The sequence below is a fragment of the Protomyctophum bolini genome (genome assembly GCF_963924005.1).
Source record: "Protomyctophum bolini genome assembly, chromosome: 22".
NCBI lineage: Eukaryota > Metazoa > Chordata > Actinopteri > Myctophiformes > Myctophidae > Protomyctophum > Protomyctophum bolini.
The window spans coordinates 15,667,800-15,956,157 of NC_137883.1; the positions used below are offsets into that span (position 1 = coordinate 15,667,800).

The 288,358-nt window shown below is 41.3% G+C and overlaps 15 protein-coding genes and 2 long non-coding RNA genes across 33 annotated transcripts in view; 10 read left to right on the plus strand and 7 right to left on the minus strand.

Annotated features, from left to right (window-relative positions):
* The first annotated feature begins 18,662 nt into the window (after positions 1 to 18,662).
* Positions 18,663 to 37,679, plus strand: slc45a2 (solute carrier family 45 member 2). The gene is made up of 7 exons (XM_080755986.1): positions 18,663 to 19,283; positions 24,558 to 24,734; positions 31,872 to 32,242; positions 33,500 to 33,643; positions 34,666 to 34,789; positions 36,156 to 36,361; positions 37,436 to 37,679. Exons 1-7 carry the CDS (start codon positions 18,809 to 18,811, stop codon positions 37,646 to 37,648), a joined length of 1,710 nt encoding a protein of 569 aa, XP_080612112.1. The 5' UTR covers positions 18,663 to 18,808; the 3' UTR covers positions 37,649 to 37,679.
* A 7,980-nt stretch (positions 37,680 to 45,659) lies between these two features.
* On the minus strand, positions 45,660 to 58,031 carry btc (betacellulin, epidermal growth factor family member). Of its 4 annotated transcripts, none has more exons than XM_080756297.1 (6): positions 57,744 to 58,031; positions 56,830 to 56,937; positions 52,700 to 52,820; positions 51,093 to 51,239; positions 48,964 to 49,109; positions 45,660 to 47,662 (listed from the first exon to the last, which is right to left on the minus strand). In XM_080756297.1, the coding sequence occupies exons 1-5, from the start codon at positions 57,781 to 57,783 to the stop codon at positions 48,965 to 48,967; spliced, it is 561 nt and encodes a 186-aa protein (XP_080612423.1). In that variant the 5' UTR covers positions 57,784 to 58,031; the 3' UTR covers positions 45,660 to 47,662; position 48,964. The 4 variants fall into 4 exon arrangements, with proteins under 4 accessions (XP_080612423.1, XP_080612422.1, XP_080612425.1 ...); XM_080756296.1 differs by having other exon boundaries at positions 52,700 to 52,823; XM_080756299.1 differs by lacking the exon at positions 57,744 to 58,031 and adding an exon at positions 53,864 to 54,013 and having other exon boundaries at positions 56,830 to 56,932.
* A 4,541-nt stretch (positions 58,032 to 62,572) lies between these two features.
* gng10 (guanine nucleotide binding protein (G protein), gamma 10) lies at positions 62,573 to 64,568 on the minus strand. The gene is made up of 3 exons (XM_080755992.1): positions 64,371 to 64,568; positions 63,262 to 63,410; positions 62,573 to 63,145 (listed from the first exon to the last, which is right to left on the minus strand). Exons 1-2 carry the CDS (start codon positions 64,494 to 64,496, stop codon positions 63,279 to 63,281), a joined length of 258 nt encoding a protein of 85 aa, XP_080612118.1. The 5' UTR covers positions 64,497 to 64,568; the 3' UTR covers positions 62,573 to 63,145; positions 63,262 to 63,278.
* A 612-nt stretch (positions 64,569 to 65,180) lies between these two features.
* LOC308309659 (mannose-P-dolichol utilization defect 1 protein-like) lies at positions 65,181 to 65,945 on the minus strand (the record flags this gene model as incomplete). The annotated part of the gene is made up of 1 exon (XM_080755569.1): positions 65,181 to 65,945. One exon carries the CDS (start codon positions 65,943 to 65,945, stop codon positions 65,181 to 65,183), a length of 765 nt encoding a protein of 254 aa, XP_080611695.1.
* Positions 65,946 to 67,026: 1,081 nt separating this feature from the next.
* LOC308309660 (armadillo repeat-containing protein 1-like) lies at positions 67,027 to 68,369 on the plus strand (the record flags this gene model as incomplete). The annotated part of the gene is made up of 2 exons (XM_080755570.1): positions 67,027 to 67,774; positions 68,347 to 68,369. The coding sequence occupies 2 exons, from the start codon at positions 67,027 to 67,029 to the stop codon at positions 68,367 to 68,369; spliced, it is 771 nt and encodes a 256-aa protein (XP_080611696.1).
* A 2,809-nt stretch (positions 68,370 to 71,178) lies between these two features.
* On the plus strand, positions 71,179 to 73,368 carry nxnl2 (nucleoredoxin like 2). Of its 2 annotated transcripts, XM_080756845.1 has the most exons (3): positions 71,179 to 71,565; positions 72,283 to 72,344; positions 73,085 to 73,368. In XM_080756845.1, the coding sequence occupies exons 1-3, from the start codon at positions 71,264 to 71,266 to the stop codon at positions 73,090 to 73,092; spliced, it is 372 nt and encodes a 123-aa protein (XP_080612971.1). In that variant the 5' UTR covers positions 71,179 to 71,263; the 3' UTR covers positions 73,093 to 73,368. The 2 variants fall into 2 exon arrangements, with proteins under 2 accessions (XP_080612971.1, XP_080612970.1); XM_080756844.1 differs by having other exon boundaries at positions 72,283 to 73,368.
* Positions 73,369 to 74,845: 1,477 nt separating this feature from the next.
* On the plus strand, positions 74,846 to 116,566 carry csgalnact1a (chondroitin sulfate N-acetylgalactosaminyltransferase 1a). The gene is made up of 8 exons (XM_080755944.1): positions 74,846 to 75,003; positions 87,133 to 88,654; positions 93,866 to 94,082; positions 96,285 to 96,386; positions 110,366 to 110,544; positions 111,330 to 111,424; positions 111,520 to 111,601; positions 113,712 to 116,566. Exons 2-8 carry the CDS (start codon positions 87,838 to 87,840, stop codon positions 114,002 to 114,004), a joined length of 1,785 nt encoding a protein of 594 aa, XP_080612070.1. The 5' UTR covers positions 74,846 to 75,003; positions 87,133 to 87,837; the 3' UTR covers positions 114,005 to 116,566.
* Positions 116,567 to 119,908: 3,342 nt separating this feature from the next.
* Positions 119,909 to 136,370, plus strand: plpp1a (phospholipid phosphatase 1a). Of its 3 annotated transcripts, XR_013963490.1 has the most exons (7): positions 119,911 to 120,466; positions 123,171 to 123,325; positions 130,447 to 130,727; positions 134,494 to 134,551; positions 135,084 to 135,260; positions 135,374 to 135,563; positions 135,642 to 136,370. XR_013963490.1 is itself a non-coding variant. In XM_080756684.1 (6 exons), the coding sequence occupies exons 1-6, from the start codon at positions 120,409 to 120,411 to the stop codon at positions 135,488 to 135,490; spliced, it is 843 nt and encodes a 280-aa protein (XP_080612810.1). In that variant the 5' UTR covers positions 119,909 to 120,408; the 3' UTR covers positions 135,491 to 136,370. The 3 variants fall into 3 exon arrangements, 2 of the variants coding, with proteins under 2 accessions (XP_080612810.1, XP_080612809.1); XM_080756684.1 differs by lacking the exon at positions 123,171 to 123,325 and adding an exon at positions 127,475 to 127,626 and having other exon boundaries at positions 119,909 to 120,466; positions 135,374 to 136,370; XM_080756683.1 differs by having other exon boundaries at positions 135,374 to 136,370.
* Positions 136,371 to 137,367: 997 nt separating this feature from the next.
* mtrex (Mtr4 exosome RNA helicase) lies at positions 137,368 to 164,182 on the minus strand. 3 transcript variants are annotated; one of them, XR_013963489.1, is made up of 28 exons: positions 164,074 to 164,182; positions 162,941 to 163,087; positions 162,152 to 162,221; positions 162,004 to 162,066; positions 161,398 to 161,510; positions 159,432 to 159,606; positions 158,138 to 158,228; positions 157,774 to 157,898; positions 157,536 to 157,634; positions 156,787 to 156,901; positions 155,832 to 155,963; positions 153,550 to 153,629; positions 153,010 to 153,120; positions 152,211 to 152,312; positions 151,081 to 151,206; positions 149,784 to 149,934; positions 149,251 to 149,423; positions 149,101 to 149,169; positions 148,044 to 148,169; positions 146,973 to 147,083; positions 146,495 to 146,683; positions 142,788 to 142,951; positions 142,586 to 142,691; positions 141,176 to 141,232; positions 140,611 to 140,773; positions 139,535 to 139,639; positions 138,050 to 138,168; positions 137,368 to 137,665 (listed from the first exon to the last, which is right to left on the minus strand). XR_013963489.1 is itself a non-coding variant. In XM_080756682.1 (27 exons), exons 1-27 carry the CDS (start codon positions 164,172 to 164,174, stop codon positions 138,116 to 138,118), a joined length of 3,114 nt encoding a protein of 1,037 aa, XP_080612808.1. In that variant the 5' UTR covers positions 164,175 to 164,182; the 3' UTR covers positions 137,653 to 138,115. The 3 variants fall into 3 exon arrangements, 2 of the variants coding, with proteins under 2 accessions (XP_080612808.1, XP_080612807.1); XM_080756682.1 differs by having other exon boundaries at positions 137,653 to 138,168; positions 162,152 to 162,218; XM_080756681.1 differs by having other exon boundaries at positions 137,653 to 138,168.
* On the minus strand, positions 159,813 to 160,451 carry LOC308310406 (CDK-activating kinase assembly factor MAT1-like; the record flags this gene model as incomplete). The annotated part of the gene is made up of 1 exon (XM_080756751.1): positions 159,813 to 160,451. One exon carries the CDS (start codon positions 160,449 to 160,451, stop codon positions 159,813 to 159,815), a length of 639 nt encoding a protein of 212 aa, XP_080612877.1.
* A 621-nt stretch (positions 164,183 to 164,803) lies between the features above and the next one.
* dhx29 (DEAH (Asp-Glu-Ala-His) box polypeptide 29) lies at positions 164,804 to 181,603 on the plus strand. Of its 2 annotated transcripts, XR_013963439.1 has the most exons (29): positions 164,804 to 165,126; positions 165,593 to 165,666; positions 166,142 to 166,255; positions 166,358 to 166,487; positions 166,801 to 166,943; positions 167,047 to 167,193; positions 167,378 to 167,504; positions 167,601 to 167,759; positions 167,966 to 168,134; positions 168,761 to 168,881; positions 169,005 to 169,418; positions 169,767 to 170,033; positions 170,739 to 170,882; positions 171,229 to 171,405; positions 171,990 to 172,130; positions 172,675 to 172,819; positions 173,430 to 173,550; positions 174,046 to 174,130; positions 174,944 to 175,032; positions 175,178 to 175,306; positions 175,726 to 175,801; positions 176,191 to 176,415; positions 176,767 to 176,903; positions 177,282 to 177,372; positions 177,472 to 177,756; positions 178,543 to 178,674; positions 179,229 to 179,325; positions 180,160 to 180,724; positions 180,756 to 181,603. XR_013963439.1 is itself a non-coding variant. In XM_080755945.1 (28 exons), exons 1-28 carry the CDS (start codon positions 164,976 to 164,978, stop codon positions 180,213 to 180,215), a joined length of 4,146 nt encoding a protein of 1,381 aa, XP_080612071.1. In that variant the 5' UTR covers positions 164,804 to 164,975; the 3' UTR covers positions 180,216 to 181,603. The 2 variants fall into 2 exon arrangements, 1 of the variants encoding a protein (XP_080612071.1); XM_080755945.1 differs by having other exon boundaries at positions 180,160 to 181,603.
* A 1,964-nt stretch (positions 181,604 to 183,567) lies between these two features.
* On the minus strand, positions 183,568 to 193,247 carry pstpip2 (proline-serine-threonine phosphatase interacting protein 2). 5 transcript variants are annotated; one of them, XM_080755823.1, is made up of 14 exons: positions 193,123 to 193,247; positions 192,169 to 192,269; positions 189,518 to 189,592; positions 189,075 to 189,109; positions 188,868 to 188,974; positions 188,701 to 188,763; positions 187,259 to 187,357; positions 186,899 to 186,944; positions 186,076 to 186,155; positions 185,429 to 185,527; positions 184,890 to 184,986; positions 184,691 to 184,775; positions 184,062 to 184,102; positions 183,568 to 183,830 (listed from the first exon to the last, which is right to left on the minus strand). In XM_080755823.1, the coding sequence occupies exons 1-14, from the start codon at positions 193,153 to 193,155 to the stop codon at positions 183,775 to 183,777; spliced, it is 1,017 nt and encodes a 338-aa protein (XP_080611949.1). In that variant the 5' UTR covers positions 193,156 to 193,247; the 3' UTR covers positions 183,568 to 183,774. The 5 variants fall into 5 exon arrangements, with proteins under 5 accessions (XP_080611949.1, XP_080611948.1, XP_080611952.1 ...); XM_080755822.1 differs by lacking the exon at positions 183,568 to 183,830 and having other exon boundaries at positions 183,957 to 184,102; XM_080755826.1 differs by lacking the exons at positions 183,568 to 183,830; positions 193,123 to 193,247 and adding an exon at positions 192,932 to 193,061 and having other exon boundaries at positions 183,957 to 184,102.
* A 10,570-nt stretch (positions 193,248 to 203,817) lies between these two features.
* LOC308310379 (Golgi phosphoprotein 3-like) lies at positions 203,818 to 209,189 on the minus strand. The gene is made up of 5 exons (XM_080756721.1): positions 208,742 to 209,189; positions 208,001 to 208,132; positions 206,921 to 207,035; positions 206,018 to 206,178; positions 203,818 to 205,924 (listed from the first exon to the last, which is right to left on the minus strand). The coding sequence occupies exons 1-5, from the start codon at positions 208,946 to 208,948 to the stop codon at positions 205,661 to 205,663; spliced, it is 879 nt and encodes a 292-aa protein (XP_080612847.1). The 5' UTR covers positions 208,949 to 209,189; the 3' UTR covers positions 203,818 to 205,660.
* On the plus strand, positions 208,177 to 213,049 carry LOC308310380. Its single transcript, XR_013963492.1, has 7 exons — positions 208,177 to 208,784; positions 209,271 to 209,356; positions 210,455 to 210,517; positions 210,627 to 210,747; positions 210,827 to 210,915; positions 211,110 to 211,257; positions 212,537 to 213,049. It is a non-coding gene; the product is annotated as an uncharacterized lncRNA (long non-coding RNA).
* Positions 213,050 to 213,247: 198 nt separating this feature from the next.
* Positions 213,248 to 216,581, plus strand: LOC308309914. Its single transcript, XR_013963432.1, has 5 exons — positions 213,248 to 214,636; positions 214,784 to 214,875; positions 215,145 to 215,193; positions 215,721 to 215,930; positions 216,332 to 216,581. It is a non-coding gene; the product is annotated as an uncharacterized lncRNA (long non-coding RNA).
* A 267-nt stretch (positions 216,582 to 216,848) lies between these two features.
* LOC308309913 (uncharacterized protein) lies at positions 216,849 to 220,984 on the plus strand. Of its 4 annotated transcripts, none has more exons than XM_080755888.1 (4): positions 216,849 to 217,237; positions 217,451 to 217,547; positions 217,977 to 218,075; positions 219,254 to 220,984. In XM_080755888.1, exons 1-4 carry the CDS (start codon positions 217,024 to 217,026, stop codon positions 219,318 to 219,320), a joined length of 477 nt encoding a protein of 158 aa, XP_080612014.1. In that variant the 5' UTR covers positions 216,849 to 217,023; the 3' UTR covers positions 219,321 to 220,984. The 4 variants fall into 4 exon arrangements, with proteins under 4 accessions (XP_080612014.1, XP_080612015.1, XP_080612016.1 ...); XM_080755889.1 differs by having other exon boundaries at positions 217,989 to 218,075; XM_080755890.1 differs by having other exon boundaries at positions 216,849 to 217,222.
* A 15,700-nt stretch (positions 220,985 to 236,684) lies between these two features.
* itga1 (integrin, alpha 1) overlaps positions 236,685 to 288,358 on the plus strand; it is a 62,883-nt gene continuing 11,209 nt past the window's right edge. Inside the window, exons 1-18 of the mRNA XM_080756261.1 lie at positions 236,685 to 237,063; positions 261,856 to 261,976; positions 266,494 to 266,603; positions 269,051 to 269,139; positions 269,887 to 270,001; positions 271,915 to 272,042; positions 273,774 to 273,922; positions 274,398 to 274,548; positions 274,812 to 274,986; positions 275,815 to 275,888; positions 279,514 to 279,661; positions 281,298 to 281,443; positions 282,085 to 282,228; positions 282,395 to 282,649; positions 283,027 to 283,157; positions 285,521 to 285,687; positions 286,675 to 286,820; positions 288,266 to 288,358. The exon at positions 288,266 to 288,358 is cut by the window's right edge and continues 18 nt beyond it. Of these exons, the coding sequence (XP_080612387.1) occupies positions 237,000 to 237,063; positions 261,856 to 261,976; positions 266,494 to 266,603; positions 269,051 to 269,139; positions 269,887 to 270,001; positions 271,915 to 272,042; positions 273,774 to 273,922; positions 274,398 to 274,548; positions 274,812 to 274,986; positions 275,815 to 275,888; positions 279,514 to 279,661; positions 281,298 to 281,443; positions 282,085 to 282,228; positions 282,395 to 282,649; positions 283,027 to 283,157; positions 285,521 to 285,687; positions 286,675 to 286,820; positions 288,266 to 288,358 (2,406 nt within the window). The 5' untranslated portion in view covers positions 236,685 to 236,999. The remainder of the gene's footprint in view (positions 237,064 to 261,855; positions 261,977 to 266,493; positions 266,604 to 269,050; positions 269,140 to 269,886; positions 270,002 to 271,914; positions 272,043 to 273,773; positions 273,923 to 274,397; positions 274,549 to 274,811; positions 274,987 to 275,814; positions 275,889 to 279,513; positions 279,662 to 281,297; positions 281,444 to 282,084; positions 282,229 to 282,394; positions 282,650 to 283,026; positions 283,158 to 285,520; positions 285,688 to 286,674; positions 286,821 to 288,265) is intronic.

Genomic DNA, 288,358 nt, shown 5'->3' on the forward strand with positions numbered 1-288,358 from the left:
GAAGGCGCTCGCGCACCACAAGGGGTGCACGCACCACAGTTTGGGAACCACTGGGCTACTGAATGGCATTAGATGGGGTCAGGACTCAGGAGCCCTGGCCTGATGTAGGCTGGGAGTCCTTGAAATGCAATAGGTTGAGAGAATCACTGGTGTACTGTACATGATGAAACCTGCAGAAAACCTGACCTTTTCCTCTGTTGTTGCTCCTATAACCTAAGCCCCTCTCCCACTAGGAGTCACATGCTCTTTCACTTGATCAGTTAGAGTGAAGTCACAGCACACCACAATAGAGCTCTTGTGAGCTCTGTACGGTTAGATGACGAGCTCATGCTGCAGGCACCCTGGTGTAGTGAGATTTTAAACCCTTGATCCATTGCATTCTGTTTCATGTCAATCATGACCCCTGCATTGATGTGTTTGGACGCAGACCCCCATTTGACAATATTTTGTGCCAGAGACCTCCTAATCTGTCAAGAGGGGGGGGGGTGGCTGCATGTGTGGTTGTACACACACACACACGCGCACACAAATCGCATTTGTTTCTGCTCTCACACTGATTTCCAGAAGGACAACTTTAAAGCAGCCCAGAAATTCACCATGTTTGTGTGCCTCAATGGCCCGGTGGATAAGTCAAATGATATCCGTAGTATACCTAGTAGAAGTGTGCCGGTTCGAAACTGACTCATATCTTTACGTTCAAGACCGATTTCAGAAGAAGAAAACAAACAAAAAAGCTTTGTATTACTATCCAGCAGTTAGCTCACTGTGATGAGAGGCTGTTCTTGAGAGCCACAGGTCCAGGGTTCAAATCCTAGGCAAAACACACACTTTGCTTTACACACTGATTTCCAGAAGGACAACTTTAAAGCAGCCCAGAAATTCACCATGTTTGTGTGCCTCAATGGCCCAGTGGATAAGTCAAATGATATCCGTAGTATACCTAGTAGAAGTGTGCCGGTTCGAACCCCGACATACTCAAATCTTTACTGACACTTTGCATTCCACACTAACATCAACTAGCACAGAAAAGCTGTGTTGTAGTAACCAGCAGTTAGCTCAGTGTGATGAGTGGCTGTGTTTGTGATCCACAGGTCCAGGGTTCAAATCCCACATTGGTCATGTGGCTCTGTGACACTTTGCTTTGCACACTGACTTTCTTGAATAAAAAATAAAAACTCAAAAGCACCAGGAGACATCTGCTGAATGCCCCAAGGTGCCTTGGCTCAATGGTGTGGAGCGCTTGACCCGTTGCCTCTGCTTCAGACAGTTGGCCGGTTCAAGTCCTATGTCATGACATCAAGGTGCTGGGAAGGACCATCGGGAGACGGTGCTCTCTCCCCCTGTTTCCTGAAAAGTAACGGTTGGGGGTTATGCCGTACGATATAGGCTATAGCCCACGGTCCAAAATGATGAGAAACGAGGATAACTTTTTTTTTCAAAATTTCAAAAAACATGGGCTATAACCCATCGTTCTTTTTTCATTTATTCAAATTGCGGAAATTGCGGAAATGGAAATTGCGGAATTGCGGAAATGGAAATTGCGGAAATGTTAATTGCGGAAATTGCGGAATTGCGGAAATTGCGGAAATCGTAATTGCGGAAAACACGTGAAATTGCGGAAATCGTAATTGCGGAAAACACGTGAAATTGCGGAAATTGCGGAAATTGCGGAAATCGTAATTGCGGAAATTGCGGAATTGCGGAAATTGCGGAAATCGTAATTGCGGAAAACACGTGAAATTGCGGAAATTGCGGAAATCGTAATTGCGGAAAACACGTGAAATTGCGGAAATTGCGGAAATCGTAATTGCGGAAAACACGTGAAATTGCGGAAATTGCGGAAATCGTAATTGCGGAAAACACGTGAAATTGCGGAAATTGCGGAAATCGTAATTGCACAGCCGACTGAATCACCACTGTAGCCGTACAGTAGCCGTACAGTAGTCCTACATGTTAACATGTTACAATGAGAAGCGGATGGGACCCGGATGTAACGTAGGAGGACTACAATATGACTACAAGACATCATAGAGTATTCAAGACATTCGCGGTTAAATCTCGCGGGCGTGGCCTCTGTGACGGCCCCCTGGGCCTTTAGTCTACTATGTGGGGTTTCTGTGTGTATGTGTGGCTGTGCCTTTAACAGTTCCATTGCAGTGTTGGAGGGCGGAGCCAGAGATGATGAGTGGAAGGGGAGACACCTGGCCAGTGTCCTCCCCAAACACTATTTAAGACACCTGCTCTCACAGCACTTCAGGTCTGCATTTCTCCACAGGCTGCAGGGGCGGCCGCAGGAGAGCACCCTTGTTCTTTTGTTTGTTTGTTGTTTGGTTCTAGATTTTGGGCAGCATGTTTCCCTGCCAACCTAAGTTGGAAACTTTGATCAAATTGATTCAGTTCTTTAATTTAATTTTTCACTAGTATGAAATAAACTACTTATTTTTCGATTGTCCTCCGGTGTGGTTTCCCCTTCTTCGTTATGGCCCCAGAGCCAGCCATAACACCTCACACCGGAAGGAAGTGATGCCACCCTTAAATACGGCGCAGACGCGATGAGGCACGTTTGGTCAGTGTTTGTTTGGAAGTTTCACGTCACGCATCGTGTCCGTCGTCGGAGCTGGTAAGTCATTAAATGTTATTTAATACTTAACGCTGTTGTTTTTGTGTTCAAACGTCTATCATTTATGCAGTTACTTGTTATGATGTTTATATATGATGTTTGCACAAAGATGTAAAACAGTGTTCCAGTAGCCGAATGGTTACTCTCTGCGTTTTGTAAACAACCCCGAGTTCACTTCCCCGTCGATGACCGAGATTGTTTTTCCTTCTTACCAAAACATTTGTTTTTGCTAGACTAGTCGAGGTCCATTATTCATTCAGTATTTGAGCCACGGACGGACCATCATGTTACATTTATAGACTCACAATGGTGGTCAGTGGCTCATATACTGAATGGACCTCGACTAGATGCAAAAACAACCTTTTTTTTGTAAGAAGAAAACACACTCAGTCCTGGACGGGGAGTAGAACCCGGGCCTATACTAACCGTCGAGAGTACCCACTCGGCTACCAGAACACGGCTTCATAGAGTAGTATTTACATATATAAACAGAACAAGTAACTTCAAAAGTGATAACATGTTTGAGCCACGGACCACCATTTCACATTAATAGACTCTCACAATGGTGGTCGGTGGCTCAAATGGGTCTGAGAGACTAAATGGCCTCAAATGGTGGTCCGTGGCTCAAATGCTCAAAAGTAGCAATCTTCTAAACATTCTCTAATTGTGTAGTTTTTTGGAAATTAAGCAGATGCTTAACAACAATTGAACTATTGAGAGTGTAAAGATCTACTATTGGGGTCCATTTGGTTACCTAAATTAAATTGCTCTGTATTGTGACAGTAATCATTGCTATAGAGTGTGTGTTCAGTAACAGTGTTAAATAGCTCTATAGTGTGACAGTAATCATTGCTATAGTGTGTGTTCAGTGACCGTGTTAAATAGCTCTATAGTGTGACAGTAATCATTGCTATAGAGTGTGTTCAGTAACAGTGTTAAATAGCTCTATAATGTGACGGTAATAGTAACAGTCCCTCCCATTCACTCCCATTCAGTCCCAAGCACTCCCATAGTATCAGTCCCATAGTAACAATACCTCCCATTCACTCCCATTCACTCCCATGCACTCCCATAGTATCAGTCCCATAGTAACAGTACCTCCCTTTCAGTCCCATTCACTCCCATTCACTCCCATAGTATCAGAAACTCCCATTCACTCCCATAGTATCAGTCCCATAGTAACAGTACCTCCCATTCACTCCCAAGCACTCTCATAGTATAGTCCCAAGCACTCTCATAGTATCAGTCCCATAGTAACAGTACTTCCCTTTCACTCCCATTCAGTCCCATTCACTCCCATAGTATCAGTCCCATAGTAACAGTACCTCCCATTCAGTCCCATAGTATCAGTCCCATAGTAACAGTACATCCCATTCAGTCCCATAGTATCAGTCCCATAGTAACAGTACCTCCCTTTCAGTCCCATTCACTCCCATTCTATCAGTCACATAGTAACAGTATCTCCCATTCAGTCCCATTCAGTCCCATTTTGAAAGGTGTGTTAAGTCACATTTTATTATGACTTAGGCAAAATAATATGGCCTAAGTCTCCCTCTTGACATAGGCCATTGTTTTAATAGGGTGTAACAGGAACGCCTTTTACATTAGGGCGTGGGCGATTTTGGCAAAAAATGACTTAGGCCATTAGTTTAATAAGGTGACGATATTATGATATAGTACTTTATTGTCAGTACTCAGTTCACACTGAAATTTATCTTGCAACACAGCAGCCAAGTATGCAGAACACATATACACGCATTTGACATTTAAACACAAACAACAAGACAATTGACATACATAAAGACATGAAGACAAGAGCAATATCCACCGCTTAGATTACCCTGTGGCTAGTACAACTCCTGATTAAACCCTTTAGATTACCCTGTGGCTACTACAACTCCTGATTAAACCCTTTAGATTACCCTGTGGCTACTACAACTCCTGATTAAACCCTTTAGATTACCCTGTGGCTACTACAACTCCTGATTAAACCCTTTTCTATTTATTAAAGAGCTGGAGAGACAGGAATATTCCTGTTACTAAACACTGTTACTGAACACACACTATAGCAATTATTACTGTCACAATAACTTTGTAATGCTACTGATGTTATGTTAGACTACATTTACATCAATATGTCTGGGTCCCCACCTACTCGCTCAGGGTTGACGTGTCACACCTGCAGTGATGGGAGGGGCACCAAAATGTGGTGTTTTGATTGGTTAATGGGGGGGCACACCCTTAGTATAAAAGTGTATGTTTTGTGTACACATGACCTGATGAAGATCAAATAGATCGAAACGTTGTCAGTATTTCAATATAGAACGTCTTTCTTATACCTGTGGTGTGCGGGCTCCATCCAATACCTACACCAGTTGTGATGCAACAGAGTTTGCTGTGACCGTTGTGAATTATGGGTGGTGTGGTCTTTGCCAAGACGGTGGATTGTGGCCCATGCCTTCCTGCTGTTATTTGTCATGTTTGTGTTCTCTATATCTTTTCGTCCTGGGCATGACGTTAAACTGTTCCGTTCGAGAGGACCGGCGACCCTCGAATGTAAACGGCTCCAGCTTGAGCAGCCATACTCTGCTGGTTTTTTATGGGTTGGGTTTCAGGTGGTTGTATTGTAGTAGCGTGACATTTCTTGGAGGGCACTTTCAAGGACAGACTCAATCTTCTGGAAGTCTGCTTGTTGGGTGGTAATGCAGAGGTCATCGGCGTAGATGAAACGCTGGCATTCTGTTGGTAGTGGCTGGTCGTTTGTGTAGATATTGAAAAGGAGGGGGGCGAGCACGCTACCTTGTGGGAGGCCGTTCTTTTGGGCTTTCCATTTACTCCTCTGGTCATTTAACTGGACATAGAAGCGCCTGTTGTTAAGGAGGCTTTTCCTGACCATTGTGCAGTGTTGGACAGTGTCGTAGGCAGCAGAGAGATCTGTGAATGCTGCTCCAGTTATTTGTTTTCCCTCAAACCCATCCTCAATGTGTTGGGTGAGGTTGAGCTCTATCCAGCACAGGAGCGGCTGGTACGGAAACCAGCTTGGTCTTTAGTCAGCTTGGTGTCTATGAGTGGCATGAGGCGTTGGAGTAGCAGCCTCTCTTGTAGGTGATGCAGAGGAGGAAAATGGGTCGGTAGCTCTTTGGGGATGATGGGTCTTTGCCAGGTTTGGGGATTGCAACCACTTTGGCCTTTCTCCAGACAGAAGGGATGGTTTTCTGTGCCATGCGTGTGTTCAGTATCCCCACCAGCCAGGTCTTTGCGTTAGGTCCCAGGTGCTGTATCATTTCTGCCAGTATGTCATCAATCCCTGCTGCTTTTCCGGGTTTCAACTTTCCCATTGCAGTTTCGAGTTCTTCTAGGTCGAAGGGTTTGGTTTGAGGGCTGGCTGATTGTGGTTGGTCTGATACCACTGTGCGATGGTATTCTCCTGTGGGTCGGCGGCGGTGTTGGTTTACGACTGTTGGCCACCAGTTGTGATGCAACAGAGTTTGCTGTAACCGTTGTGAACTATGGGTGGTGTTTTTTGTCATGTTGTTGTTCTCTATATCTTTTCGTCCTGGGCATGACGTTAAACTGTTCTGTTCGAGAGGACCGGCGACCCTTGAATGTAAACAGCCACGAAAGAAAACTTTCGAGATCTCTGAACGCTAATCCAGTTATTTTTTAACCCTCAAAGTTTGAGGGAAAACAAATAACTGGATTAGCTTTTGAGGCTCAAACCCATCCTCAATGTGTTGGGTGAGGTTGAGCTCTGCCCAGCACAGGAGTAGCTGGGACGGAAACCAGCTTGGTCTTTAGTCAGCTTGGTATCTATGAGTGACAACGAGGCGTTGGGAGTATCAGCCTCTCATAGAGCTTGTAGGTGATGCAGAGGAGGGAAATGGGTCGGTAGCTCTTTGGGGATGATGGGTCTTTGCCAGGTTTGGGGATTGCAACCACTTTGGCCTTTTTCCAGACAGAAGGGATGGTTTTCTGTGCCATGCGTGTGTTCAGCATCCCCACCAGCCAGGTCTTTGCGTTAGGTCCCAGGTGCTGTATCATTTCTGCCAGTATGTCATCAATCCCTGCTGCTTTTCCGGGTTTCAACTTTCCCATTGCAATTCCGAGTTGAGGGTTGGCTGATTGTGGTTGGTCTGATACCACTGTGCGATGGTATTCTCCTGTGGGTCGGCGGCGGTGTTGGTTACGACTGTTGGCCACCAGTTGTGATGCAACAGAGTTCGCTGTGACCGTTGTGAACTATGGGTGGCTCCCAGAGGTCCTTGATCCCCATGGGGTCCAACAGTGGTCATTGAAGCGTGCACACACAAATGCACATATGCACCTACACACAATTTACAATTTACAATTTAGGCATTTAGCAGACGCTCTTAATCCAGAGCGACTTACATTAAGCAAGAACAAAAAAGCATGGGAATACATCACATAAAGACATTTATCATGAAACATGCGTAAGCTAAGAAAGTAACAGTGGAATATCTATAATGAAACTATACATATAAGCTATACATCTATACTACTATGCTACACATATGTACTATGACGTGCTATGACTACATACAATGCACTTATGCTGTCTACATAACATGCTATAAGTCTGTATCAAATGCTATCTAAGTCTACAGAATTGCTATCTAAGGGGGTGGGGTAAGTGCTATGGGCCATGATGGAGTCTGAAAAGGTGGCACAGGCGCACATGCGTATGCACACCTGGACCTGTAAATTAACAACACAAAAACTAAGGCACTGGTGTCGGACTTCTGGTTTACCGGAACAGGGTTCAACTCCCTGCAGTGCCCTGCTCAATGTGTTGTATTTACATGGTTCATTGGTCCATGGTCTCAGGTCATTGAGCGGCGCGCTATATAGACAACGCTATATACTGTTATTTTTCATGTTGGTGTTCTCTATATCTTTTCGTCCTGGGCATGACGTTAAACTGTTCCGTTCGAGAGGACCGGCGACCCTCAAATTTAAACAGCCACGAAAGGAGTTGTTATTTAGGGCTGTGTCGACCAATTTGGTGTGACGTGATCGGCTCCAGCTTGAGCAGGCATACTCTGCTGTAGAGAAATACAGGGCCATGGCAGTTGCACTGATTGTTTGTGGGTCTGCGTCCGACTTGGAGTTCACTAGTTTTCACAGGATGTTATTGTGGGTGTTGACCGTGGCTTTTGTGTTCTCCAGGTGTTCTTTTTTGGAGAGTTTGTGATGCTCAGTTCTTTTTTTGCATACTATAGCACGCCGTTTTTCATCATTTTTGACGATTTGACAAAAATGACGAAATGAAAAAAACGATGGGTGAGAAACGATGAGAAACGAGGATAACCTTTTTTTCAAAATTTCAAAAAACATGGGCTATAACCCATCGTTTTTTTAATTTAGTCATTTTTGTCAAATCGTCAAAAATGATGAAAAACGGCGTGCTATAGTATGCCGTACCATATGGGCTATAGCCCATGGTCCAAAATGATGAGAAACGAGGATAACCTTTTTTTTCAAAATTTCAAAAAACATGGGCTATAACCCATTGTTTTTTTCATTTTGTCATTTTTGTCAAATCGTCAAAAATGATGAAAAACGGCGTGCTATAGTATGCCGTACCATATGGGCTATAGCCCATGGTCCAAAATGATGAGAAACGAGGATAACTTTTTTTTTTCAAAATTTCAAAAAACATGGGCTATAACCCATCGTTTTTTTCATTTTGTCATTTTTGTCAAATCGTCAAAAATGATGAAAAACGGCGTGCTATAGTATGCCGTACCATATGGGCTATAGCCCATGGTCCAAAATGATGAGAAACGAGGATAACCTTTTTTTCAAAATTTCAAAAAACATGGGCTATAACCCATCGTTTTTTTAATTTAGTCATTTTTGTCAAATCGTCAAAAATGATGAAAAACGGCGTGCTATAGTATGCCGTACCATATGGGCTATAGCCCATGGTCCAAAATGATGAGAAACGAGGATAACCTTTTTTTTCAAAATTTCAAAAAACATGGGCTATAACCCATTGTTTTTTTCATTTTGTCATTTTTGTCAAATCGTCAAAAATGATGAAAAACGGCGTGCTATAGTATGCCGTACCATATGGGCTATAGCCCATGGTCCAAAATGATGAGAAACGAGGATAACTTTTTTTTTTCAAAATTTCAAAAAACATGGGCTATAACCCATCGTTTTTTTCATTTTGTCATTTTTGTCAAATCGTCAAAAATGATGAAAAACGGCGTGCTATAGTATGCCGTACCATATGGGCTATAGCCCATGGTCCAAAATGATGAGAAACGAGGATAACCTTTTTTTTCAAAATTTCAAAAAACATGGGCTATAACCCATCGTTTTTTTCATTTTGTCATTTTTGTCAAATCGTCAAAAATGATGAAAAACGGCGTGCTATAGTATGCCGTACCATATGGGCTATAGCCCATGGTCCAAAATGATGAGAAACGAGGATAACCTTTTTTTTCAAAATATCAAAAAACATGGGCTATAACCCATCGTTTTTTTCATTATGTCATTTTTGTCAAATCGTCAAAAATGATGAAAAATGGCGTGCTATAGTATGCCGTACCATATGGGCTATAGCCCATGGTCCAAAATGATGAGAAACGAGGATAACCTTTTTTTTCAAAATTTCAAAAAACATGGGCTATAACCCATCGTTTTTTTCATTTTGTCATTTTTGTCAAATCGTCAAAAATGATGAAAAACGGCGTGCTATAGTATGCCGTACCATATAGGCTATAGCCCATGGTCCAAAATGATGAGAAACGAGGATAACTTTTTTTTTTCAAAATTTCAAAAAACATGGGCTATAACCCATCGTTTTTTTTCATTTTGTCATTTTTGTCAAATCGTCAAAAATGATGAAAAACGGCGTGCTATAGTATGCCGTACCATATGGGCTATAGCCCATGGTCCAAAATGATGAGAAACAAGGATAACCTTTTTTTTCAAAATTTCAAAAAACATGGGCTATAACCCATCGTTTTTTTCATTTTGTCATTTTTGTCAAATCGTCAAAAATGATGAAAAACGGCGTGCTATAGTATGCCGTACCATATGGGCTATAGCCCATGGTCCAAAATGATGAGAAACGAGGATAACTTTTTTTTTTCAAAATTTCAAAAAACATGGGCTATAACCCATCGTTTTTTTCATTTTGTCATTTTTGTCAAATCGTCAAAAATGATGAAAAACGGCGTGCTATAGTATGCCGTACCATATGAGCTATAGCCCATGGTCCAAAATGATGAGAAACGAGGATAACCTTTTTTTTCAAAATTCCAAAAAACATGGGCTATAACCCATCGTTTTTTTCATTTTGTCATTTTTGTCAAATCGTCAAAAATGATGAAAAACGGCGTGCTATAGTATGCCGTACCATATGGGCTATAGCCCATGGTCCAAAATGATGAGAAACGAGGATAACTTTTTTTTTTTCAAAATTTCAAAAAACATGGGCTATAACCCATCGTTTTTTTTTCATTTTGTCATTTTTGTCAAATCGTCAAAAATGATGAAAAACGGCGTGCTATAGTATGCCGTACCATATGGGCTATAGCCCATGGTCCAAAATGATGAGAAACGAGGATAAGTTTTTTTTCAAAATTTCAAAAAACATGGGCTATAACCCATCGTTTTTTTCATTTTGTCATTTTTGTCAAATCGTCAAAAATGATGAAAAACGGCGTGCTATAGTATGCCGTACCATATGGGCTATAGCCCATGGTCCAAAATGATGAGAAACGAGGATAACCTTTTTTTTTTAAATTTCAAAAAACATGGGCTATAACCCATCGTTTTTTTCATTTTGTCATTTTTGTCAAATCGTCAAAAATGATGAAAAACGGCGTGCTATAGTATGCCGTACCATATGAGCTATAGCCCATGGTCCAAAATGATGAGAAACGAGGATAACCTTTTTTTTCAAAATTCCAAAAAACATGGGCTATAACCCATCGTTTTTTTCATTTTGTCATTTTTGTCAAATCGTCAAAAATGATGAAAAACGGCGTGCTATAGTATGCCGTACCATATGGGCTATAGCCCATGGTCCAAAATGATGAGAAACGAGGATAACTTTTTTTTTTCCAAAATTTCAAAAAACATGGGCTATAACCCATCGTTTTTTTTTCATTTTGTCATTTTTGTCAAATCGTCAAAAATGATGAAAAACGGCGTGCTATAGTATGCCGTACCATATGGGCTATAGCCCATGGTCCAAAATGATGAGAAACGAGGATAAGTTTTTTTTCAAAATTTCAAAAAACATGGGCTATAACCCATCGTTTTTTTCATTTTGTCATTTTTGTCAAATCGTCAAAAATGATGAAAAACGGCGTGCTATAGTATGCCGTACCATATGGGCTATAGCCCATGGTCCAAAATGATGAGAAACGAGGATAACCTTTTTTTTTTAAATTTCAAAAAACATGGGCTATAACCCATCGTTTTTTTCATTTTGTCATTTTTGTCAAATCGTCAAAAATGATGAAAAACGGCGTGCTATAGTATGCCGTACCATATGGGCTATAGCCCATGGTCCAAAATGATGAGAAACGAGGATAACCTTTTTTTTCAAAATTTCAAAAAACATGGGCTATAACCCATCGTTTTTTTCATTTTGTCATTTTTGTCAAATCGTCAAAAATGATGAAAAACGGCGTGCTATAGTATGCCGTACCATATGGGCTATAGCCCATGGTCCAAAATGATGAGAAACGAGGATAACCTTTTTTTTCAAAATTTCAAAAAACATGGGCTATAACCCATCGTTTTTTTCATTTTGTCATTTTTGTCAAATCGTCAAAAATGATGAAAAACGGCGTGCTATAGTATGCCGTACCATATGGGCTATAGCCCATGGTCCAAAATGATGAGAAACGAGGAAAACCATTTTTTTCAAAATTTCAAAAAACATGGGCTATAACCCATTGTTTTTTTTCATTTTGTCATTTTTGTCAAATCGTCAAAAATGATGAAAAACGGCGTGCTATAGTATGCCGTACCATATGGGCTATAGCCCATGGTCCAAAATGATGAGAAACGAGGATAACCTTTTTTTTCAAAATTTCAAAAAACATGGGCTATAACCCATCGTTTTTTTCATTTTGTCATTTTTGTCAAATCGTCAAAAATGATGAAAAACGGCGTGCTATAGTATGCCGTACCATATGGGCTATAGCCCATGGTCCAAAATGATGAGAAACGAGGATAACTTTTTTTTTTCAAAATTTCAAAAAACATGGGCTATAACCCATCGTTTTTTTCATTTTGTCATTTTTGTCAAATCGTCAAAAATGATGAAAAACGGCGTGCTATAGTATGCCGTACCATATGGGCTATAGCCCATGGTCCAAAATGATGAGAAACGAGGATAACTTTGTTTTTCAAAATTTCAAAAAACATGGGCTATAACCCATCGTTTTTTTCATTTTGTCATTTTTGTCAAATCGTCAAAAATGATGAAAAACGGCGTGCTATAGTATGCCGTACCATATGGGCTATAGCCCATGGTCCAAAATGATGAGAAACGAGGATAACTTTTTTTTTCAAAATTTCAAAAAACATGGGCTATAACCCATCGTTTTTTTCATTTTGTCATTTTTGTCAAATCGTCAAAAATGATGAAAAACGGCGTGCTATAGTATGCCGTACCATATGGGCTATAGCCCATGGTCCAAAATGATGAGAAACGAGGATAACCTTTTTTTTCAAAATTTCAAAAAACATGGGCTATAACCCATCGTTTTTTTCATATTGTCATTTTTGTCAAATCGTCAAAAATGATGAAAAACGGCGTGCTATAGTATGCCGTACCATATGGGCTATAGCCCATGGTCCAAAATGATGAGAAACGAGGATAACCTTTTTTTTCAAAATTTCAAAAAACATAGGCTATAACCCATCGTTTTTTTCATTTTGTCATTTTTGTCAAATCGTCAAAAATGATGAAAAACGGCGTGCTATAGTATGCCGTACCATATGAGCTATAGCCCATGGTCCAAAATGATGAGAAACGAGGATAACCTTTTTTTTCAAAATTTCAAAAAACATGGGCTATAACCCATCGTTTTTTTCATTTTGTCATTTTTGTCAAATCGTCAAAAATGATGAAAAACGGCGTGCTATAGTATGCCGTACCATATGGGCTATAGCCCATGGTCCAAAATGATGAGAAACGAGGATAACTTTTTTTTTTCAAAATTTCAAAAAACATGGGCTATAACCCATCGTTTTTTTCATTTTGTCATTTTTGTCAAATCGTCAAAAATGATGAAAAACGGCGTGCTATAGTATGCCGTACCATATGGGCTATAGCCCATGGTCCAAAATGATGAGAAACGAGGATAACCTTTTTTTTTTAAATTTCAAAAAACATGGGCTATAACCCATCGTTTTTTTCATTTTGTCATTTTTGTCAAATCGTCAAAAATGATGAAAAACGGCGTGCTATAGTATGCCGTACCATATGAGCTATAGCCCATGGTCTAAAATGATGAGAAACGAGGATAACCTTTTTTTCAAAATTTCAAAAAACATGGGCTATAACCCATCGTTTTTTTCATTTTGTCATTTTTGTCAAATCGTCAAAAATGATGAAAAACGGCGTGCTATAGTATGCCGTACCATATGGGCTATAGCCCATGGTCCAAAATGATGAGAAACGAGGATAACCTTTTTTTTCAAAATTTCAAAAAACATGGGCTATAACCCATTGTTTTTTTCATTTTGTCATTTTTGTCAAATCGTCAAAAATGATGAAAAACGGCGTGCTATAGTATGCCGTACCATATGGGCTATAGCCCATGGTCCAAAATGATGAGAAACGAGGATAACTTTTTTTTTCAAAATTTCAAAAAACATGGGCTATAACCCATCGTTTTTTTCATTTTGTCATTTTTGTCAAATCGTCAAAAATGATGAAAAACGGCGTGCTATAGTATGCCGTACCATATGGGCTATAGCCCATGGTCCAAAATGATGAGAAACGAGGATAACCTTTTTTTCAAAATTTCAAAAAACATGGGCTATAACCCATTGTTTTTTTCATTTTGTCATTTTTGTCAAATCGTCAAAAATGATGAAAAACGGCGTGCTATAGTATGCCGTACCATATGGGCTATAGCCCATGGTCCAAAATGATGAGAAACGAGGATAACTTTTTTTTTCCAAAATTTCAAAAAACATGGGCTATAACCCATCGTTTTTTTCATTTTGTCATTTTTGTCAAATCGTCAAAAATGATGAAAAACGGCGTGCTATAGTATGCCGTACCATATGAGCTATAGCCCATGGTCCAAAATGATGAGAAACGAGGATAACCTTTTTTTCAAAATTTCAAAAAACATGGGCTATAACCCATCGTTTTTTTCATTTTGTCATTCTTGTCAAATCGTCAAAAATGATGAAAAACGGCGTGCTATAGTATGCCGTACCATATGGGCTATAGCCCATGGTCCAAAATGATGAGAAACGAGGATAACTTTTTTTTTCAAAATTTCAAAAAACATGGGCTATAACCCATCGTTTTTTTCATTTTGTCATTTTTGTCAAATCGTCAAAAATGATGAAAAACGGCGTGCTATAGTATGCCGTACCATATGGGCTATAGCCCATGGTCCAAAATGATGAGAAACGAGGATAACCTTTTTTTTCAAAATTTCAAAAAACATGGGCTATAACCCATCGTTTTTTTCATTTTGTCATTTTTGTCAAATCGTCAAAAATGATGAAAAACGGCGTGCTATAGTATGCCGTACCATATGGGCTATAGCCCATGGTCCAAAATGATGAGAAACGAGGATAACTTTTTTTTTCAAAATTTCAAAAAACATGGGCTATAACCCATCGTTTTTTTCATTTTGTCATTTTTGTCAAATCGTCAAAAATGATGAAAAACGGCGTGCTATAGTATGCCGTACCATATGGGCTATAGCCCATGGTCCAAAATGATGAGAAACGAGGATAACCTTTTTTTTTTAAATTTCAAAAAACATGGGCTATAACCCATCGTTTTTTTCATTTTGTCATTTTTGTCAAATCGTCAAAAATGATGAAAAACGGCGTGCTATAGTATGCCGTACCATATGAGCTATAGCCCATGGTCTAAAATGATGAGAAACGAGGATAACCTTTTTTTTCAAAATTTCAAAAAACATGGGCTATAACCCATCGTTTTTTTCATTTTGTCATTTTTGTCAAATCGTCAAAAATGATGAAAAACGGCGTGCTATAGTATGCCGTACCATATGGGCTATAGCCCATGGTCCAAAATGATGAGAAACGAGGATAACCTTTTTTTTCAAAATTTCAAAAAACATGGGCTATAACCCATCGTTTTTTTCATTTTGTCATTTTTGTCAAATCGTCAAAAATGATGAAAAACGGCGTGCTATAGTATGCCGTACCATATGGGCTATAGCCCATGGTCCAAAATGATGAGAAACGAGGATAACCTTTTTTTTCAAAATTTCAAAAAACATGGGCTATAACCCATTGTTTTTTTCATTTTGTCATTTTTGTCAAATCGTCAAAAATGATGAAAAACGGCGTGCTATAGTATGCCGCACCATATGGGCTATAGCCCATGGTCCAAAATGATGAGAAAAGAGGATAACCTTTTTTTTCAAAATTTCAAAAAAACATGGGCTATAACCCATTGTTTTTTTCATTTTGTCAAATCGTCAAAAATGATGAAAAACGGCGTGCTATAGTATGCCGTACCATATGGGCTATAGCCCATGGTCCAAAATGATGAGAAACGAGGATAACTTTTTTTTCTCCAAAATTTCAAAAAACATGGGCTATAACCCATCGTTTTTTTCATTTTGTCATTTTTGTCAAATCGTCAAAAATGATGAAAAACGGCGTGCTATAGTATGCCGTACCATATGAGCTATAGCCCATGGTCCAAAATGATGAGAAACGACACTATACCTAATGCAGATGCTAACACAATTCTATGTATAATGTATAATGTAAATAAGGACACAAATTGTAACAAATGCATTTATTGAAGTTAAGGGGGGACACTGAGTTGTCGGTGATTCTCTGAAGTGGTGGATCTCCTCATACACCTACAAATGAGCAGATATAAGGCACATTAGTTTAATGTAAATCTCTGATGTCTAAACTTACCTGTTTACTCTCATCCTCCTCTCAGGGTGGTGTTCGGGCAAATGAAATCTAGGCACCCCTCTTATAGTTCCGGGAGGGACCAAGTGGGAAATGGATAGCAGGGGGGGGATTGGGATGGACTACAATGAATGTAATCCTGTATGTGTTGCGTATATATGCTATGCTAACTACTAATTGTAAATGGGTATTGAGGGTGCATATACAGGGAGTAAGTTTATATAAAATGGCATTGTGTGATTCTAAGAATGTGGAATATGGTTATGGTTACCCATGGGGAATGGTATGGGCTAACCAGGTAATGGACTGCCCTATAAAAAGCAGTCAGTTGTCTGTAACCTCAGATATGACAGGTTGTTATGCCTATGACATGTCAAAGTGATTGAGAAATAAAGCCTTATTGAAGGTCCCCTGGACTGGTCTCTATTCATTTGTTGTCTTTGCCGCTCGACACTCTCACACCCATATGGTACGGCATACTATAGCACGCCGTTTTTCATCATTTTTGAGGATTTGAAAAATAATTAAAAAAATTAAAAAACGATGGGTTATAGCCCATGTTTTTTGAAATTTTGGAAAAAAACTCCAGGCCCATGAATTGGAGGATAAAGCTCACATGTTACCCAAATAGTTGAATACACAAAAGCTAAGGCACTGGTACTGGTACTTCTGGTTTACCGGAACGGGGTTCAACTCCCTGCAGTGCCCTGCTCAATGTGTTGTATTTACCGAAAAAATTAAAAATTGCGGAAATTGCGGAGGAATTGCGGAGTGTTGCGGAAAAATTGCGGAGTATTGCGGAGGAATTGCGGAGTATTGCGGAAAAATTGCGGAAATTGGAAATTGAAAAATTCCAAAATTAAAAATTGCGGAAATTGCGGAAAAATTGCGGAGTATTGCGGAGGAATTGCGGAGTATTGCGGAAAAATTGCGGAAATTGGAAATTGGAAATTGAAAATTTCCAAAATTAAAAATTGCGGAAATTGCGGAGGAATTGCGGAGTGTTGCGGAAAAATTGCGGAGTATTGCGGAGGAATTGTGGAGTATTGCGGAAAAATTGCGGAAATTGGAAATTGAAAATTTCCAAAATTAAAAATTGCGGAAATTGCGGAAATTGAAAATTTCCAAAATTAAAAATTGCGGAAATTGCGGAGGAATTGCGGAGTATTGCGGAAAAATTGCGGAAATTGGAAATTGAAAATTTCCAAAATTAAAAATTGCGGAAATTGCGGAGGAATTGCGGAGTGTTGCGGAAAAATTGCGGAGTATTGCGGAGTATTGCGGAAAAATTGCGGAAATTGGAAATTGAAAAATTCCAAAATTAAAAATTGCGGAAATTGCGGAAATTGAAATTTTCCAAAATTAAAAATTGCGGAAATTGCGGAGGAATTGCGGACTATTGCGGAAAAATTGCGGAAATTGCAAATAGCGGAAATTGCGGAAATTGGAAATTGCGGAAATTGAAAAGTGCGGAAATTAAAAATTGCGGAAATTGCGGAAATTGAAAATAGCGGAAATAAAAAATTGCGGAAATTGCGGAAAATTGAAAATTGCGGAAATTGCGGAATTGAAAATTGCGGAAATGAAAAATTGCGGAAATTACAAATTGCGGAAATTGCAAATTGCAGAATTTTTAAAAATCCTCAAAAATGATGTGGAACGGCGTGTTATAGCATGCCATGTCGTGTTTTAAATCCTCAACAATGATGAACACTATAGCGATGACCTCTGAGACCATGGACCAATGAACCATGTAAATACAACAAATTGAGCAGGGCACTGCAGGGAGTTGCACCCCGTTCCGGTAAACCAGAAGTACGACACCAGTGCCTTAGTTTTTGTGTTGTCATTTACAGGTCCTTTCGTTGAAATGTAAATTTTACATTTCAACAGTGTGTGTGTGTGTGTGTGTGTGTGTGTGTGCACGCTTCGATAATGAGGTGTGAATCAGTCAATCTAATGCTTTGCTCTCCTCCTCACAGACAGACCCAGACCCAGAGGCAGAAACATGCAAGCTGTTTTAACTACCACATGATGGTCTGCTGATTTGTGCCCTTCATTAAGGAAAGTATGAGAACATTCACGTTGTACATGGTATCTTCGTCCGTAGTTTGGGCAGTGGTTTGCCATGACGAGGCATGTCATGTCTGTACCGTGGGATTTTGCAACAACCACACAGTCCAACTATACGGACAGTTATGAATTATCTTTTAATTTACTGTATCAGTACTTACTACTTTGTGTGTACTCGTATATGATCACAACCTGTGCATCCATGTGTTTGGCATGTCATTATAGGCAAAATATTTTATAATCTTGCTTCAATGGGGAAAAGCACAAGCTCACAACATGTTGCATCACGAAGTATAATAAGTGTTCTTATTACATTTTATTGCATTAGTAAATAAAAAGAAACACAGACTGATACGAGTGATATATTATAGAGGCTGTTTTTCACAGACATTATAGATCTGTGCCTTGGTGAGATGTTGACCTATGATGACCGTGGGCACAAAGAGTTTGTTGTGACATTTCATGCTGCACCAGTTAGGTGTACAGCATGAAAATGGTGTGCGTTTCATTTGAAGAAGCACACGAGAAAAGGAAAACATACATGCAGACACACATACACATATAGGCTACCTACTCATGTGTCACTTCCACTGTACTTCCAGGAACCACTGCAGGGCCATTTCTTTGGACCTCACAGACTGGAGGAGGAGCGAAAAACACAAGGAATGTTCATTCATGTCTCGGTCACACACACCCCCTTCTCTCTTATCCTCCCCTCAGACTCTTTTCTTCATCTTGCCCTTCTCTGCCGTGGTCAGACGGCGAGGTAGACCCATGGATGTGTGTGTCAGTGTGTTCTGGTCTCATTGCTCAGCTATGCAGTAGAACAGAGGATTATCCCAAGCTGAGCATGAGTGGACTTACTTGGCATTGAGCCTACGATCCGGCCCCAGGTCAACTGAGAGAGACACTACTACCACTCAATTCTCTCTCTCTTTCTCCCTCTAACCCTCTCTCTGTCATTCTGCCATGACTGTTTTATCAGAGGACCAGTCTTCGAGGCCCCAACCCTGCCGGCTCCCGGAGCCCGCCGGGACACGCGTCGCCGGTTCCACGGGCCACCGCTCGAGTGACTACGGGGGATCCAAGGAGGGCTACCTGGACAGCGGCGAGAACCTGGTGTTCGGGGAGGTGGAGCCCCCCAGGCGCTCGCGGGGACGCCTCATCCTCCACGGCCTGGTCATGTTCGGAAGGGAGTTCTGCTACGCCGTGGAGGCGGCGTTCGTCACGCCGGTGCTGCTGAGCGTGGGCCTGCCTCGCAGCCTCTACAGCCTGGTGTGGCTCATCAGCCCCGTCCTGGGCTTCCTGCTGCAGCCCATCATCGGCTCGGCCAGCGACTACTGCCGCTCGCCGTGGGGAAGGCGGAGGCCCTACATCCTGGCGCTGGGTATCCTCATGCTGATTGGAATTACTCTGTTCCTCAACGGAGACGCAGTTATCTCAGGTGAGACTTGTCACTCGACTACTGGGACTAGTTGTGGAAAGCAATTAACAAAGTAGGCTACATTTACTCAAGTACTCAGAGCTGATGGTAGGTGTTGTGCTCCACCTCAGCATTCCATCGCCCAGAGCTCTATAGCGCATTGAAACGGGGATAGACTCCCACACCCTGGCTGATACCGACAATACGCCTCTCAAATTACTTACTTATTATTTACTTCAAGTTCGGATCTTCAAGTTCACAACGTGACACTTGAATGTAGATCTGCCATAAAAGGAATTATGTTTGACACATTTTGAAAAGTACTTTTATACTTTTGGGAAGATGAACAGAAGAGAGGGAGCTGGTAGGCTACTATTATGTCGTGGAGCGAGGTGGTTATTGTTTTGGAGACCTATATTATCAACTAGCCTAATGAAAGCGTATTAACCACTTAAGTCCCTATTTACTTTGTTGTACAACGAATAGAGAAAATAGCTATAGTTCAATAGTTCATACAAGCTCACAATGTTGTGAGCTTGTATGAACTGTGTGTGAATCTGAGCACGAAAACAGCATGACTGTTTTTCACCACCTGTGCGCAACTATAACACACACACAGTATATATATGATTATGTTCCGGGGACGGGGACGGGACGGGGACCCCCCCTTTTTCTCATTTCTCTACCGTTTCGGACGCGGGGGGCTTGCCCGAACCGGGCCGGCACCCTGGCCGTGGTCCTGTGGGAACTTCCGGGGACCCCACATGGAGTTGCACCACTCACTTCACACGGGTGTGATTTTATGTCTGGGACTTGGAACTATCTATCATTGAACTGGGAAGCCCCTGTTCCTGGAACCCCCTCAAGGACCCCGTGGAATGCCTGGACCATCACGTTGAGAAAAAAATGCCATGATGCAGAATACTGCTTCCTGCACACTAGTAGTAATGAGCCTTTATACTAGTCTCTGTAGTATCTCTAAGCATGACCATGTAATGTAATGTTGAGAGATGAGATACAGTATGCTGTGATGAAATGCATGGTTATTGATACCAACTGAAACCGTTAAGGTCTTTACACACCAGGGGTGAATACATTTCCCAAAATGAGTTAGAAAATATTGTGCGTGTTATAAGCACCTTAAGGCTTCTGTAAAGCTGAAAATACAATGTTCTGCTCAAACTGTGAGAACTTTCAAATCTCATACTTAAGCCAGAAGATATTCAGAAACAAATGCTGACCACTGGATAATTGGATATGTACGTAACGTTTTCTGAGATGAATGTTGCTCACCGTTTTAGCAGGACTCTGGAATTTACTATAATACTCATGTAGTACTATAATACTGTACATGCACTAATCCCTCCTTCTTAGAGTAGGCTACTATGGATAAGCTGATTATCTCCTCCTTTATTATAATTGTGCCACTGGAAACCGCACCCAAACTGATGAGGGGGAAATAATCATTTTTAAAATATTTCAAATCAGGATTAAAAAATAATAATCCAGAAGCTATGCTATTTAATCTAAAAAAAAACCCACTGTACACTTGTTATCTAGTTTATGTTAAATATTATTTCTCAGTATTTCCTTTTAGTAATACTTCCATCTTCATGTCGTAACAATGTTGTGAAAGACAATTCCATTTCATGCTGTTCTGATCACCGCACGATTCTGTGGACATTATTTGTTTAGTATCTAATTTAACATTTGTGGAGTTGGTCACCTGACCAAAAGCGGTTAACAAAACTGGTCGACATGTTCTGTTGCCCCAACACGGGCAGAAACAAGGCCTTTTAACCAGGCTACTTACACACACTACAACTCGCTTACAATTCGCAAACCTGGCAACACTGTTCCGTGTTCTCATAGGCCCTCCAGGCCCGCCCCCACAGCTACTTTTCAGTCTCACAATCGGCCATCTTGCTTTTTACTTCGATGCGCGAGTGGACATTTAATGCAAATACATTAATTATAGCTCCAGCAAGCAAACACAAACACCTCAACTCCATCTCATTGTGAATAAGAATTCCGAGGGGAAAAATAATTTTTGGAACGCCACTTTCACCCAGTATGAAGCTAAATGTGGAAGCCGTGTGTGTCACACCAACACTGGTGACCCAGAGAATCCTGTGCCGATTCTCAGGCATCTGGCCTGAGGCACTGCCTGCGAGTTGGCTCTGCGTGCGCTTTTTCCAACTCTCACTGATTTATCCAGCTCACACGTCAATCACAGTCAGCAGCTCTCAGCCTGCACACACACGCACGTCTGTCTTGCGCACACGCGCACACACACACACATACACACACACACACACACACACACACAGAGACACAGAATAGGCATGCAGGCTAAGGCGAGTGGCAATTTAATGCAAATAAATTATTTATAGGTCCAGCAAGCAAATCATGATGGTCTGTAGGTCACAATCACATTCCGATTTGAGGGGTTGTGTTTTGTATGACATTTTGGCCAGTAGTTTTATATCTATCTCAGCTTTTGCCTGATAGCACACATGCTAACAGTGCTGACCACAACGTTAGCAGCATTTGATGACAGCTTGCCATAGCAACGTACAGTGTGCGCAGACCTAACGTGAGCTTCTGGGACAGAAACTTGCGTTTTCATGACAGCAGCAGCTGCTGCACCCTGTGATAGATACTGTGCTAAAGATGCTAAAGCAACACAAAACAACATCCACACGCAAAACAAACCAGGGACCAGGGTTGCCACATATCGTGGATGTGAGAGTGAAACAAGCAACCAGGTCTATAAAAATGTTAATAGGCCAGTTCAAAGTAGGTAAATCAGAAATGGTCCGGAAATTAGTCTTAAAATAATCAATTATAGTGTTGACTGTCACACTTTGTTGTCTAATGTTGTTTCAGAGCAGTGGAACTCAAACATTTCCATGTCAAGGACTACCAATAGATAAACAAGTCCAAAGCAGCTTATAATGATCAGACTTGGCAACACTGTCTCTAGGTTGAACGTTCGACTTTACAAGCTCACACATATGAAATATGTTTTTTTGAATCTTCAAACTGAGACATATTTGATGATAATACTGTTAGCACAGTCATCATACTCCAAGAGCATACAAATGGAACCAAATGGACCCTGATTTTCCCAGAGAGCAAATGGTATCAAATGGGGGTCTGTGGCCTAATGCATTTCAAACTGGGGCTTCTTGCTATTATATTCTCTGCATATCTTATCAACTTGGGGTGAATATTTCACCACAATACTTTACTGAATATTTCACAAGAATATAACACAAGAGTCAAATGTACGGTCAAATGTAATCACAATATAGGCTACAGATGTACATATTTATGACACAGTAAAATGTCGAAAATTAGTGCTATCCCCCCCCCACACACACACACACACGACAGGCAAGGCTGTTGTTTGCATCGTTAGCAGGCAGCAGCTACCTTGCCACTGCTCTCTGTGACTGTAGTTGTTTCACCATGTTTGCGTATTTATGAGAAATAAAAAACACTTTCTGTTATTGCAACGACACTGGGATGAGCCCGGCGAAGCCGGGCGAAATTCTAGTACAAATACAAGTGTACCAAAGAGCACAGAGTGTGGTCTTACACTGTTTACACGGTTTCATTTCCATGGGAACAAAATAAGAATATCTCTTTACCTATTGCCATGAAATTCAAGCAGCTTGCTCACAGTCATATTTGGGGAAGACCTTTGCATAACACTGGATCTTAACAACTTAAAGGGGGGTGTTTTACTCATTTTGGTGTCATTCGAACATCTGGGCTACTCAGGCACTTGTGTGTGCATCACAGACAGTTTTTGAGTTGCTTGATTCAATATTTATATATTTGATATTAATGTGATCAGACAGTGGTTAATAATTATATTAAATAATGGTGGATTACTTATAGCCCATGTTTTTTGAAATTTTGAAAAAAAAAGTTAGCCTCGTTTCTCATCATTTTGGACCATGGGCTATAGCCCATATCGTACGGCATACTATAGCGCGCCGTTTTTCATCATTTTTGAGGATTTGAAAAAAATGACGAAATTACAAAAACGATGGGTTATAGCCCATGTTTTTTGAAATTTTGAAAAAAAAAGTTAGCCTCGTTTCTCATCATTTTGGACCATGGGCTATAGCCCATATCGTACGGCATACTATAGCGCGCCGTTTTTCATCATTTTTGACGATTTGAAAAAAATGACAAAATGACAAAAACGATGGGTTATAGCCCATGTTTTTTAAATTTTGGAAAAAAAAGTTAGCCTCGTTTCTCATCATTTTGGACCATGGGCTATAGCCCATATCGTACGGCATACTATAGCGCGCCGTTTTTCATCATTTTTGAGGATTTGAAAAAAATGACGAAATGACAAAAACGATGGGTTATAGCCCATGTTTTTTGAAATTTTGAAAAAAAAAGTTAGCCTCGTTTCTCATCATTTTGGACCATGGGCTATAGCCCATATCGTACGGCATACTATAGCGCGCCGTTTTTCATCATTTTTGAGGATTTGAAAAAAATGACGAAATGACAAAAACGATGGGTTATAGCCCATGTTTTTTGAAATTTTGGAAAAAAAAGTTAGCCTCGTTTCTCATCATTTTGGACCATGGGCTATAGCCCATATCGTACGGCATACTATAGCGCGCCGTTTTTCATCATTTTTGAGGATTCGAAAAAAATGACGAAATGACAAAAACGATGGGTTATAGCCCATGTTTTTGAAAATTTGAAAAAAAAAGTTAGCCTCGTTTCTCATCATTTTGGACCATGGGCTATAGCCCATATCGTACGGCATACTATAGCGCGCCGTTTTTCATCATTTTTGAGGATTCGAAAAAAATGACGAAATGACAAAAACGATGGGTTATAGCCCATGTTTTTGAAAATTTGAAAAAAAAAGTTATCCTCGTTTCTCATCATTTTGGACCATGGGCTATAGCCCATATCGTACGGCATACTATAGCGCGCCGTTTTTCATCATTTTTGAGGATTTGAAAAAAATGACGAAATGACAAAAACGATGGGTTATAGGCTGGATTGTGATTTTCAAAGAAATACACAATATTGTGTATTAACTCTTGTTCTCTTCCTGAATGACAAACTGAACAGGTCTTCAAGGCCAATTATGACCTTGTAGTCACAAGTTAATGAATCAAAAGCCATTGTATAACAACGTTATCATGAAATGTTCATGTCAATGTGTTATGTCATACAGGTGACATCTGCCAACAGTGTTTAAGTAGCTTTTTGTCAGGACAAACCTTGTGTATTTATGTTGTTTTACAGCAATAGTCAGCGACAAGGCATTGAAGAGTGTCTGGGCCATCGTGGTGGTGATGCTTGGAGTCGTGCTGTTTGACTTTGCAGCAGATTTCATTGATGGGCCCGTCAAAGCCTACCTGTTTGATGTGTGTTCACATAATGACAAGGAGAGAGGCTTGCACTACCATGCTCTACTCACAGGTATAGCGCACGCACGCACACACACACACACACACACACACACACACACACACACACACACACACACACACACACACACACACACACACACCTTTTCTTAGCCATAATAAACCATCATTATTCAACTTCTGCTGGGGCTTCACTTACTCTCTCATTTTATAAATGGTGTCAAAAACTGCACAAACACAGTCTATCAAGTCCTCTGTCTGTTCATAGTTTGCATTGGTAATTGGTAAAGGGTAAACACAGGCCAACAGAAGTGAAATGTGGTTCAATTTGTGGAAAAATGACTCAAATTCCAGTTTACGAATCATACCAGAACAGAGATTAAATTGTAATTAACCACTTAAGTCTGAATTATACTGTACTTGATTATAATTATAATTATGTAGGCAGAAAATAGCCGATCAGCTATTTTTGCTGCATGACACGATGACTGTACAATAACGAACTATAGGCCTAGGTTATGTTTGAGAATTCTTGCATAACAAAATTCCCATACTCAGATTTGAAGATCACTTGAACCAGCGGTGTGTTGTGAGGCCATACATGAGATGATCGATTACAGGTCTGCAGGTGCCTATGGTCTTTTAATGCTTAGAAGACCTGGCTTATTAAATAAGCCAACTCCTTCTTAAGAGGAGGATAGCTATGTTTGTATCATAGTATTGGGGATAATCTGAAAGAAAAAAATGGCATGTTCAGGAACACTTAGACTCATTCACACGTATCAAACACCAATCAAGAAATGTTTGGTGACTGTTTGTGACTCTCATTGGAAAAGCATTGTGATGGCCCAAAAAAACAAAAACAATCGACCAAACATTTGCTTGATTGGTGTTTGATACGTGTGAATGAGGCCTTAAAGGGACACTTTCATAGCACAATTAGCCCAGAGACCACTAATTAGACATGTCAATGTCATGCATATTTAGGTGAGAAACAAGAGCCCATTGGAACACTAATGCATTGTTTGCTAATTTCATAATTAAATATGAAACCATTATTATGAATAATCCAATCTGTAAATTATACAGGAGGGAACGCGTCTACTGTATATCAGACAGGAAATATTTCAATATTAGTTTCTAACTAAATTCTGCCTCAGACTACAGTCTTAAACCCAATTTTAACGCTCTCTATGAACTTTCCAAAACTGATTATGTTATTATTCGACCTGCTTACAAGACAGTGATTTTCTCCAATGACCGATATATTTTATACTGTAGGTAGACGACAATTTTTAATGTAATACACTTCCAAACAAGCCACTATCTGATAATAAAACATAGTTCCAGTGACCTTTTAAATAAGACTAAGGAAGATCAGTGAATTTGAAATACACAAAGAACCTTTTGATAAGCCTTCTGCTGGTTTCACTTATTTAGAATATCAATATCTGCTCACCATAACGTTTTTTTGTTAAAAGGTTAAAGCTATATTACAATATATTCCGCTAAAGTGTTTGTTCAGTAATAGTGGTCTTTCCAGCGATTTAACACTTAGATTAACAAAATAACACCACCTTACACAACCTTTAGGTTATACAACATGAATGGACAAAGAGTCGCTAATTGAGTCATTGAAGCTCTATACATGGCGTGCCAACACTATTGTATGACAAAGTATAAAATAGGACTTGCTTAAGCGGTTAATCAAAACTTTTTTGGTGTCGTTTCATTGATATATCAAAAAAAATCTCAATTATTTGATTAATCAAAAAAGCATTTGATAGAATAATTGATTAATCGAAAAAGTATTAGATAGAATAATCTCTAAGAAAATAATTGATAGTTGCAGCCATACTCTACTCTCCTATAATATCGGACAAAATGTCCACAACATTTTATAATATATATACTGTATATATATATATAATTTGAACCACTGCAAGTCAAGTTCTGTGTGTGTGTGTGTGTGTGGGGGGCATTATGTGAAAGCAGCTGTATGCTCAGCTGACTGCAGGCCCAGGGTGTGGTGAACGTGTTACCCAGCCAGGCAGGCAGTAATCCAGCCCAGAGCAAATCATGTGCTGCAGTCATGGGTCTGGGCTGAGAGTAGAGAGGCCATTCACATGATGCCAGTGCGTACCGTTGGTATGTGAGTGGAGAGAGAGATCCAGCCTGATTTACAGTATGCTTTGTTGCACGCTGCTGATCCAAAAGGTCAGACTGTCTGTTTTCTTACGCACGTATAACCGTGGCATTCCTATTTTTGGCGTGCCATTATTATGCAAACATTTTCAAAACATGAAAATGTTTTGGTAAGCTTAAGAAATAGCAGAACTACCAGCTCACAGAGCTGATGCCGCATTGTGAGCTTGAAATTCAACTATTCTGGGTGGGGGGGTCAGGGTGTCATGATTTAGGTCTTTATACACACCAGAGTGGTGGTGGTGGGGGGGGGGGGGGGTGAATAAACGATACAAACGTTTTACCGCATATAGTTGATGCCTCCTTATTCATACTGATATGTTGTCATTATTCCTGGTGATTTTTTTTATCTTGTTCTGAAATAAAATGATGTTGGTTTATGGCTGCATGGTGGTTTCATTCTGTGTGGATATACTCATGAGTATACTCACGAAAAAAATGAGGTGAGGTGATGAGGTTAGACAGGAATCCCCATGGACCATGATGTTTGCAGATCCGTAATGAGAGCAGTTAGCAGGTAGAGGAAAATCTAGAGAGGTGGAGATATGCCCTGGAAAGGAGAGGAATGAAGGTTAGCCGCAGCAAGACAGAATGTGTGTGAATGAGAGGAACCCAAGTGGAACAGTATGAGGTTACAGGGAGTAGACGTGAAGAAGATGGAGGACTTTAAGTACTTAGGGTCAACGTTTCAGAAAAATGGAGTGTGGACAAGAGGTGAAGAAACGGGTGCAAGCAGGTTGGAATGGGTGGAGAAAAGTGTGAGGTGTGAATGTGTGATAGGATGTTTTGTCCAAAGATGTTTTGGAGATAGAGCCAGAGCGGCCATACTGAGATGGTTTGGGCACGTACAGAGGAGGGATAGTGAGTACAGTATATCGGTAGAAGGATAGGAGGCCTAGAGGAAGACCAAAGAGAAGATGTATAGTGAAAGAGGACATGAAGTTAGTTGGTGTGAGAGAAGAGGAGGCAGAGGACAGGGTAAGACGGAGGCAGAAGATTCGCTATGGCGACCCCTGAAGGGAAAAGGGGAAAGGAAAAGAATATGTTTTGGAGTGAATTAATCGTATGAAAACTAGGGAATGATATAAGGTTCGGTTCACTACACGGCTCTCACATCTAGCTTTCATGGACTCTGGCTTTTGGACTCACACATCCGTTGCCAATCGGACTGATATGCCCATATATGGAGATCTCATATTTGTCAGTCCGTGTCCCATGGCATGCCCCCTTTGTGCCCATACATGGAGCTGATTTGTTTGTGCCCGATGCCATGATGATACATTGAGGTTAGACAACACACTCCATAGCTGGGTGTAGCTCCAATTTGAATAGGCTAATGTGGATCTTGGGATCAACATGGAGATGGCGAGGCAAGCTCCGCAATGTGGTTCTCGAACGGCATGTGTGACTTCAGCCGTCTGTGACATTATACAGTATGACATGAATCCAAATTTGCAAAGGTAATAGAGCATGCACATCCACTCTAGCTCAGGTGCTGGACAAATGGCAGTACAAGATAAAGAAATAGTCTGCAACAAATTTGGCCACTGTTACATTAATTAAAGTTACACATATTTAAAGTATAAAACATGTGTGGGGATTCTGGGGACATAAATGGAGGTCCTGTGACCTACTGGCAGTGTGTGCATACAAAGTTAGCGTTTTGCAAGATTAGACAGATCAGACACAGACCCTGTTATAGACAACCATTTAAGACAACTTAAATGGTGTAAAAATGGCCCCAGGGTGTAAGACCTTAAGAGTGGAGTGGAACTATAGTGTAGGTTTCACAATGATGGCAAGAGGGGGGATTCGACTCGGAAGTCGGTACCATGTGACACGTGCTGGATAAAGGACATTTCATTTACGTTTCAGTCTTTGCTGTGAGAGAGTGCCATATTTTGACTTTGAAACGCGAGACCCATGCTACTGGTGCTCTACCAAACATCGGGCTAAAACAACTTATTGTAGCTTGACTGAACTATCATCCTAGCCGTTTCCTGCTTCAGAAGAGAGAAACGTACTCTAATCAGAGAAGTGTGCATGTGTGTCTATGGTCTGGACCCAGGCAAACGTATACTGTAGGCTATTATAAACAAATTCTTATTATAAACAAATTATAAATATATAAATTATAGATTTGGTTGAACAAAATGTGGAAAATGGAATTGAACTTAATTTTGTACTTTTATTCATAAAGTACATAAAAAGGCCCAGGCGGCTGGCATAGCGGTCCGGGCACCTAGGCTTCAGCCTGACAGCGTGTCGTGGGTTCGAATCCCTCTCCATTTCTCTCTCCCCATTCCCCTCAGTCTACTGCTACTATCAATAAAGGCAGAAAAGGCAGCAATTGAGCAAATTGAGCAAAGTCTGTTACAAAATAACAGAAATAAACATGGCATATGGTTTGATACACAGGACAGGTCAAAACAGCACATCAAGACATATGCAGCGAGCCCTTATTGTTTCAAATGGTGCTTACAGTTTTCATCTTGATTTACAGTAGAAACAAAGATAGACAGTGGCAGGTGAGTCAGTCACAAACACAGAAATGTGTGGGGAGAAATCAATTGGCCTAACGACTAAATTGGGTAAAAAGAAAGAATTGGCCACGTACGTTAAAGGTTTGGTTGTAGATTGTCTGCTGCTCTGAGCAGTGGCTGCAAATGTTAATCAAGAACATGACAACTGCATATCATTCATAACACAAAAACAATAATATTCATTGTTTGCTAATGAAACCATGTCTTGTGTGTACTGTAGCTTGATTTTACCCACTTTCAACTTGGTGTACCTATTTTGGGTCATTATAGGCGAATATTTAAAAAAAAACAAAAAAAACAGCAATAATTGCAGATTTACAAGCTATTTTTAAAAAGGGGCTTAACGGTTAAGTCAAGAATGTGTAAGCACATCAAATCCATTGGCACAAATAGATAAGCACTAAGTAAATCCATTTACCTCAGCTACTCTGATTTAAAATGTACAGGTTTTTTATGCACATCAATTGACATGTCTGTGGCAATGAAACGGCTCATATCTACATACAAAAGAGTGTGTTTATTCTTCATTTATAGCCAATTAATTCACCTGTGTCACACAAATGAGGTGAGGACAGCATCGTATAGCTGGCAAAACAAATAGTTTATTTCACAGAATATATTTAAAGCAAAGTTATAGATTTTAAAATTGTTTCTAAGAGTAGTGATGAATTATTTCTGTCACATGGCACTGGCCTCAGCTTAGTGTAAGCTGTCTCAGAAGTCACCGCTCAACGTCACCGTACTTTAGCACATGATTAGGAAAACCTACAAAAACACATTTCTATCCAATATTATTTAGAGGTTATTTCCTTAAGCAATGCATTATTTCCCCATACAATTGTCATATTGTTAACCTTTTAAAAGCCAATGGTAAAATCCAAACTGGTGAATCAAAAGCAAAACATTTTAAACTAGAAAAAGTGCCCCTCGGGGCACAGGTCCCCACCAGGCCAGGTCAGGTTGTGGCCTCCTGGTGGCGCTATAATCGGCCAATGTGAAAAGGGTGCCATTTGTTCTTACACCATTGATGGCAATTGGATGATTTGAGGCATTTTGTTCCAAAAATGTGTTTTGCAAAAATCCACCTGTTGGTGGCGCTATAACAGGCCAATGTGAAAAGGGTGGGATATATTCCTCAGCCTAAGAAAGTCTGTGAAAGATTTCACGTAAATTGCACGCTGCGTTCACGATTTGAGGCTTTTTGTTTCAAAAGGGCCAATCCTGCAAACTTTGAAAGTCAATGTTAGCCAATTAGGATGGAATATGAAATATCGGACAGATCCATCTTGAACACATGACTATAGAGATAGTGTATAACGATTTGCGGGATTTTTGGACAGAATCTGGAGTAGTAAAATCCAAAGATGTGTTTTTCAAAAGTCTGTCTCCTGGTGGTTCCGTTCTGGAAATTGTAGGGCAGCGGTTCATCGTTGGCATCCAGGGAGCGTGTGTGCAAAATTAGCTGTTCACAGACAGACGGACGGACACACGGACGGAGTGCAAAACATACTCTATCCCCATGCATTCGGCCTGGTGGAGACAATGAAGAGACAGCCTATTAAGAGTATGTTCATGTTGTTTAGACAGATATTAGGGTTGATTTTTATCTGGAGCATTAATTTCTTTGAAGCACTAAATATTTCTCTTTAGACTCCGTTTACCCTATCATATTATTTGTTGACTATAGGGTTTGTGAAGTTGCCAGAGGGTTCGGATCTTACGCTTGTAAGGCTGCTAAATGCCCAAATTGAAATTGATAAAAACACAGGGTGGCAATTACCTTCAGAGATTAAATCTTTAATGCAGTGGCTCTCAACATGGGGTACGGGACCTTGAGGGGGTTCCAGGGGGAGTAGCTTAGTAGTGCCCATACCCGAGGTGGGGTTGGCATGGCGAAAGGGCCTTTCTTTGTGGAGTTTGTTCTCCCCGTGTCCCTATAGGGTAGGTAGCTAGGTACCCTCACAAAAAAACATGCAGTAATCCTGGTCTCTAAACTACCTCCTCCTGGCCAGCGCCTGATGGAGGGGAAAGGAACTGGTTGGAATAACGTGTTCCTTTCCTTCCACACGCTACGTCCAGCCGGGGAAACTCCCCCATATCAGGTGAAAAGAAGCAGCTTGGACCTTAAGGCTTGGACTCCTCATGCATAGGAGGAAGCATGAGGTCAGTCCGCTCTGCCAACCCCCCAGGTTGGCAGAGGAAGTGTAGCTCCCAGGATTACATTCGATAATTGAGGTGAAAAATGGGTTGGAAAATCGTGGGATAAAAAATAAATAAATAAAAAAGTAGCTTAGTATCAAAATCAGTTTAACCACTTCAACCGTAGATGGATTCACTATTTGAAAATAGCTGTTTTTTTATGTATAATTATGTAGGTCTATATGTATTTTCAGTAAAATTTCACTACTGGAATAATGCCTCGATCTGTAAACTTGTTTCAGGTCTGGGTGGAGCATGTGGTTATCTAGTAGGAGCCATGGACTGGGGCCATTCATCGCTTGGCCAGTTGCTGGGCTCAGAGTACCAGGTCATCTACTTCTTCTCAGCCTTGACCTGGGGCATCTTCCTCACAGTACATCTCATCAGCATCCCAGAGGTACCTCTTGGCAAGATCACAGAGCACTCAGAAGTCTCAGCCCCGAGTGCGCTGCGCTTACTGGGGTCTCATAGCAATGGCTATGGGTCACTGACTAAAGAACCCATCCCTCCAGCAGTTCCAGCGTTAGTGGCAGACCTGAGGCCCAGGTCCTTCTCAGCCCTGGGTGAAGCCAACGCTGTGACTTCCAGCAAAACAAAGCAGCCGGTCAATGAGGTATGTGATTCTCACGATGCATGTCTAGTCTGATGAACAATGTGAAGTAACATTGTGTTGAAGTAACAACATAATTAAATTGACCAGGGTTAATTTACAGTAACTGAGAGAACTTATTTTATTATTAGGTCTAGACTAAAAAGAAGAAAAAAACCAGTTTGTTTATAGTCCCTAAAATATATAGAGGAAATCCCTGTCACGACTCACGCCATCCAAATAATAATATAATCATTTTTTGGGGAAAGTTTATTGAGAGCAATACGCTCCTTATAAAGCAAATTAGGTTTAGGCCTATATAGCCTGAGACAGAATTGCTCTGAAACAGTTTTTTCAATCTCAGAATGAATTAAAAGTAATAAACATTCAGGAGGTGATTCAGAGTCTCAGGATCAACGGATTGCAGGATCAGAGTTCATTAGCCGTGGAACAGGGCCGGATGTCAAGTTAGGATAATTGTGTCCCATCCCAATCCCAATTGATGCTACTGCATCAATCCCAATTGATGCTACTGGCATCAATCCCAGATTGATGCAGTAGCCTAGCATGTTTTTACAATAACAGAATAAATCAACTCTGGTGTTCAATAGTATTGTGCACCAGAGTGCATTGGACAAAACATTCATCCATCACCAATTGATGGGGCCTCAATGATGAAGCCTCAATTATACTTTGTGGTATGCTAGTGTTGCGTATCAAAAATAGCACATGTACAAGCTCACACAGATCTACAATTTTAGGCATCCGACACCGTCTCGTACCACAGCATATAAATGAAGCAAAACATGTCAAATAGAGGTAGCATTCAGAGCTTGTGGACATATTCGGTAACAGTTCAGGAGCCTCAACCTAAAATAATATGTTCCATATCTGTGGCTCGGTGGAACACATTTATGTGGCATATATTGAGTTTTAATGCTGGGAATAATTGAGCACATTAGGCAAAATTGGCAGAAAACACACTTTCATCAGATTAATCATATGGATATATTTAGTTATAAAGACAATTGGCATAAGGGCTATATCTAGCACCACACCTTATCCCTAAACTTATTTTAAAAAACCTTTTAAAATTGTCCAAATAGCTGAACTACTGTACAAGCTCACAACGTGTTGATGTAGATCAGCTAGTTGAACTATTTTAAAACGTTTTTCAAAATAATAAAAAAATGGCAAATAAGTTTAGGGATAAGGGCTAAGGTAAGGAAGGTGTGACGCAAGATAGGGTGTGTTCATTCATGTCCGTGTGTATGTGTACAGGTTCAGAAGAGAATGACGTTGAGATCACTGCTGAGAGCTATGATGAACATGCCAGGTCATTACCGCTGCCTATGTATCAGCCACCTACTGGGGTGGACGGCTTTCCTCTGCAACATGCTCTTCTTCACCGATTTCATGGGCCAGGTATTTACAGTATGTGTAGGCTGTCCACAGTGTGTGTGTGTGTGTGTGTGTGTGTGTGTGTGTGTGTGTTAGACAGAGAGAGAGAGAGACAGCGTATAGCGTGGGCCGTGTGTGTGTGTTTAGAGTAGCTGAATGACCCCCACCTTTATCTCCAATTTCTTTGTTTTTCAATCCTTCTTCTAGGCAATGACAATTTGCTAACTAATGTACTGTACCATTTATGTTCTTAACTCCTGATATAACTAATGTACTGTACCATTTATGTTCTTAACTCCTGATAAACATTCTTCTTTTTGATTCTTTTGGTTTTCACTACCTCTTTCTCTCTCAACAAGTGACACGTTTGTGATGTCAGGTGCTGTGTGTGTGTGTGTGTGTGTGTGTGTGTGTGTGTGTGTGTGTGTGTGTGTGTGTGTGTGTGTGTGTGTGTGTGTGTGTGCGTGCGTGAGAGTGAGAGAAAGTGCACATGAGTACTACTGTAAAACGTAAAGCCTGATATAGTTATGGAGTTAATAAATGCTGATCAAAGGAAATACGTTATGCTATACCGTATACAATAATGGTTTATTATTATTATAGACAGCACCTGTCTGTACCTGTCCTCCTGTAGCAGAATAGGCACCAGTATACAAATTGATGGTGGATGACATGACAACACTTATTTAGTTGAAATATCTAGATTTAGAGATTTCTTAATGGAAATAAGATCACATTAAATCAAACAATGTTACATTGGTAGTTACCGGTATATCATTTTGATGCAGTAGCCTACTTATTAATTCAATGTTTATAATTTTCCACCAACAACTTGGCTATTTAACATAGACTAAAGTATTTCAGCATGACTTGGCAAAGAAAAGAAAAACACATGGTGACCAATGCATTTCAGCTCAACGACGCACACGGGATCCGTCTTGAAGTAGGTTTTCTACATCGGAAAAACTTGCTCTCTTCTTTTGAGCACTTATTGACAATTTGATATTTCCCAATTGCATCTCATCTCCTGTCCTCTTTTTCTGCAGATTGTATACAAGGGGAACCCATATGCAGACCATAACTCTACTGCCTACGTCACCTACGAGCGGGGTGTGGAGGTGGGATGCTGGGGCCTGTGTATTAATGCCGTGTCTTCAGCACTCTTCTCCTGTAAGTCTGCCTGTCTGTGTTTCCCTTCTCTCAGTCTCATGTGCTATGGTTGTGTATGGGGGGGGGGGGGGGTCATGTGGATCTCGAGATTCACAAGGGAACGGTGTGGCTCCCATGTGGATCTCTGACCTCACGGTGTGGCTCCCATGTGGATCTCTGACCTCACGGTGTGGCTCCCATGTGGATCTCTGACCTCACGGTGTGGCTCCCATGTGGATCTCTGACCTCACGTGGCCAGACTGTAATTTCAGTCATCTATGACAGTCAGGGACGTGCACACAGAGACATCAAAGGGGGCTGAAGCCCCTGCCCTTTTACCCGTCTGTAAAACAACTGACTCCAGACAACGAATGCAGCATTTACTATGGTGAAAGAAATGCAAATGCCACTCCTTTCCATGCCATGCCTGAAGCATCATTCATGAGAAATGTTTTTTCTCCGAAGTCTCCTGAATTTGAAAGCAGCATTTTGCGTTGAACAAATTTGTTTATACATCCAGGTCGTACATCGCATCTCCACTAGCTAAAAAGTGCTGAGTTGCGCCCCGAAAATAGCTGATCTACAAGCTCTCAACTCGTCGCAGCGCGACGCGTTGTGAGCTTGTAGATCTGCCATTTTTGTCTAAAAGTGACCTCTTTTTGTCTAAAAGTGACCTCTTACATGTCAGCCCCTGCCTCTCTAACACTCTCTGCACGTCCCTGATGACAGTGGTATCAGAGCTCTATTCTGCCCTACAAAGCCAGAGTGCAAAAACGTAGTTAGTTACACACTTAGGCTTTGTACGGCAGTATTGTCTTCCATCATAACGTTTTAAAATATTAAGAAAATAGATGGAAAGATATTGGCGCTGATCAGCAGACCCTGTTCTAGATGGCTCTGCATCCCATAGAGCCGCAGTCATGCTTTTGGGACCCTTATGGGTCCATTTGGTTTTCATTATCTCTCAAGAGTTAGAGGTACATTATTGTTAAACATCTGCACTACTTCATTTACGAGAAGTCTACACAATTCGTTTGCCTGTTCTCTCCTATGGTACCACATCAATATAGCACATCTTATCCAACAATAACAACATTTAGTTTTGTTGAGACGCATGGCTCAAATGCTGAATACATAATGGGCCTTGATATGAAAAGGGTTGAAAACCACTGAATTACAGGGACACTCAAAGTACCAACAAAGTCTATATTCGGTGCAGTAAAACTGACAGCGTACAAGTAACAGACGATCCGACAAACACTTTATAAGAAACAAACAGGCATATATACTGGGAACTAACTATACAATGGTGAGCGATATCGATATAGTGTAGTTATCGTTATGGTAAGTGTGTTGATTATTATGATTATTATCTGTGTCTCTCCAGATGTACAGCGCCTGCTGTTGCCCTACATCGGCCTGAAGGGGCTTTACTTCGTGGGCTACTTTGTGTTTGGGATGGGTACCAGTCTCATTGGTCTGTTCCCAAACGTCATCGCCGTGCTCAGCCTCTGCACTGTGTTTGGAGTCATGTCCAGCACCCTCTACACCATCCCATTCAACCTTATAGCAGAGTACCAGCTAGAGGAAGAGGTGTGTGAACGCACGCACGCACGCACGTGCGCACATGTGTCTTTCATCTATTTTAGACAGACAAGACTAATAGAGCATTTATTTAACCAATTTAACCACATATAATAATCCTTGTTCGTAAAATGAGAATAGCCAGTCAACAAGCTCAAAACATGTCACATATTGATGTGTTTTTAGCTTGTAGATCTGCTATTTTTATTCTTTAAATGATTAAACATTTATGAAAAACAATGTTTTCGATTTTGAAAAATGGGGGTCAACCTCACACTAATTGCAACAAAACCAAACAGAAAGAAAAGTGATTTTGAAAGTTAATGACATGCCCAAAATAGGGACGCTAAGTAAAAGGGTGTTAAAGCCTGTTTATGTAATGGGCTGCTACCACCCATTTGTCAGTGGTGGAAAAAGTGCTTATATGTTTTACTTAAAAGTAAAAGTCAAAAGTCAATATTACAATGTAGAAATACCTTGTTACTTTAAGTAAAAGTCCGGAATTCAAAATGAGTAAAAGTACAAAAGTATTGGTATTAAAATATACCAATAGTTGAAAGTAGTCATTATGCAGAATGTCCTATTTCACAAGTTTCCACACATACCTTCCCGTAACCTCAGATCAGCAGACAAAGTTTTACTCAACCCCCCCAACACAAAGCTGGTGACGCAAGGTGGCAGAGCCTTTGCTGCTAGGGCTCCACTGCTGTGGAACCAACTACCTCTGGAACTCAGACAGACCACTTCAGTGTCCACTTTTAAAAATCTCTTCAAAATAATGGGTGCTGTGGGTGCTCTCTTTTTAGGTAATATATAGTAGGCCTACATAGTTTTCAAATAATTGTAGTGGAGTATAATATTTGTCTCTGAGTTGTAGTGGAGTAGAAGGAAAAGTACTGAAAATTGGAAATACTCCAGTGAAGTAAAATAAAAAATACCTCAAAATTGTACTTAAGTACAGTAAGAGTAAATGTACTTCAATATCACTTAGTTTACACCACTGCTCTCTATTTTCTTTCTATTCTCCCACCCCACCTCTGCACCTGCATGTTCCTTCCTTCCCCCATCCGACCACAACTTCAGGAGCAGATCAAGTTAAACGGAAGCACTGGCAGGCGCCGCGGCACCGGGGTGGACTGCGCTGCTCTCACCTGCATGGTCCAGCTGGCCCAGATCATCGTAGGAGCAGGACTTGGTGCTCTGGTCAACATCGCAGGAAGTGTCATCGTCATTGTCCTTTCAGCTTCGGCCACATCCTTGCTCGGCTGTCTCTTCATTGCACTCTTCATCAGATAGGCCTATGTGGAATGGATTATTATTATTATTATTGAAGAATGATGTTTTAAATAAAGATTGTATATAACTTTTCATTGTTTGTTTCTCATGCTTATTTTATGTCTCCATGTATGTCTGTTTGTGGTACGAAGAGCTGCAATACCGCTCAGTGACCTAAACTGGCACTGTTGAGCAGGCTAAAGGGCCTTTCAAACTGAGCACTACAACAATAAAACTGTACCGTACAGTATACAGAGTACAGTATAACTATCACAATACAAGTGTAGTTGCACTGCTCAGTTTATCGAAGATTCATTGCCGACGGTTCATGAGCTATGCGTGGTCAAAGTTAGCATTTTCAATTGAGTGCTATAGCATTTTCAATTGAGTGCTATAGCACCACCTACATGTATAGCACCACCATTTGACCAATGGTTGCGGGCTTCGCATCCTCACCATTTGGCATGGCCCTCTACCATATCTCCAAATTTCGCGAAAACCGACTGCACGGTTCAGCCAGAACTGCTATTTTTGGCGGAAGGAGAAGAAAAAAAAGAGACAAAAACAATAAAAGACCTTTCAGGACTGATTGGTCCTTTAATAAGAATAGCTCAAATGTAACGCTTTTCTAAGTATCCAAAGTTGCTTTACATTGCTTTAGAAAACTAACGTATTATAATTGAATAATCGTAATAAAAGCACAATGGCCCAACTGTTATTAAAATGTACTAATCAAAAATACACACAACGGCCTGACCATTACAGTGTTGAAAATGAAAAGTGCGCTAAAGTAATAGCAATATGCTTTTTTATTGTTATCAGACCAATACGCTATTATGCACGAATGTACGGACACATGCGCCGTATCGTCCAGCTGCACCGTGTTGAAGTTAATATTTCAGTGTAATATGGATTTTGTGGTTTTCCAGTAGTGTAAGTACGTCGCAGTTTGACAATCCGTGTTACAACTACAACACAGGTGGCTACACACAACTCAAAATGGTTCACACAGTCACACTTTGTTCTAATGATGTGATCAAGCGGAAGCCAATAGGACAGATAACGGTTTCTGAGGCTAAGGTGGTGGAGACAGAGCTTCCTTTTGATTTGGAGCAGTTATTACCACATGATGTCAGCATTGAGCACTGTGACCATTAAAGAGTAAAATTTGAACTCAAACTGGAGGACATCAAACTTGTATTGTCAGAATGCCAGCCATCAGTGTTGGAGGGATTCACACTTTTACCGACATTTTTGAAAGGATTTTTTAATTATCCCTACCGATGTTAATTCTCAAAATACACATGAGATTGAACCTACCTACGACATCAATATTTTTACATTAACCATCAAGCCACCGTATTCCTGCATGCAGTCCTGACTCCCAAGCACTTGTGCTCAATCTTAACTTTCAAAACATTCATGTAGTAGATATATTTAAAAAATAAACACGCACACACACACACACACACACACCTACAACTGTGTTGTTTTCATAGTTGTACATGCTTTGACCACCAAGCCAGCATATTTCATAACTCCCGACTACCAGCACGTCACATTTTGAATCTTTGAATCAAGCTGAAGTTACAAGCAGAGACTAGATTTGATTTCACATCCACATTATCTTCAAGAATGGACTTTAATGGTTTTCTGGATGTTGACTTTCAAACAAACACTGAGAAACTGAAATACAACCTCTTTGCCTCCAACTCTCTTGAGATTTTAACTTAGCCTACATACTCAATTACAGTAGGCTATACCACATTGTATTTAAGACCAGAAATGTGGCTGTGTGGTTTTCGTACGGCATACTATGGCACGCCGTTTTTCATCATTTTTGAGGATTTAAAAGAAATGAAAAAAACGATGGGTTATAGCCCATGTTTTTTGAAATTTTGAAAAAAAAAGTTAGCCTCGTTTCTCATCATTTTGGACCGTGGGCTATAGCCCATATCGTACGGCATACTATGGCACGCCGTTTTTAATCATTTTTGAGGATTTGAAGAAAATGAAAAAATGAAAAAAACGATGGGTTATAGCCCATGTTTTTTGACATTTTGAAAAAAAAAGTTAGCCTCGTTTCTCATCATTCTGAACCGTGGGCTATAGCCCATATCGTACGGCATACTATGGCACGCCGTTTTTCATCATTTTTGAGGATTTGAAGAAAATGAAAAAATGAAAAAAACGATGGGTTATAGCCCATGTTTTTTGAAATTTTGAAAAAAAAAGTTAGCCTCGTTTCTCATCATTTTGGACCGTGGGCTATAGCCCATATCGTACCGCATACTATGGCACGCCGTTTTTCATCATTTTTGAGGATTTGAAAAAAATTTAAAAATTTAAAAAACGATGGGTTATATCCATGTTTTTTGAAATTTTGAAAAAAAAAGTTAGCCTCGTTTCTCATCATTTTGGACCGTGGGATCGTACGGCATACTATGGCACGCCGTTTTTCATCATTTTTGAGGATTTGAAGAAAATTAAAAAAAAAAGAAAAACGATGGGTTATAGCCCAAGTTTTTTGAAATTTTGAAAAAGAAAGTTAGCCTCGTTTCTCATCATTTTGGACCGTGGGCTATAGCCCATATCGTACGGCATACTATGGCACGCCGTTTTTCATCATTTTTGAGGATTTGAAGAAAAAGAAAAAATGGAAAAAACGACGGGTTATAGCCCATGTTTTTTGAAATTTTGAAAAAAAAAGTTAGCCTAGTTTCTCATCATTTTGGACCGTGGGCTATAGCCCATATCGTACGGCATACTATGGCACGCCGTTTTTCATCATTTTTGAGGATTTGAAAAAAATGAAAAAATGAAAAAAACGATGGGTTATAGCCCAAGTTTTTTGAAATTTTGAAAAAGAAAGTTAGCCTCGTTTCTCATCATTTTGGACCGTGGGCTATAGCCCATATCGTACGGCATACTATGGCACGCCGTTTTTCATCATTTTTGAGGATTTGAAGAAAAAGAAAAAATGGAAAAAACGACGGGTTATAGCCCATGTTTTTTGAAATTTTGAAAAAAAAAGTTAGCCTAGTTTCTCATCATTTTGGACCGTGGGCTATAGCCCATATCGTACGGCATACTATGGCACGCCGTTTTTCATCATTTTTGAGGATTTGAAAAAAATGAAAAAATGAAAAAAACGATGGGTTATAGCCCAAGTTTTTTGAAATTTTGAAAAAGAAAGTTAGCCTCGTTTCTCATCATTTTGGACCGTGGGCTATAGCCCATATCGTACGGCATACTATGGCACGCCGTTTTTCATCATTTTTGAGGATTTGAAAAAAATGAAAAAATGAAAAAAACGATGGGTTATAGCCCAAGTTTTTTGAAATTTTGAAAAAGAAAGTTAGCCTCGTTTCTCATCATTTTGGACCGTGGGCTATAGCCCATATCGTATGGCATACTATGGCACGCCGTTTTTCATCATTTTTGAGGATTTGAAAAAAATGAAAAAATGAAAAAAACGATGGGTTATAGCCCAAGTTTTTTGAAATTTTGAAAAAGAAAGTTAGCCTCGTTTCTCATCATTTTGGACCGTGGGCTATAGCCCATATCGTACGGCATACTATGGCACGCCGTTTTTCATCATTTTTGAGGATTTGAAGAAAAAGAAAAAATGGAAAAAACGACGGGTTATAGCCCATGTTTTTTGAAATTTTGAAAAAAAAAGTTAGCCTAGTTTCTCATCATTTTGGACCGTGGGCTATAGCCCATATCCTACGGCATACTATGGCACGCAGTTTTTCATCATTTTTGAGGATTTGAAAAAATGAAAAAATGAAAAAAACGATGGGTTATAGCCCATGTTTTTTGAAATTTTGAAAAAAAAGTTAGCCTCGTTTCTCATCATTTTGGACCGTGGGCTATAGCCCATATCGTACGGCATACTATGGCACGCCGTTTTTCATCATTTTTGAGGATTTGAAAAAAATGAAAAAATGGAAAAAACGATGGGTTATAGCCCATGTTTTTTGAAATTTTGAAAAAAAAAGTTAGCCTCGTTTCTCATCATTTTGGACCGTGGGCTATAGCCCATATCGTACGGCATACTATGGCACGCCGTTTTTCATCATTTTTGAGGATTTGAAAAAAATGAAAAAATGAAAAAAAACGATTGGTTATAGCCCATATTTTTTGAAATGTTGAAAAAAAAAGTTAGCCTCGTTTCTCATCATTTTGGACCGTGGGCTATAGCCCATATCGTACGGCATACTATGGCACGCCGTTTTTCATCATTTTTGAGGATTTGAAAAAAATGAAAAAATGAAAAAAATGATGGGTTATAGCCCATGTTTTTTGAAATTTTGAAAAAAAAGGTTAGCCTCGTTTCTCATCATTTTGGACCGTGGGCTATAGCCCATATCGTACGGCATACTATGGCACGCCGTTTTTCATCATTTTTGAGGATTTGAAGAAAAATAAAAAATGAAAAAAACGATGGGTTATAGCCCATGTTTTTTGAAATTTTGAAAAAAAAAGTTAGCCTCGTTTCTCATCATTTTGGACCGTGGGCTATAGCCCATATCGTACGGCATACTATGGCACGCCGTTTTTCATCATTTTTGAGGATTTGAAAAAAATGAAAAAATGAAAAAAACGATGGGTTATAGCCCATGTTTTTTGAAAATTTGAAAAAAGTTAGCCTCGTTTCTCATCATTTTGGACCGTGGGCTATAGCCCATACCGTACTTCAGCATGGGTATGAACACAGGATCCTTCACACCACACAGCTTCACTGTGTGAGTTATCCCAGTCCAGCTTTCAAAGCACTCTCACAGAGAAGATTGTGTGCACAAGGCGAGAATCAAAACATCTGCACTGTTTTATAGCTCCAAGGAACTTTGAAAACACTGCCATGCACAGCCTGTTAACATTGTGTTCCCTTTGATATTTTGGCAAACTTCATGCAGTTGAAAACTGAAAGTGGAACTTAATTGAAACACGTATAGGGGCCAGTAAGTAAGGTAGCCTTGCAGAGCAATGAGGCCCATAGGGACTCAAGAGCCTATATCTCCCGTTTCTATAGCGCGACTCTCTGAGGCAGCTTGAACAGCATAACACAGCATATGGAATTCATGGGAATCAAACACAGAACCTCTTTATTCAGGGGCAGAGCACTACAACACAACAGTTTATATAGCCTATATGCTACATTGTGTTCTTCTGTGATGCCAGCTTTTAAATCATGCTTGCGAGAAAACTTAGCATAAGGCTACAACTTTGTACACTTACCGCTACACACACCTGCGGTTGGTCAACAAGAGCTTACTGGAATTTGAAATCACTGCATTGCTGACATTGATGAGTAACAATATTCTATTAAGGCAGTGGTTCTCAAATCATTTTTTTAAGTTCTCACTTCGTGCCGCACTGCAAGCTTGTACATCTGTTACTTTTGAATAGCCAACGCATGAGTGGATGAAGTGGTTTAAACGATCGTGATGCTCTATTAACACATAACACATCAACCAAGCCAATACTCTGCGGTAAGAAGTAGTTCTGGAACTATCCTTAACTTACAGCATCGTATGTGAGAACAGCTAGGGATTATAGGCCTTTGTCTCACACTTGAACTCAACCAAGTGTAACAGTTATGCTGGTATCTGTCCTTATCTGTTCCATTTCTAGCTCCAGACACGCCCCTCATATAGAAACTGCATTCCACAGAGTGATGTCACACACGGTGGCTCTTTTGAAGACCGCTGGACACACAGGCCACCTGGAATGAGGTCAAAGATCACACGATATTCATAAAAATAAAAAAAACGATACCTGAGAATGGAGGCCTGTCTGTCAATGAATGGTAAACCTCAATTTGGGAGGTTTACGCATATAACTCAGAGGACTTGATCCTATTGGTATGTGTTGTGAGCTTGTAGATCTGCTATTTTCACCACACAAACACCAATCAAATGCAATTTTCTGTGTGCTATTAGTTAAAGACAGAATATTGATGTTAGCAGTATCCACTGGATAGTAGTTATGACACAAATGTAGATTTATATACATTTTGACTATTCTTTTATGATGGAATATAATATTTTAGATGATCAATCAACTATCATATAGGACATATAGTTTGTAATATATTTGGGGTGCCAGGTTGGCATGTACCTACCAGAGAGGAACTTAGCCTCTCCTTTTTTTGTGTAGCCAGGTGGTGTCAAGGAAAACAATAAAAGATAAAGAACCCTTAAATGTGTTGGAACGCGTATATCTATTCTACGTCCGAGCATAGACATGGTAACGCCCCGCCTGCCTCTGATTGGCCTACCGACACTGCCCGCTGTCCTCCGTGACACAAGGTATGGTGGGAAATAATAAAAAAGTACAAGAGAATGACAGCTTGGCACGCCACGCACGACAGTAACTTGTAACTTAAATCTTTGTAGAAGAGGCAAACTATCGTTTGTGCCGTTTGCTTTGATCGAATAATTGATTGAACACGTACGTATGTACTATGATTTTATTTGGCTGTGTTCTAAAGTGTTGACTCAAAACCTTGGGCACAAATGGGGTTATTAATTCAATTCACCACTCCTTTTGAAATAAAGAAAAATTGGTCTTTCAGAATTCAGTTCAAACAAAACAAAGGTACACAGATCCTCCTGCAGTCCTGCTGTAGAGAGTGGTTAAGAAATATCCTCTTGCTGTTAATTAAGTGGTTGAAATCCAAATGTTAAAGTGTTTGTATTTCTCCTGTTGTCAGTGACAGTGTCTGGATTACCTGTGAGTCGTTTAGGGTCCCACTAGGTCAACTCCAAAATAGGGAAACAATCCTCCTGCAAACAAATCACCTCCTCAGTTTACTTCTCCTCCCTGGATTTCAGCACAGTGGAGTTGGAAGAATCTCGGCAGGCCTACTTATGCAGTGAGTGAATTTGTTTTTAAAACATGCTCCAACTCGAGCCACTTAAATGATCAAAATAAAAAAACAGGTAGAGAAGAAATGCTGAGAGAGTGCTGGACACTGTCTTTGAGAGCTGCTGCCAGCATGCAAACTGTTCCTCCCACACCGAGTGACGCACCTGTGGCAACTTTAGTCCTGAGCAGGGAGATTGCCAGGTATCAAGCAACACAGGAATATGCAACGAGCGCAGCACAATCAAACAGCTGTCAGTGGCTACGTTTACATGGACAGTTAAATCTCCTTTTCATTCAGAATAAAAGTTAAATCCTATTAAAAGTTCTTATGTAAACACCTACAAAAACTTAAATCGGAATGAAAATGGTCAATCTGATTTAAACTTAGATCTGATGTAACTGACCGGTTTATCATTCGGATTGAAGTTCATTCTGGTCTTTCTGTGCATGCTTGTTTCCATGTAATTGGTATGGCTACATTATGCTCTTGTTTTGCGATTAATTATATTAAGAAATTATATTAGAAACCTCATAGGCTACAGGATAAATCAAATATAAAGTAATACGGCATAAAAGTGTTTTTCTATTATTATTTTGTTTTACTGAAATGTAGTGTAGTAAAAGTAAAACAATTGGAAAGTAAAGTAGAAATACCTCAAAATTGTACTTTAGTACTAAAGTAAATGTACTTTCCACCACTGGACGTAAACATATCCGCCCGCCCCCTATCCAATCAGAAGCCTTCCCAGCCCCAAACCTGATGTGGAATGAAATAATGTGATTTAAAAGTATTGTCCATGTAAACACTCATTCGGAATGACCTTTCCCATGTAAACACGCAGCAAAAAACATTACTTCTGAATTAATTCATTCTGAATGAAAAAGCCCTCATGTAACCGCAGCCAGTGAGACATAACAGCTACATGTAAAAATCTCTCTCTCTCTGTTTAAAAGCACAGGTAAAAATCTCTCTCTGTAATAGAAGATAGGGCCTCCTCCAAAAACTGCAGTTGTGTAGATTATATTAGGTCAAAAATAATGTTTTATTCACTGAAATATGTAACGTTTGCAGCTTTATCATTGGTAACCTTGTGGACTTGTGACAATAAAGCATTTCAGTTAACATTTCAATATGTTTCATTACGCAATTTCAGGATTGCAGGCAGAATACACAGAATCTTTTATTGAAAAAATTGGTGACATTTAAAATAGCGCAAACTGAAAAACCACCGACTTTACAGACTCCCCCCCCCCCCCCCTCGTGCTACTCACTCTCCCCATTTAGAGTGGAGAGTTAATATATAGATACACATTACACCTTGTAAAAGGCTGGTAGTCTGGAGAGTGTCTGGGACAGTGGAGCACTTTCACCTCAGTTCTGCCCTGCACACACAGGCAGGGCTGTTCGGCCCTCCGGAGCCCAGAGTCAGCGTGGCTCCAAATATACGGATCAAAAAGTCTCTTTTAGTATAAAGTTCACCTTGTGCCTCTTCCAGCCGCCGCCGTCGTCCTGCAGAGCAGCAGCACACAGTAGTGGAAAGGTTTGCTTGCATTGCTGACATTGATGAGTAACAATATTCTATTAAGGCAGTGGTTCTCAAACCTGCTTTTACTTCAAGGACTCCCCTTAACTCTGACAGAATACAGTTACAGACTTGTATGGGTCAATTTAGGCCCCCCTAAATGATCTCAACAACAGACAGACTCCCTGAAAAGAACCACTGCATTCGTTCACAAACCGGACCAAACAAGGACCACTTCACCACTTTTCAACCTATCTTCATATAGGTCCTCACTAATAATCATGATGATTCTACTCAGTCTGTGTCTCATAGGAGGGCTGTGGGCAGTTTAGAAACCGTCTTCCAGTGACATCATCATTAGGCAGATTCTTTTTTTACACAAATGTTTAGATTTTCATTATCGTGAGAACGATGGCTTCCATTTTCTCATTGCAACTTTTCATGAATAGAAAGCCTGCTGTTTTTATTAGCTTGTATTCCCCATCGATGATGTCACTGGAAGACGGTTTCTGAACTGCCCACAGCCCTCCTATGAGACACAGACTGAGTAGAAAAAAATTGCGCCGTTTTTTCATGATTATTAGTGAGGACCTATTATATGAAGATAGGTTGAAAAGTGTGAAAAGTGAAGGGAAACTTCTTGCAAACTGTGGCATATATCAGTTATAACAACAGAACACAAGTATAAATAGGAAGGATATATTGAAATATCATAAGCTTCTATTTCTTTACATGTATGTTTAGCAGGACGTTCAATACATATGAAATGTGATTATGTGAACCATAAAACCAGCATATAACTGAATCTCTTCTCTCCTCATCATTGAGGATGTTGAGATTCGAACCTACACGGTATTTAACCACTTTAAAGAGATATTTCATAAAAATGTAAATAAATTGGTCATTCCATCGTCTACTCAGGCTGATGTGAACACCCCAGACAGTTTTTAATTTGCTTGATTCAGTATTTAGATATTGTTTTTAAAGTGAAATATCCCTAACTCTGGGCTCCCTATTTTGGTCATGTCATTATACTTTAGGTGAAAAGTATTACTAAAACAGGCTCACAATGTGCCACAATGCGACGCATTGGGAGCTTGTAGAACGTATATTGTTTTCTGAAATAATTTGAGCTTGGTAGACTGGTTATTTTCCAAATAATATAATAATAATAAATAAATAAAGCTTAAGTGGTTAACCTAGTAATTGAATGGGGAGATTGATAATCAGCCATGACAGTGGGCTATCTGGTTGTATTGGGAATCAGTCCACTGGTAGTACGAAATTACTTTTTTCCCCACCATCATTATTTGGTTCTGAGCAGTCACTCTTTGGGTGAGTGAATGAAGGGTATGTTATTCTTCTATTAGTGAAGATAATGCTCTTTCTCCAGCAAGTAACGAGGTGGAAGATAAAACTCCCACTCATCACATTAGTAGTTGTTATTTTTTCATTCAATACACCTAAAAGAACTGCTTTAATTTTGGTTTCAAACCACTTTGGATACATCATACATCCAACCAGAGTCCAATACCGATGTCCTTCCCAGAGAGGGTTTAATTGCTCTCTGCTGCAGCAGGCCTCGGTTCTGTCCAGCAGAACGCTGCCCTGTGTTCTGTATCACATCTCAGCATCGCTGCAAGACAAAGAGCAACAGCTGCCATGAAGAAGAATAGTTATCTCTCATACCCAAACAATTCCCGTCAGCGAGAGATCTCTCTCACACACACACACGCCCAAAGAACTCTATATAGGGTGTGGAAACGGTTTGGAATGTCTCCGTCTGATCTGGATTCATGCGAGTTGAGTTATGAGACAATCTCAGAGCTTTACCCAACTCTTACATTGGATGCCACCCAATGTTTGTGAACAGAACTTAATATTAAACACACACACACACACACACACACACACACACACACACACGTTTATATTACTATACTTGTAAGGGCATCAACATTTTACTGCCAATGTGGCACTGAAAATAGCATATCAACTAGGTATAAATGAGACTACTGTATCAAGCAATGCCTAATCCTAACAACTACCCAAATCTTTTCCTTATTGCAAGCCTAGAGCCGTCCACAGCAAGTACTATAACTAAGTATAATAGTTTTTAGTTATAGTTACAGTGCTTACCATGAACGGCCCTCAACTCAAAAAGCTTTTGTAACTAAAGAAACTTGGACATTTGTCCTCACAAAGTCCATTTCTTAAATTCCACTATACTTGTGCACAGTGGTGGATACAGAACTTTTATAATGACTCGGCCCGGAAGAATCTGGATGGTCCTGAGTTTGTAAGCTTCAATATTATATAATGAATAGCGGATGATGTCAATATGGCAATTTTTCTCACTGTCTATTTAGCTGCATTCTGCGAGCGACACACTCACACAAAAAAGTGACCAGGCACATACAGTATGTTTTGCACGCTTGCCACTTACAAGACGTAATTTGTGATTACTGTTGCTTTTGGTGACTGCAAGATGCTTCCACATTCCAGTCTACTTTTACATTTTCCATTCCTGACTCTATGCCCATAGGTCACTGTAATTAACTGCTTATTTTCAGATCATCAGTCAAAATATTTAACATTCCAGAATGGACAGCATGTGTTCATCGCTGTACAAGGATAATGTGCTTCTGATGTTAGAAGTTTCCTTCTTTCTTTCACGTCTGAAACGTAACTGATGCATTGAAACATTGTGACCGTGACCGTGCCCAGTGGAATCTGTCGTTTTTCATGGATCTCCCACGGTGGGGAAAGCTGGTCATTCTGGGCGGGCCCGGCTATTCAATCCGGCTGGGCAGCCGCCCTGGGCTCACCCAGGCCACCCGTAGATTCGCCCCTGTTTGTGGGGAGACTTGGCCCTCACAAGTATTAGTGATACATGTACACACCCACACAGTCACCCACACCCAAACATGCGGTCACCTCATAAATCATTGGTGTGTTCTGTTGAATCTGGCATCAGTGTTCCGTGTGCTCCACCAGTGTCTATCATGTTCAACTTTTCTGTTCCGTTCCGGGGTTCTTCCTCTGTGCTCCTCCGTCTCCGCTTACACAGTGTGTACCTTCGACTGGAATACATTTAGACAGTTATATGTCAATCAATACATCAGTCAGACATGCATTCAGATCTGTAGAAGTCGAGAAAAAGTTCAGAAATTATTAGAGTAGAATAAATAAAATATATACTTGACAATTTTCAGCTAAGTTTAGACAAGTTTTGTTCAGGACACATTTTGGAGCAATCCAAAAATTGGTCCATATGTGTAGTTACAAAACTTGTGACCATGCCTTGCTTCTTCTTACTTCACTTTTGGCTGATTCCTGAGCCAAATATACAGCATTCAAAACATTAGAAATGACAAATAGGCTATCTGACATTTTCAAACATCTTTGAAAACTTCCAGAACATTTTCTATATAATCTGCATTTTTGTAAAGGTTTTTTGTGGTCTCTCACTATATGTGCTAGAGATGCTGTGTGGATTGCATTAATCTGCATATCACTTTTGCTCCACAGTATCCAAGTGCAAAGTTTGCACCAACGTTGTACTAGTAACAATCAGGGCCAAGGGACAGTCACATGATTGACACCATATGGAAACTGAGCAGCTAGCCCAGTCATGAAACTGCACTGCACTAAAAGAAACGTGCTAATATGAGATAATATCTTGTTACAACAGAACATTCTTTGTATTTGTCCACTGTGGCATTAATGTGTCGTGCTATGCCATAAGGAAACAGTAGTATCTTCTCAATAAACCTTCAACAATTCAAGTCCACAAAACCTGAATATACTGTAGACTCTACAGTACAGTAGTAGAGCAGTGGGTTCCCAAACGTTTTAGTTGGAGACCCAATATAGGAATTTGTTGTCTCCCCAAACTAGTGAAAAACTAGTGAAAATAGATTGGTTATTTTCACAGCTTAAAAGTTACATTTGTGGAATTTATTTTAATCAGTTTTGTTTTATTTCATGATTTTTTTTTTTTAAATGTTAGAATGAAAAACTGATTCTTCTTGAGCTAACCGCCCGGACGGTTAGCTCACCCATCTGGGCACCTAGGCTGCTGAGCCAGCCTGGCGGCGTGCCTCGGGTTCAACTCCCGATCCCGACGGCCTTTGCCGCGTGTCTTCCCCCATCTCTCTCCCCATTTCCTGTCAGACTACTTTCATCCTATCAATAAAGGTAGAAAAGGCCCCAAAGAAATTACAATGATCGCGAGATTCGTGACCCACAAAAATTGGTCTGCGATCCACAAATGGGTCCCGAGTCCCGGCCGACACTGTATAACAGTGCTATAGAAACAGGAATTTGTGTGAAGTGTGTTATAAGCCTTTACAGTCTCACAAGACATTCAATAAAATGCAGATACATTCTATCCATGTCCCTGAGCACAGACCACAGGAAACCATGCTGCATTCGTTAAACCTGTACTCCATTCATTGCACAACATTGAGCAAGCAACATCATTGTACAAATAAATTCGGGTTCACAGTCTACACAGCATGTTTTGATTACGATTGTTTTTCTTTGGGATACAGTATATATGTATATGGAAGGACAAAATCAGTCACCAGAAGCAGGGACGCTGAATTCACACATGTGGAGTTTGAAGTCCAGTGGGTTTATATAGGAAAGGCATATCTGATAAAAATGAATATTAAATATCTAAATGTTGAATCAAGCAACTTGGGGTGCACACAAAAGACAGATACAGTATATGTGATGTGACCCCTGAAGGTGAAACACCACTTTAATCCCTATACTTCTTTGTGTGACAAATAGCAAAGGTAGCTGATCTACAAGCTCACAACACGTCATGTTGTGATGATATGTTGTGATCTCGTAGAGCTGCAATTTTTACTCTTTGGGGAAAACAAGACAAAATATGCCCAAAATATGGACACAGGGTTAATGTCATTTTATTTGTTGTGATTGTGATCATTGTGATAGTATCAAACATAATAGACCGAGCTACTCAATATGGGGAGTCGGCGACAGTCATGCAATAAAACAAGGCATTGATTGTATGATGGTTTCTTTCCACTCACTGTGAACACATGCAGATGAAAACGATGAGGAGAATGAGGAAGACGAGTCCTGTGATGACGCAAGCAATGATGATCTGACGCTGTTCTCCAATCTGCAATCCCAGGTCATAATACTCACACCTGGAACCTATGAAACCATGTTCACACCTAGGACGAAGAATCACAAACAAAAAGACTCACTCCAGAAAACATCACTTCCACAATGGACCACTATGACTATCAGTAGAGAGTACACTAATGGTGACAAAGAATGGTGGATCCCAGAAGGTCTACAGCAGTGGTTCCCAAACTTTTCAGGTCCCAAAAGAGAGATTAGACATTTGCCTGGGACCCAAGGTTTGTTTGTTTTGTTAAATAAAAATGTATACAATTATTTTTATTTTTTTTACTTTTATTTTTGTAGTTTCCAGTTTGAGACGCAAAAGATAAATTTGGTGTCTTCCTGGGACCCAAACGTACAAGAATACATCATGAATTAACTAACCACTTACATGATGATGCCAGATTTAAAACATAGTGAAAATAGCTAATGTATGCTTGCTCACAACACATCGCACGTGTTTTGTTGCTGCACAGACTTGATAAAAAACAATCTGATTCCAAACTAGAAACACCAAAAATCTGCAAAGCAGTGGATAGATTAGTTCTTCAGTCAGTCAGTCAGTCAGTCAGTCTGCTTGGCTGCTTGCGTGCCTACAGGCAAAGATGGCCATATACAGTATCAGAGATTGTGCACCGGTCCGAAATCTGCCTCACATATCATCCTCAGCACCACATGCAACACCAAATACAAGAAACAAATTTACAAACTTTTGAATTTGACATTACAATATAATAATAATAATAATAATAATAATGGACAAAGAAATGCTTCAGTTCAGCGTATCATCATGGAGCTTTGTAGTATCTCCTGTACTGAACATGATTACAGTGAGAGTCAATATTTTGTTGGAAAACAGACAGCATGTTTTAATGGTATGCTGATACATAGTACAAAGTAAAGATGATTCCAGAGAATTCTACCACTCCTTCCTTCTTGACTGTCATTCCATGATTCAACTCTTACTCATATTTAAAGTTAGGCCTTTATTTGTCTTGTGTGGGAAATTAAGTTTCAGTTCCACGCAGCTGCACCAATGGTCATGATCTGTAATTTCCATTGGGGGGGGGGAGCAGTTGAGTGTCTTGCTCAGCAATACAACTTTAACAACTTAAGCACTATTTTAAAATACTGTAGCGATAATCAACAGCTCTAAGTCAGTCATATAGATAGAGCTATGTAGAATGATTATGTTTTCTTTTTAAATATTATTTAGCACATCGCATTGGTTGGATCCTGAGATTTGGTCTGATTGGTTTGAAAGGCGCCGAGGACGAAATACCAGCCTTTTCACATTGGCCTAATATAGTGCCACCAGGAGGCCGAACATTGCTGGCCTACCTGACCTGACGGAGACTTGTGCTCCAAGGAGCACTTTTTCTAGTTTGTAAAAACATGTCCTACATCAGTGGTTGTCATACATTAATTTGGGTGTCCGACTCCTTGACATGAAGTGTTTTGAGAACCATTGTCCTACTACAACATGGCAGTACGTAGTGTGTGGTACCTGCATGAGGGAACCTTCTGTTCTTCAATGTAACGACAGTCCCCGTTGATGCAGTAGTGCTTCAGTGCTTTGGGACACTTGGTGAAATGGCCACTCCACTGGCCTGAATCTTTATTCGAGTCTGCTGTGGAAACAAAACTGCATTTAATTTATTTCAGGAGTATAGTAACACTCAAGGCAAATATTTCTATAACAGCAATTCATAGGCATTTTTTTAACCACATGAACCTCAGGGTCCCTATTCTGGGGGCGAACATTCATTGAAAATATCAGATCTACAATCTCAAAACGAATATAACATGGCACCACTTCTCCATTGAAATCAATGGATGCGGCTGCCCTGTTCTAATCCGTTACTATTTTGAATAGTGTCTTTAAGAGGGAAGACAGGAGGGGGCCAAGTATTGACCTCTAGGGCAGTGGTTCCCAAAGTGGGGTCCGGGGACCCCCAGGGGTACCTGAGGGAGTTCCAGGGGGGACCCATCTATTTTGTTCATGTTCATAAAGTGCTAAAGTGTTTAAAGCAGTGGTTCCCAAACTTTTTCATGTCAAGGACCCCCAAATTGACACTACTTAGCCCGTGGACCCCCATTTGAAAAGATATGCCAGGGACCCCCATAAGAGAAGACGTACACATTTAGACGTCTACATTTAGACGTCTACATTTAGACGTACACATTTAGCGTACACATTTAGACGTCTACATTTAGACGTACACATTTAGCGTCTACATTTAGACGTACACATTTAGACGTCTACATTTAGACGTCTACATTTAGACGTCTGTATACATTTAGACGTCTACATTTAGACGTCTACATTTAAACGTCTACATTTAGACGTATACATTTATTTGTTATCCGTGTTGCGAGGATGAGGGGGTACCTGGAAAAATATCTACCCCAAAAGGGGTACCTGGTCCAAAAAAGTTTGGGAACCCCTGCTCTAGGGTCATCAACATATACCATATAGGGGTTATAAGTGGTTAAAGTCCATTGGAAATCTATGGATAAAAGTGTTTTAGTAAGAGAAAAAGTGAGAGCTTTCTTTTTCATATTCTACTCATACTTACTAATTATTCTGTTTTTATTGATCTTTTTGTCTTTTCACCCAATTTAGTTGTTATGCCAAAATATAAATTTATATAACATTGACACGTCTTACATTTGAGAAACTTGAGCCATGCCAGACCCATCTTTCAGGGGAGCAGAGCAGCCAGCGGCCTTGCGCGTTGGCAAGCGCTCCCTCTGTGCGTCTCAGCCAACCACTGCGACTGGGCCCATTGGGGGGGGGGTGGTGGGGGTTTGAGAACAACTGGTTTTGGAATCGCTTGCACACAAAAGAAAGCAAGGAGTATGAAGAAGGATTCACACAGTAAGCCTTCTAATCTACTCTGCAGCAAACTGCTGCCAATGGTTTGATGGAAACCATTGAATGCATTTTTGCATTCTTCTTTTCCATTGCGTCTTATGAGTGTTTGGGTTCTTTTGCAACCTGGCTGCATGGGCCGTCAGTGTGACATGGTCTGATAAGGGGTCTCTATTCCCCATGTCGTCCCCCTGTGTAGTCTGTCACTGCTGGTTGGTCTTGGGGACGGGTACAGTAGACAGCCTGGGGTCCCAGACAACAAGTTGAGAAGAGAACCACTGGTGTAGAGACAACGTGTCTCCTCCAATACACGCAACGCCACCAGTGGCTTCTTTTCACTTGACAGTGTAGAGTTTCACCTGGAGGGAGTTACACATCCGGAGGAACTCACTGTCTCTCTCATGGTGTCCCAACCAACCTGTAGGACAGTGGTTCTCAATCTGTGGGTCGGGACCCCCACATGATTTATGGGGGTCTCCGAGTGACAGTGAAGTGACAATTTAATGACCTTTAAGACCTTTTTAATACCTCAAAAACAAAAAAAAAGAGGAAGGAAGGAAGGGTAATCACAAACTCAAAACTGGTCCAACATTGGCCAAATTGTCAAATAATATAAGGAGGCAAACATTGTGAAAATAGCCAATCTACAAGCTCACAACTATTTTCAGTTTTCACAATATTTACGTACCGTGGAACCGAGTTTAACTAAATTTTATGCCTCACCTCCTATAATTCCAAGTGCTTATTGGGTGAGATTCAACGTAATTATTTTGGCGGGTCATGGCCTGAAAAGGTTGAGAGAAGCACTGCTGTAGGAGACAATGCAGTGACAGACATCGCCCTCCCTGCCCGGTTCTCCATCCCCTGATGCACCGTGAAGGATTTTGAATCCATGGTCTCCATGCCCAGTGGTCGGCAGGAACTTTACCCCCGTGCCCCCCGGACGCCCCGATACTTCTCATGCTTCTCTCTCTGTTGACCTGACCTCATACACTGGAATAGCCCGATATATAAATAGATCTGGAGGAATTACACACCGCCTGGAAAAGGCCTGGTGGCATCATCATGCTGCGAGGGTGTAATACATGTGTATCAATTAACACAGCATACTTCTCTAGAAACACACGCATTTGTAATGTATTACAGTGATTGTAAGGACATCAAACTTGTAGGATGCCAATTTTATAAATAACACGTTTACTATCTATTTTGCCATTTTTTACTTAGTAGTTATACTTAGTTGTGTCACATAGACAAAATACAAGCTCACACCGCGTCGCAGCTACTGTAAGCATCAGTGATGCACAGATATGGACATTCTTGGCCGATACCGATGTTTATAATAACAATTTAGCCGATACTGATACCGATATTTAGTTTGTGTTGTTTTTATTTCCCCCTTTTGTGCCAGGGAAACAAATACATCTTCAATACAAGAAATCTTCAGGAATCTACAGCTTGGTATGGCTGCAGATAACCAACACACCAACATAGCAAATGCAAAATGTCTGCTTATCAACAACTGCCATCGGTTTATGTCAGTCAGTTTTATTTGCCGATAATGATATTGATCGATACATCAGTGCATCCCTAATAATAAGTAGTAAATTAGGCCTAACTCCAAGCTTAACCCACGCACACGTTATATATTACAGCCTCCTCTGGCTTCTGTCAGGCACTTTTGTTGTCTCCCTGTAGTCCCTGGAAATAAAAATGTCTGGGTTTCCGAGGCTACTTTTGTTCTCTTTCGCACAAAAAGAGAATGAACCATATCTCCATCCCACTGGATTACAGACACATCCAGGGGCCTTACGTTTATCCCTACCATTTCCCCTCCCTGTTTCACTCAAGGCTACCGCGATGCTTTACTACCTTTTCCCAGGAGTTTTATATTTGTATATGAGCCTGTAAAAGAATGTGCTCTTTAACTCGCATCAAAGCGACGGACTCTATTGTATGCTGAAACATGAGCACAATGAGAACAGGGCCTTTATAATGACCTTTGGTCCTGAAAAGAAAGTATCTCATTACAAAAAGAATGTCCGTGGAATGGCAGTCGACAGAATCATTGGCGCATGTGTTAAACAGTTAAAAGACAAAGTAACAACCCGGCCTTTCTCGCCCACTGCGGCAGATCAGTAAAGAAAGAACAAACAACACAAGGGAATTAAAATGCCGAGCCAATGATGGAAACAGCCCTCGGTATGAAACAACAAAGTAATTTGTCCCAGGCTGTCTTCATAAAGAGTCGGTGTTGTATTTCTCCATTGCACACACAGAGCAGGGGTGACCAGCTAGGCCAGGCCCCTCGTTGGCAAGGCCACTTTAATTAGCACGGGGCTCTCTGAACGTAGTGGAATACGACACCTATGCACCTTCATTAACCACTTTTCTATTATTCGCTCTCTTTTTTCCTGTCTGTGTGTGTGTGTAGGTGTGTGTGTGTGTGTGTGTGTGTGTGTATTATCACTCTTTCATTAGCCACTTAAAACCCTCTATACTTAGCAAACGACTACTTAGTTGACTGAGGTCAGCTCTATACTTTTCACTCTACACCAAAATCTCTTTGCCTAAAATAGCCGATCTACAAACGCACAGTGCGTCGCGTTGCAACACGTTGTGAGCTTGCATATCGGCTATATTTTCACTGAATGTTTGCCCCAGACACTGGCGTTCAAGTGGTATTCTAGATTCCAACTTTAAAGCAAACTTTTATGACGCGGCAAAAGTTAACTCGCCCCTCCTCCGGCACACATATCTACCTGTGCAATTGTTTCTGTTGCTATGGTGATGACAGGGAGACACAGTTCGATTGGCAGGCTCCTCAGTGGCATTCCATTCTTCCAGAGAGTATTTGCATAGGGCCAAAGCTGTAGCCAGAAACAACACACAAAGCTCTGGTCACACACACACACACACAATAAACAAACACACACACAAACGGAAAATACCTGTGCAAGAAACGATAACCTATATGCTCTCTTGCACAAAAATAATACATCCCATTCGGTCTTGCTCGGGCACACACACACACACACACACACACACACACACACACACACACACACACACACACACAGAGAGAGAGAGAGAGAGAGAGAGAGAGAGAGAGAGAGTACCCACCACGCCCATCAATTGCTGTGGTCACTCATAGATTTGATTGGGCAGGAGTGGGTTGCAGTGTGTGTACGCTTAAGCTAGTTAGTAGATAGAACTTTCACAACTAAACGCTACAGATTCTGCCATTATTTATTACCAATTCCTGTCATGCTGCAGTATTTATTCAATTGTTAACTATAGCATTTTAGTCCAGAAATCTATCAACATCATGCTAGATATAGCATTACATCAAAATGGTTAAGCCCACTATCATCTTTGAAAGCATTTATTTAGTAGAAAGTAGGTCAAGACTCAAACCAAACAATGTTAAACTTAATGGATAGAGTGACATTGTTACATGAAACTTGTAACTTTTGTAAGTGATCTCTGCTGAAGAGAATGTACTTCATCACTTAATAGAACAGCATTCCTCCTGTAAACCTGATGTAAAGAATATGTGTTGGACATTAAAGCTTCTATAATCATTACAAACAGGTATTCTGTTAACACTCAATGGTATAGACAAGATGCACTTGGAATACATTTCCCAAACACTAGGTAGAACCGTTTAGCTTACCTGATAGTATGCCCAAATACAGCCTGGATGCCTTTGCCATCTCCACACTAAATACAACCACTTGTCCAAGACATACAAGATAGAGTCTGAAACTAATATAGGTCAACCTGATCCGGACCTTATTTTCTCAAATGTCAAGATCCAAATCCATGTGTCTGTGTTGTAGGAGTTGTCCAATGATAGGCTGTGTTCTGTCATGGACAGCATTTGAGCTCATAGTCAGCCGGCCAAGTTTGATGTCCTCCAAAGCAGACATGAAGCCCAAGGTGCCTGCCTGCCCTGCCTGGACTGTGCACTGCAGTGGAGAGAGTGAAAAATAAAAGGGGTGGGACTGAAACCTAAAGCTGATCACCCATAAACCCTGCTACCACTTCCCCGCCCACAAGTTTAAAGGAGAATACCACTTCATTTAAGCATGTTATAAGCCGGTGGCATAGATACGTTATTATCGTAATTGTTAGATGAACACAGTGCAAACACAAAAGACTAAAGGCCAGATGCCGTATTGATAATGTCAGCCTCTGTCAAAAAAATAGAATGTGTTGGTTAGAGAAGTGGTTTAAAATATTCAATTTCATCCCTAGACTGAGTAAACATACTGAAATGCACCATAAACTGCAGCTGCATCATGAGAAAGTGAGACTCACAAAACCGTCTGATGTATGAAATCATGACCAGACACGTTTCATTGCTTGTGAAGAGATTGTGCGTGTGAAGGATGTTCACACGCCATATACAATTTAGACATAACCTGTGTGTCTTACCTTGTGATCAGGTCTTTTGAGTCTCTGAAATGACTGAAAGACTGGGACCAAGATGTTCATGAGAGAGATGAGCCTGCAGTGTAGGTAGAATAAGGGCAGACATAAGGATAAAGGTGAAAGAGACAATGGCATTGACATGAGGTGAGAGACAGCCAGACAGGGGCGGGGAATTATACTATCAATGAAGGAAAATAGAGTAGGTGGGCACCTCAATGTAAAATTGGCTATTCTGTCCAAAATGTCCTGAGGCCTATACTGCATGAGTTTGTCAGGGGTAGGCAACCATGTCTTTATGAAAACATCCTTCCACTCCAATCATACTCAGGCAGGTCCAATGATTGGGGAGCGGCACAGCGCTAATTAACACAGAAATGACCCAGTCAGCATATGAATGGTCCAGGTGTGTGACATTTTAGCACAGGTCTCCACCAGGGCAGGTCAGGTTGTGGCCTCCAGGTGGCGCTATAATAAATCCACCTGTCGGTGGCACTATAACAGGCCAATGTGAAAAGGGTGGGATATATTCCTCAGCCTAGTAGGAACGTCTGTGAAAGATTCCACATAAATTGCACGGCACGCTGCGTTCATGATTCGAGGCTTTTTGTTCAAAACGGGCCAATCCTGTAAACTTTGGAAGTAAAGCCAATGTTAACCAATCAGGATGGAAAATGAAATATCTGACAGATCTGTGTTGAGCACATGACTAGAGATACTGTGTAACGATTTGCAGGATTATTGGACAACATATGGAGGAGTAATATATAATATAAGCCTCCTGGTGGCGCTATAACAGGCCATTCTGGAAGATTTGGGGCAGAGGTTGTTGGCATCTAGGGAGTGTGTGTGCAAAGTTTGGCATCGACCGGGTTACGGTGCCGAAGATTAGCTGTACACAGACGGACGAACGGACACACACACACACAGTCACACACACGGACGGAGTGCAAAACATACTCTATCACAATTAATGATTAATTAGACCAGTGTTTCACAACCTTTTTCATTTCAAGGACCCCCCAGTTTGATATGCATTAGGCAGGCCCCATTTGATGTATAATCTCTGGGGCCTCAATCTACACTGTATAATCTAGTTAAGGGTCCGTTTGGTGCCTTTGTTACAGACCTGTAACAATACATTTGGTTCCTAATCCTAACTATCAATTAGCTGGGGACCCCTTAGAACTTCCCCAAGGACCCCTGGGGGAACCCCAGGCGCCACTCTGCGAATCAGTGATTTAGACTGCATGCCGGCAGGTAATACACTTGACTGCGGGGTTCTCTTGGGCCTTTGGAACTTCTTGAAACATAATTTAAGTCAGATGAATAATGCCCTGGGCTCACTGTGTCCCCACACAGCACTGAAAAGCCAAAAGGACAAAAGGTTCAGACAGAGACAGTCAATGAAAAGCTCAGCATTTCTAGGAAGTGCTGACAAATTGACAATGAAATGGACAGGGATATTAAAAGAAAATGTTAAAGGGCTTGTATTACCAAAGATTTGGATTCATTGTTAGAAAAGGATATGCTTAAAGTAAACTAGATGTAATGGAGGAAAATGTACTTTCTTCGAAAATAGCTGATCTACAAGCTTTTGGCAAATTGAAATTGAATAATCACATGCCCAATAGAGTTAAAGTGGTAAAAAAAAACCTCCATAGCAGTTAGCTGTTTAGAAGTTACCTGCAGAAACTTAAAGTTCAACTGAGGCTTACCTGCAGAAACTTCAAGTTCAACTGAGGCGCTTAAAAATGTACTTCGATCTTAGCCCAAATTTTTTGATTCTCGTAGAGGTTTTTGTTCGTCAGAATCTAAAAAACCTCTACGAGAATCTAAAAATGTGGGCTACTTCGATCTGTCTGTGCGGACATCTGATCCATGCATCAAAACTAAACAACAATACCAGACATGTGTGTTGTTGATTACATAGCCTATTTAGCAGCACCTAGGAAATATCCATGTATTCCAATACTATAAAATACTTTTTTTTGGTGCACACCGACACAGAATGCTACTATCACCTAAAACTGGTGTGGGCCTAAGTGTTCCAAATTGAATCAAAAGCCTTGTTGTTTCAAGACACAACAATGTTCTTATTAACACCATCTTCAACCTCCACAAATTCTTCCATGATTTGTACTTCCTCCTCCTACTCTCCAAACATTTGCTATCCAGCAGTCCCACTGATACACAAGCTGCTTACAGGTGCAGATAATGCTTGAGGTCATTTAGTTCATTAAAGTGGAAAATTATGTTTTATCTGGACACAGGCAGTGACACTCCGTCGAACAGAGATTGAGATAAACGAGCTCAACTCAGAACAACAACTTACATTGTTCAAGCCAAAAGGTCTTCATGTTAAGCCACATTTTAAGGCATAGCCTAATAGATTCGTTTTTTTGTTTTCAAGGTTTGTAGGCTATCCACAAGTCTAAATAGGAAACTTGACAGCGAAAACAGAACATCCAAATAAGAATGGGAAAATCTAGAAGAACTGTCCTACCTGGTAGCCTCAGTATTGGGTTCCCCATGGTTTCATCAATAGAAGTCCACAATCTACATCCTATCGATTGCACTAAGCCGTACTGTGCGACACTGCCCCCTGCTGCCTGATTCACTGTCATTCACTCTGAGCATGGACAAAAGCATAATTCTAAAGGTCAGTCAATTTGGTTACATCATCATCATGTGTACACTCTGAGTTACAGACATTGAGGGGCAGGCATGTGTTGCTGCTAATGCTAACTACCGTATCAATAATTTAGCTGGGGACGCCCCCCCCCCCACTGCTTTAAGTGGGGGCACTGGGGGAGCATTATCCATTTGACATTGACAGTCCCATACAATTGGATAAGGCTGTAGTCAGGCTACAGTCTACACTCTACAGTCTACACCTTCTCTGAAGGCCCTGCAGCTTTCATCCCTGGCTGTTAGCCCTGCCAATACAAACTTAACCACAGCTCATTCAACCTCCTTCATACAAGATGCAGCCAAGACATAACGAGTAATTAGGAATCAATTAACTCACCTGCAGCTATCCATGGCCATGGGTCATCTACCAGATTACATTATGTTTTACACAACCAGACAGTTCAAATACATTTTAAATTAAAGATGGTTATATATTTGAAAAGTTGTCAAATGGGACATTTGGCATGAGTATGTTCTACTTTTGGTACTTTAAGTACATTTTGATACCAATACTTTGGTACTTTTACTCAAGTACATTTTGAATACGCCTATGCAATTGTTTTAGTATTAAGTAAAAGGGTATTGGAAGTAAAAAATATCAATACCTTATTGTAGAAATAGGGTCCCATACTCCCATTTCACAAGTTTTCAAATGTATAAAATATATAAATCCCTTGAAAATATTCTCAATTTGCCAAAGTATCAGTCTGAATAATAAAAGTAACTGTTCCATAGCTCCTTCTAACGCGATGTAGAGTAGCAGTAAAACTATTGAAAATGGGAAAAGTAACAAAAATTGTATTTTCCATACACACATAGTAAACTGAGTGTCATGTGTTATAGACAATTACATTTTAAATCGTTCCACGTCCCCACACATAATAGGAGTGGGCAGGACCCTGCACTGATCCTCTCATACAGTATAGCCTACGTTTTAGATTTGGAAAGGATGTGACCAGCTGGATTGAGACGCAGCCCAGCACAGTGGCCAGAGGAAAGGGAAGTGACCACACAGAGACAACCATCTCATGATCAGAGGGGACTGGGGGCTTAACAACTCAAACCCAGTTTGGGCTTATTTGTTTCTGTTGAAGTTCTTTAATCTTAACCACATTCAACACGGCATCCATATTTTTGGCAATTTTCAAACATTCAAACGTTCAAACAGATCTGCTATTTTGGCCTAATGTTCTTCCCAAAATAGGGATGCTATAGGTTCATGTGTTAATTCATAAACTTTCTAAAATGACAATGACAATGCAGAGATAAAGAAATAAAAAGCAAACAGACACTATACTATAGTCATTGTTAATATAGGCTAGCTGTCAGTAATTTGTACTTATTTCTTTCTCCTTTTTTTAACATTTTGAACTAACTGTTCCTTGTGAATAAATGAACATGGCTTGAGTGTAATTTCAACATGTGAGTTTGTGCTGCAGTTTCCAACAGGAAGACGCAGCTTCCTCTTGTTGGCTAACTTTAGTCTCAACATCAGGAAACTCAAATGTGGCAATTTAGAGCAGTGCTAGCCTATAAACATCCTCTGTCTGATCCATAGATATCCACTCTATGAAATTGTGTCAACAAATTAGTCATCAAAGTGATATATGAATAATGATAATATATGCATTTTTTGATCAAGTGAAGAAGTTACAAGATATTTATTGTGGATTATAAAAAGCTGAAATAGAAATCACAAGTCCACTTATTGTAGTGATAAAGTGTAAAAAATAAAATAAGTTGGAAACAAATACTTGGCACCAGGTTAACCATACAATATATTAATATTATTATCATCAACATCATCATCATCAATAACACATTTTTAGTACAAAATTAGTCATGTTGTAAAAAAAATCCATCCCGTCCACAAAAATGAAAATCCCTTGACATGGACGAAAAACTCTTCATCTTCAGTAAGTTGCTTCTGCTGATCAAACTCAAATTCTCCTGCAAACAAATGCATTATTTTGTCATTTCAGTATTCAAGGCTTAAAGAAAAGCTAAACAACTGGTTCTAATCTATTCATTATGCATAAAGGTCGTTATTAAGCCTTGTTGTGAACCTTGGCTGACGTGAGCTCTACAGAACATGGCAGGATCGAGGTTCTCTGAAAGGGTTGCTGCCCAGCACTGGGGGCATGCCAACCAGCAGCGCATCCTTGCCTGCATTCTGCAGACAGTACTGTTGCAGCTCTGCAGCAGCCTGGGATACCTGGTGGGGAGGGGAGGGAGAGACACTGGAAAAGCTACTAAACACTTAAATGGGCTCAATACTAATGTATTTTCAGTTTTCTATGTTATTGTGGGGAAAGCTTTCGCAACGCAACAAGTCGTGTCACGTTATGAGCTTGACAATCTGGTATTTTCCTCAGGAAAATGCTGGGGTTTAAGTGGCTAATACTACATACAGTATTGCAGTGGTTCTTAAATTCAGATTCATGGGACTCCCAGGAGACCTTGATGGGTTCCAGGGGGTCCCAGTTTTAACCACTTTAATCCTACAGAATACAGAACATCGGCTTTTAGAAAATGGAACTGATTATAACAACTTCTCCAAATTGTTGTATAGGAGTCCCTGGTAAATTATTTTCATATGGGTGTCTGCGGCCAAATACATATTAATTTGGGGGGGCCACTAACAAATTAGATACACACTGCATCAGTTGCAGCATAATGTAACCAATTAACCACTTTCAACATGGCATTTCTATTTTGGGCATGTCATGATAGGTGTGAGATTTATTTTAAATAGGCTATACTGTAGCTCACAAAGATCGTCTATTTTCACAATGCGACATATGGGGCTTAAGTTGTAACTGAAACGCCCCATTATTGTCTTTGCAGGGATATGCTATAAAAAGGTTTTGGATCTGAAACAAATCATATTTTGCTGTGTCACAAATGTCACAAATCCACCTGTATATATAGCTGAACAAAATATTTATTTCCAGAATATCATGAATGTAGGTATACAGTATCACTTAATTGTCATTATTACTGTGCAGTAGAGCCTAACCAATATACAGTACATTAGACAATACTGTATATACTGTAAACATTCAGCACAGCTATAATATTAAAGATAAAATATAGCATACCCTCACACAAATAAACCCTATAAGAACATCAAGCCTTTCAGTAAAGATAACGTTTTCAGTTTGTTTTCTTTTACCTTGATTCTGTCCACACTGGCCTCAAGCTTCAGTTGTTCTACAAGTCTCCGCATGTTGGACAGATTGGAATTAGAGGTCATGGTAGTAGTAATTTGTTTTATTTGAAGGAGAAATGGAGGAAACATGCGGTGATGCCGTGGCGTTGCTCTGCTAGAACACTGGCTGACTTCACAAATAAAGTCAGCCCAGGCTGGCTGTGTTTCTTTCCAAATGACCCCTGCTTTGGTCCACTTCCCTTTAGCACAGTTGTGTACAATGACAGAGGCAATGGTGGAAATGAAACACGACCCAACAGTATTGACACAGCAACATTCTTACAGTATTATACTTTAATGTTAGTTCCATCTTAAAGGGATAGTTCACCCAAAAAAGTTACTCACCCCACGGACACTTTCTTTACTTAGATTTTTAGTCTTGAGCATGAATGCAGTATGAATTAAGCCCTATTTAAAAATGTAAATAGCAGATATACAAGATTGTGAGATTGTAGATCTGCTATTTTCAAGTATTATGTTATTTTATGGATTTCGTTTTTAATTTATGAAATTCTTTTGAAGAATGTTTAATGAAAAATGTCTTTATAAACTGATGTCACCCTCTAGTCTAAGACAAGAAATCTCTTGTGAATTCAAAATGTGAAAGGCCTCGGTCCTCCTAACCACATTCGACCCAGCTGGAGGGTAGGATGTTGGATTAACAGTTGAAACCAACTGTGACTGCCAATCACTGATGCTTTGTTACTAGCCGTATTAGACTGGAATGTAAGATGTGCCTGACAGTATCTTCATTATCATCCTGTCTGTATCCATCTACCTGTTCTTCTTCAGTTCTGGAATGCTGTTCGAGTAGTAGAGTACTTGGAGGGCGATGATGCCGTTACAGGCAGAGGATATGACGTAGGAAAGGGCCATCAACGAGTCTCCCGTTTCCTGCACTGAGGTGAAGATGCGAGCGAGGGATCCTGCAAAAAGCAGGAACACGGAAATGGCCGACAGCTGGCCTGTGTGGCAATTTCGGAAGTTAGCGGCTACCTGGATCAGCCTGCCGATGATTATTGCTGGCATGTTAGAGGCCTGCATGCTGGTGATCACTGACACGGGCGTGACGGGGGACAAGAGCATGACAAGCAGCCCAAAATACACAACCAGGAACAGAAGACCCCGGGAGGACTTCCCTGCATAGTGCTGGATGAGGAACCCAATGGTCGCCGTCTGCAGCATGAGGAAGAGCGCCTCACCCCATGCACTGAAAGGGAAGTTGTTAGCCATGCTGTAGGCCATGGTCCCTGTGGTCGCATACAGCTCCAGAAGCACAGAGTTAAAGCTCAGTCCCTCGGCACTCTTAGCCCTTATCAGTTTCAAGATCTGAGGTAGTTTCACGAGCACAGAGCCCAGGATGATGCCAATCCCCAGGCCTTTGCTTAACACAATCTTCAAGCATGGTAAGTTGAGAAAGTTGAAGTCGAGGAAGAACTTGCTGTAGCACGACTTCGGCATGAAATAAGGCACCAAGAAATCCTTCAACGGCTTCAGGAAAGAGGAGCTCCATTTCACCTGGAGCATTTCTGCTACCATTGTGCAGCAAATCAGTGATCAGGAAGTGGTGGACATTATATACAGTATATGGTTATGGTGGAGTGGTTGACCCTATATGGATGTCATTGATGATGTCCACAATGACATCACATTAACACATCTAACATTAACTTTTAACTACCAGGTCTGGTAACTGGCTGGTATAGTATAGGTCGGTTAGGTGGGTGAGCTGAGTTTGGTTCAGTATGCTGCAGAAGGGTTTCTGTATTTTATGAGGCAACAGGGTTATATTTGGGTCAGTAGGCTGGGGAGGAGTTGCTGTATTTTATGAGATGATCCCCATAATAGTGTCTGGTATTCGAGGGGTGATTTCAGCTGTTTTACATAGCCTGACCCAGCAGTGCGTCTTCCACCAAGAAGAGTGAGCACATTCTGAAGAGAGACTTTCAGCTTTTATAGCCTTAGGCAGCACTTCCCTAATCAGACCATAGACGTCATCACTTGATGAATGAGAATGTGAACAGCAGTGTGCCTGACAGGCAGCTGACAGGGCTTGTCCATGGTGATGCAATTTTTCCCTCAGACACAATGGCTCTGCACAGACCTATGCTCGCCTCCTGGCTGTGTGTGTCAGACCCAGAGGCCATGTCTGACACTATGGAACTCCATATCTCGCCAAGACTGAGCCAAAATGCTATATTTGGCATTAATTGTGTCCTCATCATGTTGAGAGCATCATAACCGGCTTATAACCGACTGCAGTCTACACTTCGCATGAGTTGCTGACCTTTGAGAATCACATTTTACATTCCTCCAACATCTTACAGAACATCAAACCCCAAACAAGTATTTCCAACGTCCACAGGTATTCAAGAAATAACTTTTTGACACGATTACGTCAGGCCCATAAACAATATTCTTCAGGTAAGTGAGACCGCATAGCAATTCCTGAACTGTAAAGACGGAAATAAACACCTCTGCTGCAGGCCAGTTCCTGTAAACCCTTTGTTTTTACATTAATCATTTCATCCATGGTAGCCTACTTTGTCTCTTGACTTATAATGAGAAGTGATTAGCACAAAGGCATGTGTTTCAGAATTGGTTCCAATGTGAGTTAAAGATGGTGAATACTACTTTGAATGTGATCTCTCGAGTGCGGGACCTGGTTTCTGACCCACGAAACAGACAGGTGATAGTCCAGGAAGAGGGCTGTCTGCCCGGTCTGGTTTTGTTCTTGGACAAGAAGGACCCCGAAGTATTGTTTGCCACCCTGCAGACCCTACGATACTTGGCCGAATGGACCCATAACATTGCCAACATGAAGAATGAGTTGGGTATGATGGTGAGCCTGGAGAACTTGATGGAGAGCACTAGTATGTCTGTTGGCATTGTGACCCTGGCCAAAGAGGTGTACAGTATCCTGAATGCACCTGACAACCCTGTAACGCACACACCAGATATGCAGAGGAGGAAGAAGCCACAGTACTTCAACTCCACCAACGAGAATGCCAAGTCTGTCACTTTACACATCCAGGGGCTGGACAGCACTGACCAGCGAGCCTTATGTGAGCAAGCTCTTCTGAGAGTCAAAGGAGTGATCAGCTTCACGTTCCAGATGGCCTCTAAGAGATGCACGGTCTGCATTCGCCCAGACCTACCCACTGAGAGCCTGGCATCAGTCATCGCTGCCACCAAGGTGATGTCAGCACAGCAGGTGGTAGAGAATGAGGCAGGAGAAGATGTTCTTGTCCCCCTGAACTCCACTGGAGTGGAGGTTCAGAACACCACAGATCTACCAGACTACCTCCCAGAGGATCTTCCGCTTCGGACACGACCTCCGCCTTGGACGTGGTCTCTGCTACCAAGTGGTAATCCAAAAAACTGTGTTCCTCTTTTATTTAAGTGTTTTTTTGGTTTGTGTTTAAGCCTCGAAATTATTACACATGCAGTCCGTGGTACACTCTGGATGTAAACACAGGCTTCTGATCTCATATTAATCTTGTTATCAGTGGGGTAACTCTGCAGTCCATATGAGAAATAGCTTCTCTGTTCATAAAGAAAGTGGAGGAGAAACATGCCTAAAATGTTTAACTGCGTAAAATTGACTTTTTAGATAAATGAACAGTACAGGTAAAGATAGAGCATGACATGCAAGTAAAATGCTTCTCTGAGCATATACCAGGCATGCCAAGCCAGGTAGGTTATCCTGAGCTCCTGGTGGCGCTATAATAGGCCAATGTGAAAAGGGAGGGATTTATTCCTCTGCCTAGTAGGAATGTGCATGCCAAATTTCCTGTTCCCATTTTGTTCAAAATGGGCCAACCCTGCAAACCTTGTAAGCCAATGTTAGCCAATTAGGATGGAATATGAAATACCAGACATCCATCTAGGGAAATGTAGCTTTCTCTGTTGTGTTCTGTGGGTTTTCTTTTCTGTTCAGTGGCTTTACAGCAAATGGGATAAAGTACATTTCCGCAATCAAGGGTCTCTGTCCAGCTCTAACCTGCAATGCACTCTTAGATTACACTTTGATTCTTTCGCCTTGAACTGACATTTATGGTGACTGTTATAGGGGAGACTCCCCCCTAATGAGACCCAGAAAATACAGCTTCTTGGAATAGGGATGATTCTCCCACCGTTCCGGACCAGAGCTATTATGAAATGTCAAAGAAGAGACTCCCTTCTCACCCGCTTCGATTGTTATCAACCCATAATCTCTAGGTTATTTATCAAGACTTGACTCCCACTTACTTCTTGTAACTGCACTTTACAACATTTTATATTTATTACGTGGCCGATTCAGGATGGGAACCACTTTTGGGGTTTTACCCTTCAAGACTGGAACCCCCTTTGGGGGTTCTTGTTGCTATGTACAGTATATAGCATAACATTTTTGTAATTTTTTTCAGGTCAGTATTTATAAGGCATTTTTAGAATTGGCCTCAGTCCTAAGGGTTAAGACTGAGGTTAGGGTTAGAGTTGGATTTAGGGTTAGTAGTCGGTCAATGCGCCAAACATCGTCCAACAATGGCTGTCAACAACATCAGTAGTGACCCACCATGAATGGGTCATTGGATTATTATTCTTTTAAATTTTTGTCATGAAAGCAGGGAATCTAGATTCAAATTGACATATTGTTTGTTCAGTTTGACCCACCAGTTGTAGAGATGGCTTATGTCTTGCAGAAAACAGCGAGTTGAGAAAACAGGCTTGAAAGGTTCACTTCTTACACCTACATGTTTAAGCATTTATTACATTTATTTCAGAAATGCTCTAGTATGTGCTATTAACTCATTTTGGATAAAATGAGTGGTGAAAAGCTGGAGGTTGCACGATGACAGGCTCTCAGTCAATTCTGGTCACACTGGTAGAAAATGTCCAGTAGGCTCCATTGCATGTCTCGAGACTCTTGACACAAGTAGGCTAACCTACAGGTCTTTATGGGTTGATAACATCGAATCTGCTACCTTTCTTGCTTTCCAAAATCCAAATGGCTGTGAACAATGGATATTCCTCCTTTCAGCTTTCCAAACTTATTACGGAACACAGGTGACTCCACTTGTGTTATTCTGAACGACACTGGAAAGCGGCCTTCTCTTTGTTTCCGGAAAGAGAGTATCCGGATCACTATCATGATATTCTCTAGCAGGGACGAATAGTTTTCATAATCCTCATGGGGGATGTTTTTAGGCGAGCTCTTTCTCACAGTGAGGGGTTTCCCAGACCACTCTGTGATTTAGCAATGATAGCCATAGCCTAGTTTTCCTGCACTGTGCCAACTTTCTTCATTTGGCTTCTCACACATGCTAACATGGGCTAAATGTTAATCACTATTGTCTCCACCAGCCGAAGGCATGGCATTGGGGAGAGTATGTTTTGCACTCCGTCCGTGTGTCTGTCCGTCCGTCGGTTACCAGCTAATCTCCGGTACCGTTAACCCGGTCGATCAAAGACTTTACACATACTGGATGCCTCTGCCCCAAATTTTCCAGAACGGCCTGTTATAGCGCCACCATGAGGCAGCGTTTCACCTTTTTTACCTATAACTGCACCGATCTGAAACGTTGCATGAACACTCCCTAGAGGCCAAGGGCAAACCTTTTCACATCTGCCTTTTATATTCAAAGATTTGCGCCACATTTTCACGTTTTTCAAAAACAGCAGATCTACAAACTTGTAGCGCCGCAGTCTGCCGCACTATGAGCTTGTAGATCTGCTATTGTTCAATAGCTAAAGTATAATATAATGTAATGCTTAAAATACCAAAAGGGGTTCCTGTCCTGGATGGGTTAATACATTATTTTATATTCTCCACTCTTCCTCCTTATTTACACACAGGACAGGTGCTTGCCTCTCCTCTGTAATAATTACAAATGTTTATAAACTAGTAAGAAGCCCTGAGGGTGAGAAGCGTGCATGCATCCACCTGGGTGACGGCAGAGTGGGCAGACGGAAGACTGCTGGGCGAGCGCTGGCGCTTTGGCATCATCATATGGAATGAATTCTGTACTGGACATATATTGAGTGTCTTGAGTGTACAGGGTTTAATGAGGTCAGATCAACATATGGAATGTCAGAACAGGAAGGTCGGGTGGGGAGGATCAACATATGGAATGTCAGAACAGGTCAGGGTCTGAGGTCAGTTGCTGGCCGGCTCCAGAGTCCATATATGCAGATCTAGTTGATGATCCAGTCTTCTCATGTATGGTTATCCAGGTTAGATGAGGTCAGTGTCGTGATCTTCATAATATGGCCATATATGGCGTGCCGCGCGACATGTCACGAGGCGTGATGTCACAAGGCGTGACCAAATATTGTAGTGTGATGTCACAAGGCGTGACCGGAGGTGTGATGTCACTAGGCGTGACCATATATGGAGATGTGATGTCATGAGGCATGACCATATTTGGAGGCGTGGGGCGACTAACGGATGGACGGGAGATGTCCCGACTCCCCATAGATATGTCTATGCTTGTCCCAGCCAGAGCCATCTACTTACTCTATGGCTCTGGTCCAATGGCTGCTTCCCCAGGAGGGGCTAGAGCGAGGCCGCCATGATTAGACCGGCCCCATGAAGTGAACGGAGTTTGCGCAACTCTGTCTATATCTAATCTAAGGCTCTGGGCTAGGGGAGGGCGAACCAACCCACGTGGCTAATGAATTACGACAACAATCCTGTATGCTTATTGGTCGATTGGTGGTGATGATGACGCAGCTTTAGCAAACGTAAACAAAACGACAGTGACTTCCTGAAGAGAATTTAAGAGAATTTAAGAGATCCAGCTGCTGAAATGTGAACTTCAACTGAATCATCAACACAGACAGACAAACGTGCAGGATTCTGTTTTTCTGGAGCCATGGTCGAAGTATTTTCTGGGAGAACTCTTCTGAATAAAGACGGTGATCTTGTCGATCCCGAAGAGGCTTTGAGGAATAAAGTGGTTGGGATCTATTTTTCTGCCGGTTGGTGCCCACCTTGTCGAGACTTCACGCCAATCCTGTGTGATTTCTACACGGAACTCGTGGATGAGAGCGACCCTCCCGCACAATTTGAAATTGTGTTTGTATCCTCTGATAAGTCGGCCGATGATATGGTTGAATATTATCATGATATGCATGGAGACTGGTTAGCTCTGCCCTGGACAGATGATTATAAATTGTAAGTGAACGAAGATACTGTACATTACTATTGAGATATTACGATTTGATACCATACATAGGCTGCAGGCTGCTGTATGTAAGTGGAGTAGTTATACTCTTAGGATATACAATATATTCAATTGCACTGTTGGTAGCCTACATCAACAGCTTATTACGCTCCATGTTAGGCCTATAAGATGCTTAGGAGCGTCGATCTGCTCATACGGATTATGTCCAGTAGGCTACACCTACAGGCCAAAGTGTCCTCCCTACTTTCTAAGTTTGACAGTTGACACAGCTAGACTACAAGGATGGCAGGGGGAAAATACATCAAAATGTTAAATGTATGTTATTACTAAGTAACAAATACCCCCAAAAACAAGTGAATATACCAGTGTCAAATATTGTATAAAATAGCCTACTTTATTTTGTATTTTCAAATATAGCCACACTGCCACAGAGATGACCTATAGCACAAACGTCTGTAATACACAAGCAAGCAATGGAAATACATATTTCAAATACACGTACCCTACTGTTCTTCGTTTGGTATGAATGGCACATGACATGATACATATCTTATGTGGTTATAGTAAATATTCCAGTCTCAAGATACGAGAGATATGAACTATGAACTCTAGTTTAACTGTGGCTCCGTTTTAAATAATGTGTGTGTGTGTGTGTGTGTGTGTGTGTGTGTGTGTGTGTGTGTGTGTGTTGTCTTTCCACCTGACAGCGAGTTGAAGCAGCGTTATAAGATCACGGCAGTGCCCAGGCTGGTAATAGTGAAGGAGAACGGTGAGGTGATTACAGACAAGGGCAGGAAACAGATCCGAGACAAGGGTCTGTCCTGCTTCAGGACCTGGCTGGAGGCTGCGGAGGTCTTTCAGAATTTCAAGGGCTAGTAAACTACATAGGCTAGATGTCAAGTCAAGCATCTCTGCCTGGGTCATAAGACTATTACAACAAAATGTGCAGAGTTGCGTAAAACATTTTCACATTACAGAACAAAAAACAAACAAAAATGGATGAAGGAATACTACATGTTTTTATAACAATTATTCTAACATGTATGCATAATAGACAGGACTGTAGGCCTATACTGTTATGTGTGAATCTGCTTCATGGTAACTTTAAAGTATGCTCAACTCTGCAACATCGTGTTATAATGGCAAGATTCAAGATTTGTCCCTCACTCATACAAGCAGCTAAATGTTGGTGTAGTGTTACGAAAGATTGCAAACATTGCAATATAACAACAAGATAATGCTGATAATACTGGATGTAATAAAATAAGAAACTAAAATTAGGTTTAGCAGCAAAGGATATTTTCCTTTGCTGCTAAACCTTATTTTAGTTTATTATGTTATTTATTAATAATTTTGTATCTGCATGTATAGAATATGCATGCAGTAGGTATATGCAGGTATACACAAATAAACTCATATATACAGAATAGTGCAACAGTGTGAGCAAACCTGCAAAGGGGGGTAGAAATTAAATGCTATTTTGTTTTTCTTGTCCTTTTTCTTTTTCAGGGCTCTGATAGACTCGGGGAACGTTCTGAGCCTTGAGCCCAGGGCTTTGAGAGCTCAAGTACAGTACCGTTTTTATTTGAATACTTCATTTAAAAGGACAGTTTGGGCTATACTTTGTATGCATTACTAAATAAAAAGAAAACTTCAGTCTTCCAATGTATATCTAGCTACCATATCTCTACTTTAAAAAGGGCTAAAACGTTTAAGCATTTAAATATTTTTTTTAACTTCTTGTATATTTTTAATATTTTTTTACAATTGATTATTAAAAGACGATGCTCACATTTTGGACATTGATTGTTGTCAGTGATTGTGCGTGTTTATGAGGTGAAATGAACCGGGTATTCTTGTGTATCCTAGTCTCCCATTACTGTCTGGTTATGGTGTCATGGAGCCTCTGTGTACTTAAACAGGGGTCTATTCTCCTGTGGTGTCATTAACGCACCCAATGGAGTCAACAGTCTGTCTCGAGAGACTAGTGGGGAGATAACAGTGGAGAGAGTGAAATCATGTCATCTCATTTGCCTGGTGAAATAATAGTGAAATAAAACTCTCTCATTTGGCTGGAGACCCCCCCCCCCTTTTTTGTGTGGAGTTATGCATTAATATAGGTAACCACTTTTCAACCTGGTCACTGGGTTAGGGTTTTTGTAGTATGGGCAGAATCTGTATCCTTCCAAAAAGGCCTCAACAGAGTGTTGAATGTATGTCTTTCTCACAATTGCGATTAGCCCTTCACCAAGTCCATCCTTGTCCAATAGGCACGTTAGCAGCGAAGAAAGCTTGACCTGCATAGCAACAGTTGCTAAACTATTTGGATTGGGATAATTTGCATCTCTGCCCAGTAAAATCCAGAGTTTTAATGTACATTATTGTCTTGTGTTCCTTTTCCTACCACATCATACCAGAAGAGGTCACTATTTACCTTGTAACGGATGGACTAGCTATAGCCACTGCAAGTGTAGAGCACTATATGAGGAGAATATGTTGCCTTCTCACTATCTAGCTCACACACACAACACACACGTATTGAGTTTGTGCTTGAAATGTACTGTAATTCTGCAAACTGTTAATACATATTTCAATCAATCAACTAATTAGTTAGGGTCATATATTCAACTAAAGCATACACACATTAGGAGTCTACTAGTACATCTGTCCTCTATCTGGTCCACTAACAACAAAAAGTACCCGTGTGTTATGATCATGATGACATACGTTTTTTTGCAGGTGTCAACCACAACAAGACCCAGACCAGATCCTCTTTTTACAGTGCAAAGAAATGGTGGTGTTTGAGAACCAATTAGTCTGACAAAAAAAAAACTTGTTTCAGGGTTTTGGCAGGTCTGTGTGTCAAATCAAATCAAATAAAAATAACTAGTGACCCCTCCCGTTTGGGGAGAGCTCAGCTGGCGAGAATTTCTGGGAACTCACATTAGACCAGATTACTGACGTGAAAATAAATGCAATTGGAGCTATAGTCTATTGTTGAACAGCAAAAACAATCTCGTTTCACAGGCAGATTTTCTGTCAACCATCCATGAGCTCAGTTCGAAAGAAAGACGGGTCAGCATGTCGATGTCGAATTTAAATTTGGAGTCAGTGGGATTTTGTAGAATGAAAGGCAGTAGTGTTGGTGGGTGCTATAACGGCGTGCTGAATCAGGTAACAAACGCTGCCTTTATGCGCGTGGAGCTGAGTGAGAACTAGGCGGGGGCACATGGGGTGGGGTGGACCAGAGAGAAGCAGAGAGAGTGCAGACTCAGAGCAGACCTAATAACGCTCTCCTGTTCACCGCAAGTTGCGCTCAGTGAGTGAATCCCGGACCGGTCCGGACAGCTCCATCCTCCAGGACCGCACGCTAGTCAGTCGAGAGACCAGACCATCCTGAATGAACAGCCGAATAGCAACGGGATTTGGTAAGTAGCCTATTCTAAAAGTAAGGAGATAAATAGCTGCAGGAAACAGCTTCTAAAATCAGCAATAAATCGCATGGCTGCATGGTGTTCTACAAGTTGCAATACGTAAATATCTTATAGCCTAAGTTAACATTAACAAGACAAAACGCACGTGTGTGCGCGCATGCTTTCACTGGACATTTTAATAGGGCAATGGGCGGATGCTTATAAAGACAAATCTGTTCTGACCCAGAATGACACTTAATGAATGCAGTATGGACGTGTAGGCTACCGCTACTGTTCTTCTTTAACAACTCCTGAACCTTACCGCGCGCGCGCGCACACGCATTCTCACACACACACACACACACACACACACACACACACACACACACACACACACACACACACACACACACACACACACACACACACACACACACACACACACACTCTTATTGAAATAGCTGGGGTTTTATCAGGGAAATAGTTCTAATCCATCTTAGCAGACATTAACCATTAAAGTGCCTCATTCCCTGAAATATTTGGTTATAAATGTTCCAGTTGGTTTTCTCATATTGGATCAATGGGACCAGATCAGGCCTATATTAAGTGGGATTCCATTGTAGTATGATTTATATTTTATTTTATGTTTATTATGAGCTCTTAGTGGAGATTGATTGATTGACTGATTAATTTATTAACAGATTGGAGAATTACAGTACATTTCAAGCACAACTCAATACAAAACTGTTAACTGTGGACGACACCATAAAGTATTACACTTGTTTACAATAGGGCCCACCATGTTCAATTCATCATAACAATTAGAGATGTACAAATATACTCTTCTATATAGCCAAAAACAGGAAATCATCATAGGAGGTAAAAAGTGAAAAAACCAAACATATACAGTGAGGGGGGAAAAGGGGTGGGTGGGGGATTCAGGTTTTACGGGGGCCAGTTTCGAATTGGAGCCGTCCGTAGGTGCCCTTTGAGAGCGGGTTTGAAGGAGTCAAGGATTTCACATGTCTTAATGACTGTTGGTAGGGCGCTCCAGATTTTGGTGGCATAGGAGCGAAAATAATTTAGTGCCTTGTTTGTGCCGAATCTGGGTTGCACATGGTTTGTTGAACTTACTCTGGTGTTGTGGGTGTGGACTTCGTTGACATTTAGACAGGTACATGGGTATCTTGGTGCTGTTATGTATCGAATCTTGTGGACCAGACCCATTGCAAGATGCTGTACTCTGTCGTCGACCCTAAGCCATTCCAGTCTGTCAAAATGGGCAGCAGTATAGGCCTATGCTTTTTTGTTATAATCATTATCAGCCTAGTGCCTACAGTATGGTATCAACATGATTAATGGGACACTGTAATGCGATATGATATGTCATGACGTATTATGTGCCTTCTCTGCCCCAAAGATAAGGTTTCCTCCTCTGAGATGCTCAGTACAGCAGCCGCTTTGTGCTTTTGTGCTGTGTGTGCGTGGGCGTGTGGGCGTGCGTGCGCCAGTGTGTGAGTGTGTGCGTGTGAGGGCTAGTGGGCATGTGTGCGCGTGTGTGCGTGTGTGCATGTCCGTGTGTATGCTGCGGGCTGGTGTGAAACTATGATGTAACATCCCTCTTTCATTAATACTTCATCTCAGAAATATTATACGGAGGCTTTAATAACCACATTAACCATCCCTGTTGCCCCTATGTTGGTCAAAATAATAGCAAATCTATAGCAAATCTACAAGCTCACAGTGTGTCTAAAATGTGTGTAAGTGGTTAAATGCCACTGAAGGATGATGGCCCCAGAGCCACCTGTCTTTCACCTGTACATAAAGTTAACCAATAGAAATTGCCCACATAAATTATCCAGTGTAGCAGAGAGGGTTCAGTTGCCGGAGACAATCCAAAGAGTTGTATTGGCTCTACAAAGTGAATCCTCTGGCTTTAATAGTCACTGCTATCCATCCACGTTAGGGACAGCGGTTGGCTCTGCCTTCCCTGGTAAAGTTGTCGCTATAGCTGGATGTCCAGGAGGCAGAGGGATGTAATGAACTAAGTCTGGATCTGTCATCACGGTCTGTACTAAACATTAGTATCTCTGGGGATTCACCTTGTGTTTTGCCAGGATAAAATGTGTGCACAAATATATCTGTGTTTCTGTTTCTGTTTTGTTGTCCGTGCGTGCGTGCGTGCATGCGTGCGTGTGCTAGCTTTGACTTGAGGACCCATGAGACCAGCTCATGTTGTCTGCACATTCTGAAGAGCTCACTCTCTTGGCTTGGGTTACACATTAACAAGCACTCTTGTCTATTATTGGCTTCGCTTTTACCCATCGATTATTTCTATTGTCTCATTCTTACATTATATCTTTGATTCAAAGTTTTGAAGATTGTTATAATTAGATTTGATGTAAGAGTCCACAAGAGTAAAATTCCTCAACATTGTAGCAGCAATAATAAACAATAATACACTTTAATAGTACACTTTGAAGTGCTTGAATGTGCTGTGTTCAGGGTTCCTTCCTATTAACTATGTTATCCATCTGTGTACTGTACACACTGTATGTCCACACTGTATGTTACACACATGTCCACTATGTGTGTAATAGTTCCGTTTCTATTTTTTATCTTTATGAGGAACTAAACCTTAAGGTTTATTCTTGTCTGTTATATATGACCCTTTTCACCATTGATCGTTTCTATCATCTAATTCTAACATAATCTCCCCCCATGTAAAGACATTCAATTGTTCTGAAACAGCTGAGAAAATGAGTAACACAACTGTACACTAGGTATCTCATTCATTATACACAAACTAAGTTATTTTACCAATAATTACATATAGATGCTCTATGCTTAGCTTTCTGCTTTGCCTTTTCGTGGTTCACTGAATAAGAGAGAGCACTATGGGAATAAATCACTGACAAAATGAGTAGTACTTAGCAGACGTTAATTTTCCGTCACTGCACAATGTGAATGAGGACATTGTGGAATTGGGTGGTGACTGCATTGATGGTTTATATATTTTATGGAGGAGATCAATCTGTTTTCTTGTTCCATTTGGATCACTTGCCTGATTCATTGCATGTCACAGATAAATCATGAATGAATTAGTACCGCAGGCAGTAACCCCAAACGTTTGTGTCCCCTGCTGGCTGCTGCCCATTTTAAATTAATTTAGTGTGACCCACTCATGTTCACTGTTCAAAAGTCAAGTTTATACTTACAGCAAAAATTGCAGATCTACAAGCTCACATGACTGTAAGCTTGTATACTGTCTATTGTTTTGCACTACTAGGCATAGAGAGGAAGAGAGGAAAAGGGAGCAAATGTGATGTTAATATGAGGTGCGTGCCTTGTAGTAGAACTAAGTGAAACAGAAGAGAGAGAAACATGTAGTGTGTGTTTAAGGGTCTTCCAGATGGCAGGTCTGGCAGGGGAAACCAGTCTCTAATGAATGGTAAAGGAAATCACCTGAGGGAACTAGAGACATCAAAGGACCCTTTCTCTACTTATTTTTCTCCTACCCCCCCCTTTTCTGTCAGTATTTAGAGTCAAATGCAACTCTTATTACTGTCTCTCCTTAATTATCTTTCTAGCTTTGCTTTTCTTCATTTACAACTCTCATACTAGGTGTTTTCTTTCATACAGCAGCAGTGACTCACTCACTGTAAGTAATAGCTGAGGCTAGCTTTTGTGCTGGTCTCTATGCCACCTTCTCTTCTCCATTGAATCCAGTCAAGTTCATTCTGCCTTCAGGACATTCTTCTTGTTAAAGTGAGGTGTCCAAGGGTCAAGTTCAGACAAAACAAAACAAAAACAACAGACCTGTCACCTGACATTCCTCCAGTCCAGGCCAACACGTGCACATACTGTATACGTACATCACACACACAGCAGTGACTCATACCAAATAATGAAGGGTGGGTCCTTAATCAGTATTTCTCAATATTGACACATTTATGTCTAAACTCCCTTGATCACATTATTCAACAATGTACCTCCATATTTATTACTGAAATCAGACTTGTCAACACTGATGAAACCAGAGGCAACAGAGATAGACGGGTTATGGTTTAGTTTCATTGTTTTCTCCTTTCTCCACAATGGAGGATATTTGCAATATCTCATTATTTAATTTGTTATGTGGCCCATTAAAATGTACCTGTCACAATGTAAAATTCAACATATTAGCACACTAGTAAGCACATGCACACACACAAACACACAATGTGTGTGCATGCAAGTATGTATGTGCGTGCACTTGGAGCAACCATCATTTTTAGTATTGTACTTCCACTTCAGACTACATCTACTGTACAGCATATATTTGTTTATTATGAATTCCAGCAGGCTGCTACTTGGAAGGGCATCAGACCACGAAATACCAAAGACGACAAACCATATCAGATACCACCAGGTATCAGACAAAAGAAAACATGCAGGGATTTACCTGGGATTAAACCTTTTCACAGCAGCCACTGCAATGACAATTTAGACAACTAAATGACAATTTAGTCACTCTTCTCCAGTGCTTACAATAAGCAAGGTAATCACTTGCATAATAGAATACAAAGAGACAGAGTGTAGTGCCTCAGGAAAACCAAGAACCTAGCATCAGTCGAAACAATACTATCAGTATCAAAAATAATGATATGTACTGTACGTTGAAAGTCTTGAAACTATAGGACAATGAATGAATGAAACAAAACAATTCTAAATGACATTCTTAACATTGTGGTAAGAAAACAAAACACATGCCTGAAGTAATTAACCATATGAACCCTAGCATCCCATTCCTATTCTGGGCATAATACTGAACATTTAGTGAAAATAATTTCACATATAGTGCCATCACAATGTGACATGTGAGCAAGTAGGTTAAAGTGGTTAATGGCTCGATTCCATTTAGTGTAGCACTATAGCAGTCAGAGTCTTTCCAGTGAGCCAAGTTGCCAACATGTACAATAGCAGCACCTGTCTCTGTTTGACTTGAATGGAGCACAAACTTAATTAGTTAAAATACTGTAATGCAATATAATATAATATGCCACGCACATTGACACATGACCCTTTGAACCTATACATCTTTATACCTTTAAATCCGGGACAGCATCTGTGTCATTGCTATACATTATTATTATTAGGCCTATTCATATTTCAGAAAACTGTTTTTAGAAACGGCCTCAGATCCAAATGGGTTAATACTAATTGTATAATACACAAATTCTGCACAGTACGCACATTCATAATAGTTAGAAGTAGGAACCGTGCACATTGCACCTTTTTCTTTGTTATTGGTTTGTTATTGCTTATGGGCAGCCATATATAGCTTAGTAGTGGGTAGAGAGGCGGTCAGGTAATCAGAAGGTCACTGACTCACTGCTTCATCGTCAGCCCAGACTGCCGGTAATACATGTAGAAGTGTCCCTGAGCACACTTAAACTTTAGCTACTCATAGTTCTCGAACGGAATCTGAAATGATTGGCTGAAACTTAAATTCTCCTGCGGGATTAATTAGGGTCCACAAAAAAAAAGAAAAACTTGTTTTTGACAGCTCGAAATGTCTAGAATAATTCCAGAGGTCAATTCATAAGTGGTTCCATGTCTAAAAAAAACATGGTAGGCTAGAAACTAGAATGTTTCATTCTTTAGTCATAAAACGCACAATACCTTCCTTAATATGAGCGGCAGCGGTGGCTCAGGGGTAGAATGGCCGGATGGTAACCACAAGGTTGCGGGGCTCCCCCAGAGTTAGTGTCAAAGTGTCCTTGAGCAAGACTCTGAACCCCTAAATACTCCCGTTGTGCTGCATGGTTGGTGCCTTGCATGGTTTCTGCCGCCATCGGTGTACACTATGTGTCGTCTACCCAACTATAAGTTGTGACAATACATTACAAATCTGGAATGTTGAATCTAGTATCATTAGACCCGCGAGTTATCCTACCAGTCTATTTCATGTCCAAAGTGCTGCTGCGGTGTAAAAGGTCTATACCTCAGGCTATGGTCTGCACACTGCAACACAGACAAACGCATGCAAACACAATATGCCATCGGTGTGTGACTTCTGCTGCAGTGGTGTGACGCTTGTCTATGAATGGAACAGGAGAATGAAGAATTAGAACTATGCTTCTGTCCTTTCATTCTGTCTGTCTCTTGCACCCACAGTGAAATCATCTGTCAATTTTGTCTGTACCTCCTTCTCCTCATCTCTTCACCTACTGTATAATATGTAGGCACACCCACACACCCCCCCCCCCCACACACACACACACACACACACACACACACACACACACACACACACACACCTCTAGGCAGGAAGCTGCAGAAGGAGGGACAGGAAGTGCATTTTGTGTGAACCAGATGCCCCAGAGATCAACACAGGAGGTGCCTCTGATCTCTAGACCCATCTCTCTCTCTCTGTGTGGCTCTTTCTCTCCACCAGGCCGAAGGCATGGGGAGAGACAGAGTATGTTTTGCACTCCGTCCGTCCGTCCGTCTGTGAACAGATAATCTCAGCCATAGTCTGCACACACACTCCCTGAGTGCTGAACCTCTGCCCCAAAGTTTTCACATTGGCCTGCTATAGCACCACCAGGAAGCCGCTTTGTGCAAAACAAATGTTTTGACAGTACACCTACAGATTTTGTCCAAACATCACGCACATTTGTACACATTCTCTCTAGAGCCATTCAACGAAACATGTCTTTCAGATTTTTCAGACTCCATCCTGATTAGCTAAGATTGGCTTCCAAAGTGCTCCGTTTCAAACAAAATGCTGCAAATCATGAACACATCGTGTGATTTCCGTGAAATCTTGCACGCACATTCTCACTAGGCCGAGGAAGAAATGCCACTTGAATATTTTCAACTCGGCCTCATGGTGGTGCTATAACTGGCCGATTTGTGTTTTTACCTATAACTGCACCGATCTGTGTAAAACCTTGTACGCACACTCCCTAGAGGCCAAGAAACAAATTTTCACATCTGCTCTTTATAACGCCACCAGGAGGCCGACATATGTAAAACACATTTTCTAATATTACTCCTTCAGATTTTATCCAAATTTCACGCAAATCGGTACACCTGCTCTCCATAGTCATGTGATCATGTGATGTGTTTGATTTCTCATAATTATCCATCCTGATTGGCTACGATTGGCTTCTAAAGTTTTCAGGAGTAGCCCGTTTTGTAGCCGTTTTGTACAAATCGCCACAACTCCTCAACGCAGAGTCCGATTGCGGTGAAACTGTGTATGCCTATTCCCACTAGGCTGAGAACAGTTTTCAAATCAGCCTCATGGTGGCGCTACAACAGGCCAAGTCACGTCACACACACACACACACACACACACACACGTTTATATTACTCCTAAACATTTTGCGAAACATCACACACTCTCCTATCCTCCTGGTGGAGACCTGTGCCCAGAAGGGCACTTTTTCTAGTTTACCATGTTCTGTAAAGCATTTTGTAACCTTGTTTGGAAAAGAGCCATGCAAATTCATTAGCATTCTCCCTCTCTTTCCTCTCTGCTAGTTAATTTGGTATTCATTTCATATCTTCAACTGCCCCACTTCCTCCTCACTCTCCCTTTCTCATCCCTGCAACTATTATTTCTATTTCTATTTCGGGCAAAATGGGAATTCAATGTGTCAGAAATGGGAAAAACACCATTTATCAGCTCTGTCATTTCAGGAAGCAAGGGAAATGCATCCCCAGCCTGGCCGTGGGCACTGAAGCTCCTTTCTCTGTTTGTGTATGAGCTTGAAACTGTTTACACTGCTCTAAAATAACGCTCTGTAGATTCTCGGCCCTCAATCCAAACAACATTATGCAAACACAGATGTGGGAGATTTGTGATGGAATCTGTGACTGAGTCTAATCAATAAGACCAGAGTGTGTAAACCAATAGAAACAGAAATGGGGAAGTTATAACTGTGCCACAAAACCACACAGAAACAGGAACTCTTGCAATATCATAATACATGTTGCAGTAATGTTTGTTTCAGTTTGTTTATGTAGTTTTTCTGGTGTAGTAATGTACTCTTATCGCATTGATGTGGACATGGTGTGATACACGTCATTCCCTGTGTACCACATGTACTCTAATGTCTGACAGCAAGTCCCTGGTTTGATTCCCGGCCGCCCAGACCGTTTGCTGCAAGTGACTCCCAATGCACCTTTTCAGAGTTTCTTGTCTTTCTACTATACCAGGCTAAAAGAAAATCCCTGAAGATAATGCGATATAACACAACTAATGCACTATTCTATACTTCTAGTACACTTAAGCCCTATTTCATATTTCGGCTCACAATGTGTCGCATCGTGATGCCTTGTGTGAGCTTGTAAATTGTCTATTTTCAAAAGATTGTAAAACATTTGTTAAAATCTATAACTGTTCTTCATCCTGCTATATTTTAGTGAATGGCCCACCAGCAGAGAAACAGTGAAATAGAAGATACATTAAAATGCTAAGACAGTGTTATTTCACTAGGCTAATTTGGAATTGTGTATATTCTTTTGACTTGTGGGTGAATTAAGGACACAGTCAGGGACTACTTCTGAGGCAAGAGTTGCCAAGACAACGTACCCCAATTACATCATTTCCTGTGTGAAACTCAATGCCAGTTTGATTTACTGGAAGTGATGGTCCTCTGGGTTTATGGGCAAGAGGACATTCGTTTTCATAAAAAGTTGACAGCTATGCAGCAATATTTTCTTCATTAGATAGGAGTTGTGCTTTAATTTGAAAGTTGTGCCTTAATTTGGTGTTCGTATAATGTGAATCAACTTATTCAAAGGTACTGGCTTAGCAGTTTGATGGAGTCACCATTCATGAATCATACTTCAATATGCCTCCATAATTCTGTTTGTAACAAGGCAACCTAGAGGTGCACTTAGTTGAGCCATGTGGCTCTCGATCCAGACCTGTCATTATTATAATCAGCTAATATATTTGAGATAATCGTAATAATGTTTTGCATAATCGTCATGATCATTACCATGTTAAAAGGTTTAATATATTCAAACATTTTCAAAAATAGTGGAAATGGCAGATATAAAAACATGTCGCGATGCGACACATTTTGAGCTTGTAGATCGTCTATTTCCACTCGGTTAATTCCTATATCTGCCTTGTGTAACTTTTGTTTAAGAAGCCTAAAAGCCCCAAATATTTTTCTTATTCATATGTTCCAATGTTCAACTTCAAACAATACTTACAATGAAATCGTTAATCGCAATTATTTGTATGACAATTCATCATCATCTTAAATGTTTTAATTGTGACTGCCCTGTTAAACTGTCAGCTGGTCAGCTCAACCTTATTTTAGGACCCACAGTTTGAGGCCACGGACGCCAAAATTATAATATGTTTTATCTCTGGGACCTCAATCTACACTGTAAAGTGACATTTTACTATGAGAGTTACGTCAAGGGTCCAGGGCGACTCCTGGTTGTTCCTCGGACATGACGTTAAGACACAGTGGGCTAGTGTGTTTCAGGGCTAAAGTTTGTTTAGGTATTTGCAGTACCAAATGGTGGACAAACTTGCGGACTGGGGGACACACATCAATTATATACACAGAGACAGACTGTGTCATTAATAACTACAGTTTCACAGTTGATTCATGCCGCTTAACGAATTAACCCAGGCTCTGAAAATAAGAAACGGTTCAGAAACTAAATATAAATATTGTAATGTGACATTTCATACGCATGGCTAACAATGTATTGTCACATAAAACATATTTTCAGGCCCCTCAACCGTCTGAGCACCAGCTCAGACGGCGTGCCGCAGGCTCGACTCCCGATCATCACCCCACCTCTCTCCCCATTTCCTGTCAGTCTACTTTCAACCTATCAATAAAGGCAGAAAATAACATATTTTCAATATCAACCTATGTTCTATTATTGAAACTCAAGGTGGAATGAACACACTGGAGTCTTATGCTGCCCCATGATGGAGGGGAAAGTAACTGGTTGGAATAACATGTTCCTTCCACATGGTACGTCCTACCAGGGAAACTCCCCCCTGTCAGGTGATAAGAAGCGACCTGCTCACTCCTCATACATTGAAGGAAGCATGAGCTCAGTTCAGGGCTCTCCCCGGGTTGGCAGAGGGAGAGTAGCGTCCAGGATTACAGTTTAGGCAATTGGCAGTGGGACCGGGTGAAAAATGGGTTACAAACATTGTGAGATAAAAAAATATATATAATGAAGTGGTTAAACCGGGAAAGTCAGAGTCACTATCTGCAAGATGATAATAATTTGAAAGACGGTTATTTTCCAGAACACTCCATAGCTCTAGCAATATGAAATAAATGGAAACCAGTGGTGAATAAACAAGAACGATGTTACATTTCCACCACAATGTGTTTAAGCCCTGAGGTTTAGCCTAGAAGCATAATTACAATGACGATAATGGTTGCTAAGTCTAGGTGCAGGGGACCATAATTGCATACCACCATAATGAGTCGATGAGTCTGACATCAGAATGTAAAATCTCATCATCACAATCATCATAATGGATAGCAGCTTTTAGACATACAAAACTAGTTTGGTGCAATTCATTATCATAGAAGCTTTCGATTTTTGATTTGTGCAGTGATTAGTAGTGATTGTGCAGTGATTATGAATACATCTAGGCATTAGATGTGATTTGTGTCCTGTAATGTGTACCTTGTGTAATGTATTGTGTATGTCCTGTCTGTATCTTGAACGGTGACGTCATGGACGCAAAGCTAATTTCGGTGAAAGCTGACAATAAAGTTGTATCGTATCGTATTATTACCATGGCATAGATATCATATTATTTGGCTATATCTAATTGATAAGCTTTATCCATCCATGGTTTGTATGGGTGGGCATAACGACCTGGGGAAATACACATTTCCTGTTCCTGTTTGTTCATTCACTTCATTGTTCCATTGCTTTGTTTGATTGGCTCTGCACCAGATTTGAACACGAAACACAAATTACATTTCATGTGCGTTTCTTTTTCAAATATGCTGCCGAGCCAATCAAATGTATGGGAAAATAAATGAATAAATGATTCCCACTTCCATTGGGACTTACAGCGTGATGTGAACAAGTGTGGCAACTGGCAACAGAGTATTTGGTTTGGAGCAGACCCATCTTCTCTCTTAGTGATATTTTCCTGCATCAGTTCATGTGTCACTAACCAAATCAGGTTCTCCAAAGGGCAGCAACTGTGATTTATTCTATTACGCAAGTTAACCTGATGTTAATGTCCCATAGTAACTGATCACAATCATCACATTATTTTGTTTAGATTCTGTGTTATGCCAACTTGACATCTTCTAATTAAAGGACAAACTAGGGTTAAGTGGTTAATTCGAAGGTTTAGTCACCCTTATGTTATGAGTTATGACCTCATGAAGATATTGACTAAGAGACTGACTGTTACATGAGAGTGACACTACATCAAATCATTTAATTTTTTTACCATAACTGCATAAGATCTCATTTAGCCCAATCGTCCTTGCTTCAAACATTTTCAGCAGTGGAGGTCTGGCAGAACAGATGTCCTGTCTTCCCTCATTCAGCTGTTAGTTAGAGCACAGTCCAGTATTCACTACTGCCATAAACTAATCCTTTCATTAGGATCGGCTTCAGTTAGCCCTGCCAAAGAGCTAACTGTGCACTAAGTCAATAGACTCTCCCACACACGCGCGCGCACGCACGCACGCTGTGTGTATGTGTGTAGTGTGTAGTGTGTGTGTGTAGTGTGTAGTGTGTACTGTGTGTGTGTGTGTAGTGTGCGTGCGTGCATGTGTGCATGTGTGCATGTGTGCGTGCGTGCGTGCGTGCGTGCGTGCGTGCGTGTCCGTATAGCATATAGACTTCACGACCACAAACACATGCCCTTGCACATTGCTTCATTCTTTCACACTTCGGTGACACTTCAGTGTTTTGTCAGGAGCTGTAGTCTTGGAGGAATGCTTAGTTTGGCTTTGGCTCGGCACGCAGTTCTAAACTAGCATGTCAGAGTGCACTGGCATGTTTTCCTCCTCTCTTAGACTTAATTTAAACAATACAACATAAGTATGTGATGATGGTGCAAGATGTTAAGAATCATCAAGTTATAAAAATGTCCCTCCCTCTCTGTCTGTCTGTCTGTCTCAGCCCTCAGAGCTCTCAGGGGGATTGTGCAGCCCATGACGAAACCGCCAGTGACCACAGAGGATCCGTTTCCTCATGCCCTGCACATCCAGCCTGCTGGATGTGACATCAAGCCTTCACACAAGACCAGCGGAGCATTCTGCATTCCATGAGACAGGGGGACAACACACCATTCAATATCCTGGCCACATTCTTAGACAGTATCTCAGAGCTGTTGACTGTTACGCAGACAGGAAAAGGATATTATTCTGGACCAACTGAGAGACTATGACATCATTTGTACATATGAGTCGCAGATGACTGATAGATCCACGGTCTGGCCTGTGGAGCTGAATGGAACGGGAGGGAACGCAAAGTGTTTTACACTTTTTGCCGTTCGACGTGGATAAATATATTATAGCAGTGATAAAACAAATGTCTAGCTGTCAATGTCAATGGAAAAGCAATGACCTAATTCTGATACAATGACCGAACACTGATATCTTAACTACTCTGCCCACCCTCGGTGCCTCGCTGGCAGCTTAAAGATAATAAGTGACACATGCAAGCGTTATCGTAGTGTGTAAGGTTATAATATACTCTATACCATTTCTGCATGCGTGCGTACCCGCGCACGTAGGCTCATGTGTTTGTGTGTGCGTCGTCGTGTCCTGTTCCATCTGGGTGCATGGCTGTTTAAATCGGAAGGGTTGCATTAAGTGCGTTGTGATGTTGCGCCGTGGGCTCCTCTCCTGGGCGTCCCGTGTGGGAGGGGTACTCGTCCTGGTCTGCTGCTCGCTGTCTCTCCTCTACGTGATGACCTGCAGTCCCCCACACTCTGACCAGCCACCACTGAGCCATGCTCTGCCCCACGCCGGACCCAACCATCTCACTCTGGGGGGTACGGGGCCCGGGGCTGGGGTGGGGCCCGCGGCAGGAGGAGGAGGAGCAGGAGGAACCGGAGCAGTCCAGAGTGGAGGCCCCCCAGGAGGAGCCCAGTCCTACCAAGCCCTTCTCCAGGAGCGCGAGGAGCAGCACCGCCTCCACATCGCCTCCTTGAAGAAACAGATTGCGCAGCTGAAGGAGGCTCTGCAGGAGAGGAGCCAGCAACTCAAAGGAGTACAGGAGACCCTGGAGAGGGCGGCAGTCGGACCTGGGGGTCCCGTGGAGGGACAAGGAGGGGTGCTGGCCGTGGCTCGGGGTGGTTTGGGGGAGGCACAAGGGGCCAAGAGCCAGCAGGCCGACCTCCAGGAGTTCTTGAGGAGCCAGCTGTTGAAGGCCGAGGTGAACGCTGGCACCCGCCTTCCCAGTGAGTATGCAGTGGTCCCCTTCGAGAGCTTCACGCTGCAGAGGGTGTACCAGCTGGAAATGGGGCTAACCCGTCACCCGGAGGAGAAGCCCGTCAGGAAGGACAGAAGAGACGAGCTGGGGGATGTCCTGGAGACAGCCCTCCATAGCCTCAATATACTACCGCCGGCTCAGGTGGAGAGTCTGGGGAAAGAGGGCAAGACGGGCAAGGTCTACACCCCATCTGACTTCATAGAAGGTGAGGATACGTCAACACACAGTAACCACATGTTTAAAGTTACCACTGGTTGTCAATGTGGGGTATGGGGACCTCCAGGGGTGGGGTTTCCCCAGCTTAATGTTTGATAAGTAAGGGTTTACAAGGCTGCATCTCTTGAGTGTACAAAAGGAAACCAAATGTATACTCTCTTAGAGTTGTATTAACGCTAAGAACTTGACACTGTAGATAGATACACACAAGAAACCAAGAAGTTCAGTTGAACCAACCAAACCCACAGAGGTGCACCTCACAGGGCAATTAAACAGCAACTAAGGTTCTCACTGAAACTAAGGAACAAACTCTCAGGAACATACTGTAGACCAACAAAAAGGCAACTAGAACATGCAGTACCCAAAGTCACTGCTGGGAACCCCAGTTGGAACCAGTCTCTCAATCATAACAGAGGAGAGAGTGAAGAGCTCAAGGGACAGAATGGGCAAGGTCAGTCAAAACAGGAATGGGCATAAATGACAGGGAAGGTGGACACACAGGGTAGGGGCAGAGACCACGAATGATCATGACAGATTGGGGTCCTGGAGACTCAAGAGTGAAATGAACACTGAGGGTTTTAGTGTGTAAATGTTTTATGAGAGTGAGAGAGACTCCTGAAGTCAGGATATCCTGCAGTAATGTACTCACATGATCACAGCCGTAGGACATGAACACAGCTGCTCCTTGTTTACAGGAGAAGTAACTAAGTCTGTGTGTGTGTGTGTGTGTGTGTGTGTGTGTGTGTGTGTGTGTGTGTGTGTGTGTGTGTGTGTGTGTGTGTGTGAGAGAGAGAGAGAGAGAGAGAGACTCTTTCCATAATAGTATATTCTGCTTAAAAGGAAATGGCATCTCCCATCATCAGCTTGTATTTTTACATTACTTAAAAGGTATATTTCACTTTCAAACTAACTTTTGGTCATTTTATCATCTACTCAGGCTTATGTGAACACCACAGACAGTTTTCAAGTTGCTTGATTCAGTATTTACATATTTGATATTAATTTTAGCTGCCCTAGCTGCCCCCTCCCTAGAGAGACTACAAACCCATTGTAGCTTCAAACTCATTTTAATGTTAGATTCATCGAACACTCCGTCCTTTTTTTATGGCGACTCATACTGCCCTCCTAATACGTGAGGGGCCGTGTTTTTTCATTTATTGTTTTCATTTATTTTTAATAATGTTTTAGTGTCCTCCGGCTCCCGATTCTTAAAAAAAAAACATAAATGAAAACAGTAAATGGAAAAAACATCAGTCACCAGAAAGAAGGACGGGTGTTTTCAATGAATCTATCATGGTTATAATGGAGTTTGATTGATTTTGGTTACCTGTCTAAATCCCTATAATACCTCCGTTACCCGTTATATTATGCATAGGTGTGGTTTGGGCGTTACAATAATTAAACCAATCACCGGTCCACGTGCCATTGCCTTTAAGAGATCCCATATCCGTTGCCCGTCATGCCCAGTTCTATATTGCTTCATAGCCTGAAGGCAGCTCATTCATAGTCTGGATTTTCGGTGGTGAGGTGACCACCGCTCCGGTGGTTAGCTGACCACCGGAGCTGAAATAACGTTGAGCGGTGGTGAGTAACAACAGAGAGAAGGGCTGGGGAGGTGGCGGTGGTTTGCTCTTCACCGCGGCTCTTGACGTCATGTTGTAGTTCGGTGGTCACCTCACCACCGAAAATCCAGACTATGAATGAGCCTTTACGGTCTAGTCCATGGAAGAGTGATGTTGCTGCCTTGAAGACTCACTTGTGCTGCAATCGCCCCCCCACCCCACACAGAGCCAAGAACACTCGTCTTTTCATTGCTCATTTTAAAAATGTTCTATGTAAACTTTATTAGGGCTTTCATTTGGTATATAGAACGTGCGTGTAGGCCGTCTCTACGGAACTGTATGAAGCGAAAAGGAAAGTTCGGTAAATCGGATTAAAACCCATTTGCTGCGCTATGAGGTGATGAACTGAACGAGCAAATGGAATCGCGCAAGCCGCACAATGCCTGGCACAAATAACTTCTTTGACTATACAATTATATAAACACAATGGACACAAGGAAATGGCGGGCACTCACTTATGCTGATTATAGGAAAATTACAAAGAGATGCAATAGGAGAATAAGGAGAGATGAGGCAGCCTGACTCCGTGCCTGGACATCTCCATTGAGGCGCGCCGCACGCCCTACCAAACTCATTTGGCATGGATTACTGGTGCTTTTAAACTACACAATCGCCAGCCCATAGTCTTCTACAGTATAAAATAGCATTGCAAGCTGAGACTAGAACAATGGAAGCACACAAAGTAGCCTAGCTGGTACCACCAGCTACACAAAAGGTTAAGCCTATAATCTGTTGCGTCTCAGTGTCGCGTGCCGAATATAGCAGATCTACAAGCACTTGATTCTTGATGCTCACAATGGGTTTCGGCTCTGCACGCGACACTGACACATACCAGATAGGCTAGGAGTAAACACTCAAAATTGAGGCTGAATGCAATGCATCAGTAAAACAAAGTGATGATGTTTAGCCTAGTCTGATCAAATACAGTATTTTACTACATGTAAGCCAAACCCCGCCCCTCTCAATGAACACAGGAAGCTAATCTTCTGACCAAAATTATTTTAATTTCTCTCTTCCTGTCCCCGATCCTGCACTGTCTTCTTTGTTATTCTGTTTGCTCCATCTATCCTATTCCTCTTTATTTCCGTCTTGCTCCTTATCGCATTCTTCCTTTTCATGCTAGTCCCGTCGAGGTCCCAAGATCTTGAACTCTGACAAAATGTATAATTGCATTTCTTTACAGTCTCTTTCATTCTCTCTCTCTCCCTCCCTGTGCTCTTTTGTGTCTTTGTTTTTGCGTGTGCATGTGCATGTGCAATTGTGCATGTGCACACACGTATGTACAATACACACACACACACACACACACACACACACACACACACACACACACACACACACACACACACACACACACACACACACACACACACACACACACACACACACACACACACACACACACACACACACACACACACACACGCACACACACACACACACACACACACGTTTAGACACACCATCCTTGTGAGAAGGTTAGAGATAGGGCTTAAGTGGTTAAATATTTGTAAAACTAAAAGCGATACATAAGTGTAACTGGAACATTGAGCTTTACAAATAAAAATAAAGAGATACAAGGTTTCCACCTGAAAGTGTCGATATTCTACATCGACACACCATTTCTCTCATGTCACACCTGTCTCTGAGAACAGCATGGTTATGGTTGCAGTGCTAGTAGGTGGGGGTGGGGTGATATAGACTTTAAATAGTGCTTAAACTGTTCCTCATTTTGCTGGGGCCCCCCTGGAACCCCCTCAAGGGCCCCTGTGCGTCCCTGCACCACACTTTGAGAACCAGTGTCATATGGAATTCATTACGCAGAGAGGGAACTGAACACAACCATGAATGGCAGGAATCTGTTCAGAATTACGTGCAGGACCTTACTGACATTGGAGCTGAGAGGGTCGCACACACTTGCGATATATTCGGCTACAATATTGTAACTTCATATTTGTCCTTGTGATGACAATATTATTTTCAATGACTTCAGTTCAGTGTCCAAAAGATTTGTTTTTATTTTACCTACTCTGGTTGCACTGTGATGTTGCAACCCCCCCCCCAATCGGCCTGTACCATTTCATAATTGCGCCCAACCCCAAAACATTGTCATCACATGCCATCAGAGAGAGAGAGAGAGAGAGGAAGGAGACGAAGGAAGACAGTAGAGATGGTGTACACCTGGTAATCACATGCTGCTCTTACTCTGTCATGACTGTAGGTAGACATTTCACTGCATACATCACTGTTATTATTAGGGTATGTCTCCTGGTGGAGATTTGCGCTCTACTGAATGCCTCTTTGTCATGTGTCACATCATGTGTCTTATAACAAAGGACAATGTAGGTTACGTTGGCGTTAATACATTATCCGGTGCATCCATCTATCTATTAATTGTATACCTAATACATTTAGAGTGTTCTGGTCCACTTGTTTAAAACTGTTCCTGTACTGACTCTAGAAAGAAAGAGCTTTGAATTAATTTGCACTTTTTTGCACTCAATTAATTCAAGGTTCAGGTTCTTTTTCTGTTGGTTGTTTATTCTCACTGAATTCCTTTATTGTCTGATTCTGTGTATATTGTGTGGGTGTAAAGCCTTCTATAGTGTGTACAGTCAACAGTGCATATACCTTTCTCAGGAGACCTACAGTATACACTGACCTAGCACCCATTTTCCATAAAACAGCTGCCACGTGGTTGTAAAGCTGTACCTCTAACCACTGTTGTTAACTAGAGCATAATACACGAAAGCCATTCATAATGACGTCCCAGCCTAGACTACACACCATGTTTTGTTTTGTTAAAGGTATACAGAAAAAATGGCCGTTAGAGGAATTGAATTAAAATGATCAGAAATGCACACCGTTTGAAGCACACTTCTGTCAATATAATGAATCTCGTTTAAATCAGTGCTTAAAGTTAACTTCACTAATATTGTGTTATGAATAGTCTACAACTTGGTCATCCTCGCTCCTTCATCTGTCAGGCTGGTCATCTTTTCCTCTTGGAACAATCAGAGGATGTCAACAATGAATGTCCCCTGGCAGGCTAGTAAGACAGCCAGTAACAGGTGCAAGCTTAGCTGCACATAGAAACAGGATGCATAGAACAGACTGTTTATTTAATGGTACAAGCGGCCTAACATGCAGTACTGTATATTCAGATCTATGTTGTGTTGTCAGGCACCGATTTGTTCAGGGATGTAATTATTCTTCACCGTCGCTTTGATTATGAGTCAATCGTTTCATCATGGGGGAGCAATTAGCCCTTCACTAAGTCCCTCCCCATCCCATCCTTGTCCAATAGGCACGTTAGCAGCAAAGAAAGCTTCACCTGTATAGCAACCGTTGCTAAACTATTTGGATTGGCATTGGACAATCGCTTTTTGGGGTGGGATTTAGTGAAGGGCTAATTCTCCATGTCCGTTTTTCATGGTGGAGCAGTTACTTTCAGTAATCCTTTGTTCAGGCACCAGAGGTGTTTACAGTATACAGAATGTACAAGACACTACATATGGTACCCACTGTCGAAACTGTTCCAACCGCTGGATTTAACATCTGTCTGTCTTGTTGGACAGGAATTGCCCGTACGGAGAAGGACAAAGGGACACTGTATGAGCTAACCTTCAAAGGAGAGTCCAGCAGAGAGTTCCGTCACCTAGTCTATTTCCGTCCCTTTGGTCCACTGATGAAGGTGAAGAATGAGAGAGTGGACACATCTAATGTCCTCATCAATATCATCGTCCCGCTGTCCAAGCGCACAGAAAAGTTCAAGCAGTTCATGCACAACTTCAGGTCAGTCTCAACTAGTTACAGTTTTTAGTTTTTACTTAAATATCTAGTTCATAAACGGCTTTAATTTGCTATAAAGCCATCTAATAATCAGAAAGGTCCAGTCTACGTGTCAAAGTGGTCCTGAGCAAGCCACTTAATCCATATATTATATATTGAGTCAACACTGCATTGGCGACTGCATCATACATCAATGTTGCTGCCATATTGACCGGGGCAACTTACCATAACTCTCTTGGTTGGTTGAATAAAATAATGAATTCCGCACAACAGCTGCGGCTCCGAATAAGTTTAATGACCAACAAGTGGTCTTCTGAGGTCACTGGCAACACCACATGTAGATTTTCTGTCCTGCACCAGCAGCTATATGGATGTGCATAACCTTTAATCCTTTTTGGAAACAGTAGGAGGTTGAGTCATATTGTTTGGGGAGATGTCTGAAGCCAGAGGCACGGACAGGAAGGCAGACATTTACACCAAGAGAAGGAATTGGGTAAACAAGGGAAAGGACAGAATAAACATCATAGATGCTTTTGGGGAGAAAGTAATCATGTTTAATCAGTGTCCTTTCTTGGATGAGCTGGACAGTGGTTAGCTTGTAGCCCTAATATTACAATCACACAAACTGACAGCACGCATGCGTGCATGCACATACTGTATCCTATATAGACAGAGAAAAGGGAGAGGGAGAGTGAGGGAGAGAGAGGGAGAAATAGAGCAAGGGAGAGAGTGAGAGATGGGTGGGCGGGGAGAGAGACAAATGAGAGAGTCAAACTAATCAGCTAATACCACTATTTCCTCATTGCTCAGCAGTCTGTCACCATCAGTAGAGAAACATCCTTCTTGAAGTCTGATTTGTTATATGCCTGCTGCACATTAAAATGCCCCCTGGGAAGAACAGCAGTGTGTGATATACGGTACAGCACAGCTACTGTAGCATTCCCACTTCATAAAGATAAGTCGCTGAGCTAACACATTACCCTCATTCATAGTTAACCACTTTTCACCTTGTGTCCCTATTTTGGGCATGTTTCCTCATACTGTAGTAGTGTAGTTGAAGATTTTCTATAGTTGTGAAAATAGCAGGCCACAACGTGTCATATCGTGACACGTTGTGAGATTGCTAGATCTGCTATTTTTGCCATTCGTCATAGTACTACAAAGTAGGCCTACATAGGGCTTAAAGGAGCACCCATTTCTACGAATAGTCTACGTCAGATGAATATCACATTAATATTCCTGCTCTGTAGACTGAAAAGATGAAAGAACTTAGATGACATAATGTCACACCCTAGTGAAAAGCAATTTACTTCTAATAATGCAGACTGTTTTCCTTTCAAAGTGATATCTAACCTTTCAAAGCAGAAACCAAAATGAACTGGCGAGTCTTTTAGCTGTTATTAGCCATGCTATACTGCACAATCATTTAAATGTGTTTTTCCACATTTGTATTCATTACAAAATCAACCCACTTGCACACAGAACCGCCAAAATGAGTTTGGCTGTATATTGCTGTCACCCACGCACATGTTTGAACATACAATAGTGGGCCCACACAAGTCCTTGTGTGATGCAACAGGACAATGTACACATGTACATTGCGCATACTGTACGACGTGCATGCATGTGTGCATGCGCATGTGTGCGTTGTGTTTGTGTGTGCGTGCATGTTGTGTTTGTGTGTTGTGCATGCATATAGGGAGGGCAGATGTGTGTGGTGTATTTGACATGTCTCCATTAAAATGCACGTAGGAATGTCCCACTAGGTCTTACTTGTCTCTTTGTCTGGATGTGTCCTTTGAGGGCATTTTCTATTCGAGCCCAACCGATATGTCGGTCTGGCCAATATCGGCAACTTCATGTTCTCTCCCCTGGCCCCCACACATGTAAAGCGTCTTTGAGTTCTTTGAGAAAAGCGCTATATAAATCTCAGATATTATTATTATTATTTGATGACATTGGGATTCGGTATCGACAATTATACAACCATGTCCCGATTTTCAAACCACTTCCAACCTGGTGTTCCTATTCTGGGCAAAACATTTCAAAAGTTATTCTCAAAGCAATTTGCTACTTTTTTTTTTTTAAGTTTTGAATAGGGCAGTTGTTCTCAAACTTTTTCCTGCCAAGGATCCCCAAAACGATTCAAATATTTCCAAACATTTGATATTTTTCAAATACCGGTGTGTGTGTGTGTGTTTCCAGGGAAGTGTGTGTACGTCAGGACGGACGTGTTCATCTGACAGTGGTGTATTTTGGAAAGGAGCAGATGAGTGAAGTCCGCAGCACCCTTGAGAACACCTCCAGGTTGGTGCGCACCCCCCCCCCACACACACACACACACACACACACACACACACACAGCCAGTCACATAGCCACACACATAGTCACATAGGTTAACACGGACATTGCTGTTCCTTGGAGTGGTTGCACCACTCAAAAATAAATGTGAGTATCGTTTCCACCACTGTAGTGCACATATGCAAGCATTATGTGCCCATGCATGACTTATGAAATCGGGAGATTAACAGGATGTATAAATTATAAATCGAGGGTTAGAAGTATGCAGAGTGCATTGCCGACTCCTGCTAGAATCTTTGGAGTGTTGGCAGGTGTGAGCACACACACACACACACACACACACACACACACACACACACACACACACACACACACACACACACACACACACACACACACACACACACACACACACACACACACACACACACAGGTGCCCTAGGTGTCTTCTACCTGATGAATAATAGAAAGGTGTATTCTGTGCTACCTATGCAGATTCAGAGACCTCAGCGCAGCAGTACAGTAAGTACAGTAGGTTGCCTTGGTAACCAACGCTTCCAGAGCTAGCGAGGCACCTTGATGTACAAGTACACTTCCAGGACACTAGACCGAGCGTTTCTTCACAAATTACTACAAATTGACGGCATATACATTTAAATGTGAATGCAGGACAGAATATTTTGTATTGCTAATTTTACTTTAGAGGTCAGCCCCGATGCAGCTTACGTTCACGATCATTGACCTCTAGTGCAGTGGTTCCCAAAGTGGGGTCCAGGGACCCCCAGGGGTCCTTGAGGGAGTTGCAGGGGGTCCCCATCTACATGATAATTAGGAACCAAATGGACCCTTATGGGTCTGTAACTCTGAGAGTGTACAAATTTGTACACTTTTACAATATAAATTGGGGGTCCCAGATATAGAAATGCCATTAAACAGGGGACCGTAGCATAATTCAGGTCAAACTGGGGGGCCCTTGAAATAAAAAATGGTTGAAAATCACTGCTAGAGCCGCAAAAATCTTCTCTTATTCGCTTGGGATATATTTTCAAATAGGCAGGCTGATGAGTATCATTTTGGGGGTCCTTATCATGAAAAGGTTTGGGAACCACTGCTATAGTGTCTGTGCATGCATGCTGATCACACGTCAGCCTTGACACAGGCCGCGTTCACATTGACCCCTAGTATCTGTGCATGCATGCTGATCACAGGTCAGCCTTGACACAGACTGCGTTCACATTGACCCCTAGTATCTGTGCATGCATGCTGATCACAGGTCAGCCTTGACACAGACTGCGTTCACATTGACCCCTAGTGTCTGTGCATGCATGCTGATCAGTGATCACAGGTCAGCCTTGACACAGACTGCGTTCACATTGACCCCTGGCTTATATGCAGCAGCATGCTGATCAGGTCAGCTGTTTATTGAGCTACAGAGCCAGCCAAAGAGGGTTTGCAATGACGATGTTGGTCTGTTCTGTTCCACATGTCTCCAAGCTTCCAATGGCCTTGAAACACACTCTCTATCCACACTCTATAATCCTGAGCGCTGACAGGGGAGCACGTGGAAGGAACACGTAATTCCGACCAGTTCCTTTCCCCTCCATTAGGCGCCCCGGCTGGCCAGCCCAGGGGGAGGTAGTTTAGAGACCAGGATTACTGCATTTCTTTGTGAGGGTACCTACCCTAGGGGACACGGGGAGAACATGCAAACTCCACACAGAAAGGCCCTTTTGCCAAACCTGCCTCGGGTATGGGCACTGATGACACGGAGGAGAGAACACGCCCCCAGCGTTGAACTACTTAAAGCTTTTAAAGTTTCTGCTCAAAGCCAATAACTGTAGCTGCAGCTGCACTAGACACTTATATAACTGTTTATGTTAGTGTGAATTGGCCACTGTCAACAAGCTCTGATTGCCTGGAGAGACATCGCCTGTTCCCTAGCCTCTCGTTCTCCCTTCATCTGAGCATCTTTCTCTGGCTTGAGTGAATGCTGTCATTATGCGTTTGTTTAGTTGTGGACGATTGCTATCTTTAGGTGATTACATAGGAATGCTGGTACACGTAAAGGGATGCGTGCATGATCCATGAATATACACACACACACACACACACACACACACACACACACACACACACACAGATACACGTGATGTACCCCGACACACGAGCGTGCGCGTGCATAGCCAATTACCCATACAAATGTCAGTAGAGGTACATGATGTAACACGCATACACAATATGCATACGCTTGTTTACAAATTGGCCTACATGTATGCGCACGCACTCACATACACACTTCAGTATCTATTTCCAGTAGCAAGGCGGATCATTAGTTTGTGATCTGATACCGTGTGTGTGTGTGTGTGTGTGTGTGTGTGTGTGTGTCTGTGCGCGCACGTGCGTGCTCGTATGATTGAGAGAGTACAGTGCATGGTAAGGTCTAGTTATTCAGTCTTAAGCCATAACCACACCAAAGGGTCAAGACGGTTTTAGTGTTGTCCCTGCGGTGTGATATGTCTTGTTGCATGTTGACCCACGTTGACCCTAGTGATTCAACACATGGAATTCAATGGCCCAATTAAACCACAACAAAGGGTCGAGATGGTTTTAGCGTCAACTCCTTGCAACCGTTTGGTGTAGTTAGGGCTTTAGGCATTTGAAGACGGATATAAATCAATACACATGAATGATTACTGTATTTCAGAGAGGGCAGAGCAGGTTGCTGAGGAGTGGAAGTGAACTAGGAAGGAATCCATCAAATCTGAAGCAGATTGTCAAGCAGGATACAGACAACAATCTTAAAAGAGAGAGAGTGAGAAGAGAGGACTGTCAAGCTGTTTATCAAATGACATCAGTGGCTCGGGAGGTAGAGCGGCGCTCTAGGAATCAGAAAGTCCCCGGTTTGAAGTGTTGAAGACTCTTATCTCTCCTAATCACGTACAGAATATAGGCATGGCGCTGTGAAATGTTTGACGTCACATTTCACTGAGAAACAGACAGAACACATATTCTTGCCACACTATTATTGATCTTTTCACACCAGAATAATCAGATTTGGGTTTGACAACTGGGCTGCAAATGTCTTGCGTCAGAGCGGCATAAAAAGTCTAAATGTGTAATGCTTTAGTGCCTGTCTCTCTCTGTATTGTACACAACTGAATCCCCTTGGAACCATCACAGTACACAGTCATCCTCACTGTGGATTAGTTGGCTCTATATATACGATGGAGGCAGAGCGCTCTGTTGGTCTTGTAACGGTTTCCACTGAATCAGGTACTACAATCAACAGGGCATTTAAAGACAGACGTGTATAACAGAAACAGGCGAGTATATAGAAAAGACATATACAGCACCTCTGTATTTTACTGTAGGTATAGGGTTTGGTATAGCTTAAAATCTCCATTGAGAAATGTAGAACCCATTGTCAGGTAGGTCGGACACCCACTGGTAGAGAAGTAGTATTGCCTGAAGGTCAAAAGTGCCAAGCAGGGATTCCCTCTTAGCCTGGTTAACCACTCCCCCTTGAAAAGGTGGTTAGATGTTTGGCCTCCCGGGTTCGGATCCCGGGTAATGGTATGATGACATAAACGTTATGGATTGCAGTTGGAATGGCAGCTGGTTGATTTAATGGCAGCTCAGAACAGGAAATGAAGCAACCAGACGATTTAGGATAGATTCATTGTTGTTCCAGACTTTTGTCAAAGAACAAACCGTGTCTCGTACAGACCTTTAAAAAAAAGATTCGATACAGTACGTCTCTGGAGACCAGCTGGATGCAGCCGTATCATCCATGTTGTATCCGTGTCTTTTTCTAACTACAATGCCTGTCAAAATGTTGTTGTTGTCATACTATATACCTACCTATAAATACAAACACTCATTCAGAGAGAGAGAGAGAGAGAGAGAGAGAGAGAGAGAGAGAGATGATTAATTTGTACACTCTGCTTACGAGTCACGACCAGTATGTTGCTTGCTGAAAATAGCGGATCTACAAGCTCAAGAATCGTGAACCGTGATACGTTTTCAGCTTGTAGATTTTCAGTGAGCGACACAGCCGTACGACGGTGTAAAACTTAAGCTGTTATAGAGAGAAAATGGCAGAACTAACAGGATCTGGTCTGCTGCTCTGTGGGAACATGACACTTCTTTAGTACGCTTGTTGTTTTGACACTTTTTCAAAATGTGAGCCTCTGCAGCGCTTTAGCGCCTACTCATATTTAATAAGAATGTGATATTGCACCAGCGGGAAGAGAGGCAGAGAAGATGTCTGTACGGTAGATTATGTTTGTGTATTCTAGACATGGAAAGCAATAAAGATACTAAGGACACTGCAGGGTGGAGAATTAAGTTCCTAGCCTGATATGCTGTACAGCGCCACACACTCACACACGCACGTAGCACGCACGCGTGCGCACACACACACACACACACACACACACACACACACACACACACACACACACACACACACACACACACACACACACACACACACACACACACACACACACACACACACACACACACACACACACACACACACACACACACACACACACACACACGGGATGAATGCTTTAAATAGCTAATGTTCTTAGACTAGAATAAGGCTCACATGGTGCAGCTATTAGGATGAATAATACATCACCAGTTTTGCCTCGTCTCTGGAGTCACAATTAAACATTTTGACACCTTGAATACAAACGTTAACTTTTTTTGGTGACCAAATGTAATTAAATACATCAAGAGCAACCCATTTTGCTCAACAATTTGATTTACTCTACAAGGACAATATAGGACATATTACTGTACTTTATTGCCTGCATGTGTGCACTGCTGTGCAGAATACATCCACAATCACCCACCAACGCATCCCTGAATACAAAAGTGAATAACATTTACCCTGAATAATTCATACCCGAGCTGAGCTTCATTAATCAATGAAATATTTTTCGTTTATTGTTCGTTCTGTGATACATAGCATCATTAATAATGTGGTACAGTACTTTACCTGGGATAACCCCAATTGTTGATTGAATATGAAGCGTGGAATATTTCAGTACTATTTTTCATCACCGCCTCTGCTGTGATGGACCTCCACATTTATCTTATTATCGCCACCAAGAGATCATGTAGTAGTGTAACTAGTCTCATAGATCATGTAGTAGTGTAACTAGTCTCATAGATCATGTAGTAGTGTAACTAGTCTCATAGATCATGTAGTAGTGTAACTAGTCTCATAGAGATCATGTAGTAGTGTAACTAGTCTCATAGATCATGTAGTAGTGTAACTAGTCTCATAGATCATGTAGTAGTGTAACTAGTCTCATAGATCATGTAGTAGTGTAACTAGTCTCATAGATCATGTAGTAGTGTAACTAGTCTCATAGAGATCATGTAGTAGTGTAACTAGTCTCATAGAGATCATGTAGTAGTGTAACTAGTCTCATAGAGATCATGTAGTAGTGTAACACTAACTAGTCTCATAGAGATCATGTAGTAGTGTAACTAGTCTCATAGAGATCATGTAGTAGTGTAACTAGTCTCATAGATCATGTAGTAGTGCAACTAGTCTCATACTACAGAGATCATGTAGTAGTGTAAATAGTCTCATAGATCATGTAGTAGTGTAAATAGTCTCATAGATCATGTAGTAGTGTAACTAATCTCATAGATCATGTAGTAGTGTAACTAGTCTCATAGAGATCATGTAGTAGTGTAACTAGTCTCACAGAGATCATGTAGTAGTGTAAATAGTCTCATACTACAGAGATCATGTAGTAGTGTAACTAGTCTCATAGAGATCATGTAGTAGTGTAACTAGTCTCATACTACAGAGATCATGTAGTAGTGTAACTAGTCTCATAGATCATGTAGTAGTGTAACTAGTCTCATAGAGATCATGTAGTAGTGTAACTAGTCTCATAGAGATCATGTAGTAGTGTAACTAGTCTCATAAAGATCATGTAGTAGTGTAACTAGTCTCATACTACAGAGATCATGTAGTAGTGTAACTAGTCTCATAAAGATCATGTAGTAGTGTAACTAGTCTCATAGATCATGTAGTAGTGTAACTAGTCTCATAGATCATGTAGTAGTGTAACTAGTCTCATAGATCATGTAGTAGTGTAACTAGTCTCATAGATCATGTAGTAGTGTAACTAGTCTCATAGATCATGTAGTAGTGTAACTAGTCTCATATATCATGTAGTAGTGTAACTAGTCTCACAGAGATCATGTAGTAGTGTAACTAGTCTCATACTACAGAGATCATGTAGTAGTGTAAATAGTCTCAGAGATCATGTAGTAGTGTAACTAGTCTCATAGAGATCATGTAGTAGTGTAACTAGTCTCATAGATCATGTAGTAGTGTAACTAGTCTCATATATCATGTAGTAGTGTAACTAGTCTCACAGAGATCATGTAGTAGTGTAACTAGTCTCATACTACAGAGATCATGTAGTAGTGTAACTAGTCTCATAGATCATGTAGTAGTGTAACTAGTCTCATAGATCATGTAGTAGTGTAACTAGTCTCATAGAGATCATGTAGTAGTGTAACTAGTCTCATAGATCATGCAGTAGTGTAACTAGTCTCATACTACATTTTCACGTGCAGTTGACTGTCAACTTTGTGTAGCCATAATGTCAATGACCTACATTACAGATCTGACTGAAAGAAAGAGATACGGAGACACAGAGATATGCAGTGCATATTAGTTCTCACTCTAGCTGCACATCCCATAAGGTGGAAGGACAGGAGAGAATCGATCCCATAGGCCAGACAGTTGTCCAGTCCATAGCCTTGCGGGACACGTATCCCGTAGCTATTACAAATTCACAAATGTGACATATGAGTATACAGTTATTACGAAATTTGGAAAAATATTCAAGCATTGATGTCACCAGAAAATACGATCCTGAACGGCCTAGCATTTTGAAAGATTACACACAGATGTGAATGCATCTCCTGTTTTTTTAAAGCATTTCAATCAGATAACTCACAAATCCAATAAACCAATATTTAATTATAGAATGTGAATACGTAAGTGTGGATACCGGTATATTTTTCTCCCTGCTCAGCACAATTATATAGCCATCATTAACCATTAAGAGCAGGGACATATATATAGAATAAGAACTAAGCAGAGCCCACTGGTGATGCTGGGGTGGCGGTGGGAGCAAACAGCGCATAACAACAACCAGGAACCAGGAATGCAGAAGGAACGCAGAAAGAACACAGACTTAGGTGAGCTTAAATACCCCGCCCAATTGGTCAGCTGATTGCCACATCAGCGTATGACGTATGGGATTTGCAGAACACTGTATACACTCACATACGGTAGTAATGCACAAGCGTGTTAACGTCTCGAGTGTATGCGGACTGAACTAACTTGCAGGCTCCGTATCATTTGAAAGAAAAGCATATCTTATACAGAACATCATCATGTTTATGTACTACTAATGTATGCGTTTCTTCAAAGATAAAGACACCCCTCTGAACTTTCCAACAGTTCCTAACTCCCCCTGACAACTTAAGAGTCATTTATTTTGGTTGCATTCCAATTTAGAGTAACTTTTCAGCCTTTGAATGAAGCGTTTAGGTCACACCCTTTATGATGTGCATTGTAAATCAAATCACGTCTCCGTAATTACATACCCAGACCATGCAACTTATTCATCAAGTATTGTTTGACAAAAGTAGTCTATGTTCCCACTGTCTATCCATTCCTCATTGGGACCTTTTCCCCTTGGACTGTGTGAGCGTGTGCGTGCGTGCATGCGCTGTATTTATATTCAGCTGGTATATTCAGGGAGTGTTCTTTCAGGCTAGTAAATGCACCATAAATGCTAAATGGTGTATTTATGGTGCAACTTGCTTTGCATATAGACCACTCACCTCAGAATATCAGTGCATGTGATATACTGATAGTGAAATGTTTTAAATTATGATTATTGTATATTAATGTCTGGACCCCAGGAAGACTAGTCGACATGCGACAGCTAATGGGGATCCGTATAATAAACAATGAGACATAGTAGCAGTAACAGTAGCCTGTAAACGAAAATGAATGAACCACTGAAAAAACGAATATTGATATTTCTTTTAAAGTAAACGTATTCATTTAATGGCGTCTTGCGATTTAAGTTAACAAACGTTCCTGAGGTTTTACGCCACGTCGATTACATCTTTGATTGTGATATCCTAATGTGAGAAAGTTATTAATAGATTTTGATTGAAATCTTCGGGTAATAATAATGATTTTGGGTTTAAAATAATAGAAGCAAGTTTCTCTCCCAGTGTGGTGGACGTCCCCCCTCAGGACAGTTATCATGACTTAATAAGTGAACCAGCGATCTTGCCAATGTTGACGTAGGTTAAATTCAGTTGTCAGTTTCAGTTTCTTTTCGGCTAGGTTGTGTGACAAAGAGTGCTGTTGTTAAAGGAGTGCTTCCTACTAGCTCTTCAAGATGCAATAAATCTCTTTCTTAACACTGCACTCCAGTATCTTACTCTAGACATAACAAGCTCTATTTTGTCGACAAATCCCCTGTCCGAGACACTTTTAACCACATAAACTTTATTGTTATATTACATTCCTGTTAGTGTCCCTCCACCTCCTGGTCCAATGTGTTGCATATCGTTGCTGTTTCTTTGTGCATAAATCAGTGCTATTGAACACCCTTTACGTCTGTTTGTTGTTCTCTCTCTCTCTCTCTCTCTCATTAGCAGACAACAGGCACTAATACTATCTCTCTCTCTGTTTCTGGCAAACAGCGCCCCTACTGGTACTATATAGTATAGTCATATACTCGTGCTCATGGCCACATAGGTACGCACGGACATTGCTGGTTGTAGGAGTGGTTGCACCACTCAAAAAAATCACACCCGTGTGATGCTCTCATCGTCATATATAAATATCATCATACATCATCTCATTCCGGCCAATCACAATTGGCGTGCTCACACGCACACTGTTTTGAGTGTTTGTGTTTACACAAACACTCAAAACTGGCCATTCATTGTCAATGGCATTTAACGTTAATTTTGGAGTTAGATGGTTTCTTCCCGACAGCAGAGATGAAACAAAATGAATCAAATGGGGGGGGGGGGTTCGATCCCTTTTTTTAGGCTTTTTGGAGTCAGTAGAAATATCATGTTGACCTTTTACAGAGCTAGTATAGAGTCAATCCTAAGATACGGTATATCCAGCTGGGTTGGCAATCTAACTGTGAAATACAAGTCTCAAGTAAATAGGCTAGCAAACATGGCTGGGAAGATCATGGGCATGTCCACCCCACCCATCACTCCCCAGACCATCTTTGAACAAGCAGTGGTGAGACAGGCTCGGAATATTGTATCTGACCCCTTGCATGTACTGTACCGAGAGTACGAGCTATTGCCATCAGGTAGGAGGTATAGAACTCCACGATGTGTATATAATAGATTTAAACACTCTTTTGTTCCCCTGTCAACTAAAATGCTCAATCAGGGATTGACGAATGCACTTTAATGACTATAGTTGCACTTTATCAAGGGAATGTGTTTTGGTTTCATGGTGTTTTTTCTTTTCGTATGTGAACATGTCTGTTATTTGTATGCAGCTGTGACTCTGTCTCCAAGACAAATTTCTCCCAAGGGAGACAAATAAAGATAACCTTGAACCTTGAACCTTAACCTTGATCCCGGGCTCCCCCAGAGTTGGTGTCGAAGTGTCCTTGAGCAAGACACTGAACCCCTAATTGCGTGTTTGTGAATGGGTGAATGTATAATGCACCATCTCTGTAAAAAGCCTTGGATAAAGGCGCTATATAAATGCACCATTTACCACTTTAAATATATATCTTTTGAGGGGCGCTAGCTACGCTAGCTGTGTAAACACAAACATTGAACACAAAAGTGAGGACACAAATTGTGATTGGCCAGAATGAGATGTTTGATGATGTATGATGACTGTGCCCCTCACTTCACACATGCAAGTGTGATTTTTAATGAAGCAGATGGGGGTCTGTGGTCTGTGGCTATGCATATCAAAATGGGGGTCCTTGAAATTAAAAATCACACCTGTGTGAAGTGAGGAGCGCTCTCATCATCATACATCATCATGTATCATCTCATACTGGCCAATCAGAATGCCTGTTGCCTGTGACCTAATTTCTCCATTCATTGTCAAATCTTGAGACGTGTGGGGACAAGATTTAGTGGACATTTGACCTGAATTCCCCTTTCATTGTCAATGGCATTTAATGTTTTGAATTGATGTTTAATTTACGTCATATCTAGTAGAATTATCATCTCTTATCATCAGAAATGAATCATCTCATACTGGCCAATCAGAATGCCTGTTGCCTGTGATTGGCTAGCTGATTTACATATGACGTAAATTTTCCCTTCAATGTCAATGGAGTTTAATGTTTTGATGTTATATTTGTCATATTTTGTGGAATTTTGACCTGAATTCCCATTTCATTGTCAATGGCAAATCTTGAGATGTGTGGGGACAAACGCTGTTTATGGAAGGGGCTGGCGCCCCTGGCGCCCCTTACAAATTGAAAAGGAGAAAGAGAATCACTGCCAGAGAATAACAATAATGTGGGTTAATTGGCACTGGAAACCGTAGTCTTCTCGTATCGTATAGTGTGATCAACAACAATTTAGGCAGTTAGCAGACGCTCATAATCTAGAGCGATTTACAGAAGGCACAAACAAACAAAACATGGTAATACATCAAGTACATAAAAAAAATTGTCATCATGATTTGGGACTGTCGCATAGTATACCCTTTCTGGTGTAGGGTAATGGAATTCCTTGAGAAATGGGTGGGATTGACGTTGCCCAGGGATCCGCGGCTCTGTCTATCAGGGGACAGAACTGCCGTCCCTGGCATACCGGTATCTAAAAAGGATTTCACTATTATAAAGGTTGGACTTGTTACCGCTGCCAGAATACTGTTGCGTCTTTGGAAAGTCCCCAGAACACCTGGGCTATCAAAATAACATCATATGAATATATGTTGGGCAGGGTAGACGCAGAAAGCAAAATGAAAGAGACATGGAATGAATTCTGGATGTATATTATGAACCTTAAATGAACATTCATTTCCTTGCCGTTATTCTTTTTTTTAATTATTATTTAAAAAAAAAATCATTCTAACCGTTATGTTTCTTGGAGGTTTGTAATGTTGATGCTGCTTTGTACTGAACCTAGATCGATTTTGAATATATAAATATACAAATAAATAATGAACCTATGTGTATACACTATCGAGTGCTATGTCTACATAAGTTGAGCCTTTGCATACAGTACGCCTGTAAGGTCATCCAGGCTATAGGGCAAGTGCTACGGGCTAAGATGACTCAAGAGGTGGGTGTTCAAACTACAGTGAGTCCTGATTGCAATGGGAAGTCCATTCCATAGTTTTAGAGCCAGAAGGGAGAAGAGTTTGGGACATGTGGAGGGTTGTCCAGGTGTTTTTTAGCAACGCAACATTACACAATGTACATATACATGTTGAATGTTATCAGCGCTGCTACGGTATAGTATGAAAATGGATACGGTATCTTACACATTTGTCACTACTATTTGTGATTACTAGCTGCTTTAGTATAAATGCTGCTATAGTATGTGTCTCTGCTAATATGCAAGTATTTTTACAGCTACATGGCGCGCATGCGCACACACACACACACACACACACGACCCCCCCCCCCCCCACACACACACACACACACACACACACACACACACAGTTATAAGTGCTTCAACTGTTCCCATTTAGTCTCCAAAATCACCAGCGTCACCAGCTATTCTTGGAAGCTGAACAACGGTATTTTGCCAGGCTGGCCCATGGGGGTCGTTATACAGAAGGATAAATACTTTTCAGCCCACTAATTCTTGGGGAACAAGCACACAGATGCCTGTGTCTATTGTCCTGTGGCTATTTAAGGTGGTTAAGAGTAGAAAAACAAGGCTTTATATCATTCTCATCTACAGATAGACTAGAGGATGGCAGTCTTGGCAGACAATGAGACATGGTAACACAAACATTGTCTACTCATGTCTTTGTGAGTGACAAACACATACACTCTCAATAATCAGAACCATAAAATTGTACATCTGAGTTTATATTAAAGTAAAAGAAATAAAGGTCCTGCACCTGCATCAATAATTCTTGCAGACCCAAAGGAAAACACAAAACTGTTGCTTTTGAAGTTAAATTGCCATATTTTTTTTATCCGATTTACAAATGAAAATGTTCAATCTCCGCAACGTAAAGTTCCTTTCGATGTCTCCAATGAGTCAACTATCAAAAAAGTAATCCATAAAATCATCAAATAAAAAGGCTATGCATTGCTCTAAAAGGGAAGAAAGTATATTCCTACCTTCAAGTCAGGAGGCCACAGCAGGTTCTCCTTTGTCCAAAAGCTCTGAAGGGATTCAGAGTTAAACCCTCAGAAAGCCCCACTACTCTATGGTTTATCCATTTTTAATTTTGGTTTAGTATTGGCCTCAAAACTTAAAAGATTCTATTTGACTAACCAGCCCCAAACACTCTTTCTGATACCTAAAGTCATGGAACCCCTGGCGGCCTCACTTCCTGTAGTTTTATAGATGTTCCTGGTACCTCACTTCCTGTAACTATTTCCAACATGCTTTCCCCCACAGCTCCCCCTATAATCAAATCTTGTCAACAGACCATGGTTTAACTACACAAAACAAGACAAGACAAGACATATTTTCTGAACACACACACACACACACACACACACACACACACACTCTGATATAGTGTAATATAAATTACAAATTATATGTCTTTACTCTTTTTGTTATCTGTTAATATCCACCCCACCTCTCTCTCTCTCTCTCTCTCTCTCTCTCTCTCTCTTCATCCTAGAAGACTTACTGTAGAGTGTCATGCTGTAATGTACCGGATCCTTACTGTAGAGTGTCTTGCTGTAATGTACCTGATCCTTAGTTCAGGGTCAGTGAGGGGAAACCAGTAGTTCTACCTCTGTGTGAATGTGTAACTGCTGTGTGATGTAACTGCTGGCTTTGATGCAAGTGGGAGCGTCTCTCTTTCTGTCTGTGTGTGTGTGTGTGTGTGTGTGTGTGTGTGTGTGTGTGTGTGTGTGCCATTCTCTTACTTTATCCAACCTTCCATTAAACTCAGGTTAACTGATATACAGTACTGAGCAGACACATGATGACATGATTATACGGGCACATTTCAATAATGAGTCAATAATGATGACTCAACCAGGCAAGCTGGTTACCCTTCTTGAGATTCTAATTCTCTTTTAACTTCCCAGTAACTGACAACATTGACGCACTTCCACGGAACACTGCACTGTTTCGTGGAAGAAATGTGTGATGCTGTACTACAGCATCACACAAAGGTACGCACGCTATCAAAATAGCAGATCTACTCACTCGAAACGCAACACATTTTGAGCTTGTAGATCTGCTACTCTTACTGTTTTTGAATTTGAATCCTGAAAAGTAACAGTTTTGGACACATGAGGTTTCCACCCGACAGGCTATAAATGATTGCAGCAGGAAGTTCTTGATTGTGAATCAATATTAAGTTAGAGTGAAGAATGTGGAGCTTCTGCTTTTATGTAACGTCAGTGCCAAATTGGGTAGATGTTGACATAGTCTTATGTCATATGGGTCATGTTTGAAGGGTTGAAAAAGACCAGGATGAAATATGAGGAATATATCATACAAACACAATTAGCCGTATTCGTGGGACGGAAGCCAGGTTGGGAGGGAGATCTTTGTTACTGAACTAGCAACTCCTGACACACGCGCTATGCGCTCAGCCAATTACAGCGCAGAATGATGGCAGATCTTACAGCCAATCACAGAGCCAATTTCCGTCCTCAATTTCGGCACCCTATGGTCATTTTGCGTTCACTACTAAAATTATTAGTTAGATATGCTTAAAAATAATAATAATTCTTTCCATCTGTCTCTTCAGGGAGGTGAACTTTAAGAACTACACTTTACTTCAGTTGGACGAAGAGTTCTCCCGCGGACGTGGTCTCGATTTGGGAGCCAGAGCATGGAAGGGAGGCAACGTGCTGCTGTTCTTCTGTGATGTGGACATCTACTTCACTGCAGACTTCCTCAACACGTGTCGCCTCAACGCACAACCTGGTGTGCACGCACGCACGCACGCCACGCACACACACACACACACACACACACACACACACACACACACACACACACACACACACACACACACACACACACACACACACACACACACACACACACACACACACACACACACACGCACACACACACACACACAATTAATTTTACAAGGAAACTAATATAACGGGGTTGACAGTTCATGTTCACTTAAGGATACACATGGCACCTCCTTCTCCACACAGACAAACTGCCTATAACAGCCGAAACAGAACAGTATTTGGCAAGTTGTTTGGCTTTGCTTTTTGTCATGCCAGCTATTCTTGACTTAGACCACTCATGGTCAGTTTATGCACATGACCCAGGCTTCCAAATATCAGTAAGGCAAATCTACAGCGATACCCCAAGTTTGCTATACTTCCAAGTAATGGTTGATGCTTAGAATATTTATCTTGGAATGCCTGGTCCATGTACAAATCAAAGACACAGCCCACCTCCAGAATCAGGACCTCCTTGTGACGGGTGTCAACAAAGACAACATCAGGTGTATTGGGAATGTTAGTTAAAACATCGCATGCACAGCTAAACCAATCTGGCAACACTCTTGAATGTTTATACATTGCTGCACTAGATGGCACATGCTTTCGAACTGCATCAGACACTAGGTCAACAATCCAGTCGTGGCGAGCAATATACAAGTTTTTGTATGCACTACATCCACACACACACACACACACACACACACACACACAGTGGTCTGACCGCCATGTCTCTCTGTCTCTCAGGTAAAAAGGTTTTCTACCCGGTGTTGTTCAGCCAGTACAACCCATCACTAATCTACGGAAACCACGACCGCATCCCACCTGTGGAACAGCAACTGGTGAGAGAAGACATTTCATGCAGCTTTTCTTTTTTACATTTTACTGTAAGGAGAGAAGTCCAGTATTTCTTAATACATGTTTCTTTTTGCCTCAGGTGATTAAGAAAGACACAGGGTTCTGGAGGGACTTTGGTTTTGGCATGACCTGCCAATACAAAACGGACTTCATCAACATAGGTGAACTATAACTATACTAGTCCTATGGTTCTCAACCCTTTTCATTTAAGTTTGAGAACACTTTTATCTCTGGCAACCCCAATCCTCAGAGCTAATTTAACTCTGAGAGTGTACACTTTTTTCAACATTACCGGTATGTGCAGACTTGAGACTTGGGACCACAACTGCCACTACAGATCTCCCCATAGCCTGTGTTGAAAATGCTAATATACAGCTTACATAACACCCACGTAACTGTATAAAAGTCCCCGTCAGCCCATTGGACGTTATGTCACTATAGCATGCCGAGTGCTATATTGCTGGTGGCACAATTGATGAAACTGTTTTGTAATGAAAGCTGCTGTGCTTTATTGATCACACACAAGCACACGTTGGCGCATCAAGTATATTTAACTATAAGCTATGTGTAGCCCAGCCTTGCTGGGTGGGTCTGCTGCATTTTAATCCAAATCCTTTAGTTTATACTGTAACTTTGTGCCATGAAGCCAGCGAGGGCGTTCTCCGCTGCCACTTGTGAATAATTATATGGCCTGACTGACAATGCAATCTGCTTCTACAGTACTTCCACTCTCACAGATAGCAAATACTGTAAGAGGAAATATAGAGATGGAATCAGGGCTGAAAAATAGCAGCAGTGGTGAGTGAGTGTTTGTGCGTGTGTGTGTGTGTGTGTGTGTGTGTGTGTGTGTGTCCCATAAGTCACTCCCCTATCTCCACCCACTGCAGTCTTAATCGAGTGAGAGTTCACAGAAATGCTAATAAACAGCATAAACTTGGGAAAAGTTCCCTACATAATGCAAATGGACAATGTTGCCTGTGTCAAATTTGATTTTTCTTGGTCAAAAAGAAGAAAATAAAAATGGATGAGGGCATTTCCACCGACAGCGGAGCCTTAACTTAGTTAGAGTTCTCAAAAATGCACCCACTGAGGACAAAATGGATGAAGGACAGGGTTAGTCATTTTATAGTCAGATTGTATATACTTGGAGAGTAGGATAGGGATAGTAGGATAGCACAACAACAAATGATGCTATACTGTATGTGTAGAAAACCCCAACGTGTTCTCAGTCTGTGCTTGCCCTGTCCTGTGGGTTTAGGAGCACCAAGTTCACCAACTGTAGATAAAGCATGAAATAAAAGCGAAGTAAAGCATGACTTCCAGGCTAAAGGGGTAAATACACTAACTAGATGGAGTGGAACTGATATGTGATGTTGACTGCTCTAAGAATGCAGGTTAAAACATGTCTAGCTACACCATGTTTCTCTTATCATTCCTGTTTTCTGACATAGCCAAGCAAGCTGTGCAGTTAGAAAACATTGTTGTTGTGATTAGACTGTTATAGAATGTTATAGAAGTAGCTGAGGGTGCAACAGTAAATTAAACTAATCGATGATTTAAATCATTATAAAGAAATGTGTTGAGAGCTTGTAGATTATGTATTTTTGCTGTTTGCGTGACACAACAATGTGTAAGTCATTATGTCCACACCCACAACACCAGAGGGAGTTCAACAAACCATGTGCAACCCAGATTCGGCACAAACAAGGGACTAAATTAATTTGTCATGCCACCACAGTCTTTAAGACATGCGAATCCCTTGACTCCTTCAAAACTGCTCTCAAAGGCCACCTACAGACGGCTGCAATTCGAAACTGGCCCCCGTAAAATCTGAATCGCCACCCACCCCTTTCCCCCCTCACTGTATATGTTTTATACCTTTTTACCTGCTCTATGATGATTTCCTACACTTCTATAGTGTATATTCGTACGTCTCTAAATGTAAATGTAATGCTTTATGGTGTCGTCCACTCACAGTTAACAGTTTTTGTATTGAGTTGTACAAACTATTAATAAATCAATCAATCAATGTCATTAGTCTAAGCCTAAGCGCTCATTCAATGAATCGAATAGCCTAAGTAATCAATAGAATAATCAAAAGCTAAATTATTGATAGTTTCAGCCCTAGAAGTGAAGCGCAAACAAACATCATATGGTTTTGTATATTTTTGCAGTATGTTATTCACCTTTTTCTTTCACCAGGATTTAACCCGTTATACTGTGTAATTCTAATTTCACCATTCCAACTTAAATGTGCCCCACTGTCTGCAGGAGGATTTGACGTGGACATTAAAGGCTGGGGTGGTGAAGACGTCCATCTTTACAGAAAGTATCTCCATAGCAACCTGCTGGTAGTCCGCGCGCCGTCGAGGGGCCTGTTCCACCTGTGGCACGAGAAGCGCTGTGCCGACGAGCTCCCTCCAGAGCAGTATCGCATGTGCATGCAGTCCAAAGCCATGAACGAGGCCTCCCACGGCCAGCTGGGAATGCTCTTCTTTAGACATGAGATTGAGGCTCACCTTCATAAACAAAAACAACAAAACCCAAGCCCCAAGAAGACATGATGCATAGTGAAACCATTAGCACCATGATGGCCGATGATTAAGCATTGATAATCAAATGATGCTGAGGACTTTTCATGATGTCAAGAGCTCACGATACCTAATTGATTTGGCATTACTCTTGAGGAGACAGATATGGTTCTGTTCACGTTGAGAGTGCCTGGATCAGCACAGTGCTTTATTGGAACACTGAACTAAACATATCCAGCCACCATGATATCTCTACTGCCATCTCTACTGTGCTTTTACTGTCTGTACCTGCTCACAGCAGAACCAGAGTAGGCTACAGTCATACTCAAACAAAACAATCAGAAGAGAGAGAATTTCTTCTTGGTACCTACAGTATGCAGAGTAAAAAGAAAGACTCAGTGTTCCTCACATTTTATTTTCTTAAATGATGTGCCTTGTGTGTCTTGACAAACTTTGGGCTGGCCTACAGTACATTTATATTCTCAGAATGTCAGCTCCACCTAGTGGACTGAAAAAGTACAGGCTGGTGATTAAAATGAAGGACTTCCATACAAGCCTGTAATGGATCTGTTAAATGTTTGCTTGTGAATGGGTTATATGCTTAGAGTATAAGATTCATATATACTCTAAGGTTATATGCACACAACTCTTCCTACTTCCGGGCCACTTCCCTACTTCCTTCACAGGTGTTACAGATGTTACTAATTAAGGCTCTGTTCCATTTAGTGTGCAGTGGTTCTCAAACATTTTAATTTCAAGGACCCCCATAACTCTGGGACTGTACAAATGGAACCAAATGGACCCTTATGTGAAGGAAGTAGGGATGGGGCCCAAGTTCTTTCCAAAATGGTGTGTGCATAGATAGAGCCCATTAATGTATAGATTTTGTATTCATTGCTTTCATGTTGTTTTCAGAGATCATATGCAATATTATGACAATTTATAAAGAACATAAAGCTACGGTATGTGATACTTTACCTGTGCAGTATTATATGTGCTCCCTATTCTATTCAACTAGATTTTTATTTAGACGTCTCTCCACACAATCTGGCTACAAATAATTAAGAGGAAAGTTATGAGCTTATTATGATTAGTTGAATTATATATTATTGTCTAGTTACTTATTAAACTAAGTTATTGACACGTGAATGAATCCTTAGAAGATTTGATATTTATATGATAAGACTGCAGGAAGATAATTATTTTACTGAGGTTATATTGACGATGACTGAGTTAACAAGTCAGAATGAGCCATATTAAGTCTAACATTTATTATTATTTTTCAATATCTCATGTTTCCTCTGCATAGCGTGTGCATGTACGCACGCACGTCACACGCACACAACACACACACACACACACACACACACACACACACACACAGATTGAAAAAGTTCAAAATGTTAGAATATTAAATGTGTGGCGGATATTACTACAGAGACAAAGTACGGTAAATGTGATATAAAGGGTATTTAACCCAAGAACACTAAACACAACTTTTGTCAAACCATCACTAAACCCGGGTATATTTTACCTGATGCAATATATTCCATAAAAAACATTTCTCATCAAAAAAAGTACAGCAATACATGGCAATTTCAGGTACTCAAACTACTTTAATATTTCTACATGAAATTTCACAAAGAAAATGAAAAATAGATCATAGGGGCCCTATCATGGGGACATGTAAGAATGGTCCAGTTGGGGGGGAAAAGAAAAAGAAAGGATTGGGATGGGATTTTTTCACTGGTCCCAATATCACTAAACCCAGTGAAATACCTGAACAACTGCCTGTAGAAAAAACAGGCATGTATACCTTCTATATGTCACTGAGCATCATGAAGCTACCCACACCCACCTCAGACATCAGCAACAATTATGAAAATCACATGAACAGAATTGCCCGGTTGAAAATCACCTGGGTTTAGTGTTCTAGACTATTCCCCTTGTTGTTAAGAATAAATGCCTATAAATATAACCTTCCTTTTCACCTTCCAACAAAGATTAGTATGTTATAATATTGTCACTGTCGGTGGAAACCTTGTATGTCCAAAACCTTTACTTTTCAGGAAATGGAGAACAAAAATATCCTTTGTACCAATAGATCCAATGTAGTTATTTAGTCACAAGCTCTTGTTAATACTTTTCATTGGTTTATTAAAACCCACAGACAGACGTTGTGAGCTTGCCAATTGGCTATTTCCGCAACTGTTGCACAACACTGTCACAGGACAAACTATAAAATAGGGCATTCATTTACTTATTTTACTTATAACAAAAAGATGAAATATGGAGATAGAAGGTTTTTGCCTGACAGCAAAGATATATTTCATATAATCTTCTATAGACAAACATCTTGGACTGACTTGATGTCTCATTCCAGCACTTCATTCATTCCATTAGAAGCAAATAAACTGAACAGTACATGATTTGTTTGATGACCAAAGCTATGAAAAAAGGAGGCACTTTTAAATAATATTTGTTATTGTTAGCCATTGACATTGTTTTATTTTCTTTGAAAAGTATTTTTGTGTTTGATTGTGTCTGTATTTATTCTTCACTTGAATAAATTGAATAAAAGTTATTTTTAGCACATTGTTTACATTATTACATATTATGTCTTCATTTTGGGGTTTGTGGGGTCTTCATTTAACATGTGGCATGGACATGAGTAATTATTACTTTTTTACTGGGGACAGTTCTAGTTTTGAAAGATGGTAGGGATTCAATTTCACACTTTGTGTGTGCGTGCGTGCGTGCGTTACCTACAGGTGGCAGCATACAGTTAAGTAACATTTTGATATTCTCATGTGTTGAATATTAACCATCACCATTTGGCCAAATAGAATGAATAGAGTGGGTGGGGGAAAGGCCACCTTATGGATAGTCTATTTTATGGCCAATTAAAATACATTTTAATATTAATTCTTCTAGCAATGCTTTACCCAATACATATATGGGCAGTTTGGGCACCATGTTGAAACATCAGATACATTTGATGTTATAGTAGGGCCTACAGAAAGAAACAAATGTAAAAGTGGAAAAATGGAAATTGGGGAATTGGGGAATATGTTGTGAAATAAAAAGTCAGAAAACTGGAATGTGGGGAAAATGCCTTATTTTTACATTTTCTTAGTTCAAACCATTCCATGATTTCCCCATGCCCACACATCTGTGGTCTCTCTCTCTCTCTCTCTCTCTCTGAACAGAAACAAGTCGCGATGCTGCCCCTCCCCCTTCACTTCACACACACACACACACACACACACACACACACACACACACACACACAGTAGCGGCTCTAGGTGATGTTGGTTGGAGGGGCTGCCTAAGAAATCTTATGCTACGGGCCAATATACGATAGTATATGCTGATTGATTGATTGATTTATTAACAGTTTGCAGAATTACAGTACAACTCAATACAAAAACATGCTATCCATTGTTCACCCTATACTACAGCATGTTCACAGAATACTGGTCTACAGCAACAACAGCATCAGCATCACATTCCACAACAACCCAGTACCCATGCAGTGCTACTCAGAAAGTCTATTACACTATGCTACCCAACTATAGTTCAACCTGCAGCAAAAGCATCATATTCCAGATATCAAAGTACAGCAATGACACTACAGGCCTATACTTTGTTACAGCAAATGCTCCACAACAACAGAAGTGCATGCCCACAACAAACACTCCACTGAACATTGTTTGTATTTGTATGTACAGATAGCTGCTCTTATACTGTCATTGATAATAACAGTACACATGCACGCACACACGCACGCGCGCAAGTGGCGCGCGTCGGTGCCGTTTCGAAACAAGCAACTTGCAAGCTTAGAGTAGCTTGCAAGGCACACACACATGCACGCACGTGCGCACGCACACGGCTCCGAAACAACACTAACACACGCACACGCACACAAACACAGCCCCCCTCTCTCTCTTCCCAACTCAATGAGAGCTCGAGACACTTTCAATGTGATTAAACCAGCGATTATGTTTCTTAACTTTGTGAGACGAATGAAGCAGACCACAATACCATTAATAATAATTATATAATACCACTATACCTTTCTGTGGGTCCGGTGTGCGGTCACCGGTCAGCTGTCTGCCCCAAGCAAGAATTTCAAACTCACAAAACGTATTCTTCGTATCCTTTCCTTTTGTTATATCATCCAAAATGGACGATATGCTCCCAGTCTCTTAACTTAATTTTCCCCTCCACGGACACGGACACGGGACAAAACGGATTATAAAGTAAATAATAAACTTATTTCATTTAAAATACTTCCACCCGCCATTCTTTCACATCCACACACACATAAACAACCACACTGTCACACGAGCAGGTGCTGTGATTGATCAAAAGCCAATGACCTCACGGTCTGAGGCGGGCCTTAGGGCTGAGCACAGCCCTCTATTGGCTGAGAGATTTTAGCCCCAATGACAAGTAAACCAAGCAGGCGTGTTTTGGCAGCTGTCAATCATTCAACGCAATGAAAGCCAATGGAAGCCTTTTGGGATGTAAAAAAATCAGCCCATTTTGACCTATTTTGTGTTTTTCTTGTAACTATTTGATGCTGTTGCTGCTTTAGATTATACCAGAATATAAAAGTAACTATTCTAAAACATTTTAATAATAATTTCTCATCTTTACTCCATAAGATAGCCCCCCTATCTTATGGAGTAAAGATGAGAAATTATTATTAAAATAATCAGCCCCCCTTGCCCATACATACGAGCCATCCCTGCACACACACACACACACACACACACACACACACACACACACACACACACACACACACACACACTCACACACACCCACACACACAAACACTCACACACACACACACACACACACACACACACACACACGCATGATTTTGTCCCTATAATGTGCACGGGCTACTGGCACCGTTCCACTTCCTCATATCACGCAAGAGACGCCACACCACAGAAGAGAGATAGTCACTAACACTTACTCACTCGTTGTAACTTGTGGGGGCTATATTGTCATCCATGAAAAATATTTCGAATCGATGTTAAACTCCAGCCCTCAGTTACATTTAATTATTTCCTAATTCCCTTGACTGATGATTAATTTTGCAATTGTTTTGTCCATGTGATATGAACTAGACAACAAAAACAATGTTGAAGTTTAATAAAATATATTTTATTATCAACGTCAACATTATTATTATAAGAGAAAACGAAGTATTTCTCAGTTACAGAAGTTGACTATACATCATTTCCTTCTTTAGTTTTGTGTAGATCATGAAGTGAAAGTAGTAGTAGACACTAGACAGTGACCGGACACTGCTTCACTTCACTTGAGTGTGCAGCAGACAGCTGTCATATTAATTCATGTGAGAAATTTATTTTTTTTAAACTTAAAACGCAATTTGATATGAAAATTATGAATGTTATTTGAATTAGTCAACAGACAACTGTAAGCAGTAATGTATTAAGCTGTATCGACCATATGGTATCGACCTCCACCATGAAATGCGTCCTTTTTGCCCGTTCCGAGCACTGTAGCTTGACCAGGGTTTGACCTACTAAACTGGTAAACTCTGCACATTACTGATCCAGTCTGGGTCTAGACCGGATACGGAACCGGAGTGTGCATATAGTGTAGTGCAGAGCCAATGAGCCATAGCGGGGCCATATTAGATGGCTCTAGTGTAGTGTATTGTGGTTGAACAAGACCGGATCTGAGTAGGTATACTGGACAGAAGGGGAGTTAGCCATAGGAGTTTGCTCACGGTTACGCGGCGCCGGCAAAAAAAGAACCGATCTACAACAAGCTCACAACGCGTCAAGCGATGGGGCGTGAGCTTGTAGATCGTCTATCTTTGCGGTGCGCGGCGCTGGGCGCGCAACCAACCAATCACCCTTTTAACTCGTCATCGTCGGTGAAAGTAAAGTAGGCTACTTGGGAGGAGCTAAATAAGGGCATGATCGACCATGAAAGCTGGTGGTCGAAGCCTGGAGAGGGACACTTCTTCTTGTTCTGCTGAGACCACCAGACCAGCAGCACTCCGGGGGTCCGCGGATCCCAAATGCTCGATCCTCCTCCTCCGCCAGAAGGGGCCTGTTTTTCTGCGGCGATCATGATTAGATCTCCGGTCGAGTCATCATCGCCCTCCGCTCCGTGTTTTCAGCGTGTCATTGTTGTCAATAAGGTGTTTTATTCTATACGCGCTTAATCGTTATTGTTTAAGGATAGACCTCCTCTTTATGAAGAGGACACCGCTGTTGTCTTTTTCAAACAATAGCCTGTTATTCTGTATTTTTCGGTCTTTGGCGCATGCGACGTCGTAAAAGGAGGAGCACCTTATTATTGGATTATTATTATTTATTATTATTATAGAGGGGAGCGGAATCGAATATATAGAGAGGACAAGAGACTGAGGAAACACAGCAAACATGTTCGATGCGAAAGGGATCCCGTTTATTCTTCTGGACCTGGCATGTCTAATTCTAGGTATGTATATTGAAATGCTTCTTGAGAGAGCCTTCTCCAGCCAGCTGTCATTGCATTGACATTATTATGTGCGGTCACGTGAAGGGAGTGGTGGACTCTACAGCCAGGCCATGGATTATCAATATGTAAATATTGAATGCAAAACGTTCTGGGCTGCTTTGTGTACGCTTTGCACTGCATATTTTTTATTTGTGACTGATGATGTTATGTCATAAAAAACAGCCCATGATGATGTATGCCTTATTTATAATTGCAACTTTTGTTATGCCTATGATACTTTATGGTCAACAGGTTTCTGTACAATTAGCCTACAATATGTATTGGCCAATGAGCTATATTGGAGTCTAATAGAAACCAATAGTCCAAGTCTGACTGTCCTGTGCATATCTAATTTGAGGCGTGCTGCTGCTGCTTTGGTCCTAATTGACCTGATGTTTTACATGAAATACAATTTGTTCAATACAACTTGAAAAAGAAATAAATAGCTTTTCACCCCCTCTTTTTCCTTTAGCCCTAGATAATATAATAGCCTAGAGATAAGTAGTCTAAATGTAACTTGTGTTAAAGTAAATAAATATTAAATATAGCCTACATTAATGATAAATGGTATGCTATATAAATACTGGGATAAAATAGTAGTAAGTAAACAACAACTCAAATAAAGTATTGTGTTACAACACTATTGTGTTGGGATACTACATTTGTATAACTGCTGGCAGTAGTCTATAACTAGTTATACTAGTTATACTGCTAGGATACTAAAACACTGATGATAGCTGATATGAACCAGAAGACTGCCTTCTGATATTCATACATATCACAGTAATTGTTTAGCTATAAAATAATTATTTTGTCTACTAGTATAAGCTACATCACATTGGACATAGTAACGGAATGTCAAATTATTATACTAGAACCTCTAGAAACAACTACATTTACAATGTTTTAATTGTTTTGTAGTGTTTATTTTGAGCACTGCAATGATAAACGATAAATGATCAATAGTGATGTATTTCAAGGAGCGATCCTATATTAGTTTCTTATGTCATCTGAAAATGAAAATTTTGGGCTAAATGTGACAAATATTAGGCAAGCTCGGAGCACAATAGTGGACCTGAACTGTTACCAACTGTCACCATATATTCACAGAACTGTAGGCAATGTTTTGAAAACCATAAACCTGCACTGTCACTCAACCCAGCCCACATGACTCATGTAACTACGATTCATGTAACTACATGCCTATTAATTAGTCTGAAAACATCTCTGTTTGGCGTCAGCAGTCATAAACACTTATCGTTTAGTTATTATCAAGATATGTACTTTATGTATAGCTAAGGTTAGGTTAGCAAGAAGTTCAGTGTAATTACACAGCTGGTAGGTCTACATGTCATAGCTTTGACAGCTCGGGACCGTTTCAGACGCTTTGCATATATGATTTCAACATGTGAATTATTGTATTTTAAATGCATCCCTTGCTTTTATAATCATCCCGTCTATTTCCAGTTGTATTCGACGACACACAGGCATTCATTGTCTCCAGGGTTTTAGTCTGAGATTGTTTTAATCGTATTATGTATGATGGAGACTATGACTCATGAAGCTACAGCTGTCTTCACCACACTAGACTACTAGTACTATACTCTTACAATCCCGAGGGTTAATTTAACTCTGAGACTGTACGAATGGAACCAAATGGACACGTAAGGGTCCATGTGGTTCAATTTGTACAGCCTGTTAATAATAATAAGTTAATAATAACTATTGGCCATCTCACAATGCTGTTCAGATGACTGATGATGAAGTAGACCTACGTTCAGAACACCATTCATTATAGTCAGTTTCCTCTCAAGAGCCATGCTTCTGTTCTGCCAACCTTAGCTATACTGTACCCCATATTGATGCTGTATGGTGCGTGTACTGTGTGCATGTCTTTCATTGTCTTTGGTTTTGTTCCTATTTTCTATGAACATGCACCGTTTCCTGATGGAAGTGCATGTCTTCATGTTCATTGTTGATGTCCTGCTAGGAGTTTCACACCAGCACATGAACGAACTGCTGCGATCCTTTCCCGTCATGCTTTGCATGTAGTGATAACAAAGGGGTAAATGAGGCAAGCCAACCAGGCATAAGACAGAAGCATTACGCTCAGACTTTGGACTGTCAAAACCACTTAGCGTGATTTGCTATCTTTATGATGTTTTTCTATAGGCGGTACCTAAAGACCACAGCACTCTGCACCCTTCCACCCATGCAGTGAAGGACCTTTCAATGTATATTCTCTCAGGACCCGACACAGGACCTTTGCACACTCTCTGGATTAAATGAACAGAACACTAAGGATTTCACCGTGTGAAATCCTTACTCTGATGTTGCTGTGTCACAAATAGATAATGATGTCATACATAGATGATAGTGCAAAGCAACAACAGCTTCCCTCAGCGATGTTCTGCGTTAAGGCTCACCATTGACCTGGCTGCATGGGGGGAAAGCATTGATGTTTCTCTCATTTTGGTCTACTGTAGTATTTACATTTGTGTGTTACTTGAAATATTCTACAACATGAGACAGAACTGAAGCATGTTACTCCAGTCCTTTGGGAAGCTGTTTATTCTGTGCTTTGTTGTTTTGACCTGTGACCCCTCCGCCTCCCCCCCACCTATTGACTCCCGCCTTTAATCCGTCGTGACCTCTCCCTCCACAGGGGGTCTGCCTCTGGCGGCGTTTAACCTGGGTAAGATCCGCCCCTACCAGAGCGGGTTTTACTGTAACGATGACAGCATCAAGTACCCTTTCCACCACAGCACAGTCACCTCCACAGTGCTTTACACTGTGGGCTTCACCCTGCCCATTAGCTGCGTAAGTAGACAAGAGTGTAGGAGTTCGACGACAGTTCACATTTGTTTGCCGCACAAAGAGCTCACAGAGCTGGCAGAAACGTCAACATTCCTCAAATCATCATATTAAATGTTCTGACCAGAAAGGAGACAGCTGGCTGCTATCTTCACCAACCAACAGCTGCATAATGGTCGTTACAACGGGTCAGCTGTCCCCGTTCTAGCCAGAGATGTCTAATAATGTCCTGCTCTGTCATGGTGTGATAAATGACACAGTCTACAGATGACATGGTTGCTGAGGTGTTCCACCAAGATGTTTTTTGGGTTATGTACAAAAATGCATAGATGTGCAAAGGAAGATGTCCACTTAAAAACAAATAATGCATCCATCTGTCCATTTTCTTTTTTGCTAATAGGCCTACTCGTCGTCATCCAATTTAGCTGGCTCCACAAACGTTGGATCATAGCCATAGATCAATAACAGAGAGTGAGACCACTCTCTGGTTTAACTCCATTTCGCCCAGTTAATGGGGCCTTGCGGGGACGAACAGTACAGCGATGTTCTGCATTTTGGATTGAAACAAAACGCGGATGGAATGAATGATAAATACCAGTAATTGTACCCTCTTTAGTTGTTGTTGCGGTATTGGCTGCAGTGGATTTGCACATTCACTTGTAGATTAGAATTTGTCCTCTGCATTTACAAATCCCGTTCAGTCCAGGAAGCAGTTAGTGGTTAACCCATGGGAAAGCATCTGTGTTACTTTAGAACCACCTTAAGCATTATTTTATTCTTTGGCTATTCAAAAATAACAGATATACAAGCTCACAGTGTGGCAGGAAAGTCACGAGATGTGAAATTTTCTTATTTAAACGTGACATCCTGTGCAAATCTTTGAATATAATATATTCTTAAAGCTATTTTTCTTACTCAAATCTTTGCTTCTAGGGGTCCCTGGAACAAAATATGTTCAGATGGGGATGACCCCCAATATAATTTTGGGGGTCCTTCTTGAGCACCACTGATATAGCACCATGTTTTTCAGAAAATTGTTAGGATTTGTTGTGATTTTAAACTTGGGGTGGTGGGTGAGGATCCGTCAAGTCGCAGGTGCAGAGAACATATGCCAACACAGCAAGTATTACACATATCGTCTAAATTTTATTACACACACAGAGAAATATCCTACTATAAATGCGCCATGTCTCTGTCTGTCTGCGTGCGTGCGTGTGTGTGTGTGTGTATGGTTGTAATGCACGTAACTCGAGAACCGTTTGACCCACTGACTTCACATTCGACACACGCGTTCCACACCCCCGCAGGGAGTGCAGTGCCAGGTATCAGGTTGGTCGGACCCACAGTTATGGTTTTGTAGAATGGCCATGGGTCTTTACGGGTTAAATGCCTAGCTCAGGGACACTTGGAGTCTTGGACACATGCTGGGAGGACATGGGGAGACCAACCGATGACCTTCCAATCCTATTCTCTAACCACGGCACTGGTTGATTTATTCATGAAGACCAACCAAATGAGGAAGTACCAAAGTTTACTGGCCATAATCCTAACTCTATGGCCATAATAAATGGGTGTAATATCACAAATACTTCAAAGGCTATGGCGCGCTGAAGAGATTGTTAACATTATGAACATTAAAGGAACATCCGCACACAAACAAAAAAGTTTAATAAACCTTTTCGAGAGTGTGGATGTTTTGCTCATTATATCAGCCACTGTGGTTAAGTAGCTTGATTGGCGCATTGATCTCTCATACAGACTCAAAGCAACTATTGCCTTATTAGTGGATATAAAGGTGATATGATCATTATTTAAAAAATATATATATATCGTTCCACTGATTGAAAATACATTGGGAATGAAATTAACAAAATGTTAATTTGTCAATTACTTGTTGAACTGAACTGAATTGAGCAGCAAGTTCTACCGCCTCCATCCTGCTTTGTGCAAAAACAGCTGGAATTCAGGATCCGTTTGGTTAATAACTGGGACAGAAAGTGCTGCTGGCACTCATGGTATTATCGTGTGTGCGTGCGTGTCTGTTTCTGGCTATTGTCTACTGCCTAATAAGTATACAAGAGTTCAGCCAGTGTGTGTGCAGTTTAATCCCTTGTGTCAGGGTTGCTGTGCAGGGTTAAAGCTCTATCCAGGTTATCCAGGTTTTCCACAGACCCTAGTATAGGATATCTTTGGCAAATAATGTGCATTTTGGGGGCTCCTATTTGACTAAAAGTTAGATATTATGATTCTCACATCATCTGGTAGCTCCACTGTTATGGATTTGAGACAGTATAAAGTTAAGAGGGAGGACGTCACTTTGCATCACTTGCTAGAGAATTGCCCTAGCCTGCCTGCCTGGTTGCCATAGTTACACAATGTATGATAGCAAACCACAGCTGTAGATACATGGTTTGATGAGAAAACAGGAAGTGCAATTGTTTGTATTTATGTGTTACATTGGTTCAAACATACACAAAACATAAATATTTTGAATATTTAAAGTTACTTTAACCACTCTTAGGTTACGGCATATAACATTTATAAAGACATGCTCAAAATAGGGATGCCAGGGTGTTTTAATCGATTAAAACCGGAAAAGCAGCTGTTTATTTTTTTATTTTTTGCGTGGGATATTCAAAAATAGCAGACGTACAAGCTCACACCGCATCACTTCATGTTGCGCTGCGAGCTTGTACATTCATTGGAAAAGAATCTTGAAAGAATGATTACTACTGATTTTTAGAAGGCATTTTGTAGAATCTTCCCTCGGGGCTCAATGAGTTAAAGATTAAAGTCTGTCAGTTTGCCAAAGGGAAGAGCAATGGTCACACACAGTAAACTCTGTGGGAGAGAGATGAAGATAGAGAAAGTAGTGGTCAGTCTGTTAAAGAGCAGATAAAGTGAGTGTGTAACACGAGAGCGTATCAGACACACAAGTACAGGTAAAGCCCCCTGTGCAGCTGAAACACAGCCTAGAACCACACCGTCCTCCATAAACTCCTCCATACAGGACAACATGCTGCAGTATTTATGTGCTTTTCAACCCTTTTCATATCATGGCCCATTCTTTTTTCGGCATTTGAGCCACCTACAACCATTTATAAGATTTAGCCACAATTCCATGCTGTATTGATGTGGTACGATAGGAGAGATAACAGACGTTGATCAAAATAACTAAATTTAATCACTTTAACATTATCTAATTGTGCAGACTTCTTGTCAATTAAGTAATGCAAATGTTTAACAATGATTTCACCTCACCACCGAAAATCCAGACTATGTATGTACTGTGCACAAGTGTGTACCGGTATACTAGTGTTTGAGCTAGTTATATTCCCTTTATTTGGTTGTTGTTCACCACACTGCTACTGTACAACCTCATCCAAGTGGAAACTCTGAAGAGCCCAAAGGTGTATTTTGGGATATGTATAAAACACTATATATTTTGTGTCTGCCTGTATGTGAGTTTGGGATTTTGGGCTTTCTATAAGCTATAACACCCACTTCTGGCCAATGTCTAAATGTGTGTTGTCATGCTATCACTAACCGTACTGATATTAACCTCTCATTCCTCCTGTTCCTGGAAGTCAGGAAGGACCCGCCTGCCTGCAACCTTCCTGTTTCCTGGGTATTTCTCTAAGTCTAGCTGACCCATGCATGTTTTAAAGCTGCAATCCGCAACTTTCATGTCCAATCCAGGATCTGAACCTGGATCCCTCGAACGAGCGGCAACTTGCCCCGTTTGGGCAGAGGATGAATTACATTCTGAGCTTCACACAATACCACTTGTCAACCAGTAGTGGTCCTATCCAACACTATACATTTCTCAGTAGAAGAGCAGGTAGACCTACAACCACTGTATTGTCTTAATTACATTGTATTGGAAGAAAAAGCTCCAGCACACTAATTATTCCTTGATGGAAACTTTGTATTAACACACTCTACCATAAAGTACACATTGGTCAAAATAAAAACGTGGACAATGAAAAAAGTGGTTGGATGGCAGCTTTACTAAATCTCTGACGTTGGTCTTTGTCTTTTGGCGTCTCAGGTTCTTCCTCCATCATGTCTTCACAAACAGCGGTGTTGCGTCATGTTCGTGATCTTATCATAACCTGTATTTTCTTTGTGTTTCTCTCGTTGCTTCCCTGTTAGCCGGACTCCCGTTTGCAATACTCACAGTGCGACACAAACCTTTCGTCCGGGGCTTTTTCTGTAGCGATGATTCGATCAAGTACCCCCTTAAAGATGACACCATTTCCTATCAGTTGTTAGGGGGCATTATGATTCCAGTCACAGTGCTCACTGTAAGTGCATCTGTTTTGTTTTGTGATAATATAATATACACCTCTGTCCCCCCCCTTTTTATTGGCTCCTATTTCATTTATCTTTGGCTTTCATTCCAGTGACTCTCAACCTTTATAATCAGAAGGAACACCAGTTTGATATCCATTTAGGACACGGATCCCCATTGCATAGTTTCTTATCTCTGGGACCCCAATCCTCCTTATTTTGACTCAGGGGCTGTACAAATTGAACCAAATGGACCCCATTTGTTCAGTATCGGGGTTACAGACCCCTAACTCGCCAAGGACCCCACGTTGAGAACCACTGTTTTATTCTCCATTTATGTCATTCCCTTCCTTTGTCAATCTTTTGACCTGGTGACAATCTGTGTTGCTAAGAAGCCATTTGTGGATCCTCTTGCAAAAACAAAAGTAAATAACCTCTTGCTTAGAAAGTGGTCAGAGTCCTCTGGGTCTGAACCAACATTTGTGTCTAAGCAAACACAGTAGTACACAATAGAACGTCCCTATGTCTGTACTTATTCAGAAAGAGTTCTCTTGATGTTAATCCTGGATTCCAAATGATGTCTAGTACCATAGGCCTAGATAATAACCAAAGAGAAGAATGAACACGTAGATGCACGTAGACACTCAAGCCACACGTTACTCATAACATTGCAGGATGACGTGCCAAAGCACAGTGTTCATTATCAACAATCCAAGCGGCTTTTTCAATGTCACGTTTTAACTTTATGAATAGAAAACAGAGCATGTGTAATTATTATAATTATAATAATTTAGTCCCCTTTTGATGTAGGGGTTAGTAGTCATCCTAACTACTAGGAGCAATGTAGTCTCAAGACTAAAGACTGTTGGAGACAAATGCTTCTGTAACACCTACATCATGCAGTCTGTTACAGTACATTGGAATTGCTGAAACAGTTAGATGACCGCCTCACCCCCACTTCCATTTAGTCGCATAAACTTGTACTATGGTTAATCAAAAGTAGTCGAAGCATAATGATCTAGGTTGCTGCTTATATATTTTAAAATATATCTTCGTGAATGGAATCGACAAACGATGACAACTTCCTTTGTACGGCTTTCAGGGGGAGTAATTATAAAGCATTCGACAGTTGTGGAATAGTTTTCTGGCTTGTGAGACTAGGAAGCGGCAGGGAAGTGCCATTAATAAAATAATAACCGGAAAAGCATCTGTGTCATTTTAGATTTTAGCGATATATATTGGATATTAAAAATAGCAGATTTACAAGCTCATAGCTCGTCATTTCGTGCTACGCTATGAGCTTGTAGATTTTCTATTTTTGAAAAATCGTAAACATTTGTGATAGGGGTCCGCGACCAAATACATATCACTTTGGGCACCACTGATATAGTAACATGTTTTTCAGAGAACTGTTAGGATTTAGAAGATTTTTTTTTTTTAATCTGCCAGGTCTTAATGGGTAAATACAGCGCCAGAGGAGCAGTTATGGATTATGTCTCTTGCTCAGGTACACTTGGACACATAGACTGGACGTACAGGGGTTGCCGAACTGGTGACCTTCTGATTACCAGACGGCCTTGGCTTCCACTCACCTACAGCCATCCATAATTAATGTATAATTCATCTCCTTCAACAACTTCTCTGTTGCAAATTGTATGACGCAAATGTACCTCAAACGGAAACTTCTGAATACATTTGTGTCGTACAACTATCAATTATCCACCCTGTGGTTGAGCAGTTATTTGTCAAATTTAGACAAACTTTTGAGTCAGTAGATTTAGTAGATTTGATGAAGGCAATGCCAGGAGTGTGTCATCAACTCCTAGTGGATAGAGTGAGCCCTCCAGACTGATTGCATTAGAAATGTTGCAAAACAAACATTTAGTAATCAATGTCCTCAAGGACTTGGAAACAGTAACGTTTTCTAATGAGTTTCATATACATGCGCGTGCATGAGCGCACACACAAATACTGTATGTAAAGTAGGTAATGTTTCAGCTTGAACTGGATCTGCTTTGAAAAATACCTATTTTTTCCCCCTTTCCGTTTTTAATTTTGTAATTTAAGTGGACATCATCCTATGACCATCTATTCATGTTGTCAGTTCAGGAGTATTTACACTAGCAGGGTAATAAAAGTGTAATAAAAGATTACAGGTGAAGATTAATATTGTTCAGGTGGGCACTCCTCTAAAATGTAATATGTCACATAGTTTGTTCCTTCTAGTTGTTCCTTTTCCACATAAGTTAATTCATAGTCATACCCCATTACCCATTGACAATAATTACCATTATCAGTTACAGTATATGATTTCAGAAACAATGTAAGAAAGTACCAACTTTGTGGATATTTAGAACATAAAACAAGAACACAAAATATATATATGTATTTGCAGAGACTATGTTGACATTACCTACTGTCATCAATTATGTTAAATTTCTATTAGATTTATATTTTGATATTTCATACTTCATGCTTTGTTGTACTGCGAGCAAACAAAAAGTTAAACTGTGGTTGCAAGTCGTCGCTGTTGGCCAGGAACCCTTGTATCTACATAGTTCATTATGTTTTTTACATAAATTAACAAACATAGCGGATATACAAGCTTGTAAGAAAGTGGTTAAGACTGTCTTTAAGAGATTAATTTGTGACTAAATAATAACTATATTGGAACACAGGTTCTTTTTTCCATTCCTTTTTGTTAATTATTTTACATACAAGGTTTCCCCACACAGCAACGAAGAGTACTTGCCCAATAATTTCTTTGCTCTTCATACTGTCCAATATTTGTTAACTAACCTATACCTCTGTATCCGTATCTCCCTTACCTACAGATGATCTTTGGGGAGTGTCTTTCAGTTTACCTAAAGCGCATCAAATCCAAGTCGTCTATCACCAACAGCTATGTGGCATGTGTTTACAAAGCTGTTGGTACTTTCCTGTTTGGCGCTGCAATGAGCCAGTCGCTCACTGACATAGCCAAGTATTCTATTGGCCGGCTCAGGCCGCATTTCCTGGATGTTTGCAAACCGGACTGGAACCTAATCAACTGTTCGGCAGGGTACATCGAAAACTTTACTTGCACCGGAAACATCAGGATGGTCAATGAGGGCAGGTATGTTTCTGGTTCTCTGTGATGTACATTTGTATGCAGGTATGCACTTTCTTTTCATAGAGTTATAACCACATGAACCCTCCTCTATTCTGGAGGGCGAACATTCGGCAAATAGACAATCTACAAGGTTTGGAAAACCTACACATACAGTAGTTGGGGCTAGAATGTACTGTATATAGACCGTGTTGTTCCAGTGTGATCTGGTGCAGATGTACTTCTACACCCTGGCCTGCATGGACACATCACTGATCAGACCAACCTGTGTATGTTTGAGCTGTTGCACAGTCCACAACCAAGCTTGTGAGACTGGCACCGAAACACCTTCTGGTGGAACCGGGATACCTCATCAAAGTATACTATTACTAACATACTGAGAAGAAAATCTAGGGGTCTAATACTAATTAATTTTATATTCGGTGAGGACTCTTGGTTCATGTTATGTTGAAGTATGGCTACCGTATAGTATACTATTATACTCTGGTCTAACCGTGTCTGCTAATCATAAAATAAATAAAGGCTGCGAGAGAGGAGAGAGTGTAAGGTAACATGCTCCAGTCTGGATCGTCTGACTGTAATGTGAGCTCTTCATGGAAGAAAAGGTACAGAGGTCAGAAGAGAATGTTATGCACATCAGTGGTTCTCAACATGCGGCTCGGGACCCCCAGGGGGGTTCCCAGATGAGATGACAGTGAAGTGACAGTTTAAGGACTTTTAAGATCGCTTTAATACCTAAAACGAAAGAAAGCAACAAAGAAAGTAAGAAAAGGGGGGTTCTCAGTTAAGATATGCTTATCTTGGGGGTTCACGGTCTGAAAAAGTTTAGCATTACATCAAACTTTGTCTCTTTCGACCTAAGTAAAGTATGCGTGTAGTGTGTGTGGGGATGACTAATTTATCCTGTGTGCATCGACGCACACAGGTGTGTAGGCAGTAGTCGGTCACACCCAGCTCCGAGTCTTAATTAGACCATCATCCACCCTACTCCATAAAACAATACAAGAAAGAGAACGTGACGTCAAAGTTGAAAGTAATAATGGGCGAACCTCACAAGATGGTGCTTCCTGTCCTAACAATTATTGGAATTGTAGGAGATGAGTTGGCTTGGTAAATAGTTGATCAGCTACTTACCTACCAGTATTTATTATATTATTTCATGTAATTGAATCTCTTTCTTTTTTAGGTAGTATTAAAAGTCCTTAAATTGTCACTTTACTGTCATCTGGGGAGCACCAAACATCATCCGGGGACCGCGATATGTTGAGATCAACTGTGGTAGAACACTGAGTGGTAATGTGGTTTCACTTGCTGATACAACCTGAGACAGTTTCATTGACCACACACACGCACATATTGGTGCACCAAGTCTGTAGGGTGCCATGTCATAGCCCAGACTTATTGGGTCTGCTGCTTACGTGTAGCCCAGACTTACTGGGTCTGCTGCTTGTATGTATACCTACTACCTACATACTTTTGTATACTTTGTTAGGCCTGCAGATCAAATCCGCTACCACAGAGATGGTTTAGAGGTCTGGCTGGTGTTGTGTCATCATTGGGTTGTGCTACTGTGGTCTCTTGGGTCTGACTGGTGTCTCTCCACCAACACTAAACATGAATATTGCATCTACTGCATACCCAGTGCATTGTAAAATATGAATTATTGTTACTTTTAAAGTAATATTATTACTTTACATATTACTCCCTGACAAAAGTAACTACCGGTAGTTACGTTTTGTCTCTCGCCCCCAGTAATTGCATCTTTTGTCCCCAAAAGTCTCACACTACCCAGTTTGTTCCGGACTGCATTGGTGCAGTTTTGTCATGAAATAATCACAAAAAAGGAAAGGAAGAGGAAAGTTTAAAGCACAAGTTGTCAAGTCGAGTTGACATGATAGGGTCCAGGATGCTGGAAAAGGGGACAGGGAGAAGCATGATGTTTATAGAGCCTATTTCACTGGCTCATTTCACAACAAATAAATGAATAAAGATTACACTAATTTGACAGTGATTACATCACACTTCAAAATATAATATACATAATGAATATGGTATATTATTATTTACACACATTCAAACGGCATACCCTCCCACACATGTGACCCTCGCTCTCACGCACACTCGCAACTCTCTCTCATGTGAGTCAAGACAGCAAAGAGCAGATGATCTATTGTTTTGTCTATATAATCTATTATACATTACAGTGTGTACTGTAACTTTTAGCATGAAGCTAGGCAGTAATGGAAAGATGACATAGTTTGGCCCTAAAGCCCTAGAGGCTATATATCTGTCTGACACAAATACTTTTCTTACCACTGCAGTATTTGTATAGAGCAGTGTTTCTCAACCTGGGCCTAGGCTTCTCTTGCCAACAACTAATGGCCAAGAAGGTAGAAGTGAGTATTTAGTCACAACTTGTTGATAGCTGTACTAACGATACAAGAGGAACAAGACCAGCGGAAGCAGCTTGTGTCGCAGATCTCGAGGGTACTCGAATGATGACGACGACTAACGATAGGAGGTTATGGTGGTGCAGGTTCCTAGACCTTAGTGCTGTCCGGATTCTGTACATCTCTTGATGAATGAAGAAGATAGCAATGTGAAACCCAAACCCAACATGAATGCCTAAACAATCTGTGCCAGGCACCCCCCACAGTGGAATGGTGCCTTACTGCATCAATGTGTACTGTAATATTATACCCCAACGGCCCAACCCCTGTGTGTGTGTGCGCGCGCACACTTGCGTGTGTGTGCACGCGTGCGTGTGTGTTTATGGGAGTAACCAGCCTAGTCCTGTCACTAGTCTATACATAGACAGCGCTGCACACTGCTTCTTAAATAAACAGGAAGTAACTAGTCTACACCCCACTGCATTATTCAGAGACATAAACACACTAACTCTTCCATGGACCCCATAGCCTGGATATGGGTGTGTCAGAGTGCATAAGGTGTCAGGGTGCATAAGGGTGTGTGTGTGTGTGGGGAGGGGTGCGTGGGTGTTCATGAATAGGTTATGGTCCTTTCACACAGTACGCACATCTTCATTGGCGCTTGCCATTGCCGTCTATGCGTTTCCTTTTTTAAAGGCCTGTCAGGAAGTCTTTGTGGTGTTTTTGTAGAACAATGGAATAATAGCTGTAATGAATTATTATCTTTCAGTTCCATTAATTGGTCTAGGCTCCTGGTGGATTAGATTTTTCTTCAAGATAAGACCCAAAGTCCAAAAAGATGTCCTCCTTTCTAACAAATCAGGAAATTGCAATGTTTTTTATAATGATTGACAGATGTAATTATGACAGGTAAATCGTGGAGCAAATCCATAGGTTAACAGAGGGTGAGTGTGACACGCATTGGCGTCCAGTTGTCAAAGATGGTCAAGTTGTCACCCTTGACTAAGACTTTAGTTACACAATACCTCATAGTAAGAATTATATGACAGGACATGATTCAAAATGTTACACAATAAGCTGTTACACGATAATTGATAAAGCAGGCCTATCAGCTCCCTTTACTGCATGTGTTGTAATTAAAAAAAAAATATATATATATATATACACATATATATATACACATATGATCAGCTAAGATGGGTCTGTAATATCATCTCTGCCGGGTGGAAACCTCCAAAACTGTTACTTTTCAGGATTCAAATTCAAAACTAGCAGATCTACAAACTCAAATTGTGAGCGTGTGGATCTGCTACTCAACAATGGGTTTAAGTGGTTATGTCACTACAGAGCCTTAAAACATATACCTTTTGATCTTGTTCTAGGCTATCCTTCTACTCTGGACACTCCTCGTTCTCCATGTACTGCATGCTGTTCTTGGCTGTAAGTATCATAAGAAACCTATGATTCATAGTTATTAAATCAATTTGCATTTTCTGGCAGATACTGTTTAAAGCCAAGAGGTAAAAAGGAAAAACAAATGACTATTATCCAGCTCATAGATTAATAACTGCTAGGTGAGGTCAAATGTAAAATATATGAGAGCTATTGTATGCCAGTGCTCACCCCAGTTTGATGTCCCCATATATGGGGACTAGGTTGGCGGAGGGTGTGTAGAGCCCAGGATCACATTAGATAATTGACACAGGGGTGAAAATGAGTTACAAAATTGTGGGATAAAAAATATATATATAAAAAAAAACAGTTTGAGTTTGAGCACGCAGGCCTTCCTCAGCTTTTCAAACACGTTTGTTTGAAACGCTGAGGAAGGCGTTTCAAACAAACTATACGAGGACATGGCATCTCTGTGCTGGGAGTCTGGGCAGACCAATTATTTTACAAATATATATATATTTTTTTATATATTTGCAGAATAGATTAGTTTTTATTAACCGTTACCATGTTTCTCTCTCAGCTGTACCTTCAGGCCAGACTCCAGGTTGAATGGGCCAGGCTCTTGCGACCTACTCTTCAGTTTTTCCTGATCGCTGCGTCGGTGTACACAGGACTGTCCAGGGTGTCCGATTATAAGCACCACTGGAGCGATGTGCTGACCGGACTACTACAGGGCGCTCTTATGGCCATTCTGGTGGTAAGTAGGCCTGCTGAACTACTAACCAATTGAACCCTTGCATCCCTATTCTGAGGGTGAACATTCAGAGAAAAATCATTAACAATGACACACTATTCTTTGTCTCTCTACAGGTGTTTTGCGTATCCGACTTCTTCAAAAACAGAGTGGAGCCACAGAAGGAATCTGACATCCCCCATACAACCCTTCAGGAGTCCGCTACAAACGCAAACTTTGACAGCCCCAACTAAAAAGCCACACGGAAACAGAGATCAAACACTCTCTAGCCCTCATTTATTCTCATGTACTCTGCATGGACATACAGTATAGAGCATTGCTGATGGAGTATGTCTGTTGTAGTGCTTCATTGTCCTTGGTTTAAATCCACATACGGTGAGCTAGAGTATGAATGTGCATCTTTATTTACAAAAAACTAAACAAAAGGGGGAGGGGGAGCCAGATTGCATTAACATTCTGGCTGCTGCTCACCAGATTCAATTAGATTTAAGTGGCTGCAAAGGAACAGACAAAAAAAACATCTTACCAGGAGTAAAGTGACGATGACATAAGCGCCTAAATGCCTAATTTATGCTCCGTCACACAATATAATCATATTCCGGAAATAGCAGAGCTACAAGCTCACAACATGTAACATCCGCAACGAGATGTGTGCTTGTAGGTTGGCTATTTGCGCTTGCGACACAGTCATGTGATTAAGTATGAATGGGGCTTAATCAAGCCTTCAAGCTCAACAGAAGTGGCTGACAGTTATATCGGGGATGAAGGATTTGGACGGACAGGAACCATATTAGCATGTACCTGCTGAGCCAGTGGGAAGACTTTAATGCATGCGCACACTAAAGGTTTAAACCACTGCTGGCGAGGGAAACCTGTGAATGTAACCCTGCTTTGTGCTTTTCTTTTATTGGAGTCAGCAACTCCACATCAATTGCTGATCTAGACTCAATCTTAATTACACCACTATGATTTTAATGTATTTGAGTTTTTTATTTTGTCTGACTGCAAATAATGTTTGTTGGTTGGGTCCAGTGTTAAAGCTGCATTGTGCAACATTTTTCATCACAGGGTATGAAAATAATCTGCACAGTATGAAGATTTCATAACACAACAGATCTGTGTGTGTGTGTGTTTCTCCTCTTTTCTGAAGAGTGTTGTCAGCATCTGACTGAACTCTAAATTGGGACTTGGGTCTCTTACCCTTAAAAGCTCCTGCCAGAACCGTTGAAACGACTGGTGCCTCGTCGTCAGTCATCTGCTCACCCCCTCCGACACCCATGTTTCCCACTACTGCATTATGGGGGAAATTCTAGCACAAGATGCACTTCGGTTAAATCATAAATGGCCATTTCAATTAGCCGTATCCATGCAATAAGTGATAACCCATTGAATTGATACATTTATTTACACCAAACACCTCTTCACAAAACCAAAATGAAACCAAGGTATGGAGTCAACTTGTTTTCAAACAATGGCAAATCATATGAATAATTCCCCCTTCCCCTTCATGAGTAGGGAAGCATATTAAACAATAAGGAAATAATTCATATGGCTATGATTTCATAGAGAGGGCAGTCTTACTAGTGTCCATCAGGAGATGCTGACCTTGAAATAAAACATCACTGCAATCAGAATCCAACCTTGTACACAAATCAATGTGACTTGCCTCGTGTTTTGGTCAAAGCTGGAAACTAGATCGACAGTTTTGAGTCCCATGTTGCCTTCGCTGTACTGCTAACTGCTGCTAGTACAGCTACCCGTGTGTCTCAGAATTAATATAAATATAAATGTAAGATAAGCAAACTGATAAAATACTTTTGTATAATCTGTAAGTAAAAATTATAGACTTTTTCTTTTTTTTTATTGAAAGCGTGTTACAGATATGTACATATGTCTTGTTGATTGATGTCCAGGTTTTTGAATAAAACCAAAAATAAAAAAATAAAGCCATGAGTACAAAGTCTTAAATTGTATTGGTTTGCGAAGTCAAAATAAAATCACAATGAACCACTTTACTTATTACAATGGAAATAAACAAAACAAGTAAACAGAAATATTCACTAATTATAATGAAGTCTTCTACTGTAGGGATTTGTGAACTCTGGCCCAGAAATCCAAGCTAACATGAAACATGCATTTAATGCATAAATGCATCAACAGCTTAGCATTCAGTACAAAGGATTTCTTTCTGAATAGTAATAGTATTCGTTATCCTTGATAAGACCATACCTTAAAATAAAACCAACTTAAACCACTTTCTGCGTAGCGTACCTGCGAAAAAAGCAGATCTACAAGCTCACAGATCATTGCACGCACTGTGACGAGTTGTGAGCTTGTAGATCATCTATTTCCGTGCCGTAACACTACAATTATAAAATAGGGTGGTATCCTCCAATAGATTAGCTTGCACAATACATGCATTTCAATTGAATTAAATGCTAATCCTTTCCAAAAATAATTTAGAAATGTAAAACAAATCCAGTCAACAGGAGCAGAATGACAGGACAACTGGTGGACAGATGGTTAATGATTATTGTAACATGGCCTGAGAACATTATCGTTGTCGTTAAGTAGTGCCTACAACTTAACTTACTAGAATTACATTAATATTTATTCCAAGGCTGATGAAGATTGTGCCACATATATTTAAAGGTCATATTGCTCTGACGTAGTGTGTGGGAAGTGGCCATGTAGGTGGAATAATCAACTGGCCATGTACCGGTAGGTGGAATAATCAACAAAAGTTGATTACACTGTACATAAACAACCATGTCTGTACATTTTCTCCATTAACAGTTTATTACACGAGTAAAAAAAGAGAAAGGTCACAGGTGAGCTGTGGTGCATGAGGAAGGTGTTTATAGGTAGAGACTGGCAGCAAACACAATATCTCTCTTGATCTTTGTTATTCCTGCAGAGAGAAATAAATAAATGAATTATAGGCTCAATATTGAAAAGTGCAATGAATCTCACCTTACAATAAATTAAATACTGGACAACTCACCCCGGTTTTTCCTCCTGGAATTTTCCCAAGTGAGGGGGACAACTTGTAATATGCTTTTGGCTGTCTACAACAACTTCCGTGAACCGACTTCACTGTAGTAGACTTTTCATAAATTATATTTGTACTGCTGTCGTGACATTTTATAGTTGGAGAAATGTCAACACCAAAGTAGCCTAGTAGTAGTTGTTGTGAATTAGCGGACATTTTGGACCGAATGTTAACTTTATTCTCGTGTTGGCTTCTGTTTTTGCCAATTTTTTTATTTTTGTTGTTTCTCATAAGCACACATCCGTTGTTCTTCAAGTTCCACAGCCATCTGCCATCCAGCCTCTCCCACCCCTTACTGGGGGAAATTCCGGGAGGAAAATGGAAAAGCGAGTTGTCCCGTTACCCAATAAATGCAACGAATCGCTGTACGTACATCTGTGTATATGTCTGTAATCCATGTAACTCTAGAACTGTTCGCCCCACCGCCTTGAAATTCGACACACGTGTTCCACACCACCACAGGGAGTGCAGTGGCCGACCTTGATTCGGTCGGATACATGGTTTCCCGGAACCGCCAGAAAAGGCTATGGTCAGGCTCTGCCAGTGAACTTAATGAGCCCAAGTCCCCCCAGATATATAGAGCTCCATATATGAGGGTTAGCTCAGACAGACGGGCTACAGGTGCAATGACAACGGATATAACAGCTATTGCATAAGAGGGTGTCCCATGCATTTCATTGTTCCCAACTTGCATCGTTCCCAAGTAGGCCTGTGGCACAGGTATCACAAAGGAACATGTCTATTGTGAGTCATCGAATCAATCACCACGGGTAAGTTCTCCTTCTACAGCACTGCCACCCAAGTGTGGATTTCCCCGACCCCTTCCTTTAAAAACCGGCCTGAAAATCCAATGTTAATACAATGTCTTTACACCACATTTGAACATAAACTGCTTTTTACCAACCACCAAACATTGGTAACGTCAACCTATTCTTTTCTCCTTCCCCGCCTTGCCTGGGAATGGAAACTTAAATTTCTCTCATGCCGACTTGATTGATGATGTACTTTTGTCTGACATCTTGTTTACATACATGTTTTGGGATAACATCTCACAATCTGTTTGAGCGGCATCATGTTACTCACTCCAGTAGAACAGATCATAATGTTAATAAACTACAATTTGTGGCGCGGACCAATGGCTGACTACTGGGTTTAAGTATTAACTTAATTTATAGTATGAAGGTGTCGTATAATGGGAGTGTGAATCATGCTCAAGGCGTCTTACCCTCAGCAAACTTCTTCTCCAGTTCAGTGTTGCCGATGGCCTTGGCAGCTGAACACATCTGTCTCAGAACCTCTTCCAGACGTCGCATGCAGCGGATGATGCTACCTACAGACAGACACACACACACACACATTATAATACATGTATAGAAACACAGTAGCATAGCAATCGGTCTTCCGTAGTGGACCTTATTTACTGTATGTTGGACTTTGTATATTTGATTTGCCTTCCTGACTGTTACTGGACCTGTTCTGTTTCTTTCCTCTCGATTCTCTTTTCCATATTCTAACTCTGCACTGTTGAGAATGTCCACAGAAAATAATATCACCCACTCTTATACACCTGTAATCACGTGATCCGAGTTGATTCTGCCTCGGACTAAAAATAAAATTGTCGTAGATTTGCAGAGATACTAACAATGTTACAAAAATGCTATTAACATTAACCAAACTACAATTATTTCATTCATATTATTGGGCTGACTAAAAAAATATTGCTAACTGATACATTGACAGAAATTGCGTTTGTATTCTGGTTTCATAGAAATACACAACATTTTACAATGTAACAAAATCTCTACTAAACTAATGTGGCAATCATTAGGTTGACAAAAGCAGTGTTGCTTAACTGATACATTGGCAGAAATTGTGTTTCATAGAATGTGTTATTAATTAGTTGCTTACTTGTGGGTTACTAACGTCTCCCTTTGCTTACTTTAGGTCTAAAACTGACTAACTATTATCAGATTATGCCAGATCAGTGATTTTCCTATTTCTAACTTATTAAATATGTATGTTTAAAAAAAATAAGTTTCAAAGCTTTCAACATGTGAGCTTGTAGAGCTGCTATTTGGACAGAGCTGGGTGTGACAGTACACCTGTTGCGCATCGACAGAATTAGTTTGGATTCAGTCCAGGTGTGACCGCTCAAACCAACCTTCACCCACACACCACAAGCATATGGAATAGTATACATACTGTAATATACAATTTCATATTCTGTACATGGTCACAACAGAGCAATTGAAACGGGGTGGAAAAAGCATGGAAGTGATGCTGCAGAAGTCTATATCTGACCTTCAAAGACATCGGTCATCTTGCAGATCTGAGCGAAGGATGCTCCGTTGGCCCAGGTGTAAACCACATCCATGAGGTGCGGTTTGAACTGGTTCAGATAGGACTCCTCGTCCACCTCCAGCTTGGCATCTGCTGACACCTTGGCTATGCGCTTTGCACACTCCTGAGGGTCAGAAAAGTAGCACAAAATAATGTCTAATAATGGATTGCATTACATGCCTACTCAAAGCGCTTACAATGGTCCATTCATTCATACATCCATTTATATTTAATACTACTACTATTAGAATATACTATCTTCTGAAAGTAAAAAAAAATAAAGAAAAGGACATTAAATAAAATGTCAAAGAGATTTCGTGTGGAGGAAAATAATAGAAGACTAGAGCACTGGGGGACCCCAGTCAACAAAGTATATTGGGTTTTAAAAACCTGCATGGCGAATGGCAGAAATTCAATTATTTGCAACAGGGGTAAATGTGGTGTTTTCCTGTGAAATGGCAAAGTGGCACGGTTGTACAACAAATCATACATTAAGCATAAATGCTTTGTATTTCGTCTGTGTTACCTGCATCTGTCTCAGTGGCCCAGCAAGCTGTTCAGTCAGTTTTGGCATCTCGCTGGCCTGATTTAGAGAATAAAACACAGCATTAATTTCACCTGAGAAGGCGTCGCAAAGCGGCGCATTGTGAACTTGTAGATCGGCTATTTTTGCCTAATGTTTGCCCCAAAGTAGGTACACTAGGGTTTATGTGGTTAACCAAACTGATTTAATCAGTATAGGCAAACATTTACAAAGATGTTTTTGAAATAGCATAATTAGCTGATCTAAAAGCACACAAGGCATCGAAACAACACCCTCACACTATGAAGCGTTTGTAAAAAAGGACATAAGTGGTTAAACTAATGAGCTCAGCTGTGTATATAATATACAGAAAAGCCTTGTGTGGAACTGGATAGTGGAACAGCTGCACGTCTGCCGAGTAAGTCAGTGACAAAGATGAGAAACGAAGAAGAGAACTATAAGCACAACAGCAAGGAGCCAAAGAGGCCCTATGACACACAAGCCACAGTTTCACATCGACACGCACAATTAATGTCTCATTTGTTGTGTGAAGAGGACGTGCCGATATGGAGACTGATCAAAGGTTTTATGAAGACATCTGTTGCTAGGGTTGCCTCATGGACAAAACATGCACCATTACATCACTAGTTTGTACAGTACTTTAGTGCTTTAGTTTCAGTGGTTGAGAGCTAGCCAAGAAGGCATTGTTCACCTGCTAATTTGGAAAAAAGGCCCAATAACGGTTACCTGGAATTAATCACAAGCCTGCCCGAGCAATCACTCTGATGATTAAGTCCATATCTGCGATGCGGCCTCTGCTTTTATATTAGCCTCTTTGTACTTAACAGGTGTGAATGTTATGTTTCACAGGTCAGGTTAGTAATATAGACAGGTAGTTTTGTTCCTTTCAGCCGTTTTGTTGGTGTAGTGAGTTATTGTGGATGTGCCGGGTCAGGAAGAAACTTTTAGTTTTTAGTTTTGGTGCCACCTTGCAGCGTTTCATCCCTTCTCTATTCATCCCAGTTTTTATTCATGCCTCACGGTTTGTGTCTAGTTTTCTTTTGTTGGTATATATGCTTTAGCTATTGAAAAATAGCAGATCTACAAGCTCATAGCTCGCCACGCTACGAGCTTGTAGGTCTGCTATTTTTGAAAAATCGAAGAACATAGAAACATAGCTTTTTCAGAAAACGGTCAGGATGTAGAAGACATTTTTAGAATCTGATCTCAGGTCAGAATGGTTTAACAGAATGCTTTAGAGTTGTGTTTAGTTGTTGTGCTGACTGTTAACTCATATCCACACACTGTACACTCTGAATCTATGGTGTGTGTCTGTGCATGCATGTATAGTGTGTGTGTGTGTGTGTGTGTGTGTGTGTGTGTGTGTGTGTGTGTGTGTGTGTGTGTTCTTACATTCTCCTGAAAGACAAAGCAGGACAGTAAAGAAGTGGCCTGTTCAGCCGTCAGATCGTTGAAGAGACCATTGAATATCATCTCGGTCAGGAGCAATTCATCAGCACTGCACAAATACGACAAGACAACCGTTAGTCCTGAAAATGCAATCATCATGTGCACAAGTATGTGTCGTGTGTGTGTGTTAGGGGTGTGCGTCTACCTGCTGATCTCACAGGCAACGCGTCCCTTCATCTCGATGACGTCGGAGGGAGATGCGAAGCCAAGGCGTCGCAGGACTCTCTTCCTGCACTTGAGTTTGTCCATCTGCAGAACCGTCCGCGCCTTCTTCAGCTCCCGCTTGGCTGTTCTGACATCTGCTGCGATCTAACACACACACACACAAGTTTTGTCTCCAACAGTTCTGCTGCATCCAACAGTTACAATAAGTGATCAAGTGAAGTTAGCAGTAATAATGTAGTCGAGTCCAATTAGCCCAGACCTTGAGCACACGATAATATATGTACTGTATATATTAAGAGCACAACTTTGAGCACCGTTCGGGTGGCAAGTCATAGACCAGGACGTATGCGCAGTAGACGCCTGTGCTTTGACTTTACCTCTGCGTTTTCGACCCATAATAAAGTGGCAAGTAACAAACAATACACATGGACGACAGACACACAATATTCACGGAGAAACAACAACACGCAACAACCTGCCCAGCATGGAAAAAAACATGGTCAATGCTGGCCAAAGATAAATCGCTGTCTGCCTTCGATCAAAATGTACGGTTTGTGTGTGTGTCTCACTCAGATCGTGCTGGCACATAGAGTGGTGTTAGACGGGAGCGCGCCGTAGGCGAGCGAGCATCTAGTTGTTTTTTTTTACTCTTGAGTGTACAACTGTAACCAATTGAACCAAATGGAACCGTAAGGGTCCATTTGGTTACATTTGTTGTAGACTCTCAAGAGTGTGGTAACACGCATCCATCCACCCACCTATTTATCTGTGCCCTGGCTGAGTCCATTATCCAATTTAACCATTACCTCTAATCACCACAACATGCTGGGGTACCAAAGAACACACACACACACACACACACACACACACACACACACACACACACACACACACACACGCACTTCATACACGCAAGCAGTATCTATTATTAGAGGGCAAATAACAACGAAGGCTCTGCATTGGAATAGAACACTTTGTTGCTGAAAACACATTTTAAGTGGACACAGATGTGTCTGGTCAAAATGGTATGAAAACTCAAAAGTAAAAAACAGCGCAATTTGACTGTCCCTTAAAAAGGTAGGTTAACAGATAAGAGACAAGTTACAACAACTTCTGATATTTACAGTCCAGGGCCAATTAACTGGCAGCCTGCGTATGGGGTGGGAATAATTTAGCTGTTCAAACAGTGAATAAATGTACAAATGTGTTTATGATTATATCCTACAACATAGGCACCGTTTTTGAGCGGTGCCTAACCACTTCAATGACTGGCCGCATGTGTGTGTATGTCTGTCTGTCTAGAGTACAGCCTCAACAACTGCAATACCGACCGAGTGTGGATGTCTGTTTGTAGTATACGACCCATTGACTGATTGGGGTCACATTCGGGCCACACAGTTGAGCAGGCTAAAGGGCCATTCACACTGAGCATTAGAACTAGAACTGCAGCCAGCCAGTGGTGTTATTGGCGGCGGATCAGGGGTAGAGTGGCCGGATGGTAACCGCAAGGTTGCTAGTTCGAACCCGGGATCCCCCAGAGTTAGTGTCGAAGTGTCCAGAGCAAGACACTGAACCTCAAATTGCTCCTGATGTGCTGGTTGGTGCCTTGCATGGGTTTCCGCCGCCATCGGTGTATGAATGCGTGCGTGAATGGGTGAATGTAATGCACAATCTATGTAAAGCGCCTTGGATAAAAGGTGCTACATAAATGCACCATTTACCATTTTATTGGGCAGCCTGCACCGCTCAGTTCACATGGTTGTGATTTTTCCAGACCATTTGAATTTCCTGCATTTAAAATTATACGTTTCCCTGTCTTTAATTGTTAAACAAGACATAAGTGGCTAGGTGAGAATGCAAACTGGATAGGGTGAAAAAGGTGAGAAGGATGCGAGAACAGGGGAAAGACAGGATAGAAAGTGTATGGTGTGTATTGGTGTCATAAATGGCAGTGTAGCCAGCACTGCAGCCTTCAATCCAAATATGACATACTCCAGGCCCCTCTAGGCATGCATCACACTCATTCAATTGCAGCAGATCTGCACAAATCAAGTGGATCCATTTCAGATAAAAAAAGAACAAGAGGAATTTACAGAAAGGCGACAGATTTGTATATGCCTGAAAGGGGGAATGTACACTGCTGTTGCAGGAAACAAAGTAACAAGGAGAACTTAAAGAGGCTTAGTCACAGATGGATAACCAAGGTCAGGAGCGGAACAGAGTAAAGCCTGATTTACTTAGTTGCATGCCAGTGTCGACCACAAAAATAGCTTATCTACAATCACACAATGCATCCTCACGCATTGTGTCACTGTGTGCTTTAGATTAGCCATCGTCGCATGCAACACTGGTGCAGAACTAAGCATAAATCAGACACAACTCCACAATCAGTTACCACTTTGACCAATGACACCCACACACTTATGTACTGTACAATGTGACTGTGTACATAGGCAAACATACAGATGTTTGCTCAGGGATCGCATTCCCCCTCATGAATTATTCATTGCTTCATTAAAATTAATCAAACACACCATTGTTTTGGGCATTGGGTCAACAAGTTGTGTCAGTAAAGCCTGTAGGATTATCAAAGACTTCAGCCATGGACCGTTTCAGATGCTATGAGTGTACAAATTGAACCAAAGGGACCCGTCAGGGTCCCATTTGCAAGCAGTTCCGCATCCATAAAACAAATATGTGTGTAATATTTACTGTATAAGTAGGACCCATGCATACAGCACCTTCAAATAACATCAATGTGTGCCATGCTTAATTCTCTCATTAGTCATTGTTGCTACAATGTTGAGGAACTGAATTATACTCATATTTTTTACTTTATTTCACAAATCTCAATTTATTTTCTGTCATGGAGCAATTCAAGACTTTTGTAATTAATTCTTAAACATTTCCATGCACTCCTCAGTCTCCGATAGCCTTTTTTATAAAGTCCAAAAGAGGTGGATCTCTGGGTGTTCTGCCAGTTGGGCTATGAACACAGCAAAGTCTATATATTGTCCATCAGCGCTTCCTGCGTTTGTCTGTACAAGTACACCGCCCATCCTGCTTCTAAAGGAAGCAATAGCGTAAGGTCATTTGTGGCTAACAAACTGTGCCGATTTGATTTATTTCAGCATTAACAGTAAAGATAAAAGAAAGCAACATTTCACTGGTAAGAGCCAACGCTAGCCTATTGTTTCCAACCCTTACTTTCTATTGGTTATTTTCAATACACAACACAATGCACAACTAAATAGGAATCAGGCCTTAGTATTTTATTCCATACACTATATTATCAGACGTGTTAATTTCATGGTAAAAAACTATGACAAAAAGTGTTTGTAGACACTTTTCACTGACGAACACTAAATAAAAACTAAGCTACGGTATGATGACAAAGACTAAATATATTGCAATTTCGTCAACAAATAAATCTGAGATGCAAATCTTAGGGTTGAGACTAGCGGAGAAGAGATCCAGCCGAACTAAAAGACAAGTCATTTTAGGTTTACTTGCGCTCGGGTGTCCCATAGCAGATCTACAAGCTCACAGCGTGACACATTGTGAGTTTGTAAATCGGCTCTTTTCAGCATGCAACCAAGGGTAAAATAAGCCATTATTACAACATTTTGAATGACATAAAACTCAATCAAAATTTGGTGTCCAAATCAACACTGCTGTCCATCTTACCAGGGATTTCTTCTCACAAAGGGAGTAGACAGACTCCAGGCTGGGGTCACTGTGCATTGGGTGGGAGTACATGCGGTGCTCAAAGGCCTCCACCTTCTGGATGACCTTCTTCAGGGCAGGGTCCTTGATGCCCATGTCATCCACGGGATCCAGCAGAGGAATGCCGTCCGGGAAACGCTTCTGCACCTCCTGAGAGAGGGGGAGACGACAAGACACCATTACAGGTGTTAAAAACAAAAACAAAAAAATGTACTCAACATTTACAGGAAGAGTTGGAATAGGGAATAGTAGAGAATAGAGCGGAAAGGAACACATGGCAGCGAACTGGTAAAATAACATGCAGGCTGTGGTAGATTCGCCTAGAAAAACATATCCAACATATAAACTAGCAGCAGATAAATAGAATCATAGTTCCATGTGCATATGGTTAAAGTGACATGAAAAGATATATGCAAAAACATACGTTTGCCATAAATACCTGTATAGCCTTGAGCATGAGCTGTCTGTTGTCAAAGGGCCTCAGATCCTTGGGGATGTACAGCCGGACTGAGCTAATAGAGTTCAGGAGATGCAGCATTACTGGAACCACCTGGACAATAATACAAAAAAAACATATTGAATATATATATATATATATACACCCTAAGAAAACATAGCATTACAATAGAAATGCATGTCTACCCACAAGGTTTTATCAGAAAGATGGCATTGTGGCATGAGTCCACTAGGGCTCTACACGATGTTCTCTAGTATTTGCCTCTACACCAACAGCGATATCTTGTGCCACCCGGGCTTAACCCTTAACATATATATATTTTTATAGTTCGAATAGCTGATCTATAAGCTCACAACGTGTTGATGTAGATCGGATAGTTGAACTATTTAATAATGTTTTAAATTAGCAAAAAAGGGATCTCTTTGCCATCGACAAGCTCAAATGCTCACACCTGAGCTTGTAGATCTGCCTTTTTCGCAGACAGGTTGCCCCAGAATAGGGATGCTACTTGAGACACTGCTGAAGAAAAACATTTTGGTTATACCACACCAGGGGTGGCCAAAGGGTAGATCACAAAGGCTGAGGTAGATTACATGACATGCCCCTAAATAATATTTAATTTAAATATATAAAAATTGGTATATGCCACTTGAATTAAAAGGTGAGTTGTTTGTTTGACATCAAAAAGGGCCCGTCAGCTCAAATCCACAATGCAATATTTTGTTCTCAAGAGTGTTGCTGTGCATAAACATCAGGAGCATTACAAATAAATACAAAAAAATCCTACCTATTCCATTTCTCCCCCTCTTCCCATTCCAAGTGCATTTGTCTTATGTAATGCAAGCGCCGCTATTCTAAAAGCCCCTCTCTATTTATACTATTTTCAGCAATGGTGGGTAGATCTTATTGAGCTGGCAATTTTGAAAGCAGCTCTTAAATTCAGCTTTGTGTGTGTGTGTGTGTGTGTACAGTATGTGTTGTAACTACCCGCTCTCCAGTCTCTGTCCGTGTGTGCTGTGTGTATCTCTTTGTTTGTGTGTGTGTTACACCCACCTGCATCTCTCCAGTCTCTCCCGGAGAAGCAGGTTTTGCAGCCTCGGTGGCAGAGTCCTTTACACTCTCTTTACTGCAGTGGACCAGCACCTCAACCACATACAGAGGCTCTGCGTCTGAACCGGCCTACACAACCAAATGAACATTAGTCTCAACCACATACAGAGGCTCTGCGTCTGAACCGGCCTACACAACCAAATGAACATTAGTCTCAACCACATACAGAGGCTCTGCGTCTGAACCGGCCTACACAACCAAATGAACATTAGTCTCAACCACATACAGAGGCTCTGCGTCTGAACCGGCCTACACAACCAAATGAACATTAGTCTCAACCACATACAGAGGCTCTGCGTCTGAACCGGCCTACACAACCAAATGAACATTAGTCTCAACCACATACAGAGGCTCTGCGTCTGAACCGGCCTACACAACCAAATGAACATTAGACTCACACCACAGTTAACTTCTTAAATATTCATTTCTTTTAATTACCGTATTATTTTATTTTTGGAATTGTTAATTTTACATTTTAGTTTCAGTTAACACCATGTTTTCTTTTTTTTCTTATTGTTAACGATAATAACCCTGTCATCCACACTCCATAGATGTAAACAGATCTACAAGCTCAAAATGCATGGCTTTGCGCCACGTTTTGAGCCAGCATATCTGCTACTTTTGTGTTACACTGTAGTATTATCAAGTTTATTAGGGCATTAACCCATTCTGACCGGGCACCCATTTTGGTGTTGGCATCATGTTATGCTTTAGCTATTGAAAAATAGCAGATCTACAAGCTCATATCGCGCCACCGAGTGGCGCGATACGAGCTTGTAGGTCTGCTATTTTTGAAAAATTCGAAGAACGACTGACATTTTTAGAATCTGATCTCAGGTCAGAATGGGTTAATCAGACCCAGTGTGTGTCCAGTGGAAACCTCGTATGAATCTGATCTCAGGTCAGAATGGGTTAATATAAAAAAGGCCACAAAGTATGGGGATAAGAGGTTTCTGCCGGACAGCGATGAAACGCAATGTGTTGCGACATAATACTGTACCTTCACGTTAGTCTTCTTAGAGAAGTTAACCACCACGCCCCAGCCAAAGTCTGAATCTTCATTTTTCACCTGGAAGATTGCAATTTTGTATTATTCTGCAACATGTGAGAATAAACATGGTTATTTCATGCATGTAAGAGTGTGTTATACCTTGACCAGTCGTCCAGGCTGTAAAAAGGGTAAGCAGTATTTGGGTTTGTGGACAAACTCTTGGATCTCCTTGCTCAGCTTGGCGAGCTGCTGTCTGATCTTAAAGTAGGTGACGACCACTTCCTCATTCGGGATCTCGATGGCATGATACTGTTCCTCTAACTTCTTCATCTCTGCACACAGACAGTTTAACCAGAACACACATATTAAAAACATTCATGAATGTTATGGCATTGCTTATTTCTCACCTCAAATGTTGTCGGATACATATTTAATACCGTTTAAGTTTTGAATAAGAATATTTTGACTAAGCAGTCAGACAAGCAGAACTAGGAGTGTCTCTATAATGACAAATACCTGTACAGGTAAATTAAATCATGATTCATAATAGTTCACAAAGGCTTGCTGATGAAATTACACAGTATGCCTTGTTTGACAGGAAATTATTCAGATTTACTTAGGGATATTTGACATAAAAATGCCAACACACACACACACACACACACACACACACACCGCATGAATGAACTTACTCTCCACTACGCCGGGCAAAGCCCTGTAGTGCTGGAACTGGTAGAAGGATTTCTCCAGCATGTACTCTGGGTTGATCTCCTCCACACGCAGCAGGTTCAACACCATGTTGTATGTGAGGTGGAAGGCGCTGTTCAGAGGGTCTGCAGAGCCCTGCACACAGCACAAGTTTAACCAATTAAGACCTGAGGCCGATTCTATAAATGCCTTCTAAATCAGTCATTCAAAATTATTCAAGAAGATAAAGGACACTTTTCACAAATTTTCTAAAATGTTCAAGAATAGCAGATTTACATGCTCGCAGGGTGTCACTTTGTGTGGCGCTGTAAGCTTGTACATCTGCTATTTTTGAATAGCCAACACGAAAACCGGTTTTAATGGGTCCATGGGGTGAGTAATCGATAGACGTTTTTTGAGGGTGAACTATCCCTTTAAGGCGCCTGGATATAAAAAGAGAGACCCAAGAGGCCCTGGGAGAGATCTCAGACACTAGTAAGCCAACAAGCGGTTTCACATGAACACAACATCTTTCACAAGCCAATGGTTGTACATCAAGAACAGAGAAATATGATTCAGTAAGAAAGAACGGGCCAAATAATTCACTCAAAGGGCGTACAAAAGATGCCTTGGGCAACGTGCCACACCCAGGACAGGAGCCGAACTGGCCACGGTCCAAATCCTGGGCTTCCTCTGAAGTGTACGCAGTCTACGCACACGTATTGTGAATATTTTAATGGAGCAACATATGTCCCAGTGACCCAGAAAGAGAACAATTATAGGGTCTGTTATCTGGCTAGCTCAATTCAGTAATTCAGAGGAACTGTCAAGTGTTTTTGCAAGATGCTCTTGGGACCATTCTGGCAGTAGGAACACGGTTACGGCATCTCTGAAGAGTGGGGATTTGGTAAAATATTGAGAAGAACTGGCTCTTGGAAATATTCTACGGTTCATCGAGGTGAAGCAGAAAAAGGAAAGCAAAGTTTGGATCACGTTTGGATCATGTGACCGGAAAAAAACAAGTCTCCCCCCGTGGGCCGATGGAACCGATACGAATGCCTGTTATTCTAACTATTTTTCACGGATCGATCATGGATAGTTTTTCGACACTCGTGCACGCTATTTTAAGGCACCCGTGGGTGGAATGGAATGACATACAATATTGGGTGCAGTCTTCAAAGTTAGTAAAAAACTCCAGCAGTTAAAGGGGGATAAAAATGCATTAATTAATTCCGCATTTTGTTTGTATATCGTACTCTTGTACAATATACAAACTAAATGCTAACAGCTACAGACGGGTACCTTGAGCAGCTGTTTGCCAATGGCTGGGCTCATTTTCTCGTCCACCATGAAGATGACGATGCCTCTCTCGTCCATTCCTCTCCTCCCAGCTCGCCCGGACATCTGGATGTACTCACCTGACGTGATCTAGAACAGGTGCACCCACAGTCATGATGCTAAATAAATGCAGTGTATACTGGATACATTTCTTTAAAATAAATGTGCCGTGTATCTGCGGTGCAGACAAGGACAACAATCCAATATGGTCTAGTTGCCTGCACCATTACAGGAGGACCCCTAGGTCCCCAGACACAAGTCTTTTCTAAGGAGGTTCATGAAAAAAACAGTTTTCCCTGCACCAACACACCTGCCTCTGACCAATCCCAGTTTGGATTTATGAACTGAAGTGTTTTAAACTGATGAAACACACGTTACTGTTGCATTTCTTTGCAGAAAGAATCTCATGTGTAATTCAGGTATGTTTACAGGGCTCTGTGCTCTAAGTGTGGTGGAATGAGTGTGTGTGAGTGCGCCTGCGTGGAGCTTTGGCAGAGACAGTCGCCAGATGTTCCTCATGAACCTCTTGGAGGGCAGCTTCCTCTGCTCTCGCATTCTCTTGGTGTGCGTTTCTGTGAGTGTTTTATGGGACCTGGTGTGCGCATGTGTGCGCGTGTACAAAGTGATGATGAAGAGTTGGGCTTCTAAGTGAAGGCAGCTTGATATTTGGCCCTTGGCCCTTATAAACAATATGTGGCTGTTTATATAATGACATAAACCATCCGGTTCCAAGACCTTCTAAAGGGCTCACAAGCAGCAGGCGGCAGTGTGCCTGCTCCACACTGCACTCAGGTCAGTGTTGTGGTTTTATAAATAAAGGAGAAGGCACCAACCTAGCCAGAGGAAACCGATTCCAGATAAGGGATAGCTTCAGAGAGAAACCAGGACTGTTTTGCGTTTGTGTTTATGTTCTTGTTTCTTTGTACGGTAGCTTCACAGATCAATAAAATAGCAGCTCTACAATCTCACAACACATCTCACAGCGACACGTTGTCAGCTTGTAGATCTGCTGTTTTTATCATTTGAATTTGAAGCATAGGTCTTAAGTGGTCAAAGTAACCAGGACTGGCTGTGTGTTGTCGTTGTGTCCTTACAAAGCGATGGGTTTTGCCGTCGAACTTGCGTGCACTCGTGAAGAGGACAGTACGCGCTGGCATGTTGATGCCCATCGCAAATGTCTCCGTAGCAAACAGGGCCTGCAAGAAACAGAGGCAGACATACAATCAGAACATTGAGTCCATCAATTACATTTAGATTATATTCTGCCCTAAAAGCAGCGACCAACTCCCTTCTTAGTAATGATCAACCTGGAATCATTAGGACCTGGACAACAGCACATCAAGCACAATACATCATGAATAATAAGCAACAATAATAGAATTAAAAAAAACTATTTCAGGTGTGCATTAAGTTGCGGGCCTCACAAGCCCTGCATGGATGAAATTTAATTTTCCTCAACAATGACTGTGATAAACAATTATGAAAATAGCAACACACTACTCATTATGATAACTGTAGTCATTGAAATGTCACTTAATATTAGAAGGAGTGGACTGTTCTCCAGCTTAAAACAGCAATGCATAACTTATTTGTTTAGTATGTTAACACTTTGACTGTAGAACACTCTCTCTCCCGTTCGGGGGTTTATGATTTCATTGTTGAATCTGGATCACGATTGTTTAATCACGGCATTAAAGCTGTTCTAATACAATAGAAATAGCACATTTTCATTTGTTGGAGGTGGTCTCCCTACTCCCTGGTGTTGGGTCGGACAACTACTGGTTGAGTAGTACTGCCTGAAGTGTAATATTTTGTGCAGGAAAATGGATTGGATCTATAATCTTTACTTTTATCTGTAGACTAGACAGAGTCCAGGTTCTTTTCTTGTCCTACCTTGAGCAGACCTTCACCGAACAGGATCTCGATAGTCTCCTTCAGGATGGGTAGGAGCCCCCCATGGTGGATACCAATCCCTCTCTTCAGAAGGGGCAGTACATGCTCCACCTGTAAAATGCACACAAGTTGCTTTACTTACTTAACATAAACATGACTCATGAGGATGCCAAAAACATTACATATAACATGGTGGAGGTATGGGTTCTGAAACTATTTTATGGGGAAATAAATAGTTGTAGGACTAATGACTGGTCAAACTAATGACTAGTCTAAACCAAAAACTGTCTAAACTAAGTACTGCACCCAATAAATAAAGGCATTAAGGAATGACAATTTAAGATCGTTATGGATAGAGAATCATCCTCCGTCACTGAGCAAAACACTTAACCCCCAACTGCTCCCCGGGCACTGTATTGACACAGCCACTGTTCCCAATACTTAGGATGGGGAAATGCAGATGACAGCAAATACCCTCACAATAAATAGACAAAAGTATGTATTATTGTATTGTTATGGATAGAGAATCATCCTCCTGACCTGAGGTAGTTTCTTATCTTCATCAGAAAGACAATCAATAGCATTGTTGAACACTTCCTCTACGAGCCGTTTCTCTTCCTCTGGGACAAGAAAACAAATAAACATGGTACAAACATAATTAACCATTTGAAATGTCATTTGCATTTATTTTGTATCTGTCCTTGTAACCCACACAACCCAAAGAACCGGGTACCTAGGTGCACAACAGCTTCAGTAAATCATTTGGACAGAGAAAATTGCACAGCAGATATTGCTGCACATCTCACACAGAAAATGGATAAACTATTTACATCACTGCGACTGCCACAATAACATAATGTGACTCGGTGTACATATCTCACTTTATTTGTAGAATGACATTCTATCTCTATCCTGTCTAGTATGCAATCCATTCTGCTTAGCCTTAAGCATACTGTACTTCAAACGACGTTGAACTTTTTCGGGTTGTCAAAATGAACATAGTTCTGTACTAGGTCTGCTAGTATTTCCCTCTACGCCAAATCTCTTTGCAAAAAATAGCACAAGAACTACCGCTGTGTGAGCTTGTAGATCCATTATTTTCGCAGAATGTGTTCGTCTCAGAATAGGGTTAGGTAGCTAGGTTGAAGTGGTCAAACGTGTACTCTGTATGAACTGAAAATAAAATGATTGGAAGAAAGAAAGACTGTCAGTTTGGTTTGTCTCAGCCAGTCTAATGGTCCATTCCACTCGCACCTCCAACACTGCCCAGAAACTATGTGTCATAGCAGGGCTGAAGAGGGAGCCAGAGAGAGAGAGAGAGAGAGAGGGGGGGGGGGGCATGCAGAGAAGTGGGAATCACAAAAAGATATGGAGGATGATGAGGAAAGAGAGGAGAGGGAGAGGAGTTTGGAGAGGACTGAGAGAGGAACAGAGAAGGAGCCACGTCTCCTCGCTGACCCTGCAGACAGGAGGGTCCGACTCTGAACAACTCCAGACCTGCAACAGCATGTCTAGAAATACCAACGAAGAAAGGCAGCCTCGATTATCAAAGCAACTACCAAGTACTAATATACGGAGAAATAAACTGCCTAGTTTGCGTGGAAAATATGTAAAACAGTGACTTACAGAGGTCAATAAACAGAGTGGTGGTTCAGGTTAAAATCAAGCCTACAGGAGATATGTATAGCAGGTTTGAGGAATTTTGAGGTATCAACTTCATGACTAAATTCTTGAATTATTGTGAGATTGTAAATATACAGGTCCTGGGACACTGATGTCTGTTGGTTTAAGGGCTGTGGATTCACTGATGTCTGGAAATTAATCCTACACGATAAATGATTGCGTCCAAATCCATTCCAAAATTGCAGTATTGATAAAATGGGCATGCGTAGCACTTGGCTCGCCTGCCCCTTTCATAAATACTGGCTGTCTGGCTGTGTGGTCACCGTTTCACCTCCTCTGTGCCCAAGTGTCACTGAGCAAAACACTTAACCCCCAACTGCTCCCCGGGCACTGTATTGACACAGCCACTGTTCCCAATACTTAGGATGGGGAAATGCAGATGACAGCAAATACCCTCACAATAAATAGACAAAAGTATGTATTATTATTCAAGGACACATTGGTTATTTAGAAATAGAATTGTGCGCATACGACATAATATAAAGAGGCCTTGTGAAATCGATACATAAAATCGTCTTAAATTGGCACAGCTAGGTAAACTCACAATGCCTCTTATTTATGAGTCTGCCACAGCAGTTCCCACCAATTAAGTTAGAAAGAACATAACTGTCTAAATGTGTCTTCGTTTGAACGTGGGTGTATTATTTCACTGAAGACAACCAGAGGCAGATAGATGAAATCTTCCGCATTTAGATCTAGACGTTGGCTTGCCAAGTCTAATTTGAAGCGACATTATCTGCCAGCATATGCCTGAGCCATATTCATTGCAATCAGAGTGGAGACCAGTCAGAATGCGACCCCGCCAATCTGTCTTGGCAATTTTTGTGAATGTCACCACTTTAACTCGATTCTTCTCTCACACTCAATACCCAGTTAAACCATGTTTAACCCCCAGTTATATTCTCTGTAACTAACTATATTCTACTTTCAATGAATTATCTACAACTGCAATTTAGGACTAGATCACATGCAGATATTTTGCATACTATCATACAAAGCGAAACTGCACACTTTTACCACTGCAGGGCCAGGCATTATAGCCAAGTCACTGAAACATATAATGTATTTTTCTATGCAAGATGGAGACCTGTTAAAGACATCTGGGAAAGTGGTACATTCACTGGAAAAGCTCAAATTACCTGTATTGAAGTCCAGCTTGGACACCTGTAGAGCATAAGATTCACACTCCTTTTTACTGAAGCTGAAGATGATGACTGGCTGAAAGTTCCTCTCCATGATCATCTTAACAATCTTGAACACATTGGATGGACCTGGGGGGGGTGAGACATACTTCCTTCATACGATGTTTAACATGGATCGTGTACCCTCAATATGTCCTGATACCAAAAAAAGACAGATAGATAGATATAAACTTCTTCTGGTTCCAGATCTGGTGGGTGGACTTCTGACTTGACACATTCATAGGTAGGCTACTGGCACAGCTGTTTTGAGCCACTTGCTGCACATGGGACAAAAGTCTGCGGTGCTTTATTAATGTATATTGCGAGTGGTTTAAATAGTCTACTACTGGGAAAGAATGTTTTAATGAGCTTTTTGTGCCACGGACTGCATGTTGAGTTGTGTGTGTGTGTGTGTGTGTGTGTGTGTGACTGTGTGTGTGTGTGGGGGAGAGTGAGGCAGTTGCATCCTCAGACACATCACTCAAACACAGACCATGTGTCAAATCAGATTTTAGGCTATCAGGATTGGAATTAGATTTGTTTTGTAGTATGAACAGCAGAAAAAACATGTGGCAACAGATTTTTGTGGATCAGATTTCCAGGGTGACTTTAAATGCGATTCAAATCTGATTTCTAAAGATGACTCTCACTCTGGAGTCTGGACACTGAGTTATACTTTATAGAAGTGTGTAAGTTCTAGTGGTGTCGTTCGACAACAAGTCTTACTTAGATAAGCATTACTCACACTTTTGTTACCACATCAAACAATGCAAGACAGGTGGACGGTATCCAATTCCGTACACAGATCGATCTGATCACTTGCAAATAACATTGTGGACGGTCAGTCCTAAAGATCAGATGCAGGACAGAAACAAATTGGATCTGCCTGCAGTCTGAACAAAGATAAACATACCTTTAGTTCCTTTCCTCCCTCTTGGATCCCACTTTCCCGGTTTGCTGGCACCATCGCCAGTGGTGTCTCTCAGGACGTTCATCGCCGTGTTGAAATTATCCTCTCTGAAGTCACCCTGGAGGAAAGCACATAGGCTCTATAACTGTCACTCAAAAACAGGTTGCAATATGGTATAGCTCTCATCAGATGTGTGGCTTTTTTATTTTTTCTATAATTTTTATCCCACGATTTTGTAACCCATTTTTCACCCCCGTGTCAATTATCTAATGTGATCCTGGGCTCTACACACCCTCCGCCAACCTGGGGAGAGCAACGGACTTGAACTCTTGCTTCCTTCATGCATGAGTGTCCAAGTTGCTCCTTTACACCTGACAGGGGGGAGTGTCCCTGGTTGGACGTAGTGCGTGGAAGGAACACGTTATTCCAACCAGTTCCATTCCCCTCCATCAGGCGCCCCGGCTGGCCAGGGGGAGGCAGTTTAGAGACCAGGATTACTGCATGTTTTTGTGAGGGTACCTACCCTAGGGGACACGGGGAGAACATGCAAACTCCACACAGAAAGGCCCTTTCGCCAACACCGTGAACAACATGATTTGTGGGTTATTTGCAATTCAAATGAACTAAAGATACAAGACACGTGGGATGATCTATATATCACATGTTGAACACTATATGAACTTCTGTTGAAGACTAAAATCATATTAGCATACTAAAAGCAGAGTAAACATGGACACTAGACTAGGCCTTACATTCTCATCCACCACCAGGTGTAGTCCATCGCCCCCTGATGGGAAGATGTAGTGCTGCAGAGGAGTAGGCCGATAATCTGTGTACACCACATGACAGGGCTATGGAGAGAAATTAGACAGGAATAGTTTACTAGAGCTCACAGTCAAAAACAGATGGAAAACAACTGAAGACTATTCTTTTAACAATACACAAACTTTTGCACAAACATTCTGGTTGTGGTGCCATATATCAGCTCACCTGTTTGTGGAGATGACAGATCCACTCAGCAAACTGTCTGGCGTTGGGAATGGTGGCGGATAGGAAGACGTAATGCACATTGTCAGGCAGGAGAATAATGGTCTCCTCCCACACCACGCCACGCTCTGAAATGTACAAATGTTATTAGTTTTCTCACTTCCAATCGCGACACGTATGGGGCTATTATCATGCAGTCATGTGTTTTTCCTTTAGTATCAAACTATCCATGCATGCATTTCATGGTGTGGAGAGAGACTTATAATTATTTATTGTCCTGTATGTATTGTCCTGAATGTATGCATTGACCTGAGAAAAACAATTTTCCCTTGTGGATAATAAAGACATCTAATCTAATCTAATGCACCTGCGTCTCTCATGTAGTGGATCTCGTCAAAGATGACCCAAGCCACCTCTCGCATGATCTCAGAGCCTCTGTACAGCATGCTCCTCAGAATCTAGGAATGATGACATAATATAAAACATAGTTATGACACCACTGACTGAGGAAATGTACACTCTCAGAGTGTACAAATGGACCAAACTATCATTTAGCTGAGGACCCCCTGGAACTCCCTCAAGGACCCCTGGGAGCCCCAGACCCCACTTTGGGAACAACTGCTGTAGATGGCATCAACCAATACTATCATCTTACCCACTTGAGCCCTATTGAAACATTTCCAAAGCTTACCCTGCATTGATGGCTTGTTGCAGATCGGCAAATTTAAAGTTTTTGCCTATAATGAGTAATGACATGGCCAAAAGGTGATTAAGACCCATTTATGTTCTGTGGAGACAATACATGTATGTTCTCTGCATTAATTTTGTCCATCTTTGAGCACATTTTGAAACCTTACAGATACAGAAATGCATATCCATAAGGTGCAAGAGTTGCATGGTACATGAGGAGCACTGTAGCTGCCTTGCATATATACATGCGCATACATATAGGATCCGAACAACACAAACCTATGCACATAACACAAGATAAACATAAAAATCACACCCGTGTGAAGTGTGGGGCACTCTTATCATCGTACATCATCATGACATAAAATAGACAATATGCCTATTTGCTCAGACACCGACGTAAAATCTACATTCATTGTCAATGGGAATTTAATGTTTGTGTAAAACAAAAATCACACCTGTGTGAAGTGAGGGGTGCTAATATATATAATATATAATATAATAATATTAAAGTCTAACTCATGTTGCTATGATTAGGTGATGTAATGGTGATGTAAAAATGGTGACAAATCAAACATTAAATTGCCTTTATTGTTAATGGCATTTAATGTTTGCGTTAGGGACAAGATGACATAAATGTTCCCTTCATTGTCAATTGTCAAAAACAAACATTAAACACCTCAAAATTAGACACTAAGCCAATTTGCTCAGACACTATGACGTAAAATTATCCATTCATTCTCAATAGGAGGGGCTGGCGCCCCTCTAAAAAGATACATTAAAAGTTTAAAACTGTGAGTTGGGGATGAAAATAACAGTTGCAAAGGTGAGTTCACATAATTTCATACTCAATAGTATGAGTGTAACTGGAACCAAATGGATACAGGTCTCTCAAGCTTTACAGACCAGAAAGTTAATTTGGACCCCTGGTGGTCCCTGGACCGGACGTTGAGAAAATAGTGATGGCCTACCTCAGTTGTCATGATGAGGCAGGAGGCAGTAGGGTTGATGGTAACATCGCCAGTCATTAATCCTACATCCTGGAACTCCTCGTACATCTCTCTGTACTTCTGATTGGACAAGGCCTTGATGGGGCTGGTGAAGATCACCCTCTGCTTCTCCCTCAAGGCAAGCGCTATGGCATACCTGCATTACACATTAATAATCAAGTTTAGTTGTATTCAAGTCTGCCAACAATGAGTTGCAAGTGCATACTCCACACATTTGCGCCACCCACTACATAATTGATGGATTAAATATAGAGATATTGGGATCAGCAAAAACAGCTGACGTCGTGATGACGACGTCGTACGTGGGCCTAAATGTCAGACAGACCTTGGCTGTCTGTTTCTCTACATGTTCAAATCAAGCTGGGCAGCATGGTCCTTGTGCTGTGCCAGTAAAAGGGAGGCAGGAAGATGAGAGGACTCCAGGTCGTCCAGTAGAGCCTGCTTGCTCTTCCTCTTGGCCTGCAGGTGGCGCCGTTTCGCCTGCACCGCCTCCAGTTGTCTCTGCTCCTGGCCCTGCTGTTCCAGTAGCTGCTTCTCCAACTCCTCCTGCTCTCGTGTCAGCTTGGCCTTGTTCTCCTGGATGAGCGTTCTGTTCTCCCGCTGGTACTGTTCCATGGCCTGCTTAGTGCTCTCCACGTCCATGTTGTTGGTCAACCTGTAGACAATGTCCTCCACCTGTTCCAAGTAGTCGTTGTATTCTCTCAGGCTGTGGAAGTCCACGTCTACCTTGTTGTATGTTCTGAGCACCTTCTTGCGGATGTCCACCTCCTTGTCCACGGCAGGATCCTCGAAGAGCTGAACGCGGAAGTTGTTCTTCCTCAGGGGCGTGTCACACTGTGTACATTTACCTGTGCCGTGCTCAAACATGTTGGAGTTCACACAGTTCTCACATAGTGTGTGACCGCAGACGTTCACCATTAGTTTCAGGGATGGATTACTGAACTTGGTTGTTTTGCACGTTGGACACCCTTGGAAATCCATAATGTGTATCAGTACAGGCTTAAAAAATACCTCTTCTGTGTGGCTTCTCTATAAGAGCTTTGCAGCTGCTCAGCACTGTAATGGAGTTTGTACATGGCATGCTACCACTTATATTAATGTGGCGGCACAAACATGTAGCAAAGTTTGACCAATCCGTGAAGCCGATGGGTATTGTTAGCCAATCCGGCAAACCTACTACCTACTATAAAATAGCTTAAACTAGTGCTGGTTGTCTGGGCTAGGACCCACCGCAGTGGTGTCCGATTAGAACTTAACCGGGATGCCGAAACTTCTAACACAATGATATCTGGGTTGTAAGGCCAAATATCGCTGAGGATATCTGGGTTGTAAGGCCAAATATCCTGTCTCTCACAAGGACCGCAGCAAATAAATAGTTCTAGCTACCCCACCCTCTTCGGATGGTGCCCATGAGGCAGGCATTCGCACATTCTAATACAGCCAGAAAAGCACAACTCGCAGCCAGCTCGGTAGCATGCATCGTTAGGCATTAGACTCCCAACCCACTCCTCCCGAGTTCAAATCCCACTGCCGTCGCTAATTCCAACAACCACAGACTAGATTTCTTTGCGGATGAAGCATAGTTTTAGACCACGACGGTGGTGCGTCGCAACGTTTGACACATCAACTTGTGCGCTTCAGCCTGCTCTGTGGCATCTCTCGTGGCTCAAGTTTGCTAGAGCCGACTCAGCCCGGTTTGAGTTGCAACCCGGCACAGAATAGTAAATTATTACCCCCCCAATATTTCAGAGGCAGCCCATCTCCACACAGAGATTCATGTGTCCTCCAAAGACAGATCGTTGGTTCTCGTCACAAACCACACACACAAACACGTATGAAGTCGATCGGTCAGATGGTGTCCGAATTACGCCCGGGATATTTACACAGGTTTATGGAATTTATAGTTTGATTCAGTAGTGAGACTCACTCTGCACAGACAGTCTTGCCAGCGGAGGTGTGTGCAGATACCAGGACAGACTGGTTGTTCTCGATGCATGAGAGGGCCTCACGTTGGAACGGGTCGAGAATGAAAGGATACTCCTACAACAGAAGCAAAGACAGAGGATTCCATTATAACAATTCTCCGCTTGAGTATTTTTTAACACGATACACTGGATGTGCAGAGTCGCTGAGTTTCCATGTATACTTGAATTGGATGTTTCTATAAAATTCCATAACAATTTACAGGTAACTATATAGCTAGTATACGCAAGCGCATTTCTAAGTGAAAACTGATACATTTCAAGTTCAACATTCGCTTTCATTTAGTCAAAGCAAAATAAATTTACTTTGAAAAACACCAAATTCAAGATCAGAAGCTCACAACACATTGCAATGTATTGTCTATTGTGAGCTCGTAGATCTGCTACTTTCGAAGTCCGACACCAGGGTGGAGTGTAAATTATTAAACATTTGTCACCTATGATGGCATACCCAAAATATGGACTCCAGTAAGTTATGTAATTATTAGAATGCTAAGAAAACAAATCATAGATACAAATTAACTAGAATGGCGGATAAACATCAAACCTACCTTAGCAGCTTTCCCCACACGAGGTTTCAGTGGTATGTAGGTCTCATTGGAAGGCAGAGCAACCTGGGGAACAGCAGCAGTATAACTTAAATGTACATTTAGAACTAATGTAATAAAACCATTTGATTTGTCTTTCATCTGTCTTTACCTCATGCGTGCATCCTTCCACTGTCTCTACCGACTCCACCTTCACCTGGGGCATAAAATCAGTAATGCTGCTGGAAAATGGATAAAATAAATTTACATTAACTTCAGAAGCAACAATATCAACTAAGGAATCAAGGATCACCTGATATCTATTCTATAAAGTTCAAGTTAAAGGGATATGCATGACCCACTGCATGACCAGCAGTGGTTACCTGTTGAGACAAAAGTGATGCAAATAGCCTGCATCTGATTCCTGCATCCTTAGACTCACTAAAATGAGAAAGGACGCAATCATGTCACCCTCCGGGGTCTAACGGCATTGAAGTAGGACTCATAAGATGTCTCTTGGACCCATCAAAAAGACCACCCCTGGGGTCCCGGGACCCATTACATTGAAAACCTATTTACATCACTGACAGTCTCTGTAACGCCCAAGTCTTAGGAATTAATATCCATGAATTAAGTCTCCATGCAGGGGGTGAGTAATCAATGGAAAAAAGTTATTTTGGGGGTTTCAAAGTAGTTCACACATGTATATTAGAGGTTATTTCATCCGGTGACCACCCTCTCAAAAAGACCTAGAACACTAGATATTTTGAACGTTTGATAGGGATCAACCAATTATCGGCAACGGCCGATTATCTGCGCCAATATCACAGATATCGGAAATCAGGGCACTTTTTATTTTGACCGATATTTTGGTCTCTCTATGCAACAGAAGAGAGAGAAGGCTCCCCAAGCCGCTTAGAGATCCACAAAGATGTCTTAGTTAAATTCAACAGCATCTTACTTTATGTCATAAGAAGCCGTGTCAGGTCGAGGTCTCTTCCCAAACATCACTTCCTCAGTAGGATCAGGGTCAGCTGATCTCTTGGGCTTGGCAGGTAAGGATGGGCTGCCATCCCTCTCACTGCCATGTTTACCCCCAAGGACTTTCCTGGTAGGGAAAGAATATAATGCTCAGTGTTGACAGTTTAGCAAGTCATTAATAAGTTATACTTGAAGTGTACAATTTATTTACACAACCTAAAACTTTGCCTCTGGTAAACAAAGGAGTGCAGGCAATAAATCCTAAGAAAACATCATCAGCTAGCCTAGATATATAGCTAAACAATTGCTGCTCTTTTATTTGCAACCATTATGTCTTGTCTTAAGCAAGCAAAAACACATAGTTGACAATACAAATCATTTCTGCTGTGTGGAAAGCCTATGATGCGAGGTTACAAAACACATAAGTCAGTAACAGACTATATAAACAACGAACACAAATACATGTTTATTTTATAGCTGTCCATTTTGTGTTACAAATAGTTTTCATGTACGGTTCGGTTTCATTTTTAGAAGCAAGGGCTATTTGGATGTAATACAGCTAAAATAATTGCCAAAATAATGTTGTGCCAAATTAATGTTAATTAATAATGTAATGTAACTTAAGTTAACTATTATCATTGTAAAAACAAATCGGTACATTTTGCCAGTAAAGAGAAAAGTTAGAGTAAAATCAATGTTGTAAACAATGAACTAGTTAGGTATGCTATATTTAAATCTAATGGTGAAAAGCCAGTGTCGTATTTAAGACTGCATATGTCAGAATAATAGAGAATATGTATCAAAAAATGTAATCAAACTATAATAATATAATGGATTATAATATCGACGCCGCTAAACAAACTAACTAGCCTGGTTTATTACTTCGTCATACGACGGTATCGCTCGCCGAAAACAGTAGATCTGCAAGCTCAGAACGCATCGCGTCGCACCGCCTTGTGAGCTTGTAGGTCGGCAGTTTTCGGAACGCATGATGACACTCCCGGCGCTCGGTCGTTTTTTACTTGAGACAGCATGTTCATTTCTTCTATTTTATTATTAATTTAAGCTATTGTGACACTAGACGTGAAGCAGGAACACATGGTCATTACTTACCCTGTTGTCTGGGCTGTGGAAGACGCAGGAGACTTCTTGCCAGAAGCGGTTTGTTCATCATCAAACACGCTGAACAGTCCTTCTCCAAACGGGTCCGCCATGATGCTAGTATCTATGATGCGTGCTTCCCACAATGCAACAATACACTAACTTCTTCCGCTGACGGCCATGGGTCACCACAAGAAAGGATAAGAGGGGTTTCTATTTTACCAGTAGAACCCGCCTCCTCCAAGACTGTATCCGGTACTTTCCACAGTTAAAAGAAGCACAGCATAGAGGCCGTTTCCGTATTCGCCTGATTCTCTCTAAACCGGATCATTATAATAGCCTGGCAAAGGATTGGAGCCATGATTGGAGCTCCCAGTCAACAGTGTTGCCAGATTGTGCAAGAGAAACAAGCAACGAGGTCTAAAAATGGACAGCAGCCCACATTCTGCTATTGAGAGTCTGGTGAAGAAAACACCCAAATACAACTACAATGAGAACTCACTATTAACACATTAAACTGACATATATACCGTAGTTGAATTTATTGCATTGAGAAGTTTGTCATTTTATCAACCTGCTCACCCAAAGACGGCGAAATACCACGGATTGGCGCACTGCAAATGCGTGCATATGCACTCATTTATGCACGCACACCCGCAACCCAGACATGGCAACACTGCCAGACTCTCTTCCGCTACGGCAGCCGAATTCTCCAAAATTCTTCCTCACCTCCTCCTGGAGTCCTGATGCGGTGTGTGTAGCTGTAGTGTGTAGCCAGAGTGTGTTTACTCCCAGACTGTACATATTATCAACACAGGTTAATGTCAGACAGTTAATGGCAGGGTGATTGCTGTTTGTCGTCACATTGACAGTCATACGACACATTACGGCCCCGGGATAATATTGTCTTCATCATGGGTGGAAAGAAGAAAAAGAACGCAGCGGCTGCGCCTGTGGTGGTGGTCCCCCCGGCAGCAGCAGCAGCAGCAGCAGCAGCACCACCAGCAGGGAACGGCGTGGTGGGAGATCCTCCTCCCGGGAAGAAACAACCACCCAAACCTAAAGGTCTCATCACGAACACTGCTGCTTCTTTTCGTCCCATGCTTCTCACGGTTATTTACTGCATGATCTCATGTCGGTTGTCGCATATAGGGCTAATGTCTACCTCCACCACACCAGGGGTGGGAAACCCTTTTGGGCATGATGACGTGATATACTGTAGAGATACTGTACTGTACCAAGGAAATGATAACGCTGTAATAATATTACTAGTAGATCAAAAAGTCATGGAAAGATCTCACAGTTATTGTATTGAATAAAACGATATTTGAATCAATCTGTATAGTAAAGTATGTTAATACAATATTTATAACCAGGCAGTACATACAGTGGTTGGTGGTGGTCTTCCTAATTATCTTCCATGAAGACATTTAGACCCAGGTGTCAGACAGCAGGACAACAAATGTACGTTTGTACATGCTCAGAGTTACTACAGGATCATAAATGTCATGTTCTCTGGTCTTCCTCTCAGGTCCAAAGACCTACAGTCTCAACAACACAGCCCATGTTGACACCGGTGGAGCGCCTGACAAATCAATTCTTAAAGTATGTTAATACAATTTAAAATGTAGGCATTTAGCAAATGTTCTTAATCCAGAGCGATTTACAGACAGTAAGCAAGTTAAATGCATCAAAATAGTAATAAGTAAGTAGGATCATAGGTAAACAAAGAACCTATCATCAGTCTAATATATATATATATATATATACACACACACACACGCACACTACTAGGATACAAATGACATCAGATCAGGCCATGAAACAAACATTTACATGCTCATGTAAATGAGCACCCCTAGCATCCCTAGCATAGGGATGCTAGGGGTCAATACAATATAACTAGCACATCTGCTCTGGTTGGAGGGGCTACTCTTCATTCTATTCAGACTATTCATAAATTTGCTGCAGTGACTCTTTCTCTGTCCAGTTTATGTTTGGTACAGTGTAGTGTACCCCTTTTTAAGAGGATTAAAGTTGTTTTGTAGTGAACGTTGACACTCTGTTGTTTAACACACAGGTTATCATTCAAAGTGACTTAGAGAAGAAGATCATCAAGCTCATAAATGACTTCAGACAGGAGAACGGTGAAAAGTTACCCATCTCTGGCCGGCTCACCAGCAGGAAGCTGGTGGTAAGGACAAGAAATTCAAGCAGTAAACAAACAAAATGGCTTTTTGTTGTGATTCATTCTTGTATTGAGTTAATTATGACAGTAGCTTTCTTGTGACCACAGGACTTGTACACAAATCTGCAGAAGTTCAACTTCAAGACAGAACACATTGAGGAGGCCATGAAGAGCAGTATCCTCTATGGAGGAGACCTCGTCTCTGCCCTCGACTGGCTATGCCTCAACCTCAAAGATGGTACCGTACCATACCATGTAGAGCCACTATTTCGCTGATTGTTAAACTTATACATTTTAAAACAAACAAACCAAGGAAATTAGGTTGTGCGCTTGTAGATATGCTATTTTCACTAGTGTGGGTCTCGGGAAAACGTCTAACTTGGTTGTCGATCAGAAAAGTTTGCGAACCACTGCTTTGCTATTTGTGTCCACATTCACCAAAGTCACACAACATTCAGCACAGTAACTGCAGTATACTATTGTAATTGTACTGATATACTACTGTAACGGCACTATACTACATGAATATTACTTTAATTTGTCCACAACAGACGAGCTTCCGGATGGTTTTAGCCAGAAGATGCAGGAGGAGAGCCAAAGTTGCAACAGGCCAAGGTTCCAGCCCCCTACCCAACAAAAGCCAGACCCACCCAGCCCCAAAGCAGTCCACAAACCCCCCAATGAGACGTCCAAGGTTTGTATATGTTTGGCCAATCAACACTCTCAACACGTATCTGTATCATAACAAATTAAACCATAGGATAAAGCCGTTGATTCCACGTATTGCTGTTGTTCAGGTCCCTGTGAAGGACGAGGCTGCGAACATGAAGGACTGGATACTGAGATATGCGGAACAGTCCAGTGACGAGGACAGTGACCTGGAGGAGAATGCAGGGACCAAGGCTGCATCACACAATCCAGAACTGGATGAGAAATTCGATCCAGTATGAGGACTTTGATTTATAATGACATATTTCATATATGTAAAGGAGATTTAATTTAATACACAGATTGTATCAACACTTTGTCATATGATGAACTGCAATAGCCAATCTATATGAAAGTGTGGGGTATTGCAGTTGGCAGTTGCAAAATAGTATGCCCTTTTATTCTGTTATGTTTGTGTAGAATGACAGTTACCTGCAACTGACGGCCAAGCTGTATGACGCAAAGGAGAATGCAGCTGCTGCTAAGAACAAGCGAGACAAGGCAAGCCAGAGAACGGCACAGGACAGGATCCGCATCATACAGCAAGGTCTTAAATGCATGAACAGATTTCTGCCTGACGGCGATGAGTATTATTTCTTGACCAGCAAATGACAAAAGACTAATTCGACGTATATATTTGTAGAGATGAAGCCGCTGGAGTCTCACCCCATGTTCAACCCGGCTCTGAAGGTAGTGGACGCACCCCCAAAAGAAAACAAGGCACTTCCTGTCACCGAGGAGAAAGAGGAACTCAACTTCAGTCTGTTTGAACAGGCTGCAAAACCCCCTCCCCAGGAAAAAGGTACAACTCTCTTTAAATGCCGTTTGCTGTGCCACAGAAGATGTGACACAGAAAAAGGAGCATCAAGGTCAATCAATCAGTACAAGGCAAGGAAATGGATAGAAATTAGATTAGAATAAACATTGCTTTTGTGTCATTATGAGCTTGTAGATGTGCTATTTACACTTTGTTACTGACAGTTTCTTTTAATGTACGTTTCTTTTCAGTAGTGAAAAAGAATGAACCAAAAGACATTAGGAATTTTGACTACACGTCTCGCAGCTGGACAGGAAAGTCGCCTAAACAGTTTCTCATAGACTGGGTGCGTAAGAACCTGCCCAAGAGCCCCCCGCCAGCCTTTCACAAGGTCGCAGCTGGAAAATACTGGAGATGCAAGTAAGTATATACAGTAAAAATCACACCTGTGTGAACTGAGTGGTGCAACTCCCCTCCAATCCCCCCCCCCCTCTCTCTCATTAGCAGGCAACAGTGCAGCACTAACTCTGTCTCTCTCTCTGTTTCTGGCACAACAGCGCCACTTTTGCCCCTACTGCTACTCATAGTCACATAGTCACATAGGTTAACACGGACATTGCTGATCCTTGGAGTGGTTGCACCACTCAAAAACATAGGTGAGCTAGAGGGATGTTTTAATATCGATGCCTTGCAGAAAGCTACATGCTTTCTTGTTAGTTAAAACCTCTTAAGCCCCAATCCCCCGCCGGCGGGGGCAGCGGCTGTCCACCTCATGAACAGCTCTCAGCGGGTAAATGGGGCTGGTCAAGGTCTCAGGTTCCACTTCCAACTCCGAGATTTTTTATTTTCCCTCCTGGACCCCCCTGGGGTTTAAGAAAGTGTTTGTGGGGTGGGTGATGATGGCTGATTTAAGCAGTCACACCTCACCTTAGTGAATGTCTTGGGACTTGTTATGATTTAGCACTATAATAAAGTTCCATCATAAGTGTTATTGATGAATTATAACTTTATATTAGTGTGTACTGATGAAGCTTTGCATCTTTTAGGGTGCGTGTTCAGAGAACGGATGATATTTTGGAGGTATGTCCCACCATTCTGACTGAGGACAGTATGCAGGCTCAACACCTTGGAGCCACGCTGGCACTCTACAACCTTTGCAAAGGACAGGTATGTTATCGCTAACTTCCTAGTTACAGTATATGCTTCGAATTGGCTTGCTTACAGCAGGCAGTTTATAGTTACAGCATGCATTTTTCCTATATTCAATTGTGGTCTTCTTGTTGCTCACAGTCAGTGCACCAGCTCTTGCCTTCTACATACAGAGATGTGTGGTTAGATTGGCGAGACAACGAGCAGCGACGACACGATGAGAACCGCACCGCCGCCAACAAACCCAGAGATCAGTTCATCTCCCGGTTGCTGACGCGGCTAAAACAGCAGAAGAACCAGAACTACAACCAGAGCCTGGAGGAGGAGGAGGCCAGGTCCCAGACTCACCCCGGCCTCCAAAACGCTGGTGACGATGAGCCTGAAGAGTCCTGGGAGAGCCTGGCCGGTCTGGACATTGAAGAAGGAGGAGATGGAGGAGACGATAAGAGCTTGATTAAGGAGGCAGGAGAGAGGCGAGAAGCGGCAGGGGCAGATGAAGCGGCGAGGGCGCTCCTATTGAAGCTGAGGAGCTCCTCACTGGCCCACAAGCTACTGGTAAATGCCAGTCTGGCACATACCGGGACCAATGCCAGCAAAATCAATCAATTTGAGAAAACTTAGATTTGATTATATTGAGAACATATAACTTATAAGGAAACTTAAAAATTCAGATAGAATAATAAAATTAAGTATATACTATGTTAAACTCATTTTAATATATGAAAAGAAAATCTATAATCAAAAAGTCAAATATCTGCCAGACGGATATCCCATATGTGATATGTCCGATATGGTTCTGACTATTAAATACACTTCAGTTCATGTTTCCCCATGATGCGTAGACGTATTCATGTTTCACTCTTTCCAAGTCAGTATTCAGAATGTGTCGCACCCCCCCCCCAGGCAGAACGAGAGCAGCTCCCAGTCTTCCAACACCGGCAGCGCGTCCTGGAGGCTCTGCAGCGACACCGCGTGGTGGTGATAGCCGGCGAGACGGGCAGCGGCAAGAGCACCCAGATCCCACAGTTCATGTTGGACCAGCTGCTGATGGGAAGCGGCGCGGCACAGCCGTGCAACATCGTTGTGACGCAACCCCGCAGGATCTCAGCCATGAGTCTGGCCACCCGAGTCAACCAAGAGCTGGGCTGTGAGGATGCACCCGGCTCCAAGGTGTGGTGGAAATGATAAAAGCCCTTAAGAACGATATCGTCGCTGTCAGTTGGAAACATTGTAATGTCCGACTCCAAGCTAACTCGGACATGCAACGCACACTGTTGAAGTGAACTAGGGCATTCATATATACATACACATATAACGATATACTGTACAGCTTTGGTGCAACTGTGTAATTATATGGTCCAAAGATGGGCTGAGAAGCAAAGGGGCAGGGTGACATGTAGTCCCTGTGATTATGTAATCATCTGTTATTTACAACTGCTGTTGAGTTCATGTTGTGTTGGCTGAGACATGGGCTCTGTTCACACTGGCATCCCAATACAGAGTTTTGGCCTATCAAGAAAAACACATTGAAACAAATGTTTGAATGGAATCTACCTTGAATTTAGCTTTATATCGGTATGATCACTTGAAAAGAAATAACGGTGTGGACAATTAGTCCTAAAGATCTGATTTGAGAAATAATTTTGATTTGCCTGCAGTCTGAACAAAGCCATAGGAATGTGGTTCAAATCCGAATCGCCAACACTCAATATTGTTTTTTGCTGATCAGACTTGACAATGCAAATCTGATTCTAATCTGGATAGAAAATATAAAAAAGGCCTTGGGGTTTAAGTTCCCAAGTTTTGAGCATGCAACTAGGCTGGGTTCAGAAGCTACCCATGTTAATGAACTGGGTCTTGTGATGTATCTTCCAGTCGTCGCTGTGCGGCTACCAGATTCGGATGGAGAAATGTTCAGGAGACTCAACCCGTCTGCTGTACTGTACCACCGGGGTTCTGATCAGAAAGCTCCAGCAGGATAAACATCTCAGCTACCTGACGCACATCTTCGTGGACGAGGTACTTTTCCGATTCTACAAATGTCTTCTAAAGAAGTTTTCTGAAAAACGTATGTAGTTATATATATCGGTGGTTCTCGAACGTTTTCATGTCAAGGACCCCCAAACTTCTCAAAATCTCTTGTTCAGGGGACCACCAGATGGAAAAGATTTGAGTTAAAAATATTCGCTTTATATATTCAAGATAAGCAGATCTACAAGCTCATATCGCGGCACTAAGTGATGCGCTATGTGCTTGTACATCTGCTATTATTGAATAGCCAGAGAAATCTAAAATGACACGGATGCTTTCCCGGTTTTATCCATATTTAAAAGACATGACAGAGTTCTTGTCTTGTTCTGCGCAGGTCCATGAGCGCAGCGTCCAGTCAGACTTCCTGCTCACCATCCTGAAGGACGTGGTCATGAGGAGGTCGGACCTGCGTCTGGTGCTGATGAGCGCCACGGTGGACTGTCACAAGTTCTCCAGCTACTTTAACCACTGTCCCGTCGTCTCCATCCCTGGCAGGACGTTCCCTGTGGAGGTACAGTTAGTAGGAAAGGCTCAAATGTCAATGGGTACTACTACTAGGACTGGGATCCGGCACCAGAGGAACCGGAATCGGTTCTGTAACTGTTTTTATCACACTGGTATGACTATGAGGACAGAACTGCTATAGTTCAGAGTTTTTTTTTTTTTTTTTTTTTTATATTGTTCTTTAACCCGCAACACACTGTCAGGCTGTATTAGCAGCCTAGGTGCCGACTGCCGAGACATCTACGCCAGCCGCCGGGCCGTTCTCAAACATTTGAATATAAGGACCAGTCCATAACTCTGAGAGTGTGGGTCCATTTGTACACTCTGAGTTACAGACCTGTAAGGATCCATTTGGAACCCCCTAGGAATTGTTAAATGGAACCGCTAAGGAATCGGACCGTTACGAGGGAATCGTTAAGGAACCGGAATCTCTAAAATACCAAAGATTCTAACCCTAGTACATATATATCACTTCCGACTATTTTTAAATACATGCAGGTGTGTTTGCCATCTCACTTCTCAGCTGAGTGGACAATGCGTACAGGACAGGCTGTGTTCAGGAACATCATGATGCTGTGTTTCTACTCCCAGGTGTTCCATCTGGAGGACATCGTGGAGCAGACTGGCTACGTTCTAGAAACGGACTCTGAGTACAGTCAGAAGATTCTTGAAGAGGAAGAGGAAGTCAATATCTCGGTCAGCCAGAAAGGGGGCAAGACTGTACAGTACCAGGTAATCCTGGGTCTCCATAATGTGATCCTCCTTGCAGATACATCTGTGTAAAAGTAAATCAGCGACAGTGTCCTACTCTACTGTGTACAGTGGTTCTCAAAATGCTTTTGCTTCATTACCCACTTTCCATGATTTTGTTTTTATCCTTTTAACTGTCTTCATATGTAGCATATTTTGATGAATGATTACCCAACTTGAAGAATATAACATGACAAATAGTAGTACTGTAGTAGCTACACCTCCCCCTAAGGATACACATGAGAAACAATGGACAAGGCCATTATTTCAGACAGTTTTGAGGATAGATGGTGGTGGTGTGTGTGTGTGTGTGTGTGTGTGTGTGTGTGTGTGTGTGTGTGTGTGTGTGTGTGTGTGTGTGTGTGTGTGTGTGTGTGTGTGTGTGTGTGTGTGTGTGTGTGTGTGTGTGTGTGTGTGTGTGTGTGTGTGTGTGTGTGTGTGTGTGTGTGTGTGTGTGTGTGTGTGTGTGTGTGTGTGTGTGTGTGTGTGTGTGTGTGTGTGTGCGCGCGCATGCGTGCTAATCTAGGAGATGATATTGAAGGACTCTGGTGCTGGTTGGGACCTGGGTCCAGACTTGGACCACTTCAGCAGCAGAACCCTTCACGTTCTGCAGTACATGAACCCCAACAAGATCAACATGGAGCTGATGATGGACCTCATCCACTACCTGGGTAGTACCAGCTTCACTTGGATCTGTCTGTCTCACACAACCAGTGGTGTAAAATAAATAATTACATTTGCTTAAGTGCTGTGCTTGAGTACAGTTTTGAGGCATTTTGTACTTTACTGGAGTATTTTCAACACTTTTACTTTTACTCCACTACATTTATTTGAAAACACAACATTCAGTCCAAATAGTCAGACAGATCACAGCTCTCTCTTGCTCTCTCTGGGTAGAATGACATTGGTAGAGGTTACAGAAAGCCTGTTTTTGGTGTCGTGCAATACCACTTGTCTACCAGTAGGTGTCCTACCGTACCGCACAGGATCTATTCTACAAGCATAGCATGTATTAACCATACTGTATGCTAGACCCTAGCATTACCACACACAAAGAATATTCACACTCAAAAAGGTTCTAGATTGCATATTTAACCCATTTAAGCTATATATCACTTTGTGCCAGGCTGTGAGCTTGTACATTTTTTCTTCTTCTTTTGTAATAATTTCTTTTGGAGAACTACTGATTTAGAAGGCATTTTTAGAATGGGCCTCAGGTCTCAATGGTCAGTATGATGGGTCATTTACTGTAACTTGTTGTTTGTGGTGTTCTCCTGCCAGACAAGGCTCCTCAGTTCACCTCAGCAGACGGTGCGGTTCTGGTGTTCCTACCAGGCTTGGCTCACATCCAGCAGCTCTACGATCTGCTGTCCACCGACAAGAGGTTCAAGGAGAAAGACAAGTGAGACACACAGTCACATTAATGATAATCATTCATTTTGTTTTATTTGTAACGCACTTTATATTTGACATAAAATCTCAAAGTGCTACATTGCAAGAAAAAAACAAAAATATTTAAAACAATGAAATGAATATCATTCAGATCAATGGTCAACTATACTACCGGTACTCTAAAATGTACAAGTTTAAAATCACACAAGACATCAATAAGTCCATCTAGGCAAATGTCTAATAATGTACCGACGTGCAACAGGACATATCACACCGTTGGGACGAACGCTAAAACCGTCTCGTCCCTATAGAAGTAAAGGTAAAAGGGGGGAATTAAGTAGGAAATGCGAGTCTGAAAATGTTGGTTTTAAACGTGGCGAGGGTGGGGCCACCCCCCCGACTGCTCTGTACCATGTGGTTGGTAATGATAGATGATTGTACTTGAATCCCTGTATGCTGTACAGTTGAAGTGAACATTCAGCACAGATTGATTCCCCTTTCATAGATACCGGATAGTGCCTCTCCACTCCACTCTCTCATCTAAGGACCAAGCTGCTGCCTTTACAGTGCCCCCTGCAGGTGTCAGGAAGGTAATGCTACAGAATAGTTTACACAGTCCTAGAAGTGACTCTGTTGTGTTTAGAGTAGACTCAATTTGGGTTTATTTGAGACATATTAGTACTGGGGTGGGTGATCATGAACTTTGACTAGCCTGAGATGATCTACCAAAATAGTCAAGAAAAAGGGGTTCAGAGACCTGCAGGTGGTTTTATCCTAGTTGCGGAAATATCTCAAATTAATCATTTGTGTTCTGTGGACATTTTGGGCTGTATTTTGCGTGTCTTGAGTACCAGGTCTTATTACCTAACTTGAGTAAACTAAAGACCTGGAGGCGTGATCAATGCCATTTGGCTATTCTGAGTGGCCAAAGAGCATTGATCACGCCTCCAGGTCTTTAGTTTACTCAAGTTAGGTAATAAGACCTGGTACTTAAGACACGCAAAATACAGCCCCCAGAATCAATGCTTAGAATTACATCAGTCTTATTGATTATTTCATTAATTTGGTTAAAATGATATGAGAATTCTAAGGATTGCCCAGTATGTTCTATTCATTATAATATATAGTTATATATAGTCAGAAGTTAGATTATCACTGATCACTCACAGTTGTGCAGTAGTTTACATACTGAAACATTGGCAACCCTTCGATTCACAATTCAGGAGGATTCTAGATGTGCTGATAGATGGACAGACTAGTAGAACAGTACATTAGCTAACATGGAGCATACTGTATGTCTTCTTGCAAACCTCAATATTATCGTGTGTAGAATAGTAGCCTATTCTATACCATCAATTGTACTGTATAGTGAACTGTTCTGCTCTGTTGTGTCGCTGTTTTAGATCGTGTTGTCAACCAACATTGCTGAGACGGGTGTGACAATCCCTGATGTCGTGTTTGTCATCGATACTGGAAAGACCAAAGAAAACAAGTAGGTTATCTTGAACAATGACAATAATAGCCTCTCATAGTACCGTATGTTAATTCAATATAACTAGTACGTTGTTGGAGGTCTTCCATTGAGACATTTAGACCCTGGTGTCAGGCACTGAGCTTCAGTCGTTGTTGTTGTTTAGGTATCATGAGAGCAGCCAGATGAGTTCTCTGGTGGAGACCTTTGTCTCTAAGGCCAGTGCTCTCCAGAGACAGGGGAGAGCCGGACGTGTCCGAAACGGCTTCTGCTTCAGACTGTACCCCAAATACAGGTAGGACAATAACTCCTTTATTCAGAAATGAACTGAAATCTACAGGCCACCAAAAGAAAGTTCACATATTTTTCAAGGTGTATTGGTGTTTCACAAGCCTATTTTTCCTGTCTCGGTCCAGGTCATTTATGTGTCTGATTGTCAGATATATTTTTTATGATTCAAAATTTGTATTGCTTTTTCAGTCTAGTCACAAGGGAATAACTTCTGTACTACAACAAGTGGCCTCACAGCCACTTTCCATGTGGCAGCATCCGAAAGCAATGATATGAAAGATGAACCTGACATTTCAATCCTGCAGTATGCCATGCAGGTTCCTTCACCTACAGATTAGTTAGTTAACCTTCAGTTATTGAAAGGTTCTTCTGCTAACTAAAGTGGATGTCTCTCTCCCTCACGCTCCATATGGATGATTTCAGGTTCAATGCCTTCATGGAGTACTCCATCCCAGAGATACTCAGAGTCCCACTAGAGGAACTCTGTCTTCATATAATGGTAAATAAATTCATATTATTAAAAAAATCACTGTAGGGGTGACTGAATAACGGCAGATTGTCGAAACATGAGTCAGTCAACCCCTGCAAACACATGCAGACTTAACCCATTTAGGTTGAAATTTATAAAATGTCTTCTAAATTTCCGCCACGATTTTTTTGTCAAAAATAGCAGACCTACAAGCTCGTAGCGGGCCACTCGGTGGCGCGCTATGAGCTTGTAGATCTGCTATTTTTCAATAGCTAAATTATAATATAATGTTTAAAACACCAAAAGGACAGCTCCCTACTGTGTTTTGAATTAAAGAAATAAATGCAGATATACCATTACAAATAAATATAATTTACTAATAACATTTCCTCCCTCACCTGTCTTCTGGCCCTCTGTAGAAGTGCGAGTACGGTTCCCCAGAGGACTTCCTGTGTCGTGCCCTGGACCCGCCCATGCCACAGTCGGTCAGTAACGCCGTCAGTCTGCTGCGGAGGATCGGCGCCTGTCACCCTGACAATCACGCCCTGACCCCACTGGGCCACCACCTGGCCAGCCTGCCTGTCAACGTGAAGATCGGCAAGATGCTCATCTATGGAGCCATCCTGGGCTGCCTGGACCCCATAGTATGTACCACCACCACCGGCACACTCATCCCAGTACAATACATTATTAGAAAACATGCCATAGTATATGTCATTGCCAGTAGCTCCGACCCACAAACATCATGCCATAATACATTATTAGATTCATGTCATTCCTTCCGGTGTGTCTTGCATGCATGCAGGTAACAGCTCTGCTATTTTTCTAAATTAGGCATTTAGGTTATTTAAAGAAGGGCCTGAACGATTACTGATTTTTTACCGATATTTGTTGAAAATTGATGATTGATTTATACTACGTCATACAACTGTCCGACAACGTTGTACAACTGAATATAAACTAGGCATAACACTTTCATGTGTTGATTGTTTCAGGCAACCATTGCGGCGGCCATCGCTGAAAAGTCTCCGTTCTCCACACCGATGCACAGGAAAGAGGAGGCCAACCTGGCCAAAGCATCCTTGGCATTGGCCAACTCTGACCACCTCACTATATATAATGCATATATGGGGTACATACTAAACTTCTAATTGGTTGAGCAAGATCAACGATGTGTTTACTTTTAACTCAGTTAATGATTAATGCATCATTCTACAACAGGTCGTTTCGAGGAAGCAATCTGATTGGTTAAAACGGTTTCTAGCCGTGGATCAAACCAGCACTGTTCACCACCTAATCAAAACAAAGAATTCAGCCGCTCTGTTTTCCCAGAGCGCTAGCAAACTCGGTGGCTAGGCTAGCTAGTTTCTTGGGACATTTGTGGTCGTAGTGACTACATCTGTCATAAAAAATGTGTGTGACTGCTTCACTCAAGCAGTCTTGAATTTTCTTTTGATTAAATTGATCTTGACATTAAATCACTGATTTATGTTGTGTTATCATGTGTCAGATGGAGGAACTCGCGTATTGAGGGATACAGATCAGAGATGTCCTATTGTAGAAAGCACTTCCTCAACCGCACTGCTCTCATTACCATAGAGGTAAAAGAGATCAAACACACACAGAACTCATTCTCTTCCCATTAGAGAAAACTCTTCCTTCCATTTTAAAACCCTCTTTGAATTGTCTCCCTTCACCAGTCGGTGAAACAGGAGCTGATGAAGATGATGCAGCAGGCTGGTTTCTGGTCCTCTCGCTCCAAGCCCCAGACGGGCGCGCTCCGGAAGGAGCAGATGCCCGTCCTGAACGCAGCGCTGACGGCCGGGCTGTACGACAGCGTGGCCCGTGTCCTCTGCACCCCCTCCGTCGACGTCCTGGACAAGGTGGCCTGTACCGTGGAGACCCCCCAAGGCAAGGCCCAGGTCCACCCGTCCTCCGTCAACCGCAACCTACAAACGCACGGCTGGCTGCTCTACCAGGAGAAGGTATGATGGGAGAGCACAGTAGTGTACACGACTTGATCTCTAGACTCACACCTCAGTCTCGGAAGGCTTCGCTCTACTTTGGTTGCTAAAGGTTTTCATCGCCGTTCTAGCCACCATCTTGGATTTAGAATTCTCCAAACGTATTGGTAGTAGGCCACAATGGACATAAGCTCTCTGGCTTTTTGTGTTTTATCCTTTTGACAGATATGTACTAGAAATATATGGTGAGGTACTATATGTAGGCTATTTTTTGTCAATAAATATACATCGATCAATCAAAATTGGCAGATATCTCTGACCGTCTGGCAATTTGAGACTAATATTCTATTAGACTAATATAATTATCTAGGATGCTCTCCTTATATATATACTGTATATATATTTTTTGTTATGTTGTTTTCGAGAGATGCTAGTTTGTTTTTTTTGTTTTTTTCTATGCATATCTCTATTGGTTACTTTTCTGCTTTTATTTCGATGTTAGTAGTAGTGGAGAGTGACAGGAAACAGGGAGAGAGAGACGGAGTAACATGCAGCAAAGGTCGTCTGGCTCCGGAGTCAAACCTGCGACTTGCGGTCAGGCTGCATTAGAGCCTATATGTTGTATATTGGTTATCGGTACTTGTTCACGTTTGTTATTTATTAGTTTTAATTGACCACACATGGGTAAGACTACTATAGCAAGTTTAGACATAATGCTAGATTTATATCAAGCTAATCCATAAAACATGTTGTCTTTACACTCTACTTATGTGTCACACCTGTATGTTCCTGAACGTCTATTTTTAGGTTAAGTATGGTAAGATCTACCTACGAGACACTACTCTGATATCACCCTTCCCCATGCTGCTGTTTGGAGGAGAGATCGACGTTCACCACCGAGAGCGTCTTATTACCCTGGATGGATGGATCTACTTCCAGGTCAGTGGGTGGGGCCTGGATGGATGGATCTACTTCCAGGTCAGTGGGTGGGGCCGAGGGCTGGATGGATCGATCTACTTCCAGGTCAGTGGCCGAGGGCTGGATCTACTTCCAGGTCAGTGGCCGAGGGCTGGATCTACTTCCAGGTCAGTGGGTGGGGCCTGAATGGATGGATCTACTTCCAGGTCAGTGGGCGGGGCCGAGGGCTGGATCTACTTCCAGGTCAGTGGGTGGGGCCTGGATGGATGGATCTACTTCCAGGTCAGTGGGTGGGGCCTGGATGGATGGATCTACTTCCAGGTCAGTGGGCGGGGCCGAGGGCTGGATGGATCTACTTCCAGGTCAGTGGGCGGGGCCGAGGGCTGGATGGATGGATCTACTTCCAGGTCAGTGGGCGGGGCCGAGGGCTGGATGGATGGATCTACTTCCCGGTCAGTGGGCGGGGCCAAGGGCTGCTCCATGACTCGTTCACTCCCCAAAAGCACTGGTGCAAAAGCTACTCTCAACGTTTGATTTAGGTTATTATTTAATTGAATGTTTGTTCACTCTGTAAGGCTCCAGTGAGGATCGGTGTGATCTTTAAACATCTGAGGAAGCTAATGGATGCACTCCTTGAAAAGAAACTTGAGAATCCCCAGATGCAACTGGAAGGTAAACACAAGTTTTGTTCGGATACTACCTTTCCCTTAGCTACCCAAATCAAATGATGTAACATTGTTTTTCTTTGCCCTAGGGACTATGAGAACTAGTGAAGTACACATTTGTAATATGTAACACATCCTAAATTCTTATAACAAAATCATTATTGAAACCTTCAACCAAACACTTTAAATCATAAGCACTCAAAATCCAAAGTCCAAAAGAAATTTGTCCAAATGTGAAGTCCAAAAAAATGGCAAAATGTGAAGTATAAAGAAAAGTCAAAATCTGAAGTCCAAAAAAATGTACAGTAACTGCATCGAAAAATAAATTTCATGAATTGAAATATATCTAAATGAAAACAGCAACATTGATTATATATCGTATCGTTTTGCAATGCAAATAATCGGTATCGAATCCGAATCGTTTTACTATGCAAATAATCGATTGTACCATTACTACATTTTGTGCATGGTATTTAGCAATTTTTAGAAGATGAGGGGATTATTTACTTAGTTTAAAATAATGTCAATGAATTTTAAATAGTTACTGTATCGATTTCAAATCATCGGATCGCCATAATGAATCAATATCGTCCATGTATCGCATCGTCAATCATGTATCGTGATATGTATCGTTACACACCTAATAAGCAGCCAAAGCCCGCTTTGCTCAGAGAGAATGATTTATTGAAAATCAGTTTCATGAGGCAGCGAGCAACGTAGTAACACATTATGCTTTCCAAAATAATATGCTCTTAAAGATTTGACTTAGATGTGACATCGGTATGTAGTTTTCTGTCTATCTCCTAACCATCAGTATCTGATTTTCTGTTTGTCCTAACAGATGAGAAGACCATTCAGTTGATACTGGACTTGATCAAAAAGGAGAGCACTTTGTGATGTCTGACCAAGAACATCATCAACGTCGTCACATAATATAGAACTGAACAGTGACTGTGAATCCTGTTCACCTTTTGACTACCAGTGTTCAGTCAATGTGTGGACGCATGGCAGGATTGTCAGTACTACCAGTTGGGGAAATGAAGGTTTAACTAACCACTTGAACCTTAGCGTCCCTCCTCTGGGGTGAACATTTGGCGAAAACTTCCAATCTACAAGCTCACAATGCGTTGCGTTTCCATAAACAAAGTGATTGTGAATTTCAACACCTTTTGAATTGGGCCAAGCTGATCTTGGAATGCAAGAGGTTGGAGACAGATCGAACAGACACCGTTTCAGAAATCATTCTATACAACTAGAGGACATTTTTCCCCATTGTAAAGGTCCTTGCAGACTGGACGCTGAAAAACACAGGAGTATGCAGACACCTTTAGTGTCTTCAAATCAGTTCTCTGGATAGCTTCCCAACGCGTTGTGACCTTGTAGATCGGCTATTTAAGATATGTAGTGTAGATCAAAAACAGGAGGGTGCCTAAAAAGAGCCCTGTACTGGGGGACACGGATGGACTGCTGGACACCTGGAGCGATTGCTGATGAACTGTACAACATGATTTTTTAAGAGAAAAGCTAATAATTAAAGGACATGAAATACGGATCTTGCTTCATGTGCTGAAATAAATCTATTAATCTAATTCTAACTGAAGAATGAAAAACTACTTCATCTGTTTCTAGTGATGGGTTGTGTATCATAAAGAACAGTGTCTAAGGGCAGCATGACACAAACAGCAAGCAAACAAACTGGTCCATCGTCCATGCCATAATCGTTGAGCAATGTTTTATTATGAGTAAATTGCTGAATTAAATTCAGCAGAGCCCCTATTTTGTTGTTTGTCCATTGAAGTCATTGTTTACAAGTTAGCGAAAGTTGACAGACTGACAGAGCTGTTTTTCTCCAGCCACAATAACAGAACAGACTATAATGGCCTCCAGGGTTCTTTGTCGACATACCAGCTACACCCCTGGTGCCACCCAAACTGTAATCTGATAACAATAGTTGTCCTGACTCCCAACTCATTCCTAATTATAGTAATATTCATTCATGACAATTCTCAGCGTCTGCCGCCCTCTGGGCGCTAGTGACAGGAGTGTCACACATGCAGTGTGTGTCACACATGCAGTACAGCCACCAATATGGCTTCCACAGTTTCCATTTGTACAAAAAGAACAATTGATATATTTGTGGAAATACTGTGCATAAACTGCTTGTTTCGTGTCAAGCCAAAAGGTTACGGTTGTTTGTGCGTGTGTACAGATGATCCCTTGAGATGTAGAAATACTGCAATTATTCTGTTGACACTGTTGTAGGCTGATCTGCATACTGTACAGACAGTATGTCATCTTAGTACTGTCAAGTAATGAGTTATTTGGAAACCACAACATACCCTATTGAAACAGTCGCTGGTTTAGAATGAATAGTATTAGAATGAGATACGTGTCTGTACATGTCTGATTTGATCATCAGTGAGTCACTGAAGATACAAATATTTCTGAAACAACTAGGCACTGATTTGGGGTCTGTTAAAATGTTCACCCCTACAGTATAATGACATGCATAATGACACAGGGACACCAGGGTGAAAGTGTAAATCACATACTGATGTTAGGAATGTTTTCTGCTTTAACCTCTTAAGCATAAAATCCCTATTCTGAGCATTTCAAAGTAGGTGAACATTAAGTGAAAACAGCAGATCTACAACCTCGCAACGGCTTGTAATATCAGCTGTTTTCAGCTCAGAGATTTGGTGTCCAGTAGAAAAGGAAGGGAGAAGCATAGACTTCCGGTGGACCCCAGTCAGTGAAGTATATCTCGGGGTACATACACTAAGTTTGTTAGACATACTAACAGTCTGATTATTACTTCCCCTTCCATGTATGACACAGGGGCATAGTGTTGCTATAAATGTATTCCTAATCATAGTACTCCGTCGCAGTCATGTTGGTGGCAAACGGGTGACTGGGATGAAATTAGAGCTGTATGTGTACATCTGTTGTGCTACGAGCTAAAGGATGCAGAATAACAGCAGGATAAATCATTAATCCCTCGCTCAGAGAGACAGAGCCTCCGCCAGGCCATTATCTGGCCCTTGTTCTTATTTCCTAACTATTACACCCGAGTCATGGCAGGCAGAATGCACTGGTGGAAAGTAACAAAGTATATTTACTTAAAGGACAACTTTAGTTTTTTTCAACCAAGGTTCATGTTTTAGGTTGTTATTAGAGAAACTAAAAGGTGAGTGTTCATTTTCTTTCATTTGCTGCTTTCTTTCGTTTTAGGGATTTTAGCAGTTTTTGACAGGGGGGCGGGGGCATTCGAGCATGGGTCTAAATATGTATTTTTTAACACAATTTTATGGTGATTTCTTTTTTTATGGTTTACTATAGTCCTAATAAACGCCAGGAAATTACATCTGGCCACAAAAGATCACAGGATCTATTGAATGTGACAAACTTACATATTGAGCCTATACACACAGTATAAGCCTTCCCCCAGTAGGCTACCTTCACATTCAGTAGATCCTGTGATCTTCTGTGGCCAGATGTAATTTCCTGACGTTTATTAGGACTATAGTAAACCATAAAAAAAGAAATCACCATAAAATTGTGTTAAAAAATACATATTTAGACCCATGCTCGAATGCCCCCGCCCCCCTGTCAAAAACAGCGAAATTCCCTAAAACGAAAGAAAGCAGCAGATGAAAAAAGATTAACACTCATCTTTTACTTTATCTATTAACAAACTAAAACATGAACCTTGGTTGAAAAAAACTAAAGTTGTCCTTTAAGTACTGTATTCAAACTTTTGAGGTTATTTCTTTACTTGAGCATTTCCAATGTCCAATACTTTTACTTCTATTCCACTACATCTTGGATCCAAATATTGTAATTTGACATCGATTTGAAAACTTTTTGGTACTTTAAAGTACATACTTTTACTCAAGTACATTTTGAAAGGCATGTCAAATGTGACTGTGTGTAGCTCAAAAACACGTTAGAATACCAAAAAACAGCAACACACAAATAAAATGTGGGCATTAAGTGCAAAGTTGTTGTAGGCATGATTGTAAATATATTATATATTCTTCCACAAGGTTAAAGTGTTATTTAACTCAAGGGTGTACAAATCTAATCAACATTTACTCTCAGTCACAAATGGGTAAATGAACACAGAGGATTTCAAGTGAACTGACAATCCCCAAGTTAAGTTTCACATGTCTTAGGGTATGTTTCAATTTTGCAATAATTGTTGCAAACTATTATGCAATATGTATATGTGAGTGAGTAAATATGATCATGCAATATGTATATGTGAGTGAGTAAATATGATCACAAGATCATCTCTCACATAACCAGAGAGGAACTGAAAAGGCAGAAGTCACTCACTACTGTTCTAGCAAGCAGTCCCAATTCTCCCACCAGGTCTGACAAATAATGTCACCAGACTGGAAATCACAATATGTCATACTGTAGTTAGTATGTCCTACAGTGGCGTGTGTGTGTGTTAGTAGCGGATCAAACTGTACCCTGGATCTTGCACTGTTGAGTAGATCACATCATCTGCAATCAGAGCAAAGATCAAAATGCAGTGTTTGATCATTAGAATACAGGCGCTCTCTCTCCTATGTACTTTAACCAGATTATTGAGAACCATGCTCTGAGGGAAATAGCCTTTATTGTGGAAATATGATCCATGAGCAGAATCCAGTCAATCCACTCATGCACTCATACAAGGTCGTAGAATTTGATCATTTGAGGTTGTTTGATCAGATGTACAAGGGCTAAACGTACCACTGTTGTTTGTGTTCATGTTGACTGGAGTAGGTCCCCTCCTGCAAATTCACAAAACAATAAATAAAATAAAGATCATGACTTAGCAGAAGTACATATACTTTCTATGCCAGTGTTCTGTGGCAAAACAGAAGATCTGTAGAGTAAGTTTGTAGATCCACTTAGCCTGGGCAGCATTCCTTTTCGGGTTTATGATCCGTCGGGAGCGGATGATATCGTTACGTCATGTTGTAGTCATCAGGCCGTAGCCCTCTAAACCAGAACTTCCTTTCCCTCAAACCGGGAAGAGTAATACCTTCCCAATAAAAGCGTGACTCGCACTACGCCACATCAAGGCTTTTATTGGGAAGATATTATTCTTTCGGTTTGAGGGAAAGGATGTTCTGATTAATAGAGGCTTCCAGCCTGATGACTACAAAACAATGACTACAACATGACGTAACGATGTCATCCGCTCCCGACCGGATCACACAGCAATTTAGTAACACAGACCAACCAGGCTTTCCTCTGAGGTGGAAAGCCAAGTGACGTGAGGTTAAGAGCCACTGTCCTCATTGCGTGGCACCAGCACACAACTAAGTCTGGCTTAAATAGCAGTGTGAATCTACTGTCTCTTCATCGTCTCTGACCTGCTGATTGGAGGAGGCTGCCTAGAGGGCGGGGCAACAGTAACCACTTTCTGCCCGCTGTAGAAGTTCTCGTACACAACTGCAGCTGTGAAATGACGACAATCATTGTAAACCTACACATATAACAAACACATTTACTGTGCGTGTGTGTGTAACATTTGCCATTATAATAATCCTAACTAGCAGTCAATGCTTTTACCTGGTATTTTGTCACCTGTCTGCCTAAGTTTGACAAAATGTGCAATGTCCTCCTGAATGTCACACTGCTCCAGTGACTTCCTCACCTCCTCATAGAGCTGTGCGCGCGCACACACACACACACACACACACACACATACACACACACAGAGAGAGAGAAATATTACGCTAATATGTTCCTTTTAACTATTTAAGCCCTATCTTCTCCATTCAGGGCGGGAAGCCCTTTTGGGGTTCTTGTTGCTATGCAGTATATAGCAATATAACATTTTTGAATGTGAACATTTTCAGAAAACAGTGTTTAGAAGGCGTTTTTAGAATCGCCCTTGCCCCTTAGTCCTAAATGTGCTAGATAGCTAAAATAACGCGTTTGATCTTGTAGGTCCGATATTTTCTGGAAATCTCAGGAAATCTTTTCACCTATAATGACGTGCCCAAAATGGGGGCATATAGGCTGAAAATGGTTAAGTGCAAGCAGACAGTATACTGTGAAGGTGAATAAACTTGGACAGCTCAGTGTGGGTCTGTGGCTGAGTCTACCTCATCACTGTTCACACACTGCTGGGAGAGCTGGTTCAGGTGAGTCCACACCGTGTTCCTCAGACAACTGATCCTCTCCATCGCCTGCTTTTCAAACATCTGTTGTATTGGGAGACCACGTGTGCACAGTCATCATTGTCACGCTCACAGGGAGACCACGCGTGCACACAGTCATCATTGTCACGTTCACAGGGAGACCACGCGTGCACACAGTCATCATTGTCACGTTCACAGGGAGACCACGCATGCACACAGTCATCATTGTCACGTTCACAGGGAGACCACGCGTGCACACAGTCATCATTGTCACGTTCACAGGGAGACCACGTGTGCACAGTCATCATTGTCACGTTCACAGGGAGACCACGCGTGCACACAGTCATCATTGTCACGTTCACAGGGAGACCACGCGTGCACACAGTCATCATTGTCACGTTCACAGGGAGACCACGCGTGCACACAGTCATCATTGTCACGTTCACAGGGAGACCACATGTGCACAGTCATCATTGTCACGTTCACAGGGAGACCACACGTGCACACAGTCATCATTGTCACGTTCACAGGGAGACCACGCGTGCACACAGTCATCATTGTCACGTTCACAGGGAGAGGTGCATTTTCATGCATTATGACTCCAGTCTTACCTCACACGCCTTGACATGCTCCGTCTGCCACTCGTCTGCGGTTTTTCCCAGAGTGTTGACATTCTGCAGGTATATCCCATCTACCAATCAGACAGATGCGTACACACACCCAACAACACTTTAAATTAAATACAATAACACAGCAACTTGCACAGTTAGCCCAGGTGCTAACTGGCCCAGAATTATTTTATGTGCTATGATTGAGACATGATTTCCGTTTATGACCAGCCCAATAGACCGACATGGACTCTGCAGTAGTTATGTGGTTTGGTCCATTATTAGCTATTGGTCCAAAAAGAGCTGGCTGAATAGCACCTAGACCTAACTATAACCATTAATCAGTTGTAGCAGGTTCCCTATACCCTCATCTATGGCTGTCCCAATCAAGTTCTTTCCTCCCGATCCAAGTAAGTTAAGAGTATCTGATCGGAGATCTGATGAGCACAATGGGAGGAGTCAAGAGGAGTCTGTCTTCATTCTTTGAGAACAAAACATTCAACATTAGACTGATAGACAGACTGTATTAATCCTCTAATGTAAATTATGTGTTAGTAATTCAATTAAAAAGTATATTTGGAATCATATCTTAAGTAATAAGGGCCTTTAATTTGGAGAAAGCTGCTCAAGAATCAACATGATACAAATAATTGCTATGACTTTGGCTATAAATGTTTCCAGCATATGTCAACTTCCTAAAACCGTAATGAGTGTTGGGTTCAGCTGACCTACAACCTAAATCTGAGAGAGTTCCTGTCGCATTCTACACCCACCACATGTACTTTTAATAGCCAACATATGACCGGCCATTGATTTGACAGCTTACCAGCCTCCTCTGCATTCTGTTTTGCCTGCTGTGCCTTTGAGTGGAGCTAAAACAACATGGAAAATAGTGGTTTTGAATAATAAGAATAAAGATGCATTCACACCATAGGTGATCAAAATAATTGCATTGCATCTAGCTTCCCTTCTCTTGGTATGTCATAATAATAACAACAATGAACATAATGGCGACAACTGGCAAACAGATGATCTGCAAGCTCACGAGTAGTGATGCCTGGTGAGATTGTCCATCGGCTATGTTTAGTAGGCCTATTTGGCGTACAATGAATTCTATTTAGGGTTGAAGTGGTTATGGCTAACATACTGCTATAAGTTCCTATTTGTTACTGCAGATCAACTGTACCTTCTCTAACTGCCTGGTGTTGGTGGTGCTGGCATTACGGTTCATATTCTGGTCCGCTTCTTCTTTATCTCGACACTTCACTTCATATGTCTTCTTTGACTGTGGAAAAGTTCTTTCAATTAAGCATACAGTAAACAAAATGCTGCAGAAGTACCGGTATACAAACTAAAATTAACAGTAGGACAAACAATTGTAACTACTACAGGGAAAACATATACCGTATGTTACTATTTTATTTTATTTTGTTTTTACTCTTTGAATGCTCTTTATTGCGCTCTTTATTCTATCCCTTTGTTTGCTGTGTTTTGTTGTTTGAATGTTTTGCTATCTATATGCTGCTGCATTGTCTAGGAAGCCAAACAAAAATAAGTTTTACTCTTATGTACCTGTACACAAGATGTAACAATTGAACCTTTAAAAAGTTCCGTTTAAGTACATACAGTACATTGAAAATAATGTCTTCTTAGTTGGGGAAGGTGATTCACAGATCATATTTGTTTGGTTGATCAACCAATTAAATCCAGGTCATAGTGTCTCACCAACAGTTGTCATAGCAACATAACACACAGCCAAAACAAAGTGTGCATTTGTTCCTTGAAGACCTGCCTGATAGTTACCCAGTAATATGCTGAAAATTGCTACAACATCCATAACCAACAGAGAGAAAATACTCATAATGCCCATATGCAAATATCACTATATCACCAGATATCTTTTAAAATAGTATTATTATTCATTGCCTGAACTTTTTATTATGTTTATTTTATTAGGTGTTTTTGCCGTTGAGCCTGTGTGACCCAGATGATTCCCTGCAGGCATACAGAGTGTTAAATGTACTGTAACGGCGACAGTAAATATTTGCATTGCTTCCGACCTTTCCTCATCTATTAACTACATCAAATAAGCTCTCAATGTGCACTGATATCATTAGCAATTTCCCCTTTTTTAAATAATCCATAATAAATAGTTCCTCTTTTTGTGGCAGTTATGCCTCTAACATCCGAGGCTTCTCAATGGAACTTCCTTCTTTCTCTCCAAACTGGGGAAGGAACATAATGGTCCAACAATGGTGTCTTCACTGCTTTTAAAACAGAATCACGTGAACGCTTTATTCAATTTCGCAGCGCTTTAAAACATTTTTGGTTTCCACCGTGTCATTCAGGAATAGTGCCTCCCGAGTCCCAACTGAATTGCACCACATTAAACGCATGCCTGGCTTAAACTCTTTTGAACCTGGCATCCCTATTTTTGGCAAGTGATTCAAAATGTCTCTAAAACAAATTAATTCTTTCACAATTTGACACAATCTACAAGTCTGCAACATGCTGTGTGAGCTTGTAGATCCACTGTTTTTGCCATTTGTCAAATGACAAAGTATATATCGATGCATTTGTTGATTGGAAAATGATTTCCAATCTACCACATAAACAGCAAACACTCACCTCCATGGTCTTCTTGTACTGTGAGGACTTTTGTTTGTGAATAGCTTCCATCTGTTGTTCTATCTGTAATGCCAGGATTATACAAGACTGTGACTAACAGCATTTATGACATATTACATTGTTACTAGCAATAATCAACATCACGTGACAATAATACAATAAAGCACCTTTTTTCTGGCATCTTTTTGTTTTTCTCTGAAATCTTCTAATTTCTTGGCCTCTTCTCTCATGGTCTGAGCCAACTGGAGATGTGATAGACTCACATGTTCTGTTTCTAAGATTTACAAACAGCATTTATAAATACACAGTAGAAACTGACTGCATACACTGCAACGTTGTATTTTTATTTACATTAAAGAATGTCATGCTCTTACGTAGTTTGAACATGTCCAGAGATCTCTTTAGTGAGCTAGAAAAACAACATGAAAATGAATTACTTGGTACACAAAACCAATGAACTGATTTCTCAAAGTGGCCCCCAGGGGTCCTTGAGGGGTTCCAGGGGGTCCCTTTCATCAACTAGAAGTTACCCCCTGGGAGAATGTATAAGAATGACTATAGGTTTAACTGTCTCCACCTACTGTACAGTATTGATACAATAGCTGTAGAATTCTTACTAAATTTAATCTACAACAAGGAATCTTCTATTATCGGGGTCACTAGATATATGTATCGATTTGTGGGATTTTGACATGAAACAGTTTGAGAACCGTTTGATTTAGACCAGAGAAAGCTCTAGTCTAAATCAGCTAATTTCAGTACCTTTTGTTCACTGTACAAAGAATAATATTGAGAATGTGTCTATGAATGTACTTACTTCATTTCATTATGTCCACACACCTTCTTAGACAAACCCAGGAGGTCTTTAGCATACTTCTCTTCAATGGAAGCCCTGAAAGAATCAGAAATACATTTTAAAGCCGAGGCCTAATGCATATACAACTGAGAGTCCTCGACATTAAAAAGGATGCAAATTCCTGGTATAGGGTCTCACAGGTAGCATGGCATAAAGTTTGATCCTCATTGCAGATGACAAGCAAAGATCATATTAAGATATGAAGACAAAAGATGATTTTGTCTAACAGCCAATACTGGAACTCAGCTTGACCTCAGTGGCATACAGTATGTGATCAGAGATGATCTAATAGAAAGGCTTGATGAATGTCACTATTAGAAGATACACTCTAGTCTGGACCAAGCTGCAGAATGTAGTGCACTACAGTATATAGCCGATGTACTGGTTATCCAAAGAGCAGGACAGAAAACAGGACAATGCTACTGACAAGACCTTAGCCAGAGTTAACTTGACATTTATCCAAAATGAGAAGTCCACAATAGGCCATTTTAGAGTTGATCTCTTAACTAATGTTCACACCACAGCACTTCTCTTAACAGTGCCACAAGTTACAATATGAGACACACAAGTGTTTTCTCTTCTCTTTTACAACTAATTGCCTATAACTATTGATTATTTTGTGTGTATGTGTCAATGAATCAATGATATTGTCACACAACTAGTGATGGGAGATTAATTGGCGCTGCACTGCGGCGATATGGACATAATCGCTTGCATGCAGGCCATTTGTCTAAGACAAATTTCTTCCTCGGAAGACAAATAATAAAGAACCTTGAACCTTGAACCTTAAACAAGGAAGGAACTAGACATATCAAAGACAGTAAACTTTGCATCTTGTGCTTTTTATTTATCCATGAGTGTGCAGAGAGCACATGTATTGCATGTCCGAGGGTGGACATGCAAGACATGATGACGCAAGTTGGTTTTCAACTCGTGACTCACAAGGTTCATTAACTGGCCGAGCCACCAGCACCCTTACTTTCTATGTATTGATGAGAAGTGATGTGATTTGAAATATTTACTATCATAAAATAATAATTAATCTACCATATCAGTCCCTGTGATTGTTCACTTGGTATATTTATAAGTTACATTTATTTAATATTTGAGATCAATGAATAGTTTTTTTCTTTCTTCTAAGCATTTTTTTTAAATAGTCTTCATGTTATTCAGTTTTATTACATGGCTTGGTTGGATGCTTGATTCTGATGGCTTGGTTGGATGCTTTATTCTGATTGGTCAATCGCCGAATTCAGCAGTCTGTTATTTCTCGATAATGACCTCTCCGTTCTATAACAGGCCGATGCCTAATCAAACCATCGGAGCACCTGCTGTGCGGCTGCGCCCTGCTTGATTGTTTCCAACATGACAGCCATGTAAACACACAAACAATGTCATTTACAGTTGAACATTGCTCTCAAAAAAAAAAAATTGAAAACATTTGAGCGAGAAATAGATGAAGCAGTACCCGAAAATGGATTCAATTTGATCAACTCACTTCCTTGTTTTTTTGCTGCAACTGGGCAGACGCCAGCCAGCGCGACACTTATGGAATACTTTCATTACCGCAAGCAAAGAAAACGTCTTTAAGAAATATCTCGTTTTGTTGCGTTTTGGGTAAATTTATTCATTTATGTATTAAGTAGCCATGTAATAAGCGGGATAATCACCATCGGGGTGATTAACCAGGGTTAAAACCCCTGTCAGTGAATTATCTCCCAACAATGACCACCTAGGCAGATATTATCCCTTACTCAATCAATCAACTAGTAGGTTGAAAGGTGTGTTTTGCAGTGACATGCGACCTGATTAACTGTAAAACAGCTTGAAGCTTGTTGGATGTAGCTTACACTGTAAAATCCTCAATGTTTCATTGTTAACTCCGACAAGTGAACCCGTAAAACATACTGTACTGTAGGTCCAAATCTTACACTATACAGTAGCAACCTCTTCATAATAGGCTAAAGAATAATTTAAGGTAAAATAGTTTTCACAATGTCGTTTTATTCCCACTGGCAATGTGTGTGAGAGATACAAATTAATGAACTTGTAAGCTCTAATCTTTAACTGGATACTGCTCTGAGTCTGAATGCAGAGGGAGGTTGTGAATGCAACTCAGAAGTTCTTCCAAGGGGACTTTAAGAAAGAGATAGTTCCCATTGAAGATGCTTCAAAACATTTATCCCCAAAAGCTGGACATTTAGGAAACAAATGCTCTTTGAGCATGTACTACAAATGGAACCAAATGGAACCTTACGAGTCTGAAGATTTTACAGTGTAGGGGTGACTCAGCAAGTGGGAAATGTTGGGTTAACATCCAAACGGGAAGCACGCACATCACAAAAATGTTGACGGGTGCAGGACAAAAATATATACATACAGGAAGGTACGAAGTGACTTCATCAGGATGAAGACCCGGAGGGGTCGAAACGTTGATTCCTGATATCCTAATAAACTACTGGGAGCTTAAAGAACAGTGTGTGGACTTCCTACCTTCTTCCTAAATGTTGGGTTAAGGCATAGTCCAGTTTTTTGTCAAATCTGTCACTTCATCTTCTGTTCTTTCTTAAATGTCCTAATCATCATCAGTAGTATTAACTAAACTCGTTTACCTAGCTTTCATGAAGTCCTCCACCTCCTTGCATGTCCTCTTGCCTTCATTGAGATATTGGATGATGGTTTCATAACCTCCTGTGTTGGTCAGTTCAGAGTTCTGTCAATAACATGGAGATTTTGTTCATTTTTCATTCCTTTCGTTTCTAACTGACATACTGTATAAATACTGGTTCTCAAGGTAGGGTCCAGGGACCCCCAAGGGTCCTTGAGGGAGTTCCATGGGATCCAGGGGGCCCCTCAGGCATGACATGAAAACATTTTAGAATACTTTCACTATGGATGTACAGTAGGTTAAGGATTTTAAGAGACAAAATAGCATGACAAACATTTCATAGGTTCTATAAACATGGCTGTGTGTGAAATGTGTATGATGTAGCTCTCCCAGACAACCCTTCAGACAGACATAAATGACTGCTTCCAATTTGAACTGAGTCAACACAGCAGGTAACTTCTTTGGAAGAAGATATAAATTGATGTTTGGAGTGCCATTTCCCTGTAATTTGTTTGCCGAGGGTGACAGTCCATAATTAGGCTAACCAACCTAATCTGTATTTTATGTGATTTAAAGTAAGATCTATAGCTACTACTCGCCTGTGTATATAAAAAGCTGCCTATAAAACCTTCATCCAGAATAACCCTACTTTTTCATGGGAAGTGAGGAATTAATTTATAGTCTGAGACCACAATGTAAATATAATTCCATTTTCAATTTTTACAACACCATGTCGTGAATAAAAGTGGGAAAGAAAACAGCTGCACCTTTCATAGTAGAGTGGTCTACCGGTCTTCATTGGCTAAGCTGCACCTTTCATAGTAGAGTGGTCTACCGGTCTTCATTGGCTACGTTATTTCTGTCTGCATGCAATGGAAATGTTTCATTCCGTTCTCAGCCGTTTATATTAATAGGCGCAAGTGAACCCACACAAAAAAAGATTGTCAGCGCAGCTTACCCAAAAGTAATCCTTGAAATGAATGTCTCTCATCCTTAAATGTGCAAACTGCAGAGCAGATAACTCTGAATGTTCTCAGACTTGTGCGGAGATATAGGGAGAGGCACTGCGGGACATAGCCTATAGGTATGTGTGTGTGAGAGTGACCTTTTATACAGTCAGCTGGGCGTGCATGTTTATCTGGGGGGGGGGGGGAAGAAAGTGAAAGGGGTGTATTTCAGCCAGGGGCGGTGCTTCTGCTGCTGCTGCATGGGACTCATCCATATTCAGCATGTTGTGATTGTTAGGCTACTAGAAACATGTCCAGTGTTAACCCTCAAGAGTGTACAAATCGAACCAAATGTGCCCAAGTGTCCATTTGGTTCCATTTCTAGGTTACAAACTGTACTCTCTCAGAGTTATTATTTCTCTATATATGAGCACCCTTGGAGTTAAAGTAACGACTTCAATCAGATTTGACTCTATAGTTATACCGTGTTCTAGCCATACCCAAAATACGTATACCAAAAGTAATTTGTTCACAATTGTGGCTTCTGCTATATCAGCTTTTTATTTAAAAAAGGGATAAACGAAAATATCAAAAGTAATCCGAAATCACTCCTTTTTGTGTTCTATTTATAGCTGCAAAACACCACAAAAGCTTTTTTATCCATGCATTATTATGGATAAACAGAATGTTTATTCTCCCTTTATCAATTGATTGAGGATGCTTCCCCCTGGTGGCTGAGGGTCGTAAATGTAAATTATAGCTTCTCCATTGGGTGTTATGTCATTGTTGACAATAACTGCCTTTCAAGATAACCTTTAGCATCATGCAACAATTAATATATTTTGTGTACTGTCCAAATTAATTTACATTGCCCAGCTGATTCGTTCTCCTGCTATGCCACCAACAGCATTACAATCAGCTTTTTGTGATTTCACTTCATTTTATACTTGCCATTGTTTTACATGAATCTCTTCTGGGTGTCCCTGGCACAACGTTTTCAGATGGGGTCCACGGCCAAATACATTTGGGGAATGGGGTCCTCGACATAAACATGTTCGAAAACCACTGATCTAGTCTGGTTTAGATAGATTCAACAGATCTACTGTACTGTAGTGTCTGCCATCTAGTCTAGAGGTTCAGATGAGTGTTAAGTCATTAAGTTAGCTATGTCTATAGTTCACAATTTTGTACCGAATGTGTTCGGCAGCACTGATGAAAATAGTGGCCAGGTTGTTACGCACTATTCGTCTCTCCTCATTGGTCTCAGGCTGCACATGTTACCTAAGGTACAGATAGGAACACAAGTATTCTAAACACATTTTAGACAGACATGGGTAAGTGATTATTGTGCATAACTGCATCAGTACACATATATTCTAAGTACACCCAACTCCCATTTTAGTATAACTGTATCAGTACATCCACAACCACAACTGTGCCTTTGAAATAATAGAGGTTCAGGCCGATACGCTGCCCTCACATCTAGAGTTTGGGCCCTCACACCTACATTGCACCACTGATTTGTCAGATCTGATCTCTGTCCGTCTACGTGTTACTTTTATGCTCATATCCTTGATTTCATGAATTTTCATCAGTACAAATTCGGAATAGACGATTCGGAACAACCAACATATCCGATTCCCAACTACTCCACGGCGGCCACCGCACTCCCTTGTGTCCTTGCCGATATGCACACAGAGTTTGAAGTCAGTCTCATATATGCAAATTACCATATATGGGCATGGCAGTCGGATCTATGGCTCTGGACGACCAGATCTCTATATATGCCTGCATGGTAATGGCTGAGTCAGAGTGATGTGGCCGTGGTCCTGCCTAGGGCGTTGGGTTTGTTTATGGTTTTGTCTGGGTCAGAGTTTATAGTTATGTCTGAGTGAGAGACATATGTGGTCGGTCAGCCCTCCCATTAGCCAATTTTAATTAGGATAATACAAGACTGCAATATTGTGATGATGTGACGCAACAGGCTCCACAGAAAACGTAATCTCCTCTCCAACACAAACTTTCCTTCCATTAATCACTTCAACCTTGTATTTTGGGCATGTCTTCAAAAATACATATAGTTTCATCTTTTAAAATAGGGCTGAGGTGAGGTGATTAAATACAATAGGTTTTCACAGTAAAGACAGTGAGGGAAAACACTAACCGTTGCCGTGTGGTGTTCAGTTGCTGCATAGCGTCATCACGGCCATTAAGCAACTCTTTCTCAATGAGTTTCAGGTGGTTTTCTCCCGAATCCATCTCGCATTTCTGCTCCTCACGTACCATCTCCTACACACAACACATTGTTGAAGGTAGATATCCAGGGTTCCTACACATTTGGAATTTCAAAATTCCATACTTTTTCCAGACTCTAATTTCGAGCCTGTGGGTGTTCCAGACCTGGAAAAGTATGAAATTAAATTCCATACTTGTGTAGGAACCCTGTGTATCAGGTATATATGATTCTTTAAACACAGTAAAATGATACCAGACAAGCATGCAATGAGTTCAGTGGACTGGTGTCTGTTTGCCCAGTCCACTGACCTATCAATGTCGCTTCACATAGTCAAATGATTTATGAAAGTATGGATTCAGACCAGGGGGCAGTCAGACAGATATTTTGTGTAGCCACTAAGGAAATCGGGACTTCCTGAAAGTTCATATAATGGCCTGTTGTGGCCCCGTCATTGGGCCCAAAAAAACCCATATCTCCATAGAGGTCCATTTATTTGGGCCCAACTTCACCTAGACTGTATTACCTTAATAAACATGGTCATGAATACTTTCTGCTTCCAGTCACTAGTTTAAAGTCTCATTTCTCATGTCATGATATTCTTTTTGGAAAATTATGGTCCCATTTATTTAAAAAATGACCATAAAGTACAGTATGTTCTGAGGGGCGTGGCTACCATTACAGTCTATGATCGGGAGCCACCCCCGTTCGAGTCAAAATAAAAACCAATGAAGAAGAAGGGGGGAAGTCCTGCCTCGTTGTCTGGGCAGCTGGGCCCAAACGGATCTAGAAAGATGGCGATTTACAATTCAAGGACTGACAGGCTTCATCTTACGTCCATATCAGACCCGGAGAACGCTTTGTCCATATATTTTTTTTACAGACTATGATCCAGACCCATAGATTACATACATGTATCTGTACTATATACTGGACCATAGCACCAGGTTGATCCATGGATGTGGTCTGTATGTCAAAATCATGTCCACAGGCATTCTCTGCTGATGCTGGGATAAACTTTAGATTACTGGCCAAATCTGTGATGAACAAAACCATTAACATTGTTGTACAGCACCACATTGTTTCAGGAGAAAGGTGCCTTTTCATGGTTTATTAGATTTAGATTGTGGGCACCTCTCCAGGGCATATGTAGGCCTGGTTGATTGGAAAATGCATGTACCTGGGTGGACATATGTTTTTTTTATATACCAGTGCCAGATAGAGAACAATGCCAGAATAAGCTGTTTGACTAAACTAATCTCAAGGTGCATAAGGGTATTATAGAGAGTTTGAATCAAACCAAGTTAGCGGACGAAACACCACTACACTACTGCTTACACAGTAACGCCCCTTGAGTTTTGTACCATCTAGTTCAGTGGTTCCCAAACTGTGGTGCGTGCACCCCTTGTGGCGCGAGCACCTTCTAGGGGGTGCACGACATGAAAAGGCTAATGGCTCATATATGTGGATAAATAGGAAATATATCTCTATAGCTTATGTAATTTATATTTCCATGTGGGGGATGCGTCAGCTAGGTTGGGAGGTAACGGGGGGTGCACGGCCAAAAAGGTTTGGGAAACGCTGATCTAGTTAAATGAGCACTGAGGATTTCACTGTGTAGCTACTCAAACACACCCTTTGCTTGATCTTGGCCAGACCCATCTCTTCGTGCCATGCATGTTGCTCTGCCTCCTCTTGAGCCTTGCTGAGGATGGAGATCTTCTGGTGGAGCTCCATCTTCTCCCTGTTGAGCCTCTCGATGTCAGCCGGAGAGTACTTTGGCGCAAAGGTTGGGTCCAGCTGTTGATGAATGAACTCAAACACTTTGAGGAACTCCTTGGTGGAAGAAGACTGAAGGTTTTGGTGGATGCCTCTCCTCTGTACCCGTTTTCTGAGAGGAACTATAAATAAAATAGATAATACAAAAAGCTTTATACTTGGACAACTTCTGAAAACATTTACTTTCATAAGCCTAGTATATTTTGATGACAATACGTACTTTTACTCAAGCAATATGTTCTACAGGCCTTATTATATAGACGTGCATAGGTTACAACAAATGGGGTAATTGAGATAGTATAGATATTGCAGTTTTGCTTCTTTTACTTTACCCATTAAGACCGGGAAAGCATCCGTCATTTGAACATTTGATCAAATCTTCTTTTCCTGGAACAAACTATTTTGAGATGGGGGTCCACATAATTTTGGGGGTGCTGGACATGAAAACCACTGATTATAGAAACACATGTTTTTCAGAAAACTGGATTTAGAAAACTTTTGTAGCATTGGCCTCAAGTCTTAAGTGAAAAAAAAAAGAAAGAAAGATATCAGAATACTTCTTCCAGTGTTCCAACTTCCACAACTAGAGGCATTGAAAAGGTACTATGGCCTCACATAACTTCCTGATGCACTGCTGTACATGGGATTTGCCATGCAGAGGTCTGGTGTCCTTCTTTTTCGGCAGACACTCCCAAGTCCTCCAAACAGGCTGTTCGGTCCTCCAAAGCTGCTGCTACGATTCAAACCCAATCCACTAGACTAGACCTGTAGCAACCAAGTTCACAACAATATCAACCTTTTAACATGGATGGGTTCACAATACATCCTAAATGAATCTTTAGCCCACTTTTTGAATGCATAATGAGATCTTCTAAATCCCGTTTTACACCAATGGTGGTCTTCCTCTCAGAGGTCCCAGACTGGACAGTTTGATGTAGGCCAACTTTAGTTCAAGGACATGTTTAAAAAACAAATTGTTTCAATATATTATATAGCATGATTCCGTTCATGTGGAAGCCAAAGAAGAATGAATATTAGTGTTATGTTTGTTCCCTTATAAACAGCAAATTAAAGACTCAAACAAAAGAATAGAGCACTTTTTCATACAGGGCTACAGGCACGGACACGGTCTCAACGTGATGACAGCAGTGCTATTATTGAAATAATGTATGATTGAACCACATACATAACAATTAGCCTAACACAACATCAGGTCATCCATATTCAATAAATGTGTGCATTAACCTCAAAGTAAGAGCTAATGGCTGGGGAACTCCTTTCCCCCACATCAGAGAATCACATCACTAGAACCGTGCAGTGTGTTCTAGCACATAAAGTAGTTCTTGCATGGCAACACAGTACACTTTACAGTACACTACTACACAGTACTACAGTAAATAAGACTCAAGAGTAAACTAACAGCTTCACTCGGTTTACTGAAGGAAGACATTATGTGACTGAATAAAAAGACAAAAACCATGATAACTATAAGAAGTTATATAGCAGCATATTTTTATAATAAATCAACAACATAGCTGCAATTGTTCATTCGTGCACGGAACAGCTAGTTTACGGTAGTTTAGTAGTTAGGAATCACTATCACTCCCGAGCTCTTGTCCAAAAACGAGCTGCATAGGCTACTGGTGGATTTATTGTGAAGCACACAAACCAACGTCGAACTGATAAACAACAACAAAAAGTACACAAATGCTTAGTATAACATGGCATAAACAATACAGCATATAAGCATGAATGAAATAACGAAAATACAGTCAAATAACATGCAAAATAACAACATTAACATACCTTACTGGCTGCTCTATAAGCATAAGGGAATGAGATAACTGTGCCCTGGCCATGAACACAGCGATGCACAAACTTGGAACGCTGTCAAGTGACAGGTGTGCAACCATGTCTACTCGTCACCTGACACCAGACGGCCATATAAAGGGTTCCGCATAAGTGTTTCTGGTCTCGGATGGATTATTTTGAAGCATTCAATGCATTTATTGGCCTTAACCCCTAAACCTTTCATCTTTAACTCTTAAAGGTTGTATTCTGTGAGTGATATTATTTTGTTAATATAAATGTTAAGTAGCCCTATATTCCCCATGCAATCATTTCTATAGACTGTAGTGTTTAGGCTCTTTAGTAAACAGAAAATATTTTTTTTATTGATTGAATAGTTTATTAGACATAAATGTATAAGCAGCAACAGAGTAGGCCTACAGTCAAAAACTAAAAACCACCATAAACAAGTCTTTGAGGTTTCCATTCCATTTTCAGGTCAGGATACCTCCAATCAGGACTCATACATACAGGATTATTAAATAAATTAAATTGGAAGTTATGAAAATAGAATATAGAGCTTTTTAACAAACAAAGTCACTGACATGTACCGCCCTCGGGAATCATTAGTTGATTTGACGCCCAATCCAACCCATTGATGCTGAGTGGCAAGTAGGGAGGCATTGGGTCCCATTTTTACTTTCTTTGGTATGACCCGGCCGGCGATCGAACCCCCGACCTCCCAGTTTCAGGGCAGACACTCTAACCACAAGGCCACTGTCTGGTTATTGAGACCCTTTTAGCAGACCTTGTATTGTACTGTACTTCCCTGTGCTTGTCCATGCACACTGTTAAAGTATTCAATCAATCAATATTCAAGTTACACTGTAGGTCTACATAATTGGCCAGTCATTGGTCTACTACAATGATATTGATTCATATATAGCCTGACAAGCCTGATAATTGTGCTTTGCCCTTTAATCCATAGAAAAGATGATTCAACAAATTCTATATTTGTTTATTTGTGTCTTTCTTGAAATGTCTCTTGACCCAAATATTCCATCACTGCTGTTGCTACTATCATGAAATGGGCTCAATAAAAATGAATCTTATCTTGCCTTATCTTACTGTATGTGTGTTTCAGTCTATTGCACGTCAGAGTGACATGCATATGGATACAAGTTACAACCATACCTGGAGGGACAGTTATGATGTTGTGATTGGCTGTCAGCCTCAGAAGAATTATGTTTTCATTCATACAATAGAATAGACCTTTTTTCCCAACAGACATATTGACATGAAATTGTATAGGCCTAGGCCAAAGAGTAAACAAACACAGTATTAACCAATGCTATTAATTATGGTTGTGTGTTCCATTCAGGGTTTAAATAGCTTTGTACTGCAATTGTAACTATTTTTCATAATTTTAATGTCTGCTTCGCTGCAGTCTGAACTTCATGATATGAATGTTGAGGTTCTTTAACCAACATTCAGAGAAAATAAAGGGTTATGGCTCTAATTGGAGCTTGATTGGATATCCAGTCCAGTTAAAATGATGGAAGCATTATTAGAGTTGATTTGACCTAGTTTCTAATAGCACCCTTATAAAACAGTTCCTATCTTATCTACATCCATAATTAGTCGTGTGACATTTATTGCCACAGCTGTGTGGAGACCTGTTTTCAAACTAAGTCAACCTAAATATGAAAGTCTTATCACCATTAGCAGTGTCACGTTATGTAAAGTGTAACTTTCCCAAAACAAATCTGTGCTTTATACTATTATTTACAGTACTTGGCTGACAAAACAACTACCCAAAACAAATTGAGAAACATAATTCAAGTTGCATACCGTACAAGTTCTGATCAAATTATCACCAACATCTGTCCTGAAAGTGTAAATGGTGCATTTATATAGCACTTTACATAGATTTTGCATTACATTCACCCATTCACACACATTGTAAAGTCTACCATAGATCAATGCCTGAGGGACAGTCACAGTGTGATTTACTAGATGACACGGGAGACAAGATCTTCTAGACCTTTTTCACATATTGACATTAAATAGTAGACTAATGTTACATCCTTTACAGGTGTGATAGCTACTAACTAAGGTTCTGTTCCATTCATAAGTGTAGCAACAGGCTACAGCTGTTGTAACTGCAGTCTGACTCTATTTACCAGTTACAAATAATGAAGATAAAATAATTTAACTACCAGTTCTTGTCACCTGACTCCAGATACATGTAATGTTTTTGTACTACTACTACTTTGATAGCTGGACATGCCTCAACAAGTTAACAATGTCATAAAACATTTCCAGATGGCACATGTATGCAGATTACAGGCCTTCTTATCAATGAAACCATTGACCTATATTGTACATATGCCTGTGCCTGTAATTTATGTCAAATCCAAAGAGAGACTTAACTCTATTTGGATTTAATTGTGTGAACTGTGAAGTTACACAGAATCCTGAAATTAAGCCACCCAGCTCAAAGTAACATGGATGATGTCGGCCATGCACCTGAGATAATGACAAATATTGAGTAGACTAAAGGGCCTTCCACACCAAGCACTTTAACTACAACTATATTGTTCACCACTGTCTTATAGTTATAATGCTTGATGATTGATCTAACAGTGTTTAGTCAGACACAGAATAGGGACAGAATTTCCTGTCCACTGTTGTTGTTGTTGTTGTGCCATTCTATCAGTGCAGAACTAGCTTATAAGATACATTGTGCAAACCAAATTATCTTGTACTGTAAGTGTGCAAGTCCTCCCAAATGTACAGTAATGCAGGACAGCTATCAAACAACATGCTTTCTCATATTATTGCATGAGCAATGGAATATGAATTGGTACACATTAAAAAAAGAACAGGACATGAATGAGTGATAAGGGATTTTTGTTATGTTATTCCAACTGACTGAGTGAGTGTAATAACATTGTAAACAGTGTAACAAGACAGGGAGGGACTTGGCACTGACAGAGAGGGTTCCACGACTGTGTAAATGACGTCACCAGTACAGTATATAACACTACCCTGCTATCAATAGTACAAACCTGTTCTACTTGTCAAGACAGAACTACAGAGATATACAAGTCTGAGCTGTGCTTTTGTGTCTGTGAAAGCGAAGCAGATCTTCAGAATGACTGGCCATGGTGAGTATCCTACATCGGCAGATTTAATTAATATAACCTGCCTATATACAGTGTAACAGTTTAGTCTATGTGTAGCTAGACCTACAGCTGATATTTTTGATTAAATCATTTATTTTTATTTTGTGTGAAAAAGGGCAAATAAGTTTAAGGAAAAGGGTTAACCCATTTTGGGCGGGAACCCCTTTTGGTGTTTTAAACATTATGTTATAATTTAGCTATTAAAAAATAGCAGATCTACAAGCTCATAGCGTGCCACTGAGTGGCGTGCTATGAACTTGTAGGTCTGCTATTTTAGAAAAATCTTAAAAATGCGGCACAAATCTTTGAATATGTATTCTTTCAGAGTGAACGTTTTTTTTAATTTCTACGTCAGGCCTAAATGGGTGACGCAAGATACAGTATAGCCCTATGTGTAATAATAAGCCCTGGCCTTCAGCCTGTTCCTTTTTTGTGTAGGCTGTTGATATCCATACAATGTGTAATGTCATAATGTATGTCAAAATCATTCATTCATTCATTAATGCTCTTTCTTTCCTCAGATCATACAGCGACAGTTGTGCTCTGTGCACATGAGCTCCGTAAAGTTGGGGACAATCTCCACTGGAGATACAAATTACTGGAAATCCTGACCAAGAACTATAAGAATGTCATAAAATTCAAGTGAGACGAGCTAACTGCAATCCAAGAGAAAATGATAACGCAGTCATGCAGACACCAAGAAGAGTTGTGGTTGTGGAATTGGACCCTCTTCACTACTGCAGAGAAATGCAGGTGTCAGGTGGAATGGCAAATCCTGGACAAAAGTGATCAAAGTACAACTTGCAGGAGTACGGCGGATCAGGAGTACCATGCTGAAATGTGGCTCTATCAGCGCAGATCCATGGATGAACTGCAGCGAGAACTCGAATGGAAATGAGAACTTCTGCTGAGGAGCATAGTGTTGCATGCGTTTCATGTATACTAGACATGTGTATATGCTACCATGAAGACAGAAGTACTGGAAGCTTCTCTGGAAGCTTGACTTATTTGGTTGAAGCACATAAGACTTTTTTTTTTTTACCAATTATATATTTTTCCATTTCAATATAATTGCAAACTCAATTACTGTGGGGCTATGTCCAATAAAAGTGATTTGAAACACTTTGTCTCAATGAAATGTTTTAGAACTGACCACTGGTCAACTCTTTGCTAGAAATACTTTCTCTCATTTAATGGGAAATGTTTAGGTTTTTTTTCTCCGTCCTCTGATATAGTCTAAGCGTTAGTATTTTTGCCTCAGAAGTACATAGTATTCAAGTACAGGTTTATTCCACTGTAGAGGACCTTTGTTCATCTCAGTGTTAGATGTTTTGTACAATATTGTTATATATTGTACTGTCTCATATAATTTGTCTTTCTGTGACAGAAGCAAGAAAATAGTCAATCAATCCACTGTGGCTTATTAGAAAAGTAGCTTTCGATGGTCAAGTAGTTAACCCATTTTGACCTGAGATCAGATTCTAAAAAGTCTTCTACATCCTGACAGTTTTCTGAAAATAGCAGACCTACAAGTTCGTAACACGCCACTTGGTAGCGTGCTATGAGCTTGTAGATCTGCTATTTTCCAATAGCTATAACATAACATAATGCTTACACCAAAAGGGGTTCCCGCCCAAAATGGGTTCTAATATCCCCAATGAACCCACACGTATACCCTTACCTAGCTTAGGACTAATAAATAAAAACACTGAACGGAGTTAAGCATCTACTATCCTTTTTAATTTTTAAACAAAACAATCTGTAACAGAATAACAGGACAACAGAGAGAATTTGTACTGAATTGAGGCACTTAAAGGATCTATCCTTTATTTTATGTGGCAATACAAAAGCATACATAAGTAGAGGATAGGACACAAGATCCCTTTCACTGACTTTATTTCCATCTTACACGTAAAATGTCTATTAATTATATTATTCTTTCCTGTGTAGCAAGTTCCCCAGCCCTCCACCAATGACATGCATGGTCACTTTAGTGTAAACTGTGTTAAGCAGTTCTTCACACCTATAGGCATTGAACAAAAAGGTGACATGATTTCATATTATATAGATCTTATTAGTCAGACCAAATACAATCCCTTACAATGGGAATTTTACATTATAAGCAAGGTTTTCCGAGGTTGATTCAGAGTTGATTTAGCTAAAGATAAAACTTCATAAACCGGTTTAACATTGGTAAATGTTTAGTTGTATACAGTCTTTGAGTTTAATCTGTGCCTAAAATAACATTGTAAATAGCACACTGTAGTAGAATAGACTACAATGAATACAAATACATCAAGCTAATTTATTAAGGCTTGATGAGAAGTACCTAAATATGTGGCATAAAAACTGGAAGGGTTACACTTAAACCTTATAAAATCTAAACACGCCCATTTCACCTTTCCATTTTAACAATGACCAACTCCAGGCCTTTGTCAGTTCTGATGCAGGCTATAGGTACAGAGATATCCCTGCACATTAATCTGATACAGAGTAGGCCATTGTCTGTTATACTGTGTACATGCATCTTTGTCTCACACTGAGGACATGTTGGCTTTCTCAATGAAACAGAACTTTATTATAAGGCAAACAGGGAGAACGCTAAATTGTGTGGTGTTTTATATTTGGAAAGTATGATTGCTAAACATAATGGTTCCCATTCTCCTTTTCAGAAGTGGGTTATTCAACCCAAAGAAATCCCCCTAAATTGTACCCCAATGATAGGGCCACACACTGTGCAAAAATATTTGGCAGGCTACTAAAGCAGCTATTATCAACATAAATATAAATGGAAGACTAGTCACATTCTATAAAATATAGAATGCATCCCCATCAAAGTGGCAAAGAAGATAACAGAGTTTTGTTGAATTAAGGACTTAGTTCCTTTTTTTTCCTTTCTCCAGGCCAATTAAAGCAAATGAATTACCCTCCCCACCATCAGTACTGGAAGAAATGTACCGAGTTCCTCATATCATCTCTGTCCTCCTAACAGGCAAAGTCAGAGGATAAGATTCATAGAGATAATGAATCAAGCATCATTAAAGTGGGAATCAAGTACTAGAAGCAAGTCTGAGTAATACAGCCTTATTTAAACTTTGTTATGCATTGTCTCCCACCAAAAATAGCTAATCTAATAGCTCACAACACGTTGCACTGCAATGCATTGTGACCATGTAGATTGGTTATTTTCGGTGTGAGACACTGGCGCCCAACTAATCAACAGTAAGAGTATAAACTGCATGTTACTTGCTTTATTTATCCTTGAATAAGAAAATGGAGCAGACGGCAGGAGTTACCCTTTGTTGTCATCTAACATCGTAAACAGAAGCCCATCTGTTTGTAGTGTCACTCAGAGTATATCAGAATACACTTTCTACTCATGGCAGAACATATCTCCCTGTGTGAGGGCAGCTTGTAAAGCGGTCTTGTCATTTGGTGTAACCGGCCACCAACATCTCATCATCTCGACCAAACAGATTGTCCCATTAAGCGAAGTCTGCCAACCAGTCAAAATACCATTGTCCAAAGCCAGATCTTCCAATCCCAAACAGTCAGCTGTTCTCATTTGGTGAACGCTGCCACCACCGCCCACATGAGTTCATTGGCATTGGGTTTGGTGCTCTCCACCTCAGGCTCCAGTTCCACCAGCGTACGGACTCTCTTCATGCCCAGGTCATACTGTTCATCCTGGAGTGGTGCAAAGGCGTTCTCCAGAACATCAGACGAGTGGGCCAGGAGGATTAGGGCTAGAATCCGTTTGTCTATCCGGTGTGGGTCATTTACCCATTTATCCAAGACGGAATCTTGGACCTTCTTGACAAGTCGCTGCATGTAACAAATGTGATTTATACATTACTTATCTGATATGCGTGTGTAATCGCATACACATTCATGAATGACTGCAGCAGCATATCTCACCTTTTTAATGTTGTTGTTGGTGAGCGGATGCGTGGTCATGTCGAAAAGTAGGAAGTTCTGTTTCTCTGTAGTGAGTACACCTTTCTCCACCAGGTTCTTGGCGAGACGCTCTCGGACGTTCCTAAGCTGGTAGTGCAGCTTCAGCGGATTCCATGTCTCTCCTAAAACACAAGAAATAGGATGCATTAGTTAGTACGACATTCTAAAGAACATCAATGTATAAGAATGATTACCAAATTACCCAATCAGCTTTTTTGCATTATGTTCCAATTCTGTACACAAATATTTTCATAATTTGGGCATGTGACTTAAAATAATGCCCATTGCTTTAACTTTTTCCAATAAACATCAACATTGCCCGTCACTGAATCTGAGTAAATGCTGCAATTTGCTCTTATTTTGAAAGGTTTGAATGGTTAACAGGAATTAAGACAGGTTGTTGTGTGTGTGATGTTAATTTGCTTGACAATAGTGTGAGACCGCAATAATGATGGTAAACATATGCAAATACAAACAGCAGGAATTGTTATTTGTTACGCAACACTACAGTTGCTTGGAGGCTTTAACTGCTACTGGCTAGGTCATATGGTGGCTGAACAGATCACACCTTTAAAAGTCAACACTGGGAGTTGTGTCAAAGGTGAGTCTGTGTAATCAATACATGGTTTTCCTGGCATATAAACTGACATCAACGTAACTTCCTTTAGGGTTTTAGGGACGTACTACTACTAGGTGGAAACACCTCCATATTTATGATGATCCATATCGGCTGAAAAGTCTGATGACTTGATACATCAGTGAGGGCACTATAAAGCATATTAGTTAAGTATTGGTAATACAAATAAGATGTTATATTAACTTCATGTGCTATATTGTGTAGTGAGCAAATCAGGTTTATCGTACCGCTCAGCAGCTCTATCCAGCTCTGAACTGTTTCTGGAGGCTGGGTTTCTTTTACGTGTCTCAGAGCCTCGTCCAGCAACATGTCTCCTGTTGGTGCATCTGATTTAAAGATCACCTGCGCACGCACGCACGCACACGCACGCACGCACGCACGCACGCACACACACACACACACACACACACACACACACACACACACACACACACACACACACACACACACACACACACACACACACACACACACACACACACACACACACACACACACACACACACACACACACACACACACACACACACACACACACACACACACACACACACACGTAAATACAGACAAGCAGTAGCATTTGGGGTTCACTCCAAATTCAGTCGAAGCATCAAACTGACACAGAAAGATAAGTAGATAATATAAAAAACTATTCAGTCTGTATAACATTCTAGTTTAAAATCTGGATTTTAACTACTGGTCACTTGCGCATTGCATGTTAATCAAGTTAGTGTTTATGAGTTAATGTCTACTGTATTCTGTTATTGTTTTACTGTGGTGTTTTGTTTTATGTCTGGAGCAATAAAAGAACCAAATGAATTTCCCTGTAAGGGATAATAAAGCTGATCTGTCTTAAGACTCTGAAGTAGCCATACAGAACACAGGGTCAAGGCTCAACTTCAAGCACAAAATGTTCACGATAGAGGGGAAGAAAACTAGCAGATCTACATCAACACATTGTGAGCTTGTAGAACTATTTTAAAATAGTAAGAAATGGCAAATAAGTTTAGGGGTAGGGCAAGATATAGCACTATGTCTATTTGCTCAGACACTATGACGTAAAATTCTCCATTCATTGTTTGTGTAGGACTGGGCTTTGTTTGCTAAATGCGGTTTAATCGTGGTTCTAAAACATTTGAAAGACTCAAAGACCCAAATGAATATGTAATTGTTTGCATATCCCCATCTAAAAACATTTTCTGCCCCAGGTACCCCAGTACCAGATTAGTGTTGTTACATTTTTTCTAATAGCTGAATATTAAAGTGCTCATGTATTTGCTTCTTTTGGGCAACACTGTTCCCCTTACCTTCCTTGACAGTAGACTTCTCCTCCTCATCCCTGTGGCCTCCAGCTGCAGTCGGCCCCTGAGGGCCAGCTCTATCAACATGCACCCTCTGAGACCCGAGGAGATGCAGTCATTCCAGAAGGAGGTGTAGCCCTGGGGAGGAGGAGGAGCAATCCAAACACATGTAGAGAGGCGGATTAGAGTTGACGTGTTATTACACAGTTCCGGGTTGAGGTGTACCAGAATATGAATAATAAATTAATAACACAGAGCCTCTAACAATACGTTAATCAATTACGTTGACGTTGTAGTAGCTGCAGGCAAGCCCCGTACTACGAATACATTCTAAAATGAACGCTGCTCTGCTATAGTGTTTAGATTACGTAACGATCACAATCAGCTATAACCTATAACCCCACATTATTGACACATACACTTGAAGAATAACGTTGCCAGCTTCCGTCAAATGGATAATTAATCTACGGTACATTATTATAATTAACATCAGCGTTGAGCTGGGCTCAGCTGGCTGCCAGACAGCAGTAAACGTACAGGTCCCACTTCCCTGGCATCAGCCAGTTTACAAGCCTAATATGATTGCTCGGTGTTGTTTACAGAGCAGATCTACAAGTAGCCTACTCTACAAGCATTGTAGATCAGATCAGATCTACAAGCAGCTTCTAGATGTGCTCTTTTTTCGGCGTCGAGCGACAGCGCAACAAAACAACAACCACACAACAACAACAACAAAACCTTCCAAACCTCTCTGTCCTTCAAGCCCAGGAGCAGAACTTCTTCCATGAGTGTGAGTCTGGTCTCTTTGGCGTCGCCTCCCCCCGTCTCCCCGTATCCGTCCTCCTCCCCCGGTGTCACCGTGTCCTCCTCGCCGTCGGATCGCCTCTCCTTGTCGGCCTCGGTGGTCCTCCTCTGGACGAGGCCCGACGTTCTCTGCGTGAGAGTGCTCGTCATTATAACGAACGACTCACAGTCCGATGAGACAAAACAAAACTGCCTGTCTGTCTGTCGCCAAGGAATGGTTGGTTGTCGTCACGGCATCAAAGTGATTAAAAACACTAAAGGTGTGAATTTAACCGAGTAAAGGCAGCAGCATGTAGGCAGATGTCACTACTGTACTGTCTGTAACCCTTAACGCTGCAACAACTTGGATTATCTGTTCTGTTCACTTCACTTCCTGATCCAACATGGTGGCGGTGGGTGACGTTTAAAGCTACAATGTGGAAGTTTTGCAGCATAGATATACGGTAAAGTAAAATGTGTCTATGTTTTGCAGGATTTCCATTCGAACCCAGGCAGTCTCATGGGGTGTCCACTGTCCCCTTCCTTCCACGTGGGAAAACCCAAACATATTCCACCTTGGTAATATGTTTTGTTTACTTTTCAAGAGAGAATCAGGGGAGGGAGAGAGAGAGAGAGAGAGAGATATTTTATGGTGCAGGACTATTTATCAATCAGTAGCCAAACCATGGTGTCCAAAATTCTAATATCAATGGAAGAGTCATACAACATTCAACCACTGCAGTGCAGATGCACTGTTTTTTTTTTTTTAGAAGATTAGTATTAATATACCGTAGGCAATAAATCACGGATTGTAACTTTAATGTAGATTTAACCCACTGATAAACGCCCCAGGCGCCCATATAGTATGCGCCCCCCAGAGTACGCCCCGACTCGCACACACACACACACACACACACACACACACACACACACACACACACACACACACACACACAGTCACGTGCAGGGGGGGCTAGGGGGGCTTGAGCACCTGCCCTTTTGCAGAAAGTGCCCTTTCTCTCTCTAAAAAAAATAAGTTTTATTGTATAGCCAATAAGGGCTTGTGGTGGGCCAATAAGGGCTTATGTAGGGGACCAATAAGGGCTTGTGTGGGGGGGGGGGGGAATAAGGGCTTATAGCCTACGATGCAATGCAATATAACTGTAGGCCTACAAACAAAATAAAAGGTAACACAATTGCATGATGGTAAACATGGCAACAAATGGTGTCTGTTTCCTGTTTCTGCACAAGGAGGGCGAGTGTATTTCCAAACAGTTTTTTATACCCAGCACCCTTTTGGCTGCCATATTTTCTATATTGTCTATTTTGCTATGCATTGTATTGTCTATTTACTACGTTTCTATATTATCTATTTTCTATGTACACTATCGTTATAAAGACCAGGCTTCAGGAGTTCAAGTTCACTTATATGACGCCCATTTCCGTTACGTCAACATATAGAGCGTAGACTCACAGCCTCACAACAATCATGGCGTTTCCGCCTGTCCGACACTTGAGTGTTTGAGACGCTTGTTAGCGTGCGGAGCGTGTCACTATGAAAGGTTCGTTTTGTTACTTTGGTGTCATGTCATTCAGTTATTTGTCAACATTTGAGTTCCTCATTGCAAAACTTTACAAGGTTTATTGATCGTTTTTGTTTATTATGTTTCCTTGCAGTCCTGATTGTTATGATGCAGTTGTCTGTTCCCTTCCTCATTTGAGCTATGGGCAGCCAGTGAGGTAAATAGCGTTTGTTTTGAGCATTCGTTTGTTACGCTATTATTTATTTCGTTATGTGTTTAATTTGGTACTCATGTTAATTATGGTTTATTCTTTGTGTTTTCGTCAGTTTGACGTAGGCTTTGGGCCATCCATGTGTTTGTTCCATGTTTGTTCCTCATGTGCTCCACCATGATCTTTGAAAGCCAAGCCTAAACCAACAGGATGAAATGGAACACCAAACAGATCAAGTGAGTGCAGACCAACAAAATAACAAATGGAATGGAAATGGAACTGCTGGATTTTAATTATATGATTTATTGGTTTTAGTGACTTTCCTGGAGAATTACATGGTTGAGTGACATCATGGTATTGGGACACCCGTTAACAAGTTAGCACCTAGCTGGAGAGGGAACAAGGTGAATGTCATTTTTATGGTTATTGGTTTGTGTCATATTGTTGTGAGATCTTGTTTTATTGGTTTGTTTATATGGTATTATGGTTTGATATGAAACTTTTATTGGTTATTTGTAAACTTATTTGTTTATATGAATGCCTCACATTATTGGATATGTCTGCCTGTATTGATCATATGTTTGTGTCTTGTTTTTAGTTTTCACGTTGATCCATTAAAGAAACTTCACATCATCAGTCGGCCTTCAACCTCTTTGTCCAGCCTGGTTCGCTACACACACAACACAAACTCCTACCATATCAACCTGTTGCAGTCATCATCAATCACCATCGACAAACAACTACAAGTAAGTAAACAACAAGACGCCCAAGTCCCAAAGTGTGAGCACGTTGTTAAACCGTATATCTCTGGTGATAAAAGAAAGAAAGGCCCTATTTCAAGTTGAAATCTTTACTCTGATACGGACACAAGTATTGAAATTGGATCGATTGGAAGGATCTAACCATAATGGATGTGTCACGCTATTGAAGCTAATGAAATGAGCTATACCATAGGGATGAATGAACGCGCAGAGCGCGACATTTAATGTGGATTGGAATGAATTGATGTTGCTATTAAAGCGCAAATAACATGCATTTTAAAACTGCTTTTAATATTTAATAATCATATTGTCTATGTCCCTCAAAGTTATTTCTAATGGTTTGAGCCTCAATCACCACTGATATAACCAGTCCTTGTCATTTATTTTTGGACTTTGAAAGCAGTTTTAGCTGCAGTACCACAATGTCCTGAGGTGGTGGGAGTGCTGATATGCAGATTATTTAATATTTGAGTCATTATAATACTCATGCTAGATAAAACCAGGCTTGTTTCCATTCCATGCCAGCTTGGAAAATCAACAATGGTGGACATTGTAAACAAAGTGGAAATGCAAATTTGCAACTGAAGACTGAAGAAAAGGAGGAATTATATAAAGTAGGGTGACATTGATGACATCACGATGAGGCCAAAATCAGTCGAGCTGTTTCTGAGAGCAATTTCCATTAAAACACCCATATGACATGAAGGCCTGATTGTTCAAAATTGGTTATTTGTGGGGATAGAAAACACACATGGGAGCCCCAAAAACACAAAAGAAATTGAAAAAGTTGAATTTTATGTTATAGGTCCTTTAAGCAAGCTTTGTGCAACGCTAAGTTTGGATCTGGAAAATAAGCGCTCCTGTTGTATTCTAAATACGGACGTCACGTCACGTTTTACTGATGTCTGTAAATGAAGCGGATTAATTACTCCAGTATGAAAGAGGCCTGTCCGTGTGTTTGCTAATACAAAAACAGCTTAATTGATATAAGCATCAAAGCAATATTTTAAGTACTTTTTATTAGCAAGTGCATTCCATAGCGCTGGACCACACATGGACATCATAAACCTGCGACGGGAACAGTTCCTGTAAAAGATTATATGAAAGAAATAAAATATTTAACTGGTTTATATTTTACAATTTTAGTTATAGATGGCAAGTATAATGTTAAGGAATATTTGTCTTATTAGCCAGAGATCCTTTTAAAATGTTTCTATTACTGTGAGTGATATGGTCAGCTTCTGATGTCTTTCTTTCTTTCTAGATGTAGATGGAGATGACTGTAGATGCTGCTGGAACACTGAACCTGGTCTCCTGTGTGAACCACCCCATCCTGACTGCTAAGATGTCCATGTGGACATTATGAGTGTTTGTATAGAGAGAAGCATGGCTGAAGAGCTTTGCATATCAGTCGTTTCTTGCTGCTGCCAAAGTCAAATTGTGATATCTGTAGTGTTTAGTTCATGGCCGCTTATGAGATGTAGATATAAGTACACCTGACTGGTGGAATAGCCTTGTGATACATACTGGGTGTGCTCTTTGGTCGTTCACAAAACAAACAAACAAAAAAATGCCACAAACTCACTAAAATGCACAAAAATCACACAAATCAAGGGATGTCCGACAGTCAGTGTTGGATATTGTCCAACTCCTAATTGCCGATATCAACAGATACCGATATATATATATATATATTATATGCAGGCTTTTTCCAGTGGTGGAAACATAACTCAAACTTTTTACTTAAATAAAAGTAGGCAATACTGCAATATAGAAATACTCCGTTACAATTCAAGTACTCGAGTTTACTCGAGTAAAGGTACAAAGGTTTTGTTATAAAATGTACTTAAAATACCAAAAGTAATTATTAATAATTACTCATTATGCAAAATGTCTCATCTAAAATGATCTAATCTCTCATCTCAAGTTTTCAAATGTATAAAAATATTTCGAAAATGGCAGATCTACAAGCTCACATGTGTCTTATTGTATTGTGAGCTTGTAGATGTTTTTAATGTAAAAGAATAAATGAAGTAAAATTAAGGGTTAGGGTTATTAATTTTTAATGCCTTTATCGGCCGATAATATCGGACATCCCTAACAAAAAAATATATCAAACGTGTCAATACATTTCAAAGAATGCCACAAGTGGCACTAAAACTTCACCAATAAATAAAGAAACATCCACATGTTCCATAAATTATATGCCACAAAGGTTTGCCGAAAAAATGAAGAAATTACAAAAAATACGTTTCTTAAACATCTTCTGCCGTATGTCCATAGAACTTCCGCTCTGTTGCAGCAAGCCAGTACAATGTGACTGTCATTGTCTAGGTCACCTAAGCCACGATCACCATTCGGTGGCCGGTATTTGGGGCAAATGGTCATTACGTGTTCCAGTCTGTAGTGGATCCTCGCATTCACAGTGGGCACTGTCCGAGATGTCCCACTTCTGCTTTGAGGGTTGTCCACTCCTTGCAGGGGAGGTGCTGGCAAAGAACATATTTGGGGTCCTCGATGTATTCCACTGGTCCCTCTGTCTTGCCTTCACCCAAGATGCCTTGGAGGTGTCAGCTGGTGTTGTGTTGAGCAGTTCCTGGGCCTGTGTGGCAAAGGGGCACAGTGACTTGAGGCACGTGTGCTGTGGCAAAGGTCGCCGTGACTTGGTGTGTGTGTGTGTGTGTGTTGTGGCAAAGGGCACCGTGACTTGAGGCACGTGTGCTGTGGTGTCTCTGACGACCTTGTGGAGGAGATGGCTGGGATTCACTCAGCTGTGCCTTCCCGGTGAGGGCCAGCGTGGCTGCTTCTCGTCTGACCTCTGTTGGAGTGATTCCAGCGAGAACAGGCAGGCAGTTTGTTTGGGGTGGCCCATCCGGTGTTGAGGGCAGCATCCAGCTTCTTGACATGAGAGCTACGGCTCCAGACTGGGACACAGTACTCGGGTCGTCTGCATAGCCATACTTCATTGATGTTGTTGCAGGGAGGTCATGGATGTAGCTGTTAGTGTTGAACAGCAGTTACTGGTGTGGAACCGAAAAGCTTCACAAACATGCCAAAAAATTCTAGTTTTGGACCTTTTTAATCTAGTTTATTTTAAAATAAATTTGTTTTTACTGTTTTGTGAAGCAACTTTGGGTACCTTGAAAAGTGCTATATAAATTGTATGTATTATAAAAAAACAGACACACAGCAATTGTCGCCACACAGACATCACAAATTCCTATTGGCGGCAACAACATGTGAGTGATGTGCAAAGCCATTCATCGATTATAACCACCATGTCTTCATTCCAGATGCTGCGAGGCTCAACCGGAGCCCCTACAGGTGGATGAATCTGCATGGGGGGCTCTGAAGGCGGCTCAAAGTAAGAAACCACTTCACATTACTGCGAATGGTATGGTCGGCTTCTGTTTTAAATGTTCTCTATACATTTTGTGTATGATGTGAAAGGACACAATGTACGTATATCTGGCTCTTGGTCACTTAAATTAATCTTTTGTTTCTTTCTTAGGGTGGATGGGTCGTGGTAGACGTCGTGGAAGGACAGAGATCCGTTCCAAAGCCTCCCTCCCGGGGGTTTCCTCTGAGGACTTCTGATGAGCTGTGAGTAGGAATATTTCTTTTTGGGATGGATATCTGTTGTACTGTTATGGTACGAAGTATAGCATGGCAGTATGATTCCTCCTAGTGGCACTGGTTGAATGTCTGTCAGCTCTCCAAGCTAATCAAAGTCTTAATGACACTTACCAAATGCTCTCTTTAAAGGTCTGTTTTATCAAATATATATATATATATAGAGGGTTTAAGTGGTTCTGAATTTGCAGCTCAACAAAAGCTGCAAAATATTGTCTTTACATGTCTTTCTTTCTTAGGCCGGAGATCTGGGTAGATGCCGGAGGACTTCGGACCTGGGCCTGCCAGGTGAGGAACCGCACAGTAAGAACTCTATAGTAAAAAAAGATCCTACTCAGTCTGCTTCTCATAGGAGGACTGTGCTGTTCAGAAACTCATCCACCAGTGACATCATCGTTAGGCAGATTCTTTTTAAACAATATTTATTTACAAAAATGTTTAGATTTTTATTATCGTGAGAACGATGGCTTCCATTTTTGCATTGCAACTTTTCAGGACTAGAAAGCCTGCCGTTTCTAATAGCTTGGAATCCTTATCGATGATGTCACTGGTGGACGGGTTTCTGAACTGCCCACAGTCCTATGAGACACCAAAAAAATGGTAGCCATTATTAGTGAGGACTAGTATAATGAAGATAGGTTGAAAAGTGGTGAAGTGGTCCTTTAAACGTTGATTACTGCAAGTGATATGTTTAGCTTCTGTTTTAAAATTTCTCTATAAATAAAAGTTTGATGTAGGACTAGGCTATATATATATATATATATAATATATATCTGGCTCTTGGTCACTCTAATCAATCTTTATTTCTTTGTTAGGATGGAGATCGTGGGAGACGTCGCTGGAACGCCACTGCTGGACAGGGTACACGCACACACACACACATGCACACACAGAGCAAAGCTAATTTGGTGTGTTTTTTTTCTTTTCTTTCTTTGTTAGAATGGAGATATCGATAGACGAGCTGATGTTCCCGGACAGAGATCCGTTCCAAAGCTCCCCCCCCCTTCCTCAGAGGACTCTGAGCTGTGAGTAGGAATAGTTCTTTCTTGTTTCTGAGGATGGATAACTGCTTTTGTACTGTTATGGCACGAAGAATGGCATCATTTACTACAGTCATCCAAATGTTTTAAATATTTTATGATAAATCTAAATGACTCTGCACAATAGTTTGAGAGTCAATATCTCATCTGCTTTTAGAAGCACTTGAATAAAAAATGACAATGTTGAGGACTGTACATGTGTTGATGCCTCCTAGTGGCACTGTGGTTGAATGTCTGTCAGCCTTCCAAGCTAATCAAAGTCTTAAAACCCCAGCATCCCTATTCTGGGGGGAGCGTTCAGCAAAAAATAGCAGATCTACAAGCTCACACCGCGTTGCAACGTGTTGTGAGCTTGTAGAGCTAATGCTTTCTTCTTTCTCTCTCAGGATGGAAATGGCAGACGCAGCTGAAGGCTCTAGAGATCTGCAAGTCTGTCCATGGATGGATGGGAGGACGGAGATCTGGGTAGACGTCGCTGGAACGCCACTGCTGGACAGGGTACACGCACACAGACACACACACACATGCACACACAGAGCAAAGCTAATTTGGTGTGTTTTTTTTCTTTTCTTTCTTTGTTAGAATGGAGATATCGATAGACGAGCTGATGTTCCCGGACAGAGATCCGTTCCAAAGCTCCCCCCCCCCCCCCCCCCCCCGGGGGCTTCCTCAGAGGACTGATGAGCTGTGAGTAGGAATAGTTATGGCTTGTTTCTGAGGATGGATAACTGCTTTTGTACTGTTATGGCACGAAGAATGGCATCATTTACTACAGTCATCCAAATGTTTTAAATATTTTATGATAAATCAGCAAAAATAGCAGATCTACAAGCTCACACCGCGTTGCAACGTGTTGTGAGCTTGTAGAGCTAATGCTTTCTTCTTTCTCTCTCAGGATGGAAATGGCAGACGCAGCTGAAGGCTCTAGAGATCTGCAGGTCTGTCCATGGATGGATGGAAGGACGGAGATCTGGGTAGACGTCGCTGGAGGACTTCGGACCTGGGCCTGGATGGATGGGAGGACAGAGGACGGAGATCTGGGTAGACGCTGGAGGACTTCGGACCTGGGCCTGGATGGATGGGAGGACAGAGGACGGAGATCTGGGTAGACGCTGGAGGACTTCCGACCTGGGCCTGGATGGATGGGAGGACAGAGGACGGAGATCTGTGTAGACTCTGGAGGACTTCGGACCTGGGCCTGGATGGATGGGAGGACGGAGATCTGGGTAGACGCTGGAGGACTTCGGAGAGGAACTCAACATATACGAACCGCTTCGGTGAGGAACTCGACAGTACGAACCGCTTTAGGGTTGGGGCTTTTTTATAGGCTTTATAGTAAAAAGCCAATAATCGTCCGTTGCCGATAATCGGTCAATCCCTATTCTTAAACGTTACTGTAAGTGCATGTGTATGTTGTGACAGGACACACACCCACACACACACACACAGCAAAGCTAATTTGGGGTGCGTGTGTGTCTGTCTGTCTGTCTTTCGTTCTTTGTTAGACTGGAGATCTCAGCCGATGCCCGAGATCCGAAGCTTTCCCTGGGTGTTTCCGCTGAGGACTTCTGGGTCGCTGGGAGGCTCGGATGGAGCTGGAAGGTTCGGTAGACATCACTGGAACCCGTTTAGGCCTGTCGGAATTTGAGGTTTTATAATGGCCGATTTAATTGTTTCTCAAATAAATTACTAGTAACAATTTAATTGCGTCATAACATAACATTCTAAATAAAACTTTGGCTTTTGTAGGCTTTGTAAACAAAAAGCTGCACATGGCATAATTCAACAACTTTATACACTAAAAGAGAAGAAAATTACAAAGTGACACGTTTAGAGCTTGTAGATCGGTTGCTTCCATTATTTCTTTAAAATGTTTGACAATATATGAACATTTTCAACATGGAGACGATTATGACTAATCTCTAAAAAAGTTTCTCAAATACTTGGCGATTAGGTAATTGTGACAGGCCTAAATCCTTCTAGTTGTGTTTTTTTATATCATGTTCTGTAATCAGTTAGGGTTGACTATAGACTTTTTTTTAGGAACAAGATCATCATGCCGGTGAAGAGCACGTTTCTAGCCGATGGAGCAACTATTTCTGATCACCTTTGGAGTTACATCACAGCAAGGTAACTATACAACACACGCACACACACTATGATCATGACATGACATCAGCTTGTGACTGCAACTTGTTCCTGTTCGCAGATGACTCGGCACTGCTAGTCTCGGACAGGAACAAACTGCAGGTTGAAAAGGCCCTCAGCTCTGAACTCGGTAGAATCTGCACCTGGCTCGCTGATAACAAACTATCTTTACACCTGGGAAAAACTGAATCCATTCTCTTTGGATCTAATAGTAATCTCAGCAAGGCAAATGGCTTCTTGGTTAGAGTTGGTGACAATGTTATCACACGTAAAGATGAAATTACCTACCTAGGTTCCATCCTGGAGGCTAATCTTTCCGGTGATAAAATGGCCACCAACGTAATCAAAAAAGTCAACCAAAGAACAAGATTCCTTTACAGGATCTCCTCACTGGTCAACAAAAACACCTTGAAGACCTTAACAGGAGCCCTCGTACAAGGTTTCTTTGACTATGCATGCACCTCCTGGTACCACAGCACCTCAAAGGCCCTTAAAACTAGGCTCCCAAAGACCTCCCAAAACAAACTGGTCAGGCTCCTACTTGGCCTCACCCCCCGAACCTACCTCACTCCTGCCCACTTTGACAGGCTGGAATGGCTTAGGGTCGACGACAGAGTACAGCATCTTGCAATGGGTCTGGTCCACAAGATTCGATACACCACCAAGATACCCATGTACCTGTCTAGATACTTCCTTTATGTTAACGAAGTCCACACCCACAACACCAGAGGGAGTGCAACGAAGCATGTACAACCCAGATTCGGCACAAACAAGGGACTAAATTATTTTCACTCCTATGCCACCAAAATGTGGAACGCCCTACCAACAGTCATTAAGACATGTGAATCCCTTGACTCCCTTTTTCCCCTCACTGTATAAGTTTATTTTCCCTTTTTACCTCTATGATGAATTCCTGTTCTGTTCTTTGACTATATAGAAGTGTCTTATTTGTACGTCTCTAAATGTTTTGATGATCTGAACATGGTGGATCCTCTTGTAAACAAGTGTAATGCTTAATTGGGTCGTCCACTTACAGTTAACAGTCTTTGTATTGAGTTTGTGCTTGACATGTACTGTAATTCTGCAAACTGTTAATAAATATTTCAATCAATATTGTTTTAGGAACCAAGTAGTAATGAGCATTTCTTTCTTTTCTTTAGGACGTTGCTGGTCTCCTGTGTGGCTCCATCTGGAGGTCACCAGGGTTCTGAGTCACTCAGATCCTGACTGGTAGTGGTGATATGTAGATGTGATCAAGCAGGGCTCTAAACAATAAAAGAATAAACCAATATAAATAACTAGATAATAATATATGGATAAAACGAACGATAAAAAAATAGATTATAGTAAAATAAAAGTAAATTAAAATAGTAAAATAAAAGTAAATTAAAATTAGTAATACATAAAATAAAATTAGTAATAGCATAGTAATGGATAAAATAAATATAATTAGTAATATAGACAATAATACATAAAATATATTAAATTATCAATATAGTAATGCATAAAATTAGAAATAACAGTAATACATAAAATAAATAAATGCATACAAAATAAAATTAGTAATAACAGTAATACATAAAACAAATACAATTTGTAATGCATGAAGTAAAATTAGTAATAACATAGTAATACATCAAATAAATACAATTAGTACTATAGTTATACATAAAATTAGTAATAACATAGTAATATATAAAATACAATTAATACATAAAATAAATTCAATTACTTTGTGTTGTTGTTATAGAATGACTTAAAAAAAACAAACAAAAAATATCAATCACATCTACATATCACAACCAGGCTATATTGCCAGCAGGCAGGTGGACTGTAGACTCACTACAGCTGTTGCGTGGCTAGTCTGCTATCCGCGAACGTCTCCACGCTGGTTTCCTAAATGGGGGATATAAGTGCTGTTGGCACTCTGGACTCTGAATTCTGCGATCATGTGCTTCAGAAGAATGATGCTGCGTCACCTGTGCGGTGACAATTTCCGGTCTTTGGAAAGCTGTGACGTTTGCAGCTGTTCTGTCAAGATGGCCAATCTGCAAGCTGAGCTTGTGGATGAGATGTGCAATAGCCTAGTGCTTTGTGTTTGAGCCCTGTGCAGGAGCTACAAGACTGCCGGTTTGGATTGCTCTGTGCAGTTTTAACCACGTGACGCCTGCAGCACACTGTCAAGTGTGCAGGTGGACAGTTCTGAGCGGACGGCTTCCCCTTGTTTGTTGTTATAAAACTGTGGTGACGCTGTGTAACGTAGGCCTGAGGGCGGTTGCTCTGATAGACTTAAAGAGAGCCTTGTAGGATTTTTTTTACCTGATATGTGATTTCAGGGTCGTTTCGCCTACTTCTACGTCTGGAGAGTTGTGATATTGGTTTTGAGTTCTTAAATTAATAAATGGGGGAAATGTCAAGGAAATGTGGAATGCTTGTACATTTAAGGACGTCATAAACCAAGCCATGAGAAGCTGTTTTCTGTGACCTGTGACATGTGTGGTCTGGAGGTCTCTGATGTCATGTGTACAAGACCCACCCACCCCTGGAGTGGGGGGTAATAATGTATTTAAGCTGAAGCCGGACTGAGATGTGTTGAGTCAGTACGGTGTTCCATTGTAACGCTTCACTGCTGTCTCCGTATTCGAATACATTCTATTCCAATACTCTGAAACTCTGAATTGTGTCTGTCTCATTATTGATGTTTCAACTATGTTATAAGTGCTCACCGACGGATTTCTTTAACAGTCACAATGTGGTGTACTTTGTTTTGACCCAACTGGCCTCCAAGGAGAGGCGAGCATGGAGCCGTATCTGATGATACACGAGAGAAGACGCCATAGTCAAAAAAAATTGTAATATAAGTAATATGTTTCATGTTGATTGTAATTTATGCATGATGCCATATATCTGTAAATATTCATTATTTTCTTGTTAATAAATTATTGCATTTATACCCGGGTGTCCGTTATGTGTCCATTAGCCTTAGATTGCGCCGCCGCGGATTTATTTATTTCCCAAATGGTCTAAAAATGAGTTATTTAGCATACTTTTACCAATGAATTAGCCTATACACAGACAGCAACTGATTAGCCTATTTTGGACCATATGGGTCTTTTCTTGAGTCGGTGTGTAGTCTCACTATAGTCTGTGTAGATTACCCGGCGGTGTTGCTGCCCCTCCCGGGAGTCGCGGTTCATGGCTCTTCACAGACGGCACAGAGACAGCAGTCACTCCGCTGAACGTGTCAGTGTTGCTGCAGTGGTGTGAACCGTGCGGGCACTGATGGTGGTGCTGAGTTCTGACAGCCGAGTCACAGCTTCTTCTTCTGAATTACTTTATCTTTGCCTTGGAAAATACATTTTGCGTTTTGCCGTTTCCCAAAACAAACCAGCGCGCGCTACTGTTTGCTACAAAGCGACTGGAAGCGGACGAGGTTTACAGACATACCAATAGTAGCCAATCATATGCTGATTAGGCCAGTTGCTGTATAGCCTACCTACCCGATCACCAGGGAGCAGCAACAACACACACACACACACAATAGCCTTCTATATAATGCTGCGCACATATATTATATATATTTAAAAAAAAAAACTGCATAATTTTTGGGAAGTCTAAGGGTCGATTCATACTCCTATTTTAGAGCCGAATAAAAGTCGGTTCGGCGCTGTAGAGCCTACAATTTGACGTCATTTGAGGTTCGGGGGGGCGGGTACCGTCCTAAAGTCGGCTCTTCGGTGCTACTGAAATTTTCTGACGAGCCGAAATCATTTCGGCACTACAGCGCCGAAACAGGAGTATGAATCGGCCCTAAGCCTTCCCTAGCCTTACACACCCGCCGCCTATGGGCACTGTACTGTAGGCATATAATACCTGGCTAGGTGAAAACAAAAGAAACCTGATTAGCATTTGAGTATACTTTTAACACCTCTGAACAGCCGGCGGAGAGGTTCACATTTTCGGAATTTTGCGACAGAGTCACAGAGGGTCAATAATTCCCAGAAAATCTGTAATGTTAATATAAAATGTCCACGAAAATCTTCATGGGGGCTAAAAGGGGCTATTTAATTCTTCATGGGGGCTACAGCCCCATAGCCCCCACAGACTCAACGTCGTTGTCTAGGTTGAAATAACAAACGGTACAATTTAAACCAGTTAATCAGGTTGTAGTATTCAGTTGTTCCACAAGATGGAAGCATCTCGATGGGAAATAGGCTGCCAGCCCATTTTGCAAGCACGAGATTGAATGATGAAGGTTTGATTGAAAGGAAATCACTTTTAAATTCAGGTCAGGGATTCTTCCTTATAACTATGGATTCTTCAAGTTGCATAAATATGGTAATACCGTTTTAACACAAGCTAATTTGAGAAGAGCACAATTTGAATGAATATAGGCTTACTGTATCATTCATTGATTATTAATTGATTGATTAGTAATTGATTGAATTCAATTAATAATTATTTTGCTAATTACATTTGATTACATTCACCAAAATGTGAAAGCTATATGAATTCCACCATCTTCTATCATGGAGTACAGAATTTGATGGTGATTGATGAATATTATTCTTATTGCCCAAGTATAGGTTGTTGAATCACAAGGCCAAATCACAATTAATAGGCTATAGCCTATGCGAATCGATATAGACTCACTATACTATGCAAAAACATCACATTAACGAATACTACTCATATACTTGCTTCAGGAAGTCTATAGCCTAGATATTAGGCTATATATTTGCATTCATGGTAAAGAACTAACAGAAATAACGTTGTAATCAAAACCAAAATTAGCAAGCTTATACTTTGCTTATTAGCTCCGTTTGGAACCTCAATATCTACGCTGCTACGCTTTAGCTCCGAGATGAGGATGAGGTTCAGTGTCAGGATATCCATGCACAGGTCGAAATGGGCTCTAGCTGGGTCGAGCCCGTCCACAAACAGTTGTAAAGGTATCAGAACCGAGATACAGTTGATAAACTGTAGGCCGGCACTTAACATTTTTAGTCCAGCGTCAAACAACTGCTTAAATCAGGCTTTAAATAAAAATGTAGTCCAGTCAACCCCTGTTTTCATGCGCAGTACTGCTTCCGTAACATTGCATTGTGAAAACATGGTACTGACTGACAAACAACTGCCTTGTAAGCGGTTGTTTTACCCCAGACTTAAAATTGTAATTGCCGACCTTATGTTTATCAACTGTATCTCGGTTCTGATACCTTTACCTTTTGAAAAGAGTAGCCTACTGCTTGATACTGTTTCTCCACTGTTTGTGGACGGGCTCGACCCAGCTATAGAGCCCATTTCGACCTGTGCAGGGATATCCTGACACGAAACCTCATCTCGTAGCTAAAGCGTAGCAGCATAGATATTGAGGTTACAAACAGAGCCCTCAACACATATTGAGGGAAAATAATCCCTAAAAAATATTATTATTATTTTCAGCAATTAATGTATATGTTTTTCTTTTGATGATAGACAAACATGAAAATCTAAGTTAGCATAGCATCTATTTCTAAAGGTATTATCAATGTTGTTACAGCATGATTAACAAGAGCTGACTGCACTATAGTCTACACTAGCTGCTCTGGCAAATGGGGATAATCTAGTTTACATTCTTTGAACAGCAGTGATCAATGCTATATTGACTTGTCTGTACGGTCTGTCTCCAACTACAAGAGGAGTCAATACAGCAGGTGCTTATTTTCTGCCTTGAACAGGATATGATAGATATAAACAACATATAATAACACGACCAACTATTCCCGGTAGAAAGTCTGCCCTTTCACCTTGTCTAACAATGAAATAAGACAATGAAAGAAGACGTATGAGAAAACAGTGGGTAATTTCTAACCTGGGATAAATAGGTTCTCTGGTGTCTCTCATACAGCATAGTGATTATAAAATTTCAGGGCAGGGATAATTTTTATTTCATGAAAATATTTTATTCCTTCACACCGACAACTTAAGACGCCTTCAGAGTGTGATTCATGGTGACGACCCAAAAGGCCCAAAAGTAGCAAATAACGTTTTCAGCACTTGCAGATTAGTAGTGTATGTAATGTAACACTTAATGCAGGAAATGGATATGCTTCCTCAGTGCTTCTGAGACATACAGTATTTGGGTGTGAAGCCTGGTTTTAGAAGACATCATGCAACGCACACCATGTCCAAAAGTGTGAACTTGCTACAGTAGGTTCCGTTCCATTGTAAGCCTGATTATCTGGAGGGATTAGCTATTGACAGTGGCCTTGTGTCTGTGGGATCACTTTCCATGTGGCAACAGTCTGTGGTTGGGGTGGCTAGGATCCTCGATAAAGGCCATGCCCGCTGTGACTCCTGGCCCAGCGCCATGGAGGGTCAAAATGGGTCATTGACCCCTTAACGGACCACCATGACCCCCTAGTAAAAATAAAAGTCAAACGCTCACCCGAACACAACTCTCTGTATTTCACCGTATCACCTAAAACTGGAGGATGAACAGGCCTTAAACCTACAGGCTTTTTGCTGACAAAACGACCGTCTTATACAGTATGTCCTGAATGGAAGGAAGTCCACATCCAGACAACCCTCTCTGATTATGAGTTTGTGAGTTTGCGCAAACAATACTGGCCATTATCAAACAGGATGGACAAACCTGTCCAATTGTAATGTGTTGAATATTAACGGGAGATGGTGTGGACTGATTGCGGCTGGGTGCATGTGTGGTGATTGCCCTTGGGAGGAAACTCTAGAGGTTGTAGGTCATCTTGGTCCATATCAACTCTCAGAGGGACGTTTTAGTCTAGAAACAAACAGGTGATTGGCAGCATGTGCAGGGTCAGTGGAAACCATCCCTGGAGATGAAGACTAAGCAAAATATTGTGATGTGTTAAGACTTTGTGCATTTCTTTGATGTAACCTATTTTCCATTATGCAACCATGTTCCTCTCAACTGTAATCATGGACTCTTTCTTTCGTTTATTTAATGCTGACCAGTTTGTTAGCATATCCAGAGAATTCACATGGCTCTGTGTGGAGTGTGTCATGTTGGCATTGGCGTAATTGGAAAGGCAGGTACATCTGACTTTTTGAATCAACAAGTGAAGTAGTGAACTCAATCCATATAACTTATGTTGATGCTATCCGTCTGAGCACAGATCCAGAAGTAGCATAAATAATTACAATAGATCAGTCTTGTTCAACAATGTGTAAAACATCCATAAGGCTGTGATACTCAGTCCTTGGAGAGATGATTCCCCAAAGGTTGGAAATATGCTCAGAGTAAACAACCTCCATGACAACCAACCAACCAACCTCCAGAGAGAACCAGCAGTCTGACCATTTACGTAGCATATTTGCACGCTGTCCAAGATGACCAGATACACATCCATTATCCCTACTCTGGAAACAGTCTATTAGTACGTTTCCTCCCACTCTTTTCTGTGTTGCAATGTTAACCATTTTCAACCTGGCTTCCTTATTTTGGGCATGTCAATATAGATAGAAACCTTTGCGACGTGAGCATTGTGAGCTTGTAGATTGTCTATTTATATATTTATTTGTATTTTTAATAGGGCCTAAGTTGTTATCAACAAGTGTCATCAGTCAGACAGGGATCGTTTTTAATTGTAACTTGATCTGTTCTCTTGTACTGAATAGGGCTTAAATGTTAAACCCTGTAACACCATTGTGTCAATAGTTAAATATGAATGATTGATTGAATAGGCCTACTTTATTAAAAGTTTGTGTGGACGAGCACAGGGAAGTACATGACTAACTAAATTATCTTATTGCTTGCATGTTATATATTGTAGTGAATAAAAAACTGTAGCTTACGATTATACAGTTAAAAAAAATCACTGTAACAATAATATCCAAATAAAGTTGGATTGGAGTTGGATAATTCAAGGATTTATTTTTGCCACCAAAGATAAGAGGCAAGATATAAGAATATTTCCCATTTCAAATATATGGAACAATGAACTGTCTCCATAATAAAATAAAACAATGTATTCAAATGTTATTTGACTAGATATGTGCTTTTCAAAAACATTAACTCTTTGTCTACTGTATCCCTTGACTGACAAGACGCTTAAAGATGCATGACAAAGATTTACAAACCAATGTCAAAAGGCTCGAAGTAGATCTGTAGTATTTCACTTTGCACATTTTTGCTCACTGAACCTGGAGTTCTAGTCTAACGTAAAGTCTTCACAGAAAGCCTAAATCACTCCCCAGGGTTTTAAAGAGAGCCACACTCAGACCCATATTGGAGCCATTTCCTGTCTCGAGAGTGGGCGAGGGGGTGACCCTTAGTGCCCCTTTGGTACATACACACACACACACGCACGCACGCACGCACGCACGCACGCACGCACGCACGCACGCACGCACGCACGCACACACACACACACACGCACGCACGCACGCACGCACGCACACACACACACACACACACACACACACACACACACACACACACACACACACACACACACACACACACACACACACACACACACACACACACACACACACACACACACACATTTAAGACTACACACCCTCAGAGAGCAGTATGGGAGTCATGTACCACATCCCTGCACTAAGTGAAAAACCGAATACACTACATGTCAGGTGAGTAATGGCTGAGAAAATATAATTTTAATAAATAATAGGAGAGGGCTGAGAACATGCAGGAGTGAAATTTTGGTATCATATATTGTAGTTCATTCCCCCCCACCCCCACCCCCTGAGAACATGCAGGAGTGCAATTTTGGTATCATATATTGTATTACCCCCCCCCCCCCCAACGCACACCTACACCCCAAGACATATGAGAGAGACACTTCCAACGTTGTAGCAGCTTGCAACAATAATAAATAATGAAGTTTAATGGTGAGGTCTGAGAGGTTACTCTATGTCTACTAGCTGAAGATGATGGGAAAACAAACAGTCACACATCCTTGAATTTCCATAGGGTGTTCAGCTGGGCCTGCAGTTCCTTTGCGCTCAGCTTGTGTGAACTTGACATAAACAGTGAAACAGAAGCTTGTGCGGCTCTTCCTGTACAGAGTCAAGAGCTATCCTATTATGGTAGAACACAAGGACACCAGCAATCCTGGTCCACGTGCCAGATGGTACATAAACACCCTAACAATAGAGAAAGAGAGCGGAGGGGGTGGAAGAAAATAATGAAATAAGGAAAGTGAATCCAGGTTGCATCTAAAAAAGAGAGGAAATGCTGTTCCCTTTCCGCATATTCAGCATGACTTAACAATGACAACATAATGTCCATAAAATTAAATTGCTTTCCTTGCAGGCGAAGATCAGTGTATTTTTGCTTTAGCTTAAAACCTGAATAAGTAAATGGACAGCATTACTACAGTATATCTGTACACAGATCAGGTAGGGTCAGTCTTGTGATGCACACACTTTGTCACATGTGATTGAATGGAGTCCTTGTTTTTCTTTTCTCAGCTCAAACAGAAAGCACTAGGTTTCTCAAGTTCAATCGGTTATTTACGGTATCTGAGGGCATGTTCGTTTATTATAGATTTTAACATTGAATATTAAACAGCAATACATTGATAGTCTCTCAGTCTCTCTTATACTGTATATCATTATACGTCAATGTCATTACAATGCAGCAACAATTCAAGCTTCTGTTTCTGGTTAAGCTTGATTTAAAATGAGAATATTTGAGACAAAATAACCACTGGTAGTTTTGGTTTCACTATTATAGAAACTGGGTTGATGTGGAACGGGCGTGTAGGATCTCACATTGTGTGGGGCAAATTAATGGTTGACATCATACAATCTAAAATATTTGTATGTTGCTGCAAAACTTTAAAACGTGATCCTCCCTTTCCTTTCCTCTCCCTCAGTGGATCTATACAGGAAGCATTTAACAATAGAACTGCAGGCCTCCAGAGCCCCTATGAAGCTCAGCTGTGAGTAACTCATGTGCACACACGCACTGACGCACGCATGTACGTATACGCACGCACACACACACACACACACACACACACACACACACACACACACACACACACACACACACACACACACACACACACACACACACACACACACACACACACAATCTATGTGACCATACTGTAGAATGTAGATGAAAACTAGCCTGGAAACCAACCAGAGAAATCTCAAAATCTGCCATTGCAAAAAAAAAAGATTGCGCATTGCCAAGGTTTTTCCCCTTTCAACCCATATTTTGAAGAGCCAAATATCCGTAACCGGATGTTACGATGACGTAATGGTGTGTGTGGTGTTTTGACCGGTTGTTGTTCTCTCACGGGATGCAGAAAAAACCTGACCGCGAGTATTACAGTGCCGGCTGAAAAACCTAATTGTTTTGACCAGAAACGACATTCATTGTGCCGATTTGGAGATAAAGGCCATTGAAAGCAGCACATAGAGTGCATGTAGATGCGTGCGCATGAACAGGAGACCGCTACGGACTCGATCCAATCAAAACATTGATTAAAGAATATATAGACATTTTTCGGTTTTGGCGGGCGGCCAGACTAAAGCTTATCTACAGTACGTGATCTACGGTTCTTCGGGTCAATACACACGTGCAAGCACTTGCACACACACACACACACACACACACACACACACACACACACACACACACACACACACACACACACACAGTGTCTCACACACACACACACACACACACACCGCATTTGAGGTAAATTCATTCAAAATCATCAGTGTTTAAATATCAACACCAGGTGACCTTTTGTGTTCACTAGCTGTGGTTAGGGGTGACCAATCAGGGACCGGTTGATGTTAAGTGAAAACATGGGGTTTGAGGGTGCAGAAGCCGTGTCAAAGTGATGAACATGATGAGGAGCATGAAGACCTTCTGATCTCCACCATCATCTGGTTACTCAAGGGGAGGTCATCTACAGGGGGGTCAAATACACGCACACACACACACACACACACACACACACACACACACACACACGTCGCGCAGGCACCACATACACATTTGCATGCACACATGCATGCACACACGCATGCACATCCTGTTGTCCTCACATAGCTCTGTTCCATAGCCCTAATGCCCTTTGCTGCCGTTGCATTAAGGCTCTGCCACTCTTTGATTCTAGCCCTCGCATGAAATGCAGACCAGCCTCTCCTCTGTAAAATATAAAAAACCTTTTACCTATACTCACCAATACAAAGGCGGCTTGTGTAATTAGAAAGCATACTTTCCTTAGTGGACGCACTCTGAGCCCCCACACCACATGTATAAAATGCACTTTTTGGGCAGAAAGGAATTGTTTTTCCACCGAAAAAAAAATATATACTTTTTACTTTTGCCCTCTACTGTTATTGGCTTGCCAAGAGAATAATCTCACAGACAGAAATCCCTTCCTGCCTTTCTGGCCAATAAGTGCATTTTATGTGGTGTGGGAGTGCGTCCACTAAGGAAAGTAGCCTTCTAATTACACAAACCGCCTTTGCATTGGTGAGTAGGTCAAACGTTTTTTTTTATATTTACGCTACAGACGAGAGGCTGGTCTGCATTTATGCGAGCGTAGGGAGAGAACAGTTCCATAGCTCTAATGAAGGCACTAGAGCTATGGACCAGAGCTAGTCCGCACACACTCTCTCAGACTTGTACAATGTACACACACAGTCACGCACACAGTCACACACACGCACGCACATGCACACGGACCAATGCACAGTGTCTTAAGTGAACAACACACCAGACACCTGAGGAGACATGACCCTCTGAACTGGACCTGTAGAACCGTGCTTCCTCTGAATTCACCACAGCAGATCTGTCACATTGACACTAACTCAAACACTCGAGGCTGAAAAACCAAGGACATACTTGTACGGTTTAGGGTGCATATTATAAAGGTGTATATGCACATTAGCACCTTTCGTGTTAATTTAACTCTGACAGTGTACAAATGTAGTCCATTTGGTTACACTCTTGGAGGCTCGTCTCCTCCAAATACTAATAGGAGTATTAATCACATCAGATCATCAGATCATCTGGTCAGACCAGGAGGCAGATCGATCCGCTTGGCTCCAGGACTTTGCATCTGCTAAATAAATAATATGAGAACTAATTTTTGCCAGTGGATTAATACTCCCTCGGACCCCCAATCTATTAAGGATTTAAAGGATTGACCCTGGTGGTCACTGGTGTGCTACTCTCTTCTATAGATGTCATGTAAGATGTCACGCTAGCAAATGATGGCTGGCCCTAAGCAGCACCCCCAGCGGAATACAATCGGCTCCTCCAATCACAATGATCAACAAAAATGCTTGGAATTTGATGTCATATGTTGGAAACAACTGTTTGTTTGTGTGTGTGTGTGTGTGTGTGTGTGTGTGTGTGTGTGTGTGTGTGTGTGTGTGTGTGTGTGTGTGTGTGTGTGTGTGTGTGTGTGTGTATGCGTGCGTGCGTGCGTGCGTGCGTGTGTGTGTGTGTGTGTGCTTGCGCGTGTGTGACACAGAATGTGCTTTGTCTATATGTCTGTGTGTACATCAGGGGTGCGCACACTTTTTTGACTTGAGAGCTACTTTCAAAATGACCAGCTCAACAAGATCTACTCACCAAAAATATTATAGAGTGTGAAATTGGTAGGGTTTTGTATAATAACAGCGGTGGCCTAAGGGTTAGAGGAGCGCCCAATTGTTGCCGAATGGTTGCCAGTTCAATTCCCTGAACGGGCAGGAAAAATCTTGGTCGGGAAGTGATTGGTCAGACTCATCACTCACCCAACACAGCTGAAGTGCCCTTGAGCAAGGCACTGAACCCCCAACTGCTCCAGTATAGCTGCTTGGCCAACAAGACTGTGTTTGTACTGTATCTCCCAGGTTTTAATGTGTGTCTGTCTGTGTGTTTCTAGTATAGTATACTATAGTCTTCCTTGGCCTCGTGAAAAGTTTGACCCTGGTCAGTTCAAGGTTAGCTGCGCAGTGCGCACAAACAGATAGATAGACAGACACACACACAGAATACAGACAAACAAAAAACACAACAGTATCTCCACATATTGGCCTTCCGGCTTGGTGGAGATAATAAGCAGTTATATCTCTTTAATGCCTGATTTCATTAGTATTAATTTACAACAGTGGAATAATTGATTAAACATTAGCCTATAAGTTATCTTGTCATACTACAAATATCTGTCTGATCTGCTGTACAAGGTCATGTAGCTTGAGCTTGTAAATATTATTGAAATTGTTCAAAATGTCAGGGTTAATGTGGGAAATGTAAGTAATGATATGGAAACAAACATAAATCACATAATGCAGAACCATACACCTCTGAAATTTGAACTTTCCATCCCTCTTCTATAAAAGAGGGCAGAGGTACCCATTCTGTTTGTGGGAGAAAGACAGCCAGTGTCCAGGATGTAACCCAAGCTCTGAGTCACTGTTGTCAGAGCCAAAGGGTCAAGACCCTACCATGGCCTTCTGGAGACCCCATAGCATGGCCATCTAAAGAGTGAGAAGAAGCTACAAATTCTGTCAGAAGACAGATGGTGGAGATAAAACCCCAGGAAGAACAAGACTGAAAACACCACTAAATGCTTGTCTATACTGAGTCATATTGTTGTTTTCCTGCCTGGGGAGGATTGGGGAAGGCTTTGATCGCAGTGTGCTAATTTCAACTGACATTGTACATCGTTTGTTAATTACACAACCCCTGTGTGGAATCAAATAGCAGGGATTGATTAGCTCCCCTGGTAAAAAATAAATACGTTTTTGGGGAGAGTTCTATGGTGTCCCAGGTTAAGGTTCATGTCATGTGTCTGAATGTGATTGGTTTGCATCACAAGGCATTTCCTCTGTCTAACGTCACATGCCTCTATGATGTTACAGCTGATATTTATATAAAATCACACAAATCACACTTGTGTGAAATGAGCAGTGCCTTTTATCATGATGACCATGTATGATGATGACTTGGGAACCTAATAATACCTGTTGTCATAGCACTGGTTTTAACTATCTGTGTACCTTTTGTGCCCATACTGTGGAGATCTCTGTATCTGCCTGTCTGCCTGTGTCTGAAGAGAACTGACTGTGAAAAGTGGACTGTAAGTAATCAAATGGCAGGTGTGGGGTTGCCATATCAATCAATTGGCTGAGGCAGAGGCTGGGAACTCTACAGGTGAGGGGACTTAGGCTCATTAGGTCCTCTGCACTCCCTCTCCCTGTGGTGGTGTGGAATGGGTGTGTCACTTTTGAAGTGGTGGGGCAAACGGTTCTCAAGTTACGTGGATTACAGACAGACAGACAGACAGACAGACAGACAGACAGGCAGGCATGCAGGCAGGCAGGCAGGCAGGCAGGCAGGCAGGCAGGCAGACAGGCAGGCAGGCAGGCAGACAGGCAGGCAGGCAGGCAGGCAGGCAGGCAGGCAGACAGGCAGGCAGGCAGGCAGGCAGGCAGGCAGGCAGGCAGGCAGGCAGACAGACAGGCAGGCAGGCAGGCAGGCAGGCAGGCAGGCAGGCAGACAGACAGACAGACAGACAGACAGACAGACAGACAGACAGACAGAGACGTGGTGCACAGAGTTGTCTGTTACTCTTACTCTAAAGTGCATTTATAGTTAGATTAGATTAGATAGATGACATGGCACATACACATGCATGCACGCACGCACAATTTTAATGGTTTGTATTTACTTATAATACATTTATTAATTTGTACAAATGGAAACAAATGGGTCCATTTCTGACATGTTTTAATGAGGCCAGATGACACATATCTGTCAAAAGGATAAAACACAAAAACCCAGAGAGCTTTCTAAGTACACAATGATTTGCCATAGTTCTAACTCTATCATTGTTCATTTGTTTGACTCAGACCAAAGTCACTATACCGTCAGCCATCACCCATGCCCTATAGTACTGTACAATATATGAAGATGTTTACACAGACCTGTGTAATATAAGAGAATGCCAAGAAGTAAAGAACCACAGATTCACTGATCACATTGGTTGCCATCTGCTCTTTCTTATATGAAGCATTTCCTGTTGTCTGTCTCCATTTTTCAAACACATTACAGATATAGTTTCAGAATAAAAGAGAGAGGGCAGGGGTGGGGCAGGGGTTAACTATTTACTTTGGATGGAAAATTGACGTTAGCCTGGTCAATGTTAAAGTTGAGGACTTCTACGTTCATCAAAGAGAAGTCAGCAGGGACTCATCTGCTTTCTTTCACTCCAAACTAACTGAAGAGTTCAATTTTCTCTGTGGTACTAGCACCGCAGTGTCAGTTTGTGATTATAATATTCTTTCATATTAAGCCAGAGCTGCAAAACCAGAGAATGACAATGTAAGTTTATGTACAGAGAAGATTGATCATTTAAGGGATCAAATGTAAAGGTATCCATATATAGACAATATAGTAATTTCGTAGTAAGTAAATAACACTTTTCAACAACAATGCATTCACACATAACTTAAGACCTCTTCTTTTGTGTGTAGGCCTATAGAGATTCCTCTTAGATGCTCAATGTAAATAGCTTTGACTGAAAGGGGAAGGGTCCTTATTCTACTGTTTGCCTCTGGCATGACTGATGATACAGGAGGAAAATGAATGTCTGTTAGGCAGCAGAAACCAAGCTCATTTCCCTTCAATTAAATGGATTTGTTGAGGATAAACAGTATGTCTTAATTATCTATCTGGAAAGTACAGTTGCTGGCATTCCACACCACCACACTATCACTATGACTGCAGCATGAATTTATGTTCTTCTTAAAGAATCAATATAGTTTAGGTTTATTTTCACAATATAATGATAATTTGTAGTTACTGTGCAGGAAAGGAAGGAAGACTGAAATGACTGAAAATTTCTTTGTTAAACAAGAACAATAACAATTGTTCAATTGGAGGATTAACATTTGGGGCATTAATTGCTCCTCTAGTCTAGAACAAAGCAAAACAGCTGGAATAAAAATAAATCAAAACTCAAAACTATCATTACTCTAGAAGACATGTTTTACATTGTTGTTGATGAAGATGGAAGATGATGGCTTTAATGACATGTTCAGTGAATTCCACAACTGAGGACCTCTAAATTGGATGAAACATGTCTTGATGTACCACAGAGGGGTAAATGGAAATTATCTTTTAGATGTCATAACAATACTATAAATTGTTAAAAGTTAATAGTGAAAACTGTGTTTTTCTGATTGTTGGATATTTGTGGTGTTTACTGAAACTGAGAAAGAACAGGATGGAGAATGTGGATATAAACACTAAATCCTAAGTGTTATATTACATCAATTCAGACCTAATCTGAATGAATAAAATGTTATTTTAAACAGTGACTATGGTGAGAAAAATAGGTTATCTCGTCCAGTTGAGTTATTAAGTCGTCACTCCGTACAACATGTTAATACAATATAACGAGTGCCCCCCTCAAAACAAAAAACATTTGTCCCCACACTTTTTACATCCCGACGGCGCCACTGATCTGCAGTTGTTGGATGTGGACCTGCTATACTTTAGACCCTCAGGTAGGTTCACAAGTAGTACTGCCCAAAGCTCATGGCTGCAATATGATATCTCGCCTTACAGATCTGTAAACGTTACAGATCTGTAACTCTAACAGTGTACAGTATGGGTCCATTCTGGTGCCGTGTGGGTGTGCTTAAAATGAAAACCACTGGTATAGTGGATGTTAATTTAAAACCAGGTCACAGGGGGTGTCATCGGGTCAGGAGGAGGAGGGGGGGGGGGGGGGGATGGCGGTGTACAGGGTGGTGGAGAAACATAAAACAAGGAAACTAATCAGTCTTCCTGAGTCTCAGGCAGAGATATCTGCTGCGGGGCTGAAGACACAGGAAGGACTGTTGTAAACTGTCTCATTCTCAGGGAGTTCCTGAGATTCTGTACTGATACACATGTGTATTTTGTTCCAGCAGTGTGCCCGTAGTCCACAGGTCTGTGTTGTGTGTCAATTTAGACATACACGCAAATGCATGTGAATGATTATGATTATGCACACGCGTGCTGTACACAATCACATGCATTTGCATGTTTGTTTGTTTGTGTGTGTGTGTGTGTGTGTGTGTGTGTGTGTGTGTGTGTGTGTGTGTGTGTGTGTGTGTGTAATATTAGCAGCAGTAGATGATGGAAAAGGCTGACATGGGATCTACATGGAGTAAATAACTAGTTTTCCAGTGAAGCGATCCTGAGGTTCATCGTACTTTGTATATGAAAGGATTCATAATATTTACACACAAAGTAATGAAATGTCCTGAAGTGGTCCCCTCAGTGATTTCAGAAGTGGATACAGATACGTATCTCTCTCTCTCTCTCTGTCTCTCTCGCTCACTCACACACACTCACTCACTCACCCTAGCTCTCTTTGTCACTCACTGTGTGTGTGTGTGTGTGTGTGTGTGTGTGTGTGTGTGTGTGTGTGTGTGCGTGTGTGTGTGTGTGTGTGCGACACCGTGTGTGCGTGTGTGCATACATGTGTGCATGCCATGCTGAAGGGGTTGTACTGTAAGCCATACTAGGCATGCTTGCCATATCTTCATAAGCCAGGAGCTGAGTGCTGTTTACAACTCAACACCAGAGAGCAGGACTTCTAAAACCCACTGTGTTGTTTCACTGTACAACTGTTATCGAGGCTTGGACTGGAGCATATGTTTTTGTCTTTGTTATAAGTGACGGCAAAGGTCAGTTGTAAATGTAAAGGCCTTGAGGTTTTAGCCAAACATAGGCTACTCTTGCAAAGGGAAACTGATGGAAGATTGTCATTAGCCTACTTAAACTCTGCCGATGTGCTTTTATTTATTATTTATTATAATTTGAAGCCTAGGCTATAGGCTAGTAAGGCTACTGTTTAAATTATTCTTATATAGGTCTGAGGTCCTACAGTCGAGAGGAGACTAATCTTTTGTTATCCAGGTGACATGTAAGTTGGAGAAATATTTTCAGAATGGTAAAAACATCATTACCTCACACAATACAGTCACTGCAGTCATTGTGGGGTCCAGGGAATGACCATAGAGTGGAATGACCCTATGGGAATGACCCACATCGGGGGTCCTTGAAGGTGTTCCCAACTAAATCATTGATAGCCTATAGGAAACAAATGGTCAGCTTAGCAGCATGGTTTTCAAAGTTAAATTAAGTCCCAGATATATAAAAATATCAAACAGGGCCCTAGCCTGGCTAATAAGCCAGACCGAATCAGCCGTTGGCAAAAAAAAATGTGATTTGAGTCTGGCTTATAGCCAGGCTACCTACCTGGGGCATATCAAACTGGGGGTCCTTGAATTTAAAAAGTAAAGGTTGAGAGAAGAATCACAATCACTGGTTTAAGTGAAGTAGGCTAGTAGGTTAGCGATGGGGATTCTGGTCCTCCAAAGTTCAATGTTTGATAGTTGTTTTTGAGTTTCCAGGCATCCCTTCTCTGCACTGGTAAGATTTTCCCATGCGGGTTGGCAAGACCAAGCACCCGCAAACGCTCGCTGAGCTCTGCCCACCACCACCGTACTTTGTATGAGACTGAGAGAGAACTCCTTCTATAATAACTCCCCTCCTCCTCGTCGTCCTGTCTGCAGCTCAGTACGTTGAACAGAGAGAGAGAGAGAGAGAGAGAGAGAGAGAGGCAATGGTCAATGGAATAAGACGCCCCGGGACACTGCTGGTATTTCTTATTAACAACATAGTTCTCTTAACGATTCAGATACTTCTTCACGTTGATGCTGCATCACAGGGAATGCATTACGAACCGCCATCACCGCTCATTTAGACATTATTTTTTATTATTATATTATTATTATTTCACCGCCGGAGATTTCTGACTGTCATCTCGCATCATAGCCTACTGAAGACGTAGCAGAAGACTGAAGCTTTCATCGCGGCTGCAGGACGGACGCCAGATGATTATATTCAACATGCAGCTCGTGCGAAGTCATTCCACCGTGACAACGTTGACAGCAGTGGGTAAGTGACCTGACGTCTAAATGGACATGTGCTTTTATTTTACATCATAAAATATTATTAAAGCGCGGCGCGCGCTTGAGTGGCACGCTGGCACGCACACTTTCTTTTTTACTGTCATCATGTCTGAATTATACTTGGTTGCGCATCGATTCTCGCATCGAAAATAGCCAATGTCCAAGCTCACGACGCGTTCTGAGCCGTTCTGAGCTTGGAGATTGTTTCGACGCGCAACACCGGCGCGTAACTGCATGGACGTGGTGCCAGGTGGTAATGGTATAAATAAGTGGATCTCAAAGTGGGGTCCGCGGACCACCGGGGGTCCTGGGTTGTCCCCAGATAAATTATGGATACCGTAGTTAGTTAGGAAATGGACAATGATGTGGCTGTATGTATAACTCTGAAAGTGTTCAAATGGAAGTTATGGAACCAAATGAATGGACCCTGCGGGTTCATGTTAACGTTGTTCCTTTCCATCTGTAGCCTACACTTTCAGAGTTATGGTGGTATGTGGTCTAAACCCCCAGTATCTTTTTTTTTAAATGACATTTTTTGAAAATATTTTCTTTTCTTTTCTTTTCTTTCATTTGTTTACATTTTTAACACCTTAAATCTTGTATGGGGTCCTTGGCACTATAAATCACTGACTGGTATTCAATCGTATCTTCATGGACAGCATGGCACCAGCGCCAGCGCGTCACGGCACGGCACGCCAGAGCCTACGTAATCAGAGTGTACATAATTCATGACTATGCAACTAAAAGCACCCATTAGATGTGTCGACTTAAACATTACTGAAGCCTAAACGAACCCTACTACCCCACAACCTTTTTAGTGTTGGCACATGATTCTGTCCACAAAAACCGACTCTAAAGTTCCCTAGAGTGTTCCAAATGGCATTTTATTGTGACTATAGAGTATAGACTAATGAGATCTCTTAATTGGTTTTATGTAGCCAGCCTGCTGTATTTGGGACATTGGTTCTCTGGAGCTGTCAAACCCACAAAGCTTGTAGATCTGCTGTTTGTGGCCCACAAACAGCAGATCTAGTCCTGCAAAGCGGTGTGAGCTTGTAGATCGGATATTTGTGCTAAGATATGTCACTATTGTCAGTCACTCTGAGGTAGCCTACTTGGAGTGGCACTGAGATGGTGAGTCTAGTTGAACATAAAACAGTGTCAGCCTTCATTTCTTGTAATCCCTATGAAACAAATATTGATGTAGCCTATCTCAGCACACGTTTTTGCCAATAATTGCAGAAGCATTTCTTTGGTGAACTTGGTGTGATGCTGTTTGGGAAATAATAATGTTATTATTATTATGTTATTATTAATAATAATAATTCATATGGAAATGTAGCCCAATGAACCAGCAGACCATATTCACTTGATTAACAGGATTTCGACCTTAATCTTACAAATCTGGATGTTCACCAACTTAATGGGCCAGTGAGTCACAGAAAAAGCATCAGTGTTAATTGAAGTCTGAGAGGCTCCATCTCATAGTTGAATTAGCAGAGTATTTGACTGTATTAGTAATGGATATGAATGTTGGTATTGGTTAGTCCCTTGGTGGCCGTGCGCTCTCAGGTTCAGCTCCAGAGCAGCAGTAGTGAATTAACTTTAGGTCATGTTCATGTAGCTAGTACAATCATGATGGAAAGTACCGGCAGGCGTCTCTGTTGACGGACAGACAGACAGACAGACAGACAGACAGACAGACAGACAGACAGACAGACAGACAGACAGACAGACAGACAGACAGACAGACAGACAGAGACAACAAAACACACACACACACACACACACACACACACACACACACACACACACACACACACACACACACACACACACACACAGTGAGAGACAGTGAATCAGAGAGACTTAAGTAAACAGTTCACATCTCTTTCTATTCTCAGATTCCTTTGCTTACATGTGACGTGGGCTCGTGACCATCATTAGAGAATTGAGTTAGAGATGCAGCTGGAGATTATGTGTGTGTGCGTGCGGGCGTGTGTGTGTGTGCATGCGTGCGTGCGTGCGTGTGTGTGTGTGAGTGTGTGTGTGTGTGTGTGTGTGTGTGTGTGTGTGTGTGTGTGTGTGTATTTAGGATTGGCGATAAGCTCCCATTACTAGCAGATCATCATCATTATCACATTGGGAAGTGAAGTCTCCTTACTTAGCCTCTGCTGCCCTCATCCACCCCATCAATACAACCGCTGCCCTTGAGGTCGCTGGAGTTTCCTTAATAGTTGTTTTGTTCTATTCACAACGAGATGATACGTCCAACACATGTAGCCATTCACACATCTAACCATTCTGCTCTTCATGATACGTCCAACACATGCAGCCATTCACACATCTAGAGATGATACGTCCAACACATGCAGCCATTCACACATCTAGATGATACGTCCAACACATGCAGCCATTCACACATCTAGAGATGATACGTCCAACACATGCAGCCATTCACACATCTAGAGATGATACGTCCAACACATGCAGCCATTCACACATCTAGAGATGATACGTCCAACACATGCAGCCATTCACAGTCACAATTTATCCTGTGTTCTGCCTACAACTATGAGTTATATTATGTGAGTGTGTCTGTGATTGTGTCTGTGTGCAATTGTGCATGTATGTATGTATGTATGTATGTATGTATGTATGTATGTATGTATGTATGTATGTATGTACAGTGTGTGTGCGTGTGCATGCGCATGTAATCCACCTGGGTTATACAGGGCCAGGAGCTGGCTGGTAGGAGACCCTACTGGGAGACCCGGTGTTGTGCTATTGGAGCTACCTCTGCTCAACTCAGGGGCCCACATGTGGTTATTGTAGTGGCGGCATTTAAGCTCAGTAAATTCCTAACGGAGATGATGGGTGTACAGGTGGTTTTGGTTTGGAAGTCAAGAGAAGTCTGGCATCAATCAGCATGCATGTGAGACTCGGGCAAACGACCTACTATGGAATCATGACAGCATTTCACAAAACACAGACTCTCTCTCTCTCTCTCTCTCTCTCTCTCTCTCACACACACACGCACACACGCACGCACACACGCATGCACGCATGTACGTACACGCACACGCGCACATGCACACAGGCGCAGAAGTGCACTGGATGCAATCAACCTGCATATCCAGTGTCTACAGTATGCAGACCACACAGTCAAGTGGATCTGTAAGGGTCCATTTTCACACTATTAGAGTTAAATGAACACTTCGGATTTGACTGTGGACTGTGTCTGTTTTCCTTCTAGATGTTAGAGTTTTATTTGCGGAACCGTTTATTCGCATCACATTCAGACAAAGATCTTGGCTCCACACACAACACACTTTATGAGACGTTGCATCACTGCATGTTTCACATTGGAAGAAAAGCTATGGACCATATGGGTGACAGCAAGCATCATCTTCTTAGTTCATCAACTGTGGAATGAAGCTTATTTGATAAAGAGGTGTTTCTTTTTTCTTTTCAAAATCCTTTTATTCAGTTTTTACAAAGACAAAGTGTCGCACTTGTCACACTCAGTTGTAGAATATATACAGTACATACAGAGGCTGGGCAATATGATATATCAATAGACATATATTCACCCACCATGTTTTAAACATATTAACTTACTTGTGTCTCGTGGTTTGGATTTTGCATGTAGTTTCTCTGGTCTCAGATCAGAGCCTTGGGTCTCTCCAGGCAGGGTCATAAACCTTGGTAACAATGTGCCAGCTGACTAGATTAGACGAGTAATTCAATATTTGTTTGAAGGATGTGAGACGAAGGACACTAAATCTTCAGACATTGATGCTTTAGTAGAAATCATGGGGACAGAGAGACGGCTTAGAATACCCCTCATCATCATCATTACTCAAGGTATATGGCCTCTCTGTTATCTTCATTTTTGAGGGGCTCCGGCTTTCAGAAATTATGTAGCAGCCAAGTCTATGGACCCCAGCATGACCCCAAGCATGACCCCACTCGTGACACAAGTGTGATTTTTGAGGGCCGTTGGCCCTCCAATGTCTTGGTTTTGAAATAATGTCAAGCCAAGTCTAGATGGACTTTTAATGTTTGTTAAGAGCACTTTAAACAAACATAGAGTGGCACCCAAGTCTATGGACTTTTAATGTTTGTTTACAGCACTAAATGTGATGTCATGTGGCAGCCAAGTCTATGGACTTTTAATGTTACAGCACCTTAAACAAACATTACCAGGCATATCACATTTCACTCAGCTGCCAGTTCCTGTAAAAGTTCACTGTCCCTTGATGACAGCTCTCTTTCTTGTTGGTTGTGATGTGATGCTTCTCCGATATCTTCTGAATATTTACATTCGAAGAATTTGTATGTTGCCAAGGTCACTCATTCTTATCTCTCTCTATCTCCCTTTCTCTTTCTCTTTCTCTCCCTCCTTCCCCCTTTCTTTCCACCTCTCCCTCCCTCTATCTCTCTCCATCCCTCCATCCCTCCCTCTATCTCTCTCTCTTTACCTCCTCTCTGTGTGCCCTCTCACATACGCACACGCACGCACACACGCACGCACGCACGTGCACACACACACACACACACACACACACACACACACACACACACACACACACACACACACACACACACGCCATCTCTCCCGTGTTATAAATCTAAATCTAGAGTGCATTCACTGGGCAGATGCTCCAGATGTTCCACAGGAGTTTACTCTGCACTGTATCTTCCACACTCCGTCCTTTTTTGGAGCTTTGAAAAAGGCATTCCTCTGTCACTGCATGCCGGCTTGTGTTGCTACCGGCTGGGCTGTAACACTGTCAGGAGACTGATACCACACCGTCTCTTCCCCCACTCACAAACTGGAGACTACAGGTGCCCGTCATAGTGACATAGTGGAACATAGCACCAGAACCAGAGTAGGTTACACAGTATACTGTCCTCTGTGTTCATTTCAGCACTTACTGTAAACCCTATACAGTAAATACTATCTATAAGCTGTACAAAGCACTTGTAGATCTGCTATTTTCACCGGATGTACTTGCCTATTTTGGCTAACCTTATAGTACTACACTATGTATGTAAGCAACGCAACTGCAGCTAAGATAAATCTAACAGCCAATAGCCAAAATGATTAAGACACGTGCACTGCACACCTCTGATTTGCTTTCTTGTATCTAATTCTAATACATAAGATGGCTAACACCATTTAGGCTACAGACCACACATCTATCTGACTAGTTTATTCTATTCTTGTTTCGGATTTTCTGTTCTACATTACTATAATCTGATTCCCATGTCCCACAAGAACTTAATGTACAGCTGCTATGTCTCAATTGTATTATAGTTCTACTGTGAGAACCTTTCTCATTGAGAAAATGCTTGGCTTGGCCATACTTAGTAGCTGCTAATAAAATCTTCTGTGCTGTGCCAATGGATACAAAACAGTATCCAAAGTAAAATACTGCATGCATGTCTCTTGAAATACTCCCTACTGACTAGTTAACAGGACAATTAATCACTTCAGAAATCAAATAAGAAACATTAACAATAATTAACTTGTCAATCAGACACAGGAAGACTTTCATATACCATAATGGTGGCAATATATTGTCATTTTTAGAAGTCTTTTAGGTTAACTGGGCACATATTTCTGTCATAGCCTGGCAGTACCATATCTGATGTGGCAGCTGGACAAGTTTCCATCCTGCCCACAAACAAGGAAACATAGTGAGTACAGTAAAACAAATCTATTGTTGTTATGAAATACTTTCAGCAGTGCATGGTTCCAACTTGAGTCCTGTCATCTTACCTTATGTCACTCAATTCACAGAATATCTCACCATGCACCATAAACTAATTTAGAATAGTTCCATTCTTCTGACCTTTTCGGTCCACAAAGACTATGTCTACCAGTTCAGTTCTCATGTAGGCCTAAACTTTCCATTACACAGTATACACTGAGTCTGACCACCAGTATAAAGCTCCGTGAGGGGGGCTTCGGTACGTACTGCATGGCAGGGATTGAGGTTAGGTACAGAGATCGAGGTTACGTGTGACAAGCATTTTTTGTTTTTTACAATATATTTATTGCATTTTTCTTTTTTTTTGACAAACGGACAATACAACAAAACAATACATAATACAGACAATACAATTACTTAAAATGAAAAACAAACAAAAAACAAAACAAAAACATACACTACATAAATACATATAAATACAGTATAATAAAATAAGGGCACTTAGATTGGTAACAAGCAAACAATGATCAAACAGCTGCAGAGAATACAATTAAACATTTTCAGTTTCCAACATTAAATAAGATAAATCATTAACCGTAATATATTGGATAAACCGTCCCCATATCTTATCAAACATCTTCTGTTTATTCTTCAAAGTATAAGTGATTCTTTCCAGAGGAAGACATAGTTCCCTAAACCACTGAGCAATACTGGGTTTGCCTATCTTTTTCCACGATAAGGCTATAGCCCTTTTGGCTTGTAGTAAACATAAATCTAGAAATCTTTGTGTGACAAGCATTTGGGCTAGATACTGCAGGGATTGAGGTTAGGTACAGAGATCGGGGTTACGCGTGACAAGCATTTGGGCTAGATACTGCAGGGATTGCAACGCGCACACATGTTACGCACCTGTGCACAAGCCCTGCTACACAAACAACACTACAAAGAGACAGAGAGACTGACGCATCTATTTGTCACACACATGTGCATGGGTATGTATGTGCACATACACGGGACGGACATGCATGCTTTTAGTTAACCCACCTGAGATCAGATTAAAAGAATGTCTGTTTGAAAATGACAGTTTTCTGAAAAAGCTATGTTTCTATGTCAGTCGTTCTTTGATTTTTCAAAAATAGCAGACCTACAAGCTCGTAGATCTGCTATTTTTCAATAGCTAAAGCATAACGTAATGCACCAAAAGGGGTTCCCGCCCCAAAATGGGTTAAAGCCTACATAACGTGACAACATACAGCTGTGATGCACGTGCTTCGACAGCCAGAAAATACGAAGAGACAGACAGAGGCAGTTTGAAGCTACTGCATCATGCAGACAGTGACCTCCTGGTACATGCATGCTGTGAAGAAGAACATTATTTAACATTGTTAGGTGCAATTTCCGCCATCCAATTATGTTACAGCAAACGGTTACATATATTCAGCCTCTCTGTAACTGTGACCCGTTATCTAGTATAATAGTCCAGCAGCTTATGCTCCAATATTACGACACAACAACACATGATCACATACGGTAATATGCCTACAGTACACCAGCAACAATCCTGCAATGGCATGCATGTGTCATATCAACATATCATATGCTTTTTGGTTTGCCACAAACCACACAACATGATTCCTGAATGTCACATTCTACATTTTATCTGGAATGTTGGCCTAATGGATTTGCAAAAACAAGGGTAGAGCCATTACTATACTACTGTATTGTAAGTGTAAATACTTGCAGTGGAAATGCAACATTAGAGTCCTGGGTAGGCCAGATGACCGGGAGATCTGTTCTCCACGGAGCACCCCTTTTGTTCAGATATTGAACCTAAATGAACTCCATTGTTGTATTGTAGCTATAGTAATGTTGCTGAACTATTTTAAGGAACGATTTTCCCTATCAGTATTTGTGAAAAACTGTCAACAAAGGGTTTAATATGGACATAATTCCAGCTACTGCGATTTCCATTCCCGTTTAAAGTTCTATACCTCCGTCTAGATGGCAGTAATGTGATGTGACGAGTTGATTTATAAATTAGTCTAAATCAAGCCTGATGGGGTGATCAGTGTCATTTGTAGTGTGAGTGTTAGATATGTGATGGCTCTGTCGTTCATGTCAGACAGTTTGGGTGTGTGGAGAGAAATTATTGTACAGGCGGTTTATGTGATGCTGGTATATTTCTGTCATGGTCACACTTCCTGTACCCCTGCTTTTTGATGGCTCTGCAGAGAGTCTTGTGCGGTGTCTTGTGCGGTGTGTTAGTACATTTCCATGGTGGCAGGAAATCACACTTCTTGACTGTTAGTGTTAAGGGGTAAGCAGAAGCGATGTTTCCAGGAACAGTATGCGTGGAGAATAATTCATAGCCCTCAGCCTCTAAAGCGACAATGTCACTGACAACCAACATTATTTTGTTTGTGAGTTCAGACCATTCTGCCTGTGCTAATTAAATCTATTAAACATTATATCGGCGTATCGATATAATGTTTCTGATGATGACAGATTCATTCTCATCTCTCTCCTGGTCATCACCATGGCTCTTTATGTACAATTGTTATCATGCCATAATGACCCTTTCTGGTCTGTCCTTCCTTTACTAATCATACCCATGCAAACTGAGTGGTGGAACTATACTTTTATAGTTATAGTCACTATAGTTGCATAGTGACTGTGTGTTATAATTCTGTGTTATAGTGTGTGTGTGTGTGTGTGTGTGTGTGTGTGTGTGGGGCCTTGGAGTGCCTTGGAGCCAAGCACAGTTGTGGACCTAAGCAGCTGCAGTATCAATACCTTAGGTCCTACTCAGACAGGGGTCAAAGGTCCTACTCAGGCGGACATACGGACGGCCAGACATACACACATTGAGCATAGAAGATGGTGTGCCACCGCTCAAAAATAGATCATAAACTGTTGTTATCTGTCCTTTGAGGGTTCTGGAGCTCATGCAGATCAAGAAGACCATGTGAAAACTGTATGTTATGACATCAGATGATGAACGCTTAGTCACAAAGGGCTGTGCCAAATGAACTCTGTCTCGATCAAACACACACACACACACACACACACACACACACACACACACACACACACACACACACACACACACACACACACACACACACACACACCAGACTTCGTTACATGGTGTAATAATGACCCTATATAATGTAACAGAAAGCGGAGGGAAACCAAAGTCTCTCATAAAATGGTTTTAAATAACAGAGCTCTCCTCATGACCATGTGACCTTATGACCTCATGACCTCGACCCTGATGTCTGTGTCTCTCACACACACACACACACACACACACACAGCGCGCCCCAGGTTTAAACACAAACATATTGGAGGCCCTTTCTTTCTGTTCATTGTCATGTTGTCATGTTTTCAGCAGCATTATGTGGTGCAACTCTTAACCATAATTGGACAGCTCACCACCTTTTTGAAATGCAGAGCACATCATCAAGACCACGGACACTGCCCTACAGACCACCCAGACCACCAGGCCACATCTTAGGATATTTTATTGCAGTCGTGAAAGAATGCCTTTCTGGTAGGATCAAAATTCCAGAATGGAATTTGGAATATGGCGTCAGTCCGTCGTTAGCGCGACCATCCCTCCAGCTGGCGTACCAGCGTACATAACTATGGACGCAGATTATGAGCGGCATGAGGTATTTCTCAGTCATGTGACCTCACTGGCGCTGCACAGTTGTTGAGAGGCATCATCACAGACGTGGTGGGGAAAGTAACTAGTGCATTTACCCAAGTAGTATACTTAAATACTTTTATTTTAGTTGAGTGTTTCTGTTTTTTGATACTAGAGGCAAATTGTATTTTTGAATCCACTACAACTGCTTGGCAGCTTTCATTTTTGCAGAATTACCGGTAGATTATTATTTCACATTTTGTATACTTTTTTATTTCTATTTTATACTTTGGATATTCTAAAATATAGTCAATCATTCTACAACCTCAAGCTTGTAGATCTGCTATTTTCTCAATAGTTTTTAGTAGCCTACTTTTACTTTAGTAGGTGACTGTAAGTATAATATATTAACGCCAATACTTTTGTACTTTTACTCAAGTAAAAAATAATAATAATCAGAGTACTTCCACAACTTCAGACGGGGGGGAGGAGGGTCAGACAGGGAGGCGAAGGGGAAAGTGGAGGGGAGGTGAAGATGGGAGAGGAAAGCAACTGGGGGAGGCGATAGAGGTCATTGGGGAGGTTCATTTAGGAGAATTTGTGGTGGGAGTAGATTACACTATCACCAGCCTAACACAACAACACGTTGCAGACATGATAGTGGGAGGGTTAAGTAGAGTTCACATAGGGCTACTTAATACCCTTAGTAATACACGTAAGGTCTATTCATAGTTCTCATCATCATTTTTCGACCGTGGTCGAGATCGTGGATTTCCAGACTTCCCGGTCTTTCATTGCCATCCCCAGTTCCTGCTTACTGATGATGCCTGTGTCCCGACTCCCTAGCGATGCCATCAGGGAACGACAGTTTTCTACCTCTGGTCTGCTTTGAGGCAGGACTCCAGAGAAGAAGGGAAGATATAACCTCATTGTCAGCTCTGTAGCAGTGGCCGGCAAACTGTGTTCTGCTGGATCGCACTAGTGAAGAAACACGGGGAAGGTTGGCGTATATTAGATTAGTCGATGGGTGGCTCTTCCAAGACAGATTTGCGCTCTCATTAGAAGGCGAGTGTAAGTGCCATCCAACCGTTTCTCTAGTTTCTTTGAAAGTGTCCATGTCTCGGAGCCATAGAGTAGAATCGGTCGTCCTAAATATTTTTTACTTTTAAAGGACCACTTCACCACTTTTCAACCTATCTTCATATAATAGGTCCTCACTAATAATCATGATCTGTAGTGTTTCTCATAGGAGGGCTGTGGGCAGTTCAGAAATCTGTCCACCAGTGACATAATCGATGGGGAATCCAAGCTAATAGAAACTGCAGGCTTTCTAGTCCTGAGAAGTTGCAATACTATAATGGAAGCCATCGTTCTCACGATAATAAAAATCAAATCTTGTTTAAAGAAAAAACTGCCTAACGATGATGTCACTGGTGGACGGGTTTCTGAACTGCCCACAGCCCTCCTATGAGACACAGACTGAGTAGAAACAAATTGTGGCATTTTATCATGATTATTATTAGTGAGGACCAGTTATATGAAGATAAGTTGAAAAGTGGTGAAGTGGTCCTTTAACATCTTACTAAGCTGGGATGACCAGATCTTATGCATGTCATTGCAGGCTGACCAGGCCATACCCTTCCTAGTTTGAAAGTCCTTTTGGGAAGAAGATATATATGAATACATATGAATACATACATACTGTACATAGTTCTAGGTGATATGGTGACCACCAAAACGGTGCTTAGTAAAAGCAGAGAGATGTGTTGGGGTGAGCAGTGAGTCGCTTACCACCGCGGCGTGACTTCATGTTTTCGGTGGACACCTTATCACATTAAACTGGAGTATGAATAGAGTAGACCTTTAGTAAAATGGACCTTGATTGCAACTGTACTTTTTTTTTCACTCTCCACCAACAATTGTCGATCTACAAGCTCACAAAGCACTGTGTTGTGACGCGCTGTCAGCTTGTAGATCTGCAAAAAAAATTGTCAGGGATAATAGGCATAATGAGGTTCAAATGGTCAGCTCAGCTGCAAGTTTCATGTTTAACCCTGGAATTGAACCTGGGGTCTCTCCTGCATGTGAGACTGCTAACACCCCTCAAAGATTGAATCACCACAATAACATTTAAGCTCTCTCCTGATTGGATGAAATTGTTGGTGTCCCACCACAAAATGTATTTTCGGTTTGCTCAAGAGCTGGAGAGATGGGGAGACCCCTGTTACTGTACAAACACATTATGGCAGTCATTACTATACAGTTTCAACCTTATTTTTGTGAGCCTTCATTTGATACATAATGTAGGGCCCTATCTTGCCTCACCCCTTATGCCTAAACCATTTTGGAATTTTTGTACTATTTTGAAAAACATTAAAAAATTGTTCAAATAGCCTACATCAACACGAACTTGTAGATCGGCTATTTGAACTTTTTCTTTTTAATGTTTTTCATTAGGGCCCGTAGTAGACTAAAGAGACAGGAACCACAGAGAGAGAGAGAGAGAGAGAGAGAAAGAGTATAGGGATGTGATATGGAGCAAATGGTCCGGCCAGCTGTGAATCTAACCGGGGACTCTCTGTCGGGTCAGAGCCCGCTGCCCATCTAGTATGCAGGGCTTTAACCTTTAAACCCATTTAGACCTGAGGACAATTCTACAAATGCCTTCTAAATCCTGAGTTTTCTGAAAAACCCATGTCAGTCAATGACTCCCAAAAATGTGTTGTTCCAGCCCCCCCCCCCCCCCCCCCCCCCAGAAGCAAAGATTTGATTAAAAAACTTTCTCGCTGAAAGAATATATATACGGTAGGGCCTATTCACATTTTCACGATTAATTTTTTTTAGCAGATCTACAAGCTCGTAGCGCGACACCGCTATTTTTCAATACCCAAAGTATAATATAATGCTTAAAACACCAAAAGGGGTTTCCGCCAAGAATGGTTTTAGTTTTAACCAAAAAAGAATATCACTTACAGCACCTTGCTTGTGAGTAAAAACACAGTGTCAGGTTTTCTGTCATGAAGAATAGTCTCTCTATGCATGTCTTCTAGCTTCTGCGTTCTCAAAGCAAAATGTTTGCAAAACAGTAGTGTTGGGGGGGGGGGGGGAGCTGTCTGGGGCCGTTTCCTTGTTTTTTCCCAGTGTACCAAACCCCCTATCAACACCCAGGCCAGAATCAACAACATGGGAAGTACACATGCACGGCTTTGCACGTGCGTGTACACACACAAATGCACGTACAGTAAGCACACACGTATCCACACACAGACGCATGCACACTCAGACACACACACACACACACACACATGCACGCATGCGCGCGCACACGCACACACACACACACACACACACACACACACACACACACACACACACACACACACACACACACACACACACACACACACACACACACACATACACACTTGCAGACCTTGAGGGTTCTCAATTATGCTATGTGCTGATATCCTGAGATCGTCCATGTCTGCCTGTGTGTGTGTGTGTGTGTGTGTGTGTGTGTGTGTGTGTGTGTGTGTGCGCCGTGCGTGTGTGCGTGCGTGCGTGTGTGCATGCATGCGTGCGTGTGAGTGTTTGTTCACGTCATGTGTGTAGTCAAAGCACTTCTGCATCTGTGCGCCAGGCTTGGCCAGACCTAAAGGTCCCCCAACCCTTCTATGCCGGGCCCAGGCCAGCGGTGGCCCGGCAGAGCCATCCATCAAACTGGTCTGCCTGGGGCACCCCTTCCACTACTACCCTCATTTATACTCTGTCCTGTGACGGTGTCCTGCACTAGAAATAGCCGATCTACAACCTCCATATAATATGCTCGTTTGTGCTCTTGTTGTACGATCAGAACATAGCAGACCTGTACGTTTCGCTTTCCCCCCCGCTGTGTATAATTCAGGCTTTATTCTTCTCCTAGACTAGTGATTCTTGCTAAACATTCTCACCCCCAGGGCGTACTACAGTGTTGAATTGGGGAACATCTATAGTCTCGTGTTGCCAGACTGTCACCTCTCGCAATTTTCAAACGCTTCCGTCATACAGTCTGGAGCAACGGAAGCTCTATCATGAGTAAGCGATGAAGCGGAAGTGAACCCTCCTCCCCACTTCCGTTTCGTCTTTACAGTCCCGCAAATTTATCCTAATATAAATAGAAATCATCTATATAGCTTGTTACTTGTGTAAATGTAAATAAAATAATAAAATGTATAGATATTTTATTTAAAATATATTTTGAACGGTAATGGCAGCTTCCGTTACTCGTATTTTGGGAGGTGATAGTTCCAGACTCTATAATAGCATTTGGAGATTGTGGAATAGTTACGCTACGCGAGACTAGGGAACATGTCACATGTTTGACGCATCACTTTTCGGCGTTCCCTGAGCTTCCCTCACGTGGCTGACAATGGAATGTGGATGCTCTTTTTCACTCCCAACTAGTATCAGGTTGACATGCCAGTAAAAACATTTAAAACAAGGCAGGCACACTGTCAGAAATGGAATTATGCCCCTGTGAGGCACACCCGAGGTGTCTTTCATCCTCGTTAACTGCATACGACACATCCTCAGTGTTCATTTAACTCTGAGACTAGTGTACAAATTGCGGGTCCATTTGGTTCCTATTTCCAATTCCCAAATCATGTTAAATACTGTATAGACAATCACTAAATGCCATGACATAATACATACTTTAGTGGCTACGGGCAGTGCACTATGCAATATTACAGTACAGTTACGATAATTTGTGTATTACAAAACATACACTTTATTTTGTAAATAATGTCTAGTATTCTGTATGGCAGTAAATTAAGAGGTATAGCTCTGCCTACTACTAATATAATGTGACATTTTGCAGTCTCATTTAGGATAACTGCCATATCGCTGTGAAGAACATCCGGTTCTGGTCAAGACTTCGTGAGGTGAAAAGACCTGGATAATGTTCTGAACAGAAAGAGAGGGGGGAGGGGTAGAAGAGAGTGAGAATACAGAGAGAAGAGAGAAAGACACAGTGAGACAGAGAGGGAGAGAAAGAGAGAGAAACAATGAGTGCGTGAGTGCTTGTGATGGGGAGAGTTGGAATGATGCCAATGGGAAAACCAAATTTCCTGGACTGGACAGAGGGAACAATTCCATGTGACAAATTCCAAATCGCCTCAAGAGACCTTTGGAGTTCCATCTGGATGTGAGAAAGACCTGACATTTGACTGCTGGCTGAGAAACATCACCAGCTTCTTTTGATCCCAAATTGTCTTAAACCGCAGCATCCATATTCTGGGGGGAACATTGGCTAAAAATAGCAGTTCTACAAGTTGTGATCGGCTATTTTTGGCAAAGAGGTTTGGTGTAGACGGAAAAAAGGCTTAATACATTGCGAAGAGTCAAACTCTTAGCACACTCTCAGAGTACAATTAACAAGATAATCACATGATCTGGCTCTTTACTTTTCAACATTATCCTCATCTATTCTATTAAAGCTCAGTTTTGCAATACATGGCCCTTACTGGTTATAAACAAGAGGAATTATGCCATTGTGTGTTGAAACAAACCAGATCCCTATAGTCTCACGTAGCCAGACGATGAGAGATCTCTGATCTCCGTCATGTCTGGTGACATCTAAATTCAACATAGGGCCTAACTAGGTGGAAACAATTTGGCAATGTAAAAAAATAACAACCTTTAGGGGGCGGTCCTTCATATTGGGTCGGTATCAGGTTTTGTTTTCAAAGAAGGGGGTGTAGGTTTGTTAGCGCAGTGGTTCTCACACCTTTTTATGTGAAGGACCCCCAAATTATGACTCGGCCAAAGACATCTGAAATGATTTTGTGCCAGGATACAAAGAAATATATTGTGTTGTTAAAATGTTTTACAGATATTATAAATTGTTCACAGTTTTCCACGGATATTTAGAAAATTGGAGAAACTGTTTTCGCTGGGGACCCTCCGGAGCCCCCTCAAGGACCCCTGGGTGTCCATGTATCCCACTTTGAGAAACATTGTGTTAGCTAACAGTTTATCTGCTGTTCTGTTCTAGCCCCTATAGTGACTTTAGATGTCACCATGCGTATCAAACAACAGTTGTCATAAGACAGACAGTAGCTCTGGGCAAGCTGCCGACAATCTTCCAAATATAGCCAATCTACAAGCTCATATTGCTGTAAAGAGCCACACGTTGTGAGCTTATAGATCTATTATTTTCCCCGTGTGAATGTATGACTAGTATAAATAAGGCAGTAGTGGGGACTACAGTGGGAGTAGGGGTATATGGGAGGGGGTGAGCTCATTTTGAGGAGTGTCTTACTACATGTAGTACTGTAGGTGCCAAGATGTTTCAACAGATCTGGCCAGTGTTCCGGGAGGGGAGCATGATGTCTCAGAAGGAGCTAACCTCATTCCCAGGCTTCCTCATCTACAAAGGAGAATGTCTGTATCTTATTATTTGCATTTAAAATAATCATGACTCAAGTAGAAGTAAAGGTAGAAATAATGATCTGAGTCAGAGCTTCCAGCAGCGATGGATGTGGATGTCTGTTGTGTTGTCTGTTTGGTAATATGTGGAGTACAGGCGCTACTACATTTGTAGTGTCACTGATGGCCCGGATGTCTGACTGATAACATTAATAGTTGGACACTTTTTAAACATCTAAGTATTTGGCCTTGTTGTAAGGCATTAAGTCACTTGAAAAGGCTTGAGGTCTCAAGTCAAGAGTGCTCAAGTCATGTCACGAGTCATTGGCGTTCAAGTCCCAAGTTGAGTCGAAGTGTATTTTTTATTTGATCAAGTGAGTCTAAAGTCATCAAAATTGCCATGGTTCCAGCTGTGCCTGAGGTGAGCTGTTCACAGATGGATGGACAAACAGGCGGACAGGGATGAAAACATAATCTCCGGCCTTCCGCCATTCGGCCTGGTGAGACGCCCAATCAATTAGAATTAGGAATTTACTTAAGGTTCTCTCCATCTACAGTATGTGTGTCTGTGTGTGCATCTAAAACTAAATTTTGGGCTGTACAGTGGAGAGCAGATCAATACAGAGAGCAGGGAGATTTATGGAACACATCATTAAACTACGTATCTTTAGAACAGTAACAGAGTTAGGGGTGCAGTAAGAGTGGTCCTGTGTGTGTGTGTGTGTGTGTGTGTGTGTGTGTGTGTGTGTGTGTGTGTGCGTGTGCGTGTGCGTGTGCGTGTGCGTGCGTGCGCACATGTGCGTGCATGCGTGCGTGCGTTTGTGTGTCAATAAATAAGAAGAAGATAAAAGAATGCAACCAAGATAAATATTATTTCTTGACCGCTGGGTGGCTTAACCACATACACAGATCTGCTAGGCCATCTTGTATTGTCTGTCTGTGATTATGAATTCCACTTTGTATATTATCTCAGATGTGTATGTTTCTATTTTTATTTCACTAAATAGACCCGCAGTGTAAACTTGCAGTCGTATTTCCCAAGGTTCACTCAGGCGTCGCGGATGATAGTATTTGCTCCAACTATTTGTCGTTTACAAAGGTGATTATTTTCTCTTTTTTCTTATTGGCTGTGATAAAGCCCGTTCACCGTTTGACTCCAGGGTGTGTGTATTTATAGTCACTCCAGAGGTGTTTGATCCGCCCCAGAAGCCCCTTCAACCCCAGCTGGGTCTCCCATGTTAGTGGTGCTTGTAAAACCTGTATGATCAGCAGCTGTAGCGGTCATTGTAATGAACTGTGTGTGTGTGTGTGTGTGTGTGTGTGTGTGTGTGTGTGTGTGTGTGTGTGTGTGTGTATGTGTGTGTGCGTGGGCGTGGGCGTACGAGAGTGTGTGCATGTGTTGGTGTGCATGTGTGCGTGATTATGATGGTGTCCACCCTGCCCATTTAAGAGGGGGATTCAGGGGGATGAAAGTTTTGACAGGCGTTGTGGGGGATGATGTAATTGCGTGGGTCGTGTAAGCCGACATGTTTTCAGGGCCAATAAAGAGCGAAGCTCTAGAGAAAACATCTGGATTCATCTGGATCGTATAGATACTGTACTGTAATGTGACACCTGACATCCTCAAGTCAATGAATGAAAGGATGTTGTGCAGACTGGAGCAGAGGAAAGAGGGAGGGATGGAGAGAGAGAGATAAATGGATGAAGGAGTTGTGGAGTGTTGTAGACGGATAGTGATGGACGGATGGACAGAGAAGTGAATGGATGAGTGGAGTAGAAGATGGATAGCGTAACAGTGGATGAATGGACCAATGGAAGCAAGAAGACCTCATTGCAGGAAGAGAAGGATGGAGGTGGTCGTCCCCAATGATGCACCATGCTCTCTCTCTCTCTCTCTCTCTCTCTCTCTCTCTCTCTCTCTCTCTTATCTCTCTCTCTCTCTCTCTCTCTCTCTCTCTCTCTCTCTCTCTCTCTCTCTCTCTCTCTCTCTCTCTCTCTCTCTCTCTCTCTCTCTCTCAATTAAATTCAATTCAATTCAATTAAGCTTTTTTGGCATGAGAAAACATACGTTTACATTGCCAAAGAAAAAGTGGAACAAAACAATCAAGATAAAACATATATAATAAAATACAAATAAACGTGTAAACAGAGCTGTGTTACATTAACACTTTGAGTAATACTATCTTGTGAAACTATATAAAAAAAGAAAGTCTCTCTCTCTGGTTCTCTGCATACAGACATTCCAAAAGAACACAACTGTCCAGGAGAATTAAGCCCCATCCTGGCAAATATCGTTCTCGCTGCATATTAAGACACATCTGTGTTTTTTAACACACCCACAAATCTCTCTCCAACCCCCCAAAGCGAACAGAAACGTATATGCGTGTACACTTACATATGATATGCACACATGCTTGTAGACACAGATGTAAAAGTTTTATTGTGAAGAATAACACACCCACACAATTGTGGCTAATTTGCACTGAAATGATGATTAATCACAGCCAAGTGGAGAGTTGAAGCGGCAATCTTCACAAACCTTTTTTTGTGACTAAAAGGATATTTTAACTAATCTGTATGGTCTCATTAGCTTCCCTGCTCAGTAGGACACCTACTGTACTGGTTGACAAGTAGTACAGCCTGGAGCTCATAAGCGCAATACCTCCCCAGGCCAAGTGAGCATTCCCTGTTGAATGAGCCGTATAAATGTGGTCTCTGATGTTGCCGGAGAGCCGAGTTCGAATCCCGAGCAGGACATAAAAGTTACAGATTGCAGCTTTAAATGGAAGACAGCTGAGCCTAAATCTGTATCGGAAGTTCAGAGGCCCATGAGAACCGTTCCCAGAATCCATGACCAGGGAATGGGGGAGAACTAATGTAGTGTTTTGGGAGGGGGGCAGAGGGGGGAGCAGGACCAAAGGACATGAGTCTGAGAGTGGGAGAGAAATAAAGAAGATAAACAGTGAGACAGACAGAGAGAGGGAGAAGACGAACGTGAGAGGGGCGAGGGGCTGAAAAGAGAAATCAGAAAGAGCATAAAGATACAACATGGAAAAATCACTAGGTATCTCGCCATGCAGGGTGGGTGGAACTCCGTCATTTGGGCACATCTATGACGTCTGGCATCTATGACGTATGACTCCATATGTGGGCAAGGTTTCAGCCTATCCCAATGCCACTTATAAAGTTAAAAGACGGACAGACAAACAAAAAGACAGGAGCTAAAACATTATCTACCCTCCTTCTGCCTTTGGCCTGGCCAGGGTAATAAAGACAGAAATGTGGGAACGGTTAAGTGGGTTCTCCTTGCCTCGTTACGACCCGAGGCCATGCCAGAATACAGGAACTTCTGTCCCATGAGACTGATGATATAATTCCTGCTGCTACGGCCCTCTCCCCTGACTACTGGGACACTAAGACTACTGCTGAATATGATATGGTCATGGTCATACTCTGGTCATTATCCTCTAGCAGTGATTGTCAACCTCCCCATACAATACAATCTATGGGACCCCGATCTGCACTGTAAAATCCTTTTACTCTGAGAGTGTACTAATGGAATTAAATGGATATTACGGGCCAGCAAGTGTCCATTTGGCTCCATTCTGTGTACTCCCGGAGTTACAGACCTGTAAGGGTCCATTTGGTTCCTACTGTAACTATTAATCATTGAGCTGGGGATCCCCTGTAAACCCCTCAAGGATCCTTGTCACATTGTTGAGACTCAAATGCTCCCCATAACTCCCTGTCACATTTACAATATGAGAGTGTGGAGGTTAGGGTTAGAGATGCACATAGCAAGCAAACATTTCTCTGTACATTTGTGGATATATTCTGTACACATTTACACATACCTTCTATTTCATATTCTTATCTAACCTTCTGTAAGGACATATCTGTGCTTAGGCTGATAGTCTGCTTACTATAAATAAACTTTTACGCTAACATACTGTATATTATTATGTGTGGGCTGGCTGTGTTTTCATGCCAACCCAACAGAAGCTATCGTCCATTTCATCACCAGAGTGCTGACCGTCCACAATCTTCTGGCCCGATCGTCCCTGTAAGAGTTGGACACAAGCCCCAAACAGACGTCAGCTTAACCTAATTTATATATTGTTGTATTATAACCTTCATGGCTCATTGAAAATGTGCTATTTTTAGAGAGCCACGCGGTAAAGAAATATTAAATTAGCCATTGAAAGACCATATTCATTCATTTCATCTGTTTATCGCTATGTAAAATGAACTTCAGCTCGCTTATGTTGTTTGCTGACACATTACAATAATGTACTAACTTTCTGTCTGTCTGACAAGTGTAGCACAGACCACAAGTTGTTAGGGGTGAGTTTTTAGATTTGCTTAATAACTAGCTTGTGTCTACAGGTGAGAATTTGGGTTAGGCCTTATAGCTGATTATAGCCGGTGCTGTGTTTAACAAATGATGGGGTGTTCGCTGGGGTGTGTTTTTATAGTAGTTGAATTGGGCTTTGAAGCGTCCAGGTGCTTACCTGGGGTCAGTTTTATAGGATTACTGTCTCACAGGCCAGCAGGTGCTGTGGTGGATTTAACAACGTGTTGTCAGACATATCTGAGTTTCGATGAGAGGTTTGATGTCTTACAGGCTTATCATGTGCTTATATGGGGTCGTTTACTTTTGCTAACTGTGGCAAAGAGGGCAGCAGGACGTGTTATGTGAGCTGGTGTGACCGACAGGTTGAATTTGCACATTTGTCATTGACTCTTCGACTGTGAAAACAATATGTTTTCAAACTATATATTTACTTGCTGCCCGCCAACCCCTGAACTGTAAAATGACTCACCTTCTACCTTAAATGGCAGTATTACCTTTTTATGTTTTGCCCACGGATGATCAATGTGATTGATTGATTGAACATGTTATTCACAGTATGTAGAATGGGTACGCTGCAAACGAAAGCACAAGTCAATACAAAAACTGCTACGGAGGATGAAACCAGAAAGGTACTAAGACGTACGTGTTTACTGTATCATTACAGTATCATTCAGTTTAAATTACACTTCACTTTCTATGAGTCAAGATCAGCATTGACATCTTGGCTGAATTGTGCCTATGTCACTCAAAGAACAGAGCACGCCTGAGATCAGACATTCTTAACCTGACACATTGTATGTGACAGACACCATGAAGTCCATAAAGGGACAAGCTCCCTGTAGGAGCCCATTATGTTGCTATAATAATCCATTTAGACCTGTAGCGTACGCCTACATTTTCTGGATAAAGAAAAAAAAGTATTGAAAACATTAAAATAAATTAATGTAGCTTTATCTTTAGTAAAAACTAAAATGACACAAAACTTTCCAGGTGTAAATCGGTGTAAATACTAAAACGTGTGTGCCAAAGTTCATGTCAGTTGCCGCCTTGCTGTGTTTGATTCATCACTGTATAAGCCAAGAATAGACCTTAATCAAATTTATGCATGGTGGAGAAAATAAAGGATTAAATTATCCAAGCAAGAACAGACTGCAGACTGCAGTGTGTTGCACAGAACACACAGCAAACTGTATTGTATGATAACATCAAACTAAAGCAAAGCATGTCAGCCAGGTTACTCCATGGAAGGAACCCCATCTCAGTAGCTTAACCAATTGAACCCTAGTGTCCCTATTCTCGGGTGAACATTCGGCGAAAATAGCTGAGTTCACAATGCATCACGTTGCTACGTGTTGTGGCTATTTACAGCAAAGAGATTGGTGTAGAGCAGGGGTTTCCAACTGATTATGAACCAGGGAATTCTGATGAACACCAACTTTGATGATGAACTAATTGCTTTTTTTTTCAAAGCAATTTTCTTCATTTCCTGATGAAATTATATTTTTCATTTTCTGAAAAATCTACATTTTAGAGTTAGGTGATTTCTTCCCGACAGCAGATATATATAGCGTTGATGTATGTAATAGAATGACACAACCCTTGTTGATTATGCCCAAACAGAACTACTAAAACAAAGTTCTCTGTCTGTTCGAAAGGCGTTGATAGCAGAAAGGAAATATAAGAAAATGAAATTGTTCTATAATAAAAGGTACAAGTGAAATAAAAGCATATGCTCTGTGTTTTGTCGGTAGACGTTCGTTCATACAGCTCCAGTGTGTGTGTATGTGTGTGTGTGTGTGTGTGTGTGTGTGTGTGTGTGTGTGTGTGTGTGTGTGTGTGTGTGTGTGTGTTTTTGTGTACAATACTTCACCTCTGTCTGTCAGTGATAAATGGAGAAGGTCTGCTAGCCCTGGAGCCGACTTGAATCAGCTAAATGATGTGTGTGTGTGTGTGTGTGTGTGTGTGTGTGTGTGTGTGTGTGTGTGTGTGTGTGTGTGTGTGTGTGTGTGCGTGCATAATCAAGTTAATGGGGGGAGGAAATGGAACCTGTCTTAAGAGATGGAGGCGGGGTGGCAGGGAAAGGACAAAGTGAGAGGCATAGGGGGGTACGGCCTGCATGATTTATCCTTCTCAGTACGGCGATGTCACTTGGGGAAAGTAGCCAATCTTCAAGCTAACAACGTGTGGCGGATGCAACACATTTTGAGCTTATAGATCATCTATTTTCGGCGAGCAACACGTTTGTGCTCGACAGTATAAATTATCTATCATTGTACTGTACAGTACAGTACAGTACAGTACAGTACAGTACAGTACAGTACAGTACAGTACAGTACAGTACAGTACAGTACAGTACAGTACAGTACAGTACAGTACAGTACAGTACAGTACAGTACAGTCAGTGACTGTGCAGAGAAATCAGGGCCATCAATTTCTAAACCTGACTGTCTCTTTTTATGTTTAAGACGATACAAGGAACCATCACATACTAGCCTGTGATACATTTGTATACTCCTTGCACTTGTGCGCAACATGCACATGCACATGCACATGCACATGCACATGCACATGCACATGCACATGCACATGCACATGCACATGCACATGCACATGCACATGCATGCGTTGATCCTTCTGTCAAGCATGTCATGCTGAAATGCACAAGAGGCCAGACCAGTTCAAGTTCTATACACTATAGATCTACTGTAACACCATAGGCCTGCTACAGTGTGAGTCCAGTCTGTGTTTAAAGGTCCCAGTTCTTCTACAGAATGAATGTTCTGTCTGATACTCCTCTCCACTCCTTCACAAGTCTTTGGAGTTGAATACATTTCTCTGCATGGCATTCCGCGGCACAGTAGGCGATAAAGGGCTTCGTTGTGGCGCAGACACAATGCGACACATAGATGGTTAAATGGAGCGTCCGTGATTTACACACTGGTCTGTCACAGGCAGGCAGACTGCACAGGATGCAAAGAACAAGCATTGTTCCACAGGTCAGAATGTCTGACTGACCCAAGTCCTTCACATCGATGTATGAAAATTCCTCTGGTATCCTCCAGAATTACCCACTGTCGTGTGTGTGTGTGTGTGTGTGTGTGTGTGTGTGTGTGTGTGTGTGTGTGTGTGTGTGTGTGTGTGTGTGTGTGTGTGTGTGTGTGTGTGTGTGTGTGTGTGTGTGTGTGTGTGTGTGTGTGTGTGTGTGTGTGTGTGTGTGTGTGTGTGTGTGTGTGTGTGTGTGTGTGTGTGTGTGTGTGTGTGTGAATGTACTCTGTGTTGATATATGATTTGTGTGTGGACATGATTTCCATATTTCTTCCCCCATGTCCGTAACCTCTTTATCACAGACATCACTTCTTCTAGCCTCATAAATTATTCCACAATCATTGAGGCTGAATTCAGGAATTGTTTGTGACAAAGTCCCTAAATATTTTTGTAAATATTTATCCAGAATGTTTGCTTTTTTATTCTTTTATTATATACCAATATTATTATATTACAATGTTTTACAATTTGATGTCTTTATATTCCAAATAACTAAACATTACTGAATAGTCAAAAAATAAGATTATCAAACTTGATGATATTTGTCACAGCTACAATTACATTATAGTCACAGTGAGATAAAAAGTGTATTTGGAGTGTGGATCTCTTGCTATTACCATTGCAACTACAGGTCGCATTTACTATGAAATCGTACATTTCCCGTCAGTCACTCACTCAAAATCCACAGGAATGCCCCCATGGTGCCCAGGTCTCGTGACATCAGGGATGGAGATCCCATAGTAATGTGACCTGCTGTCGCAATTAAGCCCATATATGGAGATCCATGTTGTCATCAATATTGGCCAGCAATCTACAACTGACCTCAAACCCTTAATGTCAGAACCTGATCTGACATTCAATATGTTGATCCTTCCCGAATCCCCATCCATCATTCCTTTTGGATGTCTCTCTTTTGACTGATACCTGTCCAAAACTAGAGTTCTCAACAGGCCTGAAAATGAAGGCCGGGCCCTCATCAAACCCTGTACACTCAAGAGAATGTCCCCGCTACCACAATTACAGTAGATCTCCATATATGGAACTGACCTGTTCTGACATTCCATATTTTGATCTGACCTCACTATCTGACCATCAAACCCTGTACACTCAAGACATGCTCCTTATATGGCCAGTACAGAATTGATACCATGTTGATCTGACCCCCCATGCCAAAGCGCCAGCGCTCGCCCAGCAGTCTGCTGTCAACGAGGCGGATGCATGCACGCAACCTTGCCCTTTAGGGCGAGGTCGCTTCTCGCCCTTAGGTGTTACTGGTATACTAACCACTTTTAATGTGGCATCCATATTTTGGGCATGCCATTAAAGGTGAAATTTGTCAAATATATAAATATTTTAAAATAAAACAAGCACACTGCATGAGCTTGCAGTTCACAAAATAGGTCTCGTCTTATGTGGTTAATATTTAACCAGTATTAATCAGTATATACTGTAGCTTGAGCAACCGAGCAACAGGTCTCCAGTGAACTCAATGGATGCCACATTCTTTTCTGGCGCCCTATAGGGTGTGCACGTTCTCGATACTATATTTGGCAAATTTGATGATGAAAGTGAAGAAATAACATTTCCTCTGTCTCTTTTCAGTTCTGCTGTCATGTGTCTTTTCCTTCAACGTGGATCAGAAGAATGGTCTGTCATTCAGCGGTCCGTTGGAGGACATGTTTGGATACTCCGTGCAGCAGTTTGAGAACAATGAGGGGAAATGGTGAGTGTCATTAAGCCTATATTTAATCTTTTACATACTAGTCACTTGGCATGTTGGCACATTAAGGTAAACTTCAGTTTCAGGGTTCAGAGTCTTGCTCAAGGACACTCTACCCCTGAGCCACTGCCCGTCTGTTTTTTAATACTGTCCTTCACTTTCTGTCTTCTGTTATTATCAGAAAAGACTACTCGTACTTACCGGTAGTTTATTTACTATTAGCACATCCTGGCTATAGGATATCATATATCATATCATATCATATCGTAATGATATCTTAGTGCAAATTGTCAGCGTTTTCATTTTAGTTAGTTATGTTATGACTGAATTAAACTAGATTTATACTGCGGTGACAAAGTGTCGTGTCACGGGTCACACGACACTTTGTCACTGGAGCATAAATCAAGCTTCATGGCGTCAAACAATATGTAAATGTCAACCAATCCACAGGCTCTTAATTAATAGGCAGAGAGCAGACGTTTAAAACCTTGTTAAATGTAATTAAGCTCGTGGTTAAGAGGAAGTTACATAAATCCACACGCCCTCTCACTCTTTATTTTCTCTCTTTCCTGCTATGACTCCATCCCTCCCTCCATCCATCCATCCATCCATCCATCCCTCCCTCCATCCATCCATCCATCCATCCATCCATCCATCCATCCATCCATCCCTCCCTCCATCCATCCATCCATCTCGCTCTTAAACCGCCTCTCCCCCACCCTGTTGTGACACCATAGGTGATGCGTTCCCAGAATGTTGTATGCAGTAATGGTCTTATTAAGCTCATATGAGAACAGTTACAGTAATTAAGTCAGTGCTGATGTGTGGAGCCAACTGTGATGAAACATTCCAACCTCATTGAGTCCCGGCCCAGAAAGCAGCAGTCACTTTTAGTTCAGGGGAAATTTCTAAGAGACAAGAGGTCTCATTGAACTGATTCAGAACGCCTCAATAGAGATTACTGTGTAACAAATTTATTTGTGTCTTTTTGACAACTTCTCTAACTCACTCATTGTTTTAATTGATTGAATCTGCCTCCGTCTGCCCCCGACAGACACCGGAAATGTATTCATTCATGTATGTGATAGTTAATATATACCGTTTCTGACGGCGCTATTGTTACGTTCCAAGATACTCGGCAAACGACACTACTGTAGGTTCCTGCATCATTTGTTTTGGAGCAATTTTAGTTTTGAGTCACAGTTCTAACAGAGAACGGAGCTGCGGGGGTGTTGCCAAAAAGATGACTAAAAGGGGTTACACAGTAAGGTCCACTGCTGAGTCAGCTTTAGCAGAGACACAGAATAGGGAGTAGAATGAGAAACAAGAGGGAATTTGGCAGAGATGCAGAGAAAGAAAGAGAACAAAATAAGGTCATCAAGAGACATCAGTGTAGAGAGGGCAGTGGGGAAATGTTTTGGATAGTGATTACCTCTGTGTTGCAATGGAGGAGTTGGAACGTGCCTTCATTCCCAGAATGCATGTTTGGATGTTACGGTTTTTGGAGTAGCTCTGCATGACTGTGTGCAGACATTAGATATGAAAGGAAGCACAGATCGCTATCAGTGCAGTGCAGTGATGCCCAGGTTGACTTTAACATGAGGTGACTGATCTGTCGCAGATGTCTACTTCAGACGCTGGCCCCTCTCAAGTGGAACTGCATGGCGTCGAAAGCTAGATTGATAAACGGTGTTCAGCAGTGAAACATCTTGTCATAGTTGGATACGCTGTAGATGAAAAGAAAGTGCTACACAAATGCTCCATATGTAGTGAAGATTGACTTGCTGCAGCACTAAATAGCTATATCGTTAGTTTCTGTAAGTGATATTGTTCTGTAAAAGAAAAGGTTTGTTGATAACAATCATTGCTATAGAGCAGAGCAGAACGATTTCGTGCCAAGGACCACCACATTGATATATGTATTTGGCCACGGACCCCCACCTGGAAATGGTTTGTGCCAGGGACCCCCAGACATCACTTTCAAGAACAATTTCAAGATCTTTTTTTAAATAGCAGATGTGTAAGCTTGTATATCTGCTATTTTTGAATAGCCAAAGTATAAAAATTGCCTTCCTCCCCCTTCTCCTTAAGAGCTGCCCTGATGTCTGTCTTTTTGTTTTTTATTTTTTATTTTTCTCATTTAAGTTTGGAAAATTTGCACTGTGGTTTTTACTGTGTATAGTGTGCTATATGCATTTTTAACCAAGTAGAGTAGACATGTTGCAAGCTCAAACCTGCCTGGCAATTGATGGATTAGTCAAGTGTAGAAATCTTTAGCTGTTAACCATGATTGATTTACTGTAATAACTGTAATAGTTGCTCATAAAGCCCATTTTTTGTTTATTAACTATCCCACATGAGTCAATAACATATAGGTTTTTCATTGAGTTGTCAAGATCGTAAGCTAAGAGTGTTTTGTTCCACCCTGTTCAGATGACCACGGCCCATTAGATTGGAGGAATGTTAATGATCCTGAGTGTTTACAGAACGGCAGATGACCACCTAAGTTTGGCATCAGTCTTCTGACCGACTGACTCAAACATAAAAATGCATAGACATGCACGTACTGTATAGGTTTAATGAAATTTATCCATTTAATTGTCTATTAAAAGCAACCAATTAAAATAGAATAACCACTTTTTTTTTTTTTTTCAAAAAAATCTAAAATTTCACAAAATAGCAAAAATAGCCAGTCTACCACCTCACTGCGTGTCACAATGTAATGTGTTGTAAGCTCGTAGATCGGCTATTATTGCTTTTTTGCGACACCGTTGTACGACAAAATATCAGAATACACGTTCATGTTTGTTGAGTGTTGATGTTGTCGTGCAATAAAGTATAAATACATTAGCCATATGTTCGTCAGGGGTAGAGTATGGCATGCTGTATGATTGAGTTACTGAGTAAATGAGATTATCCCATTATGTCTTCTTTTTTTCCTTTAAAGATTTTTTGGGGGTCTTTTTGCCTATATTGATAGATCACAGTATAGCTTGACAAAGTGGACAGGAAACGGGGAGAGAGATGGGGGAACATAAAGGACTAACGGAGACAGAGATGGGGGAACATAAAGGATTCAATTCAATTCAATTCAATTCAATTCAATTCAATTCAATTCAATTCAATTCAATTCAATTCAATTCAATTCAATTCAATTCAATTCAATTCAATTCAATTCAATTCAATTCAATTCAATTCAATTCAATTCAATTGAACTTTGTTGTCACGAGAAAACATACGTTTACATTGGCAAAGCAAGTATTACATAATAAAACACGTTGAAAATGGGGAAAGTATATATAGTTAGAGGGGATACCGCATTGTATAAATGGAGCTGTTTCACATTGTGTCGTTATATATACAGGGTATAAAGCTTCCTGGAAACAAAAAAGATTGAGGCCATTACAGGACTCTCTGGAGCGCGGATCATCGATATGCAACTTTGTTTCGTTTTTTTTGCCCGGTCCAAGATGGAGGTTGCCTAACATGTAACTATGACACAGCTAGAGGAGGCCTAATATAAAGACCGTTGCCTGGACATACACAAGATTGGCATTAAAGTGCTAGTGTATGGCACGAAAAGTATTACATCGTATACAAAACAGCCTCAGATTTAAAATGTGTTAGAAGGTAGCACTGAGCGGCTCTGTTTACATGTGCAGTATACTGTAGGTCTCATAGGTCTACTTGGTACAGATAGTAGTCCTTTGTGGTTGTATTCCATTGGCTAACCTTCTTTTATCAGTTAAAAATTCCCTGATGACAGTTAAAAATGGTGTTTTCACTCACAGATGTAAATGCTCAACCATTTGCAACATATTCGGACACGAAATTCAGATCGAATATATATCCAGGTGGTTATTGGTTACTGTAATGACCTTAATATATGTGGCCCGGTGGCCGTGAACGTAATAATAATTCAAATTACCGTAATCCTTGAAAAAGTGGGGGGGACCAAACCAAAAGTCCTCTGGCCACCCTATTTTGGTGGTGACATGATTGGTTTGGTACTGTGGTTCCCAATGCAGTGGGCGTAGGCCTTTTGCAGCCCTTCTCGCCGCTGTTCTATCAACGTCCTTGCATTTAGAAAACTGTGACCAGACATCCCGGTTTGGCTGAGATTGTCCCAATTTCAACAGAGTCCCGACAAATGTCTCTAAAACACTAAAATGTCTTGGTTTTCACTACATTTAAAATAAAAGTACTTGTTTGAATGCTTACATAGAAAAGAACAAATTAAAATAAATTGTCATAAGTCATGAAATGAGCAGAGTGATTTAAGTGATTTTATGTTTTTTGAAAATATGGTTGCCGTGAATTGTAGAAGTCCCCAGACGTATTGGTATAGGCGGAGACCTCCAATCGTCTGGCAACGCCAGATATGTTCTTCAGCAATGAACCCCACTTTTGTGCAATAACATTTTAATGATATTTATTGGCATCATTGTGAAACCATTGTGTTGCTCTGTGGTTGGTCGTGTGGTGGACCACTAACTAGTCCCATGTGCTGGTTTTCCCAGGGTTCTCATTGGTTCACCGCTATCAGGCCAGCCCGCCAAGCGGACAGGAGACGTATACAAGTGCCCTGTGGGGCGGGGCGATAACACTTGCATCAAACTGGAGCTGCCAAGTAAGAACACTGTGTGTGTGTGTGTGTGTGTGTGTGTGTGTGTGTGTGTGTGTGTGTGTGTGTGTGTGTGTGTGTGCGTGTGCGTGTGCGTGTGCGTGTGTGTGTGTGTGTGTGTGTGTGTGTGTGTGTGTGTGTGTGTGTGTGTGTCAACATTCATTTTGAGTAATTCTGAGTGGGTTTTTTTAATGAGAGGAAGTGAAGCCCATCAGTACAGGAAGACGATAAATAAACAAGGTTTTAATGTCTCATCCTTTCATAATTATATTCCAAATACCCAGATAAACACAATGCGGGCCCAGGTCACCACGCTTCAGGCACTCTGTTTGTGTTTGCCTTAATTTGCAGACAGCAGTGTCTGCATACCAAGGAATGAACAAGATATAGTTCAGTGGTGGAAGAAATATGCAATTTTTTTTACTTAAAGTGCGACTTCTTCACCCATTTTCAACCTTATCTTCGTATATTTGGTGCTCACTATAATACTCATTATGAGATGGCAGAATTTCTGTCTACTCACTCTGGGCCAGATTCACAACACCGTTTAAGCTCATATCCTGAGCGTACGGACATTTACGAGCATTGCCACGTTACGTGTGGAATTTGTGAACGTGGCCGTGACGTTGGCGGACGTTGGTCGTAAAGTCCGCTCAGATCCAAGACAGCTCAGGAGGGTGGTGTACCAGTGATCAAGCCTTTAGAAGGCTTTAGTCTTCATTCTGAATCAATTAATAGTCCCAAAACCTCAAATAAATATGTATGTGCCCAGCATTTGTCAACACACACATACATAAAAGAAGAAAAAAGTATGTTATTTTGTAGGCTATGTAGTTGCATTCAGAGCTGAATTATTAGGTCGCTGATCAGCAAGTTGACAGAGACTCAGCCAATTAAAGTTTCACGTAGGTCTAATGATTTAAATAGACTATTGCCTTTGCTGCATGAGCACCTATCTGCCTCCATTTGCGTCATGGTATTAATTTATAATAATGTATATTGATCACATAATAGCCTAATAACTCTTACCTTGATGAGGAAACAGCTATAGTTGGATCGGATGAAATCTAGCTTTTCCGACGTCCAAAAACGGATTAATCCCTCAAGAAAAAAAAGAAGGAAGAAAAAGCCAAAACTGCTCCGGGGTGGATTAAATCTGTCCTGTGTCCATGTTGGCCGAGTTTTAATATAGCATTTGGTCGTGTGGATGAACTGTACAAATTAACTTCTTTCTCATTATCATGAAAGTAACTTAAAACATCAGTCAACGTATTAACGTTCTGACGTTCAGCAAGGAGTGAAGCAATCGTGCCAAAATAAGTTGGCAAGTTGATACGTTTCTATGTGGTGCTTCCCCGACCTGGTTCTGTCTGTTCCGTTTATAATTATATAACTACTTGAAGATCTGTCCGCGTGCGAGAGACCTGCCTGTCAAACTCAGCTGGTGATCCGATACGATTAAGCTACGTGTCCAGAACAAATTAATTCCCCATAGGCATGATTCAGATATAGCCTATACAACAGGGATATGATATGCACATAGTGCAATTGTTTTTTTTCACTATGGGTGCGTTCGCATAACGGCACACTGAGTGCACTGCCAATACAAACTAATAGGCGAGTGCGCTCCCGGTGCGCATTTCCGATATATGTTCTTGGATTGAAATTATTAATGCGTGAATGAGTTAATAACTTTTTGAAGATTTTAATTCTATAGTTTATTTGGAATTTGTTCATTGGATTACATAATGAGTTGTTGTACATGACACCCTATAGTTTTTGAGTGGTAGAGCAGTACTTCTTAATTGTTTAGTTTTCAAATGCCTAAAATTCTTTAACTTTTGGGTTGGGAACCAGTGGGTTTTAGAGCATATGCCTTTCATGCAGAAGGTTGTGTGTGTGCGTGCGTGCGTGCGTGCGTGCGTGTGTGTGTGTGTGTGTGTGTGTGTGTGTGTGTGTGTGTGTGTGTGTGTGTGTGTGTGTGTGACAGTGCATGAGTGCATGTGCGTGTGTGAGAGAGAGAGATTTTTTTCATAACCTGCAGGCATAGACAGTATGAAAAAGTTGATTAGTTCTGATCGTTATCTGGTTCTACAGTTAATTGGTGACAAAGCTGCCTTCTGTTCTCTTGCAACATGCTGCTGCTTCTCTTCTCCATGTGGACAGCAATGAGAACAAATATGTATTTGAATATACACGTAAAATCCTCAGTGGTAATTTAACTCATAAGCGTATACATATTTAAAATACTAGAGGTTCGGGCTCTCACACTTACTGCCTCACACTGCCGATCCGACCAATATGTCTGAGTCATCATAATGCTGTACCCGTCTGTTTCTGGGCCAATTGCTTCCGTCATCTTGGAAAGAGTCCCACTTCCTATGGGAACATAGAGAAAAGTCTGACCAGCTTGACTTTAGTCTCACTGTTTATCCATCCATATTTCCCTTTAGAAAACACAACAATCCCTAACTTAGTTGAAGTCAAAGAGAACATGACCATGGGAACTACGCTGGTGACCAACCCCCAAGGAGGATTCCTGGTAAGGAAAGACCAAAGCTTCCTATATTCTACTAACAATTAAACCTTACAGTCATATGTAAGAGAACGTTGTATATTTCTGGCAAACAAACTGTGACATTCAAACATGACCCGTGTTGCCTCAGTGAGAGTTCACGTCACAGGAATGTGCCATAATACATATATAGTATGATGTGGTATGGACCATTAGGTTTTATGATTTACAAACTGATACTGTTGATGAAGACATTACTGAACGTGAGGACTCGTTTACACTGCAGGTCTATACGAGCTTGTAGTTCTGCTATATTCTATGATGTGCAACAAAGTACAAGTCAATCGACCAGTCAGTCTGTCTGTCTTCCGGTGAGCAGATCTACAACGTCACAGAGCTTGTAGATCTGATAGTTTCGGTACGTGACAACCACACCCAACTACGTATGACTCAGACTTTATTCTCTCCTGTTCTTGGACTCGTCTGGAAGGGTTGGTCATGTCTTTTTATAATAGATGCCGTGTCATCCTTTCCCCTTGGTTTCTGAACCACCTCTCACCCATGACTTCATATTTAATACTGGTTGAAAACGAGCAATTCTTAGTTTCTACATGTGCTTAGTAACACTGTATCTGTGTGTGTGTGTGTGTGTGTGTGTGTGTGTGTGTGTGTGTGTGTGTGTGTGTGTGTGTGCGCGTGCGTGCGTGCGTGCGTGCGTGCGTGCGTGCGCGTGTGTGTGTGTGTGTGTGTGTGTGTTTTTTCCTGTCCCTACAGGCCTGTGGTCCTCAGTACGGGTACATGTGTGGTCAACAGCAATACATCTCAGGAGTGTGTGCCAATGTCAGCTCCTCTTTTCAGGTCCTCAACTCCTTTGCACCGACTGTACAAGGTAACATGTCACAATTGGCACCCAACACCGATCCCCATTTTGGAAAGTGCTACTTATGTATTGACTTTTGATTTGAATGGTGCTTTGTCAGAAATTGCAAAGATTTGCCAAACAATTAAAGGCTTACTGATTAAAGTTTATATTTGAGAAGATTTAACTAAGCAAACAATTAATACAAATAAACACAAATAACCTTAAGCCCTATTCAAAATGTAATATAACCGATCGACAAGCTCACGACGCTTCGCAGTGCGATCAGATATTTTCTTTAACTGTTCACCTCAACAAACGGTCAGGTTCTAAACACAATACCACACAAGATGACGCAACATGACACAAAACATTGCAGCGTAATTCTGTTGGCAATGTTCACACAGCGACCTATTTTGTTCTCACGTCACAATCGGAAACCCCACGTTGTCACTTTGAAACCTTTTTGACACTACGGTCCCTGGCACGAATCACCTTTCAATATACTGCGCAGTCTGCTGTAGCCTTACATCCTTCCTTCAACTGGGGAGAGCATTCTTTTAAATGTAAACAAGCCTCTGACTAACTCCCTCTGTATGACCATGTTAGGAGACAGTTTACAGGGTCTGTCCTCTGTCTCCTCCAAGGAAAGTTCCTTGGTCAATCCGAAATAAATAGCCCACTGCGGTCTCTCTCTCTCTCTCTCTCTCTCTCTCTCTCTCTCTCCTCAAACACATAAATACACACCACACAGACCGAGTACAATGTGGAATGTCATAATGCAACACGTCAGGGGGAAATGGCTGTGGGAGTGTACATTAAAATGTTACGGTAGTTTACTGTGTTGAATTAGTGTTAATTGGAGTGCCTGGTGGCCGCGCAAAGTTAACTGACGAACTGCAAGAGTTCTGATCCTGCTTCTGTCATGTCTCACATGTCTCTAGTTATTTCCTGTGTCACAACAACACTGTCCTGACTAATAATAAACTGACTGAGTCCTAAAATATATCTCGAAAGGAACCTGTGACTCAGCTGATTTCAATAACATTACAGTAGCCTACTACCAGCAGAGCCAGCCACATCCACACCAGACAGCAAATAACCTAATCCATTAAGACCTGAGGCCAATTCTACAAATTCCTTCTAAATCAGTAGTTCTCAAACCTTTTCGTAATTCAAAATTATTCAACACTTTCAAGATTTTTCCCCCCCCCAAATATAGCAGATGTACAGTACAAGTTCGCACAAAGGGCGCGATGTGAGCTTGTATAGGCCTATCTGCTGTTTTTGAATAGCCAACTCTAAAATGAAATCACTTCCTCAGGATTAATGTGACAGTTAATGTGAGTGTACAGTGTACAGTTAATGGTACTGAAAGTGAATTCAAAGTTTATTGTTAAAGGGGTTCAAGCTCTATATTATGACATAATCATTGCTGTAGAGGGTTTGTTCAGTAGCCTAATAGGGATCAGGCTCTTTAGTAAACAGAAAATACATGTTCAGCTTGGGTTCCAGTTCCAATTCTGTATGCTAATGTATTGTTTCATCACCTCCGATGTCATTGGTTTATCCTGTGCCTTGTATGAGTTCTCTCTCCTGAGTGCTGATTGGATAAAATTGGTATCCTGACTCAAGCAGTGATTACTATGGGAATCTATCACTTACAGCTCCTTTAACCCATTTTGACCTGAGATCAGATTCTAAAAAAGTCTGTTTGAAAATGACAGTTTTCTGAAAAAGCTATGTTTCTATTTCAGTGGTTCTTCGATTTTTCAAAAATAGCAGACCTACAGTACAAGCTCGTAGCGCGCCTCTCTGTGCACTATTAGCTTGTAGATCTGTTATTTTTCAACAGCTAAAGCGTAGCATTATGCTAACACCAAAAGGGGTTCCCGCCCAAAATGGGTTTTAATTTAAATGAACACTGTGTACTTGTGTTCCAGAATGTAACAAGGAGATGGACATTGTCATTGTCCTGGATGGATCTAACAGCATCTACCCCTGGTCCAGTATCGTTGATTTCCTACTGAAGTTCCTCAAGAACATTGATATTGGACCTAAACTTTCACAGGTCAGCTTCATGGATGGATGGATGGATGGATGGATGGATGGATGGATGGATGGGTGGGTGGGTGGGTGGATGGGTGGGTGAGTGGAACAAATAGGTCTAATTATTATTTTATTATGATTATTATTATTATTATTATGTATAATTATTATTATTATGTACCAGACATAATCCAGCATGAACTATAATAGTGTATACAGCCTATTCAAAATGTAGGCGAATAAAACCGCTGTTTAATTATAGGTTAAGCCTTATCCGCTGTGTGACAGGGCGGTCAGGTTTTATTATGGGCTCATTGATCGTACAGTTTTCCAGAGGAGAGCACTGGAAAGTCTTCAGACTGCACAGTCCAGTCACATCTTCCATGGCTGCTCAACTCCTCTGCCTGCTGGATAGAGGACATATTAGTACCAACAGACCCAACCACAGTCTGGGAGAATATGCGCGCGCACATGTGTGTGTCTGTCTGTGTGTGCGTGCGTGTGTGCATGTGTGCGTGCGTGCGTGCGTGCTTGCCTTCCAGGTCTCTGAGGATAGAAAGTTGAGGAGGATTCTGGGAAGTGAGCTCAGATGGTCAGGGTTATAAGGCTGCTCAGAGATATTAAAAAGGGCTATACTCCTTCCGGCATCCAAAAAAACAGAGGTCCAGAAACAGAGGTGATATAATTACAAATTGATGTCATTCCGAATTTTGGATTGGCCGGTCTCCGACCTTTTCTTAGAACTCGTGCACCTCCAGATGTCCTGACTCTGATGTCCTGAACCGGAATATTTTAGGTCGTCGGAAGGAGCATGTATTGGCCTTATGCGATATAGTGTATGGATGGTCAGGGATATAAGGCTTGTTACCTGTTCTGTTGTACTGTTCCGCATGTTTCTACAACATACTGTCCATGCCTAACAGAAACAAACTTTTCAGTATTACCCGTATTGCTTCCAAGATCATCGGACTTCCCACACCAACACTTTCTGATATGAACAGTCAATAAGGCCATCACACGGCTAGCACTCTCAGAATATCATGTGACACTGATCATCCCCTGTATCGCTTTTTCAACCTCATGCCATCAGGACAAAGATACAGAACCTTACCATGGAAAAAGGTTCGTTTCAGTAGGAGCTTTGTCCCCTCAGCCATCACGGCATTAAACAAACTGCCCCGCCGATAGGATGGTTCTGTACACAATGGGGAACTCATGTTTTTGTATTGTCTTGGTGCTGTATTTCTGTACTATGTGTTGTTTTTGTTGTGGTGTTGAACAGACCTGTGAAGATGAATATCCTTCGGGGCAATAAATTAATTGCATTTTTATATAATGAATTGCATTTTTATAGCGCTTTTCCAAGTGCTCAAAGCGCTTTACAATGGTTCATTCATTCATACATTGGGAGGTTAAAAAGATTATTATTATTAGGTTTAGGCCTGTGGTTAGGTTACCGTTATTAAAGTTAAGCATGTTGTGAATTGTGATATATAATTATTTGGGAATTTATTGTGCTGTCTCTGCTATAATTGGCGTAGACACTGCTACTTTTATCCATAGAGTAGTACTGAGCAACATGCTTATTGTATCATGAAGATATATGCCATGATATTGTGAATGTAACCTTACTGCACCTATAATATTTGTGTCCTTGTGCGTGCATGCGTGCGTGCGTGCGTGCGTGTGTGTGTGTGCGTGCGTGTGTGCGTGCGTGCATGCCTGTGTGTTTATGTAAATGTATGTATTCTAGGTGGCCATCGTGTCATATGGTGAAAATGTCACCCATCGCGTCAACCTGAGTCAATTTGACAATACAGAGTCTCTGCTAGAGAAGGTGAAACATATAAAGCAGCAGACGGGATACAAGACCATGACAGCCCTGGGCATCGAAACTGCCAGGTGTTTACACCAGCCTCGTCAACATCACACATCACAAAGCCTCATAACAACAGATTGGCAATCGCTTTGTGGCTCAACTAATGATCAACATATCATTATTTTCAAACTGAAAAGCTACAGTTTGATTTATGAGCCTTGCCGATATCTGTCTGTTGTAGACCTAACACTGTATGCTGTTACTGTGACACTATAATTTAGCCACATGAACCGTGCAGGGGGCTCCCCGCTCAACTAAGTATATGGGGTTGACCTTTGACCTGAGCTCAACAACAAAGTTTTATTATAAAAAAATATATTTTTCTACATACATTTTGACTAGTATAAAGTGGAATTATATACTGTTTATATCTGGGCTGTTAACCATAAATGGTGGAGTAATCTGATTAATGTAGCTGGGGCATCAAAGTGAATTAATGTTCACCAGCCACCTGTTTGGTGGCAGTTCGCTGACAGTTTATTCTTTGAATGCCACCAGGAAAGAGGCCTTCACGGTGGAGCGCGGTGCCAGACCCGGAGTGAAGAAGGTCATGGTGACAGTGACAGACGGAGAGTCTCACGACTTCTACAACTTGAACAGGGTCATCAAAGACTGCGACGACGATGACATCGAGAGGTTTGGCATCGCTGTGAGTTTTGCATGAACACTCATACTCTCATTGTTCAGTCATGATTCTCAATGTATTGTAAAGCTCATCGATAACCTCAAAGGACTCTCATACTGTAGGACAGTGAAGATAAATGTGAGCATAATTGTGATGAAGACACTGTAGAAGAAACAAAAAAAAATCATTATCATATTATGGAGTGTATAACGCACTCACTCACTCACTCACTCACTCGATCACTATCGCTCCCATGCTGTTTCAGCCGGTTCATTGTGTGTTTTCAGGTTTTGGGAGATTATAACCGTCAGAACAAGAGCTCAGCAGAGGTGCAGAAGTTCATCAAGGAGATTGAGTCCATCTCCTCACATCCACTAGAAGACCACTTCTTCAACGTGTCTGATGAGGTCGCTCTGTTGACCATCGTAGATGCTCTGGGGAGCAAGATCTTTGCTCTGGAAGGTACGTGCACAGCCATGGCACACACACACACACACACACACACACACACACACACGCATGCAACCACACAAACCCCCCCACACACACACTCAGGATCATTTGGCACTGTTGATAAAGATGCAGAATCATGACAGGTGGAGAAATTGTATAAAGTATGCTTAATGCTTATAAACATTTTCATACACTCTGCTCTATGTCTGTCTCCTGATTTTCCGGACCTGCACGGGTTTAGAGAGAGTTACTGTTGTATAGCAACTCTCTCTAAACTGATTTGTGCGGGCCCGGACTGTTGGTCTAGCGGTCTGGGCCTTTGCTGCGTGTCACTCTCTGTTTCTCTCTCCCCATTTCCTGTCTATCTACTGTATACTCTCAAACAAGAATGACAACTGCCAGTGCCAGGTGCAGAAAGCTCTCGTTGATGAACATCATTCTACAGTATAATCAGTGTGTGTGCCTCAGCCTCTGCCTCAGCTCACGGCTTTACATTGCGGCATTCAGAGTATTGTTTTTTTGCCGTTCAGACTATGTGTTTTATGGGTTTAGAGGCAGCCTAGAGACCAGGTAGCCAATCATGAAAAAGTGTCCACTACAGTCGCTACTAAAGTTAGCAGCCAATGTAGTCCAGGAGCTTTTCAAGCACCTGGCAAAAAGGCAGGTCTTAAAACTATTTTCCTTGATCAGCAGGAATGCTGTAACAAAAACACAAGCATGCTGTAAAACCATGGCTCTATGATTCTTGCACTGCACATAGCACTGTGCATATTATGCAAACACTGTTGACTTGCAGAAATAGTAACACAAATGTAACATAAATCTCTCCTCTTCCAGCTACATCTGGTAACTACACTTCATCCTTTGAGCTAGAAATGTCTCAGGCTGGATTCAGTGTTCACGCTTCTAAAGTAAGTCAACTTCCCATAACTTCATGACAGCCATTTGATTTCTGTGTTTACATCCGAGGCATGGCATGCAGTTCTGTAATCACCGTAAATAAAGTGAACTTAAAGTTGATCAGCAAGAATTCTGTAACAAATATAAGCATGCTATAAAACAATGGAGCTGCTATCTGTGATCTAAAATAAATAATTAGGCCTATTTGATCCCATGGGGGAAAATCGGTTTTCAGCTTCACCCAAGCAAGTGGTCAGGCTTGAGCGTGGGAGGGGAGGGGGGTAGTTAGGGAGGGTTAAGTGTCTTCCCCAGGGACACGTCGACAGATTACCGGGGCCCGAACCCAGGATATTTAGTTTCCCAGGCGGCCTTTCTGACAGTGGTGTAAAGTAAATAATACTCAAGGACTGTACAATGTGGAGTATTTCCAATTTTCTTTCTAGTTACTAGTTACATTGTAGCCTGAGCTAACGTGTTATGTTTCTGGCAGAGATTTGCGCTCGCCCTGATTGGATCTCAACGATCTGTCAGTCACCCCCGGCCCCTCCCCTCCCCCCAGTGCAGCGCTATGTCACATCATTTGGAGCGACGCCCACCCGGAAGGGTTGACTCCCACTTCTAGAGTGGCCAATGCGTTCCTCCAGGCTTTACTTTTTTGCGCCGACGACAATGAAAGCCTGGGTATCGAGGCTAGTTACAAAATTTGATTATTATTACAAAACATACATTAACCACTTCAGCCCTATTATACATTCCGGCCATTTGAAAATTGCTGATCTACAAGCTCACAATGCATGCAAGCTTGTAGATCTGTTATTTTCAAACGAATGATATACATTTGGAAACATGTGAAATGGGACGTTCTGCATAATGAGTACTTTTCACTTTTAGTACTTTAATTACATTTTGATACCAATACTTTTGTAAGTACATTTTATATTCAGAATTTTACTTGTAACAGAGTAGCAGTACTGATACTTATGTAAAAAATGTGAGCTATTTTTTCCACGACTGCTCTACCCATTCAGTTACGGCTAATCCTAACATTGAGATGGTCACACCGTCACAGTTCCTATTATGTTCTGTGCGCGTCATTGAAGAGGGCTTTAGTGATGGATCTAGGATTTCAGACTTTGTTTTATCTGTAGGGGATCTGTTTATAGGGTCATTCAGACCACTGCCCAACCCAACGTTGTAATGTTTACATGTACATTTGCTCCATCATACTACTGTCATGTGTCGTGCAGGAGTTTAGCAGAAATTATTTGCGCGCAACACCATAATATAACAGTAGTATAAATCGGATTCAATATGGTTTTGTCTCATTGCAAATCTTCGGTCTAAACAGGGCTTAAGAGGGACTATATATATATATTTTTTTTTTTTAATGTTGTTGTATGTATGTATTTGCATGTGTGTGCATATTAGGTACTCAAGCAATGAACCAATCTGTTTGATCGTCACCCCTCTGATTTCTGTTTCACCAATACTCTGAAGAATGTTCGGCATATTCAAACAGCCTCTCTTTCCTTCCTCTTCACACTCCGTCAGACTTGTGACAGTGCGTGTGTGTGTGTGTGTGTGTGAGCATGCGGTGGGTGTTCAGTGTTCACAATACAGAAAAAAACAACTTGTTTTCTTTTTCCCTAGAATTCACTCATCAGGTATTTCCTGTGTCTCTGAAAGAACAAACAGTCTCCTTTATGGCGTCACTGCACTAACACATCACGCTCATCCTGCTCTTGACTCATTTTGTCACCCCCCTCACTACCTCCTCCCCTGCATGTAAACAGTCACAGTACACTCACAAGTCCATCTTTAAATGTTTCGCTCCCCTTGAGGCTGAGGACAATCTCACAGGTCCCGTTGCTAAAACTAGGTGGAAACAATTACAGAGTTGGAAATAAAACTGCATTGCAGAACCAATCCGTTGTCTTTAGTGTGGTCCTTCATATTGGGGCAGTGACAGGCTTTGTTTGCAGTGGCCATAAGTTGGCACTGTTGTCTGTTGTTGGTACCTTACATTTAGAATTGTCAAGATGTATCGGTAGGCGGAGATCACAGACCATTCAGCAACACAAGACTAAAGTCTCAGTAACGTGACTATTGGGTGGCAGTAGCTCAGGAGGTAGAGCGGCTGTCTTAAGGCCTATTCATAGTCCAGTTTTCGGTGCAGAGGTGACCAGGTGTTAGTATAAACAGAGACATGTGTTGTGTGAGCGGTTATACCACCGCGGCGTGACGTCATGATGTAGTTTTCGGTGGTCCTTTAGTATCGGAGTGTTCTCGGTTCATTCCTTGGCTCCTATTGGCTTTGTGTTCAAGTCTCCTTGAGCAAGACACTGATAACTGGTGCTGAGCAGGTCGCTGTATTGCATGGTTTGTTCCGCCGTTGGCGTGTGTGTAAGTAATACGCTTTGTTAAACCAGTGTAAGGACTATGAAACTCGGTCACACATACGCGTCAGCAGTGTTAACTTCCCCAATAACTTCAATTCTGTGGGAGCAAGGGGGTACATTCTGATTGCGGCACATTGACGGCTTTGAAGTGTGGGAAGTCCAATGGGTGTGAAGCTTGAGTTCAACATGGGTGAACTTTGACCAGGCATCAACCAATAGGAACGAACCGCCGTGATTGACCCCACTTTGGCAGCCGTTATGCTTGTATTTTTCTGTCATTGAGTGAATCGACACTCCAACTTAAGTCAAACTAACCACACACCAGAAAACCGACAGTCCTGCCGGCACTGCTGAGTGCTCATGCACAGCCCCACAAGACAACATGGGAAATTGATGCTACACGGCACATATGAAGCACATGTGTGACTGTGACCTTATGCTTCCTTGTCCATTAGGGTCATGTGCCAAAAATAGCCAGCCTGTAAGGTCACAATTACGTCTCAGATCTTGGGCTTGTAGATCTACTATTTTGGGGGCGTGACACAATCCAAACCGAACCAGGCTGTGCTGTCCAGCTAATTCGGGGCCTTTTGAACCCCTGGAACACAATCAAGGGAAAGGAATACTTTCTTGCTTCATTGTGATAGACAATCCATACCACTTCCTACATGAACCCTCCCCTTCCCCTTCCTGCTCAAAATCTTTATTCATAAACCAGACACAGGAAGATGGTTTTACATTATCGTCTTTCAGCTGTCCCGCACAATTGACATTCTGTCATTTGTCCAGATGCTTTTGATATTCTTTCTTAGCAAGTTATGCCACTAGGGGGCATATCAAGTCTGATCCTATCTTTGTGTTCTTGGTATACAGTACTGTTTCAAATGCAACCGTACTGTATACCATTGACCAAGGACACTCAGATAGGCTGCAATTCATAGCTTTCAAGTCCTACACGGAATATGAAACCCTGTCCCCCACGCAGGCACCAAAATGTCTTCTGTTGAGCTATGAGTGAGACAATAAGTTGCAATTTGACCATTGAGCAGGTAGAAGACCAACTACAACCACCACAGTTGTGATAGTTATATTCTACTGAATTTTTGGATTTTTAGCCTTACATCATCACAGCATTTCCGATGGACCCAAATGAAACCAATAGGGTCCATTGTCTTTAGCTCTCAGAGTTAACGGAGCACTGAGTATGAGTGTATCATGTGTGTGTTGTGTCCTATAGGAAGGAGTGATGTTGGGGGCAGTAGGTGCATATGACTGGAATGGGACAGTGGTTATGTATACTGCTGGAGGAACTCTGGTTCCTGACAAGACAACATTCTATGACCCGCATACTGAGGAAGGATACGAAGCACTGGCTGGATACCTTGGTGAGTTAATGTGTTTCCCTCTCTCTCCCTCTCTCTCTCTCTCTCTCTCTTCCTCTCTCTACCTCGCTCTAGTCTCTACCTCCCTCTCTCTCCCTCTCCCTCTCTACCTTCCTCTCTCTCTCTCTTCCTCTCTCTAGTCTCTACCTCCCTCTCTCTCTCTCTCCCTCTATCTACCTCCCTCTCAGCCTCTCTCTCTCCCCCTCTCCCCTCCCTCCCCCTTCCCTCTCTCTAAAAGGAGCTCTATTGACATGAGAGAACATCTTATCTTACAAGTGAGAAGTAGCAGAAGTGGCGCATTGTAACCGTTATCACTGCTCCCACTTTCCATTGCTATGTTTTTTCCCATTACAACTGTAAATATCACACGTCAGTACTAGCTACCAGGTCCATAATGCATGTTAGCGTTGCACCGCACTATTGAGTGCTATTGACATTTCTCCCTACCATTTCTGCCATATATATATGTATTGTCTTTAGTTTATTGCCCCTATCAACCACACCGGACTGCTCCGGAAGGCAACGCCAATTTTCTGGTAGAAATAGTTATACATTCATATAGGAATGGTTAGCCTGGTATACACTAGAAATTTTACAGAAGTCTCTCCCCCCCCCCTCCCTCCCTCTCTCTCTGTCTCTCTGTTTCTCTGTCTGTCTCTCTCTCTGTAGTCCTACAGTACATCTATGTTAGCCACTTTCCATCACATCTGATGTATTTGGCTGTAGACAGTTCAAAGGCTTCATTTCATAGACTGTCTACTGTTAGACACTGCAGCCTTTGACGAGATGGTGGTGTGCCGTGCGTTGTGTGTGTTCCTCCACAGTCAGTAGTGTTTTATAGTTTCCTCCAAGCAATGGGATTTAAACGGTTGCAAAGCCTGTAAAAATAACCCACTAATAGAACCAAAATGTGCCTTCCCACACACAATCATTTGTGTGTGACTGCACGTGTGTGTGTGTGTGTGTGTGTGTGTGTGTGTGTGTGTGTGTGTGTGTGTGTGTGTGTGTGTGTGTGTGTGTGTGTCCATACACATGTTTACAACATTTTGTGTGACCTCTGCCTGTGGTGGAAAAAGTACTCAAATGTTTTAATGAAGTAAAATTATCAATACTGCAATACATCTCTGAGACAAACATTGTATTAACCACTTCAGCCATACATTTTCGTCATTTGAAAAGAGCTACAATCTACAAGCTCACAATGCGACACATTTTCATATTTTATACAGTACATTTGAAAACTTAGAAATAGAAATAGAACATTCTCACTCCGCTACAAGCAGAATGTTCTATTTCCCAAGTTTCAAATGTATATAATATCAAAAAATCTACAAGCTCACAGTGTGTTGCATTATGAGCTTGTAAGTAAAGTACCAATACCTCAAAATTGTAAGTACCGTGCTTACCGTAAGTTAATGTATTCAGTCACTTTACGCCATTGTTGCGCACCGTGCATGTACGCAATACGCATACACATGTTTACAACATTTCGTGTGACCTCTGCCTGACTGCATGCGAACGAACGTGCTGCGTTTCTCTGCAGGCTATGACGTGCAGTCTGCCTCCACTAACGTGCTGCATTTCTCTGCAGGCTATGACGTGCAGTCTGCCTCCACTAACGTGCTGCATTTCTCTGCAGGCTATGACGTGCAGTCTGCCTCCACTCCTGACGGCGTGCTGTACATCACGGGGGCGCCGCGCTACAACCACACAGGACGAGTCATCATCTACAGTCTGGACCAAAATAATAACATCACTGTCTCACAGATCCTCAAAGGAGAGCAGGTCAGTGATGTCTATGGAGACACCAAGGAATCTATTGGGAGAGCACAAGTGTCAAAATATCAGAGGTCACGTGCAGATGAGTCACGAGTGTAATATATCTCAACTTTATTCATATATTGTTGTATTATAGTACGATGAATAGACAATCCATTTTAGTAGTCTTCTTTGTGGACACGTTGTCAGTTAGAAGTTAGTGATTCCCTGGGTTCAGTTCAGAAGAAAAAATATTCATACTAGTATGGCTCAAAACTAAGGGTCCTAGCACCAAAGTGCTTCTTTTTTAGAAACGGTACGTATCAACTCGAAAATAGATAAATAAATATACTTCCAGTGGCATGAGGGGAACTAAAATAATGTTTTGAGAAGTTGTCCAAAACACATTGATGTGGAATGGTTATTGTGAAAGATATGCCAGTGAAAGTTTATATGAAACAGAATGTATTGAGAGAATAGCCCTTTGATAGGCAGCATGTCATTTTAGAGGGGGTCTTACACATTGTAAAGGCATAAACACACTACACGAATTTAAACTAGACATGTTATTGATCACACATAGTTGTAAAGTAGTGAGGTACTTCATTATATATTAATTGATGCTTTGTTGATGTCGTCTCACCATTTGGCTGATGTGGATTTTGTAGATTGGCTCCTACTTTGGCAGTGTCCTGCAGACAGTGGATGTGGACATGGACTCATACACCGATTTATTGCTGGTGGGATCTCCTATGTACATGGGCTCAGAACGAGACGAACAGGGACTAGTCTACGTCTACAAACTCAACGAGGTACGTGCGCACGTGTGTGTGTGTGTGTGTGTGTGTGTGTGTGTGTGTGTGTGTGTGTGTGTGCGTGGCGTGCGTGCGTGCGTGTGTGCGCATGCGCATAATCACCTTTCAATATTTTCTTTGGTTCATTTCTAATTTGGTTTCATTGTCTTTCCTCATTTACCAGGAGGGCCAGTTTGAGCACCAGTTCACCCTAAAGCCTGTCAATCAGTCCTGTTGCACCTCCCACTCCTCTAGCTGTACCAATAAGAATGAGCCGTGCGGCGCCCGCTTCGGTACAGCCATCGCTGCCGTATCTGATCTCAACCTTGATGGCTTTAACGACGTGGTGATCGGTGCACCGTTCGAGAACGACCACAGGGGGGCGGTTTATATCTACCATGGGTCAGACTCAAGGTCACTCAAAGAGAAGTTTGTGCAGGTAAGACCGACAGACGGCCGGGGCACATCAGTGCTACATCACGAATGTGTTGAGTTATGTGATGTTGAGGTTAGAACTGCCAGGCAGGAGGCCTAGAGGAAGACCAAAGAGAAGATTTACGGATGTAGTGAAAGAGGACATGAAGTTAGTTGGTGTGAGAGAAGAGGAGGCAGAGGACAGGGTGAGATAGAGGCAGATGATTCGCTGTGGCGACCCCTGAAGGGAAAAGCCAAAAGGAAAATAAGAAGATACTTTTGGTACTTTAAGTACATTTTGATACCAATACTTTTACTTTTTTATCCAAATGTGAGTACTTTTTCCACCACTGTATGTTGAGTAATATGATGTTCTGTGATATTTCTATCGTGTTCTTTCAGCATATCCCAGCAGGAGGGGATGGAGAGAAGGTGAAATTCTTCGGCCAGTCAATCCACGGCATCATGGATCTAAATGGAGATGGAATCACTGATGTCACCATAGGAGGGCTAGGAGGAGCATCACTGTTCTGGTGAGGAGTCTTTTGCTTTCTCTGTCGGACACACCCACTCTTACAGTAGTAGGCTAATCCACTTGAAGCATTAACAGTAGTTTAATACTTGTATCCAGGCTTTGGTTTGTAAAAGCTAAGTGAGTTACTGGTACATTGTCTTAACCACTTAAGCCCTATAGGCTACTATGTGGTACAACAAATAGCATGAATAACCAATCTACAAGATCACAAAGTCACATTGCGATGCACTGTGAGCTTTATAGACCTGTATTTTAGTTATTTTTTTAATCTTACAAAAGATCTCCCAAAGTAAATGGTAAATGGTAATACAGCGTCTTTATCCAAGGTGCTTTGCATAGATTGTGCATTACATTCACCCATTCATGGCGGAGGAAACCATGCAAGGAGCAATTAGGGGTTCAGTCTTGCTCAAGGACACTTTGACACTGACTCTCGGTAGCCCGGGATCAATCTGCTAACCTCAAGTAGTGATGCCAGGGACAGGTCAATGTGGTAAATATATATTTTCCATTAACTTGTGATTTAATCAAACATGAATACCGTATCAAAACACATCAGAGAATACGTATATATTTCCCCAGAATATTTCCCCACATATCCAATTCAATCTGACAGTGATAAAACATGTCCCCCACCACCAGCCATGAATATGAATGACCAGAGGTGGGGGTATCAATAGCAGAGGCGGGGATTCCCCCCCTGACATCGTCTCACATAACTCTTGTCATCTTGTTGTAGTCCAGTTTATACAGCTGTATGTCTCCCCTCTGGGCCGGTGGGATTCAAATCTACCAGTGCCTAACCTAATGATGTCGTTAACCCTAAAACCGGGAAAGCATTGTGTCTTTTATTTTATTTTAACCACTTAAACCCATTTAGACCTGAGTTATAAACATTCACTTTTAAAGAATATATATTCAAAGATTTGCGCCACATTTTTACGATTTTTCAAAAATAGCAGACCTACAAGCTCGTAGCGCGCCATTCGGTGGCGCTATGAGCTTGTAGATCTGCTATTTTTCAATGGCTAAATTATAACATAGTGTTTAAAACACCAAAAGGGGTTCCCGCCCAAAATGGTTTAACCATTATTTTATACTTTGGCTATTCAAAAATAGCAGATCACTTTATGCCACACTATGAGCTTGTAGATCTTTTTTTCCCCCTACTTCTTCTTCTTCTTCCTTTTAACCGGGAAATTCGTGCAAACCTTTTAATATTTTTAACTCAAATCTTTACTTCTGGGGGTCGCTGGAACAACATATTTTGAGGTGGGGGTGGGCAACCAAGTACATATATTTTTTGGGGTCTTTAATTGACATGAAAACATTTGAGCACCACTGACATAGAAACTTATATTTTTCAGGAAACAGTTAGGATTTAGAAGACCCCTGGCTCATAGAATGGGCCTCAGGTCTTTAATGGGTTAAAGCCCCTGATGCAGACTCTTCACTGTTGGAGACCTCCTCTCACAGCTTGTAGAGCTAGTCGTCCCACACCATCACGTAGCTTCTCCTCCCACACTAGCTGTTTCTACTGGCACTGGTTCAGCTAAGCCGTGTGAAAAACTCAATTTCCCAAGAGGCTTTGTGTTTAAATAGAACTTGGCAGCATGCAGCTGTTCTTCCTGGACTGTGAGGGCTGTGGCTTGGAGAGCTTTGTGATTGGCTAGAGAGAGAGAGTGCTGGGGCCCACAGTCATTATCACGATACATTCTTTCCTTATACATAAGAACATTTAGCAAACGTGCAAGCTCGCACGCATGTACGTTTGTATTATCATAGTTGTGAATACTTCAAAACTGTTATAAAAGCCTGCGTCATGCACTTAGTGTGATGCATTTTTTAAGTGTAGATCTGCTAGTTTCGGTGCTCGACAAATGCGGCCTGCGTGCATAGATTGGTGTAACTCCAATCCCTAACACACTAACACCTAAATGTCTAACCATAACCCCAGCCTGAATCTTTTCCTAATTGTAAGCCTAAAAGTCACACCGGTGTCGTTGTTTTCATGCAATTATAACTCACACAAAAATATTTGATTAAATAGAATGAACAGGCTATTCAGTTATAGCATTGTCTATTGTCTATTGTCTATTGCTCGCTCCAAAAAATTTCAAAAACATAATTGAGAGTAGCCTACTGTTTAGCTGTAAGTAAATTACATTGGGTGTTTGTTTGCATGGCTGCAGTGTTGGATATGGCAAAAACAAAGCAGATTGATATGAGCCAGGTGCACCGAGTCTTGAATTAGACTGGTCTGTTATTGAGTTCAGCGGTCATTATTCAAAAAGTGACTGAGCAATCAGCATCAAGCATTCAACCAAGTTGTGTAATAATGAATGTGTTTCATTTTCATAGGTCCAGAGATGTTGGGGAGCTTCGTGCTGACCTGACGTTTGACCCAAATAAAATCAACCTTCAACAGCCCAACTGTGAGGACAACGGACGTAAAACAGTGTGTGTGGTCACCAGGGTGTGTTTCACCTACAACATTAAATCTGAGTCTACATCTCTCTCTGACACAGGTAAGCTGAAAGTATTCAACGTATTCCTTGTAATTACTCCTGTCCTTCTCAATACATTATCCCTGCATGGTGTGCTTATTGGGCATGACAATATTGGCCAAAATGTTCACAATTTCTCAAGATTTCAACACGTTTCAATAACACATTATGAGATTGTAGTTTTGAATTGACAAAGTATAAAATAGGGCCGTCTAAGTGGTTAATGTTTTTCTCCTTGTCTGTCCTATTTGATGTAAGTTCATTGTCTGCATTTAACTCAGAAGCGGGAAACTACTAGTATTAACCACCCCATCGTCCGCGTATTCTGGGGGAAACCTTTGTTGAAACTAGCGACTATTTTCAGCAAAGATATTTATAGATAGGTACAGTATAGAGCGCTAGTATAGAGCCTTGAGGCACTCCGCTCAACAACATACAGTATGGGGTTTCATTTGTTAACAGCTCCCCCTGGGGGAGACGTTAGGGGTTAAGTGTCTCGCTCTGGGATTCTTTGAGATGACGCCTGGAAGAGCTGAGGATCCAACTGGTGACCTTCTGATTCCCAGAAGGCCTCTATAACTTTTGGTTCCCAAACTTTTTCAACTGAGACCCAGAATATAAATGCTGTGTCTCCCCAGGACCCAAACATACAACTGTACATGTCTACATGATGAATTAACCACTTAAGCCCTATTTAATAGTGAAAGTAGCAGATCTACAAGCTCACAACATGTCGCAGAGTGACACGTTGTGAACTTGTTTAACTTCTAGAATCTAGACAGGCTATTTTCACTATTTCTCAATATTTTTCAATTTATTTGATGAAAATTTCAGAAAATCTTGTGAATAAGTTTTATTTTTGAATTTCCGAAGAAGAAAAAAAAAGTTAACTTTGATTTTTGAAGGAAAAAATGGGTCTGCAGCCCAAAAATGGGTCCCGGCCCAGTGGAAAGCTGTAATACCTTCTGTCAGTCTTAAACTCATTGTCTTGTATTGTTTGTCTTGCAGAGATCCACTATGATCTCACTCTGGATGCTCTGCGTCCCAAAGCCAGGGGTACGTTTAGAAATGAAGATGACAAAATTGTTCGAAGGATTTCCAAACGTGTCAGCATCAGAGACAAGCTGTGTGTGGAAGAGACGTTTGTTATGTCGGCAAGTACAGTATCTTTGTCTTTATGCCATAAGGTCCATCCATATTATTTAAAATACTATAGGACTTAAGTCCCAAGCTAAACATACTCTACTACTGGCAATAATTTAAGTAAAGGAAAGACGGGTGCAGACTCACAGCAAACATTCCTGATGAAGGCCTGAGGAGCCGAAGCGCATCCGTTTGTCAGCCAGCTGCTGCGGTAAATTAAAATGGAAATGTGTTTGTGAGTGCAGACTGTTTCTTAAGACTGATTTATGTCATCTAAATCAAATCAAAGTAACTTGTAACTTAACCTCTCAATTTCTGTTTTCTCCAAGTTCAGTATTTCTCTCTGAAATGGTGTAGAATTATAAAGGAGCGTTATAATTAAGTTAAGTTACTTTCCACCATGGGTATGAGGCACATCACATAAAAGCAAACAAACACAGGAATTGATGGACGGCCTGTCACCCCTCAGCGACAGCGTACATCTTTACAATGCCTTTACATAGACCCACTATATGCATTATAATGCATTCATTGTTAGTTGTTGAGTTCCGGTCAAGTAAAGACCCATGATAATACATTGAAGGCTGGAAGAAGAGGACTTGGACCAAAGCCATATTCGAATTTGTACTGAGAAAAAGACCTTGGCTTTAATGAGAAACAGAACCTTTCTGATCAAAGCACACAAAGTAGGACCTTGTGCTGCTCTGCGCACTAAATTATCTCCAGTCACTTAGACATGAGAGGGAGAGGGAGAGAAGAAGGAGACAGAAGGAAGAAGAGAGAAGTGAGAGGAGAGAGAGAGAGAGAGAGAGAGGGGACAGAGCATTTCAGTTGGGGATCCTGGATCCTACCAAATAGATCATTGCGTATTGTCCATTACAACTGAAAACATGTGGTCTTAAAAATACATAGATTGATAGAGATAGATAGAACTGTATTGATCCCACGAGGGAAATTAAATTGTAATAGCTGCACCGTAGTATGAAACACAGGACAGAGGAGTAGCGTACGGGAGGTAGACAATCTCTGGTCCTAAAAAAATAAATAATGAATTCATAAAATATTAATTTATTTTTTGAAAGTATGAAATAGGGCTTAATTTGTTAAACAGACTAATCAATTTACACGCTTATAAAAATTAAATCTTTTCAAATGTTCTTTCCCGTCGATTTGTTGAATAAAAACAAAACAAAAACAAACACAATTCCCGATTCTTTGATTCCTTTGACCAAGGAATCAATAGAATAATCGCAAGGAAAACAATTCATTCACTGTTATCTAATACTACTCTACTCTATTTAATACTGTTACTACTTTATAATGCATATATGTTGTTATTCCTATTCCTCCTTCACCTTCTACTTTATTCCTCTCTCTGCATTCCTGAATTCTCTTGTCTCATGCTGAGTTTTCCTGTCTCCTCCTGTCTCCTTCTATCTCATCTCCTCCCTGGCAGGCTAGACTGGACTTCCGGGATCCTATCATGGTCTCTCTGGAGTTTGGTCTTGCTGAGGAGGACGAGGGCCCCGTTCTGGATGAAAACCTGCCC

Bases quoted from the DNA above. Each gene is read 5' to 3' on its own strand.
- slc45a2 (XM_080755986.1), top strand. From the start codon at position 18,809: ATGACTGTTTTATCAGAGGACCAGTCTTCGAGGCCCCAACCCTGCCGG. The intron at 33,644-34,665 runs GTATTTACAGTA...CTTTTTCTGCAG, and splicing joins TCACCGATTTCATGGGCCAG to ATTGTATACAAGGGGAACCC. The intron at 36,362-37,435 runs GTGTGTGAACGC...CCACAACTTCAG, and splicing joins AGTACCAGCTAGAGGAAGAG to GAGCAGATCAAGTTAAACGG.
- btc (XM_080756296.1), bottom strand. From the start codon at position 57,783: ATGGCAAAGGCATCCAGGCTGTATTTGGGCATACTATCAG. The intron at 56,938-57,743 runs GTAAGCTAAACG...TTCTGGCTACAG, and splicing joins GTATTTGGGCATACTATCAG to CTTTGGCCCTATGCAAATAC. The intron at 52,824-56,829 runs GTAGATATGTGT...TTGTTTCCACAG, and splicing joins CAACAGAAACAATTGCACAG to CAGACTCGAATAAAGATTCA.
- gng10 (XM_080755992.1), bottom strand. From the start codon at position 64,496: ATGTTTCCTCCATTTCTCCTTCAAATAAAACAAATTACTACTACCATG. The intron at 63,411-64,370 runs GTAAAAGAAAAC...CCTCCCCACCAG, and splicing joins CCAGTGTGGACAGAATCAAG to GTATCCCAGGCTGCTGCAGA.
- nxnl2 (XM_080756844.1), top strand. From the start codon at position 71,264: ATGGTCGAAGTATTTTCTGGGAGAACTCTTCTGAATAAAGACGGTGAT. The intron at 71,566-72,282 runs GTAAGTGAACGA...TCCACCTGACAG, and splicing joins TGGACAGATGATTATAAATT to CGAGTTGAAGCAGCGTTATA.
- csgalnact1a (XM_080755944.1), top strand. From the start codon at position 87,838: ATGTTGCGCCGTGGGCTCCTCTCCTGGGCGTCCCGTGTGGGAGGGGTA. The intron at 88,655-93,865 runs GTGAGGATACGT...CTTGTTGGACAG, and splicing joins CCCATCTGACTTCATAGAAG to GAATTGCCCGTACGGAGAAG. The intron at 110,545-111,329 runs GTGTGCACGCAC...TCTGTCTCTCAG, and splicing joins TCGCCTCAACGCACAACCTG to GTAAAAAGGTTTTCTACCCG.
- plpp1a (XM_080756683.1), top strand. From the start codon at position 120,409: ATGTTCGATGCGAAAGGGATCCCGTTTATTCTTCTGGACCTGGCATGT. The intron at 123,326-130,446 runs GTAAGTAGACAA...CCTTACCTACAG, and splicing joins TCACCCTGCCCATTAGCTGC to ATGATCTTTGGGGAGTGTCT. The intron at 135,261-135,373 runs GTAAGTAGGCCT...GTCTCTCTACAG, and splicing joins CTCTTATGGCCATTCTGGTG to GTGTTTTGCGTATCCGACTT.
- mtrex (XM_080756681.1), bottom strand. From the start codon at position 164,174: ATGGCGGACCCGTTTGGAGAAGGACTGTTCAGCGTGTTTGATGATGAA. The intron at 162,222-162,940 runs GTAAGATGCTGT...TCCATTTTCCAG, and splicing joins ACGGCTTCTTATGACATAAA to CAGCATTACTGATTTTATGC. The intron at 148,170-149,100 runs GTACAGTATTAT...TTGGTTGTGTAG, and splicing joins CTAAGAAGACTAACGTGAAG to GCCGGTTCAGACGCAGAGCC.
- dhx29 (XM_080755945.1), top strand. From the start codon at position 164,976: ATGGGTGGAAAGAAGAAAAAGAACGCAGCGGCTGCGCCTGTGGTGGTG. The intron at 168,882-169,004 runs GTATGTTATCGC...TGTTGCTCACAG, and splicing joins ACAACCTTTGCAAAGGACAG to TCAGTGCACCAGCTCTTGCC. The intron at 172,131-172,674 runs GTAATCCTGGGT...GTGCTAATCTAG, and splicing joins GCAAGACTGTACAGTACCAG to GAGATGATATTGAAGGACTC.
- pstpip2 (XM_080755822.1), bottom strand. From the start codon at position 193,155: ATGAGAGACATTCATTTCAAGGATTACTTTTGG. The intron at 188,975-189,074 runs GTAAGAGCATGA...TGTAAATCTTAG, and splicing joins TCTGGACATGTTCAAACTAC to AAACAGAACATGTGAGTCTA. The intron at 186,156-186,898 runs GTAAGCTGTCAA...TCTGATTGGTAG, and splicing joins ACAGAATGCAGAGGAGGCTG to ATGGGATATACCTGCAGAAT.
- LOC308310379 (XM_080756721.1), bottom strand. From the start codon at position 208,948: ATGACGAGCACTCTCACGCAGAGAACGTCGGGCCTCGTCCAGAGGAGG. The intron at 208,133-208,741 runs GTTTGGAAGGTT...CCTCCTCCCCAG, and splicing joins TGGGCTTGAAGGACAGAGAG to GGCTACACCTCCTTCTGGAA. The intron at 206,179-206,920 runs GTACGATAAACC...CTTGTGTTTTAG, and splicing joins CTGGATAGAGCTGCTGAGCG to GAGAGACATGGAATCCGCTG.
- LOC308309913 (XM_080755888.1), top strand. From the start codon at position 217,024: ATGGGAGGACAGAGGACGGAGATCTGGGTAGACGCTGGAGGACTTCCG. The intron at 217,548-217,976 runs GTTCGGTAGACA...GGTTGACTATAG, and splicing joins GGCTCGGATGGAGCTGGAAG to ACTTTTTTTTAGGAACAAGA. The intron at 218,076-219,253 runs GTAACTATACAA...TCTTTTCTTTAG, and splicing joins TGGAGTTACATCACAGCAAG to GACGTTGCTGGTCTCCTGTG.